At 34.5% G+C, this 288,358-nt stretch overlaps 6 protein-coding genes, 1 long non-coding RNA gene and 1 pseudogene across 7 annotated transcripts in view; all 8 read right to left on the bottom strand.

The window, feature by feature from the left end:
* Nucleotides 1–31,668: 31,668 nt before the first annotated feature.
* LOC139855662 (uncharacterized) lies at nt 31,669–33,612 on the bottom strand. Its single transcript, XM_071844909.1, has 3 exons — nt 33,514–33,612; nt 32,618–32,811; nt 31,669–32,532 (listed from the first exon to the last, which is right to left on the bottom strand). Exons 2-3 carry the CDS (start codon nt 32,732–32,734, stop codon nt 31,765–31,767), a joined length of 885 nt encoding a protein of 294 aa, XP_071701010.1. The 5' UTR covers nt 32,735–32,811; nt 33,514–33,612; the 3' UTR covers nt 31,669–31,764.
* A 7,294-nt stretch (nt 33,613–40,906) lies between these two features.
* LOC139855227 (uncharacterized) lies at nt 40,907–184,401 on the bottom strand. Its single transcript, XM_071844465.1, has 6 exons — nt 184,012–184,401; nt 182,849–183,433; nt 181,510–182,071; nt 42,126–42,319; nt 41,268–42,036; nt 40,907–40,980 (listed from the first exon to the last, which is right to left on the bottom strand). The coding sequence occupies exons 1-6, from the start codon at nt 184,399–184,401 to the stop codon at nt 40,907–40,909; spliced, it is 2,574 nt and encodes an 857-aa protein (XP_071700566.1).
* Nucleotides 103,609–107,788, bottom strand: LOC139853055 (disease resistance protein At4g27190-like). The gene is made up of 3 exons (XM_071842422.1): nt 107,769–107,788; nt 104,461–107,121; nt 103,609–104,262 (listed from the first exon to the last, which is right to left on the bottom strand). The coding sequence occupies exon 2, from the start codon at nt 107,102–107,104 to the stop codon at nt 104,540–104,542; it is 2,565 nt and encodes an 854-aa protein (XP_071698523.1). The 5' UTR covers nt 107,105–107,121; nt 107,769–107,788; the 3' UTR covers nt 103,609–104,262; nt 104,461–104,539.
* Nucleotides 127,879–130,408, bottom strand: LOC139851523 (uncharacterized). The gene is made up of 5 exons (XR_011760640.1): nt 130,285–130,408; nt 129,425–129,530; nt 129,134–129,195; nt 128,952–129,023; nt 127,879–128,017 (listed from the first exon to the last, which is right to left on the bottom strand). It is a non-coding gene; the product is annotated as an uncharacterized lncRNA (long non-coding RNA).
* A 73-nt stretch (nt 184,402–184,474) lies between the features above and the next one.
* LOC139855228 (disease resistance protein At4g27190-like) lies at nt 184,475–188,297 on the bottom strand. The gene is made up of 3 exons (XM_071844466.1): nt 188,254–188,297; nt 184,958–187,620; nt 184,475–184,759 (listed from the first exon to the last, which is right to left on the bottom strand). The coding sequence occupies exons 2-3, from the start codon at nt 187,601–187,603 to the stop codon at nt 184,475–184,477; spliced, it is 2,931 nt and encodes a 976-aa protein (XP_071700567.1). The 5' UTR covers nt 187,604–187,620; nt 188,254–188,297.
* Nucleotides 188,298–201,020: 12,723 nt separating this feature from the next.
* LOC139855229 (uncharacterized) lies at nt 201,021–204,950 on the bottom strand. The gene is made up of 4 exons (XM_071844468.1): nt 204,561–204,950; nt 203,395–203,979; nt 201,862–202,617; nt 201,021–201,767 (listed from the first exon to the last, which is right to left on the bottom strand). The coding sequence occupies exons 1-4, from the start codon at nt 204,948–204,950 to the stop codon at nt 201,021–201,023; spliced, it is 2,478 nt and encodes an 825-aa protein (XP_071700569.1).
* A 73-nt stretch (nt 204,951–205,023) lies between these two features.
* LOC139855230 (disease resistance protein At4g27190-like) overlaps nt 205,024–288,358 on the bottom strand; it is a 94,359-nt gene continuing 11,024 nt past the window's right edge. The window contains exons 4-5 of the mRNA XM_071844469.1: nt 205,507–208,169; nt 205,024–205,308 (exon numbers count right to left, since the gene is read on the bottom strand). Of these exons, the coding sequence (XP_071700570.1) occupies nt 205,024–205,308; nt 205,507–208,152 (2,931 nt within the window). The 5' untranslated portion in view covers nt 208,153–208,169. The remainder of the gene's footprint in view (nt 205,309–205,506; nt 208,170–288,358) is intronic.
* The window catches only part of LOC139855231 (uncharacterized), a 1,291-nt pseudogene continuing 1,211 nt past the window's right edge, over nt 288,279–288,358 (bottom strand).

Raw genomic sequence — 288,358 nt, forward strand, 5'->3', positions numbered from 1 at the left:
CACAAACACAACCGGTTTTCAAGTTTTGACCCGTTTTACCTAATATTCTACCGTGAGTGTTTTTTCACTTTGAAACAGCGAGGACTATTTTTAAGTAGAATAGTATGAGTTAGTTGTGCTACAATATTAATTTTAAGCAACCAATATAGCAATCTATAACAATAGTTTTAAACTAAAATATGTGAGTTCACGGATCACTAAACTAGTTGATTACCACATGTGTGTAGTAAAAACAAAAATAAAAGTAAATAATTAGCGAGTGCAATACGGCATAAGTTTCTAGCTCCATTATTTCGTTTCCGAAAGAAACCCAAGCTTATGATCATACCTTTGAGACAGCGAATATTAAAATTACACAAAAAAAAAAAAAAAAATTCGAATTAGTAATGAATTAGGTATTTTATTCTGGTTTACCTAACTTCAAATTCTCACGTTTAAATTGATTGGAATATTTTTGGCATTATTTATCTTCCCGGCTTCCAAAATGTCGTCCCCAAGGAAAATGAATAAAAAATAGGAATTATTACTAAAATGCTCATTTTTTTCTTCCTAGTTTGACTCAGAACTCATAAAAAAAAGTTGACAACTTGCCCGCGCAGGGCGCAAGGGCGCAAGGTGCCTGTTTGCGACCTTGCTTCCCAGTGGACGCAAAGGACGCAAGATGTCTCTTGCGACCTTGCTTCCCGGGGACGCAAGGACGCAAGGTGCCTCTTGCACCTGACTGATATCATAATTGTTAGATTAAGAGAATTGAAAAACCAAATGATGATTTGTATTGATCAGTTTGCTATTTGACAGAATTGATACAAATTGTTATGGTTATTACATCAATTGATAGTGTCTTTTATACACTATTGGCTATAACAATTATTTCTAAACAAGGTAAGGCTCCAATTCACTTTTTGGAGCCACTTTGATAACAAGGAAATATATTGTTTGTAGCCTGCACTTTTAGCTGTTGAATGCTTGTACTTATGCAGTCTTGTGATGAACTAAAAAGGGAAAGGATGAAGTTTGACTTCTGATCCCAAAAGTCAAAGTTACCCAAAATGGTAACTTTATATTGTTGCTGTATTCTAACACTCCCCCTCAAGTTGAATAGTGGGGTTTCCAATATTCAACTTGCCAAGAACTTCGCTGAAGACTCTTCCATTGACAGATTTGGTGAGGATGTCGGCTAGCTGGTCTTCTGATATGATTGATGGTAAAGAAATGATTTCATCATCTAATTTCTCTCTGATAAAATGTCTATCTATTTCAACATGTTTTGTTCGGTCATGTTGAACAGGGTTTTCAGAAATAGCGATTGATGCTTCATTGTCGCACAGGATTTGAATTGCTTCTTGTGGTGGAAAACCAATCTCCGTCAATAGCTTCTTGATCCATAATGCCTCGACCACTCCTTTGGTTATTCCTCTGAATTCTGATTCGGCACTTGAAAGGGTGACAACCTTTTGTTTCTTACTTTTCCATGCAACTAAATTTCCCCCGACAAGTGTGAAGAATCCGGATGTAGATCTTCTATCCCCTTTTTCTCCAGCCCAGCTTGCATCGGTATATATTTGAGTCTTTAGGTGTCCATGTCTTTTAAACACAACTCCATGATCCGTTGTTTTCTTCAAGTATCTGATGATTCTCATTACAATTTCCATATGGTGAACTTGTTGCTGATGCATGAATTGACTCACAACTCCAATTGCATGTGCTATATCAGGTCGAGTGTGAGCAAGATAGATGAGTTTCGCCACCATCCTTTGGTATTGCCCTCTATCGGCAAGATCAGCTTCATCTTCCATATATAGCTTTTGGTTTGGAATCATTGGAGTATCAGCTGATTTGCAATCAATCATACCTGTTTCTGCAAGAAAATCAAGAACATACTTCTTTTGACAGATAAATATTCCCTGTTGGGATCGTAATACCTCAATACCCAAAAAATACTTAAGTCTGCCCAAGTATTTCATTTCAAATTCTTTAAATAAGTTAAATTTTAAGTTAGAAATTTCCTCTTTATCATTTCCTGTTATTATCATATCATCAACATAAATGATTAAACATGTAATTAAATTTCCTTTTCGTTTAAAAAAGAGAGTATGATCTGCGTTACTTTGTTTAAAATCATATTTTTTCATAAATAAAGTAAATCTCCCAAACCAAGCCCGTGGCGATTGTTTTAGCTCATACAAAGCCTTTTTAAGTCGACAAACTTCCCTATTTTTAAAGTTGTCGGTGAATCCCGATGGTGCTTCCATATAGACTTCTTCTTTTAATTCGCCATGGAGAAAGGCATTCTTCACATCAAATTGATGAAGTGGCCAATCTTCATTTGCAGCGACAGAGAAGAAACTCTGATGGTATGAATCTTTGCAATAGTGAGAAGGTTTCGGAGTAATCAATCCCGTATGTCTGAGTGTACCCTTTTGCAACCAGTCGAGCTTTGTATCTTTCAATAGTTCCATCTGGTTTATATTTTATCGTAAATACCCATCGACATCCCACTGGTTTCTTTCCTTGAGGCATGGCACATTTTTCCCACGTGTTATTATCATTCAAAGCTTTCTTTTCAACCTCCATTGCTTCTTTCCAGTTTTTTGATTTTAAAGCTTGTTCAACGGAGGTTGGAATATTTTCGGAGTAGATTGCGGAGTTAAATTTATGAGCTTAGATTTCCCTGTGCTATATTAGCCATAGGATATCTGGATCTTTGCGCTTCTTTTTCTGGTGAGTATCGTTTAGGTGGGACACCTCTATTGATTCTTTGAGGTAGGACATACTGTTGGGTGGTTTCATCTGAAATTGTGTCATTTTGTTCCCCATGGGTTTAAAGTTCAATGTTCGAGGAGGTTTCAGTAGTCTCATGGTTTTGTGGGATAGTTTCTGTGGGTTCATGGTCTTGTGTTGGCTCGCGGTTTTGGATCTTTGCGCTTCTTTTTCTGGTGAGTATCGTTTATGTGGGACACCTCTATTGATTCTTTGAGGTAGGACATATCGTTGGGTGGTTTCATCTGAAATTGTGTCATTTTGTTCCTCATGGGTTTGAAGTTCAATGTTCGAGGAGGTTTCAGTAGTTTCATGGTTTTATGGGATAGTTTATTTGGGTTCATGGTCTTGTGTTGGCTCGGGGTTTGGTGTTAGAGTTTGTATAGGTTCGGGGTTTTGTGTTGGCTCGGGCTCTTGTGTTTGAGGTGATTCAGGGTTTTGTGTTTGAGGTATTTGAGGTGGAACCCATGTCATCCAACTGAGAGTGTCATTACTTTCATTCTCCCCCTCACTCGTGAGTTGGGTATTATTGTAAAAATATTCAGTTTCGAGGAAGTCACAATTCATAGTAGTGAAGACATGACGCCTTTTAGGGCTATAACATCGGTATCCTTTTTGGTTTATTCTGTAACCAACCATGAACATTTTTCCGCACATGGATCAAGTTTAGTACGTTCATTTTTTGGAATGTGGACAAAGACCGAGCACCCAAATATTCGTGGTTCAATGCTAAATGCGGTTGGAAGGGTATGAAATTGGGAAAGAGTATCTTTCGGAGTTTTTGTGCCCAAAACTTTAGTAGGTAGTCTTAATAAGGTAGGTAGCGGAAGCAAGAGCTCCGGGCCAAAAACTTTTCGGAACTTTCGATTCAATTAATAAGGCTCTTGTCATTTCTAAGAGTAGTCGATTTTTTTGTTCGGCTACTCCATTTTGTTCTGGAGTGTCTGCACAAGATGTTTGGTGAATAATCCCTTTATCTTGACAAAATTGTTTCATTGATGTATTGACAAACTCACCCCCATTATCATATCTTAAAATTTGTATATTTTTGTTTAATTGAGTTTGTACCATTTTATAAAAGTGAGAAATTTTTTCAAAAACTTCTGATTTGTGAGTTAAAAAATAAATCCAGGTCATTCGTGAATGGTCATCAATAAACAAAACAAAGTACCGGAAGTTCCTCCCTCCAATAACCGGTGCAGGACCCCACACATCATAGTGGATTAGAGCAAAAGGTACATTTTTCCTAGTATCACTAGGTTTGTATGTACTTCGGTGGCTTTTAGCCAAAATGCAAGTCTCGTAGTTTAAATTAACATTGGATTTAAAAAGGCTAGTGATGTGTCAAAAGTGTGTGCAATAATGCATGTTTTTTTTAATCAACTTTTTAATTTATGAATTCTTAATTTACTAATTACTTTTAACACCCTAACGAGCAAGAAAACCCGATAAGATGTAGTTTAGTATTTTGTAAGTTAAGGTTCGTCCCAAGAGAACGAGTGTGTTTTAGAATATAAGTTGTGATTTTAAAACTTTGAATAACAAGAAACAAATAAATTGTAGATAAATAACTTAAAAGGAAATAAACAATAATAATTAAAACACATGCTTGAGTCTTTCACACCTCGTTCACAATTGCCTTATTGCATTAAGATCAAACTCAGATTAATAAGTGACCTAAGAATATCTACTTCAAGATTAGTTGATCAGGTTAATCCTAAAATAGATGACTGAATTTCCCATTTGTATTAATACCTGATAATAGATTTAGTAAGATTAACCAAACCCTAATTATAGTTACTAGCTATAATCCTCACAACTAAGCTAATCCGATTATGTTTAAGTTTATTAAGCTTTAATCTTAGTGATGTTCTAGTTAAAACCTAATAGTTTATCTTTATCCAAACTAGATTAATTTAACAGTGGTATTTTAATCAGACATAAAACATAACAGAAAATCAGACATCCTGCCAAAATACAAATTCTGTGTAAATTATATAAAGCCGGCGGCTTTGACAACGAAGCCGGCGGCTTTGACAACGAAGCCGGCGGCTTCGTTGGAAATTAGGATTAATTCTGCCGAATACTTTTTATTTCGATCTGAGTAAAAATAATAGTTAAATATTAACCAGTCCAGAGGAAGCCGGTGGCTTCGGTCCATGAAGTCGGCGGCTTCATGTTCCAACTCCGGATTTCTATTTTCTTTCATACAGTTTAAATAATTTAGGCAATTGATCACAAAGTGTTACATGATTCAAGCATACGTAAGGCTGTTAGCCCATAACTAAAGAAAGAATAATTAAAAAGCAAAGGATAAAGTAGAAAGTGATACCGACATAGAAGAAATCAAATACCAAACTTTTAATTGATGAACTTGAAAGTTGAAACGAAATTAAACCCTATCTAATTCGTACTTTGAACAATAAAATGCAAAGAAAAATTGAACATGTCTTAAAATCTGGCCTAAAGCCCCTATTTATAGTGTTTTATGACGGCTAAGCCAAGCCGGCGGCTTCAGGATGAAGCCGGCGGCTTCCCTGAGTCGGTGGCTTTTTCTCCAAGTAAAACGTGTTTTTAAAACAAATAATTCGTAACCGACTTCCTAAGCCGGCGGCTTCAAATGATTCGCCAAATCTCTCTGTTTTTGTCTTGATTTTGTTTCCATTTTTAATCGAACTTGATCAGTAAGTCGGGAAACCGTGTCTCTAAAGCCGGCGGCTTCATAGTGAAGCCGACGGGTTCACTTCATTTTTCTTGATCTCCAAGTTTAACACATTTAACGAACAAAACAGGAACATTCTGGAATTCTGTGGGGAAGCCGGCGCTTGGTTCTCATGATGCCGGCGACTTCATTCTCTTTCTTCAATTTTTCGCTGTTTTTGATCCTGTTTTTGTGCATTTCTTAACCAAAATATTAGAAACACTTATTTTCCCTTTTTACCCATTTTGGTGTGTTTTGGCATCAAAATGATTCAAAAATAACAAGATAACTCCTTAAAATGATATAAAAATATAGTATAATTTAGGAGTTATCAAATACCCCACACTTGAACTTTTACTTGTCCTCAAGTAAATTTATCATTTTATTTCAAGTAGGGCTAAAACAATTTTAAATGTGTATAGAATAGCTGAAGCAAAATTACAAAATCAAACAGATGTCTAATTATAAGTTAGCTTTTATTATTAAAAGAACTAGGCTGAACCAGACCAAGGATTACAAGTAGTCCTAAAGGTTATTAAGTCAAATTTATACAGTTTGGTCATCATTGGACTCTTTTGTTTTTTAAATTTTATAAGTGTATGGTTCTCATTGAAACTCTTTTCTTTTGTTGGCCTTCATTGGGCTCTTTTTCTTTTTCACTTCTTTTGCTTTCATGCTTAGCTTTTAGCTTTACATTTGGCAATTTTCTTAGTTGGCCCTTACTTTGGGACTCTTTTGCTTGCCTCAGTGGTCCATGCTTCTTATGCCATATGGTAGTGGCTATAAGCTTGCACTCGTTTCACGATGTTTGGCTTTTACTTTCCTTATCTTAAACAAGTAATCCGATCTCGAATTTGAGAGTGGTTATTTATTAATTTTATGATTAAATTAGATAAAAAGACATAAGTTTGACTAAGAATTTATACTTCCGAAAAATTTAAAATTGTACCCACTTTTCATCAATTTTAACTCTAACAATTTTTAATTCAAACAATTTGTCATCTCCCACCCCACACTTAGAAATTTGCAATGTCCTCATTGCATAAACTAAATAAAAGTGTAAATGAGTATAGATGAGAAAAAGGAGTGCGTCCCTTTTTCGAGCTTATAATCATGGAAGCATCTTTACTTGCTTTAACCCTATTCGTCCTTCAACCATTGATACAAATAAACATATGATAATAAAGCAAGCATATAATAATAATAAGGTTCACATGCATACGATAATCAAACTTATTCAAAGTTATTACAGACCCAAATTCAGATAATAATAATAATAATGTCTTAAAACATAATATAACCAGATTATCAAATCATCACAAGAGCCTCATCATCTCCTACTCCTCCTCATCATCACTGTTAACAAAATTAGGCTGTATCTGAGCTAAAGCATAGGTACGGTCATAACGCGCTGGTGGATAGGCAACACCTGGACCATAATACGGCAGCGGCTCATAATATGTAGCCTCAAAAGGATCTGTACTCGGATAGTGGCTGTAGAACCTCTCGTTATTATGAACACCCCACTGAACCGAATAATCAATACGCCCCAACTCATATGTGGTCTCTCTCCTAAATGCATCAAACTCAGTCCTATCCTCCTGGCGTTTAGCCAATAACTCCCGGTGGTGATCTTCCATCATAGTAGACATGTTACCCTGATTAGCGTTCAGGGTAGTCATCATCTCAATTACTCGTGATAGATCATCTGAACCACCATGAGTACCTCTCCTACCTCTCCTAGCTCGGCTACCTGATGCCTCAGCATGATGTGAACCCTGTGGCTGCTCCACATCCTTCAACTGGCCAACCATAAGCTCATATGGTAGATAACTCTCACCGGTTCCTCATTTAACAACCTTACCACTCAACCACATCCTAGCATTAACTTCACCAACCTCAGTCATAAGCGGCTGCAACCCGGCAGTAGAGACTCCCAAAGCTCTAGCAATCATGGTCACAAAATGACCACCACACACAGCATTCGTCTGAGTCCTACCCCTAGCCAAATGACTCAAATAATCCACTACACAATAAGGAATGTTCACTGGATTATGATGAAACAACTGAGACAAATACCAAAAATCCGGCTGAGTTAACTTCTCCGTGTTTTCCTTTCTCAAGGCGATAGTGTGAGATATCAAAATGTGAAAACAACGCATATACGGAAAAACAATGTGCTTCCTTCGCACATCGGTATTAAGGAAACCCATAGACTGGTCACCAAATTCACTCCAAGCGGCATCATAATCAAAAGCCAAACCAGTGACCGATCGCCCCTGTCTAACAGCGGTCGTCAAATAATCCTCAAACCAAGTTTCATTAACATGCTCCCCATAGATACCCTAAGCTCGAGCAATACCCAACATACTCATAGACTGCTCGCTTCCTCCCAAGCGAAACCTAAAGAACGACGAGTCTGTCACATCTTGAATGTGGCGGGAGCAAACAGCAGAAGCAAGCAACTCATGAACTAAACTAGGATAGATAGTCTCTTCAATAATGACCAAGTTATACCAATTCTCAAATACCACGCTCATCCCTCCTCCAGTAGCTAGAGGGACCAAATAATTAGTTCGGAGCATCTCCCTATAAGTATCAAATAACCCAGCTGACTGAAGTGGAGACCAGTCAATAGTGTAAGGAGCCAACAACTCCTGTCGCAACATTCTTTTAAGCTTGCGAGCCATCGTATCAAACCGGTCATCATCTTGGGGAAACCTTAACCATGGATGTAAAATAACCCAATTAATCACAATTTCAGCTTCCTCACGCTGCTCCCTAGCCCTAACTCTCTGTTTATCACAATTTGAATAAACATTAGAAAAACAAAACAAAACAAATCAAAATAAACGAACGAAGCCGGCGGCTTCACAATGCCATGCCGGTGGCTTCATAACCTGCATACAATAATTTTCACAAAATTTTCCAGAAACCTGCTTATCAATTTAATTGAAGTATGGAATAATTTAATGATGGAAACCGGCGGCTTTATAACCAAGCCGGCGGCTTCATAACAGTTCCCAGATTTATCAGATTTTCAGTGTCGAACACACACAGATTTAACTTAAATCAATATGCCATAGCAATATAGAACTTACTAGTTATATTTAAACAGCAAATATTCAACACATAACAACACAAATGAGGCCGGCGGCTTCATCAGTATGCCGGCGGCTTCATGTTTTTCCCAGGTAATCATGGCAGTTTTTGCAGAAATTAAAAGGATTTTAAGATTGTAGAATGTAAAATCGAAACTTACCCTTTCAGCCATGAGTGATTGCAAGTTAAGTTGAATAATTATTAAATTTTTCTCTTGAGAGCGTTTTGTGAAAACTAGGGTTGCAAAAATGAGAAAGAGAGACAGTTTAGGGGTTAAAACTGTTCAAAAATCAAAGCCGGCGGCTTTCAAGCCAAGCCGGCGACTTCGCGATCAAAAAGCCTTTAATTGAGTTGACATCCAGCAGCTTTTTCTGTTTTTTCCAGGCCGGCGGCTTCAATATTACAAGCCGGCGGCTTCGACCGAAAATCGTATATTTTTAATTTTTCAAAAATAAAAATAATAAACAAACATTTTACAAAACTCTACAACATCTCGAATTATAGAATTTATGTTTTTATTGGGGTAAGGGAAATTACTTCCCCTCCGGGTAATGTATCTTTTTCAAAGTAGATTTTCAATCTATGACCATTTATTTTAAATGTCTTACCCTTTTTGTTATATAACTCAACATATCCGGTAGAAAAAGTTTGCTTAACAATGAAAGGTCCCATCCATCTGGACTTTAACTTCCCAGGAGAAAATTTATATTTCGATAGAAAAATTAGAACTTTATCCCCTGGTTGAAATATTTTAATATTCTTAATTCGTGCATCGTGCCATTTTTTCATTTTTTCCTTATAAATCATCGAGTTTTCGTAAGCCGAAAGCCTAAGTTCATCAAGTTGATTAAGTTGGAGTAGTCGGTGTTTTTCTATGTCCTTAGGATCGAAGTTACATTTTTTTAAAGCCCAATATGCACGTTGTTCAATCTCAACAGGTAAATGACAAGCTTTTCCATAGACTAACCTAAAAGGAGTAGTTCCTATTGGTGTTTTGTAGGCAGTTCGGAAAGCCCATAACGCATCATCTAACTTTCGAGACCACATTTTCGGGTTATTTTCAACTGTTCGTTCAAGTATTCTTTTTAATCCTCGATTAGTATTTTCAACCTGACCACTCGTTTGAGGGTGATAAGCTGTAGAGAAATGATGATTATCACCATATCTTTTAAGAAGTCTTTCAAGTAATTGATTAGTAAAATGGGTTCCACGGTCACTAATTAAAGCTTTTGGGAAACCAAATCGACAGAATAGTTTCTTAAGAAAGTCGACCACTACGCGTGAATCATTAGTGGGAAGAGCTTTTGCTTCAGCCCATTTAGAAACATAGTCAACTGCTACGAGAATATATTGGTTTCGTTCGGAAGAAGGAAATGGTCCCATGAAATCGATACCCCACACATCAAATATTTCACAAACTTGAATGTTTTGACGGGGCATCTCGTCACGTTTTGAAAGGTTTCCTCCTCGTTGGCATGCGTCGCAAGATTGAAGTAATTTATGTGCGTCTTGGAATATGGTAGGCCAATAAAATCCAGAATCTAATACTTTGCGAGCCGTGTAATTTGGACCAAAATTTCCTCCAGGTGCACTACAATGGCATTGTATTAGGATTTCATTTGCTTCCTTACCATGTACACAACGGCGAATGATTTGGTCGGGCCCTACCTTAAACAAATAAGGATTTCCCAAAAATAATATTTTAAATCAGCGAAGAATTTTTTTCTTTGTTGATACGTAAAATCTTTCCTTAATTCTTTTGCAGCTAAATAGTTTGCAAAGTCAGCAAACCACGGGTATGACTCATCAGAAATCATCATGAGACATTCATCAGAAAATGTGTGTCTAATTTCAAGGGAATCATCTAAATCAGGATTTTCTAAACGCGAAAGATGATCAGCTGCTAGGTTGTTTTCAGCTCCCTTTTTATCAATAACTTGCATATCAAATTCTTGCAGAAGTAAAACCCATCGTAAGAGTCGAGATTTAGCATCAGGCTTTGTGAGCAGGTATTTTAATGCAGAATGATCAGTGTAAACAGTTACTTTATTCATTATTAAATACGAACGGAATTTATCTAATGCGAAAATGATAGCTAATAATTCTTTTTCTGTAGTTGTATAATTCAACTGAGCTCCCGCTAATGTTTTACTTGCATAATAAATAGGATGAAAGTGTTTTTCCCTCCGTTGCCCTAGAACAGCTCCTATGGCATAATCACTCGCATCACACATAAGTTCGAAGGGTTTCGACCAATCAGGTGATATTATGATAGGTGTGTTGGTAAGTTTGTCTTTTAAAATGGAGAATGCCTTCTTGCAATCTTCATTAAAGTCAAAGGGTGCGTCCTTTTCTAAAAGTTTAGTTAATGGTCGAGCAATTTTTGAGAAATCTTGAATAAATCGTCTATAAAATCCAGCATGCCCTAGAAAACTCCTAATGGATTTAACATTAGTAGGTTCAGGGAGATTAGAAATAACATTAATTTTTGCTTTATCAACTTCAATTCCTTTATTAGAAATTTTATGACCAAGGACAATACCTTCTTTTACCATAAAGTGGCATTTTTTCCAATTAAGAACAAGATTTGTCTTTTCACAACGAGCGAGCATTTTATCAAGATTAGATAGACAGGAATCAAAGGATGTTCCGAAGACAGAAAAGTCATCCATATAAACTTCCATAAAATCTTCCACCATGTCGTAAAAGATAGCTGTCATACATCTTTGAAAGGTGCCTGGGGCATTGCACAACCCAAATGGCATTCTTCGATAAGCGAAAGTACCAAAAGGGTAAGTGAAAGTAGTCTTCTCTTGATCCTTAAGATCTATTGGAATTTGAAAATATCCGAAAAAACCATCCAAGAAACAATAATATTCCTTGCCGGCTAATCTTTCAATCATTTAATCAATGAACGGAAGTGGGAAGTGATCTTTTCGAGTAGCTTCGTTTAATTTTCGGTAATCTATACAAACTCGCCAACCGGTGACGGTTCGAATAGGTATTAATTCATTATTTTCATTTTGGATAACAGTGGTTCCTCCCTTTTTAGGGACGCATTGCACTGGACTAACCCATTGGCTATCGAATATTGGGTAAATCATTCCTGCGTCTAATAATTTTAAAACTTCCTTTTTTACTAATTCGGTCATATTAGGGTTTAGACGTCTTTGCCTTTGAATTACAGGTTTTGCATTTTCTTCCAACAGGATTTTATGAGTACAGAAGGTGGGATCAATCCCTGGAATGTCAGAAGTCTTCCAAGCGAATGCCTTCTTGTGTTTCTTTAATACTTCCAATAATTATTCTTTTTGATTCGCAGATAATTCAGCAGATATAATGACAGGAAGTTCAGAGTTGTCTTTTAGAAAAAACGTATTCTAAATGCGGAGGCAGTTCTTTAAGTTCTATTTTTGGTGGTACTTCAAGGGAGTGTTTTATTCTTAATTCGTCAGTTATAGGTTCATGTTCCTCTTCAAAATTATCTTTCATAAATTCCTCAAATTCATTGTCTAGATTTTCCTCCTTTATTTCGTATACAAATTCACCTATATCCATTGATAAAAATTCATCGACTTCTTCCTCGACACAGGTTTCTATATATTTTATTGTTGGACAGGAAAGGTCTATTTCAAGATTATTACTTAGAGTGATTCTGTCATCTCCTATCCCTAGGCTGTATGTCTTGGTTTGCATTTGGAATTCAAAAGCAGCGGTGCTTAAAAATGGCCTTCCTAATATTATTGGGATTTTATCATTTTCTTTCATCTCTAGAATAACAAAATCAGCTGGGAAAGTGAATTTATCGATCCTCACTTGTATGTTTTCAGCTATCCCTATTGGGTAATTAAACGAACTATCGGCCAAACAAATGGACATCCTAGTGGGGGTTAATTCTCCTAGACCCAACCTTTTATATAATGAATAAGGCATAAGATTTATACTGGCCCCTGTATCTGCTAAGGCTTGATATACTCTAGAGTCATTGAAAGAGCACGGAACAGTAATACTTCCTGTATCACCTAACTTTTCAGGTATGTCAAATTTTTGAACAATGGCTTTACATTCAGTGATAATAAACCTAGAGGAATTTTCAGCATCTTTTCCTTTATTAGATAACAGGGTTTTTAAATATTTTCCATAATACGGATTTTCTTTTAGCAAGTCTATTAAAGGGATATTAACATTTATGTTGTTAAACATATTAGCGAAGTTTTCTATACGTTTTTGCTGTTTAGCTTTTCTTAGCTGCTGAGGGTACGGAACAGGTTCTAGAGGTTTGTCAATCTTAAAAGGTACATCTGTTTTCAATGTGGGTTCATTGCTAAGTTTTGTTGTATCAATCTTATCGAGTGATTCATGTTTCTCTTCTCGACTAGGTGTGATAGGTTCTTGTGTTGTTTTACCACTCCTAGTAGTTATGGCTTGTACCTCTATGTTTCCTCTTGGGTTTTCTAAAGTATTAGATGGTAGTGTTCCAGTTTCTCTAACGGCTAATTGCTTAGACAAGGTTCCCAAATCCTTTTCTAAGTTTAGTATCAAATTTTGATGATTATGGTATAGCTCAGAAATCTTATATAAAATAACGATATTTAGTTCAGTTTGATTATAAATATATCCTCTCATCATATCAGCTAATCCTTTACTTATAGTTTCCTCTTGCGTTACTTGAGAAATGTTTTCTATCACATGTTTTTCCTTTAATTCTTTTAATTCTTTTTCCAAAGCTTCTAGCTTTTCTTGTAAAGAGATTATATCATTTTCAACTTTAGTTTTAGATTCCTGTTGATTTGTATTCGGTTGATACCAATCATGTGATTGAATGGCTAAATCAGAAATAAATTGGTGTAAATCTTCGGGGGTTTTAGAAAGGGCTGCCCCTCCAGCGGCAGTATCTAGTTCTTTTCTAGTGGCTATAGTAATATTTTTGTAAAATTGCATTAATCTTTGAACATCATTTAATCCATGTTGAGGACATGATTTTATTAATCTTTCATATCTGGTCCAAACATCATATAAAGACTCTTGGGTGTCTTGTTTAAATTGATTTATTTTATTTTGTAATCATATCATTTTAGAAGGTGGGAATAATCTTTTCATAAATTTTTCAACCATTTGATCCCATGTAGAGATTTTTCTTTCAGCGAGTTGATTAAACCAGTCTTTAGCCTTTCCCTTAAGTGTCTAGGGGAAAAGAATGAGATAAATGTGTTCATCTTCTATTTGATTATATTTAAAGAGCGTACACATACTAGCAAAGTTACAGAGATGTTGATAAGCATCTTCCTCGATATTTCCATTAAAATGACATTCTTCTTTAATTAGATCCAATATTTGTTTTTCAATAGTGAAATTAGTTTTAATAGTTGGTGGGATTATAGCATTCCCATGAATTTGTTTTGAAGCCCTTAAGTGATCTTCCATAGAGAGTTTTAAATTATCCATTGTGTACTTTAAGTGTTTTAAGTATTTTAAGTATATTATTCACCAACAAATGGCCGTCAGCGTCTAGGTTCCGGCAGGGCCCTTTAAATCGGAAGCCCAGCAACCTTTCCCTAAAGGAAGACAGTCACCACTCGTATATAGGTGTTTTAGTATATATTCTTTCGATTCCACTGCGTTCCCCGGCAGCGGCGCCAAAAAGTTGATGTGTCAAAAGTGTGTGCAATAATGCGTGTTTTTTTAATCTACTTTTTAATTTATGAATTCTTAATTTGCTAATTACTTTTAACACCCTAACGAGCAAGAAAACCCGATCAGATGTAGTTTAGTATTTTGTAAGTTAAGGTTCGTCCCAAGAGAACGAGTGGGTTTTAGAATATAAGTTGTGATTTTAAAACTTTGAATAACAAGAAACAAATAAATTGTAGATAAATAACTTAAAAGGAAATAAACAATAATAATTAAAACACATGCTTGAATCTTTCACACCTTGTTCACAATTGCCTTATTGCATTAAGATCAAACTCAGATTAATAATTGACCTAAGAATATCTACTTCAAGATTAGTTGATCAGGTTAATCCTAAAATAGATGACTGAATTTCCCATTTGTATTAAGACCTGATAATAGATTTAGTATGATTAACCAAACCCTAATTATAGTTACTAGCTATAATCCTCACAACTAAGCTAATCCGATTATGTTTAAGTTTATTGAGCTTTAATCTTAGTGATGTTCTAGTTAAAACCTAATAGTTGATCTTTATCCAAACCAGATTAATTTAACAGTGGTATTTTAATCAGACATAAAACATAACAGAAAATCAGACATTCTGCCAAAATACAAATTCTGTGTAAATTATATAAAGCCGGCGGCTTTGACAATGAAGCCGGCGGCTTCGTTGGAAAATAGGATTAATTCCGCCGAATACTTTTTATTTCGATCTGAGTAAAAATAATAGTTAAATATTAACCAGCCCAGAGGAAGCCGGTGGCTTCGGTCCATGAAGCTGGCGGCTTCATGTTCCAACTCCGGATTTCTGTTTTCTTTCAAACAGTTTAAATAATTTAGGCAATTGATCACAAGGTGTTACATGATTCAAGCATACGTAAGGCTGTTAGCCCATAACTAAAGAAAGAACAATTAAAAAGCAAAGGATAAAGTAGAAAGTCATACCGACATAGAAGAAATCAAATACCAAACTTTTAATTGATGAACTTGAAAGTTGAAACGAAATTAAACCCTATCTAATTCGTACTTTGAACAATAAAATGCAAAGAAAAACTGAACATGTCTTAAAATCTGGCCTAAAGCCCCTATTTATAGTGTTTTATGACGGCTAAGCCAAGCCGGCGGCTTCAGGATGAAGCCGGCGGCTTCCCTGAGTCAGTGGCTTTTTCTCCAAGTAAAATGTGTTTTTAAAACAAATAATTCGTAACCGACTTCCTAAGCTGGCGGCTTGTGGCCAAGCCGGCGGCTTCAAATGATTCGCCAAATCTCTCTGTTTTTGTCTTGATTTTGTTTCCATTTTTAATCGAACTTGATCAGCAAGTCGGGAAACCGTGTCTCTAAAGTCGGCGGCTTCATAGTGAAGCTGGCGGGTTCACTTCATTTTTCTTGATCTCCAAGTTTAACACATTTAACGAACAAAACAGGAATATTCTGGAATTCTGTGGGGAAGCCGGCGGCTTGGTTCCCATGATGCCAGCGGCTTCATTCTCTTTCTTCGATTTTTCGCTGTTTTTGATCCTGTTTTTGTGCATTTCTTAACCAAAATATTAGAAACACCTATTTTCCCTTTTTACCCATTTTGGTGTGTTTTGGCGTCAAAATGATTCAAAAATAACAAGATAACTCCTTAAAATGATATAAAAATATAGTATAATTTAGGAGTTATCAGCTAGGAAATAAGGCATGTAAGTATCCGGCAGAAGGGTGACCCAATCTCCTATGCCATAACCATGCCTCTCTATCAGGTGTTCCGTGTGTAAGTATCACAGAGCCTTGTTGGGTTACTTCGTCTACATAGTATAACCCACCCCGTTCGGTGCCCCGCCCAATAATAACCCCGGTCCTGATATCTTGTAATATACAAAAAGTAGGGTGTAATAAAACAGAATAATTCAGTTCTTTTGTAACGTGGCTAACGGATAACAATTTATGAGACAATGTAGGGATATATAAGCAATTAGATAATTTTACGATCGGAGTAACTTCAATTCTCCCACCCCCCCCCCCCCCTTTACTGGTACAATCCCTCCATTATCGGTTTGAATTTTATGTACTTGAGGATTTGATTCGGAACAAAAATCTGATTTTTCAAAACTCATGGTGTGTGTGGCACCACAATCAAAAATCCATTCATTACTTTTTACATTATTTGAAAGAATATTGGCTTTTCCGCTAAAACACGAGTTTTTAGTTAAATGGTCATTTTTAAAAAGGTTTTGGGCTGGTTTATTTATATCTGATTTTTGTGTCTGGGCCTGAATATTCTGTCCACACCCTTTATCATTTTGGGCCGAATTACTTCTATTGAGCCTATCTGTAACTTGGGCCAATTCTTTTATTCTAGGCCCACCCTTATTAAGTCCAAGCCCACCCTTATTAAGTCCAAGCATGTGATCTGTATCAACCCTTTTAGGGTTCGATATCTCTTTCTTTTCTTTATCAGTCACCAAACGATTATCTGTATCAGCCCTTTTAGGGTTCGATATCTTTTTCTCTTTCTTATCAACATCTGGTACTTTTGGTTGAAGATAAGGAATTAATCCTCCATCTTCTTTGATTGTATGAAGGCAATCAAACTTATTGATACAAGTAATTTGATCGATTTGGGTTTCTTTAACCGGTTTGAGTTTATCCCTTTTCAATTTGAATGATTGATGGGAATAATTAGTCTTAGGGTTTGAGGGTTTAACCCTCACCCATTTTGCAGATTCAATCGGTTTGGGATTAACCCTCATCGATTTGGGGTTTTTACTTTTTAATTGAGGTACGTAATTAAAGTTTGAGGTACCTCTTATGTAGTGACTCGAACTTTTCCATGTTTATATATATATATTAAATGAAACTGTTATTTACATGATTAAGTGTTTCCAACATGTTAAGCAATCAAACTTGTTAAGACTTGATTAATTGAAATAGGTTTCATATAGACAATTGACCACCCAAGTTGACCGGTGATTCACGAACGTTAAAACTTGTAAAAACTATATGATGACATATATATGGTTATATATATAGTTAACATGATATTATGATAAGTAAACATATCATTAAGTATATTAATAATGAACTACATATGTAAAAACAAGACTACTAACTTAATGATTTTGAAACGAGACATATATGTAACGATTATCGTTGTAACGACGTTTAATGTATATATATCATATTAAGAGATATTCGTACATCATAATATCATGATAATATAATAATTTAAAATCTCATTTGATATTATAAACATTGGGTTAACAACATTTAACAAGATCGTTAACCTAAAGGTTTCAAAACAACACTTACATGTAACGACTAACGATGACTTAACGACTCAGTTAAAATGTATATACATGTAGTGTTTTAATATGTATTCATACACTTTTGAAAGACTTCAAGACACTTATCAAAATACTTCTACTTAACAAAAATGCTTACAATTACATCCTCGTTCAGTTTCATCAACAATTCTACTCGTATGCACCCGTATTCGTACTCGTACATTACACAGTTTTTAGATGTATGTACTATTGGTATATACACTCCAATGATCAGCTCTTAGCAGCCCATGTGAGTCACCTAACACATGTGGGAACCATCATTTGGCAACTAGCATGAAATATCTCATAAAATTACAAAAATATGAGTAATCATTCATGACTTTTTTACATGAAAACAAAATTACATATCCTTTATATCTAATCCATACACCAACGACCAAAAACACCTACAAACACTTTCATTCTTCAATTTTATTCATCTAATTGATCTCTCTCAAGTTCTATGTTCAAGTTCTAAGTGTTCTTCATAAATTCTACAAGTTCTAGTTTCATAAAATCAAGAATACTTCCAAGTTTGCTAGCTTACTTCCAATCTTGTAGAGTGATCATCCAACCTCAAGAAATCTTTCTTATTTACAGTAAGATATAATACTCATATTCAAACTTTGATTCAATTTCTATAACTATAACAATCTTATTTCGAGTGAAAATCTTACTTGAACTGTTTTCGTGTCATGATTCTGCTTCAAGAACTTTCAAGCCATTCAAGGATCCTTTGAAGCTAGATCCATTTTTATCATTTCCAGTAGCTTTATCTAGAAAACTTAAGGCAGTAATGATGTTCATAACATCATTCGATTCATACATATAAAGCTATCTTATTCGAAGGTTTAAACTTGTAATCACTAGAACATAGTTTAGTTAATTCTAAACTTGTTCGCAAACAAAAGTTAATCCTTCTAACTTGACTTTTAAAATCAACTAAACACATGTTATATATCTATATGATATGCTAACATAATGATTTAAAACCTGTAAACACGAAAAACACTGTAAAACCGGATTTACGCCGTCGTAGTAACACCGCTGGCTGTTTTGGGTTAGTTAATTAAAAACTATGATAAACTTTGATTTAAAAGTTGTTCTTCTGGGAAAATGATTTTTCTTATGAACATGAAACTATATCCAAAAATCATGGTTAAACTCAAAGTGGAAGTATGTTTTCTAAAATGGTCATCTACACGTCGTTCTTTCGACTGAAATGACTACCTTTACAAAAATGACTTGTAACTTATATTTCTGACTATAAACCTATACTTTTTCTGTTTAGATTCATAAAATAGAGTTCAATATGAAACCATAGCAATTTGATTCACTCAAAACGGATTTAAAATGAAGAAGTTATGGGTAAAACAAGATTGGATAATTTTTCTTGTTGTAGCAACGTGAAAATTGGTAACAAATCTATATTAATCATATCCTAGCTAACTTATATTGTATTATACATGTATTCTAATATATTATGTAATCTTGGGATACCATAGACACGTATGCAAATGTTTTGACATATCATATCGACCCATGTGTATATATTATTTGGAACAACCATAGACACTCTATATGCAGTAATGTGGGAGTTAGCTATACAGGGTTGAGGTTGATTCCAAAAATATATATACTTTGAGTTGTGATCTAGCTTGAGACGTGTATACACTGGGTCGTGGATTGATTCAAGATAATATATATCAATTTTTTTCTGTACATCTAACGTTGGACAACTAGTTGTAGGTTACTAACGAGGACAGCTGACTTAATGAACTTAAGACATCAAAATGTATTAAAAGTGTTGTAAATATATTTTGAACATACTTTGATATATATGTACATATTTGTTATAGGTTCGTGAATCGACCAGTGGCCAAGTCTTACTTCCCGACGAAGTAAAAATCTGTGAAAGTGAGTTATAGTCCCACTTTTAAAATCTAATATTTTTGGGATGAGAATACATGTAGGTTTTATAAATAATTTACAAAATAGACACAAGTACGTAAAACTACATTCTATGGTTGAATTATCGAAATCGAATATGCCCCTTTTTATTAAGTCTGGTAATCTAAGAATTAGGGAACAGACACCCTAATTGACGCGAATCCTAAAGATAGATCTATTAGGCCTAACAAACCCCATCCAAAGTACCGGATGCTTTAGTACTTCGAAATTTATATCATATCCGAAGGGTGTCCCGGAATGATGGGGATATTCTTATATATGCATCTTGTTAATGTCGGTTACCAGGTGTTCACCATATGAATGATTTTTATCTCTATGTATGGGATGTATATTGAAATATGAAATCTTGTGGTCTATTGTTACGATTTGATATATATAGGTTAAACCTATAACTCACCAACATTTTTGTTGACGTTTAAAGCATGTTTATTCTCAGGTGAATAATAAGAGCTTCCGATGTTGCATACTAAAATAAGGACAAGATTTGGAGTCCATGTTTGTATGATATTATGTAAAAACTGCATTCAAGAAACATATGTCGATGTAATATATTTCTATTGTAAACCATTATGTAATGGTCGTGTGTAAACAGTATATTTTAGATTATCATTATTTGATAATCTACGTAATGCTTTTGAAACCTTTATTGATAAAAATAAAGGTTATGGTTGTTTTAAAAATGAATGCAGTCTTTGAAAAACGTCTCATATAGAGGTCAAAACCTCGCAACGAAATCAATTAATATGGAACGTTTATAATCAATATGAACGGGACATTTCAGTTGGTATCCGAGCGTTGGTCTTAGAGAACCAGAAAATTTGCATTAGTGTGTCTTATCGAGTTTGTTAGGATGCATTAGTGAGCCTGGACTTCGACCGTGTTTTCTTTAAAAATGATTGCTTAACATTTTTGTTGGAAACTATATATTTTTAACATGTGAATATTATGTGATATATTAATCTCTTAACGTGTTTGATATTATGTGATAGATGTCTACCTCTAGAACAAGTCCCATTGACTCACCTAATAATAATGAAGAGTCAAATGTAAATTGGAATGATTCGTGGACTGATTCACAAGTTCCCAAAGAGGAACCGGAAGAAGAGTCGGAACCGGAAGAAGAATCGGAACCGGAAGAAGAATTGGAACCGGAAGAAGAAATAGAACCAGTGGGGGAAATAATAAAACGGTTAAGTAGAAGAAAATTCTCAACCAACCGACCAAAGTTAATTATGGTCAATGGTGTTTCCGCCAAGGAAGCAAAGCATTGGGAGGATTACCAATTTTCCAATGAATCGGATCCCGACAAGGATTCCGATGATGTTATAGAAATTATCCCAACACAATTTAATAAGGCAAAAGAGAACAATAAGAGAAAGGGTATAAAAATAGAGAAATTTGGTTCCAAACCCGATGAACTTTATATGTATCGTCAACACCCGTATTTCTTAAGTTGTGACAATAACCCGGGAACCTCTAAACCACCAGGTTTTTTTAAACCAATGTGGAAAACGACGGCTCATATTAGGGGAACATCATATATCCCTAGAAACTTGGCAAAACGAACCAAAACCGAAGAAGAAGAAACGAGCGAGTCGGAATAAGATAGTTGTATTCGTGTGGTGTAATATATGTAATATAGTGTGCTTATGCTTTATGATATATGTAAAAATTGCTTGTATTAATAAGTATTTTTTTTTATGAATCTAACTCTTGTCTATTTTACAGTATAAAAACACAAAATGGATAGACAGCCCAATATTTTAAGAGATCTACCCGGAGACATGATTGATGAAATCTTGTCTAGAGTCGGTCAGAATTCCTCGGCACAACTATTTAAGGCGAGATCAGTTTGTAAGACATTCGAAGAACGTTCCAAGAATGCCTTGGTTTATAAAAGGCTTTCGTTCGAAAGATGGGAGATATCACATTGGGAAATCCATAAGTTACGATGTGTTTACTTTGACGCATATATTGCGGGAAATCCAAATGCTATTTTACGCAACGGGTTAAGAAATTATTTTGACTCAATATATCCGAATATAGGACTTCATGATTTAGAAAATGGGGCTAACATGCAACATAAAGAAGCATGTTATGCTTACGGGTTAGTAATGTTTGCTTCTCACCAAAGTGAGAATAAGAACATCGGGCTACAACTATTAAACAAAATGTTCCCACAAGTGATGGAGTCGGTAATTGGGGTAAGAAATGAGGTTTTTAGGATATTACGAGACTGTTGGTCATTACGTAACCTTCATCCTTTTGACGACGTTACAACACATTGTCTTACTATCGGTCACATCAGTTATGTTCCACAAGACCAAGGATGGGAAGTGGTATTAGTAAAACCAGAATGCATGACTTGTTTCTGGACGTATGAATTGCGTGTCTTTATTGCCTTTGTTGAACGCCTTATTTATTAACTAGAATTATCTTCGCAACTACTTTGTATCAAAGTTTTATGTGCTATATTTCATGCTATATGTAAAATAGCGGTATTGTAAGTTTGCAAGTTATTGTATAAAGGCTTGAATATGATATTTTTTGTTTTGTTTTTGTGATTAGTTTTTCATATAGAATTGTAGTAGTTGAAATGGTATGTTAGCTACTAAGTATGAACTTAATTAAAGAGTATAAAACGCTAATATGAAGAAAGAGCTTTTATAAATAAGTTCATATTACGCTACGAAATACTATTGACTACTCTTGATATTCTATATGATTAACTCGTTTCATTTGACTATTTTGAAGGAAATGGCACCGACTATTCGACACACCTTGAATATGAGCGAAGAGGAATTTCGTGCCTTTATTGCTTCAAACATAGCCGCAGTACAGGCTGCGCTACATACCAACAATAACCTTGGATCTAGCAGTACAGGAAATCGTGTAGGATGCACCTACAAAGAATTCACTGCCTGCAAACCTTTGGAATTTGATGGAACCGAAGGACAAATCGGATTGAAACGGTGGACCGAGAAGGTCGAATCGGTGTTTGCCATAAGTAAGTGTACTGACGAGGACAAAGTGAAGTACGCTACGCATACCTTTACAGGTTCTGCATTAATATGGTGGAATACCTATCTAGAGCAAGTGGGACAAGATGATGCTTATGCACTACCGTGGTCAGCATTCAAGCACTTGATGAACGAGAAGTACCGTCCCAGAACCGAGGTCAATAAGCTCAAGACAGAACTTAGAGGGTTACGAACCCAAGGATTTGATATTACCACGTACAAAAGACGATTCACAGAATTATGCCTATTGTGTCCGGGAGCGTTCGAAGATGAGGAAGAGAAGATCGACGCGTTTGTGAAAGGATTACCGGAAAGAATCCAAGAAGATATAAGTTCACACGAGCCCGTCTCCATACAACAGGCATGTAGAATGGCTCACAAACTAGTTAACCAGATTGAAGAAAGAATTAAAGAACAGACTGCTGAAGAGGCCAATGTGAAGCAAGTTAAAAGAAAGTGGGAGGAAAACGGTGATAAGAATCACCAATACAACAACAACAGCAATTACAACAATAATCGCAACAACTATCCCAACAATCGCAACATCAATCGCAACTACAACAAATGGCCCAACAACAACAACAACAACAACAACAACAATCATCCCAACAACAATAATAACCGCAACAACAACAAAAATCAGAAGCAGCTATGCCAAAGGTGTGAAAAGTATCACTCGGGGTTCTGCACCAAATTTTGCAACAAGTGTAAAAGAAATGGTCATAGCGCGGCAAAGTGTGAGGTCTACGGACCAGGGGTTAACAGAACGAAAGGAACAAATGGTGTCGGAACGAGTAATGGCGGAGCAAGTAGTGTCGGAGCAAGTTATGCCAATGTACTTTGTTATAAATGTGGAAAACCGGGCCACATTATTAGAAATTGCCTGAACCAGGAGAACACGAATGGACAAGGCCGCGGAAGAGTTTTCAATATTAATGCGGCAGAGGCACAGGAAGACCCGGAGCTTGTTACGGGTACGTTTCTTATTGACAATAAATCTGCTTACGTTTTATTTGATTCGGGTGCGGATAGAAGCTATATGAGTAGAGATTTTTGTGCTAAATTAAGTTGTCCATTGACGCCTTTGGATAGTAAATTTTTACTCAAATTAGCAAATGGTAAATTAATTTCAGCAGATAATATATGTCGAAATCGAGAAATTAAACTGGTTAGCGAAACATTTAAGATTGACTTGATACCAATAGAGTTAGGGAGTTTTGATGTGATAATCATTATGGACTGGTTGAAAGAAGTGAAAGCAGAGATCGTTTGTTACAAAAATGCAATTCGCATTATACGAGAAAAAGGAAAACCCTTAATGGTGTACGGAGAAAAGGGCAACACGAAGTTACATCTTATTAGTAATTTGAAGGCACAAAAACTAATAAGAAAAGGTTGCTATGTTGTTCTAGCACACGTCAAGAAAGTACAAACTGAAGAAAAGAGCATCAATGATGTTCCCGTCGCAAAAGAATTTTCCGATGTATTTTCGAAAGAATTACCGGGATTACCCCCACATCGATCTGTTGAATTTCAAATAGATCTTGTACCAGGAGCTGCACCAATAGCTCGTGCTCCTTACAGACTCGCACCCAGCGAGATGAAAGAACTGCAAAGCCAATTACAAGAACTTTTAGAGCGTGGTTTCATTCGACCAAGCACATCACCGTGGGGAGCTCCTGTTTTGTTTGTCAAGAAGAAAGATGGTACATTTAGGTTGTGTATTGACTACAGAGAGTTGAACAAACTTACCATCAAAAACCGTTATCCACTGCCGAGAATTGACGACTTATTTGATCGACTACAAGGCTCGTCTGTTTATTCAAAGATTAACTTACGTTTCGGGTATCATCAAATGCGGGTGAAAGAAGATGATATTCCAAAGACTGCTTTCAGAACACGTTACGGTCATTACGAGTTTATGGTCATGCCGTTTGGTTTAACTAATGCACCAGCTGTGTTCATGGACCTTATGAACCGAGTGTGTGGATCATACCTTGACAAGTTTGTCATTGTTTTCATTGATGACATACTTATTTACTCAAAGAATGACCAAGAACACGGTAAACATTTGAGAAAGGTGTTAGAAGTATTGAGAAAGGAAGAATTGTACGCTAAGTTTTCAAAGTGTGCATTTTGGTTGGAAGAAGTTCAATTCCTCTGTCACATAGTGAACAAAGAAGGTATTAAGGTGGATCCGGCAAAGATAGAAACTGTTGAAAAGTGGGAAACCCCGAAAACTCCGAAACACATACGCCAGTTTTTAGGACTAGCTGGTTACAGCAGAAGGTTCATCCAAGACTTTTCCAGAATAGCAAAACCCTTGACTGCATTAACGCATAAAGGGAAGAAATTTGAATGGAAGGATGAACAAGAGAAAGTGTTTCAGTTATTGAAGAAAAAGCTAACTACGGCACCTATATTGTCATTGCCTGAAGGGAATGATGATTTTGTGATTTATTGTGACGCATCAAAGCAAGGTCTCGGTTGTGTATTAATGCAACGAACGAAGGTGATTGCTTATGCGTCTAGATAATTGAAGATTCACGAACAAAATTATACGACGCATGATTTGGAATTAGGCGCGGTTGTTTTTGCATTAAAGACTTGGAGGCACTACTTATATGGGGTCAAAAGTATTATATATACCGACCACAAAAGTCTTCAACACATATTTAATCAGAAACAACTGAATATGAGGCAGCGTAGGTAGATTGAATTGTTGAATGATTACGACTTTGAGATTCGTTAACACCCGGGGAAGGCAAATGTGGTAGCCGACGCCTTGAGCAGGAAGGACAGAGAACCCATTCGAGTAAAATCTATGAATATAATGATTCACAATAACCTTACTACTCAAATAAAGGAGGCGCAACAAGGAGTTTTAAAAGAGGGAAATTTAAAAGATGAAATACCCAAAGGATCGGAGAAGCATCTTAATATTCGGTAAGACGGGACCCGGTATAGGGCTGAAAGAATTTGGGTACCAAAATTTGGAGATATGAGAGAAATGGTACTTAGAGAAGCTCATAAAACCAGATACTCAATACATCCTGGAACGGGGAAGATGTACAAGGATCTCAAGAAACATTTTTGGTGGCCGAGTATGAAAGCCGATGTTGCTAAATACGTAGGAGAATGTTTGACGTGTTCTAAGGTCAAAGCTGAGCATCAGAAACCATCAGGTCTACTTCAACAACCCGAAATCCCGGAATGGAAATGGGAAAATATTACCATGGATTTCATCACTAAATTGCCAAGAACTGCAAGTGGTTTTGATACTATTTGGGTAATAGTTGATCGTCTCACCAAATCAGCACACTTCCTGCCAATAAGAGAAGATGACAAGATGGAGAAGTTAGCACGACTGTATTTGAAGGAAGTCGTCTCCAGACATGGAATACCAATCTCTATTATCTCTGATAGGGATGGCAGATTTATTTCAAGATTCTGGCAGACATTACAGCAAGCATTAGGAACTCGTCTAGACATGAGTAATGCCTATCATCTACAAACTGATGGGCAGAGCGAAAGGACGATACAAACGCTTGAAGACATGCTACGAGCATCTGTTATTGATTTCGAAAACAGTTGGGATCGACATCTACCGTTAGCAGAATTTTCCTACAACAACAGCTACCATTCAAGCATTGAGATGGCGCCATTTGAAGCACTTTATGGTAGAAAGTGCAGGTCTCCGATTTGTTGGAGTGAAGTGGGGGATAGACAGATTACGGGTCCGGAGATAATACAAGAAACTACCGAGAAGATCATCCAAATTCAACAACGGTTGAAAACCGCCCAAAGTCGACAAAAGAGCTACGCTGACATTAAAAGAAAAGATATAGAATTTGAAATTAGAGATATGGTCATGCTTAAAGTTGCACCTTGGAAAGGCGTTGTTCGATTTGGTAAACGAGGGAAATTAAATCCAAGGTATATCGGACCATTCAAGATTATTGATCGTGTCGGACCAGTAGCTTACCGACTTGAGTTACCTCAACAACTCGCGGCTGTACATAACACTTTCCACGTCTCGAATTTGAAGAAATGTTTTGCTAAAGAAGATCTCACTATTCCGTTAGATGAAATCCAAATCAACGAAAAACATCAATTCATCGAAGAACCCGTCAAAATAATGGATCGTGAGGTCAAAAGACTTAAGCAAAACAAGATACCAATTGTTAAGGTTCGATGGAATGCTCGTAGAGGACCCGAGTTCACCTGGGAACGAGAAGATCAGATGAAGAAGAAATACCCGCATTTATTTCCAGAAGATACGTCAACACCTCCAACTGCTTAAAATTTCGGGACGAAATTTATTTAACTGGTAGGTACTGTAGTGACCCAAACTTTTCCATGTTTATATATATATTAAATGAAACTGTTATTTACATGATTAAGTGTTTCCAACATGTTAAGCAATCAAACTTGTTAAGACTTGATTAATTGAAATAGGTTTCATATAGACAATTGACCATCCAAGTTGACCGGTGATTCACGAACGTTAAAACTTGTAAAAACTATATGATGACATATATATGGTTATATATATAGTTAAGATGATATTATGATAAGTAAATATATCATTAAGTATATTAATAATGAACTACATGTGTAAAAACAAGACTACTAACTTAATGATTTTGAAACGAGACATATATGTAACGATTATCGTTGTAACGACATTTAATGTATATATATCATATTAAGAGATATTCGTACATCATAATATCATGATAATATAATAATTTAAAATCTCATTTGATATTATAAACATTGGATTAACAACATTTAACAAGATCGTTAACCTAAAGGTTTCAAAACAACACTTACATGTAATGACTAACGATGACTTAACGACTCAGTTAAAATGTATATACATGTAGTGTTTTAATATGTATTCATACACTTTTGAAAGACTTCAAGACACTTATCAAAATACTTCTACTTAACAAAAATGCTTACAATTACATCCTCGTTCAGTTTCATCAACAATTCTACTCGTATGCACCCGTATTCGTACTCGTACAATACACAACTTTTAGATGTATGTACTATTGGTATATACACTCCAATGATCAGCTCTTAGTAGCCCATGTGAGTCACCTAACACATGTGGGAACCATCATTTGGCAACTAGCATGAAATATCTCATAAAATTACAAAAATATGAGTAATCATTCATGACTTATTTACATGAAAACAAAATTACATATCCTTTATATCTAATCCATACACCAACGACCAAAAACACCTACAAACACTTTCATTCTTCAATTTTCTTCATCTAATTGATCTCTCTCAAGTTCTATGTTCAAGTTCTAAGTGTTCTTCATAAATTCTACAAGTTCTAGTTTCATAAAATCAAGAATACTTCCAAGTTTGCTAGCTTACTTCCAATCTTGTAGAGTGATCATTCAACCTCAAGAAATCTTTCTTATTTACAGTAAGATATCTTTCTAATACAAGGTAATACTCATATTCAAACTTTGATTCAATTTCTATAACTATAACAATCTTATTTCGAGTGAAAATCTTACTTGAACTGTTTTCGTGTCATGATTCTACTTCAAGAACTTTCAAGCCATCCAAGGATCCTTTGAAGCTAGATCCATTTTTCTCATTTCCATTAGCTTTATCCAGAAAACTTAAGGTAGTAATGATGTTCATAACATCATTCAATTCTTACATATAAAGCTATCTTATTCGAAGGTTTAAACTTGTAATCACTAGAACATAGTTTAGTTAATTCTAAACTTGTTCGCAAACAAAAGTTAATCCTTCTAACTTGACTTTTAAAATCAACTAAACACATGTTCTATATCTATATGATATGCTAACTTAATGATTTAAAACCTGGAAACACGAAAAACACCGTAAAACCGGATTTACGCCGGCGCAGTAACACCGCGGGCTGTTTTGGGTTAGTTAATTAAAAACTATGATAAACTTTGATTTAAAAGTTGTTCTTCTGGGAAAATGATTTTTCTTATGAACATGAAACTATATCCAAAAATCATGGTTAAACTCAAAGTGGAAGTATGTTTTCTAAAATGGTCATCTAGACGTCGTTCTTTCGACTGAAATGACTACCTTTACAAAAATGACTTGTAACTTATATTTCCGACTATAAACCTATACTTTTTCTATTTAGATTCATAAAATAGAGTTCAATATGAAACCATAGCAATTTGATTCACTCAAAACGGATTTAAAATGAAGAAGTTATGGGTAAAACAAGATTGGATAATTTTTCTTGTTGTAGCAACGTGAAAATTGGTAACAAATCTATATTAATCATATCCTAGCTAACTTATATTGTATTATACATGTATTCTAATATATTATGTAATCTTGGGATACCATAGACACGTATGCAAATGTTTTGACATATCATATCGACCCATGTGTATATATTATTTGGAACAACCATAGACACTCTATATGCAGTAATGTGGGAGTTAGCTATACAGGGTTGAGGTTGATTTCAAAAATATATATACTTTGAGTTGTGATCTAGCCTGAGACGTGTATACACTGGGTCGTGGATTGATTCAAGATAATATATATCAATTTTTTTCTGTACATCTAACGTTGGACAACTAGTTGTAGGTTACTAACGAGGACAGCTGACTTAATGAACTTAAGACATCAAAATGTATTAAAAGTGTTGTAAATATATTTTGAACATACTTTGATATATATGTACATATTTGTTATAGGTTCGTGAATCGACCAGTGGCCAAGTCTTACTTCCCGACGAAGTAAAAATCTGTGAAAGTGAGTTATAGTCCCACTTTTAAAATCTAATATTTTTGGGATGAGAATACATGCAGGTTTTATAAATGATTTACAAAATAGACACAAGTACGTGAAACTACATTCTATGGTTGAATTATCGAAATCGAATATGCCCCTTTTTATTAAGTCTGGTAATCTAAGAATTAGGGAACATACACCCTAATTGACGCGAATCCTAAAGATAGATCTATTGGGCCTAACAAACCCCATCCAAAGTACCGGATGCTTTAGTACTTCGAAATTTATATCTTATCCGAAGGGTGTCCCGGAATGATGGGGATATTCTTATATATGCATCTTGTTAATGTCGGTTACCAGGTGTTCACCATATGAATGATTTTTATCTCTATGTATGGGATGTATATTGAAATATGAAATCTTGTGGTCTATTGTTACGATTTGATATATATAGGTTAAACCTATAACTCACCAACATTTTTGTTGACGTTTAAAGCATGTTTATTCTCAGGTGAATAATAAGAGCTTCCGCTGTTGCATACTAAAATAAGGATAAGATTGGAGTCCATGTTTGTATGATATTATGTAAAAACTGCATTCAAGAAACATATGTCGATGTAATATATTTCTATTGTAAACCATTATGTAATGGTCGTGTGTAAACAGTATATTTTAGATTATCATTATTTGATAATCTACGTAATGCTTTTGAAACCTTTATTGATAAAAATAAAGGTTATGGTTGTTTTAAAAATGAATGCAGTCTTTGAAAAACGTCTCATATAGAGGTCAAAACCTCGCAACGAAATCAATTAATATGGAACGTTTATAATCAATATGAACGGGACATTTCATCTTATGCTACTGTTGCCGGTGACCGTATGGATGCCGCCGGTTGTTTCATGGTTGTTGCCGATTGCCTATGCCATCATAGCTCCGCCACTTTGTTATTTGTGCCACCAATTGGGGTACCCAAGAAGCTTAAAACAATTAATTACTGTGTGTTCTTGCATTCCGCAATAAACACACCTCGGAGGTTGTGGTGGTCTATGGTGGTCGGTGGTGGAAGCCTTTGATACACTACAAGGAGGTGTTTGACATAAAGCATCCAGGTAAGTTTTTCCATCTTGTGGGCTATTGAACTTTCTACCGTCTAAAATTGACATGGCAGCTCGGTTCAATTCTGAGCTATCGTCGGTGTTAGACATGGTGGCTTTGTTAATGGTAGATGATTGAGCCATTGAAGTGTTACTATGATTCAGAATCAGTACACTCGCTCTGATACCATGTTAGATTAAGAGAATTGAAAAACCAAATGATGATTTGTATTGACCAGTTTGCTATTTGACAGAATTGATACAAATTGTTATGGTTGTTACATCAATTGATAGTGTCTTTTATACACTATTGGCTCTAACGGCTATTTCTAAACAAGGTAAGGCTCCAATTCACTTTTTAGAGCCACTTTGATAACAAGGAAATATGTTGTTTGTAGCCTGCACTTTTAGCCGTTGAATGCTTGTACTTATGCAGTCTTGTGATGAACTAAAAAGGGAAAAGATGAAGTTTGACTTCTGATCCCAAAAGTCAAAGTTACCCAAAATGGTAACTTCATATTGTTGTTGTATTCTAACAATAATCAATATTTTCTTTCAGACATTTCATCAAGCACCTTACGTGCATCTAAAATGAGTATTTTTAGCTAAACGTTGAACATGTACATGGAATTTTTTTTTAAAGCAAATGTTTTGCTTAGCAAATGACAACTTTGACGCACGTGTTTGCTCTTTCAACAATGTGATAATTGCTATAAGCCTTGAAGTCTTAAGTACTGTATTATATACCAAGGGGCATATTGCTTTGATGGCTTTCCTAGTCTATAGCTGAAGACATCACGTATATTCAAATGAAGCTTCAGAAACTATTAGAAGATCTAAATTAAAGGTGGCAAGATGAGTGGGTAAGGCAAGGGCCTAAAACGTTTCGGTTAAAGATCATTGATTCCAACAACAAAAATTCTTTGTCCATTAAAAAGGTAATTAAAAGGTTTACTATAATCAAAAAAATATGTTGAGGTAACTACCCATTTTAGATGCACGTAAGGTGTTTAATGAAATGTCTGAAAGAAAACATAGATTATGATATCAGGCACGAGCAAGAGGCACCTTGCGTCCCCGGGAAGCAAGGTCGCAAGAGGCACCTTGCGTCCACAGAAAGCAAGGTCACAAGAGGCACCTTGCGTCCACCGGGAAGCAAAGTCGCAAAAAAGCACATTGCGCCTTGCGCGGGCAAATTGTCAATTTTTTGCTTTTTTGGGCTATGCGTCAAAAAATGGAGAAAAATGGGCATTTTGGTGATAACCCCTAAAAAATATGTAAAAACTGATAAATATTACAATGATAAATATTACAAAGGTCATCATTGGAACTTATAAAAGTAATTAAACATATATGATTATTTTTTTCACTTAACCAAATACCTTTTGTTTATTGGTAATTATATAGGAGTTGATGTCTTGTTCCCCTATATCAATCAAGCCTTCATTTGTCTCTATTACTTTTAGCTCTGTAGCAGCCACAAACCCCTTGGTGAAAACTGATAGATCCGGACATTCTTTGATTACCAAGGTAGTCAATGATGGCAACAAAAACTCCTTCTCCCATAAGCAAAATCCTTTTATACGTGGAAGATGTTCAAGTTTTAAAGACTTTAGACAAGGTAACACTTTTCTCTCAGAGTCATCATCTTCCATGACAATTTGCCACATTGCACAGCAATGTGTTACCTGCAGCTCTTGGAGTTGCATGAAACTACCAACCATCGAAGTTGTAAATACACGTATTAATCTATCGCAATTATGAATAGAAAGTCTTGTCAGGTTCGGTAGCTCCAGCTGTCTCCACTGATTGCTCTGCCATAGATATTCCAACCAGCTTAGCTCTTCTAAGACCACCTCTCTTAGTTTTGGAAGTTTCACAACACTAGTTTGTGATTCGTTGTTAAATTCACTATCTGTCACTTCCAATGCTACTTCAAAAATATTCTTTGGCCAAATACACCTCTTTACATGAATCTTTTCAAGATTTTGTAGTTGTTGCAACTCGTTGAATGCAACGATCACTTTGCTATCTGAGTTTTCCACATTTATCTCTTTAATATCTTGTAAAGAGCGAGGTTTCTCATCATTTGAAATTGTAGGGCCAGAGCTTGTACTCTCTAAATTCGGGGACGTGATCTGCAAAAACATATAATAAAAATGATTATTAAAGATGGAACAATTTCATAGTTAGTTACATAATGCATGATAAATAAAACTGTACCTGAGATGAAGCGGTCGTCATATAGAAGTTATAATGTTCAGGAGTTAATTTGCCAAAGATTGGATGTTTCATGTATTTGAGCCTTGGAGCTATTGACTTACTACACGTGAAAGTCATCAATTTGGGGCATTCTTCAACGTAAAAATCATTCAAAAGTGGCCATTGGAATTCTTTTATTATCCCCGAGAAGAAACCTTCAACGTTTGACAGAGAGAGCAGTTCAATTACTTTCAGACGTGGAAACACCACAACCACCTTATTATTATTAGGTGTTGTAGTAGTAGTTTGGTCTCCTCCTCCTCCTCCTCCTCCTCCTCCTCCTCCTCCTCCTCCTTCGACTTAGTTTAATCGGGTCCATTACAAAGGGAATTAAATTTCTCAAAGTTGAAAACTTTATCGAATGAAATAGGTTGTAATTGATAGATTTCTTTGTAAAACAAAGATCACTTAAACTAGGCATTAGAAGACATCTATTTAACATTCTTGCGGTTAAACAAACTCGTGCGAACACAATCTTTTGATTGTTTAATGCCCAAACAATTTGTGCTACTTCTATGAACTTCATTCTTACATCTATCGATTTCAACGACTCAAATTCTATGTTTTTAGACCCACCAAAAGTAAAGGTATTGGGCAGTAATATTATTCTCATGATCATAGCCATTACAAACAACAATACACATATTGAAATTAAATTATTCACGTGGAACTTACAAAATCTCAAATTTCTCAACTTTAATAAGTCCATTTGAAATTGAACTTAAGAAAAGAATATAATTAAAACCCCATCTTAACACAATTCACTTCATAAAATTGAAGACAGAGAAACAGGGTTGTGAGGTTTTCAATCAAAATAAGACACAAACTCAATTGAATTAGTAGTATAGATATGTTACCTGCGCTGATGATTATGTATAGATCTCTGAATTTAATGGATGAATTCAGTTTGATGAAATTGTTGAATTTGTTTCTCTCGGGCACTTAAACAAAAACATATACATAGGAATGTATTGGAATGTGAAAATGAAACAAATTGAACGAAATTAAAGAATCACATGACCCGATCTGGATAGAAATTACAAGAATTTCGTGGTGTGAACATGGTGATTACTTGACGGAGAGTTAACAGTCGTGAGTGTAAGGGACGAAATTGAAACGTTTAATTTAAAATGAGGATGATAAATGCAGCTTTTTAAAAACAGGGACTAAAACTACTAAAACAGATGAACACAGGGATGAATTTGACAATTTTGTCTAATAATAATAATAATTTATATTTACATTTATATTTATAATAATAATATATAATAAACATATAATAACACAACAACAACAACAACAAAACCCAATATCACATGAGTGGTGTATGGAGGAGGTGAGATGTAGACAATCCTTCCCCTATCCGAGAATAAAGACAAGTCATTTCTCCACCCAGAGTGAAACACTCTCAAAAGTAGAGAAAGTCATCCCTCTCTCTATTCGACGGATAAAGAGATTGCTTCCGAGAGGACCTCCGGCCTTTAAGTAGGAAAAAGTTTTTAAAAAAAAATAAAAAAAAATAAAATAAAAATAAGTAGACGCCATGAAAATGGTAGAATCAAATTTCCATGGGTTTTAGATCCTGCCTGGAATTTAATTTAGGCTCTAAGAGTCAGTCAAGTCGCCAATAAATCGACGATTGTTGTCGACTCAATAGAGCCTATAAACATATAATAATAATAATAATAATAATAATAATAATAATAATAATAATAATAATAATAATAATAATAATAATAATAATAATAATAATAATAATAATACTTGGTCCGCTGCTTTTTGCTTTGGTCCTACAATCCTTGGTTTCTAAAATCAGAGATAATTTTGAGGTTTGTCTTCAGGCGTGGTATTTGGATGATGGTACTATTATTGGGGACACTTTGGTGGTGGGGAAGGTTTTGCATTTGATTATGGAGGATGGGCCTCGTTTTGGGCTGCATCTCAACGTTGAAAAAACAGAAATTTTCTAATGGAGCGATAGAAGAAGGGTGCTTAGACAGCAAGTCCGCCAGTGTGGCGTCATTATAAGGAGCAACGCCTGATGAAGAAAGAACACGAGCTGCAGCGGTGTAATGGCCATCACAAATCTTCCTACGACACTGCTTAATATTACGCTCTTCCAAATCAAGGACCTCATCATCAACCACTGACAACATAGGAGAATCCTCTGCTAAATACTCCCTCACAAGCTGTAAACTCCCACCCGCTGTCCCCCAAGAGCAAATAGCACGGGAAATATTCTCTTCCTGATGCCGACGCTTTATCGAAGACCTAGACTCACGACTACTCCGTGGCCGAAAGGTTTTAAGGGTACAAAGGGGTAACACCAACAAAGAGACCCAACTAGAAATGTCATTTCTAAACTCTACTTTTCCTTGCGTACTTGTCCTCCTAGTATATTTGAGGCGGCTCAACGCGCTTTCGATGGAGCCCTTCGATCTTCCTTGGAGCGTATTGTTACTGCTTCAGGGCCTGGGTTTGGTGATTGGCAGTGGCGGCTTGCCACCTTGCCATTTGCATTTGGAGGGCTTGGTGTTTATTCTGCTGGAGATGTTCGTCATTATGCTTTTCTGGCTTCTCGATTACAGTCTGCTGGATTGCAGACCAAGCTACTTCGTCATGCGAGTATTGTTGGTCTTGGTCGTGCTTTTGAAGATGCATTGGGTCTGTTTAATAAAACTGTTGGGTTTGATGTTTTAGGTAATCCGAGTGAGGTCGCTGCCCCAATACTCATGAAGAAATTGGCAGATGTTTATTTCACAAAGGTTACCGCTTCTGCAGAATCCACTTTTTCGTTATCTCCCCGACAATCGGCCTTATGGAAATCGCAGCAGGGTGATCACACCTCTGCTTGGCTAAGGGCAGTCCCTATTTTGGGGTTGGGTCAGACGATGAACGCAAAGACTTACCGATGTGTGTTGTGCTACCGGTTGGGTGTTCCATTGTTCTCTATCTCGACGGCATGCTCTGCCTGTTCAAGGGTTTTTACTGGGGATATTTTCGGGGATTACGCGGTGTCTTGTGCTGGTATGGTGGGTATTAAGCATCGACATAATGTTGTTCGGGATTCCCTTGTTGATGTTTGTTATCGATCTGGGATTTCAGCGAGAAAGGAGGTTGACATTGGGTTGTCTGGAGGGAACGACAGGGCCCTCAGACCTGCAGATGTGTTACTTTATTCCTGAGATTGTGGTCGCGATGTTTGTGTTGACTTGACAGGGTCTTCTCCTTTGACACAGTCTGGGCTTTCTGACTTTGTCCCTGGACGTGCTGTGGTTGATGCGGCTCGTCGGAAGCGGGTCAAGTACGAATCTAGCTGTCAGACGATTGGTTATGGTTTCATTCATTTCTCATTTTCTTCCCTTGGGGAATTAGAAAAGGATGCTGTTTCTTTGCTAAAGCGGGTTCAGAAGAGTTCGATGGCGCAAGATATTGGTGCCGGTGCTGCTGCTCATATTTTTACTAGGATAGGTTTTGCTATTGCTAGAGGTGTGGGGGCCCAGATTGTCTCTAGGCTCCCCACTAATTTTTTGTAAGTTTTAATACTTTTAAGTTTATTATTATTATTATAATAATAATAATTATTATTATTATTATTATTAATGATGATTATAAATAAAGACTAACTTATACCTAAAGTTTAATAAATTCAGTAACCTAATGTAATTAATATAAGTAAAATCAAACGTTACACAAGAATTATATTCATGTAAGCAAATTTCCTAAACAAATAAAGTATTAAAAAGAAAAAGCCAAACCAAAAAGTTGGGGAGTAATATTAAATTAGGTTATCCGAGTAGTGGAAGATGCACAATCGTCAAAAAGCCAAACCAAAAAGTTGGGCATATTACCTTTCTTTTTTCTTTTTTAATCCAGGTAGGCCTAAATCTTTTTCAGATTTTGTCATGTAGTGAATTTTTTATACTCCATGTTTTAATTTTAAGTGGAAGTGGAAAGCATTTTAGTGGAGTAGTGGTTGTAGAATAACAATATATTTAATTTTCTTTGTTTAGAAGAAAAACAAAGTTTAAAACGAAGAAAAAATAATATATTTTCGGTTTTTCGATTTTACAAATTTTGTTTTTCTATATATTCTAAACTTGCCATGTATCTGTTTTTTCAAACTTCTAATTTTATCTTTATTTATATTTATTAAGAATTTTACATATGTCCTTATTTTTAAATTATAACTATTTTTCGAACCCTCGCTTCGAGTCGGGGATTCCATTTTCAATGTATTTTATTGCGTTTAGTATAAAATTATTTCGTGGCTAACGATGATGTCGTTGAAGCGTAACTCGAGTCGAACTAAAAGGTATAACCCGTGAAAAATTTAAATGTTATTTTAAATTAACAATATATATACATCTTCGCGTTTCGCTATCATTAACGTTGAATTCGACTATTCGAGACTCAAATGTAACTATTTACATCTTGCCTCAAACTGTAATAACTCCTCATCATCCACAAAGTAACTGCTGCCACTACTAGAACAAGTAGACATCTACAATACACAAAACATAAAAAAATAAAGATAAGCAAAATAGTACCAATGTTACATATAAATATAAAGTAACAACAATTCAGTAACAATTTTAATTAATTAATTATACATTTATATAAATTAGCAAAATAGTACTAAATTTGTTTCTGGTTTCGTATGTGGAAGGATTTGTGGTTGGGAAATTGTTCAAAATACACATTTTATTTTTCAAGGCTTCAAACAAAATACATTTTTTTTTTAAAAATTGTCTTTTTACACCATTCGTTAGACGGGATTTCTGTCTACCACCTTTATCTGTCGTCTACTATTATTTTTACAAAGTAGTAGACAACTTTTTCGTCGACTACTCAATAAAAGTGGTCTACTATATAGTAGACGAAGTTATAACGCAGTAGACGTAACACTGCCTTAAAACTCCGTCTACTACGTAGTAGACCAGGGTTACGTCTACTGCCTTATAACTTCGTCTACTACGTAGTAGACCACATTTAGTAAGTAGTCGACGAAAAAACTGTCGACTACCTTGTAAAAATAATAGTAGACGACAGTAGACGAAGTTATAAGGCAGTAGACGTAACCCTGCCTTATAACCTCGTCTACTACGTAGTAGACCAGAGTTACGTCTACTACCTTATAACTTCGTCTACTACGTAGTAGACAACATTTATTAAGTAGTCGACGAAAAAATTGTCGACTACCTTGTAAAAATAATAGTAGACGACAGATAAAGGTGGTAGACAGAAATCCCGTCTACCGAATGGTGTAAAAACGCAATTTTTTTTTAAAAGTGTATTTTGTTTGAAGCCTTAAAAAAAGTGTATTTTCATCAATTTTCATTTGTGTTTGACATCTTAAATAACCCTTTTAACCTTATTGCTTTAGGGCTTCAACTTGATGCCCGGAGTCTCAAATTGGGCTAGTAAAGTAGTTCCTTTTGGGGCCATTTTTGAAATGACCATTCTGGCCTTATGCTACGAGGATAAGCATGTGAATAAACTGAAAGAACAGATAAAATTTAAGTATGTATGTTCTTGTTCATGTCATTGATAACATATGTTTGATCGTAAACATAAACACACGTATACAAACGAATATATGAATTAGTTCTCAATCTACGGCTTAGAATTTAGAAATTATAAAAACTCTCCTAATTTGAATAAAATTATCGAATAAAGATATAAAGTAAAATTTTGAATTTGATAACAATATAAACTTGAAGTACAGAAAAGTTTTACGTCATCGAGTTACCCGTCTTTTGTATAATTATATGATAAAACTACGCTCGTCGTTCCTCAACTTGTTCTCAACCTTCATGGGTTGTCCATAATCTTTCTTTTTTTGCTGAGTTCGTCCCTAAACTTCAATTATGTAACCCATGTCGTCCTTCTGTCTACAAGCCGTTTAAAGATTCTGTTAACCTTGATTTTGTGCCTCTCACGTGAAGGTATTTCAGTCTTTTAATTATTGAGGGGCGACAAGTGTGAGTTTCACATCATTCAAATACCCCATTTGTGTGTGATTAATCGCCATTCTCACCTCCCCCAATTCTAGCCCTAATTTTTTTCTTTGGTTTACAACAATGGTAACAAAGTTCTATGAAATTCGTGAACCAGATGTTCACTACGATATTGATCAGCTATATGGTAAGTATTACACCATTAATCGTATTTTTATTATAGTAGTTGAATTTAATTTTGTAACCTAAATTTTGTTTATGTTTTGCAGAACATACAACTACTTTGTTTACTATAAATTTTCATCATGGTGGTAAGTTCACTGATGCTCCTGGAAGGAAATATATAGATGGAAAGGTAACCTACATTGATGCCCTCGATACAGACTTCTTTTCATATCATGAACTAGGTGATATTATTCAGGATATAGGTTATAATGGTCACGATGTCATAATATTTCACTTTTTAAAGACTGAATTTGCTCTGGATTATGGATTGGAACCTTTAGGAAGTGATGAGGATATTAGACACTTGAGTAAGTTTGTAAAGGAAGTTAAGGTAATTAGTGTCTACACTGAACATCGTATGAAACCCAAAGTAAACTCATTTAGGAGTCCAACTGGTAAAGTTCAATTTGTGTTAGAAGAGATTGCCGATGAAGAAACTTCACCTGTTATGAGTAAGAAATCAACAAAAAAACAACCGGTTCATTGAGTCCAAAGAAGTTGTTGTTGTTAAAGGATAGTGGTGTAGTCAGTCGTACTTTTATTGTTGATGGATACACTCAAGAAAGTCAAGTAATCAATGATAGTGACCCACTTCATAATTTCCAACAGAATGAGCTGCACAGTGATGCTAGTGAGAGTGATCCAAATGATAATGAGCGTGATAGTGATAGTGAAGAACAGAATGAGTGTGAAGATCAGAATGAGGGTGAAGATCAGAATGAGGATGACCTGAACTGACAGTGAGGATGATGACTATTTACATGATAATGATATTGAAGATGTTGAGGTTGATATGCAACACTTTAAGTTCAGTGTTGATAAAGATGTGGAGTTTATGGGTTCTGATCATGAAGAAAATGTTGAAACTGAAAACACTGAAGTTAATGAGTCAATTTATGAGTTAAACAATGATGACTTTGATTCTGGAGATGAGGATGACATTAGGAAGAAAAAACCTAAGGATCTGAAACAACAAGAGATGCAAGGTAAAGATCTTAGTAAGACTTTCTTCTTTCTTGGCCAAGAGTTTGGTATACTGATGAGGTAAAGCAATATGTTGACTTGCACGCAATTGAAACAAGAAGAAATTTAGTTTCTATAAAAAATGACAAAAAAAGAATTAGGGTTGGTTGTGAAGGTTCTATTCCAGTTTTTAAAAATGGTGTATGTGTGGGGGTTAAAAAGTGTGATTTTGGTCAAACTTCTAAGCATGTGAACACTTGAACCAGAAAGGATGGAATAAATGCTTTTGAACATATGAACAAAAATAAAGTTGACAAAAAGTTCTTCAAAAGATAAGAGTAAATGCAGTTGACTAAAAGAAAAAGAGAACGAGAGTGAGGGATCCATGATTTAATTTATGATTAAGTGCTTTTTTATTTGTGTCCATTATCATTTTTTAACTGCTTCATCTACTTTCTTAAACATCTAATATATTTAAAAAGCTCCGAGTACCAGCTACCAGCTTTCAACTCCAGCTACGAGCTAGTATTGCCAAACATACCCTAAGTGGCCTTTGTTTTCATCAGTATCTATCGATGTAGAGCATTTTAGCAAAACTAGCTGGAAGCTAGCTGGTAGCTGAAAAGATGGTAGGTAGAAGCTGGTAGCTAAAACCTTTTTGATATATTTATGTGTTTGGTAAATAGCTGAAGCCGTTAAAAATAATGATAAAATGACAAAAATGTACACGAGAAAAAAAAAACAATTAATGTTAAGCTTGTAAATGTTACAACGATATTCAAATCATGTGAATTTATATACTATATACTAGTAATAAATAATAAATTGACATGTATATATTTATGTACTATATACTAGTATACTAGTATACTAGTAATATGATAATAAAGATAAACAATAGAGAATTGAGACTCCCCAATTTTCAGTTTGAGATTCATATGATCAATCGTGTTTTTGTGTGCAAGTAATATAATGATGAGTTATCCAAAAAATAACGTTCAAGTAAATAAAAGGAATATGTAGTTGGGTGTTACATGGGATACCCAGTGTTATAAAACGTAGGCTTGTGAATATAGCGTTAAAAAATGAGCTTTTTGCCACTTCAAAAAGCTATAATCTCTTTAATCAAAGAGAGCTTTTTATTAAGTAGGAGCTTTTTCATAAAAGTTAAAAGCTCTAAAAAAAAAAAAAAAAAAAACTTCAACAAACATGCTCGTAAACAAAGAGAGCAGAGGATAGCCTTTTACTAGTAATCACATTTTACATTTGAAGGAGAGAGAAATAAAGTCTTCCTTTTCCACTTTATCGTTTCCCCTTTTACATTTCAACTGCATATTCTTTTACCAACTTACAACATTATCATATATAATCAATCCTTATAACGTCGTGTTAATTTGTTACGGAGTATAATGGATCAAAAACTAAATAAACATATATGATTTTTTTTTCAGTTAATGAAATACCTTTTTTTTGTTGTTGTTGTTTATTGGTGATTATAAAGGAGTCGATGTCTTGTTCCCCTAAATTAATCAAGCCTTTATTTGTCTCTACTACTTTTAGCTCTGGAGCAACCACAAACCCGTTGGTGAAAACTGATAGTTCCGGACATTCTTTGATTACCAAGGTACTCAATGATGGCAACACAAAATCCTTTTCCCTTAGGCAAAATCCTTTTAAATATCTAAGATGTTCAAGTTTTAAGGACTTCAGACTTGGCAACACTTTTCTCCGAGAGTCATCATCTTCAATAACAATTTCACGCATACATATACAACCAGTGACATGTAGCTCTTGGAGTTGCATGAGACTACCAACCATCGAAGTTGTAATTACATGTCGTAAAATTCTGCAATTGTGAATAGAAAGTCTTGTTAGGTTGGGTAACTCAAGTTGTCTCCACTGATTGCTCTTCCATAAATATTGCAAACTTCTCAGTTCTTCCAAGTGCACTTCTCTTAGCTTCGGAAGCTCCACAACAGTTGTTTGTGATTCGTTGTTAAATTCACTATGCGTCACTTCCAATTCTACTTCAAAAATCGTATATGCCCTTTTACACGTCTTTGCGTGAATCTTTTGGAGATTTTGCAGTTGTAGCAACTCGTTGGATGCTACGATCACTTTGCTGCTTGCGTTTTCCACATTTAACTCTTTAATATCCTGTAAAGAGGGAGGTTTCTCATCATTTGAAATTGTAGGGCCAGAGGTCGTACTCTCTAAATTCGGGGATGTGATCTGCACAAACATATATGTAATAAAAATGATTATTAATGAAAGATGGAACAATTTCATAGTTACATAATGCATGATAAATAAAACCGTACCCGAGGTAAAGCAGCAGCCGTCATATAGAAGTTATAATGTTCAGGAGTTAATTTACCAAAGATTGGATGTTTCACGTACTTGAGCCTCGGAGCTATTGACTTAGTACGTGTGAAAGCAGTAATTTTGGGGCATCCTTCAACGTAAAAATCATTCAAAAGTGGCCATTGGAATTCTATTATCCCCGAGAAGAAATCTTCAAGGTTTGACAGAGAGAGCAGTTCAATTACTTCCAGACATGGAAACACCACAACAACCTTACGAGATGCACTTTCCTTTCTTTCTTCTTCTTCTTTCCTCACAATCACTTTCAATGCCTTGCAACATTTTATTCTTATCTCTTTGAGTTTCTTAAGGCTTTCAAGTGTGGAAAATGTGAATATATATTCCAAACTGTCACAATTACTGATATGCATTATCTTTAGGTTTGATGGTTTATGAGCAGTAACGTTTCCAAGTCGTGGAATTGAACGAGTAGCACCAGTTCCTTGGTCAGAGATAGTACCATATTGACATCCATTGTCGTTCTCTACTATAGTTGCAAATATCTCCTTCATTGACTTGCAGTCTTCTATCACCATCTTTTCAACCATTACCCTTTGCCCTGCTGTATAAGATGGAATCACACTTGACAAACCATCACAAAACGATATATGAATCACTCGAGAGTATAGGCATAAGGACCAGTAAATGACACCCACTTGAGGAACCTGTAACCAAAAAATGCTAATTATATTAATAAAGCTTACTTATAGAGTTATAGGTAACATGGAAGGACAAGAGCAAAACAGCGTGGCACTAGTATGTCTTTTTGTCCCCTTACGTGACACTAAGGGACAAAAACTTACACGTATAAATAGGCGTAACTCTAGCTGAAAACCGACGACATATATCACAATATTCACTCTCAAGAAAGAAAACTATCCTCTCAACATATAATTCATACTCGTCCTTAAGAGACTTGTTAATTACCGATCTTAAACGCGCAACCGGAACACACACTTCACACTCTTTACGGTTTCAGGTAACGTTCTTTGAACATAAATCCTAACACCGTCCCTGAGCCATCAATGCCGGCTAACCCTAATGATGGTGGGTCATGTTTAACCACCCTTTCTGAGATCATCATCTTGTACTAGGGTTACTCACGGTGCTCCGGACCGAAGAGTTAAACTCAAAGAACCCTTAAATCCCCTCCATTTGTTGATCTTGCATAGACCGAATCCCTTGAAATTTTTATGCTTAATCAAATGGCGCCATCTGTGGGGACTCTTAGTTAAGAGGTTTTGTTAAAACATTTTTCCTTAAAAGTTCATTACATCATATTCTTTTTTGTGTGTGTGTTTCAGTCCCGGGTGATTAGAGTAGAGCAAAAGAAATGACGAGCCAGCCGGAAGTTTCGAAAGCCATTTTGGTACGACCTAAGGCGCCACGAGTGTCCTAAGCGGCGGACGCACGAACAATTAGCGGTGCGGGTGTATTGTCAACGGGAGCTCCTCTCCCTCTTTCCCCGGAGACTCCAGTACAAGGTTTCAAAACTCCGAAGACTACTCGACCAATACCGTGGTCGGCGACGCATCTGGATCGTCGGTGCGAAGTACCACCACTGTGTTCTCAAGTATTAACTCGCGCTCGCCAACCACATCGGCAGCGCATTAGAAGCTTTGCAAAAGATGGGCTTTCACACGCAGGAACTGAACATCCAGAGCACTCAACTTAGTTCAGGGTTGTACCAAATGACTCCACCAACAAAGTCGCGCCCAAACCTAACAGTCTATGTACCTCGACAAACACCTATCCCTATGGTGTCCGATTCCTAGCCAAACACCCAAACATGTGAAGAGCGTGCGCAAAATCAAGCGAACTTGATTTAATCAGTGATGAAGGTTGCGCCGGACAATATGATTAAAGACTTCGAACAAACAGAGAAAGCAGAGCAGATGGTCAAGAACCTATATGCAGGAATGAAGGGGAGCAATGTTAAGTCATCATTTGAAACCGCGCCTACTTTTGAAAAGTTCGCGCCTCACATACTAAACTACATTGCCACACCATTGCCAGTACTCCCTCTCACGCTGGGATACTATGATGGGCTTTCAGATCCCGACGATTTCCTACACAAATACGAAGGCATATCCCATAATCAACGATGGGTTGATGAGACCAAGTGTGCGGAATTCCCTCCCTTCCTGGAAGGAATCGCGTCATGGTTCAACAACTTGCATGTGCCCCTCATCATTTGCTACACCGATATGAGGGAGCGCTTTCTACTTAAATTTCACAACATGAGGGCATCTAGAAGGACACATGTCGAATGTCATGATATCAAACAAGGATGTGAAGAGTCTATGGGACAGTTTATTGACAGGTATAGTCGGGAGGTGGTGTGTATCCCTAACTTGGCCAAATCACAGAAAGTATTAGGATTCATCCACGGAATTTCTAGAGAGCGACACTTGCAATTATGGCAGAAGTTGCGGAAGAGGCCACCAGAGACATTGGCAAAAAATATTAGGGAAGCACACGAACACCTGCACGCAGCCGAAGATACTGTACGCTACTCGAGATACGGGAGTGGCTATGGGAGACGTGACGACCACAATTCACCCGGAGGAGGACGCTATCCCCACAACTCCCAAAAAGGGTATCAAGATTCCGGTCCCTATCATCATAGCAACGATAACCACCGTGGGCATACTCAAGAACATCACGGCAGTAACAATCAGCGGAACAGGAACATGAAAAATAATCAAATGCTCATCAGAAGTCTAGCGAAAAGTCTAAAGGAAATCCTCACAACAGAACCAATATCTCAGACCTTTGGACGATCGGCGCGCATGTTCGAGTACGCGAGGCGAGAAAAATCCAAGTTCTGTGATTTCCATGATGACTACGGTCATGAGACGAACAGATGCAAGGCGCTGACGGACAAGGTGGTCGCATACTTAAAACGGGGAGAGCTTCAACATTTAAAAGATCACAAGGAAAGATCGCGTAAAGAAGAACGTGATGAAAGAAAGGCGAAGGTGCAAGATAAAGTGGTTCACGTTTTCACGGGAGAGCACACAGAGGCGGAGCAAAAGACCCTGCATTCATGGAAAAACCTGCGGGTCGTTTTCCCCTCTATCGGGGATTAGGGGGCTAAGTGTGACCCTGTAATAGTTGTTGGATATCTGCCTGAGTGTGGACGTACAATTAAACGACTATGTGTAGATACTGGCAGTAGCGCCAATATCATGTTTGAACATTGTTAGGATGAACTCTCATACAGGCTAAGGTAGAGCTTAAAACCTTCAAATGAAAGGTTTCGAGGACTCTCAGGCAACCCTACGTAGGCCATAGGGACCTTAGAGGTCAAACTTCAGCTCGAGGATGATGAAGACAAGAGGAAAGCGCGGACAGAAAAGGTAAAGTTTAGTGTCGTGTGCGCGTCGTCTGACTACGACGCGCTGCTGGGATGCCCGTCCTTACAGAAGTTTGGTGCAATACATTCTACCGCACATGGTTTGATCAAGTTTCCTACGCGAGCTGGAATTGCGATGATGGCGTCAAAGCCACCTAAAAAAGGTCCAGCTCAACATCAGGTATGTCTATTAAATATCAAATATGTAGTGACATGATAATTTGAAAGATTATTAGACCTAATAAGACGCCTCAACGCGCATACAGTTAAGCGCGCTTACCGCATTTAAATGAGCACAAACTTGTATAATCCGAAACATAGGACGCATATTATATTGCACCTGATAACGCCAAAATTATACATGTTTATTGTCGTTATTTCGATCCAATGTTGTTCCATTTGTATGTAATTGTTATACGTATGTATTGTAATTCATGTACATTTGTAAAAAGTCCATTGTGAATGAATAAATGAAGACCAACAGCGAAAACAGAGTTAAAACGAAGATCGAATGCGTAAAACAGCCCGAAACCACTGAAATAGGTCCAAATGCGGCGCATCTCTCTTAGATGCGGCGCATCTTTACACCAAATAACTCCCGACAGTTTCAGATGCGGAGCATGAAGACTTCTGGGCCAAAATAGCAACAGATGCGGCGCATCTGAGATGGATGCGGCGCATCCAAGCCAGATGCGGCGCATCTGTCCCAGATGCGGCGCATCTGACCCTCTGCCGAAAGTCCTGAGTGCAGAATCGAGCTGGAATCTACTGAACGTAAAGAGATGCGGCGCATCTGGTCACTTTCTGGCCAAAATACCTAACTTTTTAGGCTATTTAATGAGGCAAATGGTTACTTACTTGAGAGAACCTTCACTACTACGTTCTCCCCCAGTTTTAAGACGATTTTCAAGGTCCAAAGGAAGGCTGCAAGTTAATCTCTACTCTTTCAACATCAATATTAAGCTAGGATCGTTTATCGCAATTGGTACTATTGTTCTATATCTTTTTAACATGAATTCAACTTGTATTTACTGTTTCATTAGTTCTACTATGATTATGTTAGGCTAAAAGCCTTGTGTGTTTGCTTCAATGTAAGATTTATGGCTTGGGATTGTTCTATACTTTGATGTTATGCTAGTTATACATATGTTTGATTGATTTAATTATCTAGTTCAACCGTAAGAACCATTGTTATGCATGTTTAGATCATTACTTCAATTATATAGATTGCAACCTATTAATGTGAGTTAACTAGGAAAACAATCTATACTTCAATACATCTAGTAATCTAGACGATTAGATACATACACTTAAGTGATTTTGTTATGTGTTTAATTCGGTAATTGAATAAGTTCCAAAGCAACATAGTTATGAAATTACCTCAAGTGATTGTTGTAATTAAGGTTTCACGTGAGTTTAACTGGGTTGAATCTAGTTAGTTAATCAATCTAAATCACCATGTTCTTTCAAGAAATCCATTGTTGTAACTATCTTTATATTCTAGTTCAATTATACGAGTTATGACTTGATTTATGTGAATTTATCAAAGGCTATAATTTGTACTTCAACACCTAGTGATCTAGACACCTATATGTGAATATAGGATGGTAATTGGATGATATTTAGGTTTTACAATCATGTAGTTTACTTAGAGTGATCTTAGTAAACTAGGTTTTATGTGAATTTAACCAAGAAAGAATCCTGTTGATTAAACATAGTTCTTAAGTTTATAGATATTGTGAAATTGATATAAACTACTCTATTGTAACTATCGCATAACGGTTTTAATTATAAAAGAACAATCCCTGTCATCTATCAAGCATAGAAGTAAACACCGCATTCTCATTATTGTCATTCATTATATTTATTTACTGTTTCGTTAAACAAAAACACAACTTCAAATATAAACCCCCTTTTTAGAATAATTAATCGTGGTAAAATCATTTAAACAAACTTCTCCCTGTGGATCGAACTGGTCAATTTACTTGCTAGTTACTACATGATCGGGTTTTAGTTGCCTGTATTATGTGTTAATTATTAAGCATATTGTCTACATTTTAAAGGTTACGTCTTGACACATCAACTTTTTGGCGCCGCTGCCGGGGAGCGGTTTTGTTAAAAGATTTTAATAAACTTTGAATTATTCAATCCTTTTGTAGGAATTCAATTCCTAGAAAAGTTACTTTTTATTGTAAGCTTGTATTTTTGCAATTGGTTTGTTTGTGGTGTTGTGATTGCAGGATAGGCATTAGTGCATGAATCTACGTTCTTCCAACTCTAATTTAATTCCTTCATATCCTGAACCTGAAAGAGAACTTCACGAATGCTTAAGAGCTCAAGAAGTAGAATCTCTTGCTCAAGGTTTAGAATCACTTTCGTTAGATTCTAACTCTGAACCAATTGTTCAACCAATCATTGAGCCAGTCATTAAAGAAGAGGAAGAGATGACTGCTACAAATCAAACGATGGATGCTTTGATGAAGGCAACAAGGACAGGACAAGGCCACGCAATTGTTCAACCTACGATGACTGATGGTTTTGAAATAAAGGGACAATTTCTCCACATGGTGACTAATACATGTCAATTCGGTGGAGCCCCAAATGAGGATGCTAACGAGCATCTTCGTAAGTTTGTAAGCATTTGCAAGCTTTTCAAAATCAAAGATGTCTCCGATGAAGTTGCATGTCTAAAAATATTTCCATGGTCCCTAAAGGATGATGCAAGAGATTGGCTAGACTCATTACCGGAAGGTTATATTGAAAACTGGAATGATATGATGGACAAATTTTTGTCAGAATTCTTCCCCGCTTCGAAAGCAGCAAAATTGCAAAGTGACATAAATCACTTCAAGCAAAAGTCTAACGAGACTCTTTATGAAGCTTGGACCCGATTTAATAAAATGCTTAGGGTATGTCCTCAACACGGGTTGAATACATTCCAAAAAGTCCAAATTTTCTATAAAGGAGTCAATGTGGCTACCCGGAAGGATATAGATGTTGCAGCAGGAGGATCAATCATGAAAAAAATGCCCGAAGACGCTCACACGATAATTGCCGATATAGCAGCCCATTCTCATAATTGGCATCAGGAGATGGAATTCTCTAGATCGTCAACAGTTGCTAATGTCGAAAGCAACGATGAAGTCGCTGCATTAAAAGTTCAATTGGCAAATCAAGCAAGGCAAATCGAGAAGGTAACTAAAGAAATGCACGCTATCAGGGTAGGGTGCGAGTTGTGCCAAGGTCCCCATCTCACACGAGATTGCGACCAAACGACGATGGAAGAGCAAGCAAATTTCCTAGGTTACATGCGAAAAGGTGAGATGAATTTTGACGACTTTCCGGCGGTTGAAGCAAATAACTGGAAATATCCTCATGTCAACAGTTATCAAATAGGAGGACCTTCAAGTTCAAACAACAACTACCACGGAGGGAATGCAGGTTACCAAAATAACCGAAATTTCCAGAATCAAAATCAAAGAAATACACCACCGGGTTACAATCATCTAAACAATCGTAATCAACCGCCACGAAATTACCAAAATAATTTCCAACACAATCAACCACAAGCACAACCACAAGCACTTATACAACCACAACCTAAGAAGAAATCCGGTTTAGAAGATCTGTTGAGAGATTTTATGGTTAAACACGAACAAAATGCAGAAATTCAAACTCAGCAAATTCGCAATCAACAAGCTACGATTCAAAACTTAGAAAGGGATGTTGGAAGGATCTCACAGTTACTAGCAGAGAGACCACCTGGTGCTCTCCCCTCAAATACTCAAGTGAATCCTAGTAACAATCAAACAAGGAATGAGCATGTAAATGCTATAACCACTAGAAGCGGTTTAACTACTAACCCAGAGACCCTTAAGTCCCCGGAAGTTCCCTTGTCTCCTTCTGTTTTGCAGGAGCCTGCTGATATAGATGAGCATATTGAAAAAGAGCAAGAGAAAGGTGATCCACCGGAGGTCATATCGAAGAAAAGTGAAGAACCACCAGTGAAGGTGTACAAGGCACCTATTCCATACCCAAAAGCGTTGAAGAAAGACAGACTCGCGAGCTAATATCAGAAATTTGCGGATATGATCAAGCAAATCAGCATTAACATGCCACTCGCAGAGGTTCTTAAGGGTATGCCCCATTACGGGAAGTTTTTGAAAGATCTCATATCCTCGAAAGGAAAATACCAAGAAGTATCTGCCACATTCCTCCATGAGGAGTGTTCGGCCATCTTGAAAAAGCAAAATGTACCTCCAAAATTGGGAGATCCGGGTAGTTTTATCATACCATGTATGATGGGTGATTCGGTAGTGTATGATGCACTAGCCGACCTAGGTGCAAGTGTTAACCTAATGCCTTACTCGTTATACTTGAAACTTGACTTAGGAGATTTGAAACCAACCCGGATGGGTATTCGATTAGCAAACCAATCATTTGATACTCCCATAGGTATAGCCGAGGATATTCTTGTAAAAGTTGGCTCACTTGTCTTTCCAGTCGACTTTGTTATTCTAGAAATGCAAGAGGACACAAAAGTTCCTATCATTTTAGGACGTCCTTTCCTTAACACTGCAGATGCTATCATTAATGTCCAAAAAGAAAAATTAAGTCTAGGTGTGGGAGACGAGAGAATAGTTTGTAATATTGACAAAGCTATGAAAAGACCCACTTCCACCGATGACTCTTGTTTTTAAATTGATGTTATAAACTTTTGTGTTGAGAATGAATTACAGGAGCTACTTGAAATTGATACCTCGGGGTTTGCCCCGGTGAGTGAAAATCAATATTTCAATATTGATGATGATTTTGATGAGTTGATGAAAGCGGTCACGGATGATGAGACCATGAAAGAAGAGTTTCCTAAGGAAGAAGAATCATTTGAAGATATCGGAAATAAAGATAGATTCCGAATAAAGAATTCCTTGGAAGAACCACCCGTACTAGAGCTTAAGGAGCTACCCAAACACTTGGAGTATGCTTACCTCGAAGGTACATCTCAATTGCCAGTAATTATTGCTTCACATCTTTCCGGTAACGAGAAGAAAAGGTTAATCTCTGTTTTGAAAACCCACAAAAAGGCTATAGCCTGGAAAACGACCGACATTCCAGGGATAAACCCGTCTTATTGTACACATAAAATTCTCCTTGAAAATGACTTCAAACCAGTAGTACAAAGACAACGCAGGCTAAATCCCAACATGAAAGAGGTTGTTAAAAAGGAGGTAGTCAAGCTTCTTGACGCCGGGTTAATCTACCCCATCTCCGATGGTCCTTGGGTTAGTCCAGTACAAGTAGTACCCAAAAAGGGGGGTACAACCGTTATTGTAAATGAAAAAGACGAACTCGTTCTAACTAGAACGGTTACCGGCTGGAGAGTCTGTATTGATTACAGGCGTCTCAATGAGGCCACTAGAAAAGATCATTTCCCGTTACCTTTTATTGATCAAATGATTGAACGATTAGCGGGGAAAGAATACTATTGCTTTCTAGATGGTTTCTCCGGTTACTTCCAAATTCCAATTGATCCCAACGACCAAGAAAAGACCACATTCACTTGTCCTTTTGGGACCTTTGCCTATCGCCGCATGCCATTTGGTTTATGCAATGCACCCGGAACCTTTCAAAGGTGCATGATGGCAATTTTTGATGATATGGTAGAGGATTGTATGGAAGTCTTCATGGATGACTTTTCCATGTTTGGAGACTCCTTTGAATCGTGTCTTTTTAACCTTGAACGTATGCTTATCCGATGTGAGAAAGCAAATTTGGTCCTGAATTGGGAAAAATGCCACTTCATGGTGAAGGAGGGCATTGTACTTGGTCACAAAATATCTCGTGCGGGAATAGAGGTAGATAAAGCTAAAATTGAAGTTATCTCTAAGCTACCTATACCAACGAATGTCAAGGCAATTAGAAGCTTTCTTGGTCACGCGGGATTCTATAGGCGATTTATCAAAGATTTTTCTAAAATCGCCCGCCCATTGACCAAGCTTCTTGAAAAGGATGCTCCATTTGACTTTGATTCTAATTGCGAAAATGCATTCTCGATTCTAAAGTCAAAACTCACACAAGCTCCCATTATCGTATCTCCGGATTGGAGTATGCCATTTGAGCTAATGTGTGACGCAAGTGACTATGCCTTAGGTGCTGTCTTAGGACAACGACCCGATAATCATTTTCTTCCAATTTATTATGCAAGCAAAACGCTAACGGGGGCTCAAATTAATTACACCACCACGGAAAAAGAGCTCCTAGCGGTTGTTTATGCGTTTGATAAATTTCGGTCATATTTGGTGTTGTCCAAAACCATTGTTTACACGGATCATTCGGCTCTTAGGTACTTATTCTCGAAACTAGATGCAAAACATCGTCTCATACGTTGGGTTCTTCTACTTCAAGAGTTTGACATTGAGATACGTGATAAGAAAGGAGCCGAGAATCTAGCCGCCGATCATTTATCCCGACTTGAAAACCCCGAATTAGATAAACTCGATGATACAATCATCAAGGACACATTTCCGGACGAATCTCTAATGAGGGTTGACAAGGAATCTGAAATCCCATGGTTTGCCCATTTTGCAAACTATCTTGCTTCAAGCATTCTTCAAAAAGGACTTTCTTATCAACAAAAGAAGAAATTCTTTGCGGATTTGAAGTCCTATTTCTGGGAACATCCCGACCTATTCCGTGTGGGTGCAGATCAAATGATTCGCCGTTGTGTGTACGGAAAAGAGGCTCAACAAATTCTCGAGCATTGCCATCAAGGGCCCACCGGCGGTCATTTCGGACCAAACCACACCGCAAGAAAAATCCTTGACTCGGGCTTTTATTGGCCCACGATCTTTAAAGATGCCCATAATTTTGTTCGGACTTGCAATGCATGCCAACGAACGGGTAACATCACGAAAAAGGATGAGATGCCTCAAACCGGCATCCAAGTTTGTGAAATCTTTGATATTTGGGGAATCGATTTCATGGGACCATTTCCAAGTTCCCATAAGTGCAAATACATCCTAGTAGCCGTTGACTATGTATCTAAGTGGGCTGAAGCAAAAGCCTTACCTACGAATGATGCTAGGGTGGTGGTGAACTTCTTGAAAAATCTTTTCTCGCGCTTTGGAATCCCAAAAGCGCTCATATCCGATCGAGGAACTCATTTTGCCAACAACCTTCTTGAAAAGGTGTTGAAGAAGTATGGCGTAACTCATCGTTTCTCTACTCCGTACCACCCGCAAACGAGTGGTCAAGTGGAGAACACAAATCGTGCCTTGAAACGCATACTTGAGAAGACGGTTGATAACAACCCTAAGATTTGGCAACGCAAGTTGGATGATGCGTTGTGGGCCTTTAGGACTGCTTTTAAAACACCAATCGGTACCACACCATTTAGACTTGTATACGGTAAAGCATGCCATCTTCCGGTTGAAGTGGAACATAGAGCATACTGGGCATTAAAACTTTGTAATTTAGACATGGAAAAGGCTGGTGAAAACCGATTCATGCAATTGCATGAATTGGAAGAGTTGAGGTTAGAAGCGTACGAGAATTCGAGCTCGTATAAGGAGAAAACGAAAAGGTGGCATGATGCCCGATTGAAAGAAGTGAAAGAATTTAAAACCGGTGATAAGGTTTTGGTTTTTAACTCACGGTTTAAATTTTCTGCCGGAAAGTTGAAGTCCCGATGGACGGGACCTTATTTGGTGAAACAAGCATTCCCATCAGGATATGTTGAGTTGTTTGGAAACGGAAATACCTTCAAGGTGAATGGTCATCGCTTGAAACTCTATTTCGATGGAGTGGACACCACGGTTCGAGATAACATCACCCTATTCCCCAACGCTAATTAGCTTGGGACGGAGTCGCGTGAACGACTCGTTAAACTTCACAACATGTATATAGTCCCACTCGTGTACGTATTTTAATATATTTGAGTGTTTTGAGTGATTTCTAAGTTATTATACGAACCAAGTTGTTTAGGGACCTTCCGAAATGTTTAAAACGCGAAAAAAACGTCAAAAGCTGGTGCAACAGGTGCAGATGCGCCGCATCTGCAGAAAAGAAAAATCCCGTGAACTTTGAATGCGCCGAGAAAGGGTCATGCGCCGCGTTTGGACCATCTGATGCGCCGCATCTGCTTCAGATGCGCCGCATCTGAGCCAGATGCGCCGCATCTGCTACAGATGCGCCGCATCTGTGTCTGTATGTTGGATTCTGCCCATTTTTTTTGCACAAATACGGGAGTTTATCATTTTTTCTCATTTTTTCACCTACTACTCCGAATTCCATCTCATTCTCTCTCAAAATTTCAATCTCTACTCACTAATTGAACCGATTAATCCCATCTTTGAGCATCAAATCCGAATATCAACATGAGAAAGGTAAGATTAATCCTAAACACTTCATGATTCTTGTGTTCTTCACTCTAAAAATCAGATTTAGCTTGTTCTTAGTGTGAGGATGTTTGAATGTTCATGTTTTGGTCATTATATGCTTAAATTGTTGCTACTAATCCTTATTCATGCTCTAATTTCATGATTATTTGATTAAATCTTTACTTTGGAAATTAGGGTTCTTCATGAATTTAGGGGTTTCGGACTTTTGGCCATTAAATTATTCAATTGAGATATTTTGAAGTTTGATTACTAGTATACATTAACAAAATCGCATGAACCTTTGTTAAATTACACGAACACACAAATTATTGAATTTTAGGGTTCTTGAATTAGGGATTTTGACTTTTGTTAACTAGTAAGTGTTCTAAGTTGAAGTTATGCAAATCATTACTTATGGTAAACACATGTGAACCTTAACTTGGTGTTATTTCGATTTGAAAGTAATTATTATATAAGTTAAGGATTATATGATTAAGCATTTTGATGAAGTTGTTGACTTGAGATGAATTTAATGTTCTAAATGTATGAAAACCATTGATTGCATATTGTTTAACATGTTTTTGATGAATGCCTATGGTTCCATATGTTATGACATTGCAAGTGTTTGGTGAAATGAAGCATGCTATGTATGATTATACTTGTAAAGTGATTTGAATCAATTGGCATACTAGTTCATGTTTGCTAAGAGTGAAAATAGTTCATACCATGTTAAGATATTGGTTAACATAAACATTGAGATTTAATTGGAACTTAACATATCCACATGGTTTTCGCTAGGTACAATATGAAAGATGTTTTGAAATTCTTTAATGCTAATCAACTTGGTTTGTTATTTTGTTTGTTTAGTTTTGTTGTGTTTTTGTAGACTAGAGCATCATCATCAAACCCAAAATCAAAGAAGCAAAAAGCCCCAGCAATTGTAGATGAGGATACAAGTGAAGAAGAACATGCTGCTGAAGAGGAAGAAATGGATATTGATAACCGGCAGTTAAATGTCCGTGGATTAACCACTCCGGATCCATGGATCAATGCAGTTTTGAGGCATCCGGAATACCATGAACGGATGAAGGCACTTCTTCACAAAGATGTATATCCGGGGAAATATATCGATTGGACACCATTAGAGGAAGCCGGCGAATATCAAAATTTTTGCAACCTTTTCCGAGTAACGTATCACGGACATCGAATATATGCTTGGGAAAACCTGTTCAGAATGCAAGAAAAAGTGTATCCACTTTTAGTCAAAGAATTCGTTGGTTCACTTAGGGTTGATTACACGTCACCAACATCAGGTACATTTATGAGATTTCGTCTTGGAGGGCAAGACAGGACATTAACGCTGCTGCAATTTGTGAAGGCGTTGGATATTTATGAAGGGTTGCCACATCAACTGATGCAAAATTACTTTAATCAGTGTATATACTATGTTTCTTCTTTTAATCATTCAGAAGCATGGGTGGACATGAGCAATACCGCATATAGTGCAAGCAAGCAGACTTGTAGCAAGCTACGTACCTACGAGCACCGATGCGTCCAATGATTCATTTCAAGTACCATAAACTGTCGAAAAGACAGTAGTGAAAAAGTCACCAACTTGGATATATGGTACATTCACGCGATAATGGATCACTCCCATGTTCATATCCCACGAATGATTCTCACTTTCCTCCTCGAAGAAAGGAAAAAGATTACACCAATCATGGGCGGCCATTTTGTAACCAGGATTGCCGAACATTTTCGAATCAACACAAGTGGGTTAGAGGAGAAACATATGATTGCCTTTGATAGAGTGAGTTATACAAGGGCGAACATTTTGATGAGAGGGTCGAACGGCCTTCTAACTAGGTATGAGGATCCCGTGAACAGGCAACCAGAACAACCCCAACAGCAACCAGATCCACAGCCGAATGTTGGAAGTAGTTCGGGTCCGGGAAATGATTGGGAGGCTTACATGGCGCGCCAGTTTTCAGATATGCGACTCCATAGTGATCAAAACACCCAAAAGGTAATTGATCACTACGATGCAGGTAACAGGGAGATGCAACATTACATTGATGTTGCGAATGATCGAACATGGTATACTCAAGCGGGGCAGCAAAATCAGCTTAATTGGATACATGAACAGACAGTGTCATACGCTGCAGATCCCGCTAACTATACCCCCTCTCCTTGGCCTGCATACGATCCTTGGGTTCGAATGGGTGATCCATATCCTGCGCCTTATCCTCCTCCTCCTAACCCGCCTACTGAAGACACTGCGGTCGTCCCTGCTCAAGGAACTTATCAGGGGTACAACCCCTCAATATTTCAGGACGACGACGCGGGAAATCAAATCGAAGGTGGAGCTGGCCCAAGTAACTCATTTTGGGGATTTTTCTGAGGATGACGTAATTTTTCCTGATGTGTGACAGGTTTGGTTGATGTTGGTTTATTTCAAAAACAATTTCTTTTCAAGTTTGGTGTGTAATAACTAGATAATATTTTGGATAATTGTGATTTGAATAATTTAGATAATTGTAAGTGGGGTTTTTAGTACATGGAGTACACCCCCATTTTTTTTGTGTGAATCGTATGGTACCTTTGTTTGAATTGCTACAGGTGAGCATTGTGCTATATGCTGCAGTTTTACAAAGACTGGCAGTAAGTTCAGCACATAATTGATTGGTGATTGTTTTGTGGTTGCAAGAAGCGGATGATGTTCTTATGCTGGCATTCAGTTCAGCGCCATCATCCCGTGAACTTCGGTTTTAAACCTTGAAAGTAATAAACTCTCTTACACTCTTTGACCCTCTTGAATTTAAATTTTTCTGATTTCTTGTAACGAGGACGATACATGAACTCAAGTGTGGGGAGGAAGTTATAAATTCTTTCGTGTTTTTGATTTTAGTTAAAAAGGCTTAAAATGGTGAAAATTTTTAAACTTTTATCTTCATAAATTCAAATTTTGTTTAAAATTTGTAGATTTTAAAACTAGGTGTATACACCGAAATTATTATCACAAAACAAATTAAGAAACAACCAAATGATTGAGTTTGTCATATAAAAGATATAATCATCATGCTATACCACATTCTGGATGAAATGAAAGTCATCAAGTAATTTGTTGTTCTAACAATCTAATCCAATGCTCATCCATGTAATGATTGTGATGGAAGTCAAGTCTTCCAATATGACACACTTGCTAACTTATGTTAGAAGTCGTAGTCCAGAACAGCTGTAGGTTGACGAAAAATCTTGAAAAGTCATCTCTATCATCGGCTGGAAATCCACCTCACCTCAGCATCAAACAGGGTTTTTGGTGGTCAGACTTATCCTAACCATGAGATGGATCTGTCTCGTACAATGGGGGGGCACAGTGCAAATTAGCTTTTAAGACTAATGAATCTAATCCCCAGATGGATGATCTCCGTAAAGATCAACCGCATCTATGTTGACCGCGGTTAACATACATATGCCATAACAAATTGAGGTGTGCAAACTCATGGTTCACCGATGATATTTGGACATGATATAGTTTCTTCTAAAACTTATGCTATTTTATGAACTATATTGTGTAAAACCATTTTTAGGACATCCGGTTTCAAGTTCCATGATACTTCAATCATGGGGGCGAGTAGCTTGCTAAGTGCCGACTGAGGCTTCGGTTTTCAGTTACCCTCAACCGGACTTTGAGGTTAAAACCGGAAAACTTGATTAGTGTAAAAACTAACATGAATAATTTTCAAAACATAAAAGGTTTTTAGCAAAAGGTCCTAATTTCCCTAAGGATCCAAATTTTCAAGAAATGTGGACTTTAAAACCCACCTTTCGACTTTGGCGTGATTTCATTTCGCGTGTGTACTCCAAAGGTGTGTGTACTCAAAACGCGTGAGTTTGATTCGTGTGTGAAATAAGTGTGAGTGTGATATATTTTGACCCGAGTGTGATTTCCATATAGCATGAGTTATTGTGTTACTAAATAACTTGTGTGTCTTGTGTATTATATCGAGAGAGTGTGAGTCCCATTTTTTTTTGTGTTCTCATTTAAATAAGTGTGTTTACTGTAGTAAATTTCGATTTCTTGTAAGTCTTGCTTGAGGACAAGCAAGGTTTAAGTGTGGGGATTTTGATAACGCCAAAATTATACATGTTTATTGTTGTTATTTCGATCCAATGTTGTTCCATTTGTATGTAATTGTTATATGTATGTATTGTAATTCATGTACATTTGTAAAAAGTCCATTGTGAATGAATAAATGAAGACCAACAGCGAAAACAGAGTTAAAACGAAGATCGAATGCGTAAAACAGCCCGAAACCACTGAAACAGGTCCAAATGCGGCGCATCTCTCTTAGATGCGGCGCATCTTTACACCAAATAACTCCCGACAGTTTCAGATGCGGAGCATGAAGACTTCTGGGCCAAAATAGCAACAGATGCGGCGCATCTGAGATGGATGCGGCGCATCCAAGCCAGATGCGGCGCATCTGTCCCAGATGCGGCGCATCTGACTGAAATGTCCCGTTCTTATTGATTAAAAACGTTCCATATTAATTGATTTCGTTGCGAGGTTTTGACCTCTATATGAGACGTTTTTCAAAGACTGCATTCATTTTAAAACAAACCATAACCTTTATTTCATCAATAAAGGTTTAAAAAGCTTTACGTAGATTATCAAATAATGATAATCTAAAATATCCTGTTTACACACGACCATTACATAATGGTTTACAATACAAATATGTTACAACAAAATAAGTTTCTTGAATGCAGTTTTTACACAATATCATACAAGCATGGACTCCAAATCTCGTCCTTATTTAAGTATGCGACAGCGGAAGCTCTTAATAATCACCTGAGAATAAACATGCTTAAAACGTCAACAAAAATGTTGGTGAGTTATAGGTTTAACCTATATATATAAAATCATAATAATAGACCACAAGATTTCATATTTCAATATACATCCCATACATAGAGATAAAAATCATTCATATGGTGAACACCTGGTAACCGACATTAACAAGATGCATATATAAGAATATCCCCATCATTCCGGGACACCCTTCGGATATGATATAAATTTCGAAGTACTAAAGCATCCGGTACTTTGGATGGGGCTTGTTGGGCCCGATAGATCTATCTTTAGGATTCGCGTCAATTAGGGTGTCTGTTCCCTAATTCTTAGATTACCAGACTTAATAACAAGGGGCATATTCGATTTTGATAATTCAACCATAGAATGTAGTTTCACGTACTTGTGTCTATTTTGTAAATCATTTATAAAACCTGCATGTATTCTCATCCCAAAAATATTAGATTTTAAAAGTGGGACTATAACTCACTTTCACAGATTTTTACTTCGTCGGGAAGTAAGACTTGGCCACTGGTTGATTCACGAACCTATAACAATATATACATATATATCAAAGTATGTTCAAAATATATTTACAACACTTTTAATATATTTTGATGTTTTAAGTTTATTAAGTCAGCTGTCCTCGTTAGTAACCTACAACTAGTTGTCCACAGTTAGATGTACAGAAATAAATCGATAAATATTATCTTGAATCAATCCACGACCCAGTGTATACGTATCTCAGTATTGATCACAACTCAAACTATATATATTTTGGAATCAACCTCAACCCTGTATAGCTAACTCCAACATTCACATATAGAGTGTCTATGGTTGTTCCGAAATATATATAGATGTGGACATGATAGGTCGAAACATTGTATACGTGTCTATGGTATCTCAAGATTACATAATATACAATACAAGTTGATTAAGTTATGGTTGGAATATTTTTGTTACCAATTTTCACGTAGCTAAAATGAGAAAAATTATCCAATCTTGTTTTACCCATAACTTCTTCATTTTAAATCCATTTTGAGTGAATCAAATTGCTATGGTTTCATATTGAACTCTATTTTATGAATCTAAACAGAAAAGTATAGGTTTATAGTCGGAAAAATAAATTACAAGTCGTTTTTGTAAAGGTAGTCATTTCAGTCGAAAGAACGACGTCTAGATGACCATTTTAGAAAACATACTTCCACTTTGAGTTTAACCATAATTTTTGGATATAGTTTCATGTTCATAATAAAAATCATTTTCTCAGAATAACAACTTTTAAATCAAAGTTTATCATAGTTTTTAATTAACTAACCCAAAACAGCCCGCGGTGTTACTACGACGGCGTAAATCCGGTTTTACGGTGTTTTTCGTGTTTCCAGGTTTTAAATCATTAAGTTAGCATATCATATAGATATAGAACATGTGTTTAGTTGATTTTAAAAGTCAAGTTAGAAGGATTAACTTTTGTTTGCGAACAAGTTTAGAATTAACTAAACTATGTTCTAGTGATTACAAGTTTAAACCTTCGAATAAGATAGCTTTATATGTATGAATCGAATGATGTTATGAACATCAATACTACCTTAAGTTCCTTGGATAAACATACTGGAAAAGAGAAAAATGGATCTAGCTTCAATGGATCCTTGGATGACTCGAAGTTCTTGAAGCAAAATCATGACACGAAAACAAGTTCAAGTAAGATCATCACTTGAAATAAGATTGTTATAGTTATAGAAATTGAACCAAAGTTTGAATATGATTATTACCTTGTATTAGAATGATAACCTACTGTAAGAAATAAAGATTTCTTGAGGTTGGATGATCACCTTACAAGATTGGAAGTGAGCTAGCAAACTTGAAAGTATTCTTGATTTTATGTAACTAGAACTTGTAGAATATATGAAGAACACTTAGAACTTGAAGATAGAACTTGAGAGAGATCAATTAGATGAAGAAAATTGAAGAATGAAAGTGTTTGTAGGTGTTTTTGGTCGTTGGTGTATGGATTAGATATAAAGGATATGTAATTTTGTTTTCATGTAAATAAGTCATGAATGATTACTCATATTTTTGTAATTTTATGAGATATTTCATGCTAGTTGCCAAATGATGGTTCCCACATGTGTTAGGTGACTCACATGGGCTGCTAAGAGCTGATCATTGGAGTGTATAGACCAATAGTACATACATCTAAAAGCTGTGTATTGTACGAGTACGAATACGGGTGCATACGAGTAGAATTGTTGATGAAACTGAACGAGGATGTAATTGTAAGCATTTTTGTTAAGTAGAAGTATTTTGATAAGTGTATTGAAGTCTTTCAAAAGTGTATAAATACATATTAAAACACTACATGTATATACATTTTAACTGAGTCGTTAAGTCATCGTTAGTCGTTACATGTAAGTGTTGTTTTGAAACCTTTATGTTAACGATCTTGTTAAATGTTGTTAACCCAATGTTTATAATATCAAATAAGATTTTAAATTATTATATTATCATGTATGAATATCTCTTAATATGATATATATACATTAAATGTCTTTACAACGATAATCGTTACATATATGTCTCTGATAATGCTGAAAACGAACATATATTTCATAGCATTATTCCTCAAGAAAGACAAGCTTTTAGTTGCAATTGTTCTATTTACAAGAGATATTCGTTTAAATAATAAAAGGTGAAGACAAAAGACAGATTCGACGAATTGAAGACGCAAACGACCAAAAAGCTCAAAAGTACAAAAGACAATCAAAAAGGTTCCAATTATTGATAAGAAACGTCTCGAAATTACAAGAGTACAAGATTCAAAACGCAAAGTACAAAATATAAAATTGTACGCAAGGACGTTCGAAAATCCGGAACCGGGACCAGAGTCAACTCTTAACGCTCGACGCAACGGACTAAAAATTACAAGTTAACTATGCATATAAATATAATATAATATATAATTAATTATATTAATTATATATATATTATATATATATATTATAAAACCGTCGGCAGAGAAACTCCAAGGGTGTGAGCTGTAAATACATTCTCCGCGACTCGCGGAATTTGAAGAGGATTTTGCCGCGAGTCGCGGAGCCCCAAAAATCAACTCTGGCTATAAAGCAAACCGAATTCTGATCATTTTTCATATTCTATTTCTCTCATCTCTCTATCTATACGATATATATATATATAATTTATATTTTAATTTTAATTTTAATTATAATTCTAATAATAAGGGTATGTTAGCGAATATTGTAAGGGTGTAAGTCGAAATTCTGTCCGTGTAACGCTACGCTATTTTTAATCATTGTAAGTTATGTTCAACCTTTTTATATTAATGTCTCGTAGCTAAGTTATTATTATGCTTATTTAAAACGAAGTAATCATGATGTTGGGCTAATTACTAAAATTGGGTAATTGGGCTTTGTACCATAATTGGGGTTTGGACAAAAGAACGACACTTGTGGAAATTAGACTATGGGCTATTAATGGGCTTTATATTTGTTTAACTAAATGATAGTTTGTTAATGTTAATATAAAGATTTACAATTGGGCGTCCCTATAAATTACCATATACACTCGATCGGACACGATGGGCGGGGTATTTATATGTACGAATAATCGTTCATTTAACCGGACACGGGAATGGATTAATAGCCACTAGAATAATTAAAACAGGGGTGAAATTACATTCAAGGGTAATTGGTGTAATTGTTAACAAAGTAGTAAAACCTTGGTTTACACGCAGTCGATAACCTGGTGTATTCATTAAACAAAGTATTAAAACCTTGTTACAATTCGAATCCCCAATTAGTTGGAATATTTAACTTCGGGTATAAGAATAATTTGATGAGGACACTCGCACTTTATATTTATGACTGATGGACTGTTATGGACAAAAACCAGACGGACATATTAAATAATCCAGGACAAAGGACAATTAACCCATGGGCATAAAACTAAAATCAACACGTCAAACATCATGATTACGGAAGTTTAAATAAGCATAATTCTTTTATTTCATATTTAATTTCCTTTATTTTATATTTAATTGCACTTCTAATTATCGCACTTTTATTTATTGTTATTTAATCGCACTTTTAATTATCGTACTTTTTAATTATCGCAAGTTTATTTTATCGCACTTTTATTATTCGCAATTTCATTATCGTTATTTACTTTACGCTTTAATTTAAGTCTTGTATTTATTTTATATTTTACATTAGGTTTTAACTGCGACTAAAGTCTTAAAATCGACAAACCGGTCATTAAACGGTAAAAACCCCCCTTTATAATAATAATATTACTTATATATATATTTGTATTTTTAATAAAAGTAAACTAATATAGTGTTGAGCTTTGTTTAAAGATTTCCCTGTGGAACGAACCGGACTTACTAAAAACTACACTACTGTACGATTAGGTACACTGCCTATAAGTGTTGTAGCAAGGTTTAAGTATATCCATTCTATAAATAAATAAATATCTTGTGTAAAATTGTATCGTATTTAATAGTGTTTTCTGCTAAAATTAATAACTATTTTATATACACCTCGCATAACATCAAGTATTTTTGGCGCCGCTGCCGGGGAACTATCTTAAAAGCCGGAAGCGCAACGCTAATATAAAAAAAAAAGATTTTTAGCTTACTTCTATTAAAAATTCGTTTTTGTAAAAATATGTTTTAATTATTCAAAAATATAAAAAGAAAAAAAAAAATATAAGTATTTTTTTTTTTAAGATTTTGTTAAATATTTAAGTTTTATAAGTTTCTTTATTTTTATTTTAGTTTATAAAAATATAAGTTTAATTTTAATATCTTTTATTTATATAAAAATTAAAAACAGAAAATAAAATAAATAAATAAATAAAGAAAAACGCGTTGAAGATAAAACCTGTCAGCTGAAATTCTGAACCCCGCGACTCGCGGGGTTTTCTTCATTAATTACCGCAACTCGCGGAGGGTATCTGACAGGCGACAGGAAGCCCTAATTCAGCATTAATTACGGTTTATTATTAATTATAATTATTATTTAAACCTAATTATTATTATTATTATTATTAGTTTTATTTTAAGATTTACTTTTTATTTAATTTGTTTTATTTAGTATTAATTAGTTTAATTAAATTGTAAAATTAGTAGTTTTATTAAATAAAAAATATAAAAATAATATTTTTATAAAAATTGTACTTTTTACAACTTTTTGTATATTTTTATATTTTGTCCCTTTTTAATCGTTGTAGCGTAATATTTGTATTTTTTAGCTCATATTTAATTTTAAACTTAGTTTTTGCTATAGTTATTTTTACTCCTAGATTTTTAGGCTTTGCCGTAGAATTCCTTAAGTGCTTTTTCTTTAGACTAAGATTTAGGTGCTTTAGAATTTTGCGACGCCTTTTTAAGTTTTAGTTTCTTTTTAAGTTATTTCCATTTGGGATTTAGTTTTTCCTGTAAGCTTTAATATTTTTAGACCTTTTACTATGTATCAATTATCATTTCAATTAGTAATTTCAATTTGCGATTATAATTTTAAGTTAGTTGTAGTAATAAGATTAGGTTAGTTAAGTATTTTTAAGTTTTTATAAGTTTCTTTTATTTTTCCGTCACCTTTTATTTTTCAACCATTTTTTTTTTCGACCTTTTGCGACGAACTCTTTTTCTCTCTTATTTCTCGCTATTCTAGTTTTTAGGACTTAGAATTTTTTCTACTTCTTATCTAAATTTCTTAAAATTACGAAAATTTATTTTAAGTGGTTAAATTAATAGACATCAAAATTTTCTGGTTCGTAGTAATAGTTGGATTTGTACGTGGACCGGGTTATTGGAGCCAAACAGTCCTCAATTATATTGAGACCAAACGAATCCTGCCCCTCTGCTGCATCTTTTGGCTATTCGAAACGTGGGCAAAATCAGAAAAGTCTATTAATTGGATAACTTATTATAATTTTTCTTTCCTTTTAAAAACTAATAGGATATTCATTGAATGCACCGAGCAAGACGTTCATCACCTTTTGTACGTTCACCACCTGTAACTCGATCAAGACATCGTTTAACAAATATAACCGCCGTTGATTTTTCTTTAGAATCGTCATCCAGTCAACCAAGTACTTCAGTTCAAATTTCCGATAATCCATTTTTTGAACCCAACATCACAATTGAGAATCCGAAAAATATTCAGGAACGGTTCATAGATCCTGAACCACTAAACTTTCCTCCGGAGCCACCAATCATTCAAACAGAGATTGTTGAGGAACGAACTATTAAATCAGAATCATCTAGTGATACCGATTCAACAAATTCAATTATGGAGAATCTGGAACCTTTAAGTATGGAAGACCGAATGAGAGCTAAACGCACTGGCCAAGGTCACGCAATTACTCATCCAGACATTAATGCGCCAGATTATGAAATCAAAGGACAAATTCTACACAAGGTGACTAATCAATGCCAATTTAGTGGTGCGCCGAAGGAAGATCCAAATGAACATCTACGTACCTTTAATAGGATCTGCACACTATTTAAAATCCGAGAAGTGGAGGATGAACAGATATATCTCATGTTATTTCCCTGGACTTTAAAGGGAGAAGCCAAAGATTGGTTGGAATCGTTACCTGAAGGGGCGATTGATACATGGGATGTTTTAATTGACAAATTTCTTAAACAATTCTTTCCTGCATCTAAAGCCGTAAGACTTCAAGCAGAAATTGTTACGTTCACACAGAAACCAAATGAAACTCTATATGAGGCGTGGACAAGATATGGAAAGTTATTAAGAGGATGTCCGCAACATGGTTTAGACACCTGTCAAATAGTACAAATATTCTACCAAGGATGCGACATCACTACAAGAAAAGACATAGATATAGCAGCTGGTGGTTCTATTATGAAGAAAACCGAAACTGATGCTTACAAAATTATTGATAACACTGCTTCCCACTCACATGAGTGGCACCAAGAAAAAGATATCATTAGATCATCTAAAGCAGCTAGAGCCGATTCTAGCCATGACTTAGATTCCATTTTCGCAAAGATAGATGCTGTGGAGAGACGAATGGAAAAGATGACTAAAGATATTCACTCAATACGAATTAGTTGTGAGCAGTGTGGAGGACCACATTTGACAAAAGATTGTCTCAGTATTGAATTAACAATGGAACAAAGAGAGAATATTTCATACATAAACCAAAGGCCTGGAAATAATTATCAGAATAATTATCAACCGCCAAGACCGATTTACAATCAAAACCAGAATTATAACCGAAATATTCCATACAACAACCAACAAGGTCCTAGCAATCAACAAGTATCCAATAATACTTACAATCAGCAAAGACCGAATTTTCAAAACAAACCACCACAACAAACCGATGATAAAAAGCCGAATTTAGAAGATATGATGACAAAGCTAGTTGAAACTCAAACGCAGTTTTTCACATCTCAAAAACAAACCAATGAACAAAATGCTCAAGCATTTAGAAATCAACAAGCTTCTATTCAAAATCTGGAACAAGAAGTAAGTAACCTAGCAAGGTTAATAGGTGAAAGAAAACCGGGAAGTCTACCTAGTGATACAAACGCTAACCCCCGGAATGAAACAGCTAAAGCTATTACCACAAGAAGTGGTACAACACTTAAACCACCTGAAATACCTGTAACTTCTAATGAAGCCATTCCTACTCCACAAGAACCACAACCTGATCAAGATAAGGAAAAAGAACCGGTAGTTGAAAAGGTTAATGAAGATAACACAGTTAAGGATAAACCTTATGTTAAACCATACCAACCACCACTTCCTTACCCGAGTAAAATGAAGAAAGAAAAACTTGAAGCCGAGCAATCCAAATTTTTGGATATGTTTAAACAGATAAATGTAAATCTTCCTTTCATTGATGTGATTTCAGGAATGCCAAGATATGCTAAATTCTTGAAAGATCTAATCTCAAATAGAAAGAAAATGGAAGAACTCTCGGCTGTTACTATGAATGCTAATTGTTCAGCAGTGCTGTTGAATAAGAAACCAGAAAAATTATCTGATCCAGGAAGTTTCACAATTTCATGTTTTCTGGGTAGTCTTAGTTCAATAGAAGCATTGGCAGACTTAGGTGCTAGTATAAATCTAATGCCGTATTCACTATACACTAAACTAGACCTTGGAGAATTTAAACCAACCAGAATAAGCATACAACTAGCCGATAGATCAATAAAATATCCTAGAGGGATAATGGAGAACATGCTAGTTAAAGTTGGTACTTTAGTATTTCCAGTAGATTTTGTTGTTTTGGACATGGAAGAAGATTCTCAAGTTCCTCTCATATTAGGAAGACCATTCTTAAACACGGCTAAAGCAATGATAGACGTGTTCGGTAAGAAACTGACCCTAAGTATAGAGGATGAGAGTGTTACCTTTTCAGTTGATAGAGCAATGCAACAACCACAATCTGCAGATGATACATGTTATTATATTCAAATTATAGATGCACATGCAGAATTATTAGAAGAATTTCCAGAATTACAAGGAACAGGAGAATGTTCTTTAGGAGAAGGTAATGAACCAATTGATGAAGCTGAAATGTTAGCTACACTTATAGCTAATGGATATGAACCAACAACAGAAGAAATTCAAATGCTAAAAGAAGAAGACAGATATCGATATAAATCATCGATAGAAGAACCTCCGAAATTAGAGTTAAAGCCACTTCCAACCCATTTGGAATACGCTTATTTACATGGTGAATCTGAATTACCTGTAATAATATCGTCTTCTCTTACTGAAAATGAGAAATCACAACTCATTTCTGTGTTGAAAGCTCATAAACCAGCCATTGCATGGAAGATTCATGATATTAAAGGAATAAGTCCTTCGTATTGCACACATAAAATCCTTATGGAAGAAGGTCATAAAACGTATGTGCAACGCCAACGAAGACTAAATCCTAATATGCAAGATGTAGTTAAGAAAGAGATTATTAAACTGCTAGATGCAGGTTTAATTTATCCAATCTCTGATAGTCCATGGGTAAGCCCAGTTCAATGCGTACCTAAGAAGGGTGGCATGACTGTCATTACAAATGAGAAAAATGAGCTTATTCCTACTAGGACTGTAACAGGATGGCGTGTATGTATTGATTATAGAAAATTAAATGACGCCACCAGAAAAGATCACTTTCCCTTACCTTTCATAGATCAAATGTTGGAAAGATTAGCCGGAAATAGTTACTATTGTTTTCTAGATGGATTTTCCGGATATTTTCAAATTCCAATAGCACCCGAGGACCAAGAGAAAACCACATTCACGTGCCCTTATGGTACTTTTGCTTACAAACGCATGCCATTTGGACTTTGTAACGCCCCTGCAACCTTTCAAAGGTGTATGATGGCGATTTTTCACGACATGATAGAAGAATGCATGGAAGTATTCATGGATGACTTTTCAGTCTTCGGTAATACATTTAAATCATGTCTAGTTAATCTGGAACGAATGCTAATTAGATGCGAAAAATCAAATCTAGTACTTAATTGGGAGAAATGCCATTTCATGGTTAAAGAAGGCATCGTTCTTGGACATAAAATTTCAAAAGAAGGAATTGAAGTGGATAGAGCTAAAGTAGATGTAATTGCTAAACTTCCACATCCCACCAATGTTAGAGGAGTTAGGAGTTTTCTAGGGCATGCCGGTTTTTACCGACGTTTCATAAAAGATTTTTCTAAAATTTCCACTCCTATGAATAAACTCCTAGAAAAGGATGCGCCATTCATCTTTTCAGATGAGTGTATCAAATCTTTTAATATTCTTAAAGAGAAACTCACTAATGCACCGATCATGATAACACCAAATTGGAATCTACCATTTGAACTAATGTGCGATGCAAGTGATTTTGCAATGGGAGCCGTTTTAGGACAAAGGATTGAAAAACGATTTCAACCTATATATTATGCTAGTAAGACGTTACAAGGAGCACAAACGAACTATACAACTACTGAAAAAGAACTCCTTGCTATTGTCTTTGCTTTTGAAAAATTTCGATCATATCTCATTCTAGCAAAAACGGTGGTCTATACCGACCATTCTGCTCTTAGATACCTATTTTCAAAACAAGATGCTAAACCAAGATTAATCCGTTGGATCTTACTCTTACAAGAGTTTGATATTGAAATCCGAGATAAAAGAGGAGCAGAAAATCTCGCCGCTGATCATCTTTCTCGTCTTGAAAATCCCGAATTAGAAGTTCTAAATGAATCGGCCATACAAGACAACTTTCCTGATGAATATCTATTGAAGATAGATTATAAAGAAATCCCATGGTTTGCAGACTATGCAAACTACTTAGTTTGTGGATTCCTTGAAAAAGGATTATCGTACCAAAGACGAAAGAAATTCTTCAGTGATATAAAACACTATTTCTGGGAAGATCCACATCTGTTTAAAAGTTGTCCCGATGGAATAATACGCCGATGTGTATTTGGAGATGAAGCTAGTAAAATTTTAAACCATTGTCACACAGGACCAACAGGAGGGCATTATGGGCCTCAACTAACAGCAAGAAAAGTTTATGAAGCTGGATTCTATTGGCCTACAATTTACAAAGACGCACACCTTCTTTGCAAATCCTGTGATGCATGTCAAAGGGCCGGAAAAATAAGTCAACGTGATGAAATGCCACAAAATGTCATCCAAGTATGTGAAGTATTTGACATTTGGGGTATTGACTTTATGGGTCCATTTCCAAAATCTCATAATAATCTATATATACTCGTAGCCATTGATTATGTATCTAAATGGGCGGAAGCACAAGCTCTCCCAACTAATGATGCACGAGTTGTAGTCAATTTTTTAAAACGTCTTTTTGCAAGGTTTGGAACACCGAAAGCTTTAATAAGTGATCGGGGTACTCATTTCTGTAATAATCAACTTGAGAAAGTTCTTAAAAGATATGGAGTAACTCATAAAATCTCCACCGCATATCATCCACAAACAAGTGGACAAGTTGAAAATACCAACCGAGCTTTAAAACGTATTCTAGAGAAAACCGTAGGATCAAATCCGAAGGAATGGTCCATTAAATTGGAGGATGCACTCTGGGCTTTTAGAACAGCCTACAAAACTCCAATTGGAACCACACCTTTTAGACTTGTTTATGGAAAAGCATGTCATCTTCCAGTAGAAATTGAACACAAAGCATTTTGGGCTTTGAAGACATGTAATCTTGATTTATATGAAGCTGGACGTCTACGATTAAGTCAACTAAACGAATTAGAAGAATTAAGACATGAAGCATACGAAAATTCGTTAATCTATAAAGAAAGAATGAAGAAATGGCATGATAAAAGAATCAGAAGTTCAAAAGAATTTAAAGAAGGAGACAGAGTTCTTCTTTTCAATTCACGATTCAAGCTATTTCCTGGAAAATTGAAATCAAGATGGTCTGGACCATTCATAGTCAAAAGAGTTTTCCCATACGGAACGATAGAATTAATAAATTCAAATGGGATAGAATTTAAAGTTAATGGTCACAGAGTTAAACATTACATACATGGTCCGATGGAAGTCGACAACGAAGTTAATCACAATTTCGACACCACAGCTAACTAAGTGTGGGGAGAATCAAGTCTTTAAAGGATAATATATATTTCTGTTAGAGTTAGATTGTCTGTTTTCGTGTAGTTCTCGAAAATGGAACCCGAATGGTCTTTCCCTAGCAGACCCTAAAGAACTAGTCTTCTCCCCCCATTCTGAATTTTTATTTTTTTAGGTTTTTACGAAATGAAGACTGCCTGTGAACTAAACCATGGTCTAATGCTACACGCTTTGATCACTAAACGTAATAATGACATACTACCGAGTGAAATAGTATCAGTAATCAGAGAAAGAATGGACGGAGTTATAAAAGAATCCAGATGCGAAGATAATAAGTTACAATTTGGTAAAGGAAAATCAAAATCCGCAGCGAAAAGAAGAGCACGACACCTAGAAAGATGTCACAAATGCGGAAAATGGTCACATGGAGGTAAATGTTCCAATAATCAAACCTATTCAAATACCGAATTTGTTACTTTATGCAGAGACGGACCGTTCATATGTTTAGAAGAAAAGACACTGAATGCTCGAGGTTACGCCTATGTAGCCTTGGAAAACCAATTAAACCGACTATCTTATGAATGGGATAGATCATATAACTAAGAAATCTATTTCACAGGTATGTCTGTACAGTTTTTAGTTCTTATTTTTATTTTTAACCTTTTGATAATAAACGCTAATTTGTTCGCTAAAAAGTATTAAATTGGTATTGAATAAAATTAGGTTTGGCGACCGAAATTATTGATATCATTCAAAAATTTATTACATCACTGCGAAATTTAACGTTTATTCTTAAGGTATAAATATCTTTAAACAATCAACCCAAAATATTTCAAAAATCCGTCATGAGTTAAATTAGGTCTTGGAACCGAAATTACTTTACCGAAAAGAGGGGCGCATATTTTTGATAATATTTGATTGATTAAAGTGGGATAAAAAGACAAAAAGATTTTTAATTTTATTTTTACCATGTTTTTAAAATTAATATTTAAATCTTAAATTAATATTGTAAACTTTGTAAAAACAATATATTTAAAATTGTAAATATTTGAAAAATTAATATAAGTTTGGTATGAATTTATAATATTAATTTTTAATTTTATGCATTTCAAATTTTAAGTTTGGTGTGAATTTTTAATATTAATTTTAAATTTTATATTTAAGTTGTGTGAATTTAAAAACAAAAATTTACTTTATCTCATTAAGTTAAGAATATGATTTTTAAAATTCGTCGTAAGTTGAAGACTAGGTCTTTGAACCGAAATTGCTTTACCCGAGGGAGGGACGAGAAATTTTATTATCATTATTTTTAATCTTTTTGATTTAAAGTATGCCAAAAACATTAAAAAACCAAAAAAATCTTAGCTTTTAAAACAATCGCTACAAAAAGACAAATTTTAAAATTTTGTCGAGAGACGGACTAGGACATCGATCCGAAACGACCTCGTCCTAAATAACAAGGGAAACAAAATTTTAAAATTAATTCCTTAATTGTTTTAATAAGTTAATGATTATAAAAAAAAAAAAAAAAAAAATTACCAAACTCCGCGAGTCGCGGAGTTTGGAGCTTAAATCTCCGCGAGTCGCGGAGAGACTAAAAACCGGAAAAAAAATATAACTGCAGAACAGATCAGTCCCCAACCCAAAACAACAAAAACACAGCGAATTCTGCACCCGAAAAACCCGAAAAACACCCCCAAAAATCCCAATTTTTAACCGTTAATCACCAAATTTTTTGCTAAAATCATGTTGATAAGGATGCTATCTAAGAATTACTCAAGAAAAACGGTAAATTTCTACACCTAAACACCATTTAATTCGAAATTTGGTGTTCTTGAGCAAATTTTTCCCCAATTTGATTTTGATGCTTTTTAGTGTAATTAGGCTTAAATTGTTTATGTATTATGCTTGTATAACCTAGATTGATGCTGTTTAACATGATTAGAAGCCTTAAACTTCAAATTTTGAGTAATCTAGGGTTTGTGTTCTTGAGCAAATTTGGGGCTTTTTGATATAAACAGGTTATGGCCGATTTTTGTCATGAATTGTTGCTAAATTGAGTAGTGTAACATGTCTAGGTAGTTAAATGATCCAAACTTTGAGCCTAAACATGATTTTGAGAATTAAAGTGGACTTTTTCAAGTCTAAAATTCATGAACTTGATTTTTGAAAGATAATGCCATTTGAGACTTGTTTGATTGCTAGTAATGATTATTTTGACATGTTATTTGAGTTGAATGCTTATGAACTTGGCGAACATTTTCGTATATGCTTATTTGAAAAAGTGTAGATTTGATGAAAATATGAAAATGAGCTTAAGTTTGATATAAATTGATAATGTCATTGTAATTATTTTGATTGATGATTTTGCTGACACTAATGCATATTTGGATGCACAAAATTTGTGTTTGATGTGTTTTGCAGAATGAAAGGGGTGAATCTTCATCCCAAGCCCGTAATGCTCCTGCTGAGAATTTGGAACAACAGGAGGTGGATAACTACTACAAGCAGGATGTACCTCATCCAGTCATGACCTTTTCCGATATGCATTTGGAAGAGTTGCACCCGAACCTGAGATTTGACAGACTTTGGATAGATTATCCAAAATATCAACGGGGTTTGCATACTCTTCATTCCAAGGTTGTTGAGGTACCGAGGGTCATAGAATGGGGACCCTTAGAAGCTGTAGAATTGGCCGGGGCAATTAGGGAATTACTTGTACAGAGGTATGGTAATTCTTCTTTTAATGACTGGATATGTTTATTCACCATACGCAGACCTGTATATAAAGTATGGTGTGAAGAATTGTTATGTAGTATAGAGTTGAATGATCGGGTAGCTAGTTTAACCGATCGTTCTTTTGTTAGATTTTTGTTAGGCGGTTCGATGCGCCACATGTCTTTACTGGACATGGCTCAGGCTTTATGTGATAACCCGAACTAATCCTCCCGGACGAATTCTTCAACAGTTGGTCCCATTGCGATGATTGACTCCAAGTAAGGTCCTTAATATGAGCTATTGCACAGCGGAAGACTTAATTCATACCTGAGAATAACATGCTTTAAAATGTCAACATAAAGTTGGTGAGATATAGGTTTAATGTCGACAGCGATATAAATATAGACCACAAGATTTCATATATAAACATTTTAATAAAAATATTCTAAGTGGTTGAGCACTTGGTAACCATACTTAACAATTAATCACGTCGCCTATTCCCTTTAATATGAAATCTTACTACACTGTACCAAGTGTAGTCACGAAACGAAGTACTGTGCAACCGTTGAATACTGGTCGTCCAGTCCGGTTGGGGTTGTCAGGCCCGATAGATCTATCAACAGGATTCGCGTTTACAATACCGCTGTAAATATTAGTTACCAAGCTACAGGGAAGTATGCCAGTGGTACAACTCAACGTAGAATATATTTTTCAGTTACTTGTGTCCATAACGTAAAACATAAAATACATGTATTCTCATCCCGAAATATTTAGAGTTTAAAAGTGGGACTATATACTCACTTTCGTCTTGAAGATATATATAATTTGACTTGGTCTCCGGTTGATATCACGAACCTATCCATATATAATATATCAATACCTTTTCTTTTTAAACAAACGTCACATATATATACTTGTTATACTTTTAATACTTTGAATAATTCCTTAGTCCGTAGTTAGCAGCTCGTTGTTAGTAATTCAATTTTAATGGTTCATTTTTAGATGTTTAATATACCCGCAATGAAATAAATAAAACCCCCAACGAAATAAATAAAACCCCATCGTATATGTATTGGTCGAGATTAATCTTGACCCACGGTACCGGTGTTGTCAAATGACGTGTTGCGTACATAAAGTACCGGTGTTGTCAAATGACGTGTTGCGTACAAACATGGGATCTTATGATTAATCTTCTCGTGTTGTTTACGGGTGATCCTGAACCATATAAAATTGAATTATAAGTACATATATATAAAATATCATGTTATCTTAGAAATATGTGATTTATTTAATTTTTCCCAATTAATCCCGAAGTTAAACAAGTCTAGGATAACCAATTTTGTTTCGGTCATAGTTTCTTCGTTACAAATCTGTTTTCGTTGATTCAACTTGCCATCTCATTGGATCGAGTCCCTCTTTAAGACTATGAACTGAAAATACCTTGGTTTGTATTCAAAATCACACGGCATAGGTGAAACTTTAGTGAAACTTATGAAGTTAAACATTTTTGTTACAAAAAAATAACACTTAATGACCATTTTTCTAAAAATACTTATACTTTGAATTAAATCATGAAATTTCTATGTGTTAACATATTTATAGTAAAAATCATTTTTCCAGAACATAAACCTCCAATTCAAAGTTTAAGATAGTTTTTAATTATCCAACCCAAAACAGTCCCCGGTTACACTCCGACGTCGTAAAAACAGTTTTTAAGATATTCTTTGAAAAACCAAGTTATACCTTGTTAAGTTAGCATATATTTAAGTTATATTACAGGTCTTGAAGTATTTTAAAAGTTAAGTTAGAAGGATCTATTTAGTTTGCAAACAAGTTTGAAAACTTTCAAACTATGTTCTTGTTGTTAAAATTGTATACCACAAAATATGATAGCTATATATATATGAATCGAATAAGGTTATGAACATAGATACTACCTCAAGTTCCTTGGACAAAGTTTCTTTAAAAGAGGAGTAAAAAGCTAGAACCAAAAGGGTGATGGAATTGGATGAAAGATTGGAAGTAAGTTTGTGTTCTTGGAAGGATTTCTTGAAGTGTTTTTGTATGGTTTTCTTATGGTGTTTAAGTAAGGTTTTTGAAGCTAAATGATGGGGAAAATGCTTGGAGATGATCAAGTATGAAGTTAAGAGTATTTTGAGAGAGAAATGGAAGTGTAAGTATAAGAAAATGGGGTGAAGAAATGGTGTGCATGCATAAAAACGTTTTTAGGTTATAAAGGAAAAAAAAAATACCTAACTTTGTTTTCTTGCTAAATAATTCATGCTACTTGACAAATGGTTGGTTCCACATGTTTCTTAATCATTTAAGGCTGCTAAGGAGCAGATTTTTATTGGTATATACCAATAGTAAATACATCTAGAAGCTGCGTATGATACGGGTACATATACCCTAGGTATACGTATAGAAATCTTTGAGAAAACGGAACGAGGATTCAAATATAGCTATCTTTTGTAAATATACTTATATTGTTTTATGTATTTAAGTCTTTAAAAGTGATTAAATACATTACTTATACGATATATGTATAAACATTATAGGTCATAAGTATTTAAGTCAAATAACGTTACGTATGGTTATTGTTTTGAAAACTTAAGTTAGTAGTTTCAAAATATACTTATAACTTATTGTTATTAATATAAAATGAGATATTAAAACATTCTTAGATCATGTTAAATATGTATATATACATATATATACACAAACGTATAATTATCATATATTGTATAGTTCGTGATATCATCGGTCAAACTAGACGGTCAAACGTTGTGTAAAACTCTTTTCGAAAACATAAGTCTCAACAATTTGGATTGCTTATCATGTTGGTAAGGTTTAATTTATGTAAATATTAATCTTATAAGTATAGAACGATCGAAAAAGTGCGGGTCAACTTTAGGGTTTTTGCTTATCGTGTCGGAACCATATAGAGATTAGAGTTTAAATTTGGTCGGAAATTTCCGGGTCGTTACAGTACCCACCCGTTAAAGAAATTTCGTCCTCGAAATTTGGTAGAGGTTGTCATAAATAACAATAGGAATGTTTTCATGACGAATATGAGGTAATAATGAAATTTTATCATTATTGAAAGATTTAGATAAAACGATTCGGTTATGTGAGACGCACGAGCGAAGCTATCACAAAAGAGTGAAATGAGTAAATATAGAATTGTTGTAACCGATGACATGATTATGATCGATTTCCGGGATTTAAGGGTTTTAAAGAAAATCTTATGTAATAAGATTTAGTTTTGCGGCGATCAGGATCTTCTTTGATTTAACGCGGCAATCTGTTTTGATTTCTTTGTCGAATATTTCACTATGAATTTACCTCCTTCCCTTTCTTTCTTCCCACATCTTCTATTCTTTCTCTTTAGTTCCTACTTTAAGACATTCGCTAATATGCTCCATCCCATTCTAATCCTTGTTATATTTCTAACTTTCATATCTTTCATTCTTCTTTTTCATCTATCACCAGAAGAATCTATTCTCTTTTATCCTTTCCTTGGAATTATAATGTTTTTAATTCTCCCGTGCCTTTACGTTGCAATACGTATTGATATGCACGGTTTGTAGTTTCGGGGTTGTTGTTAGGTTTTATACTTTCCCTTATATTTCGATGTTCCTACTCCCGTCCCTTAAAATCATTGTCATCCACAGTTAATGCTCTCTCTTATTTGCTGTGGTTTATGTTCCTATTTCTATTCTGAGGTTTTGTCCCTTCGTTTCTTCTTCCTGTCCTCGAGCCAAGCGAACAATGGTCCGAAATTCGTAGGTAGAAAATTTGGAATGAACCTAGCTATTGGTTTTAGAATGAAATTGTAATGGCACGATCTTGATTCGTTAAATTACTCGAATATTCCGGAAAAATAGAACTATCAAGGTGATACGTTCTAATATGTTTGGAGACTTGATAGAATGTAAGAGCCGTGTAACATGGCACATGATGACGGTACTGTGAATCATCACATTCCATTAGAAACTTAACATGACTTACTGTAATATAATGAAGTTGATCAAGTTTCATTATATTATACTAATTCATGCATCAGTTCCCAACACTACTTCAAATCATTTATATTTTAATCTCGGAGGTTTCAGAATTTAGAAATTAACACAGTTTCTTTTATATTGTAACGCAGATGTTACGGAGAGATAAATGATCGCAGATAGGAATAGTTGTAAAAATATCTCCAGAAATATAAAAAAATATGTATAACGAATGATATGAAGATATCTTATAATATCTAAGATAAGATGATGATGAAAAATATCATCCGGGCAAGGTTTTGAATAAAGAGTAGGGTTCTTACTGACGGTTTCAGCAGGTACGGAATCGTTTGTATTCTTTGAGAGCAGGTTCAGTCCCTGTGATTTATCCACAGCCTCTTTCATACTTTGCTTCATCCGTTTTCTAGTTCCAAACTTTTTTTTTTCAGCTTTACCACCTTACTATTCTTTGTCATCAAACTTTTGACCGTTAAAGTCGTTTACAGTTTTTGCTGCTTCGTTAGCATTTCAAGAACTATTTCATAGTCCCGGGTGTTTTTCAGAAACTTCACGTTCAGATTATGAAATTCTTAGGGATAGACATTATAGATATGATGGAAGAAGTTCCGCGAGATTTTCAAAATACTGATTGTTGATTTCGCCAAAAAGATAACGATCTGCTGGTGCACCTGTTGATGTTGTCGAGGGATCTAAAAGGTTTTCCGGTAATGACGGCGAAAGGACAAGGTATAAATATCATGATTATAATAGAAATAATCTCACTGAAAAGTCGAAGTGGAGCTGTGACAAAATTAGCTTCTTGAAAAGGAATTGTAGGGTTGTTCTTGCTAATAAATGGCAAAGGATTCAATACGTTATGTGTTAAATTATGAATTTGGGTTCGAGAGTTCTTCAGGTGTATAACTGTATGTATAAATCTTCATTCCGTAGGCAAGGTGCGGCGGGTTCAACTTCTCGGTCGAGGTGTTTTCAGGAATCATGAAAGGATTTGAATGCGAATTGTAATCGTCAAGTTACGAATGAGGTTTAAGATAAAATCAAGTGGCAAGCTTGAAGAATTGTTTAGCTTCATATGTTACAATCAACATTTTAATTCATTTTAATTGTCCAGAGTTAGCCGGAACAGTTAGCGTGGAATCCTTAATAGATTTTTAATTAGTTAAATCGTGTGTTTCTAACAATTTTTTTTTATTTTGTCCAATGTTTTCTTCTTTATGCCACTTGTTGGATTCTGGTAGGTCAAAATCCGAATATGAAATTTGATTGAAAATGGTTATTCTGGGGTGAGCGGATACGAATATCGGTGGTTGTAAGTAAGATAATAGATAACCGTTGAATCAGATTCAAGAATGTATAATATAACTTATTAATGTGAATTCTAAATATTCCTCGGGTACTACCCACCCGTTAAAATATTTTCATCATTAATAGTTTGTACGAAAGAATTTTTAATTACTATCTTTATGAAAATATACTTGCATATATATTTTCTTCAGAGATAATCATAGATTTAATGAGTCAATAAGATATTAAACTCATTTGATTTATCGTTAATTCTAGGTTACATAATCTCTAAGACTTTAGAAATTACATAATCGTCATACGATACGTAAAGCGAAGATAATCGATGTAGAACGATATATAGAACGAAGATCATACTCGAAGTACAGATATTGAGTCGTGTGATGTTGATATTCGAGATACAGATTGTGATGTTGAGATTTAAGGCGCGGTTGTGATTGGGGTGATAAAGGTACTGTCGGCGTTGATGATGGTAGTACGGATTATGCTGCTGGTGCTGCTGTTGGTGTTTGTAACCTTCGCACCATATTCTCCAAAACCACTACCCGAGCACGGAGTTCGTTGACTTCTTCTATTATATCGGGATGATTGACGGTTGGAACGAGCGAATGAACAAGATTTGAAATATGGGATAGTATGTAATCATGACGAGATACTCTAGAAATGAGCGAGAAAATGGTGTTTCGAATAGGTTCGCCGGTAAGTGCTTCAGGTTCATCGTTAAGAGGACAATTTGGTGGATGGAAGGGATCACCCTCTTCATGTCTCCAGTGACTTAGTATATTACGAACCCACCCCCAATTCATCCAGAATAGATGATGGGAGATTGGTTGATCCATTCCGGTGATGCTGCCTTCGGAGCTTGAATGAAAATCCATATAGGCATAGCTGTCATAATCTGAGGAATTCGAACTAGATGCGGAATCCATCTTGTATAATCGGAAAAATGAATTTTTGGTATGAAATAGATTATAGAAGTTAGATTTGATATTCTTCTATACATACTTTACATATGTATATATAATACCAAAATCCCGTAAATTACGGAGAATCTTTGAAAAGATGTCAACTAAAGTCCAAAGTAACAGATATGCTAAGATATGAATTTTGTCTATACACTACCGATGCACTAAATGCAGTAAGACGTGTCTAGACTTATGAATGATAAGCAGGCAATTCCCTAAGGATAATAAGCAAATAATTTACGACTAGAAATGATAAGCAAAACTTTTGACATGCAGGCACGGTCAAAGTCCAGACTTACTAATGCATCCTAACAACTACCAGTTAGACACACTAATGCAAGGCCTGGTTCGCTAAGACCAACGCTCTGATACCAACTGTGATAACCCGAACTAATCCTCCCGGACGAATTCTTCAACAGTTGGTCCCATTGCGATGATTGACTCCAAGTAAGGTCCTTAATATGAGCTATTGCACAGCGGAAGACTTAATTCATACCTGAGAATAACATGCTTTAAAATGTCAACATAAAGTTGGTGAGATATAGGTTTAATGTCGACAGCGATATAAATATAGACCACAAGATTTCATATATAAACATTTTAATAAAAATATTCTAAGTGGTTGAGCACTTGGTAACCATACTTAACAATTAATCACGTAGCCTATTCCCTTTAATATGAAATCTTACTACACTGTACCAAGTGTAGTCACGAAACGAAGTACTGTGCAACCGTTGAATACTGGTCGTCCAGTCCGGTTGGGGTTGTCAGGCCCGATAGATCTATCAACAGGATTCGCGTTTACAATACCGCTGTAAATATTAGTTACCAAGCTACAGGGAAGTATGCCAGTGGTACAACTCAACGTAGAATATATTTTTCAGTTACTTGTGTCCATAACGTAAAACATAAAATACATGTATTCTCATCCCGAAATATTTAGAGTTTAAAAGTGGGACTATATACTCACTTTCGTCTTGAAGATATATATAATTTGACTTGGTCTCCGGTTGATATCACGAACCTATCCATATATAATATATCAATACCTTTTCTTTTTAAACAAACGTCACATATATATACTTGTTATACTTTTAATACTTTGAATAATTCCTTAGTCCGTAGTTAGCAGCTCGTTGTTAGTAATTCAATTTTAATGGTTCATTTTTAGATGTTTAATATACCCGCAATGAAATAAATAAAACCCCCAACGAAATAAATAAAACCCCATCGTATATGTATTGGTCGAGATTAATCTTGACCCACGGTACCGGTGTTGTCAAATGACGTGTTGCGTACATAAAGTACCGGTGTTGTCAAATGACGTGTTGCGTACAAACATGGGATCTTATGATTAATCTTCTCGTGTTGTTTACGGGTGATCCTGAACCATATAAAATTGAATTATAAGTACATATATATAAAATATCATGTTATCTTAGAAATATGTGATTTATTTAATTTTTCCCAATTAATCCCGAAGTTAAACAAGTCTAGGATAACCAATTTTGTTTCGGTCATAGTTTCTTCGTTACAAATCCGTTTTCGTTGATTCAACTTGCCATCTCATTGGATCGAGTCCCTCTTTAAGACTATGAACTGAAAATACCTTGGTTTGTATTCAAAATCACACGGCATAGGTGAAACTTTAGTGAAACTTATGAAGTTAAACATTTTTGTTACAAAAAAATAACACTTAATGACCATTTTTCTAAAAATACTTATACTTTGAATTAAATCATGAAATTTCTATGTGTTAACATATTTATAGTAAAAATCATTTTTCCAGAACATAAACCTCCAATTCAAAGTTTAAGATAGTTTTTAATTATCCAACCCAAAACAGTCCCCGGTTACACTCCGACGTCGTAAAAACAGTTTTTAAGATATTCTTTGAAAAACCAAGTTATACCTTGTTAAGTTAGCATATATTTAAGTTATATTACAGGTCTTGAAGTATTTTAAAAGTTAAGTTAGAAAGATCTATTTAGTTTGCAAACAAGTTTGAAAACTTTCAAACTATGTTCTTGTTGTTAAAATTGTATACCACAAAATATGATAGCTATATATATATGAATCGAATAAGGTTATGAACATAGATACTACCTCAAGTTCCTTGGACAAAGTTTCTGTAAAAGAGGAGTAAAAAGCTAGAACCAAAAGGGTGATGGAATTGGATGAAAGATTGGAAGTAAGTTTGTGTTCTTGGAAGGATTTCTTGAAGTGTTTTTGTATGGTTTTCTTATGGTGTTTAAGTAAGGTTTTTGAAGCTAAATGATGGGGAAAATGCTTGGAGATGATCAAGTATGAAGTTAAGAGTATTTTGAGAGAGAAATGGAAGTGTAAGTATAAGAAAATGGGGTGAAGAAATGGTGTGCATGCATAAAAACGTTTTTAGGTTATAAAGGAAAAAAAAAATACCTAACTTTGTTTTCTTGCTAAATAATTCATGCTACTTGACAAATGGTTGGTTCCACATGTTTCTTAATCATTTAAGGCTGCTAAGGAGCAGATTTTTATTGGTATATACCAATAGTAAATACATCTAGAAGCTGCGTATGATACGGGTACATATACCCTAGGTATACGTATAGAAATCTTTGAGAAAACGGAACGAGGATTCAAATATAGCTATCTTTTGTAAATATACTTATATTGTTTTATGTATTTAAGTCTTTAAAAGTGATTAAATACATTACTTATACGATATATGTATAAACATTATAGGTCATAAGTATTTAAGTCAAATAACGTTACGTATGGTTATTGTTTTGAAAACTTAAGTTAGTAGTTTCAAAATATACTTATAACTTATTGTTATTAATATAAAATGAGATATTAAAACATTCTTAGATCATGTTAAATATGTATATATACATATATATACACAAACGTATAATTATCATATATTGTATAGTTCGTGATATCATCGGTCAAACTAGACGGTCAAACGTTGTGTAAAACTCTTTTCGAAAACATAAGTCTCAACAATTTGGATTGCTTATCATGTTGGTAAGGTTTAATTTATGTAAATATTAATCTTATAAGTATAGAACGATCGAAAAAGTGCGGGTCAACTTTAGGGTTTTTGCTTATCGTGTCGGAACCATATAGAGATTAGAGTTTAAATTTGGTCGGAAATTTCCGGGTCGTTACAGTACCCACCCGTTAAAGAAATTTCGTCCTCGAAATTTGGTAGAGGTTGTCATAAATAACAATAGGAATGTTTTCATGACGAATATGAGGTAATAATGAAATTTTATCATTATTGAAAGATTTAGATAAAACGATTCGGTTATGTGAGACGCACGAGCGAAGCTATCACAAAAGAGTGAAATGAGTAAATTTAGAATTGTTGTAACCGATGACATGATTATGATCGATTTCCGGGATTTAAGGGTTTTAAAGAGCGCTGTAAGTATACCATATTGTGTGGGTTATTATTTATCAGCTATGGTTCGGGGGATGCGACCACATAGCATAATAGGAGGTGGTATTTTTATTACTTTGATTGGTGAATATCTCGGTGTGGATATAAGTCGGGGGGGATTATTACTAGAAGAGCCGGAACCCCGCGATACTATAGGTTTAAATGTATACCATGGTGCAAAAGTTTTGAAGAGGCGAAATAACGCCGCAGTACGATACCATGGTAGACATCCACAGGTGGAGAGAAACCAGCAACAAGGTAATGTAGGAGGGGGGAATGAGATGCAAGAAATGCATAGGTTTATAGCTTCTCAGGAATACGAAAATGCTAGACAGAGAGCATTTGAAGATTGGCAAGTTCATCAGAACCAAATCATAGCACATTGCCAACATATAGGTAGAAACTATATTCCTACACCGAAACCCATCTTCCCTCCTTGGTCTATAGAGATGCAGCCACCGTATCCTACGTATGACCCTGCCGAAGCATTCTATAGCACTTATGGTTATGCCTGGAACCTCTATTGGTACCAATATCATCCTTAGTTTACTTATTATTATTTTTTTTATTTTGTAATTTGTAATTATTGATACATTTAATATTTTTGTTAATATTGTAATCATTTTTATAATTATCTAACTTTTATTCTTAGATTTTAATAATTTTTGAATGTGGGGTAATATACCAAACTTCAAAAATATGTATATATGTTTGCAGTTTATCTTATGTACACAACAGGGTAAAACAACGCATTTTCAAAGACTGGCATTAAGTTCAGCAAAAGCAACTAATTTTGACGACAAGATGCAAAATGTATGTGAAATAACAACAAGACGGAATGAACAAATGATGTGCACCATTTATCATTCAGCAAACAAACGCCAATATATTTGGAAACTTTGGTAAAATTTAATCATTTTCACACAAATCACCCTCAATAATTTAAATTGTTACTGATTTCTTGCAAATGAGGGCATTGCAAGATCTTAAGTGTGGGAAGGGGTTAAATTCTTTCGGATTTTAAAATTTTTATATTAAACACTTGGTTACCATTAAAAATACTAGTAAAGCAGTAGTTGTATTAGAATCTAGTGCTCTCTGATAAAAAAGAACAGCCCTAGTCTTATATACTGACTACCCAATTCTAGTAAAACTTTTCAAAATTTTCAATTAAATGAATTCAAAATCATGTTTATACATATTTATGAACGATAAAACTAGGTTTTAACACCGAAATTATTGTTACCTCGGAAAGGACATAAATTAAGAAACAAACTAAAATGTTAAAATTCATTTAAAATGGAATACAGGACGATAAAAAGGAAAATAAAAGCCAAGTGTGGGAAAATTTACCAAGTTATTTTAAACATATGTCACATATATCTGTAACAAATAACTGAAAATACTTTTGCAATGGACTAAACTAAACTGTTTTACCCGATGAAAGAAAAGAAGAGATGGATCTACATGATGAATCAATTCCATCATTAAAAGGAAGTAAAGTCTTCCGAAAAAGAAACGCGCTTCTTGATTTAGGTCATGAAGTTGTCGTTCAGACCAGCTGTAGGTTGACGAAAAATCTAGAAAAGTCATCACTAAAATCAGCAGGAAATCCACGGACCTCAACATTAAACAGGGTCGCCAAGTGGTCAGATTTATCCTAACCATGAGAAGGATTTATCTCGTACAATGGGGGGGCACCATGCAAATTAGCTGGATAAGACTAATGAATCAGATCCCCAGAAAGGATAATCTCCTTAAAGATTAAAAATCAGCTTTTAAGACTGATATCACTCAATCCTTGAGATTGACCTTAAAGATTGAGAATTCAAACTCATGGAATTCAATGATATCTAAACTCGAGCTTGAACGAGAAAATATTTTGATCAAAATTATAAACCGATTTGTTTTCTGAAAACCCTATTTTCAATGCGTTCATTACCATTGAACGTAAAATCCTAGGAATTCACCTGGAATTCATTAGGTCACCTGAACTAAATCGGGTGTCAACCGTAAGAACGGTGGTTGCATAGTGGTCAAAGACAGGACCTTGTGCCATACCGAAAAATTATAAGGGTGAGCTTTACTATTGCTCCTACCAAGGATAGTAATTGCGTCCGACACGTTATAGACCATAATCAAAAGCATGTCACGGGACATTGCCTTAACAGTTGCTTGTTCAACGCTTTCCTTTACAACCGGACGGTAGTTTACCGAAAGGTAATATACGGAACAAGTAAACTGGACGTGTTGCTTTCCAAATACAAGGTTAGCAAGTGGGTGACACAAAACCGCAAGTTTTGAGCTAAAATTTTCAAATCTGAAACCCACCAAACCCACAAAAATATTTTGCAAACACCGGTAAAGGGTTATCCCGAAAAACTTATCTAGGGTAAAAACTAGATTTAATTTTCAAAAGATCAAATGTTTTCATAAAGATCCAATTTCCTTAATGGATCTAAATTTTTATAGTCATATGGGACTGTAAACCATATCGTTACTACCATTGTTTATACCGCCGTATAGAAATCACTGATGTACAAAGTGTGAAGAATAAAGAAGTGATTCTAGTATTTCAAGACGATATTGCTTGAGGACAAGCAACGCTCAAGTGTGGGAATATTTGATAATGCTGAAAACGAACATATATTTCATAGCATTATTCCTCAAGAAAGACAAGCTTTTAGTTGCAATTGTTCTATTTACAAGAGATATTCGTTTAAATAATAAAAGGTGAAGACAAAAGACAGATTCGACGAATTGAAGACGCAAACGACCAAAAAGCTCAAAAGTACAAAAGACAATCAAAAAGGTTCCAATTATTGATAAGAAACGTCTCGAAATTACAAGAGTACAAGATTCAAAACGCAAAGTACAAAATATAAAATTGTACGCAAGGACGTTCGAAAATCCGGAACCGGGACCAGAGTCAACTCTTAACGCTCGACGCAACGGACTAAAAATTACAAGTTAACTATGCATATAAATATAATATAATATATAATTAATTATATTAATTATATATATATTATATATATATATTATAAAACCGTCGGCAGAGAAACTCCAAGGGTGTGAGCTGTAAATACATTCTCCGCGACTCGCGGAATTTGAAGAGGATTTTGCCGCGAGTCGCGGAGCCCCAAAAATCAACTCTGGCTATAAAGCAAACCGAATTCTGATCATTTTTCATATTCTATTTCTCTCATCTCTCTATCTATACGATATATATATATATATAATTTATATTTTAATTTTAATTTTAATTAAAATTCTAATAATAAGGGTATGTTAGCGAATATTGTAAGGGTGTAAGTCGAAATTCTGTCCGTGTAACGCTACGCTATTTTTAATCATTGTAAGTTATGTTCAACCTTTTTATATTAATGTCTCGTAGCTAAGTTATTATTATGCTTATTTAAAACGAAGTAATCATGATGTTGGGCTAATTACTAAAATTGGGTAATTGGGCTTTGTACCATAATTGGGGTTTGGACAAAAGAACGACACTTGTGGAAATTAGACTATGGGCTATTAATGGGCTTTATATTTGTTTAACTAAATGATAGTTTGTTAATGTTAATATAAAGATTTACAATTGGGCGTCCCTATAAATTACCATATACACTCGATCGGACACGATGGGCGGGGTATTTATATGTACGAATAATCGTTCATTTAACCGGACACGGGAATGGATTAATAGCCACTAGAATAATTAAAACAGGGGTGAAATTACATTCAAGGGTAATTGGTGTAATTGTTAACAAAGTAGTAAAACCTTGGTTTACACGCAGTCGATAACCTGGTGTATTCATTAAACAAAGTATTAAAACCTTGTTACAATTCGAATCCCCAATTAGTTGGAATATTTAACTTCGGGTATAAGAATAATTTGATGAGGACACTCGCACTTTATATTTATGACTGATGGACTGTTATGGACAAAAACCAGACGGACATATTAAATAATCCAGGACAAAGGACAATTAACCCATGGGCATAAAACTAAAATCAACACGTCAAACATCATGATTACGGAAGTTTAAATAAGCCTAATTCTTTTATTTCATATTTAATTTCCTTTATTTTATATTTAATTGCACTTCTAATTATCGCACTTTTATTTATTGTTATTTAATCGCACTTTTAATTATCGTACTTTTTAATTATCGCAAGTTTATTTTATCGCACTTTTATTATTCGCAATTTCATTATCGTTATTTACTTTACGCTTTAATTTAAGTCTTGTATTTATTTTATATTTTACATTAGGTTTTAACTGCGACTAAAGTCTTAAAATCGACAAACCGGTCATTAAACGGTAAAAACCCCCCTTTATAATAATAATATTACTTATATATATATATATATTTGTATTTTTAATAAAAGTAAACTAATATAGTGTTGAGCTTTGTTTAAAGATTTCCCTGTGGAACGAACCGGACTTACTAAAAACTACACTACTGTACGATTAGGTACACTGCCTATAAGTGTTGTAGCAAGGTTTAAGTATATCCATTCTATAAATAAATAAATATCTTGTGTAAAATTGTATCGTATTTAATAGTGTTTTCTGCTAAAATTAATAACTATTTTATATACACCTCGCATAACATCAGTCTCGTTTAAAAATCATTAAGTTAATAGTCTTGTTTTTACATATGTAGTTCATTGTTAATATACTTAATGATATGTTTACTTATCATAATATCATGTTAACTATATATATATATATCCATATATATGTCATCATATAGTTTTTACAAGTTTTAACGTTCGTGAATCACCGGTCAACTTGGGTGGTCAATTGTCTATATGAAACCTATTTCAATTAATCAAGTCTTAACAAGTTTGATTGCTTAACATGTTGGAAACATTTAATCATGTAAATATCAATCTCAATTAATATATATAAACATGGAAAAGTTCGGGTCACTACAGTACCTACCCGTTAAATAAATTTCGTCCCGAAATTTTAAGCTGTTGAAGGTGTTGACGAATCTTCTGGAAATAGATGCGGGTATTTCTTCTTCATCTGATCTTCACGCTCCCAGGTGAACTCGGGTCCTCTACGAGCATTCCATCGAACCTTAACAATTGGTATCTTGTTTTGCTTAAGTCTTTTAACCTCACGATCCATTATTTCGACGGGTTCTTCGATGAATTGAAGTTTTTCGTTGATTTGGATTTCATCTAACGGAATAGTGAGATCTTCTTTAGCAAAAAATTTCTTCAAATTCGAGACGTGGAAAGTGTTATGTACAGCCGCGAGTTGTTGAGGTAACTCAAGTCGGTAAGCTACTGGTCCGACACGATCAATAATCTTGAATGGTCCAATATACCTTGGATTTAATTTCCCTCGTTTACCAAATCGAACAACGCCTTTCCAAGGTGCAACTTTAAGCATGACCATCTCTCCAATTTCAAATTCTATATCTTTTCTTTTAATGTCAGTGTAGCTCTTTTGTCGACTTTGGGCGGTTTTCAACCGTTGTTGAATTTGGATGATCTTCTCGGTAGTTTCTTGTATAATCTCCGGACCCGTAATCTGTCTATCCCCCACTTCACTCCAACAAATCGGAGACCTGCACTTTCTACCATAAAGTGCTTCAAACGGCGCCATCTCAATGCTTGAATGGTAGCTGTTGTTGTAGGAAAATTCTGCTAATGGTAGATGTCGATCCCAACTGTTTCCGAAATCAATAACACATGCTCGTAGCATGTCTTCAAGCGTTTGTATCGTCCTTTCGCTCTGCCCATCAGTTTGTGGATGATAGGCAGTACTCATGTCTAGACGAGTTCCTAATGCTTGTTGTAATGTCTGCCAGAATCTTGAAATAAATCTGCCATCCCTATCAGAGATAATAGAGATTGGTATTCCATGTCTGGAGACGACTTCCTTCAAATACAGTCGTGCTAACTTCTCCATCTTGTCATCTTCTCTTATTGGCAGGAAGTGTGCTGATTTGGTGAGACGATCAACTATTACCCAAATAGTATCAAAACCACTTGCAGTCCTTGGCAATTTAGTGATGAAATCCATGGTAATGTTTTCCCATTTCCATTCCAGGATTTCGGGTTGTTGAAGTAGACCTGATGGTTTCTGATGCTCAGCTTTGACCTTAGAACACGTCAAACATTCTCCTACGTATTTAGCAACATAGGCTTTCATACCCGGCCACCAAAAATGTTTCTTGAGATCCTTGTACATCTTCCCCGTTCCTGGATGTATTGAGTATCTGGTTTTATGAGCTTCTCTAAGTACCATTTCTCTCATATCTCCAAATTTTGGTACCCAAATCCTTTCAACCCTATACCGGGTTCCGTCTTCCCGAATATTAAGATGCTTCTCCGATCCTTTGGGTATTTCATCCTTTAAATTTCCCTCTTTTAAAACTCCTTGTTGCGCCTCCTTTATTTGAGTAGTAAGGTTATTATGAATCATTATATTCATAGATTTTACTCGAATGGTTTCTCTGTCCTTCCTGCTCAAGGCATCAGCTACCACATTTGCCTTCCCCGGGTGGTAACGAATCTCAAAGTCGTAATCATTCAATAATTCAATCCACCTACGCTGCCTCATATTCAGTTGTTTCTGATTAAATATGTGTTGAAGACTTTTGTGGTCGGTATATATAATACTTTTGACCCCATATAAGTAGTGCCTCCAAGTCTTTAATGCAAAAACAACCGCGCCTAATTCCAAATCATGCGTCGTATAATTTTGTTCGTGAATCTTCAATTGTCTAGACGCATAAGCAATCACCTTCGTTCGTTGCATTAATACACAACCGAGACCTTGCTTTGATGCGTCACAATAAATCACAAAATCATCATTCCCTTCAGGCAATGACAATATAGGTGCCGTAGTTAGCTTTTTCTTCAATAATTGAAACGCTTTCTCTTGTTCATCATTCCATTCAAATTTCTTCCCTTTATGCGTTAATGCAGTCAAGGGTTTTGCTATTCTAGAAAAGTCTTGGATGAACCTTCTGTAGTAACCAGCTAGTCCTAAAAACTGGCGTATGTGTTTCGGAGTTTTCGGGGTCTCCCACTTTTCAACAGTTTCTATCTTTGCCGGATCCACCTTAATACCTTCTTTGTTCACTATGTGACCGAGGAATTGAACTTCTTCCAACCAAAATGCACACTTTGAAAACTTAGCGTACAATTCTTCCTTCCTCAATACTTCTAACACCTTTCTCAAATGTTCACCGTGTTCTTGGTCATTCTTTGAGTAAATAAGTATGTCATCAATGAAAACAATGACAAACTTGTCAAGGTATGGTCCACACACCCAGTTCATAAGGTCCATGAACACAGCTGGTGCATTAGTTAAACCAAACGGCATGACCATAAACTCGTAATGACCGTAACGTATTCTGAAAGCAGTCTTTGGAATATCATCTTCTTTCACCCGCATTTGATGATACCCGGAACGTAAGTCAATCTTTGAATAAACAGACGAGCCTTGTAGTTGATCAAATAAGTCGTCGATTCTCGGTAGTGGGTAGCGGTTCTTGATGGTAAGTTTGTTCAACTCTCGGTAGTCGATACACAACCTGAATGTACCATCTTTCTTCTTGACAAACAAAATAGGAGCTCCCCACGGTGATGTGCTTGGTCGAATGAAACCACGCTCTAAAAGTTCTTGTAATTGGCTTTGCAGTTCTTTCATCTCGTTGGGTGCGAGTCTGTAAGGAGCACGAGCTATTGGTGCAGCTCCTGGTACAAGATCTATTTGAAATTCAACGGATCGATGTGGGGGTAATCCCAGTAATTCTTTCGGAAATACATCGGGAAATTCTTTTGCAATGGGAACATCATTGATGCTCTTTTCTTCAGTTTGTACTTTCCCGACATGTGCTAGAACAGCATAGCAACCTTTTCTTATTAGTTTTTGTGCCTTCAAATTACTAATAAGATGTAGCTTCGTGTTGCCCTTTTATCCGTACACCATTAAGGGTTTTCCTTTTTCTCGTATAATGCGAATTGCATTTTTGTAACAAACGATCTCTGCTTTCACTTCTTTCAACCAGTCCATACCGATTATCACATCAAAACTCCCTAACTCTACTGGTATCAAATCAATCTTAAATGTTTCGTTAACCAGTTTAATTTCTCGATTCCGACATATATTATCTGCTGAAATTAATTTACCATTTGCTAATTCGAGTAAAAATTTACTATCCAAAGGCGTCAATGGACAACTTAATTTAGCACAAAAATCTCTACTCATATAGCTTCTATCCGCACCCGAATCAAATAAAACGTAAGCAGATTTATTGTCAATAAGAAACGTACCCGTAACAAGCTCCGGGTCTTCCTGTGCCTCTGCCGCATTAATATTGAAAACTCTTTCGCGGCCTTGTCCATTCGTGTTCTCCTGGTTCGGGCAATTTCTAATAATGTGGCCCGGTTTTCCACATTTATAACAAACTACATTGGCATAACTTGCTCCGACACTACTTGCTCCGCCATTACTCGTTCCGACACCATTTGTTCCTTTCGTTCTATTAACCCCTGGTACGTAGACCTCACACTTCGCCGCGCTATGACCATTTCTTTTACACTTGTTGCAAAATTTGGTGCAGAACCCCGAGTGATACTTTTCACACCTTTGGCATAGCTGCTTCTGATTATTGTTGTTGTTGCGGTTATTACTGTTGTTGGGATGATTGTTGTAGTTGCTGTTGTTGTTGTTGTTGTTGTTGTTGTTGTTGTTGGGCCGTTTGTTGTAGTTGCGATTGATGTTGCGATTGTTGGGATAATTGTTGCGATTATTGTTGTAATTGCTGTTGTTGTTGTGTTGGTGATTCTTATCACCGTTTTCCTCCCACTTTCTTTTGACTTGCTTCACATTGGCCTCTTCAGCAGTCTGTTCTTTAATTCTTTCTTCAATTTGGTTCACTAGTTTGTGAGCCATTCTACATGCCTGTTGTATGGAGGCGGGCTCGTGTGAACTTATATCTTCTTGGATTCTTTCCGGTAATCCTTTCACAAACGCGTCGATCTTTTCTTCCTCATCTTCGAATGCTCCCGGACACAATAGGCACAATTCTGTGAATCGTCTTTCGTACGTGGTAATATCAAATCCTTGGGTTCGTAACCCTCTAAGTTCTGTCTTGAGCTTATTGACCTCGGTCCTGGGACGGTACTTCTCGTTCATCAAGTGCTTGAATGCTGACCACGGTAGTACGTAAGCATCATCTTGTCCCACTTGCTCTAGATAGGTATTCCACCATGTTAACGCAGAACCTGTGAAGGTATGCGTAGCGTACTTCACTTTATCCTCTTCAGTACACTTACTTATGGCAAACACCGATTCGACCTTCTCGGTCCACCGTTTCAATCCGATCGGTCCTTCAGTTCCATCAAATTCCAAAGGTTTGCAGGCAGTGAATTCTTTGTAGGTGCATCCTACACGATTTCCTGTACTGCCAGATCCAAGGTTATTGTTGGTATGTAGCGCAGCCTGTACTGCGGCTATGTTTGAAGCTAGAAAAGTACGGAATTCCTCTTCATTCATATTCACGGTGTGTCGAGTAGTCGGTGCCATTTCCTTCAAAATAGTCAAATGGAACAAGTTAATCATACAGAATATTAAGAGTAGTTAATAGTATTTCGTAGCATAATATGAACTCATTTATAAAAGCTTTTTCTTCATATTAGCGTTTTATAAGTTTAAATTCGGGTAGTACCTACCCGTTAAGTTCATACTTAGTAGCTAATATACAATTCAACTACTACAATTCTATATGAAAAACTGATTGTAATAATATTTCGCGTTCAAACTTTTATACAATATTTTACAAACTTACAATACCGCTTATTTTACATAAAGCATGAAATATAGCACACAATAACTTTGATACAAGATAGTTGTGAAGATAATTCTAGCTAGTACACAAGTCGTTCAGCAAAGGCAATAAAGACACGTAATTCATACGTCCAGAAACAAGTCACGCATTCTGGTTTTACTAGGACTACTTCCCATCCTTGGTCTTGTGGAACATAACCGTTATGGCCATTGATAAGACAGCGTGTTGTAACGTCGTCAAAGGGACGAGGGTTACGTAATGACCAACAGTCCCGTAACAATCTAAAAACCTCATTTCTTACCCCAATTACCGACTCCGTCACTTGTGGGAACGTTTTGTTTAATAGTTGTAGCCCGATGTTCTTGTTCTCACTTTGGTGAGAAGCGAACATTACTAACCCGTAAGCATAACATGCTTCTTTATGTTGTATGTTAGCCACTTTTTCTAAATCACAAAGTCCTATATTCGGATATACTGAGTCAAAATAATTTCTTAACCCGTTGCGTAAAATAGCATTTGGGTTCCCCGCAATATATGCGTCAAAGTAAACACATCATAACTTATGGATTTCCCAATGTGATATCCCCCATCTTCCGAACGAAAGCCTTTTATAAACCAAGGCATTCTTGGAACGTTCTTCGAATGTCTTACAAACTGATCTCGCCTTAAATAGTTGTGCCGAAGAATTCTGACTGACTCTGGACAAGATTTCATCAATCATGTCTCCGGGTAGGTCTCTTAAAATATTGAGTTGTCTATCCATTTTGTGTTTTTATACTGTAAAATAGACAAGAGTTAGATTCATAAAAAAAAATACTTATTAATACAAGCAATTTTTACATATATCATAAAGCATAAGCACACTATATTACATATATTACACCACACGAATACAACTATCTTATTCCGACTCGCTTATTTCTTCTTCTTCGGTTTTGGATCATTTTGCCAAGTTTCTAGGGATATATGATGTTCCCTTAATACGAGCCGTCATTTTCCACATTGGTTTAGAAAAACCTGGTGGTTTAGAGGTTCCCGGGTCATTGTTACAACTTAAGGACTTCGGGGGTTGACGATACATATAAAGTTCATCGGGGTTGGAATTAGATTTCTCTATTTTTATGCCCTTTCCCTTATTATTTTTTTTTGCCTTTTTAAATTCAGTTGGGGTAATTTCTATAACATCATCGGAATTCTCGTCGGAATCCGATTCATCGGAGAATTGGTAATCCTCCCAATATTTTGCTTCCTTGGCGGAAACACCATTGATCATAATTAACCTTGGTCGGTTGGTTGAGGATTTTCTTTTACTTAACCGTTTTATTATTTCCCCCACCGGTTCTATTTCTTCATCCGGTTCCGATTCTTCTTCCGGTTCCGATTCTTCTTCCGGTTCCGACTCTTCTTCCGGTTCCTCTTCGGGAACTTGTGAATCAGTCCACGAATCATTCCAATTTACATTTGACTCTTCATTATTATTAGGTGAGTCAATGGGACTTGTTCTAGAGGTAGACATCTATCACATAATATCAAACACGTTAAGAGATTAATATATCACATAATATTCACATGTTAAAAATATATAGTTTCCAACAAAATTTGTTAAGCAATCATTTTTCAAGTAAACACGGTCGAAGTCCAGACTCACTAATGCATCCTAACAAACTCGATAAGACACACTAATGCAAAATTCTGGTTCTCTAAGACCAACGCTCGGATACCAACTGAAATGTCCCGTTCTTATTGATTAAAAACGTTCCATATTAATTGATTTCGTTGCGAGGTTTTGACCTCTATATGAGACGTTTTTCAAAGACTGCATTCATTTTAAAACAAACCATAACCTTTATTTCATCAATAAAGGTTTAAAAAGCTTTACGTAGATTATCAAATAATGATAATCTAAAATATCCTGTTTACACACGACCATTACATAATGGTTTACAATACAAATATGTTACAACAAAATAAGTTTCTTGAATGCAGTTTTTACTCAATATCATACAAGCATGGACTCCAAATCTCGTCCTTATTTAAGTATGCGACAGCGGAAGCTCTTAATAATCACCTGAGAATAAACATGCTTAAAACGTCAACAAAAATGTTGGTGAGTTATAGGTTTAACCTATATATATCAAATCATAATAATAGACCACAAGATTTCATATTTCAATATACATCCCATACATAGAGATAAAAATCATTCATATGGTGAACACCTGGTAACCGACATTAAGAAGATGCATATATAAGAATATCCCCATCATTCCGGGACACCCTTCGGATATGATATAAATTTCGAAGTACTAAAGCATCCGGTACTTTGGATGGGGCTTGTTGGGCCCGATAGATCTATCTTTAGGATTCGCGTCAATTAGGGTGTCTGTTCCCTAATTCTTAGATTACCAGACTTAATAACAAGGGGCATATTCGATTTTGATAATTCAACCATAGAATGTAGTTTCACGTACTTGTGTCTATTTTGTAAATCATTTATAAAACCTGCATGTATTCTCATCCCAAAAATATTAGATTTTAAAAGTGAGACTATAACTCACTTTCACAGATTTTTACTTCGTCGGGAAGTAAGACTTGGCCACTGGTTGATTCACGAACCTATAACAATATATACATATATATCAAAGTATGTTCAAAATATATTTACAACACTTTTAATATATTTTGATGTTTTAAGTTTATTAAGTCAGCTGTCCTCGTTAGTAACCTACAACTAGTTGTCCACAGTTAGATGTACAGAAATAAATCGATAAATATTATCTTGAATCAATCCACGACCCAGTGTATACGTATCTCAGTATTGATCACAACTCAAACTATATATATTTTGGAATCAACCTCAACCCTGTATAGCTAACTCCAACATTCACATATAGAGTGTCTATGGTTGTTCCGAAATATATATAGATGTGGACATGATAGGTCGAAACATTGTATACGTGTCTATGGTATCTCAAGATTACATAATATACAATACAAGTTGATTAAGTTATGGTTGGAATATTTTTGTTACCAATTTTCACGTAGCTAAAATGAGAAAAATTATCCAATCTTGTTTTACCCATAACGTCTTCATTTTAAATCCATTTTGAGTGAATCAAATTGCTATGGTTTCATATTGAACTCTATTTTATGAATATAAACAGAAAAGTATAGGTTTATAGTCGGAAAAATAAATTACAAGTCGTTTTTGTAAAGGTAGTCATTTCAGTCGAAAGAACGACGTCTAGATGACCATTTTAGAAAACATACTTCCACTTTGAGTTTAACCATAATTTTTGGATATAGTTTCATGTTCATAATAAAAATCATTTTCTCAGAATAACAACTTTTAAATCAAAGTTTATCATAGTTTTTAATTAACTAACCCAAAACAGCCCGCGGTGTTACTACGACGGCGTAAATCCGGTTTTACGGTGTTTTTCGTGTTTCCAGGTTTTAAATCATTAAGTTAGCATATCATATAGATATAGAACATGTGTTTAGTTGATTTTAAAAGTCAAGTTAGAAGGATTAACTTTTGTTTGCGAACAAGTTTAGAATTAACTAAACTATGTTCTAGTGATTACAAGTTTAAACCTTCGAATAAGATAGCTTTATATGTATGAATCGAATGATGTTATGAACATCAATACTACCTTAAGTTCCTTGGATAAACATACTGGAAAAGAGAAAAATGGATCTAGCTTCAATGGATCCTTGGATGACTCGAAGTTCTTGAAGCAAAATCATGACATGAAAACAAGTTCAAGTAAGATCATCACTTGAAATAAGATTGTTATAGTTATAGAAATTGAACCAAAGTTTGAATATGATTATTACCTTGTATTAGAATGATAACCTACTGTAAGAAACAAAGATTTCTTGAGGTTGGATGATCACCTTACAAGATTGGAAGTGAGCTAGCAAACTTGAAAGTATTCTTGATTTTATGTAACTAGAACTTGTAGAATATATGAAGAACACTTAGAACTTGAAGAAAGAACTTGAGAGAGATCAATTAGATGAAGAAAATTGAAGAATGAAAGTGTTTGTAGGTGTTTTTGGTCGTTGGTGTATGGATTAGATATAAAGGATATGTAATTTTGTTTTCATGTAAATAAGTCATGAATGATTACTCATATTTTTGTAATTTTATGAGATATTTCATGCTAGTTGCCAAATGATGGTTCCCACATGTGTTAGGTGACTCACATGGGCTGCTAAGAGCTGATCATTGGAGTGTATAGACCAATAGTACATACATCTAAAAGCTGTGTATTGTACGAGTACGAATACGGGTGCATACGAGTAGAATTGTTGATGAAACTGAACGAGGATGTAATTGTAAGCATTTTTGTTAAGTAGAAGTATTTTGATAAGTGTATTGAAGTCTTTCAAAAGTGTATAAATACATATTAAAACACTACATGTATATACATTTTAACTGAGTCGTTAAGTCATCGTTAGTCGTTACATGTAAGTGTTGTTTTGAAACCTTTAGGTTAACGATCTTGTTAAATGTTGTTAACCCAATGTTTATAATATCAAATAAGATTTTAAATTATTATATTATCATGTATGAATATCTCTTAATATGATATATATACATTAAATGTCTTTACAACGATAATCGTTACATATATGTCTCGTTTAAAAATCATTAAGTTAATAGTCTTGTTTTTACATATGTAGTTCATTGTTAATATACTTAATGATATGTTTACTTATCATAATATCATGTTAACTATATATATATCCATATATATGTCATCATATAGTTTTTACAAGTTTTAACGTTCGTGAATCACCGGTCAACTTGGGTGGTCAATTGTCTATATGAAACCTATTTCAATTAATCAAGTCTTAACAAGTTTGATTGCTTAACATGTTAGAAACATTTAATCATGTAAATATCAATCTCAATTAATATATATAAACATGGAAAAGTTCGGGTCACTACACTGACCCCCTGCCGACAGTCCTGAGTGCAGAATCGAGCTGGAATCTACTGAACGTAAAGAGATGCGGCGCATCCCAAAGAGATGCGGCGCATCTGGTCACTTTCTGGCCAAAATACCTAACTTTTTAGGCTATTTAATGAGGCAAATGGTTACTTACTTGAGAGAACCTTCACTACTACGTTCTCCCCCAGTTTTAAGACGATTTTCAAGGTCCAAAGGAAGGCTGCAAGTTAATCTCTACTCTTTCAACATCAATATTAAGCTAGGATCGTTTATCGCAATTGGTACTATTGTTCTATATCTTTTTAACATGAATTCAACTTGTATTTACTGTTTCATTAGTTCTACTATGATTATGTTAGGCTAAAAGCCTTGTGTGTTTGCTTCAATGTAAGATTTATGGCTTGGGATTGTTCTATACTTTGATGTTATGCTAGTTATACATATGTTTGATTGATTTAATTATCTAGTTCAACCGTAAGAACCATTGTCATGCATGTTTAGATCATTACTTCAATTATATAGATTGCAACCTATTAATGTGAGTTAACTAGGAAAACAATCTATACTTCAATACATCTAGTAATCTAGACGATTAGATACATACACTTAAGTGATTTTGTTATGTGTTTAATTCGGTAATTGAATAAGTTCCAAAGCAACATAGTTATGAAATTACCTCAAGTGATTGTTGTAATTAAGGTTTCACGTGAGTTTAACCGGGTTGAATCTAGTTAGTTAATCAATCTAAATCACCATGTTCTTTCAAGAAATCCATTGTTGTAACTATCTTTATATTCTAGTTCAATTATACGAGTTATGACTTGATTTATGTGAATTTATCAAAGGCTATAATTTGTACTTCAACACCTAGTGATCTAGACACCTATATGTGAATATAGGATGGTAATTGGATGATATTTAGGTTTTACAATCATGTAGTTTACTTAGAGTGATCTTAGTAAACTAGGTTTTATGTGAATTTAACCAAGAAAGAATCCTGTTGATTAAACATAGTTCTTAAGTTTATAGATATTGTGAAATTGATATAAACTACTCTATTGTAACTATCGCATAACGGTTTTAATTATAAAAGAACAATCCCTGTCATCTATCAAGCATAGAAGTAAACACCGCATTCTCATTATTGTCATTCATTATATTTATTTACTGTTTCGTTAAACAAAAACACAACTTCAAATATAAACCCCCTTTTTAGAATAATTAATCGTGGTAAAATCATTTAAACAAACTTCTCCCTGTAGATCGAACTGGTCAATTTACTTGCTAGTTACTACATGATCGGGTTTTAGTTGCCTGTATTATGTGTTAATTATTAAGCATATTGTCTACATTTTAAAGGTTACGTCTTGACACATCAGCACCTAACGCAAATGAACGTGCATTCGTTGATTTACAAAAACATTGAACTGATTCAAACAAGTCTCAAGTAATCAAGCAAACCGGCAGTGGAAAAGACGAAGAGGATGGTTCACCAATGGCCACAAAGGTAAGGGAAGAAGATGACGGAAGCTCAGATTACGAATTTCAAGACTACGTGGATATCACCTCCGAGAGGCGTGTGGATCATGCTTGGGATTCTATAATTCCGATTAAGTTCTTGTGTGTTATTTAAGCAAAATGTCACTATGACACTTATGTAACTGCGCTTGCAGATAGTTTGAAACTATTGTAACCAACTTATGTGATATATCTATGTTTTCTTTTTTCAAGTTGTTGTCTGCGAAAACTTTGTGTCATGTATTAATGCAAAGTAGTTCTATAACTTGGACTGGTGCGTACGATCACGAATACCCAGTGCACTCCTTCCTTTGAAAGGGTGTCTTCTCCAACCCCCGTGCGGTAGAAGCTTGTTTGGCGACGAGCTAGATATTATTACCGGAAGGCGACAAACATTAGGTTGTCCTAGCCCCACCAGCGCAGAATATGAGATCTGCAAGTCATGACTATAAGCCATAGGATTTGTCGCCCTTGACCTCAATCCTAAGTGTTGGCGCACTTATAAGACTCTCAATGCGCAGAGACGGGCGCGTAATCTAAGTCTATGTTGTGTGCACGACAACATATATGATAGATTACGCGCTGTCATGCCTTGAGTATAATATGTGATTAACAAATCAAACTTTGCCTTAGCCACACATACAACATGTTAAAAGCGGTAATAAGCTGTTATACGCACAATTGGTGTCACCACAATTCAAAGCGCAAATTGATACTCGGTTTTATGAATACTCACAACAATTTACGTAGAACAATAAATGCAGTAACATAACGTTACTTGCGCAGACATAAATCATACATAACAATTTTTCATTAATAATCTTTATTTACAAAGCGCAGGGCGCGTACAAAATAAGGAAATAAAATTATAACGCGGCATTAAGTAGTTGATCAGCAGTAACGTCAGGATTTTGGGACATCTCCGCAAGATTGGGCACGGTTATGTTCTCCAGCTCAGCCAAAGCGACGTTTTCTGCCTCGATAGCGCCTGGGAGCAACTTCTTGGCAAGAGTAGGCGGGAGAACGGCAGGGACCTCAATACTCTTCTTCACAAACTCCCGAAACCTCCACCTTTCTGCCGCTCTAATGGCGCGCGAAGCCTTGGTGAACAGATAATTCACCGTAGGAGAATTGCAGGTTCGCGTAACCAATCCTGGGAGCCCAAGTTTCAGCATTACAAACTGATCCCACGCGTAGGACTGCACCTCCTCCAACCTGTTGAGCTGCACAGAATGCTCCTCTGCGGCCTTGCAAAGATTGGCATTGGTGGCTTATAGAGACTCTTCGTTGAGCCTCAGCTGATCCCTCTCAGCCTTTACCAGATCAAGCTCTTGGGCAAGCGCATCTTTCTCAGATGACGCCTGAGCAACAATAGCCTCTACATGAGCGCGCGCTTCCTGCGCTGCTTTGAGTTCATCATGAAGCGCATTGATTCGATCATGCGCCTCCTGCACGCCCAGAACTATATTCACCCCTAATGAGCGCATACTTGCCTTTAATCCGATGGACGTCGCGCAAAAAGTTGATAAGCGACGCCTGGACGTCCATGCACAAGTCAGCCTCGGCATCCTTCTAAAAAAATTGCAACACACCAGCAGGGATAGACTCAGCCATAAACTTTAGCTGAGACATAGCAACCCCCACGGGCACATACAGATACTCGGTCACTTGGTTGAGCTCCATGACCACATCTGGAAGCACGCGAGCATCACCCTCTGACGCCATAAAAACAAATACATGTATGCATTAGAAAATTTGATAAGTAAATACAAAGGTAAATTGTAAGACGTCGCAAAAAACGAAATACTCACCGGAAGTCTCACGATCGACGGGATTCTCTTGGCTTTCAGTAGGAGGAGTGGGGACCCTATTGTCCTGATTACCAGAAGTCATGTACTCACTGGTCTCCTCCTCAGTATGGGGAACCCCCTCTTCATCAGAAGGGTTACCCTCACGAGTGCTCACTGGTAAAAGTTTTTATGAAAGGGAAGAATTTGGATAGAAAAGATGAGAAAAAGAAAAAGCGTCACCACCGCATACGTGTCGCAAATCCAGCGAAGGAAAATCTGACAACTGGCAGGAAACGTACGAAGGTGACGGTTGAGTTGACAGTTTCCCATAACGGGCACACTAGACTAGACTGACAAGCCGAAAACACCACCTTAGCATTAAATGCATCACTCAGCGTATCCTACGCCATGATTAGAGTTCAACATCACGCTCAAAGATTGCACGTAATATAGAACTGGGGGACTTAATGATGTGCATTGCTGCACATCTTATGCGCAAGATAAAAATAGCTCTACCAAGACTGTACGCACGAAATAAAGAGTTATTCTGTGTTAGAGCTGAAGCGCAAAGGGCAATGCAGAAGGTTTGCACGATCCAGACACTGTTTAACGGCTGGGTAGTGGCAGCAGGTCGCTGGGAGACAACATCAGGATAATGGCAGCACCTTTTCGCAACTTTATGGAATAAAAGGACAAGAGGAAAACAGCGTGGCACTACTATGTCTTTTTGTCCCCTTACGTGACACTAAGGGACAACAACTTACACGTATAAATAGACGTAACTCTAGCTGAAAACGGACGACATATATCACAACATTCACTCTCAAGAAAGAAAACTATCATCTCAAACATATAATTCATACTCGTCATTAAGAGACTTGTTAATTACCTATCTTACGAGTGCAACTAGAACACACACTTCACACTCTTTACGGTTTCAGGTAACGTTCTTTAAACATAAATCCTAACACCGTCCCTGAGCCATCAATGTCGGCTACCCAGAATGATGGTGGGTCATGTTTAACCACCCTTTCTGAGATCATCATCTCGTATTAGGGTTACTCGCGTTGCTCCGGACCGGAGAGTTAAACTCAAAGAACCCTTAAATCCCCTCTATTTGTTGATCTTGCATAAATCGAACCCCTTGGACTATTTTATGCTTGATCACCCGCCCTACTAAGGCTCGATACCACTCAGCTCGAAGGCCGGTGGTAATGAAGTTAAATATATTAAAGATATACCCTGTAGGATTTTATAATGGTCAAGTTTTAATGTATTGATGAACATTATGGGTTTAATTTTTTTCAATTATATTATATGAATAGTCATTTAATAATATCTTTCTAGCTTAATGATGGCCTATATATATGATACCTAAAAAGTACTCCGTAACATACTACGTACCTTTAGCAGACCAATCAAGGTTTTGGCTTTATCATCCGATGTAGGACCAATTCAATAGAGTTAAAATTCAACCAACTCAATGAAGTTAAATTCAACATTTCTTAACTAACGGTAAGGTTTTGGTTTTATCAACCGATGTAGGACCAATTCAATATAGTTAAATTCAACCAACTCAATGAAGTTAAATTCAAGATTTAAAAATTAACACATGTATTGATGAACTATGGGTTTAATTTTTTTTTTAATAATACAAATAATCATTTAGGCATATATGATATCTTTGTCTAGCTTAATAAAGACATACATGATACCTAAAAAGTAACACACTGCGTACCTTGAGCTGATCATGAATGAAATTAGTTGTACCCTCAGCAACGTCACCACCAACATGCTTAAGATTTGGAAGGAAATTAAGAGTGACTAAGTCAAGATGAGGGAACAAAGTTGTGGGTGTTAGGGTATGAGTTGTAGATGATGTCATCTTTTCATCTTCTTTATCATCATCATCATCATCATCTCGGTTTGAAACAACTTCTTCTATACCATCACAATCCAAAATTGTGACTTTCTTCAAGTTGGAAAGTAGTGTCGCCATGATAGGTGAAAACAAGTACTTGATACTCTTGCAATGTTTCAATTCTATGGTTGTGATGTTATGGAATAAAGAAGATTGTGGGTGTTGGTTTTGACACATAAAATATTCTTTCCAATTACACTTCCACACATGAGTCATCTGTCTCATATGTTGCAACTTTAATTCGCAAGGTAGTTGATTGGGGTTATAAGCTGTTACAAAGTCTCTAATACTTTGAGTACTCTTCATGTCAAACACCGCTTTCACATCATAATCATAGAAACTAATGTCAGTAAGCTGATGGGAAGTGTGAAAGAGAGATGATGGGATTGCAATTTCAGGAATAGTCTGCATAATAAAAGGATTAACCCAATATAAATAACTTGATAATATTTTAACATTCCACTTTGATTTTGCAAAACCACCATGAATATCACATAAACAGGGTGATCACACAAAAAAAAAAAAAAACACCTTAAAAAACTTGACTAAAAATTTAAAACGAACCACACTGATTATCCGTGTAATAAAGTTTAAATTTTAAGATAATTGGTTTAATATTTCTTCAAAGACGAGATTCTTAAGATTCAAAAAATCATGGCATCAGATGTCAAAAAAAGTAGTAAAAAGAAAATAAAAGCGGATGTCATTTAATTGTAGCGTCCATATACTTGGGTGGTTATTCATATTCATATTCATATTCATATTCATATTCATATTCATATTCATATTCATATTCATATTCATATTCATATGCTTACAGAAAAAAATAAAGTATGGTTCCTTGGTAAAACAAGGATAAAGAGCACCCATATCAAAAATTCTATTACCAATTCACTTTAACTAACGAACTAAAGTTGATTGTATAGAATTCGACAGCAATAACTGTTGTTTATTGGTATCTCTGGAACTGTAATTGCTAATTTCGATGGTTTTAAGTGCTCCCATATCAAAATAGATGGTGGTAGGTGTGAGTATGCTTCTAAAATTCTCACAGGTCAGAATTGCTAATGATTTTACGCCTTGAAAATCACGGATGATGATACCATAATTACCACCATCTCCTTTTACCCTCCACACTTCCCTTAAGCTCCGTAAATCATGAACGTAAATACTTCTTAAGCTGCTGCTGACACTAACATTACCAACACATCCCTGCTGCAGGTCTATGTTGAATAACACTTCAATGGAATTACAGAACCTAACTTCAAGAGTTTCTAAATGAGTAAGTAATCGCATTGGATTCCTTGGAAAAAGATTCACCATGTTATAACAACTACTCACTTCAATCTCTCTCAACATGGAAATATTGTAAACATCCTCCAAACTGCCAGTAGTATTATCACACCATATCTCCTTCAAATTCATCATATGATTGATTATCAATCTCTCCAACTTTGGAATCAGAACCTACACAATAATGATAAACCCTTGTGATATCCATAAATAGATACATATACATATATAGATCCAAATGAAAAACTATAACTTGATACTAACTTCATCAATATGACGAGTTGGATTTTGTCAATACAAATCATATGTAACTTCTAGTATTAGGTTAATATTAATAGTAATACAAATATAATAATTAATGTTAGTTTTTACCTCTGTTTTCAGGAGTAGTTGCGTTGTCGCAGAAATTTCAGTAGCATTTTCAGAAAAAATACTAGTCACATTTGGAAGGCTAGACATATTTAACTCCATAAGTTGGGGAAGATCTATAGACTTGGTAACCACCACACAAACTTACAAACCTTGGTAATTTCTCCAATTTCAAAAGCTTTAGCTTTTGAAACTTAATCGCGTTATTAGCTCCACTACTCTCACCATTTACAAGTGATTCAAGAAGAGGACACTCTGATACTGTTAGGCTCTCCAATTTCATCAGACTACTTACCACATTAACTGTGAAGATGCTTGTCAAGTCAGCACATTTATAAACTTCAAGGAGCTTTAAATTGCAAAAGGAATGTTGAGAAGGATGCTTCGAAATATCTTCAAGACAACTCATTCCATTCACACTTAATTCAAGTTCCTCTGTTCTCTCAAACAGCTCATTTATTTTGCATTCTAGAATCTCTTCACAGCTAACAACAAGTTTTAATGCTTTTTCAAAAGTGAACTTTTTAATTTGAGCACCCATAGATATCCTAAACCTTTCAAGTTTCTTAAAGGACACATTCTTCGGCTGCAGAATATTTCTGAAGAATTCTAATTCTAATGTAATGAGGTTACATGAAACCATCTTGAGCCCTTCACAACTATCTTCTGTAAACCTAACAGGGTTTCCAGGTTGATTTCTGATATAGAGCTCTGCAAGTTTGTCTAAACTTTGAAAGACGCCATCATCAACACGAAGGTTAACACATCCGGTCAAATCTAGTAACTTCAGCCTTTTTAGATTCCCTATGGCAGATGGTAGATTCGAGATGCCACAAAAAGCCAAACTGAGTACTTCCAAATTAATAAGATCTCCGAGGAAAGAGATATCGCCCAACAATTTGCATGAATCAAGACATAACGTTCGAAGGGTAGTTAAGCGCCGCGGAAGCAACGGTTTATATATACCCTCATAAGCCACCACTCGAAGTTTCTCCATTCTTGTATAAAAATCTTCTGGAGACTTGCTTACCTCCCCTCTGCCCATTAGGCTCAGAAGTGCAAGGTTCGGGTGATTAAAATCTGCAGGAAGCTCAACCATACCTCGGCACTTTAATAATAATCTTTCGTACGAATCTTTTCTAAGTTGATCTGAGATATTATCATCGTTAACAAGCGAAGCTTGCTTAACATTTGAAAAATTGCTTAAAACAAAATCACGTACGAGATCATGAATCTTGACACATCCTCTGGTATCACTTTCAATCAACAAGTTTGAACTTATGAGATTACCAACACAAGCTTTCACCCGACGTCTTGCTTTTGAAATACTGTTCAAATTATTAAACAGCTTCAACCCCCATCCATACCTCGTCAAGTCCTCTATACGAATATTATGGTCATCAGGGAACAAACCACTAAGAAGAAAAATTGCCTTCTCATCATCATCTTTGAGATTGTTGTAGCTAATCACAAAAATATCTTTAAGGTAATGAGAACTTTCGTCCCGGATACGATCAAGTGCATTTTCCCATGTTTCCTTATCTTCATCATCTTTAAGAGTAGAGGCAATGGTTTTTATGGCCATGGGCAAACCATCACATTTCTTTAAAATATCCTCACCGATCCTAAAGAGGTCGCGATCACGATCTGGATTTATTCTTGCAATTTGCCAGAACATGTTTTTCGCTTCACGTTCATCTAAGCGAGCAATTTTGAAAATAGAATCAGTTTCGACACCCATTGTAGTGCAAACTTTTTCCTTGCGTGATGTGAGTAACAATTTAAAACCTTTTGGCAAGGGAGTCGTTAACCCAATATCTTTGAGGTCCATCTCCTCCCAAAGATCATCTAGTATAACCAGTATCTTCTTTTTACCATCTTCTGAAATCCCTTCAAACTTCTTACGAAGACGCTCAGCCCTCGTATATTTATCTTTTTCAGTTAGAGGCTGACCAATGTACTCTGCTACAGCATCTTGTATATTTATTTGATTTTTGTTTTCCCCGATAACCACCTTCAGCACCCAATCAAACATTCTCCTATCCTCCGCAACCTTTTTCAGTTGTTCCATCATCGTGGTCTTCCCTATACCACCCATCCCACACAGAGCTATCATTTGGCACTTATTATTTGGTTCGAGGGCTTTCAATGCATCATCGAACATCAACTCTCTACTCGTCTTGATAACATTTTGTGTATCAATATCATTAGCAACTGGATCAGAGGCATAAGGAATTGTTGAGCGAACTTTACCAAGAGGCCTTTGTTCATCACTCCATATGATTTCAGATCTTTGTTTCTTGAGACGATCAATATCCTTGAGGATGTCAGATGACCGTTTACCTGCTGTGTATCTCGCCTTTATGTTGAAGCATCCAGTTCCACCGGTTGGAAGATTTCCTACTTTTTCATGTATTTTTTCTACTTCTGTCAACCATGTTGGTACGTATTGAGGGACCATAAGATTGTTTGCAACATTCGTCTCCTTCTTCGTCTTCATATCACGAGCCATGGCATTCAATTCCTCCATATTTGTACGCATCTCATTAACATTGTGTGTGGAGGAAACCACGTAGCCTACGTGTCGCTTAATGACTCCCATTATAGATTCAACAACGGGTGTGACAACTGGAGCCACAACATCCATTTTTTCCAACTCTGTATCTGTAATTTATACAAACAAACGATATGATAGAGTAAAAGTAGATACTTACAAAAAGGATCGGATAGTAAGATATATACATATAATCATTACTACAAAACCAGCAACTCATGTACAGTGCTACTTAAAATTATAGGACTAAATGAAAAGCTTACACACGGTAATATTCTAAATTAGTTTTCAAATTTTTTGAATTATCGATTCCAGTTGTAGACCGATGCACACTCCATCATCTACAAGTTCCTTACGGTCCAAATATATATATGAACATATTCTGTTTTGTATAGATGTTTTTGTTAAATCTCAAATTATTTTCATCAAAGACCAATAAATGAGTTGAAATATGTATAATATATAGCAACATCTGCCCATTAAAAAAGTCCACGAACAATTAGATAACCTAGAATTGTGAAAATATAACTAATATAAATAGAGCAGCAGAGGTGATAATCACAAACATGATTTTACACAGTCCACTACACATTTAAACATTTTATGCAACGAGTATAATAAGTATTTTATTACACAATATTCAAATGATGAATTTATCAAAAATCAAGTTGTAAATATAATTGCCCTTGTATAGAAAAATAAACCCATAAATTGCTGTCAGCAACAGAAAATATATAAAAATAAAATATGTCATTACCTGTTTTAGTGTTGAGGAAGAGAAATATGAGATGAAATTTTTTGTACTGGAAGTACAAGATGAGAACCAGTGTAAAGGCAATCATTTAAGAAGATAAAAGTGGGTTTAAGAAGAAAAAGGGGCCCACTAATAATTCAATAACAGTGCTCGCAAAGACCAAATCGCTATTGAGATTAGTAGCATCCTGAAACAGTAATAATGTCACAGTCCATTCTTCACCATTTCAAGGTTAGCAATTGAGAAAGTTAACGCCTGTCAAAATATTTTTTTCCTTTTACTATATGGAGTATTTGATGATGATGATGATGATGATGATGATGATGATGATGATAATTCCTCCGTCCCAGCATAAGTGTCCACGTTTGACTTTTAAAGTTTTCCTTTACTAACTTTGACCGTAAATATCTTTATTTATATTATATAATACTTGATAAAATTTATATGAATGGATCGGGTGTTTTAAACACGATTTTATTCATATAATTTTCATCAAATAATATATAACACAAATAAAAATATTTACGGTCAAAATTGATAAAGAAAGACTTTGAAAATCAAATGTGGACACTTATAGTGGGACGGAGATAATTAATAATAATAATAATAATAAAAATAAAAATAATTTATATTTACATTTATATTTATAATAATAATAATATATAATAATAATAATAATAATAATAATAATAATAATAATAATAATAATAATAATAATAATAATAATAATAATAATAATAATAATAAAGACTAACTTATACGTAAAGTTTAATAAATTCAGTAACCTAATGTAATTAATATAAGTAAAATCAAACATTACACAAGAATTATATTTATGTAAGCAAATTTCCTAAACAAATAGATAATTTTCACAAGTATTAAAAAGAAAAAGCCAAACCAAAAAGCCAAACCAAAAAGTTAGGGAGTAATATTAAATTAGGTTATCCGAGTAGTGGAAGATGCACTATCGTCAAAAAGTCAAACCAAAAAGTTGGCCATATTACCTTTCTTTTTTCTTTTGTAATCCAGGTAGGCCTAAATCTTTTTCAGATTTTGTCATGTAGTGAATTTTTTATACTCCATGTTTTAATTTTAAGTGGAAGTGGAAAGCATTTTAGTGGAGTAGTATTGGTTGTAGAATAACAATATATTTATTTTTCTTTGTTTAGAAGAAAAACAAAGTTTAAAACGAAGAAAAAATAATATATTTTAGGCTTTTCGATTTTACAAATTTTGTTTCTCTATATATTCTAAACTTGCCATGTATTTGTTTTTTCAAACTTCTAATTTTATCTTTATATATATTTATTAAGAATTTTACACATGTCTTTATTTTTAAATTATAATTATAAATCATACAGATTATTATAGTACGGATGAAGATCGTCTCTATTAATTTAAACAACTTGATTGGTCAAGTTATGTGATTTATGAGAGAAAAATTTAAGTGGCTAATTATTTATTGATTTTATTTATATTGTTTATTTTTTTCACCTCTCACCCGTCTCATATTTATTATCCAATATTCCTTTTTGAGCCGTTTCAAATTACTTGTCCAAATAGATAAAAATAAGGACAAAATTTTGCCGTTGGTCCTTCAACTTTGTACAAAAGAGCATAGGTGACCTTGGAACTTTATTCTTGACTACGTTGACCTCGAACTATTAAGATATCTCACGGATAACCTTAGAGTTAATGATTGTTAAGTTTTCTCCATTAAGTTGTGTCACTTGAACACCATGTGAGGGCATTTTCGTTCATCTACGTTAATGAAGAAACTTGCATATATGACTCTCTCTATCCTCTTCCTCTTCATTTCACTCTTTAACCCTACACTTAAAAGTATCACCCACTCCCTCCTCTAAAACCTGCCACCATCGGCACCTTCCGGCCTCCCTACGTCATTGCCTGCCATACTTCGTCAAACCCAGCCGAAGATTGTGTAGTGACCCGAACTTTTCCATGTTTATATATATATTAAATGAAATTGTTATTTACATGATTAAGTGTTTCCAACATGTTAAGCAATCAAACTTGTTAAGACTTGATTAATTGAAATAGGTTTCATATAGACAATTGACCACCCAAGTTGACCGGTGATTTACGAACGTTAAAACTTGTAAAAACTATACGATGACATATATATGGTTATATATATAGTTAACATGATTTTATTATAAGTATGTATCTCATTAGGTATTTTAACAATGAGTTATATACATAAAAATGAGACTATTAATTTAAGAAACTCGAAAACGATATATATAACGATTATCGTTATAACAACGTCTTACTAGGTACATATGAATCATATTAAGATATTGATACACTTGGTTAATTATGTTAAATGATAAGTAAATATATTATTAAGTGTATTAACAATGAAATACATATGTAAAAATAAGACTACTAACTTAATGATTTCGAAACGAGACATATATGTAACGATTATCGTTGTAACGACATTTAACTGTATATATATCATACTAAGATATATTATATATCATAATATCATGATAATATAACAATTTAACATCTCATTTGTTATAATAAACAATGGGTTAACAACATTCAACAAGATCGTTAACCTAAAGGTTTCAAAACAACATTTACATGTAACGACTAACGATGACTTAACGACTCAGTTAAAATGTATATACATGTAGTGTTTTAATATGTATTCATACACTTTTGAAAGACTTCAAGACACTTATCAAAATACTTCTACTTAACAAAAATGCTTACAATTACATCCTCGTTCAGTTTCATCAACAATTTTACTCGTATGCACCCGTATTCGTACTCGTACAATACACAGCTTTTAGTTTAAACTATCTTATTCGAAGGTTTAAACTTGTAATCACTAGAACATAGTTTAGTTAATTCTAAACTTGTTCGCAAATAAAAGTTAATCCTTCTAACTTGACTTTTAAAATCAACTAAACACATGTTCTATATCTATATGATATGCTAACTTAATGATTTAAAACCTGAAAACACGAAAAACATCGTAAAACCGGATTTACGCTGTCGTAGTAACACCGCGGGCTGTTTTGGGTTAGTTAATTAAAAACTATGATAAACTTTGATTTAAAAGTTGTTATTCTGGGAAAATGATTTTTATTATGAACATGAAACTATATCCAAAAATTATGGTTAAACTCAAAGTGGAAGTATGTTTTCTAAAATGGTCATCTAGACGTCGTTCTTTCGACTGAAATGACTACCTTTACAAAAACGACTTGTAACTTATTTTTCCGACTATAAAACTATACTTTTTCTGTTTAGATTCATAAAATAGAGTAAAATATGAAACCATAGCAATTTGATTCACTCAAAAAGGATTTAAAACGAAAGAACGACGTCTCATATTAATTGATTTCGTTGCGAGGTTTTGACCTCTATATGAGACGTTTTTCAAAGACTGCATTCATTTTTAAAACAAACCATAACCTTTATTTCATAAATAAAGGTTTAAAAAGCTTTACGTAGATTATCAAATAATGATAATCTAAAATATCCTGTTTACACACGACCATTACATAATGGTTTACAACACAAATATGTTACATCGAAATCAGTTTCTTGAATGCAGTTTTTACACAATATCATACAAACATGGACTCCAAATCTTGTCCTTATTTTAGTATGCAACAGCGGAAGCTCTTAGTATTCACCTGAGAATAAACATGCTTTAAACGTCAACAAAAATGTTGGTGAGTTATAGGTTTAACCTATATATATCAAATCGTAACAATAGACCACAAGATTTCATATTTCAATACACATCCCATACATAGAGATAAAAATCATTCATATGGTGAACACCTGGTAATCGGCATTAACAAGATGCATATATAAGAATATCCCCATCATTCCGGGACACCCTTCGGATATGATATAAATTTCGAAGTACTAAAGCATCCGGTACTTTGGATGGGGTTTGTTAGGCCCAATAGATCTATCTTTAGGATTCGCGTCAATTAAGGTGTCTGTTCCCTAATTCTTAGATTACCAGACTTAATAAAAAGGGGCATATTCGATTTTGATAATTCAACCATAGAATGTAGTTTCACGTACTTGTGTCTATTTTGTAAATCATTTATAAAACCTGCATGTATTCTCATCCCAAAAATATTAGATTTTAAAAGTGGGACTATAACTCACTTTCACATATTTTTACTTCGTCGGGAAGTAAGACTTGGCCACTGGTTGATTCACGAACCTATAACAATATATACATATATATCAAAGTATGTTCAAAATATATTTACAACACTTTTAATATATTTTGATGTTTTAAGTTTATTAAGTCAGCTGTCCTCGTTAGTAACCTACAACTAGTTGTCCACAGTTAGATGTACAGAAATAAATCGATAAATATTATCTTGAATCAATCCACGACCCAGTGTATACGTATCTCAGTATTGATCACAACTCAAACTATATATATTTTGGAATCAACCTCAACCCTGTATAGCTAACTCCAACATTCACATATAGAGTGTCTATGGTTGTTCCGAAATATATATAGATGTGTCGACATGATAGGTCGAAACATTGTATACGTGTCTATGGTATCTCAAGATTACATAATATACAATACAAGTTGATTAAGTTATGGTTGGAATATATTTGTTATCAATTTTCACGTAGCTAAAATGAGAAAAATTATCCAATCTTGTTTTACCCATAACTTCTTCATTTTAAATCCTTTTTGAGTGAATCAAATTGCTATGGTTTCGTATTTTACTCTATTTTATGATTTTAAAAGTCAAGTTAGAAGGATTAACTTTTATTTGCGAACAAGTTTAGAATTAACTAAACTATGTTCTAGTGATTACAAGTTTAAACCTTCGAATAAGATAGCTTTATATGTATGAATCGAATGATGTTATGAACATCATTACTACCTCAAGTTCCTTGGATAAACCTACTGGAAATGAGAAAAATAGATCTAGCTTCAAAGGATCCTTGGATGGCTTGAAAGTTCTTGAAGCAGAATCATGACACGAAAACAATTTCAAGTAAGATTTCCACTCGAAATAAGATTGTTATAGTTATAGAAATTGAATTAAAGTTTGAATATGATTATTACCTTGTATTAGAAAGATAACCTACTGTAAGTAACAAAGGTTTCTTGATCTTGGATGATTACTTGGAATGGATTTAGAAACTTGGAAGTAAACTTGCAATCTTGGAAGTATTCTTGATTTTATGAAACTAGAACTTTTGGAATTTATGAAGAACACTTAGAACTTGAAGATAGAACTTGAGAGAGATCAATTAGATGAAGAAAATTGAAGAATGAAAGTGTTTGTAGGTGTTTTTGGTCGTTGGTGTATGGATTAGATATAAAGGATATGTAATTTTGTTTTCATGTAAATAAGTCATGAATGACTACTCATATTTTTGTAATTTTATGAGATATTTCATGCTAGTTGCCAAATGATGGTTCCCACATGTTTTAGGTGACTCAAATGGGCTGCTAAGAGCTGATCATTGGAGTGTATATACCAATAGTACATACATCTAAAAGCTGTGTATTGTACGAGTACGAATACGGGTGTATACGAGTAGAATTGTTGATGAAACTGAACGAGGATGTAATTGTAAGCATTTTTGTTAAGTAGAAGTATTTTGATAAGTGTATTGAAGTCTTTCAAAAGTGTATAAATACATATTAAAACACTACATGTATATACATTTTAACTGAGTCGTTAAGTCATCGTCAGTCGTTACATGTAAGTGTTGTTTTGAAACCTTTAGGTTAACGATCTTGTTAAATGTTGTTAACCCAATGTTTATAATATCAAATGAGATTTTAAATTATTATATTATCATGATATTATCATGTATGAATATCTCTTAATATGATATATATACATTAAATGTCTTTACAACGATAATCGTTACATATATGTCTCGTTTAAAAATCATTAAGTTAGTAGTCTTGTTTTTACATATGTAGTTCATTGTTAATATACTTAATGATATGTTTACTTATCATAGTATCATGTTAACTATATATATTCATATATATGTCATCATATAGTTTTTACAAGTTTTAACGTTCGTGAATCACCGGTCAACTTGGGTGGTCAATTGTCTATATGAAACATATTTCAATTAATCAAGTCTTAACAAGTTTGATTGCTTAACATGTTGGAAACATTTAATCATGTAAATATCAATCTCAATTAATATATATAAACATGAAAAAGTTCGGGTCACTACAGTACCTACCCGTTAAATAAATTTCGTCCCGAAATTTTAAGATGTTGAAGGTGTTGACGAATCTTCTGGAAATAGATGCGGGTATTTCTTCTTCATCTGATCTTCACGCTCCCAGGTGAACTCGGGTCCTCTACGAGCATTCCATCGAACCTTAACAATTGGTATCTTGTTTTGCTTAAGTCTTTTAACCTCACGATCCATTATTTCGACGGGTTCTTCGATGAAATGAAGTTTTTCGTTGATTTGGATTTCATCTAACGGAATAGTGAGACCTTCTTTAGCAAAACATTTCTTCAAATTCGAGACGTGGAAAGTGTTATGTACAGCCGCGAGTTGTTGAGGTAACTCAAGTCGGTAAGCTACTGGTACGACACGATCAATAATCTTGAATGGTCCAATATACCTTGGATTTAATTTCCCTCGTTTACCAAATCGAACAACGCCTTTCCAAGGTGCAACTTTAAGCATGACCATCTCTCCAATTTCAAATTCTATATCTTTTCTTTTAATGTCAGCGTAGCTCTTTTGTCGACTTTGGGCGGTTTTCAACCGTTGTTGAATTTGGATGATCTTCTCGGTAGTTTCTTGTATAATCTCCGGACCCGTAATCTGTCTATCCCCCACTTCACTCCAACAAATCGGAGACCTGCACTTTCTACCATAAAGTGCTTCAAACGGCGCCATCTCAATACTTGAATGGTAGCTGTTGTTGTAGGAAAATTCTGCTAACGGTAGATGTCGATCCCAACTGTTTCCGAAATCAATAACACATGCTCGTAGCATGTCTTCAAGCGTTTGTATCGTCCTTTCGCTCTGTCCATCAGTTTGTGGATGATAGGCAGTACTCATGTCTAGACGAGTTCCTAATGCTTGCTGTAATGTCTGCCAGAATCTTGAAATAAATCTGCCATCCCTATAAGAGATAATAGAGATTGGTATTCCATGTCTGGAGACGACTTCCTTCAAATACAGTCGTGCTAACTTCTCCATCTTGTCATCTTCTCTTATTGGCAGGAAGTGTGCTGATTTGGTGAGACGATCAACTATTACCCAAATAGTATCAAAACCACTTGCAGTCCTTGGCAATTTAGTGATGAAATCCATGGTAATGTTTTCCCATTTCCATTCCGGGATTTCGGGTTGTTGAAGTAGACCTGATGGTTTCTGATGCTCAGCTTTGACCTTAGAACACGTCAAACATTCTCCTACGTATTTAGCAACATCGGCTTTCATACCCGGCCATCAAAAATGTTTCTTGAGATCCTTGTACATCTTCCCCGTTCCAGGATGTATTGAGTATCTGGTTTTATGAGCTTCTCTAAGTACCATTTCTCTCATATCTCCAAATTTTGGTACCCAAATCCTTTCAGCCCTATACCGGGTTCCGTCTTCCCGAATATTAAGATGCTTCTCCGATCCTTTGGGTATTTCATCCTTTAAATTTACCTCTTTTAAAACTCCTTGTTGCGCCTCCTTTATTTGAGTAGTAAGGTTATTATGAATCATTATATTCATAGATTTTACTCTAATGGGTTCTCTGTCCTTCCTGCTCAAGGCATCGGCTACCACATTTGCCTTCCCCGGGTGGTAACGAATCTCAAAGTCGTAATCATTCAATAATTCAATCCACCTACGCTGCCTCATATTCAGTTGTTTCTGATTAAATATGTGTTGAAGACTTTTGTGGTCGGTATATATAATACTTTTGACCCCATATAAGTAGTGCCTCCAAGTCTTTAATGCAAAAACAACCGCGCCTAATTCCAAATCATGCGTCGTATAATTTTGTTCGTGAATCTTCAATTGTCTAGACGCATATGCAATCACCTTCGTTCGTTGCATTAATACACAACCGAGACCTTGCTTTGATGCGTCACAATAAATCACAAAATCATCATTCCCTTCAGGCAATGACAATATAGGTGCCGTAGTTAGCTTTTTCTTCAATAACTGAAACGCTTTCTCTTGTTCATCATTCCATTCAAATTTCTTCCCTTTATGCGTTAATGCAGTCAAGGGTTTTGCTATTCTGGAAAAGTCTTGGATGAACCTTCTGTAGTAACCAGCTAGTCCTAAAAACTGACGTATGTGTTTCGGAGTTTTCGGGGTTTCCCACTTTTCAACAGTTTCTATCTTTGCCGGATCCACCTTAATACCTTCTTTGTTCACTATGTGACCGAGGAATTGAACTTCTTCCAACCAAAATGCACACTTTGAAAACTTAGCGTACAATTCCTCCTTCCTCAATACTTCTAACACCTTTCTCAAATGTTCACCGTGTTCTTGGTCATTCTTTGAGTAAATAAGTATGTCATCAATGAAAACAATGACAAACTTGTCAAGGTATGGTCCACACACTCGGTTCATAAGGTCCATGAACACAGCTGGTGCATTAGTTAAACCAAACGGCATGACCATAAACTCGTAATGACCTTAAGGTGTTCTGAAAGCAGTCTTTGGAATATCATCTTCTTTCACCCGCATTTGATGATACCCGGAACGTAAGTCAATATTTGAATAAACAGACGAGCCTTGTAGTTGATCAAATAAGTCGTCGATTCTCGGTAGTGGGTAGCGGTTCTTGATGGTAAGTTTGTTCAACTCTCGGTAGTCGATACACAACCTGAATGTACCATCTTTCTTCTTGACAAACAAAACAGGAGCTCTCCACGGTGATGTGCTTGGTCGAATGAAACCACGCTCTAAAAGTTCTTGTAATTGGCTTTGCAGTTCTTTCATCTCGCTGGGTGCGAGTCTGTAAGGAGCACGAGCTATTGGTGCAGCTCCTGGTACAAGATCTATTTGAAATTCAACGGATCGATGTGGGGGTAATCCCGGTAATTCTTTCGGAAATACATCGGGAAATTCTTTTGCAATGGGAACATCATTGATGCTCTTTTCTTCAGTTTGTACTTTCTCGACGTGTGCTAGAACAGTATAGCAACCTTTTCTTATTAGTTTTTGTGCCTTCAAATTACTAATAAGATGTAGCTTCGTGTTGCCCTTTTCTCCGTACACCATTAAGGGTTTTCCTTTTTCTCGTATAATGCGAATTGCATTTTTGTAACAAACGATCTCTGCTTTCACTTCTTTCAACCAGTCCATACCGATTATCACATCAAAACTCCCTAACTCTACTGGTATCAAATCAATCTTAAATGTTTCGCTAACCAGTTTAATTTCTCGATTCCGACATATATTATCTGCTGAAATTAATTTACCATTTGCTAATTCGAGTAAAAATTTACTATCCAAAGGCGTCAATGGACAACTTAATTTAGCACAAAAATCTCTACTCATATAGCTTTTATCCGCACCCGAATCAAATAAAACGTAAGCAGATTTATTGTCAATAAGAAACGTACCCGTAACAAGCTCCGGGTCTTCCTGTGCCTCTGCCGCATTAATATTGAAAACTCTTCCGCGGCCTTGTCCATTCGTGTTCTCCTGGTTCGGGCAATTTCTAATAATGTGGCCCGGTTTTCCACATTTATAACAAACTACATTGGCATAACTTGCTCCGACACTACTTGCTCCGCCATTACTCGTTCCGACACCATTTGTTCCTTTCGTTCTATTAACCCCTGGTCCGTAGACCTCACACTTCGCCGCGCTATGACCATTTCTTTTACACTTGTTGCAAAATTTAGTGCAGAACCCCGAGTGATACTTTTCACACCTTTGGCATAGCTGCTTCTGATTGTTGTTGTTGTTGCGGTTATTATTGTTGTTGGGATGATTGTTGTAGTTGCTGTTGTTGTTGTTGTTGTTGTTGGGCCGTTTGTTGTAGTTGCGATTGATGTTGCGATTGTTGGGATAATTGTTGCGATTATTGTTGTAATTGCTGTTGTTGTTGTATTGGTGATTCTTATCACCGTTTTCCTCCCACTTTCTTTTGACTTGTTTCACATTGGCCTCTTCAGCAGTCTGTTCTTTAATTCTTTCTTCAATCTGGTTCACTAGTTTGTGAGCCATTCTACATGCCTGTTGTATGGAGGCGGGCTCGTGTGAACTTATATCTTCTTGAATTCTTTCCGGTAATCCTTTCACAAATGCGTCGATCTTCTCTTCCTCATCTTCGAATGCTCCCGGACACAATAGGCACAATTCTGTGAATCGTCCTTCGTACGTGGTAATATCAAATCCTTGGGTTCGTAACCCTCTAAGTTCTGTCTTGAGCTTATTGACCTCGGTTCTGGGACGGTACTTCTCGTTCATCAAGTGCTTGAATGCTGACCACGGTAGTGCGTACGCATCGTCTTGTCCCACTTGCTCTAGATAGGTATTCCACCATGTTAACGCATAACCTGTGAAGGTATGCGTAGCGTACTTCACTTTGTCCTCTTCAGTACACTTACTTATGGCAAACACCGATTCGACCTTCTCGGTCCACCGTTTCAATCCGATCGGTCCTTCGATTCCATCAAATTCCAAAGGTTTGCAGGCAGTGAATTCTTTGTAGGTGCATCCTACACGATTTCCTGTACTGCTAAATCCAAGGTTATTGTTGGTATGTAGCGCAGCCTGTACTGCGGCTATGTTTGAAGCTAGAAAAGTACGGAATTCCTCTTCATTCATATTCACGGTGTGTCGAGTAGTCGGTGCCATTTCCTTCAAAATAGTCAAATGGAACAAGTTAATCATACAGAATATTAAGAGTAGTTAATAGTATTTCGTAGCATAATATGAACTCATTTATAAAAGCTTTTTCTTCATATTAGCGTTTTATAAGTTTAAATTCGGGTAGTACCTACCCGTTAAGTTCATACTTAGTAGCTAATATACAATTCAACTACTACAATTCTATATGAAAAACTGATTATAATAATATTTCGCGTTCAAACTTTTACACAATATTTTACAAACTTACAATACCGCTTATTTTACATATAGCATGAAATATAGTACACAATAAATTTGATACAAGATAGTTGTGAAGATAATTCTAGCTAGTACACAAGTCGTTCAGCAAAGGCAATAAAGACACGTAATTCACACGTCCAGAAACAAGTCATGCATTCTGGTTTTACTAGGATTACTTCTCATCCTTGGTCTTGTGGAACATAACCGTTATGGCCGTTGATAAGACAGCGTGTTGTAACGTCGTCAAAGGGACGAGGGTTACGTAATGTCCAACAATCCCGTAACAATCTAAAAACCTCATTTCTTACCCCAATTACCGACTTCGTCACTTGTGGGAACGTTTTGTTTAATAGTTGTAGCCCGATGTTCTTTTTCTCACTTTGGTGAGAAGCGAACATTACTAACCCGTAAGCATAGCATGCTTCTTTATGTTGCATGTTAGCCGCTTTTTCTAAATCATGAAGTCCTATATTCGGATACATTGAGTCAAAATAATTTCTTAACCCGTTGCGTAAAATAGCATTTGGGTTCCCCGCAATATATGCGTCAAAGTAAACACATCGTAACTTATGGGTTTCCCAATGTGATATCCCCCATCTTTCAAATGAAAGTCTCTTATAAACCAAGACATTCTTGGAACGTTCTTCGAATGTCTTACAAACTGATCTCGCCTTAAATAGTTGTGCCGAAGAATTCTGACCGACTCTAGACAAAATTTCATCAATCATGTCTCCGGGTAGGTCTCTTAAAATATTGGGTTGTCTATCCATTTTGTGTTTTTATACTGTAAAATAGACAAGAGTTAGATTCATAAAAAAAAAATACTTATTAATACAAGCAATTTTTACATATATCATAAAGCATAAGTACACTATATTACATATATTACACCACACGAATACAACTATCTTATTCCGACTCGCTTGTTTCTTCTTCTTCGGTTTTGGTTCGTTTTGCCAAGTTTCTAGGGATATATGATGTTTCCCTAATACGAACCGTCGTTTTTCACATTGGTTTAGAAAAACCTGGTGGTTTAGAGGTTCCCGGGTCATTGTTACAACTTCAGAACTTCGGGGGTTGACGATACATATAAAGTTCATCGGGGTTGGAATTAGATTTCTCTATTTTTATGCCCTTTCCCTTATTATTTTCTTTTGCCTTTTTAAATTCAGTTGGGGTAATTTCTATAACATCATCGGAATTCTCGTCGGAATCCGATTCATCGGAGAATTGGTAATCCTCCCAATATTTTGCTTCCTTGGCGGAAACACCATTGACCATAATTAACCTTGGTCGGTTGGTTGAGGATTTTCTTTTACTTAACCGTTTTATTATTTCCCCCACCGGTTCGATTTCTTCATCCGGTTCCGATTCTTCTTTCGGTTCCGATTCTTCTTCCGGTTCCGACTCTTCTTCCGATTCCTCTTCGGGAACTTGTGAATCAGCCCACGAATCATTCCAATTTACATTTGACTCTTCATTATTATTAGGTGAGTCAATGGGACTTGTTCTAGAGGTAGACATCTATCACATAATATCAAACGCGTTAAGAGATTAATATATCACATAATATTCACATGTTAAAAATATATAGTTTCCAACAAAATTTGTTAAGCAATCATTTTTCAAGTAAACACGGTCGAAGTCCAGACTCACTAATGCATCCTAACAAACTCGATAAGACACACTAATGCAAAATTCTGGTTCTCTAAGACCAACGCTCGGATACCAACTGAAATGTCCCGTTCTTATTGATTAAAAACGTTCCATATTAATTAATTTCGTTGCGAGGTTTTGACCTCTATATGAGACGTTTTTTCAAAGACTGCATTCATTTTTAAAACAAACCATAACCTTTATTTCATAAATAAAGGTTTAAAAAGCTTTACGTAGATTATCAAATAATAATAATTTAAAATATCCTGTTTACACACGACCATTACATAATGGTTTACAACACAAATATGTTACATCGAAATCAGTTTCTTGAATGCAGTTTTTACACAATATCATACAAACATGGACTCCAAATCTTGTCCTTATTTTAGTATGCAACAGCGGAAGCTCTTAGTATTCACCTGAGAATAAACATGCTTTAAACGTCAACAAAAATGTTGGTGAGTTATAGGTTTAACCTATATATATCAAATCGTAACAATAGACCACAAGATTTCATATTTCAATACACATCCCATACATAGAGATAAAAATCATTCATATGGTGAACACCTGGTAATCGACATTAACAAGATGCATATATAAGAATATCCCCATCATTCCGGGACACCCTTCGGATATGATATAAATTTCGAAGTACTAAAGCATCCGGTACTTTGGATGGGGTTTGTTAGGCCCAATAGATCTATCTTTAGGATTCGCGTCAATTAAGGTGTCTGTTCCCTAATTCTTAGATTACCAGACTTAATAAAAAGGGGCATATTCGATTTCGATAATTCAACCATAGAATGTAGTTTCACGTACTTGTGTCTATTTTGTAAAACATTATAAAACCTGCATGTATTCTCATCCCAAAAATATTAGATTTTAAAAGTGGGACTATAACTCACTTTCACATATTTTTACTTCGTCGGGAAGTAAGACTTGGCCACTGGTTGATTCACGAACCTATAACAATATATACATATATATCAAAGTATGTTCAAAATATATTTACAACACTTTTAATATATTTTGATTTTTTAAGTTTATTAAGTCAGCTGTCCTCGTTAGTAACCTACAACTAGTTGTCCACAGTTAGATGTACAGAAATAAATCGATAAATATTATCTTGAATCAATCCACGACCCAGTGTATACGTATCTCAGTATTGATCACAACTCAAACTATATATATTTTGGAATCAACCACAACCCTGTATAGCTAACTCCAACATTCACATATAGAGTGTCTATGGTTGTTCCGAAATATATATAGATGTGTCGACATGATAGGTCGAAATATTGTATACGTGTCTATGGTATCTCAAGATTACATAATATACAATACAAGTTGATTAAGTTATGGTTGGAATAGATTTGTTACCAATTTTCACGTAGCTAAAATGGGAAAAATTATCCAATCTTGTTTTACCCATAACTTCTTCATTTTAAATCTGTTTTGAGTGAATCAAATTGCTATGGTTTCATATTGAACTCTATTTTATGAATCTAAACAGAAAAAGTATAGGTTTATTGTCGGAAAAAATAAGTTACAAGTCATTTTTTGTAAAGGTAGTCATTTCAGTCGAAAGAACGACGTCTAGATGACCATTTTAGAAAACATACTTCCACTTTGAGTTTAACCATAATTTTTGGATATAGTTTCATGTTCATAATAAAAATCATTTTCCCAGAATAACAACTTTTAAATCAAAGTTTATCATAGTTTTTAATTAACTAACCCAAAACAGCCCGCGGTGTTACTATGACGGCGTAAATCCGATTTTACGGTGTTTTTCGTGTTTCCAGGTTTTAAATCATTAAGTTAGCATATCATATAGATATAGAATATGTGTTTAGTTGATTTTAAAAGTCAAGTTAGAAGGATTAACTTTTATTTGCGAACAAGTTTAGAATTAACTAAACTATGTTCTAGTGATTACAAGTTTAAACCTTCGAATAAGATAGCTTTATATGTATGAATCGAATGATGTTATGAACATCATTACTACCTCAAGTTCCTTGGATAAACCTGCTGGAAATGAGAAAAATAGATCTAGCTTCAAAGGATCCTTGGATGGCTTGAAAGTTCTTGAAGCAGAATCATGACACGAAAACAATTTCAAGTAAGATTTTCACTCGAAATAAGATTGTTATAGTTATAGAAATTGAATTAAAGTTTGAATATGATTATTACCTTGTATTAGAAAGATAACCTACTGTAAGTAACAAAGGTTTCTTGATCTTGGATGATTACTTGGAATGGATTTAGAAACTTGGAAGTAAACTTGCAATCTTGGAAGTATTCTTGATTTTATGAAACTAGAACTTTTGGAATTTATGAAGAACACTTAGAACTTGAAGATAGAACTTGAGAGAGATCAATTAGATGAAGAAAATTGAAGAATGAAAGTGTTTGTAGGTGTTTTTGGTCGTTGGTGTATGGATTAGATATAAAGGATATGTAATTTTGTTTTCATGTAAATAAGTCATGAATGATTACTCATATTTTTGTAATTTTATGAGATATTTCATGCTAGTTGCCAAATGATGGTTCCCACATGTGTTAGGTGACTCACATGGGCTGCTAAGAGCTGATCATTGGAGTGTATATACCAATAGTACATACATCTAAAAGCTGTGTATTGTACGAGTACGAATACGGGTGTATACGAGTAGAATTGTTGATGAAACTGAACGAGGATGTAATTGTAAGCATTTTTGTTAAGTAGAAGTATTTTGATAAGTGTATTGAAGTCTTTCAAAAGTGTATAAATACATATTAAAACACTACATGTATATACATTTTAACTGAGTCGTTAAGTCATCGTCAGTCGTTACATGTAAGTGTTGTTTTGAAACCTTTAGGTTAACGATCTTGTTAAATGTTGTTAACCCAATGTTTATAATATCAAATGAGATTTTAAATTATTATATTATCATGATATTATCATGTATGAATATCTCTTAATATGATATATATACATTAAATGTCTTTACAACGATAATCGTTACATATATGTCTCGTTTAAAAATCATTAAGTTAGTAGTCTTGTTTTTACATATGTAGTTCATTGTTAATATACTTAATGATATGTTTACTTATTATAGTATCATGTTAACTATATATATATCCATATATATGTCATCATATAGTTTTTACAAGTTTTAACGTTCATGAATCACCGGTCAACTTGGGTGGTCAATTGTCTATATGAAACATATTTCAATTAATCAAGTCTTAACAAGTTTGATTGCTTAACATGTTGGAAACATTTAATCATGTAAATATCAATCTCAATTAATATATATAAACATGAAAAAGTTCGGGTCACTACAGGGGAGGACCATTTTGCTTTTGCATGAGTGGTGGTACAAAGGTGGTGCTTGTATGTTGGGATCCCATGCAACAAAGTGTAGGAAATGGTACACAAATATGCTAGTATGTTGGCTTATCTTAATGAGTTTTGTCCTACATCTTAATGGGTCATAAGTCCATTAAAATGGGCTAACTTAATAGTCCATTAGCTAGAGTAGGGTGGGCCTAAGTCCATTAAGGTAAAAAGTCCATTAAGACTAACTGGGTGAAAGTGAAGGTGAGGGAGTTGGAGAATTGAATTGTGAGGGAAAGGTTATGAGTGGTTAGTGTCTAAGCTTAGTCTAAGTGAGGGGATGATGCATATTTAAAGTGTCCATATGCATCATGTACAATGTAGGGAATTAGGGGAAAACTACAAATCACATCAATATAAAATATGACCTAACAGTGGTTTTTAATCCCTGATTACCGGCCAGATTTACCCACGACAGATGGTGGTAGTTGTTAATCGCCGACTACACTTAACGTCACCACCATCTTTACCTTTTCGTTTTAATTTTTCATTTCCTAAATCTACAAGAGTTGATTGTTTACAAGAGTTAATTTGTTGCTCCACGATATTACTGAGTTTGGTGTTCATGAAAGTATGAGTTACATATAGATTGGTGTTTATGCCCAACATTATGATTCACGTATTCAATCATAACATTATGCTCAAAATTCTCAATAAGTTAACCAACATAATTGATAATTGATAATTTGATTTTGATACATTATAAAATAGATGGAGTAATACATACTTGACCACACCTTAATTCGATCAGTAACCTTAATTGTGAATTGATTAAATCGATTAATTTGATGGATGGAGTCATTTGATGTGCCTTTATAGGACGGTGGTATTTGATAAAACTGAAGATGAAATGAAGAAGATGGAAAGAAAATAAAGACAGAGTAAAGAAAAATCGAAAAGCCAAATATACCCTCACATGCTTTGCACATGGGTTGAGTTAACAGAGAAATACTAACGATCATTAGCGTTAGGGTCATCCGTGAAATGATATAATAGTTCGAGGTCAATGAAGTCAAAATACAAAAAAAAAAAATTAGGGTCATCTACGCTATCTATTTTTTTTGAACGACGATATCGACATCAAATGTTCTCATTTGTTACCCACACACGCGTTAGGAGTAAACTCAATTCGCGACGATGTTGGCAGTACCATCGAAGGTTAGGAAAACCCTCAGAAACCTTCCTAAATCGCATTGATGTTGGCAGTACCATTAAAGGTTGGAAACTCCCTGCTTGTAGTGAGATTCGAACCTGGGTTGGCAGTACTCCACGTTGGATCGCACCTCATACCACTCGAGTCAAGTTTCGGTGGTCACCTACGCTGTCTATTACAAAGTTTGAGGGACCAACAACCAAACTTTGTCTAAGAATAATAACGTAAAGTTCTTTATGTTCTGCCTTATGCATGTAAAACAAAAAAATTGGATAAAAATAATGGGTTACAACTGAGAAATTAACAAAAAATACATGTGATAGTCATTTTTTTAAACTGTGTGATTTTTATCAAGAGACGATAGAAATGAGACGGATGGAATAGGTGTTCATATTATTTTTGTCTTATAAGATTCCTCTTTTAACCATACAACATATTGCACGATATTAGGGTTACCCGGTAATGGGAACCCATATGCGGCCCAACTGGATTACTCCGTTACAGTTTCCAACACACCCTAACCACTATAAGATTTGAACGTGAGACCTCTTACAAGAATATCAGAACCCCAACTACTACCCCAACTACTACTATTTTGTTAACATAATTCCACGTATACTCGCAATTTAGAATAATAAATCTTATATAAGTGATAACTACTTTTAGTTATATTTATTGATTGTGTTTTAGTTCATCTCATTCAATCCTATAGCCAATCTTATAGCACATCGGTATCGCCCTCTGACGTTGAGGTTATGGGTTCAAATCTTGACATAAACATTATGTATATATTCGTGTAAAAAATTCGTATAGGATGTGTGTGTTTGCCTTTAAAAAAAAATATAAAATAAATGATGAGTGCTTTTATTTATAATTTATTGATTGCTTTTTTCTACAACACCTATTATGGTCGGTCTACTTCAAAACTCCGACTAGTTAACTATTCAATAGACTATGTAGAGTTTTACAACACTGAATTCTATATCCTTCAAAATACCCTCCAAATTCATTTATTACCCAGTTTCATCATAAATCATACTCAAAATAAATATATAAATATCCAGCTTAATAAAGTCCCCGAAAAATCTAATCATTGAAGGCAAGGTTACAAGGGGCAAGAGGCTCCCAGACGGCGAAAAAAGTTGAGTTTTGAGGCCACGTTTTGTTGTTGTCTTGTCCTTTGCTTGCGTGGTCTTATTTAGATTTTGCTTAGGTTTGTTCTCGTGCTCGACTTAGGTTGGTTGGATTGCTTCGTGGTTGCCTTTGTTTTGTTCTGTTTAGTTGTAGACTAGGTTTAGATTTTTTGTTCATCTCTTCTGGTTGTCTAGTTCTCTTTCAGATCGAGGTTAGATAGTTTCTGGTAGGCTGGTGTTTGGTAATAGCTTTCTAGTTTCGATCTGAATTGTGTTGCATCATTTGTTGTTAGGTCCTTCATCTTTTGATGATTGGTCTTTGTGTTACTATATTTTCGTTTTTTTGCCAAAAAAATCTAATCATTCTATGAATCTTATCACCCAACTAACACAAACCAAACTCTCCTTGTGAATCTTATCTTTACCTCAAGGATTCGTTTTATTGTTTTATGGGGTTGGGACCATATAAAACAAGTAAAAACACTACCACTAGCTAAGAGAAGGTTGCAATAATATATCTATCATCTCCTTTATAGGTGACGAACGAAGAGGAATAGATGTATCATTCTACTATGTGCTTATATATATATATATATATATATATATATATATATATATATATATATATATATATATATATATATATATATATATTTCGACTATAAGTATACAACATAAATTAAATGCTCCTTATTTTTTTGTATACCAGTAAACAGAGACAATTTGCATAAACAACTCGAGAACAAGATTACTACATTGACAATAACAATATGAGTAACTCTACACGTGCCTACTTATATATGACAGAATTCATGTGTACTCCACTCACATCTAACACATCATATAGCAAATTCCTATCTCCTTCCCATCATCATTAATTTATACTTAATACTCCACTTATATGAGTCAATTTTGGTTTTGTCACAATCATATTGTTAGACCTTATTTTAGGTACATGTTTTTAGGACTTCTAATAATGTCCTAACAATATTTTTTAGTTTAAGAAGTCCACTCATCATCGAGAAATTTATATCAGCGAAAGTTGTTATAGCAAAATCAGTAACTCCGTGTGCCACATAAGTATCCAGATTTACGCTTCAAGATTAAAATATTTACCCTCAAACTTTAATATTACATAAGCATTTATAAATCGAGGAGATTGCAAACAAATACGGAATCCTCCTAAGAGGTGAAGCTTTAGAAAACTTCAAACACCAATAAAACTCAACATCATCTATTTCATAGACAAATGTAATAGACGATCATTTAGTTTATAACTTAGGTGGTTTAATACTAAATAACCAGTAACATTGATGCTTTTGACTCGCGCATAAGCCAAAAGAAGTCTTCTACTACCATTCAAATGTACAAAATACCATTTTTGAAGACGCGTACAGTCTACAGACATAACTTATCACTCAAAAAACAAAGCCTCGCCAATTCACATTCTTGCATTTATGACTTATCAACATCAAACAGATTACTCCAACAAGCAGACTAGACGAAAGCTAAACCGGTAAAATGTGATTCATGTTGTATCGTGTTGGCTTAATATTATGAGACGTTATAGTTATACGTCTAAATAGTCTTATCTGCCTAAAATCACATTATGGTGAATGGATAGTTTGATATACACACAGAAATAGAAAGGATTTGAAATGAGAATTCGGTAAAACTTGTCATTTTTAGGTCAGTAGTTAAAGGGAAGCAATTACCTTGTTTCATCCTGAAGATAATCCTTTAGTGTATCCCCCATTGAAAGAACAAGGTGCTTGCAAGAAAGATTGCCCTTTCCAAGAAAAGCGTATTCATCAACCTGCATTTTAGTTGCAGTTCAAACAGACATTATTATCAGAATGAATATTATCACTATTAATCTTATTCAGAAGAGCTATTAATTAAAAATTTTGATCTGAGAGTCTGTTTAGACAACATATTAAAATGTTATCTTAACAATTTTAAGATTAAAATAAACTAAACCAACAGTGTAAAATAAAAGAAAAAACTGTGCATTAATAGAAGGCTAAAACAAGCATACTACCAAACGTTTTGACATGAAAAAAAAAAAAAAAAAAAAAAAAAAAAAAAAAAAGATTTGACCAAAAGAAGAATTCTGATTACCTGTGTACAATGCTAGTTATCTTACAGTACCTTAATGTAATAGTACAGTTAAATTTAGGGTCTGTTTACTTTTTTCTTCAATAAGTCCTAAATGGATATAATAGCGTAATGGATATTGATAGAACTTGCGGGCATAGCCCAACGGTTCTCCCCATGTACTTTGTGTCATGGAATAGGGAGAGGTCATGGTTGGATCCTTAGGGATGACATGATTTTCTTTAAAACAATTGAACACCAATAATGGTGGTATAAATTGACCCTATAGGGAAGTTTTACTGGATTCGTTCACGGACCTCTACCCAGGAACACTGCCCGAATGGATGTGTTCCTGGGTACCGTCGATCGGGTTCGGGTTTCCGCCCAAACGTGTGTGATACGTGCAAATGATGAGGGTCGTTGAAATAAATGATCTACTGATGCCAAAAAATCGTCGCTCAAAAAAAAATTCTTGTCTCCTATTTTGATCAAAATCTGAAAAGGTAAAAAAGTGAAAAGCAAAATCACGTACTACAAATGACTCGTTAAGTCGTTATCAATCTAATTTGTTAGCAGAAAAATAGAAGATTGGATCATTCATTTATCAGAGCAGCAAAGAAACAGCAAGGGATATAATTGTTTGTTAGACATACATCGACATGTCTTCACATTGTTTTAAAACAAGATGCCTGTCATCTCCTTCACCGACAGATTGATAAGAAAATCTTGCATACAAACAAGAAAGTTTGTTACATTCAGACAACTGCAAAAAAAAAAAAGGTGAAAAGCAGACTAGCCAATACAGAATATAATAATAGGACCAAAAAGATGATACCCAAATATATCAGCTAGGCGGTGCAACAGGCGATTCATTGGCTCCATCTCACCTAATCTAATCTACAATCTACAATACAGCATAATATAAGGACTACTTATATCTTTGTATACCAGCAAAAAGAGACAACTAGCATAAACAACTAAATAACATGATTACTACATTGAGAATAACAAAATGAGTAATGCTATATATGCACAAATCAAGACTACTCCACTCAACATCTAACAGATCATATATTACATTTTTCTCTCCTTTCCATTTTCGTTGATTTAAGGGAAACAGTTATACCTTGTTTCATCGTGAAGCAAAATCCACTAACATATCCTCCACTGAAAGAACAAGGTGCCTGCAACAAAGATTGTCCTTTACAAGAGAAGCTAGTTAGTTCTTCAACCTGCAATTTTAGTTGCAATTCAACCACACGTTATTATCAGAAAAAATATGATGACTATTAATCTTCTTCACGGGAGCTATTAAGTAATAATTTAGATCTGAGAGTTTGTTTGGATAACATATTAAAATTAAATGTTATTTAAAGAAAAATAAAATATAAAATAAACAACGTTGAAATAGAGAACTAAAACAAAAAGTGTAAATACAATAAAAGAAAAAACATTAATAGAAGGCTAAAAGCAGTTGACCATTTTAAAAAATGTTTTGACCAAAACAAGAACTCCAATTGCCAGGGCACGATGCTAGTTATCTTACACTAGCTTAGTGTTATAGTATAGTTTAGGAAGTAATTTTGACATAGTAGATATCATATTTTGTATACAGGTGGGAGAAAAAAACAACTAAGCAAACAATGTACACCTACAACCAACTATTTTGACACTATGATAAAATATAACAATATGCAAGTTTGATGGATCTATATGTAAGACTGCAAACACCAAGCTCTTCCTACCAATCATCATCTTATAATTAATTATGCAATTAAAAAACAAATATTTAAGTCAAAGACCTCATATCCATAAGAAAAGAATTAAGCATATAAGATACTCCACCCCCCCCCACCCCAACCCTCCCCCCCCCCCCCCCCCCCCCCCCCCTTCTTCCTCTTACCCTGCAAACTTACAAATACATTACCCTGCAAACTACAACATAGATCACAATTGGAATGATTTGTAGAAAAATAAGAACTTTACCATCGAGAATTGAGTGAGACTCATGTTATAAATTAACAGTTTTATACCAATTTGTTGATTTTTCTGGTAATTTGACGAAACCCTAACTTCGTGTGAACGAAATTTTGATGATTTGGAATTCTTACGGAGTATTTGTTTCTGGTTTCGTATGTGGAAGGATTTGTGGGACATCTTAAATGACCCTTTTGACCTTATTGCTTTAGGGCTTCAACTTGATGCCCGAAGTCTCAAATTGGGCTAGTAAAGTAGTTCCTTTTGGGGCCAGTTTTTGAAATGACCATTCTGGCCTTATGCTACGAGGATAAGCATGTGAATAAATTGAAAGAACAGATAAAATTTATGTATGTTCTTGTTCATGTCATTGATAACATATGTTTGATCGTAAACATAACACACGTATACAAACGAATATATGGATTAGTTCTCAATCTACGGCTTAGAATTTAGAAATTATAAAAACTCTCCTAATTTGAATAAAATTATCAAATAAAGATATAAAGTAAAATTTTGAATTTAGATAACAATATAAACTTGAAGTACAGAAAAGTTTTACGTCATCAAGTTACCCGTCTTTTGTATAATAATATGATAAAATTACGCTCGTCGTCCCTCAACTTGTTCCCAACCTTCATGGGTTGTCCCTAATCTTTCTTTTTTTGCTGAGTTCGTCCCTAAACTTCAATTCTGTAACCCATGTCGTCCTTCTGTCTACAAGCCGTTTAAAGATTCTGTTAACCTTGATTTTGTGCCTCTCACGTGAAGGTATTTCAGTCTTTTAATTATTGAGGGGCGACGAGTGTGAGTTTCACATCATTCAAATACCCCATTTGTGTGTGATTAATCGCCATTCTCACCTCCCCTAATTCTAGCCCTAATTTTTTTTCTTTGGTTTACAACAATGGTAACAAAGTTCTATGAAATTCGTGAACCAGATGTTCACTACGATATTGATCAGCTATATGGTAAGTATTACACCATTAATCGTATTTTTATTATAGCAGTTGAATTTAATTTTGTAACCTAAATTTTGTTTATGTTTTGCAGAACATACAACTACTTTGTTTACTATAAATTTTCATCATGGTGGTAAGTTCACTGATGCTCCTGGAAGGAAATATATAGATGGAAAGGTAACCTACATTGATGCCCTCGATACAGACTTCTTTTCATATCATGAACTAGGTGATATTATTCAGGATATAGGTTATAATGGTCACGATGTCATAATATTTCACTTTTTAAAGACTGAATTTGATCTGGATTATGGATTGGAACCTTTAGGAAGTGATGAGGATATTAGACTCTTGAGTAAGTTTGTAAAGGAAGTTAAGGTAATTGGTGTCTATTATTGAACATCGTATGAAACCCAAAGTAAACTCATTTAGGAGTCCAACTGGTAAAGTTCAATTTGTGTTAGAAGAGATTGCCGATGAAGAAACTCCACCTGTTATGAGTAAGAAATCAACAAAAAAACAACCGGTTCATTGTGTCCAAAGAAGTTGTTGTGGTTGTTAAAGGATAGTGGTGTAGTCAGGCATACTCCTATTGTTGATGGATACACTCAAGCAAGTCAAGTAATCAATGATAGTGACCCACTTCATAATTTCCAACAGAATGAGCTGCACAGTGATGCTAGTGAGAGTGATCCAAATGATAATGAGTGTGATAGTGATAGTGAAGACAGAACGAGGGTGAAGAACAGAATGAGGGTGAAGATCAGAATGAGGATGACCTGAACTGACAGTGAGGATGATGACTATTTACATGATAATGATATTGAAGATGTTGAGGTTGATATGCAACACTTTAAGTTCAGTGTTGATAAAGATGTGGAGTTTATGGGTTCTGGTCATCAAGAAAATGTTGAAACTGAAAACACTGAAGTTAATGAGTCAATTTATGAGTTGAACAATGATGACTTTGATTCTGGAGATGAGGATGACATTAGGAAGAAAAAACCTAAGGATCTGAAACAACAAGAGATGCAAGGTAAAGATCTTCGTAAGACTTTCTTTTGTCTTGGCCAAGAGTTTGGTACTGCAGATGAGGTAAAGCAATATGTTGACTTGCATGCAATTGAAACCAGAAGAAATTTAGTTTCTATAAAAAATGACAAAAAAAGAATTAGGGTTGGTTGTGAAGGTTCTATTCCAGTTTTTAAAAATGATGTATGTGTGGGGGTTAAAAAGTGTGACTTTGGTCAAACTTCTAAGCATGTGAACACTTGAACCACAAAGGATGTAATAAATGCTTTTGAACATATGGACAACAATAAAGCTGACAAAAAGTTCTTCAAAAGATGGAATAAATGCAATTGACCACATGAAAAAGAGAACGAGAGTGAGGGATCCATGATTTAATTTAGACAAAATTACGCCCGTCGTCCTTGAACTTGTATCGAAATTACTGACGTCGTCCTTAATCTTTTTTTTTTGCTTGGGTCGTCACTTAGCTATCAAAAAATAACGCCCGTCATCCTTCCGTTTCATTACCGTCAAAACTTACCGTCAACTTGAAGCATGTGACAAACATGTGAGGGTAGTTTAGTCTTTTAATAACTATAAATTAAATAAATTAATTTATCATTTCTTTTTTCTTTTATTTTCTCTTTTTCTGTTTTCTCTTTTAAAACCTAATAACTTCTTACTGTACCCTTTGATATCTACCCCCATTTTCTTCTCAGACCCAATCGTTCATCATCATCTTTGTGATAAGATCCCAAATCAAACTCTACTTTTTCCCTTTTTTACTCCTTTAAAGACAGAAGAAAACCCTAGATCGTTTTCCTTCTCTCTGCAACTGTCGCCACCTCTTCCTACGATGATGTTGGCAAATAACCTCCAGTCGTTGCCGGCAGATTGCAGTGGTTCTGGTGGTTGTGATGTGGTGGGTTACGGCCAATTGCGTTCTTTCATCTCCAACCGTTTGATGGTGTTAGATTAAGGGTTTGTAAAGACAACTCAGATGAGCAGTAGCACGCACGCATGAATTGATCAAAGGTAGTCTGTAGACCTCAATTCAGAAATTAAAACCATGCTTCCATTTACTACTGCTACTCTATTTAATTTTCCATGAAACAGAGGATACAGTATCATATATCAATATTAATAATATAATATAATTAATAATTTAATAATAATTAATTAATTAATAATAAACTATTAAAAGAAAAAGGTTGGCTGAAAATGAAATGTGCAAGAGTGAGGACAGAAACATGAACGGTCGAGTGAAAAAGATGATAATTTTATGAAGAAACATGAATGGATCATATGATCAGTTGCAACCACCAATTGTTTACTCTTGATTTATATTTGATTTTATATTTTAGTTTGGATTTGGATTTGGATTTGTTAAGATACTTTCATTTATAATTTTGTAATGTAAAAATGAGAAGGTTAGGTGAAGAAAAATTAGGGTTTTTGAATTATTGGGGATGAAGATGAAGATAAAGGGAAGAAAGATAAAATTACGTCCTTGTATTATAAAAGAGATAAAATGACATAATTGCCCTCACATGTTTGACAAATGCTTCAGTTTAACAGAGGAAAGAGACGGCAACTAAACAGAAGGACGACGAGCGTTATTTTTTGAAAGTTTAGTGACGACGAGAGCAAAAAAAAAAGTTTAAGGACGACGTCAGTGATTTCGATACAAGTTCAAGAACGACGGGAGTAATTTTGTCTTTAATTTATGATTAAGTGCTTTTTTTATTTGTGTCCATTTTTATCATTTAATCATTTTTTAACATCTCCATCTACTTTGCCAAACACCTAATATATTTAAAAAGCTCCGAGTATCAGCTACCAGCTTTCAGCTTTCAGCTCCAGCTACGAGCTAATATTGCCAAACATACCCTAAGTGGCCTTTGTTTTCATCAGTATCTATCGATGTAGAGCATGTTTAGCAAAACTAGCTGGAAGCTTAGCTGAAAGATGGTAGGTAGAAGCTGGTAGCTAAAATTTTTTTGATATATTTATGTGTGTTGGTAAATAGCTGAAGCTGTTAAAAATAATGATAAAAATGTACACGAGAAAAAAAAAACAGTTAATGTTAAGCTTGTAAATGTTACAACGATTCAAATCATGTGAATTTATATACTATATACTAGTAATATATAATAAATTGACATGTATATATTTATGTACTATATACTAGTATACTAGTAATATGATAATAAAGATAAACAATAGAGAATTGAGACTCTTCAATTTTCAGTTTGAGATTCATATGATCAATCGTGTTTTTGTGTGTAAGTAATATAATGATGAGTTATCCAAAAAATAATGTTTAAGTAAATAAAAGGAATATGTAGTTGGGTGTTACATGGGATACCCAGCGTTATAAAACGTACGCTTGTGAATATAGAGTTAAAAATGAGCTTTTTGACACTTCAAAAAGCTATAACCTCTTTAATTTAATCAAACAGAGCTTTTTATTAAGTAGGAGTTTTTTCATAAAAGCTAAAAGCTTCAAAAAAAAAAAAAAAAAAAAAAAAAAAAAAAAACAAACTTTGTGCCAAACATGCTCATAAACAAAGAGAGCAGAGGATAGCCTTTTACTAGTAATCACAGTTTACATTTGAAGGAGAAAGAAATAAACAGTCCTCCTTTTCCACTTTATCGTTTCCCCCTTTTACATTTCAACTGCATATTCTTTACCAACTTACAACATTATCATATATAATCAATCCTTATAACGTCGTGTTAATTTGTTACGGAGTATAACGGATCAAAAACTAAATAAACATATATGATTTTTTTTTCAGTTAATGAAATACCTTTTTTTTGTTGTTGTTGTTTATTGGTGATTATAAAGGAGTCGATGTCTTGTTCCCCTAAGTTAATCAAGCCTTTATTTGTCTCTACTACTTTTATCTCTGGAGCAACCACAAACCCGTTGGTGAAAACTGATAGTTCCGGACATTCTTTGATTACCAATGTACTCAATGATGGCAACACAAAATCCTTTTCCCTTAGGCAAAATCCTTTTAAATACTTAAGATGTTCAAGTTTTAAGGACTTCAGACTTGGGCAACACTTTTCTCCGAGAGTCATCATCTTCAATAACAATTTCACGAATACATATACAACCAGTGACATGTAGCTCTTGGAGTTGCATGAGACTACCAACCATCGAAGTTGTAATTACATGTCGTAAAATTCTGCAATTGTGAATAGAAAGTCTTGTTAGGTTGGGTAACTCAAGTTGTCTCCACTGATTGCTCTTCCATAAATATTGCAAACTTCTCAGTTCTTCCAAGTGCACTTCTCTTAGCTTCGGAAGTTTCACAACAGTTGTTTGTGATTCGTTGTTAAATTCACTATGCGTCACTTCCAATTCTACTTCAAAAATCGTATATGCACTTTTACACGTCTTTGCGTGAATCTTTTGGAGATTTTGCAGTTGTAGCAACTCGTTGGATGCTACGATCACTTTGCTGCTTGCGTTTTCCACATTTAATTCTTTAATATCCTGTAAAGAGGGAGGTTTCTCATCATTTGAAATTGTAGGGCCAGAGGTCGTACTCTCTAAATTCGGGGATGTGATCTGCACAAACATGTATATAATAAAAATGATTATTAAAGAAAGATGGAACAATTTAATTTCATAGTTACATAATGCATGATGAATAAAACTGTACCCGAGGTAAAGCAGCAGCCGTCATAAAGAAGTTATAATGTTCAGGAGTCAATTTACCAAAGATTGGATGTTTCACGTAGTTGAGCCTCGGAGCTATTGACTTAGTACGTGTGAAAGCACTTATTTTGGGGCATTGTTCAATGTAAAAATCATTCAAAAGTGGCCATTGGAATTCTTTTATCCCTGAGAAGAAACCTTCAAGGTTTGACAGAGAGAGCAGTTCAATTACTTCCAGACATGGAAACACCACAACCACCTTACGTGATGCACTTTGCTTTCTTCTTCTTCTTCTTTCCTCACAATCATTTTCAATGCCTTGTAACATTTTATTCTTATCTCTTTGAGTTTCTTAAGGCTTTCAAGTGTGGAAAATGTGAATATATATTCCAAACTGTCACAATTACTGATATGCATTATCTTTAGGTTTGATAGTTTATGAGCAGTAACGTTTCCAAGTCGTGGAATTGAACGAGTAGCACCAGTTCCTTGGTCAGAGATAGTACCATATTGACATCCATTGTCGTTCTCTACTATAGTTGCAAATATCTCCTTCATTGACTTGCAGTCTTCTATCACCATCTTTTCAACCATTACCCTTTGCCCTGCTGTATAAGATGGAATCACACTTGACAAACCATCACAAAACGATATATGAATCACTCGAGAGTATAGGCATAAGGACCAGTAAATGACACCCACTCAAGGAACCTGTAACCAAAAAATGCTAATTATATTAACTAGTTGTGGAGCCCTCGCTTCGCGCCGGGGGTTCCGTTTTGAATGCGAGTTAAAAAAAAAGTCTTGATCTATTTTGTAAAAAAAGAATTTTTTTTGACATCTAACATTGAAGGGTTGTTCCTTTTGTGAAAGTTGAGTTGATCTATTTTGTAAAACAGAATGTTTTTCGACATCTTTTGGTATCATTGAAGGGTTGTTCCTTTTATGAAAGTTGTCATTTTTATCGTTGAGGAAGAAAAAAAAAAGTTAGTTGATTTTTTTGTAAAAAAGAATTTTTTTCGACATCTTTTGGTAACATTGAAGGGTTGGTTCTTTTACGAAAGTTGCTTCTTTTATCGGTGAAGACAAAAAAAAAAGTGAAATGACGAGAATACTCCTAATTACTATTGGTGAATACTGCTACGGTGTTTTGTCTATTAGATATATAGATAATAATAAAGCTTACTTATAGGTAACATGAAAGGACAAGAGCAAAACAGCGTGGCACTAGTATGTCTTTTTGTCCCCTTACGTGACACTAAGGGACAAAAACTTACACGTATAAATAGACGTAACTCTAGCTGAAAACCGACGACATATATCACAATATTCACTCTCAAGAAAGAAAACTATCCTCTCAACATATAATTCATACTCGTCATTAAGAGACTTGTTAATTACCGATCTTACCCGCGCAACCGGAACACACACTTCACACTCTTTACGGTTTCAGGTAACGTTCTTTGAACATAAATCCTAACACCGTCCCTGAGCCATCAATGCCGGCTAACCCGAATGATGGCGGGTCATGTTTAACCACCCTTTCTGAAATCATATCTCGTACTAGGGTTACTCACGGTGCTCCGGACCGGAGAGTTAAACTTAAAGAACCCTTAAGTCCCCTCCATTTGTTGATCTTGCATAGACCGAATCCCTTGAAAATTTTATGCTTAATCAGATGGCGCCATCTGTGGGGACTCTTAGTTAAGAGGTTTTGTTAAAACCTTTTCCCTTAAAAGTTCATTACATTCAGATATTCTTTTTTGTGTGTGTGTTTCAGTCCCGGGTGATTAAAGAGTAGAGCAAAAGAAATGACGAGCCAGCCGGAAGTTTTGAAAGCCATTTTTGTACGACCTCAGGCGCTACGAGTGTCCAAAGCGGCAGACGCACGAATAATTAGGGGTGCGGGCGTATTGTCAACGGGAGCTCCTCTCCCTCTTTCCCCGGAGACTCCAGTACAAGGTTTCAAAACTCCGAAGACTACTCGACCAATACCGTGGGCGGCGAACACCACCTACGTAGGAACTATTCCTATTTGCACTGACGCATCTGGATCATCGGTGGGAAGTACCACCACTGCGTTCTCAAGTATTAACTCGCGCTCGCCAACCACATCGGCCAGCACATTAGAAGCTTTGCAAAAGATGGGCTTTCACACGCAGGAACTGAACATCCAGAGCACTCAACATGTCGAATGTCATGATATCAAACAAGGACGTGAAGAGTCTATGGGACAGTTTATTGACAGGTATAGTCGGGAGGTGGCGTGTATCCCTAACTTGGCCAAATCACAGAAAGTATTAGGATTCATCCATGGAATTTCTAGAGAGCGACACTTGCAGTTATGGCAGAAGTTGCGGAAGAGGCCACCAGAGACATTGGCAATAAATATTAGGGAAGCGAGCGAACACCTGCGCGCAGCCGAAGATACTGTACGCTACTCGAGATACGGGAGTGGCTATGGGAGACGTGACTACCACAATTCACCCGGAGGAGGACTCTATCCCCACAACTCCCACAAAGGGTATCAAGATTCCGGTCCCTATCATCATAGCTGTAACGACCCGACAAAATCGTCATTGACGGCGCCGACTACTTAGGTCCCGTTGCGTGGTCATAGTCCCTATATGAGACTCGTTTGACCAAAATTATGTCGCATTCATTTGAAACGTACAAGACTTGCAAAGTTTAGTTTACAAACAATTCGACAACAAGTTTAAGATTACAAAAATTGTAAAGTATAAATGAAATAACTTGCGACATAATATAAGTTGAAAATCACAGTTGCTATAAATAGCGTAAGTATGTATGCATGCTTGACTCCAAGCAAGTAATCAGAGTGTATGCATGTATGCTCGACCCCAAGCAAGTATGAATGTATGCGGAAGCATGTATCAAATAGCCAAGTATGAACCTGATAAAACATATAGAAAACTGTCAACGAAAAACGTTGGTGAAATCATAGGTGTATTAATAAAAGTTATATTTTGAACCACAAGATTTAGTACTTCCATAAATTGATCATCCAAAAGTTGCATTCCAAAAGTTGGTTCGCGAGCACCCAATTATCAATGCTTAACATTTCCTTCCATAGAACCCCATCACAATAGTGTTAGAACATACACTGTTTCACGAAAATATATTCCATTCGTAAATGGTAGCGAACCGTTTGAATGAGGGTTTGTTAAACCCATATGGATCCATACAACATAAGTTCTCGCTTACACCCGGCAAGTGTAACTAATGATAATCGAATTGAGGATTTTTGTTCTAAACTTGCTGTAGAATGTTTGTTTCATCGGACTTGTGTTCAAAACATAAAAGTAAGTAGTATAAGATGTAACAAAGTATATGTTTCTCAGCCCACGATTTAAAAGTATAAAAGTTGTTGAAAAGGTGGGACTATGATCTCACCTCGAGTGCACGAGTATAAAAGTACTTCACAAAGTAAACGTGTGCATGAAAGTTGCTTAGCCTTGACCTAAACAAGTAAGTTGTATCAATTAACCGGTTACGACACATGGTCGGGTGAAATGTGTTCAATTAGTCCTATGGCTCGTTACGACTCGAATATATAGCATGTGAATCACGTTGTCAAGTTTCATGCAAGAATCAAGTATGAAACAAGATTAGAACGATTGCATAAGTGTTTTGTTAAGTTTGACTAAAAGTCAAACTTGGTCAAAGTCAACAAAAAAGTCAACGGGGTCGGGTCGGGTCCTGAACTATTTTCCTAAGCTTAGAAATCATATATGAGCATGTTGTCCAAGTTTCATGTTGATCGGGGGTGTGTAGCATACTTAGAATTAAGCGAAAATTGACATTTTTGGGCAGTCTGCCTCAGATGCGCCGCATCTGCAGCTGTATCAGCAATTCTGGGGCAGTTTTCACTTATACGATTTCAACTTCAAACGATCATAACTTTTGACTCGTTAACATTCAAAACACGTATCTTATATCGTTGGAAAGGTAATTTAAAGAGGAATACAACTAAACACATTTCATGAATCAAATTCATCATTAACAACAATGAAAACCTCATCAAATGATCATTAAACGTTCAAAATCAAAGTTTCAAGTTCACAAAACGCATTTCTTGACTCGGGAATCCAATTTACACATGCGATACATCGTTTTGAAGGTAATTAAACATACAATACAATTAAACACTTGCTAATAACATTTCATGGCATTCAAAACATCAAAAGTTCGTTTTAGAGTTCATCAAACCCTAATCAAAATCATGAATTCAACCATTTTGTAAATGAAGCTTTTCTAAATCAACCTACACATCAAAATGAAGCTAATGATGCTAGTAACACAATTAAAACATGAACTTTAACAATTTAACAACATTAACTCATCCAAAATCAAAGATTAAGCACACTCATTTCAATTGTTCATACTAGTTACTCAAAACAACAAATCGAGAAAGTAAATCATATATTCATGCTAGACACGAGCCATAGACACTAACTAACACCATTTCAAGTATATAAAACGAATTTAGAGAAATCTAGTATTTTAGAAACGTTACCCAAACGAGATGAAGTTGATATCAAATTGTAGAGGATGAAGAGAGGATTCCAAATATGTAATTTGTTTTGTTGTAAGCCTCCTAGATTGAATTTAGATGATGAATGATTGAATTGGGTGTTTGTGTGTGTGTTCTTGCTAGAGAGAAAGAGGGAGAGATGGAGATGATTGAATGGTGGTGATTGGGGTGGACTAGTTGACCTAGTCAACTAGTTTGCCCCGTGTCAATTTTAGTCCCTCGAGTTTAGAAGCGGGTGCGGGATTTTACCGAACGAATATTTTGAAAACGCTCGAGTAAATGAGTGATGTTATAATTAAATAACGGAAATATTATGAACGTTAGTCAACGGAAACTACGAATTTAGATAACGGAAGATATTATCTAAAAAAAAAGACGGTCGTTAAAATAATTTAACGAAAAAATGCGGGATGTTACATTACCTACACCTTAAAAGAAATTTCGTCCCGAAATTTAGTTGAAAGTAGTAGTCGTTGTTCCTTCATCGAGATCGTGCGTTGCCCATTCTATGGATAAGTTAAAGTACTTCATCGGGCATTTCAACGAACTTTGACAGTCGGGGTTTTACGTTATTTCAGAGTTTGGTTTCATGATTCAAAATTTCAACTGGTCCTCCTAGAAACCGGAGTTTGTCATCGATAGTAAGCTCATCGAAAAGGATAACAAGTTCTTGTTCCACAAGACACTTATTTAAGTTTAATACATCGAATGTAGGATGAACGGAGACTCAATTGAGTCTGAAATCTAAACGGCTAACAACGGGTCCAAAACGCCCCAAGATTTCCAAAGGATCAAAATATCGCGGATTTAGCTTTCAACGTTTCCCGAAACGGATTACACCTTTTCAAGGTGTGACTTTTAACATTACGCGGTTTCCCACATGGAATTCGAAAGGTATACATCTAACATTGGCATAGCTCCTTTGGTGACTACGGGCCGTCTCGAGCCTTTCTCGGATTGGAAGGATTTTAACGGTTACACCATGAATGAGTCAAGGTTCGGTGACTTGATTATCATTTACTTGGTTCTACAAAAGGAGAATGACGTTTCCGGTCATATAAGATTTCAAAAGGTGTGACGTTAAGACTTGAACGATAACCATCGTTGTAAGAGAATTTGGTTAAAGGCAAAGACTTTTCTCAAGAAATTTTGAAGTTGATAACACAAATTCGTATTATGGTTCCCCAGGTTCAAATCATATTTGCTTTATTCGTCGGTGCGTGGATGATACGCGGTACCCATATTTAAACGCGGTCCCGAGACTTTTTGTAAGGTACCCTGAAATTTAGAAGTGAAACGAGAATCTCGATCCGAGACGAGGTACATTTCCTCAAGATATATTTGAACAAGTTTTTATTTTTATTTTTATTTTTTTCAAGAATTTCGCGCCGCGAAAGATTTATCGGTTTCTGAAAACGTTCGTTAGGACTATTCACCCTCGTGGCGAATACTAGTATAATGTGAAGAGTCTCTCTCTCCATTGAGAATTTAGAATAAAGATTTCCTTAAACGGAAATACGAGTGTAAGGCGAGAGAAGTTTCCGCCTCGATGTGAGCATAACAAGCATATTGTAGTCTGTCGATAAAATCATAAGAAAACGAGATAGTATACAAGTGTAACATATGTTTGAAGTTGAAAGAATTTGTCATCCGTTCGGAAGCATAAGTATGGTTCGATAATAATCGACGATGTGTCCCAGGTATGGTTGTTATCAGTATTCTCGGAATTGTCGGATGTCCAAACAAGAAAAATGAAATCACGTACATGGCACATGGTGGTGATTAGGTTGATCGAGTCCAATCACCGTCACGTGTCATTAGAACTTTGGTATGAATTACCGTAATATAACCACGTTGATCGAGTGTCGTTATATTACACTATCTCATACCTCCATTCCCACATCACTCCATAGATTCAAGTTCGTGTAATCGTGAAAATTTAAAATGAATAAAGTGTAACGACGTCTCTAACGTGACTCGTATTGAATCGAAAGAATTAGTGCAACTCTAAAGAAGCGTTCCTCGAGGGAAATGTATAAATGATTGTCACGTCAATGCGATTCAAGTCAAACAATAATGTATTCCGGTACGAGAAGTGTAACAAATCATGATAACGAATAGTACGCAACCGTAGTGATAAATAGTGATGACGAGACTCACCTAGAGTAGTGGTGGTAGTAACACGAAATGGTAGATAGTAAGGAACACCGGTGTGACACCGATAGCAAGTTGAGACGATTGGCGAATAACAACGTTGGAGACAGAGTTCCCGAACTAGTGAGACTAATGAAGTCGTCGTCATCCTTACGCGTATGAATCATGAATTTACGCGTGTTACCAGAAAGTTGCAGAATACGAGTTCGTATGATGAAAACTTGGTACCATTAAGAAGTTTGCCTAAGAATGATTCAAGTATAATGCACAAGTAGTCAAGTAAGTGCTATCTATAGCAAATGTATGTCAGAATGCAATGATTTACTATCCGGTTGTAGTCTAGATTCACTAATGCGTCCTAACGACTCTGTCAGACACACTAATGCACATCCTAGTTCCCTACAACCAACGCTCTGATACCATCTGTAACGACCCGACAAAATCGTCATTGACGGCGCCGACTACTTAGGTCCCGTTGCGTGGTCATAGTCCCTATATGAGACTCGTTTGACCAAAATTATATCGCATTCATTTGAAACGTACAAGACTTGCAAAGTTTAGTTTACAAACAATTCGACAACAAGTTTAAGATTACAAAAATTGTAAAGTATAAATGAAATAACTTGCGACATAATATAAGTTGAAAATCACAGTTGCTATAAATAGCGTAAGTATGTATGCATGCTTGACTCCAAGCAAGTAATCAGAGTGTATGCATGTATGCTCGACCCCAAGCAAGTATGAATGTATGCGGAAGCATGTATCAAATAGCCAAGTATGAACCTGAGAAAACATATAGAAAACTGTCAACGAAAAACGTTGGTGAAATCATAGGTGTATTAATAAAAGTTATATTTTGAACCACAAGATTTAGTATTTCCATAAATTGATCATCCAAAAGTTGCATTCCAAAAGTTGGTTCGCGAGCACCTAATTATCAATGCTTAACATTTCCTTCCATAGAACCCCATCACAATAGTGTTAGAACATACACTGTTTCACGAAAATATATTCCATTCGTAAACGGTAGCGAACCGTTTGAATGAGGGTTTGTCAAACCCATATGGATCCATACAACATAAGTTCTCGCTTACACCCGGCAAGTGTAACTAATGATAATCGAATTGAGGATTTTTGTTCTAAACTCGCTGTAGAATGTTTGTTTCATCGGACTTATGTTCAAAACATAAAAGTAAGTAGTATAAGATGTAACAAAGTATATGTTTCTCAGCCCACGATTTAAAAGTATAAAAGTTGTTGAAAAGGTGGGACTATGATCTCACCTCGAGTGCACGAGTATAAAAGTACTTCACAAAGTAAACGTATGCATGAAAGTTGCTTAGCCTTGACCTAAACAAGTCAGTTGTATCAATTAACCGGTTACGACACATGGTCGGGTGAAATGTGTTCAATTAGTCCTATGGCTCGTTACGACTCGAATATATAGCATGTGAATCACGTTGTCAAGTTTCATGCAAGAATCAAGTATGAAACAAGATTAGAACGATTGCATAAGTGTTTTGTTAAGTTTGACTAAAAGTCAAACTTGGTCAAAGTCAACAAAAAAGTCAACGGGGTCGGGTCGGGTCCTGAACTATTTTCCTAAGCTTAGAAATCATATATGAGCATGTTGTCCAAGTTTCATGTTGATCGGGGGTGTGTAGCATACTTAGAATTAAGCGAAAATTGACATTTTTGGGCAGTCTGCCTCAGATGCGCCGCATCTGAGGCAGATGCGCCGCATCTGAGACAGATGCGCCGCATCTGCAGCTGTATCAGCAATTCTGGGGCAGTTTTCACTTATACGATTTCAACTTCAAACGATCATAACTTTTGACTCGTTAACATTCAAAACACGTATCTTATATCGTTGGAAAGGTAATTTAAAGAGGAATACAACTAAACACATTTCATGAATCAAATTCATCATTAACAACAATGAAAACCTCATCAAATGATCATTAAACGTTCAAAATCAAAGTTTCAAGTTCACAAAACGCATTTCTTGACTCGGGAATCCAATTTACACATGCGATACATCGTTTTGAAGGTAATTAAACATACAATACAATTAAACACTTGCTAATAACATTTCATGGCATTCAAAACATCAAAAGTTCATTTTAGAGTTCATCAAACCCTAATCAAAATCATGAATTCAACCATTTTGTAAATGAAGCTTTTCTAAATCAACCTACACATCAAAATGAAGCTAATGATGCTAGTAACACAATTAAAACATGAACTTTAACAATTTAACAACATTAACTCATCCAAAATCAAAGATTAAGCACACCCATTTCAATTGTTCATACTAGTTACTCAAAACAACAAATCGAGCAAGTAAATCATATATTCATGCTAGATACTAGCCATAGACACTAACTAACACCATTTCAAGTATATAAAATGAATTTAGAGAAATCTAGTATTTTAGAAACGTTACCCAAACGAGATGAAGTTGGTATCAAATTGTAGAGGATGAAGAGAGGATTCCAAATATGTAATTTGTTTTGTTGTAAGCCTCCTAGATCGAATTTAGATGATGAATGATTTAATTGGGTGTTTGTGTGTGTGTTCTTGCTAGAGAGAAAGAGGGAGAGATGGAGATGATTGAATGGTGGTGATTGGGGTGGACTAGTTGACCTAGTCAACTAGTTTGCCCCGTGTCAATTTTAGTCCCTCGAGTTTAGAAGCGGGTGCGGGATTTTACCGAACGAATATTTTGAAAACGCTCGAGTAAATGAGTGATGTTATAATTAAATAACGGAAATATTATGAATGTTAGTCAAGGAAACTACGAATTTAGATAACGGAAGATATTATCTAAAAAAAAAGACGGTCGTTAAAATAATTTAACGAAAAAATGCGGGATGTTACAATAGCAACGATAACCACCGTGGGCATACTCAAGGACATCACGGCAGTAACAATCAGCGGAATAGGAACATGAAAAATAATCAAATGCTCATCGGAAGTCTAGCGAAAAGTCTAAAGGAAATCCTCACAACATAACCAATATCTCATACCTTTGGATGATCGGCGCGCATGTCCGAGTACGCGAGGCGAGAAAAATCTAAGTTCTGTGATTTCCATGATGACTACGGTCATGAGACGAACAGATGCAAGGCGCTGACGGACAAGGTGGTCGCATGCTTAAAACGGGGAGAGCTTCAACATTTAAAAGATCACAAGGAAAGATCGCGCAAAGAAGAACGTGATGAAAGTAAGGCGAAGGTGCAAGATAAAGTGATTCATGTTTTCACGGGAGAGCACACAGAGGCAGAGCAAAAGACCCTGCATTCATGGGAAAACCTGCGGGTCGTTTTCCCCTCTATCGGGGATTAGGGGGCTAAGTGTGACCCTGTAATAGTTGTTGGATATCTGCCTGAGTGTGGACGTACAATTAAACGACTATGTGTGGATACTGGCAATAGCACCAATATCATGTTTGAACATTGTTAGGATGAACTCTCATACAGGCTAATGTAGAGCTTAAAACCTTCAAATGAAAGGTTTCGAGGACTCTCAGGTAACCCTACGTAGGCCATGGGGACCTTAGAGGTCAAACTTCTGCTCGAGGATGATGAAGACAAGAGGAAAGGGCTGACAGAAAAGGTAAAGTTTAGCGTCGTGTGCGCGTCGTCTGACTACGACGCGCTGCTGGGATGCCCGTCCTTACAGAAGTTTGGTGCAATACATTCTACCGGGCATGGTTTGATCAAGTTTCCTACACGAGCTGGAATTGCGACGATGGCGTCAAAGCCACCGAAAAAAGGTCAAGCTCAACATCAGGTATGTCTATTAAATATCAAATATGTAGTGACATGATAATTTGAAAGATTATTAGACCTAATAAAACGCCTCAACGCGCATACAGTTAAGCGCGCTTACCGCATTTAAATGAGCACAAACTTGTATAATCCGAAACATAGGACGCATCTAATATTGCACCTAACGCAAATGAACGCGCATTCGTTGATTTACAAAAAACATTGAACTGATTCAAACAGGTATCAAGTAATCAAGCAAACCGGCAGTGGAAAATACAAAGAGGATGGTTCACCAATGGCCACAAAGGTAAGGGAAGAAGATGACGGAAGCTCAGATTACGAATTTCAAGACTACGTGGATATCACCTCCGAGAGGCGTGTGGATCATGCTTGGGATTCTATAATTCCGATTAAGTTCTTGTGTGTTATTTAAGCAAAATGTCACTATGACACTTATGTAACTGCGCTTGCAGATAGTTTGAAACTATTGTAACCAACTTATGTGATATATCTATGTTTTCTTTTTTCAAGTTGTTGTCTGCGAAAACTTTGTGCCATGCATTAATGCAAAGTAGTTCTATAACTTGGACTGGTGCGTACGATCACGAATACCCAGCGCACTCTTTCCTTTGAAGGGGTGTCTTCTCCAACCCCCGTGCGGTAGAAGCTCGGTTGGCGACGAGCTAGATATTATTACCGGAGGGCGACAAACATTAGGTTGTCCTAGCCCCACCCGCGCAGAATATGAGATCTGCAAGTCATGACTATAAGCCATAGGATTTGTCGCCCTTGACCTCAATGCTAAGTGTTGGCGCACTTAGAAGACTCTCGATGCGCAGAGACAGGCGCGTAATCTAAGTCTATGTTGTGTGCACGACAACATATATGATAGATTACGCGTTGTCATGCCTTGAGTATAATATGTGATTAACAAATCAAACTTTGCCTTAGCCACACATACAACATGTTAAAAGCGATAATAAGCTGTTATACGCGCAATTGGTGTCACCACAATTCAAAGCGCAAATTGATACTCGGTTCTAGGAATACTCACGACAATTTACGTAGAACAATAAATGCAGTAACATAACGTTACTTGCGCATACATAAATCATACATAACAATTTTTCATTAATAATCTTTATTTACAAAGCGCATGGCGCGTACAAAATAAGGAAATAAAATTATAACGCGGCATTAAGTAGTTGATCAGCAGTAACGTCAGGATTTTGGGACATCTCCGCAAGATTGGGCACGGTTACGTTCTCCAGCTCAGCCAAAGCGACGTTTTCTGCCTCGATAGCGCCTGGGAGCAACTTCTTGGCAAGAGTAGGCGGGAGAACGGCAGGGACCTCAATACTCTTCTTCACAAACTCCCAAAACCTCCACCTTTCTGCCGCTCTAATGGCGCGCGAAGCCTTGGTGAACAGATAATTCACCGTAGGAGAATTGCAGGTCCGCGTAACCAATCCTGGGAGCCAAAGTTTCAGCATTACAAACTGATCTCACGCGTAGGACTCCGCCTCCTCCAACCTGCTGAGCTGCGCAGAATGCTCCTCTGCGGCCTTGCAAAGATTGGCATTGGTGGCTTATAGAGACTCTTCGCTGAGCCTCAACTGATCCCTCTCAGCCTTTACCAGATCAAGCTCTTGGGCAAGCGCATCTTTCTCGGATGACGCCTGAGCAACGGTAGCCTCTACATGAGCGCGAGCTTCATGCGCTGCTTTGAGTTCATCATGAAGTGCACGGATTCGATCATGCGCCTCCTGCACGTTGAGGGCTTCCTGCCCAGAACTATATTCACCCCTAAAGAGCGCATACTTGCCTTTAAACCGATGGACGTCGCGCAAAAAGTTGATAAGCGACGCCTGGACGTCCATGCACAAGTCAGCCTCGGCATCCTTCTCAAAAAATTGCAACACATCAGCAGGGATAGACTCAGCCATAAACTTTAGCTGAGACATAGCAACCCCCACGGGCACATACAAATACTCGATCACTTGGTTGAACTCCATGACCACAGCTGGAAGCACGCGAGCATCACCTTCTGACGCCATAAAAACATATACATGTATGCATTAGAAAATTTGATAAGTAAATACAAAGGTAAATTGTAAGACGTCGCAAAAAACAAAATACTCACCAGAAGTCTCACGATCGACGGGATTCTCTTGGCTTTCAATAAAAATCTTCAGGAAACTTGGTTAGCTCCTTCCCGTCCATTAGGTTCAGAAGTGCAAGGTTCGGGTGATTATGTTGGGAATACAATTGGTTATATCATTAATTAAATAAAAGTGCATGGTTGTAAGTTTGGTTTAATATCTTAGTATTTTAATTAAGGTTTAGTTGTAGTTGTGTTTAATTAGATGCTACTTTGTTTATGGCGTTTGAAATGGTACTACTAGTTGACCGAGTATCAAGGTATCAAAAAGACGTTGGAGAGTAGTGGGTAATAGGAGGTAGTGGTCAATTAGGTGAGTTAGTCTAGTCCTATTTTTATGTTGCAAGTTGTTCACTGTAAGGCTATTTATAGCCTCTTTTATTCAATAGAAAGGTAGTAGCTTTTGTTTCCATTCTGTTGCTTTACTCCGTATTTACATATCACAACATATATACATCACAAACACAGTAACTTATTTCATTTGTAAATACGTATATTTAATTGTTAAAGGGACTTGATCCTACATTTGGTATCAAGAGCTTGGTAGCAGCTTCAACTTAGATCATGTTATTGCTCGTTATAAGAAACTAAACCGGGGACGAGAAAGCTGTAGAACCCATGGCCAGGGTTGTTTTCTTGGGTGGTAGAAGAGTTTTTTCGAGCAATTTGATCATAAAGTTGAAGCTGTGAAAGGTGTTGATAGGTTCCATTGAAGGTGTCAAAGATTGTACTTTTGTAGCTGTCAAGGGTGTTGTTGGGAGCTGTCAAGAAGGTGTTGATTGAGGTATTAAGGTGCTGTTTTTTAAGCTCTCAAAAGGCTGAAAAAATATGGCGTTAGTTTCGGCCAGAGATGGAAGTTCTTTGAGATATGAAGTACCAATTTTAACAGCTACAAACTACCCTGTGTGGGCTGTCAAGGTGAAGGCAATCATGGACGCTTATGGAATATTGGAAACCGTGGAACCAAGGATGCTAGGTGCGGAAATTGATCCGGAAAAATCAAAGCGAGCACTTTCCTTCTTATTTCAAGCGATTTCCGAGGAAATGGTGTTGCAAATGGTGAGTTATACTGATCCAAAACAAGTATGGGACGGTCTAAAGACGCGTTACTTGGGGGTGGATCGAGTGAGATCGGCTCGACTTGCAACCTTGAAAAGGGAGCTTGAAGGTTTGAAGATGAAAGAGGGAGAATCGGTTGATGATTTTGCTACAAAATTAACCGGTTTGGCTTCAAAAGCAAGGAGTCTAGGTTATGAGCTTGAAGAGGTAGACTTGATGAAAAGGTTACTTGATTCTATGCCTATGTCATTTCTTCAAATTGTGGCTTCAATTGAGCAATGTTTCGTGTTGGATGAGATGTTATTTGATGAAGCGGTTGGAAGGTTGAAGGCGTATGAAGAACGAATCAAAGGAACCGATAGAATGGAGGGCATTCAAGGTGGTTTGTTGTTGGCTAGTCATGAGAAGACACACGGGTGTAATCATTGTAGCGGCGGGAGTTCTAACCGAGATGACTATGGATGTGACCGGGGAAAAGGTCGGGGGTCCGGGAAGAGTCGAGAAGGTGGTGAACGGATCCGGGATAAAAGTCGCGTGAAATGTTACGGGTGTGGAGAACTTGGCCACTATCGTCACGAATGTCCTACACGTAAGAAGAATGCTAATTTGGATGAGGAAGAACATGCATTACTATGATTAACCAATTAGAGTGGTGATTGTTGGGAATATAATTGGTTATATCATTAATTAAATAAAAGTGCATGGTTGTAAGTTTGGTTTAATATCTTAGTTAGTATTTTAATTAAGGTTTAGTTGTAGTTGTGTTTAATTAGATGCTACTTTGTTTATGGCGTTTGAAATGGTACTACTAGTTGACCTATCAAGGTATCAAAAAGACGTTGGAGAGTAGTGGGTAATAGGAGGTAGTGGTCAATTAGGTGAGTTAGTCTAGTCCTATTTTTATGTTGCAAGTTGTTCACTGTAAGGCTATTTATAGCCTCTTTTATTCAATAGAAAGGCAGTAGCTTTTGTTTCCATTCTGTTGCTTTGCTCCGTATTTACATATCACAACATATATACATCACAAACACAGTAACTTATTTCATTTGTAAATACGTATATTTAATTGTTAAAGGGACTTGATTCTACAGATTAAAATCCGTAGGAAACTCAACCATACCTTCACACTTTAATAATATTCTTTCGTACGAATCTTTTCCAAGTTGATCTGAGATATTATCATTGTTAACAAGCGATGCTTGCTTAACATTTGAAAAATTGCTTAAAACAAAATCACGTACAAGATCATGAATCTTGTGTTGGAAGCTTTGACGAGCCCAACACACCCACTATAGAGGACCTAGGTTATACTCACTCACTAGACCAACACTTTGACGTTGGTTAGCCTTTAATTTTATGAATCCTTAGTGCACAATAATATTTAGGCGACAGTGTCGACCATATATCATTTATGCGGTATAACCGACCATGTATCACTTAGGCGGCAGAGCCGACCATATAATAAAAACAACAAAAGTGCACTAAGAACTTAAACACAAACTAAGGCTTGATCGGGAAACTTAACAAAAACACTTATATTAAATTACAATTACAATATTACTTACAAGCTTTCTCTTCTCTACTTTCGCTAACGCACACTCTTCTTCACTACTCACTTCTTATTTCACTCTCACAACTTACACACAAATAAAATCACCACCCATATTTATACTACTCCATGGAAACTTCTACACACTAGATTTTTCCATGGATAAATATCTAGATATTTTTACCACATAAAAATATCTAGATTTTTACATTTTAACATCTAGATTTTTCCTCATTAATATCTAGATATTTTTTTTACATTTTAATATCTAGATATTTACATATATACATCTACTAATACCAAATTTGCATTGTATTTTAACACTCCCCCTCAATGCAAATTTTCTTCCAACGATGTCTTGCAGACCATTCCAAGTGCTTCTCTGAATTTTGTAAACTTCGGTTTACTTAGGCTCTTGGTGAATATATCTGCAACCTGTTCATCTGTCTTTGTTGGCACCATCTTGATCTCCCCTTCAAGGACCTTCTCGCGAGCATAGTGATAGTGCACTTCTATATGTTTTGTTCTCGCATGAAAAACTGGATTTTCTGCTAGACGTATAGCTGATAAGTTATCGCAGAAAAGCTTTACTTGATAATCTGTTGATTGATGAAGATCTTCCATTAGCTGCTTCAACCAAGTAATTTCTTGTGTTGCTGATGCTGCCGATCGATATTCTGCTTCGGTGCTTGATAAGGATACAGTTGGTTGTCTCTTGCTGCACCATGATATTACTCCCGATCCAAGACTAAACATGTATCCAGTTGTTGATCGTCGTGTATCATAGTCTCCAGCGTAATCAGCGTCACAATATCCAGTCACGTGACATTCTTTTGTTTTCTTGTACAAAATGCCAAAGTTAATAGTGCCTTTAACATACCTTAAGATGCGTCGTACAACATCAAGGTGAGGCTTCTTCGGATTGCTCATGTATCGACTAACCACTCCAACTGCATAAGATATGTCTGGCCGGCTTAGTGTGAGATAAATAAGACTTCCGACCATCTTTCGATACATGGTAACATCTTGAAGACTTTTTCCTTCATCTGCTCGTAGTTTTGTGTTCGGATCCATCGGAGTTGAGATAGGTTTGCAATTAAGCATTCCGTACTTTTGTAAAAGATCTCGCGCATATTTCTGTTGTCCCAGAAATAATCCTTCTTTTTTCTGCTCTATTTCGAGTCCAAGAAAATGTTTGAGTTCTCCAAGCTCCTTCATATGAAATCTGATAGACAGATTCTCTCTTGTTCTTTGGATCTCCTCATAGTGATCTCCCGTGATGATTAAGTCATCCACATATACTAGCACTATGGCTAGTTTTCCTTGATCTTGTTTCACAAATAAACTAGAATCTGAAGGAGCAACTGTGAAACCACTTTGTACTAAGAACTCGCCAATCTTCCCGTACCAAGCTCTTGGAGCCTGCTTCAAACCGTATAGTGCTTTCTTTAATTTGCAGACATGGTCAGGATGGGACTTGTTCTCAAAGCCTCTTGGTTGCTCCATATAAATTTCTTTGTCAAGTTCTCCATGTAAGAAAGCGTTCTTGACATCCATCTGCCACAGCTTCCAAGATTTGCTAGCGGCTAAAGCTAGTAGAGCACGAATTGTTGTGATCTTCGCCACTGGACTAAATGTTTCTTCATAATCCAGCCCATATTGTTGAGAAAAACCTCTAGCAACAAGTCGAGCTTTATACCTTTCAATGGAGCCATCTGATCGAGTCTTCACCTTGTAAACCCATTTACAAGATACTGGTTTTACATCTTTTGGCTTTGGAACTAAACTCCATGTCTGGTTTTCTTTTAGTGCATTAATTTCCTCTTCCATCGCTTTCTGCCATTCTTGACTTTGTGCTGCTTCTTCATAAGTGGAAGGCTCAATAGGTATTGATTCATCCACATGAGCAGCATTGGCATACCTCGGATTAGGTTTCCTCGACCTTGTTGATCTCCGTAATTCTTGCACATGCTCCTCGGCATCCATTTGGCTTGGACGAACCTCTTCGGATGTAGATTGATGTACCCCAGTTTTCCATGGACTCGTTTCCTTAGAGTACGACCCTTTTCCTTCTTTTATTGGATCCAATATCTGCTCTTTAGGTTCTTCTTTTTCTTCTGGACCTTCTTCTAATCCATGAGATTCTGGAAGCTCTGTCTTTTGAGGTGACCACCATGAAGAAGCTTCATCAAATACCACATTTCTTGAAGTATGACACTTTCCAGTATTTGGATCACAACATCTCCATCCTTTTCTTGATTCATCATAACCGACAAAAATGCATCGGATTGCCTTCTTATCAAATTTGCTTCGTAGATGATCTGGTACGAAGACGTAGCATACACATCCAAAAACCTTGAGATGGTTGACGGTTGGCTTGATCTTCCATAATCTTTCATATGGTGAAATATATCCCAAATTTGTTTGTGGGAGTCTGTTAATCACGTATGAAGCCGTCCTCATACATTCGACCCAAAATCTGCCTGGTACATTCTTACCATGAAGCATACTTCGACAAGTTTCGGTAAGGTGACGATTCTTACGTTCCGCCACTCCATTCTGCTGTGGAGTATTGGGACAAGTTAATTGTCTTCTAATCTTGTGCTTCTCAAGATAGATATTGAACTCAGTCGATAAATATTCTCCTCCATTATCTGTGCGTAAGCACCGGATCTTAGTATTGAGCTCACTTTCTACCTTGTTCTTGAACTCTTTAAACTTCAGAAAAGTCTCCGACTTCTCCTTCATGAAGTAAACCCACACATATCTTGAGAAGTCATCAATGAATGTCACCATATATTTCATACCTCCAAGTGATGTTTGTTTCACTGGGCCGAAGACATCTGAGTGTATGAGCTCTAGTGGTGTCTTGGACTGATGCTCTGACTCCTTGAATGGCAATTGGTGAGCTTTGCCAAATTGACATCCAGCACATATTGTATCTGTTCGGATATCAATTTGAGGAAGCCCATTTACTATGCGTTTTACCATCATCTCCTTTAACTTGTTGTAGCCCACATGCCCAAGACGTTCATGCCAAAGATCAGCCGTCTCATTTTTTCGAGTCTTATCCACATAAGCTGTTTCAGCAGATAATACATAGACCGATTCTATTGTTCTTCCATGCATAACTGGATTGCCAACCACCTTTACTCTCTTGAATACGGACACATCTTCTGGTCCAAAGAGCACATAGTTCCCTTCTGCTGTCAATTGTGGTACTGACAGTAAATTCTTCTTTAGGCCAGGGACAAGATACACCTTCTCGAGTTGGAGCTTATGAGAGTCGCCTTCATTTGGAATTATTGTCTTTCTAATGTGAGAAATAGACAACCTTGAATTGTCGGCTGTCAACACGACTCTCTTTCCTTTGTAATCCTCCATTTCTTGCAGCTTCGTCTCATCATTGGTCATATGATTTGAGCACCCAGAATCAATGATCCAATCATCTTTGTAATTTATTTTTGACTTTAAGGTTGCTGCAAGAGCTTGATCATCCATGTCAGCTTCAACGGAGAGTCCTGCTTCTGCATCCCATGTTTCCTCATTAATGGTTGCTTCGAATGTGACCTCTTTCTTCTCATCTCTTGCGGCGGCCACATTTCCTTTGAAAGTTCGCCTTCTGGGGAATCTACATTCTCGAGAAAAATGACCCTTCTTGCCACAATTGAAGCATTCACCATTCTTTCTCTTATCATTTTCCCCGTATTGTTGGCGATGATCTCTTCTTCCTTGTTGAGCTCCCCCTGAAGCGTTGCCTTTTGATTTTGGGTGACCCTTCCACTCATATGTCTTACTTTCTTTCATCGCCTCTTGTCTTCGAGATGTTGCTTTCTTTTTATTGGTGAAGAGTGCATCTTCTCCGTCTTTTACGGTTACTTCATTCATCTGCTTGGCTAATGCCTCTTGATTTGCCAATAGATTCTCCAGCTCTATTAATGATGGTTGAGTAGGCCATCCTCTCACAGCGGCTATAAATCCATTATACTCGGATCTTAAGCCGTGGATGATAATTCTCTTCATCCTTGCATCACTCACTTTCTCTTCAGGAGCAAGTTGAGATATCTCACGGCAAATTGATTTCACCTTGGTGAAGTACTGAGAAATAGACAGACTTCCTTGTGAGATACCCGCGAGCTCATTTTCCAAGAGCTGGAGGCGTGCTTCATTCTTCTTTGAAAATAATTTTTCAAAAGTTTCCCAAGCTTCCTTTGGTGTTTTCTCGTCACGGATGTGCTCCAATAGATCCTCCTCGATTGTAGTCTTCAATATAAATAAAGCCTTCCCGGCCTTGATGTTCCATTTTCTCAAGGCTTCAGCATTTTCTTTCGGTGGAGGCGTTGTGTCACTACCAGCAACTATTTCCCATAAATCCTGTCCTTGTAGGTAGGATTCTATGCAAGTCCGCCAATAACCATAGTTGTGGTTATTGAGACTCTTGATTCCACTGCTCGTACTTGCAAGATCTGCCATCATGACGTCCAACGTCCAATAAGCTTGGTCCCTGACCGATGAGCTTTCACAGTTCCTAACTGTGCTCCGACAGAATCTTCCTTAGAGCCTTGGTGAAAACAAGCCGATGTAAACGTCCAACGTTTACCGATTTCCTCCACTAGAAATGGTCCCGAACGACCCGCTCTGATACCAATTGTTGGAAGCTTTGACGAGCCCAACACACCCACTATAGAGGACCTAGGTTATACTCACTCACTAGACCAACACTTTGACGTTGGTTAGCCTTTAATTTTATGAATCCTTAGTGCACAATAATATTTAGGCGACAGTGTCGACCATATATCATTTAGGCGGTATAACCGACCATGTATCACTTAGGCGGCAGAGCCGACCATATAATAAGAACAACAAAATTGCACTAAGAACTTAAACACAAACTAAGGCTTGATCGGGAAACTTAACAAAAACACTTATATTAAATTACAATTACAATATTACTTACAAGCTTTCTCTTCTCTACTTTCGCTAACGCACACTCTTCTTCTCTTCTTCACTACTCACTTCTTATTTCACTCTCACAACTTACACACAAATAAAATCACCACCCATATTTATACTACTCCATGGAAACTTCTACACACTAGATTTTTCCATGGATAAATATCTAGATATTTTTACCACATAAAAATATCTAGATTTTTACATTTTAACATCTAGATTTTTCCTCATTAATATCTAGATATTTTTTTTTACATTTTAATATCTAGATATTTACATATATACATCTACTAATACCAAATTTGCATTGTATTTTAACATCTTGACATAACCTTTTCTATCACTTTCAATCAACAAGTTCGAACTTATGAGATTACCAACAGAAGCTTTCACCCGACGTCTTGCTTTTGAAATACTGTTCAAATTATTAAATAGTTTCAACCCCCATCCATACCTCGTCAAGTCCTCTATACGAATATTATGGTCATCAGGGAACAAGCCACTAAGAAGAAAAATTGCCTTCTCATGATCATCTTTGATATTGTTGTAGCTGATAACAAAAATATCTTTAAGGTAATGAGAACTTTCTTCCCGGATACGATCAAGTGCATTTTCCCATGTTTCCTTATCTTCATCATCTTTAAGAGTAGAGGCAATGGTTTTTTTGGCCATGGGCAAACCATCACATTTCTTTAAAATTTCTTCTCCGATCCTAAAGAGGTCGCGATCACAATCTGGATTTACTCTTGCAATTTGCCAGAACATGTTTTTCGCTTCACGTTCATCTAAGCGAGCAATTTTGAAAATAGAATCAGTTTCAACACCCATTGTAGTGCAAACTTTTTCCTTGCGTGATGTGAGTAACAACTTGAAACCTTTTGGCAAAGGAGTCGTTAACCCGATATCTTTGAGGTCCATCTCCTCCCAAAGATCATCTAGTATAACCAGTATCTTCTTGCTACCATATTCTGAAATCCCTTCAAACTTCTTACGAAGACTCTCAGCCCTTGTATATTTATCTTTTTCAGTTAGAGGCTGACCAATGTACTCTGCTACAGCATCTTGTATATTTATTTGATTTTTGTTTTCCCCAATAACCACCTTCAGAACCCAATCAAACATTCTCCTATCCACCGCAACCTTTTTCAATTGTTCCATCATCGTGGTCTTCCCTATACCACCCATCCCACACAGAGCCATCATTTGGCACTTATTATTTGGTTCAAGGGCTTTCAATGCATCATCGAATATCAACTCTCTACTCGTCTTGATAACATTTTGTGTATCAGTATCATTAGCAACTGGATCAGAGGTATAAGGAATTGTTGAGCGAACTTTACCAAGAGGCCTTTGTTCATCACTCCATTTGACTTCAGATCTTTGTTTCTTGAGTTTTTCAATAGCTTCGAGGATGTCAGATGATCGTTTACCTGCTCTGTATCTCGCCTTTATGTTGAAGCATCCAGTTCCACCAGTTGGAACATTTCCTACTTTTTCATATATTTTTTCTACTTCTGTCAACCATGTTAAACTGCATACAATAAGTTAAACTGCATACACAGTCGACCGAGTGTGTCCACACACTCGACCGACTGTGTGACATAGTCGACCGACTGTCTTACACAGTCGACCGAATGTGTCTGGGTTGCAGTATATATACGGGTTTTGGCCTACATTGTTAGGTTACACTCTTAATCAACCCTAATCGACTGATCTCGTTTCCTCTCGATACCTAACACCAAATACCACCAAAATACTACGTTTAGGCTTCGTTCTAATCTAGATTCACCTCTAGGTTTGACCAATACGAATCCAACACGACCCATATCTCGATTTAGTCGTCTCTAGTGAATTCCGCCTCTAGTCAAGATCATAAGCAACCTAAGATCCGTACAAACAACGTCTACAGTTTGGGTCTCAATTGCCAGGTATATATCTAAAACACATAATAATTAAGTTGTTTGCTTCTTGATTACGAGCCTTCTCTTTTGTCTTAGTGTTGGTTTATTACGTTTTGTTTGTTTGTTTCACAGTGTTTTGTTGTTGTTTGGTTTAATTCAGTTTTTTGTTTTGTTTCATGGTTTTAGAGTCACCTCTTGGTTTGTTGGCTCAGCGCCTTAAGGTTGTCTATTTTCTTAGGGTCTTCATTGATTTGATAAAGGGTCCCTAGTAATATACACTTGCTATTTTTTGCAAAAAATAAAAAATAAAACAAAAATTATCCATTAATTCGTAAAGATCGGACCATTAACAGTAATGTGAAGCCCAATTGTATTGGCGGGTTTGTTTAATGTTATTGGACCGATTGATGAAACCTTATTCTAGGCCTAATTGCGTGTGACTTCATATCCTCACATTCATCTGCTTTCCAATTTAAGCATAAATCATACTCAACAGTTAATGTACAGTTAGCAACATTACCAGTTAATGTGCAGTTAGCAACATTACCAGATTCCTATTCTTTAAACAAACTTAGAAATTCCCGCTAAATCTAATCTTTCAGTAATCTAAAAACCAACCCATGCTAGCCAATATTAACTCACGGATACGTTTTTGCACTAATGTTCATCATCTCCTGTGTTAGATTTCGGGAAGCGTGAAGCAGTCAAATGCGGCGCATCTTGACATGGATGCGGCGCATTCATAGAGCAAAATAGTCCGAGAGTTATTGATGCGGAGCATTGAGCTGATATGGCGCATCAGGGGTCAGATGCGGCGCATCACCATCTCGATGCGGCGCATCACCATCTCGATGCGGCGCATCGAGTGCTGGTACATGAATCTGGAACGTGAAAAGCAAGTGATGCGGCGCATCACACATCAGATGCGGCGCATCTTGTAGTGACCCGAACTTTTCCATGTTTATATATATTAATTGAGATTGATATTTAACATCTCATTTGTTATAATAAACAATGGGTTAACAACATTCAACAAGATCGTTAACCTAAAAGTTTCAAAACAACATTTACATGTAATGACTAACGATGACTTAACGACTCAGTTAAAATGTATATACATGTAGTGTTTTAATATGTATTCATACACTTTTGAAAGACTTCAAGACACTTATCAAAATACTTCTACTTAACAAAAATGCTTACAATTACATCCTCGTTCAGTTTCATCAGCAATTCTACTCGTATGCACCCGTATTCGTACTCGTACAATACACAACTTTTAGATGTATGTACTATTGGTATATACACTCCAATGATCAGCTCTTAGCAGCCCATGTGAGTCACCTAACACATGTGGGAACCATAATTTGGCAACTAGCATGAAATATCTCATAAAATTACAAAAATATGAGTAATCATTCATGACTTATTTACATGAAAACAAAATTACATATCCTTTATATCTAATCCATACACCAACGACCAAAAACACCTACAAACACTTTCATTCTTCAATTTTCTTCATCTAATTGATCTCTCTTAAGTTCTATCTTCAAGTTCTAAGTGTTCTTCATATATTTTACAAGTTCTAGTTACATAAAATCAAGAATACTTTCAAGTTTGCTAGCTCACTTCCAATCTTGTAAGGTGATCATCCAACCTCAAGAAATCTTTGTTTCTTACAGTAGGTTATCATTCTAATACAAGGTAATAATCATATTCAAACTTTGGTTCAATTTCTATAACTATAACAATCTTATTTCAAGTGATGATCTTACTTGAACTTGTTTTCGTGTCATGATTCTGCTTCAAGAACTTCGAGCCATCCAAGAATCCGTTGAAGCTAGATCCATTTTTCACTTTTCCAGTAGGTTTATCCAAGGAACTTAAGGTAGTAATGATGTTCATAACATCATTCGATTCATACATATAAAGCTATCTTATTCGAAGGTTTAAACTTGTAATCACTAGAACATAGTTTAGTTAATTCTAAACTTGTTAGCAAACAAAAGTTAATCCTTCTAACTTGACTTTTAAAATCAACTAAACACATGTTATATATCTATATGATATGCTAACTTAATGATTTAAAACCTGGAAACACGAAAAACACCGTAAAACCGGATTTACGCCGTCGTAGTAACACCGCGGGCTGTTTTGGGTTATTTAATTAAAAACTATGATAAACTTTGATTTAAAAGTTGTTATTCTGAGAAAATTATTTTTATTATGAACATGAAACTATATCCAAAAATTATGGTTAAACTCAAAGTGGAAGTATGTTTTCTAAAATGGTCATCTAGACGTCGTTCTTTCGACTGAAATGACTACCTTTACAAAAACGACTTGTAACTTATTTTTCCGACTATAAACCTATACTTTTTCTGTTTAGATTCATAAAATAGAGTTCAATATGAAACCATAACAATTTGATTCACTCAAAACGGATTTAAAATGAAGAAGTTATGGGTAAAACAAGATTGGATAATTTTTCTCATTTTAGCTACGTGAAAATTGGTAACAAATCTATTCCAACCATAACTTAATCAACTTGTATTGTATATTATGTAATCTTGAGATACCATAGACACGTATACAATGTTTCGACCTATCATGTCGACACATCTATATATATTTCGGAACAACCATAGACACTCTATATGTGAATGTTGGAGTTAGCTATACAGGGTTGAGGTTGATTCCAAAATATATATAGTTTGAGTTGTGATCAATACTGAGATACGTATACACTGGGTCATGGATTGATTCAAGATAATATTTATCGATTTATTTCTGTACATCTAACTGTGGACAACTAGTTGTAGGTTACTAACGAGGACAGATGACTTAATAAACTTAAAACATCAAAATATATTAAAAGTGTTGTAAATATATTTTGAACATACTTTGATATATATGTATATATTGTTATAGGTTCGTGAATCAACCAGTGGCCAAGTCTTACTTCCCGACGAAGTAAAAATCTGTGAAAGTGAGTTATAGTCCCACTTTTAAAATCTAATATTTTCAGGATGAGAATACATGCAGGTTTTATAAATGATTTACAAAATAGACACAAGTACGTAAAACTACATTCTATGGTTGAATTATCGAAATCGAATATGCCCCTTTTTATTAAGTCTGGTAATCTAAGAATTAGGGAACAGACACCCTAATTGACGCGAATCCTAAAGATAGATCTATTGGGCCTAACAAACCCCATCCAAAGTACCGGATGCTTTAGTACTTCGAAATTTATATCATATCCGAAGGGTGTCCCGGAATGATGGGGATATTCTTATATATGCAACTTGTTAATGTTGGTTACCAGGTGTTCACCATATGAATGATTTTTATCTCTATGTATGGGATGTGTATTGAAATATGAAATCTTGTGGTCTATTATTATTATGATTTGATATATATAGGTTAAACCTATAACTCACCAACATTTTTGTTGACGTTTTAAGCATGTTTATTCTCAGGTGATTATTAAGAGCTTCCGCTGTCGCATACTTAAATAAAGACGAGATTTGGAGTCCATGCTTGTATGATATTGTGTAAAAACTGCATTCAAGAAACTTATTTTGTTGTAACATATTTGTATTGTAAACCATTATGTAATGGTCGTGTGTAAACAGGATATTTTAGATTATCAGTATTTGATAATCTACGTAAAGTTTTTTTAAAACCTTTATCTATGAAATAAAGGTTATGGTTTATTTTAAAAATGAATGCAGTCTTTGAAAAACGTCTCATATAGAGGTCAAAACCTCGCAACGAAATCAATTAATATGGAATGTTTTTAATCAATAAGAACGGGTCATTTCAGTTGGTATCCGAGCATTGGTCTAAGAGAACCAGAAAATTTGCATTAGTGTGTCTTATCGAGTTTGTTAGGATGCATTAGTGAGTCTGGACTTCGACCGTGTTTTCTTTAAAAATGATTGCTTAACATTTTTGTTGGAAACTATATATTTTTAACATATGAATATTATGTGATATATTAATCTCTTAACGTGTTTGATATTATGTGATAGATGTCTACCTCTAGAACAAGTCTCATTGACTCACCTAATAATAATGAAGAGTCAAATGTAAATTGGAATGATTCTTGGACTGATTCACAAGTTCCCGAAGAGGAACCGGAAGAGGAGTCTGAACCGGAAGAAGAATCGGAACCGGAAGAAGAATCGGAACCGGAAGAAGAAATAGAACCGGTGGGGGAAATAATAAAACGGTTAGGTAAAAGAGAATCCTCAACCAACCGACCAAGGTTAATTATGGTCAATGGTGTTTCCGCCAAGGAAGCAAAATATTGGGAGGATTACCAATTCTCCGATGAGTCGGATTCCGACGAGAATTCCGATGATGTTATAGAAATTACCCCAACTGAATTTAAAAAGGCAGAAGAAAATAATAAGGGAAAGGGCATAAAAATAGAGAAATCTAATTCCAACCCCGATGAACTTTATATGTATCGTCAACCCCCGAAGTCCTTAAGTTGTAACAATGACCCGGGAACCTCTAAACCACCAGGTTTTTCTAAACCAATGTGGACAACGACGGCTTGTATTAGGGGAACATCATATATCCCTAGAAACTTGGCAAAACGAACCAAAACAGAACAAGAAGAAACGAGCGAGTCGGAATAAGATAGTTGTATTCGTGTGGTGTAATATATGTAATATAGTGTGCTTATGCTTTATGATATATGTAAAAATTGCTTGTATTAATAAGTATTTTTTTTATGAATCTAACTCTTGTCTATTTTACAGTATAAAAACACAAAATGGATAGACAACCCAATATTTTAAGAGACCTACCCGGAGACATGATTGATGAAATCTTGTCTAGAGTCGGTCAGAATTCCTCGGCACAACTATTTAAGGCGAGATCAGTTTGTAAGACATTCGAAGAACGTTCCAAGAATGTCTTGGTTTATAAGAGACTTTCGTTTGAAAGATGGGGGATATCACATTGGGAAACCCATAAGTTACGATGTGTTTACTTTGACGCATATATTGCGGGGAACCCAAATGCTATTTTACGCAACGGGTTAAGAAATTATTTTGACTCAATATATCCGAATATTGGACTTCGTGATTTAGAAAAAGCGGCTAACATGCAACATAAAGAAGCATGTTAAGCTTACGGATTAGTAATGTTCGCTTCTCACCAAAGTGAGAACAAGAACATCGGGTTACAACTATTAAACAAAACGTTTCCACAAGTGACGGAGTCGGTAATTGGGGTAAGAAATGAGGTTTTTAGATTGTTACGGGACTGTTGGACATTACGTAACCCTCGTCCCTTTGACGACGTTACAACACGCTATCTTATCAACGGCCATAACGGTTATGTTCCACAAGACCAAGGATGGGAAGTAGTCCTAGTAAAACCAGAATGCATGACTTGTTTCTGGACGTATGAATTACGTGTCTTTATTGCCTTTGCTGAACGACTTGTGTACTAGCTAGAATTATCTTCACAACTATCTTATATCAAAGTTATTGTGTGCTATATTTCATGCTTTATGTAAAATAAGCGGTATTGTAAGTTTGTAAAATATTGTATAAAAGTTTGAACGCGAAATATTATTATAATCAGTTTTTCATATAGAATTGTAGTAGTTGAATTGTATATTAGCTACTAAGTATGAACTTAACGGGTAGGTACTACCCGAATTTAAACTTATAAAACGCTAATATGAAGAAAAAGCTTTTATAAATGAGTTCATATTATGCTACGAAATACTATTAACTACTCTTAATATTCTGTATGATTAACTTGTTCCATTTGACTATTTTGAAGGAAATGGCACCGACTAATCGACACACCGTGAATATGAATGAAGAGGAATTCCGTACTTTTCTAGCTTCAAACATAGCCGCAGTACAGGCTGCGCTACATACCAACAATAACCTTGGATCTAGCAGTACAGGAAATTGTGTAGGATGCACCTACAAAGAATTCACTGCCTGCAAACCTTTGGAATTTGATGGAACCGAAGGACCGATCGGATTGAAACGGTGGACCGAGAAGGTCGAATCGGTGTTTGCCATAAGTAAGTGTACTGAAGAGGACAAAGTGAAGTACGCTACGCATACCTTCACAGGTTCTGCGTTAACATGGTGGAATACCTATCTAGAGCAAGTGGGACAAGACGATGCGTACGCACTACCGTGGTCAGCATTCAAGCACTTGATGAACGAGAAGTAATGTCCCAGAACCGAGGTGAATAAGCTCAAGACAGAACTTAGAGGGTTACGAACCCAAGGATTTGATATTACCACGTACGAAAGACGATTCACAGAATTGTGCCTATTGTGTCCGGGAGCATTCGAAGATGAGGAAGAGAAGATCGACGCGTTTGTGAAAGGATTACCGGAAAGAATCCAAGAAGATATAAGTTCACACGAGCCCGCCTCTATACAGCAGGCATGTAGAATGGCTCACAAACTAGTGAACCAGATTGAAGAAAGAATTAAAGAACAGACTACTGAAGAGGCCAATGTGAAGCAAGTCAAAAGAAAGTGGGAGGAAAATGGTGATAAGAATCACCAATACAACAACAACAGCAATTACAACAATAATCGCAACAATTATCCCAACAATCGCAACATCAATCGCAACTACAACAAACGGCCCAACAACAACAACAACAACAACAACAACAACAGCAGCAACTACAACAATCATCCCAACAACAATAATAACCGCAACAACAACAACAACAATCAGAAGCAGCTATGCCAAAGGTGTGAAAAGTATCACTCGGGGTTCTGCACCAAATTTTGCAACAAGTGTAAAAGAAATGGTCATAGCGCGGCGAAGTGTGAGGTCTACAGACCAGGGGTTAATAGAACGAAAGGAAAAAATGGTGTCGGAACGAGTAATGGCGGAGCAAGTAGTGTCGGAGCAAGTTATGCCAATGTAGTTTGTTATAAATGTGGAAAACCGGGCCACATTATTAGAAATTGCCCGAACCAGGAGAACACGAATGGACAAGGCCGCGGAAGAGTTTTCAATATTAATGCGGCAGAGGCACAGGAAGACCCGGAGCTTGTTACGGGTACGTTTCTTATTGACAATAAATCTGCTTACGTTTTATTTGATTCGGGTGGGGATAGAAGCTATATGAGTAGAGATTTTTGTGCTAAATTAAGTTGTCCATTGACGCCTTTGGATAGTAAATTTTTACTCGAATTAGCAAATGGTAAATTAATTTCAGCAGATAATATATGTCGGAATCGAGAAATTAAACTGGTTAGCGAAACATTTAAGATTGATTTGATACCAGTAGAGTTAGGGAGTTTTGATGTGATAATCGGTATGGACTGGTTGAAAGAAGTGAAAGCAGAGATCGTCTGTTACAAAAATGCAATTCGCATTATACGAGAAAAAGGAAAACCCTTAATGGTGTACGGAGAAAAGGGCAACACGAAGCTACATCTTATTAGTAATTTGAAGGCACAAAACCTAATAAGAAAAGGTTGCTATGCTGTTCTAGCACACGTCGAGAAAGTACAAACTGAAGAAAAGAGCATCAATGATGTTCCCATTGCAAAAGAATTTCCCGATGTATTTCCGAAAGAATTACCGGGATTACCCCCACATCGATCCGTTGAATTTCAAATAGATCTTGTACCAGGAGCTGCACCAATAGCTCGTGCTCCTTACAGACTCGCACCCAGCGAGATGAAAGAACTGCAAAGCCAATTACAAGAACTTTTAGAGCGTGGTTTCATTCGACCAAGCACATCACCGTGGGGAGCTCCTGTTTTGTTTGTTAAGAAGAAAGATGGTACATTCAGGTTGTGTATCGACTACCGAGAGTTGAACAAACTTACCATCAAGAACCGCTACCCACTACCGAGAATCGACGACTTATTTGATCAACTACAAGGCTCGTCTGTTTATTCAAAGATTGACTTACGTTCCGGGTATCATCAAATACGGGTGAAAGAAGATGATATTCCAAAGACTGCTTTCAGAACACGTTACGGTCATTACGAGTTTATGGTCATGCCGTTTGGTTTAACTAATGCACCAGCTGTGTTCATGGACCTTATGAACCGAGTGTGTGGACCATACCTTGACAAGTTTGTCATTGTTTTCATTGATGACATACTTATTTACTCAAAGAATGACCAAGAACACGGTGAACATTTGAGAAAGGTGTTAGAAGTATTGAGGAAGGAAGAATTGTACGCTAAGTTTTCAAAGTGTGCATTTTGGTTGGAAGAAGTTCAATTCCTCGGTCACATAGTGAACAAAGAAGGTATTAAGGTGGATCCGGCAAAGATAGAAACTGTTGAAAAGTGGGAAACCCCGAAAACTCCAAAACACATACGCCAGTTTTTAGGACTAGCTGGTTACTACAGAAGGTTCATCCAAGACTTTTCCAGAATAGCAAAACCCTTGACTGCATTAACGCATAAAGGGAAGAAATTTGAATGGAATGATGAACAAGAGAAAGCGTTTCAGTTATTGAAGAAAAAGCTAACTACGGCACCTATATTGTCATTGCCTGAAGGGAATGATGATTTTGTGATTTATTGTGACGCATCAAAGCAAGGTCTCGGTTGTGTATTAATGCAACGAACGAAGGTGATTGCTTATGCATCTAGACAATTGAAGATTCACGAACAAAATTATACGACGCATGATTTGGAATTAGGCGCGGTTGTTTTTGCATTAAAGACTTGGAGACACTACTTATATGGGGTCAAAAGTATTATATATACCGACCACAAAAGTCTTCAACACATATTTTATCAGAAACAACTGAATATGAGGCAGCGTAGGTGGATTGAATTATTGAATGATTATGACTTTGAGATTCGTTACCACCCGGGGAAGGCAAATGTGGTAGCCGATGCCTTGAGCAGGAAGGACAGAGAACCCATTCGAGTAAAATCTATGAATATAATGATTCATAATAACCTTACTACTCAAATAAAGGAGGCGCAACAAGGAGTTTTAAAAGAGGGAAATTTAAAGGATGAAATACCCAAAGGATCGGAGAAACATCTTAATATTCGGGAAGACGAAACCCGGTATAGGGCTGAAAGGATTTGGGTACCAAAATTTGGAGATATGAGAGTAATGGTACTTAGAGAAGCTCATAAAACCAGATACTCAATACATCCTGGAACGGGGAAGATGTACAAGGATCTCAAGAAACATTTTTGGTGGCCGGGTATGAAAGCCGATGTTGCTACATACATAGGAGAATGTTTGACGTGTTCTAAGGTCAAAGCTGAGCATCAGAAACCATCAGGTCTACTTCAACAACCCGAAATCCCGGAATGGAAATGGGAAAACATTACCATGGATTTCATCACTAAATTGCCAAGGACTGCAAGTGGTTTTGATACTATTTGGGTAATAGTTGATCGTCTCACCAAATCAGCACACTTCCTGCCAATAAGAGAAGATGACAAGATGGAAAAGTTAGCACGACTGTATTTGAAGGAAGTCGTCTCCAGACATGGAATACCAATCTCTATTATCTCTGATAGGGATGGCAGATTTATTTCAAGATTCTGGCAGACATTACAGCAAGCATTAGGAACTCGTCTAGACATGGGTACTGCCTATCATCCACAAACTGATGGGCAGAGCGAAAGGACAATACAAACGCTTGAAGACATGCTACGAGCATGTGTTATTGATTTCGGAAACAGTTGGGATCGACATCTACCGTTAGCAGAATTTTCCTACAACAACAGCTACCATTCAAGCATTGAGATGGCGCCGTTTGAAGCACTTTATGGTAAAAAGTGTAGGTCTCCGATTTGTTGGAGTGAAGTGGGGGATAGACAGATTACGGGTCCGGAGATTATACAAGAAACTACCGAGAAGATCATCCAAATTCAACAACGGTTGAAAACCGCCCAAAGTCGACAAAAGAGCTACGCTGACATTAAAAGAAAAGATATAGAATTTGAAATTGGAGAGATGGTCATGCTTAAAGTTGCACCTTTGAAAGGCGTTGTTCGATTTGGTAAACGAGGGAAATTAAATCCAAGGTATATTGGACCATTCAAGATTATTGATCGTGTCGGACCAGTAGCTTACCGACTTGAATTACCTCAACAACTCGCGACTGTACATAACACTTTCCACGTCTCGAATTTGAAGAAATGTTTTGCTAAAGAAGATCTCACTATTCCGTTAGATGAAATCCAAATCAACGAAAAACTTCAATTCATCGAAGAACCCGTCGAAATAATGGATCGTGAGGTTAAAAGACTTAAGCAAAACAAGATACCAATTGTTAAGGTTCGATGGAATGCTCGTAGAGGACCCGAGTTCACCTGGGAGCGTGAAGATCAGATGAAGAAGAAATACCCGCATCTATTTCCAGAAGATTCGTCAACACCTTCAACAGCTTAAAATTTCGGGACGAAATTTATTTAACGGGTAGGTACTGTAGTGACCCGAACTTTTCCATGTTTATATATATTAATTGAGATTGATATTTACATGATTAAATGTTTCCAACATGTTAAGCAATCAAACTTGTTAAGACTTGATTAATTGAAATATGTTTCATATAGACAATTGACCACCCAAGTTGACCGGTGATTCACGAACGTTAAAACTTGTAAAAACTATACGATGACATATATATGGTTATATATATAGTTAAAATGTTTTTATTATAAGTATGTATCTCATTAGGTATTTTAACAATGAGTTATATACATAAAAATGAGACTATTAATTTAAGAAACTCGAAAACGATATATATAACGATTATCGTTATAACAACGTCTTACTAGGTACATATGAATCATATTAAGATATTGATACACTTGGTTAATTATGTTAAATGATAAGTAAATATATTATTAAGTGTATTAACAATGAAATACATATGTAAAAATAAGACTACTAACTTAATGATTTCGAAACGAGACATATATGTAACGATTATCGTTGTAACGACATTTAACTGTATATACATCATACTAAGATATATTATATATCATAATATCATGATAATATAATAATTTAACATCTCATTTGTTATAATAAACAATGGGTTAACAACATTCAACAAGATCGTTAACCTAAAGGTTTCAAAACAACATTTACATGTAATGACTAACGATGACTTAACGACTCAGTTAAAATGTATATACATGTAGTGTTTTAATATGTATTCATACACTTTTGAAAGACTTCAAGACACTTATCAAAATACTTCTACTTAACAAAAATGCTTACAATTACATCCTCGTTCAGTTTCATCAACAATTCTACTCGTATGCACCCGTATTCGTACTCGTACAATACACAGCTTTTAGATGTATGTACTATTGGTATATACACTCCAATGATCAGCTCTTAGCAGCCCATGTGAGTCACCTAACACATGTGGGAACCATAATTTGGCAACTAGCATGAAATATCTCATAAAATTACAAAAATATGAGTAATCATTCATGACTTATTTACATGAAAACAAAATTACATATCCTTTATATCTAATCCATACACCAACGACCAAAAACACCTACAAACACTTTCATTCTTCAATTTTCTTCATCTAATTGATCTCTCTCAAGTTCTATCTTCAAGTTCTAAGTGTTCTTCATATATTTTACAAGTTCTAGTTACATAAAATCAAGAATACTTTCAAGTTTGCTAGCTCACTTCCAATCTTGTAAGGTGATCATCCAACCTCAAGAAATCTTTGTTTCTTACAGTAGGTTATCATTCTAATACAAGGTAATAATCATATTCAAACTTTGGTTCAATTTCTATAACTATAACAATCTTATTTCAAGTGATGATCTTACTTGAACTTGTTTTCGTGTCATGATTCTGCTTCAAGAACTTCGAGCCATCCAAGGATCCGTTGAAGCTAGATCCATTTTTCTCTTTTACAGTAGGATTATCCAAGGAACTTAAGGTAGTAATGATGTTCATAACATCATTCGATTCATACATATAAAGCTATCTTATTCGAAGGTTTAAACTTGTAATCACTAGAACATAGTTTAGTTAATTCTAAACTTGTTCGCAAACAAAAGTTAATCCTTCTAACTTGACTTTTAAAATCAACTAAACACATGTTATATATCTATATGATATGCTAACTTAATGATTTAAAACCTGGAAACACGAAAAACACCGTAAAACCGGATTTACGCCGTCGTAGTAACACCGCGGGCTGTTTTGGGTTATTTAATTAAAAACTATGATAAACTTTGATTTAAAAGTTTTTATTCTGAGAAAATGATTTTTATTATGAACATGAAACTATATCCAAAAATTATGGTTAAACTCAAAGTGGAAGTATGTTTTCTAAAATGGTCATCTAGACGTCGTTCTTTCGACTGAAATGACTACCTTTAAAAAACGACTTGTAACTTATTTTTCCGACTATAAACCTATACTTTTTCTGTTTAGATTCATAAAATAGAGTTCAATATGAAACCATAACAATTTGATTCACTCAAAACGGATTTAAAATGAAGAAGTTATGGGTAAAACAAGATTGGATAATTTTTCTCATTTTAGCTACGTGAAAATTGGTAACAAATCTATTCCAATCATAACTTAATCAACTTGTATTGTATATTATGTAATCTTGAGATACCATAGACACGTATACAATGTTTCGACCTATCATGTCGACACATCTATATATATTTCGGAACAACCATAGACACTCTATATGTGAATGTTGGAGTTAGCTATACAGGGTTGAGGTTGATTCCAAAATATATATAGTTTGAGTTGTGATCAATACTGAGATACGTATACACTGGGTCGTGGATTGATTCAAGATAATATTTATCGATTTATTTCTGTACATCTAACTGTGGACAACTAGTTGTAGGTTACTAACGAGGACAGATGACTTAATAAACTTAAAATATCAAAATATATTAAAAGTGTTGTAAATATATTTTGAACATACTTTGATATATATGTATATATTGTTATAGGTTCGTGAATCAACCAGTGGCCAAGTCTTACTTCCCGACGAAGTAAAAATCTGTGAAAGTGAGTTATAGTCCCACTTTTAAAATCTAATATTTTTGGGATGAGAATACATGCAGGTTTTATAAATGATTTACAAAATAGACACAAGTACGTAAAACTACATTCTATGGTTGAATTATCGAAATCGAATATGCCCCTTTTTATTAAGTCTGGTAATCTAAGAATTAGGGAACAGACACCCTAATTGACGTGAATCCTAAAGATAGATCTATTGGGCCTAACAAACCCCATCCAAAGTACCGGATGCTTTAGTACTTCGAAATTTATATCATATCCGAAGGGTGTCCCGGAATGATGGGGATATTCTTATATATGCATCTTGTTAATGTCGGTTACCAGGTGTTCACCATATGAATGATTTTTATCTCTATGTATGGGATGTGTATTGAAATATGAAATCTTGTGGTCTATTATTATTATGATTTGATATATATAGGTTAAACCTATAACTCACCAACATTTTTGTTGACGTTTTAAGCATGTTTATTCTCAGGTGATTATTAAGAGCTTCCGCTGTCGCATACTTAAATAAAGACGAGATTTGGAGTCCATGCTTGTATGATATTGTGTAAAAACTGCATTCAAGAAACTTATTTTGTTGTAACATATTTGTATTGTAAACCATTATGTAATGGTCGTGTGTAAACAGGATATTTTAGATTATCAGTATTTGATAATCTACGTAAAGTTTTTTAAAACCTTTATCTATGAAATAAAGGTTATGGTTTATTTTAAAAATGAATGCAGTCTTTGAAAAACGTCTCATATAGAGGTCAAAACCTCGCAACGAAATCAATTAATATGGAACGTTTTTAATCAATAAGAACGGGTCATTTCACATCTGGTGTCTGGCAGCAAGTTGGCAAGTTGCAACATTTACATCCGAGCATGCTTTGGCCTCCTTTCACTTTAGGTGCAAAGTTAATCACTTTACACCTAAAATTAGGGCTGTGATCATGCCATTACAAGGTGGAAAGCATGGCTAGTTGGTAAACAAGATGATTACTTGTCATGATGAAGATTCCTAGCTAGTTGTCATGGTGTTCTTGTTTTCTCCTATATATAGAACTCATTGTATGCAATTGTAACATACCAAATACAGATTCTCAGTAATAAACACTCTCTAGTTGGTCCGTGGACTAAAGCAATCACACCGATTGCATATAACCACGTTATATCTTGTGTCGTTCTTACATTTACGCATTTATTATCTTTCGTTCATTAAGTGGGTTTGAGTGATCTTGATAGAATCACTACTCGGATAGTAGTCTTGTAGAATTACTAGCGTTGTTTGGGTCCTAATATCCTAACAACTGGTATCAGAGCACAAGGTTTCGTTAAGGGAACGATGGCGGAAGATGGGAAGTTTAGAATCGACCGATTCGATGGGAGAGACTTTGGCTTTTGGAAGATGCAAATTGAAGATTACTTGTATCAAAAGAAGCTACACCAACCCTTGTTAGAGACCAAGCCCGAAAGCATGGACGATGCCGATTGGACGCTTTTGGATCGTCAAGCTTTGGGTGCTATTCGTCTTTCACTTGCTAAGAACGTTGCATACAACGTTGTGAATGAGAAGACGACGTTTGCTTGCTTGAAAGCACTCTCTAACATGTATGAGAAACCTACAGCTGCAAATAAGGTATTTCTCATGCGTCAATTGTTTAATACTAAGATGAAGGAAGGTACGAGTGCAACGGATCATATCAATGAATTTAATAATATCGTTTCTAGACTTGAATCGGTAGAGATTAAGTTTGATGATGAACTAAAAGCACTTATCTTGCTTTCATCATTACCGGAAAGTTGGTCGGGTACGGTTACCGCGGTTAGTAGCTCTACGGGAACTACTAAGCTAGCGTTTGAAGCTATAAGGGATTTGATTCTTGGTGAAGATACTCGTAGAAGAAACTCGGGAGAATCGACATCCGGTTCTTTGTTAAGTACCGACAACCGTGGTAGAAAATTTGAACGCGGTGAGAAGAAGGGTAGGAAGAAGTCTAAGAAGAGGAATTCATTGAAGGATAGAAGTGAAGTTACTTGTTGGGGTTGCAATCAAAAGGGGCACTTTCAAAGGAATTGCAAAAATGGTTTCGCGAAAGGTGTAAACTTAGCCGAAGGGGAAAGTGATGATGCACTTTTGTGTAGTGTTGAAAATTCTATGGAGTCTTGGATTTTGGATTCGGGAGCTTCATTTCATGCTACTCATATCAAAAGCATGATGAAGAATTTTCGTTCATATCAAGGCAAGGTGAGATTGGCGGACAACAAGCAACTCAACATAGAGGGAATTGAAGATGTTGTTTTGAAGACTACTCTTGGTTCTAATTGGACTTTGAAGAACGTAAGGTACATTCCTAAATTGAAAAGGAAACTTATTTCGGTTGGTCAATTAGATGATGAAGGTAACGCAGTTACTTTTGAAAACCGCCAATGGAAGGTGGTTAAGGGTAGTAGTATTGTGGCTCGTGGACATAAAAGGGGAACTCTTTATATGGTTGAAGTGTTTGATGAAGACACGGTGGTTGCTACGATTAATGTTGTGTCCGAATCAACTCTATTGCACCGAAGACTCGGGCATATGAGTGAGAAGGGTATGAAGATGCTTGTTTCGAGTGGGAGAATTCCGGATTTGAAGAAGGTAGAACTTAGGTTTTGCGAACCATGTGTTTATGGGAAGCAAAAGAAGGTGACTTTTGGGAAATCAGGGAATGCACCTAAGTTGGAAAAATTGGAGCTCGTTCATACGGATGTGTTTGGTCCAACTAATGTAGAATCACATGGAGGTTCTCGTTATTATGTCACCTTCATTGACGACTCCACTCGAAAGGTATGGGTTTATTTTCTTAAAGCTAAATCCGATGTATTTAATACTTTTGTGAAGTGGAAAGTTATGGTAGAAAATGAAACTAACTTGAAAGTCAAGAGCTTGAAGTCGGATAATGGAGGGGAATATGGTAGTCTTGAGTTTAAAGACCATTGTGAAAAGCTCGGTATTAGAATGTTGAAAACGGTACCGGAAACACCGCAACACAATGGGGTCGCCGAACGTATGAATCGTACGTTAAATGAAAGGGCTAAGAGTATGAGACTACATGCCGGTTTGCCTAAAATGTTTTGGGCGGATACGGTTAACACGGCGGCTTATTTGATAATTAGGGGACCCTCAACACCGTTGGGTTTCCAAATTCCCGAGGAAGAATGGCAAGGTAAGAAGGTGAGTTATGGTCACCTTAGGATCTTTGGGTATAATGCATATGTGAAGACCAAAGATGCGGATAAAGACAAGCTTGAAGCTAAGTCAAAGAAGTGTATTTTCATAGGCTACGGGTCGGATGAAATGGGTTATCGTTGTTGGGACAACGAGGCTAGAAAAGTAATTCGTTCGCGAGATGTTACTTTTGATGAAGATTCGGTCTATGGCAAACCGGAAACGGGGAGTCCTAAACCGAGTCAAGTTACTTTTGACGATGTTTCTATTGATGATCTTGCAGGTTCTAGTGGGAGTACGGGGAACAATGAATTGCCAAATAACGGTGAGGCGTCGGGAAATGCTAATGATGGGGATGATTCGGAAAGCGGTGATGATTCCGAACATAGTGCGAGTTCTAGTGATGAGGAGGTTACAAATGAAACCGGTCCAACCATTTCGGTTAATCCTACACTAAAACGCTCGACTAGAGTGCCTAAACCTAATCCTAGGTATTCTCCATCAGCAAACTACTTGCTCTATACCGAGAATGGTGAACCCGAAAGTTACTTTGAGGCAAGAAAAACAAAAGAATCCATACAATGGGAACTTGCCATGAAAGAAGAGATGGGATCACTTGAGAAGAATAAGACTTGGTCACTAGTGAAGTTACCTCATGATAAAAGGGCATTGCAAAGCAAATGGGTATATAGAATCAAGAATGAGATGGATGGCAAGAAAAGGTACAAGGCTCGTTTGGTAGTCAAAGGCTTTCAACAAAAGGAAGGGGTTGACTACAAAGAGATATTTTCACCGGTAGTTAAAATGACTACTATCCGTTTGGTACTTTCTATGGTTGCATCCGAAGACTTACATCTAGAGCAACTAGATGTGAAGACTGCATTCTTGCATGGTGATCTTGTTGAAGAGATCTACATGAGGCAACCCGAGGGCTTTGAGGTAAAGGGTAAAGAGAAGTGGGTTTGTAAGCTAAAGAAAAGTTTGTATGGATTGAAGCAAGCACCTCGGCAATGGTACTTGAAGTTTGATGATTTTATGAAGAAGATTGGTTTCTTAAGATGTGAAGTGGATCACTGTTGCTACTTGAAGAAATTCAAGTCTTCATATATAATCTTATTGTTGTATGTTGATGACATGTTACTTGCAGGTTCAAACATGTCCGAAATTAACAAGTTGAAGGGATTACTTTCCCGAGAATTCGAGATGAAAGATCTTGGCGGTGCTAGGCAAATACTTGGCATGAGTATTGTGCGTGATCGTTTGAAGGGTACTCTATACTTGTCTCAATCCAAATATATTGAGAAAGTAGTAGAGAGGTTCAACATGGAAGATTCAAAGGCCCGTTCTATGCCTTTGGGAAGCACCTTAAAGTTATCGAAAAGTCAATCACCAAAGACGGAAAGAGACAAGAAGGATATGGAAAAGGTTCCATATGCATCGGCAGTGGGTAGTATTATGTATGCCATGGTTTGTACAAGACCCGATATTGCTCAAGCAGTGGGAGTTGTAAGTCGATATATGTCTAATCCGAGAAAAGAGCATTGGGAAGCGGTCAAATGGTTGCTTCGTTATTTGAAAGGTACTTCTAATATGGGATTGTGTTTCTCCAAAAACAATCTCATACTTAGAGGTTATGCGGATGCTAATTTGGGTGGATGTGATGATTCGGGGAAAAGCACTACGGGTTATGTTTTCACAATGGGGAAGACGGCAATTAGTTGGTTATCTCGATTGCAAAAGAGTGTTGCTTTGTCAACCACCGAAGCCGAATACATGGCTATTGCAGAAGCTTCTAAAGAGCTAGTGTGGTTGAAGAACTTCTTAGGTGAGTTGGGTAAAAGACAAGACTATTGCGTCTTGTATTGTGATAATCAAAGTGCGGTTCATCTTGGGAAGAATCCAGTGTTTCATAGTCAAACGAAACACATCAAGATAAGGTATCATTTTATTCGACAACATATAAATGATCGCACTTTATTCTTGGAGAAAATCCTTGGTAAGAAGAATCCTGCCGATATGTTTACTAAGGTGGTTACGACGGAGAAATTGAGGTTTTGCATTACCTCAATTGGTCTTCTCATGAATTGATGAGAGAAGACCCCAGCTAGAGATGTGAATGGTGTTACAAGTTTAACAAGTAATATTGAAGACCTTTTATCGAAAGTCTACTCATCCGAAGAATGTGTTGAGCGTGCGTGTCCCAAATGGTATTTGGCGGTAATCGAAGGTGGTTTAATGTTCTTGGTTAATTCATTGATATGATTGGAGTTTTGTTCAAAGTCTCCAAGTGGGAGATTTGTTAGATTATGGAGACATTTATACAAAACGAGAAAAAAAAAAAAACTGTTCCAATCTAGATTTATTCTTGCAATTTGCCAGAACATGTTTTTCGCTTCACGTTCATCTAAGCGAGCAATTTTGAAAATAGAATCAGTTTCAACACCCATTGTAGTGCAAACTTTTTCCTTGCGTGATGTGAGTAACAACTTGAAACCTTTTGGCAAAGGAGTCGTTAACCCGATATCTTTGAGGTCCATCTCCTCCCAAAGATCATCTAGTATAACCAGTATCTTCTTGCTACCATATTCTGAAATCCCTTCAAACTTCTTACGAAGACTCTCAGCCCTTGTATATTTATCCTTTTCAGTTAGAGGCTGACCAATGTACTCTGCTACAGCATTTGTATATTTATTTGATTTTTGTTTTCCCCAATAACCACCTTCAGAACCCAATCAAACATTCTCCTATCCACCGCAACCTTTTTCAATTGTTCCATCATCGTGGTCTTCCCTATACCACCCATCCCACACAGAGCCATCATTTGGCTCTTATTATTTGATTCAAGGGCTTTCAATGCATCATCGAATATCAACTCTCTACTCGTCTTGATTACATTTTGTGTATCAGTATCATTAGCAACTGGATCAGAGGTATAAGGAATTGTTGAGCGAACTTTACCAAGAGGCCTTTGTTCATCACTCCATTTGACTTCAGATCTTTGTTTCTTGAGTTTTTCAATAGCTTCGAGGATGTCAGATGATCGTTTACCTGCTCTGTATCTCGCCTTTATGTTGAAGCATCCAGTTCCACCAGTTGGAACATTTCCTACTTTTTCATATATTTTTTCTACTTCTGTCAACCATGTTAAACTGCATACAATAAGTTAAACTGCATACACAGTCGACCGAGTGTGTCCACACACTCGACCGACTGTGTGACACAGTCGACCGACTGTCTTACACAGTCGACCGAATGTGTCTGGGTTGCAGTATATATACGGGTTTTGGCCTACATTGTTAGGTTACACTCTTAATCAACCCTAATCGACTGATCTCGTTTCCTCTCGATACCTAACACCAAATACCACCGAAATACTACGTTTAGGCTTCGTTCTAATCTAGATTCACCTCTAGGTTTGACCAATACGAATCCAACACGACCCATATCTCGGTTTAGTCGTCTCTAGTGAATTCCGCCTCTAGTCAAGATCATAAGCAACCTAAGATCCGTACAAACAACGTCTACAGTTTGGGTCTCAATTGCCAGGTATATATCTAAAACACATAATAATTAAGTTGTTTGCTTCTTGATTACGAGCCTTCTCTTTTGTCTTAGTGTTGGTTTATTACGTTTTGTTTGTTTGTTTCGCAGTGTTTTGTTGTTGTTTGGTTTAATTCAGTTTTTTGTTTTGTTTCATGGTTTTAGAGTTGAGCTTGGTTTGTTGGCTCAGCGCCTTAAGGTTGTCTATTTTCTTAGGGTCTTCATTGATTTGATAAAGGGTCCCTAGTAATATACACTTGCTATTTTTTGCAAAAAATAAAAAATAAAACAAAAATTATCCATTAATTCGTAAAGATCGGACCATTAACAGTAATGTGAAGCCCAATTGTATTGGCGGGTTTGTTTAATGTTATTGGACCGATTGATGAAACCTTATTCTAGGCCTAATTGCGTGTGACTTCATATCCTCACATTCATCTGCTTTCCAATTTAAGCATAAATCATACTCAACAGTTAATGTACAGTTAGCAACATTACCAGTTAATGTGCAGTTAGCAACATTACCAGATTCCTATTCTTTAAACAAACTTAGAAATTCCCGCTAAATCTAATCTTTCAGTAATCTAAAAACCAACCCATGCTAGCCAATATTAACTCACGGATACGTTTTTGCACTAATGTTCATCATCTCCTGTGTTAGATTATGGAGACATTTATACAAAACGAGGAAAAAAAAAAAAACTGTTCCAACACTTGCACGGATTTTGCAGATTTCGGGAAGCGTGAAGCAGTCAAATGCGGCGCATCTTGACATGGATGCGGCGCATTCATAGAGCAAAATAGTCCGAGAGTTATTGATGCGGAGCATTGAGCTGATATGGCGCATCAGGGGTCAGATGCGGCGCATCACCATCTCGATGCGGCGCATCACCATCTCGATGCGGCGCATCGAGTGCTGGTACATGAATCTGGAACGTGAAAAGCAAGTGATGCGGCGCATCACACATCAGATGCGGCGCATCTGGTGTCTGGCAGCAAGTTGGCAAGTTGCAACATTTACATCCGAGCATGCTTTGGCCTCCTTTCACTTTAGGTGCAAAGTTAATCACTTTACACCTAAAATTAGGGCTGTGATCATGCCATTACAAGGTGGAAAGCATGGCTAGTTGGTAAACAAGATGATTACTTGTCATGATGAAGATTCCTAGCTAGTTGTCATGGTGTTCTTGTTTTCTCCTATATATAGAACTCATTGTATGCAATTGTAACATACCAAATACAGATTCTCAGTAATAAACACTCTCTAGTTGGTCCGTGGACTAAAGCAATCACACCGATTGCATATAACCACGTTATATCTTGTGTCGTTCTTACATTTACGCATTTATTATCTTTCGTTCATTAAGTGGGTTTGAGTGATCTTGATAGAATCACTACTCGGCTAGTAGTCTTGTAGAATTACTAGCGTTGTTTGGGTCCTAATATCCTAACATCTTGTATACGTGATGAAAGTGGGACGAGAAATGTATCATTCAACTGCAGTTCCTGCAAGTCCGAACTCATTAAACGCAAAACAGCGAGAAATAAGGTTTCGACTAACTCTACAACAACCCAACATGTTGAATAAGTTTTTATGCCAAGAAATTGGAAATTAATTTGTTCTTGGGCCAGATGCTTTAACATTGTGCCTAGCTCCCAATTCTGGAAAGCATATGTTATAAGATGACACCGTTCATTACCACATAAAATAAATAAAAAATTAACAAGCACAATAGGGTATAAGTTTCTACCTCCAGTATTTTTCTTTTTTTTCGAAACAAACCCAAGCGTTATGATCATACCTTTGAGACTGTTAAAATCACACAAATTCCGATTAACAACGAATTAAGGATCTTATTCAACTTACCCTAACTTATATTGTTTTTCCTTACCTCCGAATTAGGGATTATATTCTACTTACCCTAATTTCTATTATTTTTCTTACCTTTAAATTGATTGGTATATTTTTGGCGTTATTCATCTTTCTAGATTCCAAAATGACGTTCCAGAAGAAAATGAATAAACAAATATGTAAAAACTGATAAATATTACAAAGGGCATCGTTGGAACTTATAAAAGTAAATAAACATAAATGAATTTATTTTACTCAACCAAATACCTTTTTTTGTTTATTGGTGATTATAAATGAGTTGATGTCTTGTTCCCCTAAATCAATCAAGCCTTCATTTGTTTCTATTACTTTTAGCTCTGGAACAGCAATAAACCCGTTGGTGAAAACTGATATTTCAGGGCATTGTTTGATCACCAACCTACTCAATGATGGCAACAGAAATTCCTTCTGCCCTCGGCAAAATCCATCCAACCACCCAAGATGTTCAAGTTTTAAGGACTTTAGACAAGGTAACAACACTTTTCTCTCAGAGTCATCATCATCAACATCTACCTTAATAATTACCCACATATCTCTACAATGTGCGACATGTAGCTCTTGGAGTTGCATTAGACTACCAACCATCGAAGTTGTAATTACATGTCGTAAATGTTTGCAGTTATGAATAGAAAGTCTCGTCAGGTTCGGTAAATCCAGCTGTCTCCACTGATTGCTCTTCCATAAATATTCCAACCAGCTCAGATCTTCTAAGACCACATCTCTTAGTTTTGGAAGTTTCACAACACTAGTTTGTGATTCGTTGTTAAATTCACTATCTTAACCAAATACCTTTTGTTTATTGGTAATTATATAGGAGTTGATGTCTTGTTCCCCTATATCAATCAAGCCTTCATTTGTCTCTATTACTTTTAGCTCTGTAGCAGCCACAAACCCCTTGGTGAAAACTGATAGATCCGGACATTCTTTGATTACCAAGGTAGTCAATGATGGCAACAAAAACTCCTTCTCCCATAAGCAAAATCCTTTTATACGTGGAAGATGTTCAAGTTTTAAAGACTTTAGACAAGGTAACACTTTTCTCTCAGAGTCATCATCTTCCATGACAATTTGCCACATTGCACAGCAATGTGTTACCTGCAGCTCTTGGAGTTGCATGAAACTACCAACCATCGAAGTTGTAAATACACGTATTAATCTATCGCAATTATGAATAGAAAGTCTTGTCAGGTTCGGTAGCTCCAGCTGTCTCCACTGATTGCTCTGCCATAGATATTCCAACCAGCTTAGCTCTTCTAAGACCACCTCTCTTAGTTTTGGAAGTTTCACAACACTAGTTTGTGATTCGTTGTTAAATTCACTATCTGTCACTTCCAATGCTACTTCAAAAATATTCTTTGGCCAAATACACCTCTTTACATGAATCTTTTCAAGATTTTGTAGTTGTTGCAACTCGTTGAATGCAACGATCACTTTGCTATCTGAGTTTTCCACATTTATCTCTTTAATATCTTGTAAAGAGCGAGGTTTCTCATCATTTGAAATTGTAGGGCTCGGGGATGTGATCTGCACAAACATGTATATAATAAAAATGATTATTAAAGAAAGATGGAACAATTTAATTTCATAGTTACATAATGCATGATGAATAAAACTGTACCCGAGGTAAAGCAGCAGCCGTCATAAAGAAGTTATAATGTTCAGGAGTCAATTTACCAAAGATTGGATGTTTCACGTAGTTGAGCCTCGGAGCTATTGACTTACTACGTGTGAAAGCCGTCATTTTGGGGCATCGTTCAATGTAAACATCATTCAGAAGTGGCCATTGGAATTCTTTTATCCCTATGAAGAAACCTTCAAGGTTTGACAGAGAGAGCAGTTCAATTACTTCCAGACATGGAAACACCACAACCTCCTTATTAGGTCTTGTAGTTTGCTCTCTTTCTTCTTCTTCTTCTTCTTCTTCTTCTTCTTCTTCTTCTTCTTCTTCTTCTTCTTCTTTCCTCACAATCACTTTCAACGCCTTGCAACATTTTATTCTTATCTCTTTGAGCTTCTTAAGGCTTTCAAGTGTGGAAAATGTGAATATATATTCCAAACTGTCACATTTATTGATATGCAACGTCTTGAGGTTTGATAGTTTATGAGCAGCAGTAATGTTTCCATGTCTCGGAATTGAAACAGACGTATCGGTATGGTCAGAGATAGTACTTCTATGACACCCATTGTCGTTGTCTACTGTAGTCGCAAATACCTCTTTCATTGACTTGCAGTCTTGTATCATCATCACTTCAACCTTTATCTTTTGCCCTGTTGTATAAGATGGAATCACACTTGACAAAGAATGACATTCCTCTATGCGTATCTCTCGAGAGTATAGACATAAGGACCAGTAAATGAAACCCACTTGTGGAACCTGTAACTAAAATATGCTAATTAGATTAATAAAGCTTAACTAATGGTTAACATGATAATTAATCAAGGTTTTGGTTTTATTAAAACGATGTAGGACCAACTCAATGAAGTTATTAAATTAAAGATATAGGATTTTATAATGGTCAAGTTTTAATGTATTGATGAACATTATGAGTTTAATTTTTTTCAATTATATAAATAAACATTTAATGATGGCATCTATGATACTAAAAAGTACTACATCCGTCCCAAATCTATAGTCTAGTATTCCATTTTGAGATGTCCCAAATTAATTGTCCACTTCCATAAATAGAAAAGAATAAGAAGATTAAGTTCTATTATGCCCTTAGGTATGTGGATAGGATTAAATGAGAAAAAAAAAAGTAAGGGATAAAACTAGAAAGTTGACAGAAAAGTACATGTGTCAGGTATTTTTTTTCTTAAACTGTGTGTTTTTGTCTTGGGACAATAGATTTGGGACGGACGGAGTAACACACTACGTACCGTGAGCTGACCAATCAAGTTTTTGCTAACGACAACCCTTAGGGTTGTCATTAAGAATTAAATCATTGCAAAAATTGGTGGTACAAGGAGTAATTATTTTCACGGAGGTGATTAATTTTTATCAAAGTACAAGATTTATTGCATGTCCTAATCTCTTAATGAAAACCCTTACGGTTGTCATTAGCATTTCCCTTAATCATTTAGGCCTATATGATATCTTTGTCATGCTTAATAATGACATACATAATACCTAAAAAAGTAACACACTGTGTACCTTAAGGTGATCATGAATGAAATTAGTTGCACCCTCAGCACCACCACCACCAACATGCTTAAGATTTGGAAGGCTACGAAGAGTGACTAAATCAAGATGAGGGAACAAAGTGGTGGGAGTTAGGCTATGAGTTGTAGATGATGTCATCTTTTCATTTTCATCTTCTTTATCATCATGATCATCTCGGTTTGAAACAATTTCTTCTATACCATCACAATTCAAAATTGAGACTTTCTTCAAGTTGGAAAGCAGTGTCACCATGATAGGTGAAAACAAGTAATTAACCCTATAACAATATTGCAAATATATGGTTGTGATGTTATGGAATAAAGATTGTGGGTGTTGGATTTGACACATAAAATATTCATTCCAATTACACTTCCACACATGAGTCATCCGTCTCATACCAAACAAATTTAATTCGCAAGGTAGTTGATTGGGGTTATAAGCTGTTATCAAGTCTCTAATACTTTGAGTACTCTTCATGTCAAACACCGCTTTCACATCATAGTTATAGAATCTAATGTAAGAGAGATGATGGGAAGTGTGTAAGAGAGATGATGGGATTGCAAATTCAGGAACAGTCTGCATAAAAGGATTCACCCATCCAATATAAATAACTTGATATATTTTAACATTTGACTTTGATTTTGCAAAACCACCAGGAAGATCACATAAACAGAATGATCACATTAGAAAAAATAAATAAATAAATAAATAAAACTTTAAAAACTTGACCAAAAATTTAAAACGAACCACAGTGATTATGTGTGTAATAAAGTTTAAATTTTAAGATAATTGGTTTAATATTTCTTCAAAGACAAGATTCTTAAGATTAAAAAAGTCATGGCATCAGATGTCGAAAAATGTAGTTAAAAGAAAACAAAAGCAGATGTCATTTAACTGTAGCGTCCATATACTTAATTAGGTCTCCTCCTCCTCCTCCTCCTCCTCCTCTTCTTCTTATTATTATTATTATTATTATTATTATTATTATTATTATTATTATTATTATTATTATATTATGTTTAGAGAAAAAAATAAACTATGGTTCCTTGGTAAAACAAGGAAAAAGTGCGCCCATATAAAAAATTCTATTACCAATTACCAATTCACATTAACTAACGAACCAAAGTTGATTGTATAGAATTCGACAGCAATACCTGTTGTTTATTGGTATCTCTGAAATGGTAATTGCTAATTCCGATGATTTTAAGTGCTCCCATATCAAAATAGATGGTGGTAGGTGTGAGTATACTTCTAAAATTCTCACAGTTCTTAACTCTTAATGATTGTACGCCTTGAAAATCACGGATGATGATACCAGAACCAGAATTATTATCATCTCCTCCTTTTATCCTCCACACCTCTCTTAAATTCCATAAATCATCAACTAAAATACTTCTTAAGCTGCTGTTGCTGCTGCTGTTACCAACATATCCGGCCTGCAGGTCTATGTTGAATAACACTTCAATGGAATCACAGTACCCAACTACAAGAGTTTCTAAATGAGTGAGTAATCGCATTGGATTCCTTGGAAAAAGATTCACCATGTTATCACAACTAATCACTTCAATCTCTCTCAACATGGAAATATAGTCAACTTCCTCCAAACTACTAGCAGTTTCACACCATATCTCCATTACCAATACTTCCCTGCAAGTCTATGTTGAATAACACTTCAATGGAACTACAATATCTAACATCAAGAGTTTGTAAATGAGTGAGTAATCGCATTGGATTCCTTGGAAAAAGATTCACCATGTTATCACAACTAATCACTTCAATCTCTCTCAACATGGAAATATTCCAAACTTCCTCCAAACTACCCGTAGTAGTAATACCACACCATATCTCCTTCAAATCCATCATATGATTGATTATCAATCTCTCCAACTTTGGAATCAGAACCTACACAATAATGATAAACCCTTGTGATATCCATAAATAGATACATATACATATATAGATCCAAATGAAAAACTATAACTTGATACTAACTTCATCAATATGACGAGTTGGATTTTGTCAATACAAATCATATGTAACTTCTAGTATTAGGTTAATATTAATAGTAATACAAATATAATAATTAATGTTAGTTTTTACCTCTGTTTTCAGGAGTAGTTGCGTTGTCGCAGAAATTTCAGTAGCATTTTCAGAAAAAATACTAGTCACATTTGGAAGGCTAGACATATTTAACTCCATAAGTTGGGGAAGATCTATAGAGACTTGGTAACCACCACACAAACTTACAAACCTTGGTAATTTCTCCAATTTCAAAAGCTTTAGCTTTTGAAACTTAATCGCGTTATTAGCTCCACTACTCTCACCATTTACAAGTGATTCAAGAAGAGGACACTCTGATACTGTTAGGCTCTCCAATTTCATCAGACTACTTACCACATTAACTGTGAAGATGCTTGTCAAGTCAGCACATTTATAAACTTCAAGGAGCTTTAAATTGCAAAAGGAATGTTGAGAAGGATGCTTCGAAATATCTTCAAGACAACTCATTCCATTCACACTTAATTCAAGTTCCTCTGTTCTCTCAAACAGCTCATTTATTTTGCATTCTAGAATCTCTTCACAGCTAACAACAAGTTTTAATGCTTTTTCAAAAGTGAACTTTTTAATTTGAGCACCCATAGATATCCTAAACCTTTCAAGTTTCTTAAAGGACACATTCTTCGGCTGCAGAATATTTCTGAAGAATTCTAATTCTAATGTAATGAGGTTACATGAAACCATCTTGAGCCCTTCACAACTATCTTCTGTAAACCTAACAGGGTTTCCAGGTTGATTTCTGATATAGAGCTCTGCAAGTTTGTCTAAACTTTGAAAGACGCCATCATCAACACGAAGGTTAACACATCCGGTCAAATCTAGTAACTTCAGCCTTTTTAGATTCCCTATGGCAGATGGTAGATTCGAGATGCCACAAAAAGCCAAACTGAGTACTTCCAAATTAATAAGATCTCCGAGGAAAGAGATATCGCCCAACAATTTGCATGAATCAAGACATAACGTTCGAAGGGTAGTTAAGCGCCGCGGAAGCAACGGTTTATATATACCCTCATAAGCCACCACTCGAAGTTTCTCCATTCTTGTATAAAAATCTTCTGGAGACTTGCTTACCTCCCCTCTGCCCATTAGGCTCAGAAGTGCAAGGTTCGGGTGATTAAAATCTGCAGGAAGCTCAACCATACCTCGGCACTTTAATAATAATCTTTCGTACGAATCTTTTCTAAGTTGATCTGAGATATTATCATCGTTAACAAGCGAAGCTTGCTTAACATTTGAAAAATTGCTTAAAACAAAATCACGTACGAGATCATGAATCTTGACACATCCTCTGGTATCACTTTCAATCAACAAGTTTGAACTTATGAGATTACCAACACAAGCTTTCACCCGACGTCTTGCTTTTGAAATACTGTTCAAATTATTAAACAGCTTCAACCCCCATCCATACCTCGTCAAGTCCTCTATACGAATATTATGGTCATCAGGGAACAAACCACTAAGAAGAAAAATTGCCTTCTCATCATCATCTTTGAGATTGTTGTAGCTAATCACAAAAATATCTTTAAGGTAATGAGAACTTTCGTCCCGGATACGATCAAGTGCATTTTCCCATGTTTCCTTATCTTCATCATCTTTAAGAGTAGAGGCAATGGTTTTTATGGCCATGGGCAAACCATCACATTTCTTTAAAATATCCTCACCGATCCTAAAGAGGTCGCGATCACGATCTGGATTTATTCTTGCAATTTGCCAGAACATGTTTTTCGCTTCACGTTCATCTAAGCGAGCAATTTTGAAAATAGAATCAGTTTCGACACCCATTGTAGTGCAAACTTTTTCCTTGCGTGATGTGAGTAACAATTTAAAACCTTTTGGCAAGGGAGTCGTTAACCCAATATCTTTGAGGTCCATCTCCTCCCAAAGATCATCTAGTATAACCAGTATCTTCTTTTTACCATCTTCTGAAATCCCTTCAAACTTCTTACGAAGACGCTCAGCCCTCGTATATTTATCTTTTTCAGTTAGAGGCTGACCAATGTACTCTGCTACAGCATCTTGTATATTTATTTGATTTTTGTTTTCCCCGATAACCACCTTCAGCACCCAATCAAACATTCTCCTATCCTCCGCAACCTTTTTCAGTTGTTCCATCATCGTGGTCTTCCCTATACCACCCATCCCACACAGAGCTATCATTTGGCACTTATTATTTGGTTCGAGGGCTTTCAATGCATCATCGAACATCAACTCTCTACTCGTCTTGATAACATTTTGTGTATCAATATCATTAGCAACTGGATCAGAGGCATAAGGAATTGTTGAGCGAACTTTACCAAGAGGCCTTTGTTCATCACTCCATATGATTTCAGATCTTTGTTTCTTGAGACGATCAATATCCTTGAGGATGTCAGATGACCGTTTACCTGCTGTGTATCTCGCCTTTATGTTGAAGCAACCAGTTCCACCAGTTGGAACATTTCTTACTTTTTCATATATTTTTTTTACTTCTGTCAACCATGTTGGTACATATTCAGGTACCCTAAGATTGTTTGCAACATTCGTCTCCTCCTTTGTCTTCATATCACGAGCCATGGCATTCAATTCCTCGATATTTGTATGCATCTCATTAACATTCTGTGTGGAGGAAACCACATAGCCTACGTGTCGCTTAATGACTCCCATTATAGAATCAACAACGGGTGTGACAACTGGAGCCACAACATCCATTTTTTCCAATTATGTATCTGTAATTTATACAAACAAACGATGGAGTAAAAGTCGATACTTACAAAAAGGATCGGATAGTGAGATATACATATCATCATTACTACAAAACCAGCAACTCATGTACAGTGCTACTTAAAATTGTAGGATTAATTAAATGAAAGTTTACACATGTTAATATTCTAATTTAGTTTTCATATTTTTTAAATTATTGATTCTAGTTGTAGACCGATGCACACTCCATCATCTACAAGTTCCTTACGGTCCAAATATATTTATGATCATAGTCTGATTTGTATAAATGTTTTAGTTAAATCTCAGATTTTCATCAAGGACGAATAAATGAGTTGAAATATGTATAATATATAGCAACATCTACCCATTAAAAAAGTCCAAGAACCATAAGTAACCTTAAATTGTGAGAATAGAACTAATATATATAGAGCAGCACAGGTGATAATCACAAACATGATTTTACAGAGTCCACTACACATTTAAACATTTTATGCATCAAGTATAATAAGTATTTTATTACACAATTTTGAATTATGAAATCAAAATCAAGTTGTAAATCTAATTGCCCTAGTATAGAAAAATAAAGCATAAATTGATGTCAGCAACAGAAAATATATAAAAATAAAATATGTCATTACCTGTTTTAGTGTTGAGGAAGAGAAATATGAGATGAAATTTTTTGTAACGGAAGTACAAGATGAGAACCAGTGTAAAGGCAATCATTTAAGAAGAGAAAAGTGGGTTTAAAAAGAAAAAAAGGGGCCCCACTAATAATTCAATAACAGTGCTCGCAAAGACCAAATCGCTATTGAGATTAGCATCGTGCAACAGTAATAATGTTAAGATTGTTTCTAACCCGCCTGTGACATCACAGGCAGATTTGTACTTTTTGGCTCAAAAAGTGCATATGCATGTGACATGACAGTGTCAAATTTTGACCCCCAATAACCTTAAATGTCAAATGTCAGTGTCAAATTCAGTAGGGTCCACCAGTTTTTATTTTTATTTTTTTCAAATGAATAAAAATGGTAAATTAATACAACAAAATAAAATAAATTACATTAAAATGGTAAATAAATACAACAAAATAAAATAAATTACATTAATAAAAAAAAATACATAATTAATTTTTGATAAGAATTTAAAAGTACATAGATTGACGATTACATAGATTAAAAAAAAAAACTAATTCGCATTGCGAAAAGTCGGTGGAAGGTTCCAAATATGCTCGACTAAATCCTCGGTGAGTTGGTTGTGCAGATCTCGATCCCTTATTTCTCTTGCGATGATATCTCGATCCCGTCCTCTGTTTCGTATACGTTCCATACCATTTTCCATTTCTTCGGTAGTGAATCTTTCTTCCCATTTGGAAAGTGCAAAGCCGTTATCTTCAAGTATCATGTTATGTAATATGAGACAACATTCCACCACTCTTCGCATCATGTTAACGCTCATACTTCGTGAAGCTATGCGTATAATATGAAAACGACTTTGAAGAACCCCAAACGCCCTCTCTACATCCTTTCGGGCACTAGCTTGAAATCTTGTAAACGTTCTTGAGTTTATCAAATATAGGTGATTGGTTCAAAACGTTGATATCATTGTTGGAACCCGCCATCCCAAAAAAAGCATGTCAAATCCACAAGTCATAAGAAGCAACAACTTCAAGCATAAGGGTTCATTTCTTGTGATCACCCCTAGTGTATTGTCCTTTTAAAGCAACAGGACAATTCCTCCACTCCCAGTGCATACAATCTATACTCCCGAGCATACCCCTAAACCCATGTCTCTCCTCGTGAGCACTATATAATCTAGCAACATCGTGTGCATTCGGAGATCGCATGTATTCCTTTTTGTACAATGTAATAATACACATACAAAAGTAATCTAGACATAGTATTGATGTTTGCTCACTCATTTGCAAATATTCATCCCACATATCGGGAGCGGTGCCATACGCCAATTGACGTATAGTCGACGTACATTTTTGTAAAGTAGTAAATGTAGGCCTACCGATAGCATCAAATCGTTGAGAAAAGTAAGTAAAATATTCTGGCATATTATCACTTTGGAAAGTAGTAATACCTTGCACTATCCGGAGAAATAATTGTATTCGCATGCGAAAACGGCGTTTAAATTTTCTTTGTGGATATTTTGGCGTCTCACAAAAATAATCATCCCACAAACGTTGTGCAGCAACCTCCCGTTCCCTAGGAATGTAACCTCTAACTCTCGGAATAGATGGTGCCGATTCGACTTCGGAATCATCATCTTCTATTTCTTGAATTAATTGAACAATCCGCAAATCTTCGGGGTCTAATCTTGAATTAATTGAACAATCCGCAAATCTTCGGAGTCAGAATTAGACCCCCGTAACCTCGAACCATTTATAAACTCATAAACTTTTGTAAAAAAATAAAAAGTAGAAAGAAATAGAGTAAGTAAGAATGAATTGTGTGAAAAATGATATGATTATTGAGGTTTAAATAGGAGTAAAATAGAGTAAAAATTGAATTTTTTAAAATAAAAAAAAACCAAAATACGGGTGTATATCCGTTGGGTAACGGATATATTACCCCACCCAATCATTTGCTGCCAACACACCATTTGAAGCCCGTTTTTTTCAGTCAAAATACCGACTGACGCCCCTCGCATTAAAAACTGACGCCCCGTTAATGACGTCAGGGGCGCCAGTTTATGCCAACAAGTCTAACGCTGGCCCATCTGAGGCCGCGTTCGACACAGTCTTACAGTTCATTCTTCACCATTTCAAGGTTAGGAATTGAGAATGTTAACACCTGTCAAAATACTACTTCTTACCTTTTACTATACGGACTATTTTATAAGATTATTATTAGTATTTAGTATTTAGTATTTTAGTACTCTATAAGATTTATAATAATAATAATAATAATAATAATAATAATAATAATAATAATAATAATAATAATAATAATAATAATAATGTACTACGTATAATTTATATTTATATTTATAATTTATAATAATAAAAATAATAATAATAATAATAATTTATAGTTAATAATAAATACTACTAATAATAATGATGATAAATAAAGATTGACTTATACCTAAAGTGTTTTTTTATTTTTTATTTTTTTATTTTGAGTATCCAACCATTTTTATAAACTAAGTAATCCAATGTAATTAATATAAGTAATTATATTTATGTAAGCAAGTTTCCTAAACAGATAGATAATTTTCATGTAAAGTCTTAAAAACAAAAAGCCAAACCAAAAAGTTAATACGGGGTATTAAATTAGGTTATCCGAGTAGTGGAAGCTGTGCACATTCGTCAAAAAGCCAAACCAAAAAGTTGACCATATTACCTTTCTTTTTTATTTTTTAATCCAGGTAGGCCAAAATCTTTTTCAGATTTTGCCAAGTAGTGAACTTTTAATATGTTTTATATTAGGTGGAAAGCATTTTCGTGGAGTAGTGGTTGTACAATATTTGTTTTTTCCTTTGTTTAAGAGAAAAACTAAGTTTAAAATGATGAAAAAATAATATATTTTCGCCTTTTGTTATAATTTTAGTGTTTATAACTACCTTTAGTGGCCTGATTCTTGACAACAGATTACTAATAATAAAGAAGAGTGAAGAAGAGAGTAACAATTGTTTATTTAGTATATCAAAAAAATGGTGTGTCTGGCTTTTATTCTTCGGTCCTATTTATAGAACATAATATACTGTACAATATCCTTATATTCAAAATATAAATAGGTAAGGAATATTGTGAAATAAAATTGTCGGACACTTTCTTTGACTTTGAACATCATAACACTCCCCCTTGAATGACAATTTTATTTGAGAGCAACTATTACCACCTCGTTAAAAACCTTGCTAAAGAAAACCCAATGGGAAAAAACTTTAGCTAAGGGAAAAAGAGTGTAGCATAGAATTGACTCCCCCTCAAGTAGACATCGCCTCAGCTGTTACATCTTTTGAGCATGCCTCATACCAATATTGTGAACGTGTTTTCTGAAAATAGCAGTTGGAAGTGCTTTGGTGAAAAGATCAGCAGAGTTTTTGCTAGATTGAACATATCTCATTTCAATCTGGTTGTCCTTAATGAGATTTTGAGTATATGAAAAGAATCTGGGAGGTATATATTTTGTTCGATCACTTTTGATATACCCTTCTTTCATCTGTGCTATGCAAGCTGCATTGTCTTCATAGATAGTTGTTGGAATTTTATCGCGTTCTAGTCCACAAGAATCAGTTATGAGTTGTGTCATTGATCTCAATCAAAAACATTCTCGAGTAGCTTCATGTAATTCAATCACTTCGGCATGATTTGATGATGTTGCGACTAGTGTTTGTTTTTGAGATCGCCATGATATTGCAGTACCTCCATTTAGGAATACATATTCATTTTGAGATTTAGCTTTATGTGGATCAGATAAATAACCTGCATCTGTATAACCAACCAAATCTTGTTTTGATTCGTTAGAATAAAATAATCTTAAATCAGTAGTTCCTTGAAGATATCGAAATATGTGTTTGATCCCATTCCAATATCTTTTGGTAGGGGCTGAGCTGAACCTTGTCAACAAATTAACTGCAAAAGAAATGTCAGGTCTTGTATAATTTGTAAGATACATAAGAGCCTCAATTGCACTAAAAATATGGAACTTCTGAACCAAGATCTTCATGATCTTCTAGAGGATGAAATGGATCAGTATCAATGTTGAGATCTAACAACCATAGGAGTACTTAATGGTTTTTGTCTTGTCCATTTTAAAATGTTTTAAAAATCAATTAATATGGAACGTTTTTAATCAATAAGAACGGGTCATTTCACATCTGGTGTCTGGCAGCAAGTTGGCAAGTTGCAACATTTACATCCGAGCATGCTTTGGCCTCCTTTCACTTTAGGTGCAAAGTTAATCACTTTACACCTAAAATTAGGGCTGTGATCATGCCATTACAAGGTGGAAAGCATGGCTAGTTGGTAAACAAGATGATTACTTGTCATGATGAAGATTCCTAGCTAGTTGTCATGGTGTTCTTGTTTTCTCCTATATATAGAACTCATTGTATGCAATTGTAACATACCAAATACAGATTCTCAGTAATAAACACTCTCTAGTTGGTCCGTGGACTAAAGCAATCACACCGATTGCATATAACCACGTTATATCTTGTGTCGTTCTTACATTTACGCATTTATTATCTTTCGTTTATTAAGTGGGTTTGAGTGATCTTGATAGAATCACTACTCGGATAGTAGTCTTGTAGAATTACTAGCGTTGTTTGGGTCCTAATATCCTAACAACTGGTATCAGAGCACAAGGTTTCGTTAAGGGAACGATGGCGGAAGATGGGAAGTTTAGAATCGACCGATTCGATGGGAGAGACTTTGGCTTTTGGAAGATGCAAATTGAAGATTACTTGTATCAAAAGAAGCTACACCAACCCTTGTTAGAGACCAAGCCCGAAAGCATGGACGATGCCGATTGGACGCTTTTGGATCGTCAAGCTTTGGGTGCTATTCGTCTTTCACTTGCTAAGAACGTTGCATACAACGTTGTGAATGAGAAGACGACGTTTGCTTGCTTGAAAGCACTCTCTAACATGTATGAGAAACCTACAGCTGCAAATAAGGTATTTCTCATGCGTCAATTGTTTAATACTAAGATGAAGGAAGGTACGAGTGCAACGGATCATATCAATGAATTTAATAATATCGTTTCTAGACTTGAATCGGTAGAGATTAAGTTTGATGATGAACTAAAAGCACTTATCTTGCTTTCATAATTACCGGAAAGTTGGTCGGGTACGGTTACCGCGGTTAGTAGCTCTACGGGAACTACTAAGCTAGCGTTTGAAGCTATAAGGGATTTGATTCTTGGTGAAGATACTCGTAGAAGAAACTCGGGAGAATCGACATCCGGTTCTTTGTTAAGTACCGACAACCGTGGTAGAAAATTTGAACGCGGTGAGAAGAAGGGTAGGAAGAAGTCTAAGAAGAGGAATTCATTGAAGGATAGAAGTGAAGTTACTTGTTGGGGTTGCAATCAAAAGGGGCACTTTCAAAGGAATTGCAAAAATGGTTTCGCGAAAGGTGTAAACTTAGCCGAAGGGGAAAGTGATGATGCACTTTTGTGTAGTGTTGAAAATTCTATGGAGTCTTGGATTTTGGATTCGGGAGCTTCATTTCATGCTACTCATATCAAAAGCATGATGAAGAATTTTCGTTCATATCAAGGCAAGGTGAGATTGGCGGACAACAAGCAACTCAACATAGAGGGAATTGAAGATGTTGTTTTGAAGACTACTCTTGGTTCTAATTGGACTTTGAAGAACGTAAGGTACATTCCTAAATTGAAAAGGAAACTTATTTCGGTTGGTCAATTAGATGATGAAGGTAACGCAGTTACTTTTGAAAACCGCCAATGGAAGGTGGTTAAGGGTAGTAGTATTGTGGCTCGTGGACATAAAAGGGGAACTCTTTATATGGTTGAAGTGTTTGATGAAGACACGGTGGTTGCTACGATTAATGTTGTGTCCGAATCAACTCTATTGCACCGAAGACTCGGGCATATGAGTGAGAAGGGTATGAAGATGCTTGTTTCGAGTGGGAGAATTCCGGATTTGAAGAAGGTAGAACTTAGGTTTTGCGAACCATGTGTTTATGGGAAGCAAAAGAAGGTGACTTTTGGGAAATCAGGGAATGCACCTAAGTTGGAAAAATTGGAGCTCGTTCATACGGATGTGTTTGGTCCAACTAATGTAGAATCACATGGAGGTTCTCGTTATTATGTCACCTTCATTGACGACTCCACTCGAAAGGTATGGGTTTATTTTCTTAAAGCTAAATCCGATGTATTTAATACTTTTGTGAAGTGGAAAGCTATGGTAGAAAATGAAACTAACTTGAAAGTCAAGAGCTTGAAGTCGGATAATGGAGGGGAATATGGTAGTCTTGAGTTTAAAGACCATTGTGAAAAGCTCGGTATTAGAATGTTGAAAACGGTACCGGAAACACCGCAACACAATGGGGTCGCCGAACGTATGAATCGTACGTTAAATGAAAGGGCTAAGAGTATGAGACTACATGCCGGTTTGCCTAAAATGTTTTGGGCGGATACGGTTAACACGGCGGCTTATTTGATAATTAGGGGACCCTCAACACCGTTGGGTTTCCAAATTCCCGAGGAAGAATGGCAAGGTAAGAAGGTGAGTTATGGTCACCTTAGGATCTTTGGGTATAATGCATATGTGAAGACCAAAGATGCGGATAAAGACAAGCTTGAAGCTAAGTCAAAGAAGTGTATTTTCATAGGCTACGGGTCGGATGAAATGGGTTATCGTTGTTGGGACAACGAGGCTAGAAAAGTAATTCGTTCGCGAGATGTTACTTTTGATGAAGATTCGGTCTATGGCAAACCGGAAACGGGGAGTCCTAAACCGAGTCAAGTTACTTTTGACGATGTTTCTATTGATGATCTTGCAGGTTCTAGTGGGAGTACGGGGAACAATGAATTGCCAAATAACGGTGAGGCGTCGGGAAATGCTAATGATGGGGATGATTCGGAAAGCGGTGATGATTCCGAACATAGTGCGAGTTCTAGTGATGAGGAGGTTACAAATGAAACCGGTCCAACCATTTCGGTTAATCCTACACTAAAACGCTCGACTAGAGTGCCTAAACCTAATCCTAGGTATTCTCCATCAGCAAACTACTTGCTCTATACCGAGAATGGTGAACCCGAAAGTTACTTTGAGGCAAGAAAAACAAAAGAATCCATACAATGGGAACTTGCCATGAAAGAAGAGATGGGATCACTTGAGAAGAATAAGACTTGGTCACTAGTGAAGTTACCTCATGATAAAAGGGCATTGCAAAGCAAATGGGTATATAGAATCAAGAATGAGATGGATGGCAAGAAAAGGTACAAGGCTCGTTTGGTAGTCAAAGGCTTTCAACAAAAGGAAGGGGTTGACTACAAAGAGATATTTTCACCGGTAGTTAAAATGACTACTATCCGTTTGGTACTTTCTATGGTTGCATCCGAAGACTTACATCTAGAGCAACTAGATGTGAAGACTGCATTCTTGCATGGTGATCTTGTTGAAGAGATCTACATGAGGCAACCCGAGGGCTTTGAGGTAAAGGGTAAAGAGAAGTGGGTTTGTAAGCTAAAGAAAAGTTTGTATGGATTGAAGCAAGCACCTCGGCAATGGTACTTGAAGTTTGATGATTTTATGAAGAAGATTGGTTTCTTAAGATGTGAAGTGGATCACTGTTGCTACTTGAAGAAATTCAAGTCTTCATATATAATCTTATTGTTGTATGTTGATGACATGTTACTTGCAGGTTCAAACATGTCCGAAATTAACAAGTTGAAGGGATTACTTTCCCGAGAATTCGAGATGAAAGATCTTGGCGGTGCTAGGCAAATACTTGGCATGAGTATTGTGCGTGATCGTTTGAAGGGTACTCTATACTTGTCTCAATCCAAATATATTGAGAAAGTAGTAGAGAGGTTCAACATGGAAGATTCAAAGGCCCGTTCTATGCCTTTGGGAAGCACCTTAAAGTTATCGAAAAGTCAATCACCAAAGACGGAAAGAGACAAGAAGGATATGGAAAAGGTTCCATATGCATCGGCAGTGGGTAGTATTATGTATGCCATGGTTTGTACAAGACCCGATATTGCTCAAGCAGTGGGAGTTGTAAGTCGATATATGTCTAATCCGAGAAAAGAGCATTGGGAAGCGGTCAAATGGTTGCTTCGTTATTTGAAAGGTACTTCTAATATGGGATTGTGTTTCTCCAAAAACAATCTCATACTTAGAGGTTATGCGGATGCTAATTTGGGTGGATGTGATGATTCGGGGAAAAGCACTACGGGTTATGTTTTCACAATGGGGAAGACGGCAATTAGTTGGTTATCTCGATTGCAAAAGAGTGTTGCTTTGTCAACCACCGAAGCCGAATACATGGCTATTGCAGAAGCTTCTAAAGAGCTAGTGTGGTTGAAGAACTTCTTAGGTGAGTTGGGTAAAAGACAAGACTATTGCGTCTTGTATTGTGATAATCAAAGTGCGGTTCATCTTGGGAAGAATCCAGTGTTTCATAGTCAAACGAAACACATCAAGATAAGGTATCATTTTATTCGACAACATATAAATGATCGCACTTTATTCTTGGAGAAAATCCTTGGTAAGAAGAATCCTGCCGATATGTTTACTAAGGTGGTTACGACGGAGAAATTGAGGTTTTGCATTACCTCAATTGGTCTTCTCATGAATTGATGAGAGAAGACCCCAGCTAGAGATGTGAATGGTGTTACAAGTTTAACAAGTAATATTGAAGACCTTTTATCGAAAGTCTACTCATCCGAAGAATGTGTTGAGCGTGCGTGTCCCAAATGGTATTTGGCGGTAATCGAAGGTGGTTTAATGTTCTTGGTTAATTCATTGATATGATTGGAGTTTTGTTCAAAGTCTCCAAGTGGGAGATTTGTTAGATTATGGAGACATTTATACAAAACGAGAAAAAAAAAAAAACTGTTCCAATCTAGATTTATTCTTGCAATTTGCCAGAACATGTTTTTCGCTTCACGTTCATCTAAGCGAGCAATTTTGAAAATAGAATCAGTTTCAACACCCATTGTAGTGCAAACTTTTTCCTTGCGTGATGTGAGTAACAACTTGAAACCTTTTGGCAAAGGAGTCGTTAACCCGATATCTTTGAGGTCCATCTCCTCCCAAAGATCATCTAGTATAACCAGTATCTTCTTGCTACCATATTCTGAAATCCCTTCAAACTTCTTACGAAGACTCTCAGCCCTTGTATATTTATCCTTTTCAGTTAGAGGCTGACCAATGTACTCTGCTACAGCATTTGTATATTTATTTGATTTTTGTTTTCCCCAATAACCACCTTCAGAACCCAATCAAACATTCTCCTATCCACCGCAACCTTTTTCAATTGTTCCATCATCGTGGTCTTCCCTATACCACCCATCCCACACAGAGCCATCATTTGGCTCTTATTATTTGGTTCAAGGGCTTTCAATGCATCATCGAATATCAACTCTCTACTCGTCTTGATTACATTTTGTGTATCAGTATCATTAGCAACTGGATCAGAGGTATAAGGAATTGTTGAGCGAACTTTACCAAGAGGCCTTTGTTCATCACTCCATTTGACTTCAGATCTTTGTTTCTTGAGTTTTTCAATAGCTTCGAGGATGTCAGATGATCGTTTACCTGCTCTGTATCTCGCCTTTATGTTGAAGCATCCAGTTCCACCAGTTGGAACATTTCCTACTTTTTCATATATTTTTTCTACTTCTGTCAACCATGTTAAACTGCATACAATAAGTTAAACTGCATACACAGTCGACCGAGTGTGTCCACACACTCGACCGACTGTGTGACACAGTCGACCGACTGTCTTACACAGTCGACCGAATGTGTCTGGGTTGCAGTATATATACGGGTTTTGGCCTACATTGTTAGGTTACACTCTTAATCAACCCTAATCGACTGATCTCGTTTCCTCTCGATACCTAACACCAAATACCACCGAAATACTACGTTTAGGCTTCGTTCTAATCTAGATTCACCTCTAGGTTTGACCAATACGAATCCAACACGACCCATATCTCGGTTTAGTCGTCTCTAGTGAATTCCGCCTCTAGTCAAGATCATAAGCAACCTAAGATCCGTACAAACAACGTCTACAGTTTGGGTCTCAATTGCCAGGTATATATCTAAAACACATAATAATTAAGTTGTTTGCTTCTTGATTACGAGCCTTCTCTTTTGTCTTAGTGTTGGTTTATTACGTTTTGTTTGTTTGTTTCGCAGTGTTTTGTTGTTGTTTGGTTTAATTCAGTTTTTTGTTTTGTTTCATGGTTTTAGAGTTGAGCTTGGTTTGTTGGCTCAGCGCCTTAAGGTTGTCTATTTTCTTAGGGTCTTCATTGATTTGATAAAGGGTCCCTAGTAATATACACTTGCTATTTTTTGCAAAAAATAAAAAATAAAACAAAAATTATCCATTAATTCGTAAAGATCGGACCATTAACAGTAATGTGAAGCCCAATTGTATTGGCGGGTTTGTTTAATGTTATTGGACCGATTGATGAAACCTTATTCTAGGCCTAATTGCGTGTGACTTCATATCCTCACATTCATCTGCTTTCCAATTTAAGCATAAATCATACTCAACAGTTAATGTACAGTTAGCAACATTACCAGTTAATGTGCAGTTAGCAACATTACCAGATTCCTATTCTTTAAACAAACTTAGAAATTCCCGCTAAATCTAATCTTTCAGTAATCTAAAAACCAACCCATGCTAGCCAATATTAACTCACGGATACGTTTTTGCACTAATGTTCATCATCTCCTGTGTTAGATTATGGAGACATTTATACAAAACGAGGAAAAAAAAAAAAACTGTTCCAACACTTGCACGGATTTTGCAGATTTCGGGAAGCGTGAAGCAGTCAAATGCGGCGCATCTTGACATGGATGCGGCGCATTCATAGAGCAAAATAGTCCGAGAGTTATTGATGCGGAGCATTGAGCTGATATGGCGCATCAGGGGTCAGATGCGGCGCATCACCATCTCGATGCGGCGCATCACCATCTCGATGCGGCGCATCGAGTGCTGGTACATGAATCTGGAACGTGAAAAGCAAGTGATGCGGCGCATCACACATCAGATGCGGCGCATCTGGTGTCTGGCAGCAAGTTGGCAAGTTGCAACATTTACATCCGAGCATGCTTTGGCCTCCTTTCACTTTAGGTGCAAAGTTAATCACTTTACACCTAAAATTAGGGCTGTGATCATGCCATTACAAGGTGGAAAGCATGGCTAGTTGGTAAACAAGATGATTACTTGTCATGATGAAGATTCCTAGCTAGTTGTCATGGTGTTCTTGTTTTCTCCTATATATAGAACTCATTGTATGCAATTGTAACATACCAAATACAGATTCTCAGTAATAAACACTCTCTAGTTGGTCCGTGGACTAAAGCAATCACACCGATTGCATATAACCACGTTATATCTTGTGTCGTTCTTACATTTACGCATTTATTATATTTCGTTCATTAAGTGGGTTTGAGTGATCTTGATAGAATCACTACTCGGCTAGTAGTCTTGTAGAATTACTAGCGTTGTTTGGGTCCTAATATCCTAACATCTTGTATACGTGATGAAAGTGGGACGAGAAATGTATCATTCAACTGCAGTTCCTGCAAGTCCGAACTCATTAAACGCAAAACAGCGAGAAATAAGGTTTCGACTAACTCTACAACAACCCAACATGTTGAATAAGTTTTTATGCCAAGAAATTGGAAATTAATTTGTTCTTGGGCCAGATGCTTTAACATTGTGCCTAGCTCCCAATTCTGGAAAGCATATGTTATAAGATGACACCGTTCATTACCACATAAAATAAATAAAAAATTAACAAGCACAATAGGGTATAAGTTTCTACCTCCAGTATTTTTCTTTTTTTTCGAAACAAACCCAAGCGTTATGATCATACCTTTGAGACTGTTAAAATCACACAAATTCCGATTAACAACGAATTAAGGATCTTATTCAACTTACCCTAACTTATATTGTTTTTCCTTACCTCCGAATTAGGGATTATATTCTACTTACCCTAATTTCTATTATTTTTCTTACCTTTAAATTGATTGGTATATTTTTGGCGTTATTCATCTTTCTAGATTCCAAAATGACGTTCCAGAAGAAAATGAATAAACAAATATGTAAAAACTGATAAATATTACAAAGGGCATCGTTGGAACTTATAAAAGTAAATAAACATAAATGAATTTATTTTACTCAACCAAATACCTTTTTTTGTTTATTGGTGATTATAAATGAGTTGATGTCTTGTTCCCCTAAATCAATCAAGCCTTCATTTGTTTCTATTACTTTTAGCTCTGGAACAGCAATAAACCCGTTGGTGAAAACTGATATTTCAGGGCATTGTTTGATCACCAACCTACTCAATGATGGCAACAGAAATTCCTTCTGCCCTCGGCAAAATCCATCCAACCACCCAAGATGTTCAAGTTTTAAGGACTTTAGACAAGGTAACAACACTTTTCTCTCAGAGTCATCATCATCAACATCTACCTTAATAATTACCCACATATCTCTACAATGTGCGACATGTAGCTCTTGGAGTTGCATTAGACTACCAACCATCGAAGTTGTAATTACATGTCGTAAATGTTTGCAGTTATGAATAGAAAGTCTCGTCAGGTTCGGTAAATCCAGCTGTCTCCACTGATTGCTCTTCCATAAATATTCCAACCAGCTCAGATCTTCTAAGACCACATCTCTTAGTTTTGGAAGTTTCACAACACTAGTTTGTGATTCGTTGTTAAATTCACTATCTTAACCAAATACCTTTTGTTTATTGGTAATTATATAGGAGTTGATGTCTTGTTCCCCTATATCAATCAAGCCTTCATTTGTCTCTATTACTTTTAGCTCTGTAGCAGCCACAAACCCCTTGGTGAAAACTGATAGATCCGGACATTCTTTGATTACCAAGGTAGTCAATGATGGCAACAAAAACTCCTTCTCCCATAAGCAAAATCCTTTTATACGTGGAAGATGTTCAAGTTTTAAAGACTTTAGACAAGGTAACACTTTTCTCTCAGAGTCATCATCTTCCATGACAATTTGCCACATTGCACAGCAATGTGTTACCTGCAGCTCTTGGAGTTGCATGAAACTACCAACCATCGAAGTTGTAAATACACGTATTAATCTATCGCAATTATGAATAGAAAGTCTTGTCAGGTTCGGTAGCTCCAGCTGTCTCCACTGATTGCTCTGCCATAGATATTCCAACCAGCTTAGCTCTTCTAAGACCACCTCTCTTAGTTTTGGAAGTTTCACAACACTAGTTTGTGATTCGTTGTTAAATTCACTATCTGTCACTTCCAATGCTACTTCAAAAATATTCTTTGGCCAAATACACCTCTTTACATGAATCTTTTCAAGATTTTGTAGTTGTTGCAACTCGTTGAATGCAACGATCACTTTGCTATCTGAGTTTTCCACATTTATCTCTTTAATATCTTGTAAAGAGCGAGGTTTCTCATCATTTGAAATTGTAGGGCTCGGGGATGTGATCTGCACAAACATGTATATAATAAAAATGATTATTAAAGAAAGATGGAACAATTTAATTTCATAGTTACATAATGCATGATGAATAAAACTGTACCCGAGGTAAAGCAGCAGCCGTCATAAAGAAGTTATAATGTTCAGGAGTCAATTTACCAAAGATTGGATGTTTCACGTAGTTGAGCCTCGGAGCTATTGACTTACTACGTGTGAAAGCCGTCATTTTGGGGCATCGTTCAATGTAAACATCATTCAGAAGTGGCCATTGGAATTCTTTTATCCCTATGAAGAAACCTTCAAGGTTTGACAGAGAGAGCAGTTCAATTACTTCCAGACATGGAAACACCACAACCTCCTTATTAGGTCTTGTAGTTTGCTCTCTTTCTTCTTCTTCTTCTTCTTCTTCTTCTTCTTCTTCTTCTTCTTCTTCTTCTTCTTCTTTCCTCACAATCACTTTCAACGCCTTGCAACATTTTATTCTTATCTCTTTGAGCTTCTTAAGGCTTTCAAGTGTGGAAAATGTGAATATATATTCCAAACTGTCACATTTATTGATATGCAACGTCTTGAGGTTTGATAGTTTATGAGCAGCAGTAATGTTTCCATGTCTCGGAATTGAAACAGACGTATCGGTATGGTCAGAGATAGTACTTCTATGACACCCATTGTCGTTGTCTACTGTAGTCGCAAATACCTCTTTCATTGACTTGCAGTCTTGTATCATCATCACTTCAACCTTTATCTTTTGCCCTGTTGTATAAGATGGAATCACACTTGACAAAGAATGACATTCCTCTATGCGTATCTCTCGAGAGTATAGACATAAGGACCAGTAAATGAAACCCACTTGTGGAACCTGTAACTAAAATATGCTAATTAGATTAATAAAGCTTAACTAATGGTTAACATGATAATTAATCAAGGTTTTGGTTTTATTAAAACGATGTAGGACCAACTCAATGAAGTTATTAAATTAAAGATATAGGATTTTATAATGGTCAAGTTTTAATGTATTGATGAACATTATGAGTTTAATTTTTTTCAATTATATAAATAAACATTTAATGATGGCATCTATGATACTAAAAAGTACTACATCCGTCCCAAATCTATAGTCTAGTATTCCATTTTGAGATGTCCCAAATTAATTGTCCACTTCCATAAATAGAAAAGAATAAGAAGATTAAGTTCTATTATGCCCTTAGGTATGTGGATAGGATTAAATGAGAAAAAAAAAAGTAAGGGATAAAACTAGAAAGTTGACAGAAAAGTACATGTGTCAGGTATTTTTTTTCTTAAACTGTGTGTTTTTGTCTTGGGACAATAGATTTGGGACGGACGGAGTAACACACTACGTACCGTGAGCTGACCAATCAAGTTTTTGCTAACGACAACCCTTAGGGTTGTCATTAAGAATTAAATCATTGCAAAAATTGGTGGTACAAGGAGTAATTATTTTCACGGAGGTGATTAATTTTTATCAAAGTACAAGATTTATTGCATGTCCTAATCTCTTAATGAAAACCCTTACGGTTGTCATTAGCATTTCCCTTAATCATTTAGGCCTATATGATATCTTTGTCATGCTTAATAATGACATACATAATACCTAAAAAAGTAACACACTGTGTACCTTAAGGTGATCATGAATGAAATTAGTTGCACCCTCAGCACCACCACCACCAACATGCTTAAGATTTGGAAGGCTACGAAGAGTGACTAAATCAAGATGAGGGAACAAAGTGGTGGGAGTTAGGCTATGAGTTGTAGATGATGTCATCTTTTCATTTTCATCTTCTTTATCATCATGATCATCTCGGTTTGAAACAATTTCTTCTATACCATCACAATTCAAAATTGAGACTTTCTTCAAGTTGGAAAGCAGTGTCACCATGATAGGTGAAAACAAGTAATTAACCCTATAACAATATTGCAAATATATGGTTGTGATGTTATGGAATAAAGATTGTGGGTGTTGGATTTGACACATAAAATATTCATTCCAATTACACTTCCACACATGAGTCATCCGTCTCATACCAAACAAATTTAATTCGCAAGGTAGTTGATTGGGGTTATAAGCTGTTATCAAGTCTCTAATACTTTGAGTACTCTTCATGTCAAACACCGCTTTCACATCATAGTTATAGAATCTAATGTAAGAGAGATGATGGGAAGTGTGTAAGAGAGATGATGGGATTGCAAATTCAGGAACAGTCTGCATAAAAGGATTCACCCATCCAATATAAATAACTTGATATATTTTAACATTTGACTTTGATTTTGCAAAACCACCAGGAAGATCACATAAACAGAATGATCACATTAGAAAAAATAAATAAATAAATAAATAAAACTTTAAAAACTTGACCAAAAATTTAAAACGAACCACAGTGATTATGTGTGTAATAAAGTTTAAATTTTAAGATAATTGGTTTAATATTTCTTCAAAGACAAGATTCTTAAGATTAAAAAAGTCATGGCATCAGATGTCGAAAAATGTAGTTAAAAGAAAACAAAAGCAGATGTCATTTAACTGTAGCGTCCATATACTTAATTAGGTCTCCTCCTCCTCCTCCTCCTCCTCTTCTTCTTCTTATTATTATTATTATTATTATTATTATTATTATTATTATTATTATTATTATTATTATTATATTATGTTTAGAGAAAAAAATAAACTATGGTTCCTTGGTAAAACAAGGAAAAAGTGCGCCCATATAAAAAATTCTATTACCAATTACCAATTCACATTAACTAACGAACCAAAGTTGATTGTATAGAATTCGACAGCAATACCTGTTGTTTATTGGTATCTCTGAAATGGTAATTGCTAATTCCGATGATTTTAAGTGCTCCCATATCAAAATAGATGGTGGTAGGTGTGAGTATACTTCTAAAATTCTCACAGTTCTTAACTCTTAATGATTGTACGCCTTGAAAATCACGGATGATGATACCAGAACCAGAATTATTATCATCTCCTCCTTTTATCCTCCACACCTCTCTTAAATTCCATAAATCATCAACTAAAATACTTCTTAAGCTGCTGTTGCTGCTGCTGTTACCAACATATCCGGCCTGCAGGTCTATGTTGAATAACACTTCAATGGAATCACAGTACCCAACTACAAGAGTTTCTAAATGAGTGAGTAATCGCATTGGATTCCTTGGAAAAAGATTCACCATGTTATCACAACTAATCACTTCAATCTCTCTCAACATGGAAATATAGTCAACTTCCTCCAAACTACTAGCAGTTTCACACCATATCTCCATTACCAATACTTCCCTGCAAGTCTATGTTGAATAACACTTCAATGGAACTACAATATCTAACATCAAGAGTTTGTAAATGAGTGAGTAATCGCATTGGATTCCTTGGAAAAAGATTCACCATGTTATCACAACTAATCACTTCAATCTCTCTCAACATGGAAATATTCCAAACTTCCTCCAAACTACCCGTAGTAGTAATACCACACCATATCTCCTTCAAATCCATCATATGATTGATTATCAATCTCTCCAACTTTGGAATCAGAACCTACACAATAATGATAAACCCTTGTGATATCCATAAATAGATACATATACATATATAGATCCAAATGAAAAACTATAACTTGATACTAACTTCATCAATATGACGAGTTGGATTTTGTCAATACAAATCATATGTAACTTCTAGTATTAGGTTAATATTAATAGTAATACAAATATAATAATTAATGTTAGTTTTTACCTCTGTTTTCAGGAGTAGTTGCGTTGTCGCAGAAATTTCAGTAGCATTTTCAGAAAAAATACTAGTCACATTTGGAAGGCTAGACATATTTAACTCCATAAGTTGGGGAAGATCTATAGAGACTTGGTAACCACCACACAAACTTACAAACCTTGGTAATTTCTCCAATTTCAAAAGCTTTAGCTTTTGAAACTTAATCGCGTTATTAGCTCCACTACTCTCACCATTTACAAGTGATTCAAGAAGAGGACACTCTGATACTGTTAGGCTCTCCAATTTCATCAGACTACTTACCACATTAACTGTGAAGATGCTTGTCAAGTCAGCACATTTATAAACTTCAAGGAGCTTTAAATTGCAAAAGGAATGTTGAGAAGGATGCTTCGAAATATCTTCAAGACAACTCATTCCATTCACACTTAATTCAAGTTCCTCTGTTCTCTCAAACAGCTCATTTATTTTGCATTCTAGAATCTCTTCACAGCTAACAACAAGTTTTAATGCTTTTTCAAAAGTGAACTTTTTAATTTGAGCACCCATAGATATCCTAAACCTTTCAAGTTTCTTAAAGGACACATTCTTCGGCTGCAGAATATTTCTGAAGAATTCTAATTCTAATGTAATGAGGTTACATGAAACCATCTTGAGCCCTTCACAACTATCTTCTGTAAACCTAACAGGGTTTCCAGGTTGATTTCTGATATAGAGCTCTGCAAGTTTGTCTAAACTTTGAAAGACGCCATCATCAACACGAAGGTTAACACATCCGGTCAAATCTAGTAACTTCAGCCTTTTTAGATTCCCTATGGCAGATGGTAGATTCGAGATGCCACAAAAAGCCAAACTGAGTACTTCCAAATTAATAAGATCTCCGAGGAAAGAGATATCGCCCAACAATTTGCATGAATCAAGACATAACGTTCGAAGGGTAGTTAAGCGCCGCGGAAGCAACGGTTTATATATACCCTCATAAGCCACCACTCGAAGTTTCTCCATTCTTGTATAAAAATCTTCTGGAGACTTGCTTACCTCCCCTCTGCCCATTAGGCTCAGAAGTGCAAGGTTCGGGTGATTAAAATCTGCAGGAAGCTCAACCATACCTCGGCACTTTAATAATAATCTTTCGTACGAATCTTTTCTAAGTTGATCTGAGATATTATCATCGTTAACAAGCGAAGCTTGCTTAACATTTGAAAAATTGCTTAAAACAAAATCACGTACGAGATCATGAATCTTGACACATCCTCTGGTATCACTTTCAATCAACAAGTTTGAACTTATGAGATTACCAACACAAGCTTTCACCCGACGTCTTGCTTTTGAAATACTGTTCAAATTATTAAACAGCTTCAACCCCCATCCATACCTCGTCAAGTCCTCTATACGAATATTATGGTCATCAGGGAACAAACCACTAAGAAGAAAAATTGCCTTCTCATCATCATCTTTGAGATTGTTGTAGCTAATCACAAAAATATCTTTAAGGTAATGAGAACTTTCGTCCCGGATACGATCAAGTGCATTTTCCCATGTTTCCTTATCTTCATCATCTTTAAGAGTAGAGGCAATGGTTTTTATGGCCATGGGCAAACCATCACATTTCTTTAAAATATCCTCACCGATCCTAAAGAGGTCGCGATCACGATCTGGATTTATTCTTGCAATTTGCCAGAACATGTTTTTCGCTTCACGTTCATCTAAGCGAGCAATTTTGAAAATAGAATCAGTTTCGACACCCATTGTAGTGCAAACTTTTTCCTTGCGTGATGTGAGTAACAATTTAAAACCTTTTGGCAAGGGAGTCGTTAACCCAATATCTTTGAGGTCCATCTCCTCCCAAAGATCATCTAGTATAACCAGTATCTTCTTTTTACCATCTTCTGAAATCCCTTCAAACTTCTTACGAAGACGCTCAGCCCTCGTATATTTATCTTTTTCAGTTAGAGGCTGACCAATGTACTCTGCTACAGCATCTTGTATATTTATTTGATTTTTGTTTTCCCCGATAACCACCTTCAGCACCCAATCAAACATTCTCCTATCCTCCGCAACCTTTTTCAGTTGTTCCATCATCGTGGTCTTCCCTATACCACCCATCCCACACAGAGCTATCATTTGGCACTTATTATTTGGTTCGAGGGCTTTCAATGCATCATCGAACATCAACTCTCTACTCGTCTTGATAACATTTTGTGTATCAATATCATTAGCAACTGGATCAGAGGCATAAGGAATTGTTGAGCGAACTTTACCAAGAGGCCTTTGTTCATCACTCCATATGATTTCAGATCTTTGTTTCTTGAGACGATCAATATCCTTGAGGATGTCAGATGACCGTTTACCTGCTGTGTATCTCGCCTTTATGTTGAAGCAACCAGTTCCACCAGTTGGAACATTTCTTACTTTTTCATATATTTTTTTTACTTCTGTCAACCATGTTGGTACATATTCAGGTACCCTAAGATTGTTTGCAACATTCGTCTCCTCCTTTGTCTTCATATCACGAGCCATGGCATTCAATTCCTCGATATTTGTATGCATCTCATTAACATTCTGTGTGGAGGAAACCACATAGCCTACGTGTCGCTTAATGACTCCCATTATAGAATCAACAACGGGTGTGACAACTGGAGCCACAACATCCATTTTTTCCAATTATGTATCTGTAATTTATACAAACAAACGATGGAGTAAAAGTCGATACTTACAAAAAGGATCGGATAGTGAGATATACATATCATCATTACTACAAAACCAGCAACTCATGTACAGTGCTACTTAAAATTGTAGGATTAATTAAATGAAAGTTTACACATGTTAATATTCTAATTTAGTTTTCATATTTTTTAAATTATTGATTCTAGTTGTAGACCGATGCACACTCCATCATCTACAAGTTCCTTACGGTCCAAATATATTTATGATCATAGTCTGATTTGTATAAATGTTTTAGTTAAATCTCAGATTTTCATCAAGGACGAATAAATGAGTTGAAATATGTATAATATATAGCAACATCTACCCATTAAAAAAGTCCAAGAACCATAAGTAACCTTAAATTGTGAGAATAGAACTAATATATATAGAGCAGCACAGGTGATAATCACAAACATGATTTTACAGAGTCCACTACACATTTAAACATTTTATGCATCAAGTATAATAAGTATTTTATTACACAATTTTGAATTATGAAATCAAAATCAAGTTGTAAATCTAATTGCCCTAGTATAGAAAAATAAAGCATAAATTGATGTCAGCAACAGAAAATATATAAAAATAAAATATGTCATTACCTGTTTTAGTGTTGAGGAAGAGAAATATGAGATGAAATTTTTTGTAACGGAAGTACAAGATGAGAACCAGTGTAAAGGCAATCATTTAAGAAGAGAAAAGTGGGTTTAAAAAGAAAAAAAGGGGCCCCACTAATAATTCAATAACAGTGCTCGCAAAGACCAAATCGCTATTGAGATTAGCATCGTGCAACAGTAATAATGTTAAGATTGTTTCTAACCCGCCTGTGACATCACAGGCAGATTTGTACTTTTTGGCTCAAAAAGTGCATATGCATGTGACATGACAGTGTCAAATTTTGACCCCCAATAACCTTAAATGTCAAATGTCAGTGTCAAATTCAGTAGGGTCCACCAGTTTTTATTTTTATTTTTTTCAAATGAATAAAAATGGTAAATTAATACAACAAAATAAAATAAATTACATTAAAATGGTAAATAAATACAACAAAATAAAATAAATTACATTAATAAAAAAAAATACATAATTAATTTTTGATAAGAATTTAAAAGTACATAGATTGACGATTACATAGATTAAAAAAAAAAACTAATTCGCATTGCGAAAAGTCGGTGGAAGGTTCCAAATATGCTCGACTAAATCCTCGGTGAGTTGGTTGTGCAGATCTCGATCCCTTATTTCTCTTGCGATGATATCTCGATCCCGTCCTCTGTTTCGTATACGTTCCATACCATTTTCCATTTCTTCGGTAGTGAATCTTTCTTCCCATTTGGAAAGTGCAAAGCCGTTATCTTCAAGTATCATGTTATGTAATATGAGACAACATTCCACCACTCTTCGCATCATGTTAACGCTCATACTTCGTGAAGCTATGCGTATAATATGAAAACGACTTTGAAGAACCCCAAACGCCCTCTCTACATCCTTTCGGGCACTAGCTTGAAATCTTGTAAACGTTCTTGAGTTTATCAAATATAGGTGATTGGTTCAAAACGTTGATATCATTGTTGGAACCCGCCATCCCAAAAAAAGCATGTCAAATCCACAAGTCATAAGAAGCAACAACTTCAAGCATAAGGGTTCATTTCTTGTGATCACCCCTAGTGTATTGTCCTTTTAAAGCAACAGGACAATTCCTCCACTCCCAGTGCATACAATCTATACTCCCGAGCATACCCCTAAACCCATGTCTCTCCTCGTGAGCACTATATAATCTAGCAACATCGTGTGCATTCGGAGATCGCATGTATTCCTTTTTGTACAATGTAATAATACACATACAAAAGTAATCTAGACATAGTATTGATGTTTGCTCACTCATTTGCAAATATTCATCCCACATATCGGGAGCGGTGCCATACGCCAATTGACGTATAGTCGACGTACATTTTTGTAAAGTAGTAAATGTAGGCCTACCGATAGCATCAAATCGTTGAGAAAAGTAAGTAAAATATTCTGGCATATTATCACTTTGGAAAGTAGTAATACCTTGCACTATCCGGAGAAATAATTGTATTCGCATGCGAAAACGGCGTTTAAATTTTCTTTGTGGATATTTTGGCGTCTCACAAAAATAATCATCCCACAAACGTTGTGCAGCAACCTCCCGTTCCCTAGGAATGTAACCTCTAACTCTCGGAATAGATGGTGCCGATTCGACTTCGGAATCATCATCTTCTATTTCTTGAATTAATTGAACAATCCGCAAATCTTCGGGGTCTAATCTTGAATTAATTGAACAATCCGCAAATCTTCGGAGTCAGAATTAGACCCCCGTAACCTCGAACCATTTATAAACTCATAAACTTTTGTAAAAAAATAAAAAGTAGAAAGAAATAGAGTAAGTAAGAATGAATTGTGTGAAAAATGATATGATTATTGAGGTTTAAATAGGAGTAAAATAGAGTAAAAATTGAATTTTTTAAAATAAAAAAAAACCAAAATACGGGTGTATATCCGTTGGGTAACGGATATATTACCCCACCCAATCATTTGCTGCCAACACACCATTTGAAGCCCGTTTTTTTCAGTCAAAATACCGACTGACGCCCCTCGCATTAAAAACTGACGCCCCGTTAATGACGTCAGGGGCGCCAGTTTATGCCAACAAGTCTAACGCTGGCCCATCTGAGGCCGCGTTCGACACAGTCTTACAGTTCATTCTTCACCATTTCAAGGTTAGGAATTGAGAATGTTAACACCTGTCAAAATACTACTTCTTACCTTTTACTATACGGACTATTTTATAAGATTATTATTAGTATTTAGTATTTAGTATTTTAGTACTCTATAAGATTTATAATAATAATAATAATAATAATAATAATAATAATAATAATAATAATAATAATAATAATAATAATAATGTACTACGTATAATTTATATTTATATTTATAATTTATAATAATAAAAATAATAATAATAATAATAATTTATAGTTAATAATAAATACTACTAATAATAATGATGATAAATAAAGATTGACTTATACCTAAAGTGTTTTTTTATTTTTTATTTTTTTATTTTGAGTATCCAACCATTTTTATAAACTAAGTAATCCAATGTAATTAATATAAGTAATTATATTTATGTAAGCAAGTTTCCTAAACAGATAGATAATTTTCATGTAAAGTCTTAAAAACAAAAAGCCAAACCAAAAAGTTAATACGGGGTATTAAATTAGGTTATCCGAGTAGTGGAAGCTGTGCACATTCGTCAAAAAGCCAAACCAAAAAGTTGACCATATTACCTTTCTTTTTTATTTTTTAATCCAGGTAGGCCAAAATCTTTTTCAGATTTTGCCAAGTAGTGAACTTTTAATATGTTTTATATTAGGTGGAAAGCATTTTCGTGGAGTAGTGGTTGTACAATATTTGTTTTTTCCTTTGTTTAAGAGAAAAACTAAGTTTAAAATGATGAAAAAATAATATATTTTCGCCTTTTGTTATAATTTTAGTGTTTATAACTACCTTTAGTGGCCTGATTCTTGACAACAGATTACTAATAATAAAGAAGAGTGAAGAAGAGAGTAACAATTGTTTATTTAGTATATCAAAAAAATGGTGTGTCTGGCTTTTATTCTTCGGTCCTATTTATAGAACATAATATACTGTACAATATCCTTATATTCAAAATATAAATAGGTAAGGAATATTGTGAAATAAAATTGTCGGACACTTTCTTTGACTTTGAACATCATAACACTCCCCCTTGAATGACAATTTTATTTGAGAGCAACTATTACCACCTCGTTAAAAACCTTGCTAAAGAAAACCCAATGGGAAAAAACTTTAGCTAAGGGAAAAAGAGTGTAGCATAGAATTGACTCCCCCTCAAGTAGACATCGCCTCAGCTGTTACATCTTTTGAGCATGCCTCATACCAATATTGTGAACGTGTTTTCTGAAAATAGCAGTTGGAAGTGCTTTGGTGAAAAGATCAGCAGAGTTTTTGCTAGATTGAACATATCTCATTTCAATCTGGTTGTCCTTAATGAGATTTTGAGTATATGAAAAGAATCTGGGAGGTATATATTTTGTTCGATCACTTTTGATATACCCTTCTTTCATCTGTGCTATGCAAGCTGCATTGTCTTCATAGATAGTTGTTGGAATTTTATCGCGTTCTAGTCCACAAGAATCAGTTATGAGTTGTGTCATTGATCTCAATCAAAAACATTCTCGAGTAGCTTCATGTAATTCAATCACTTCGGCATGATTTGATGATGTTGCGACTAGTGTTTGTTTTTGAGATCGCCATGATATTGCAGTACCTCCATTTAGGAATACATATTCATTTTGAGATTTAGCTTTATGTGGATCAGATAAATAACCTGCATCTGTATAACCAACCAAATCTTGTTTTGATTCGTTAGAATAAAATAATCTTAAATCAGTAGTTCCTTGAAGATATCGAAATATGTGTTTGATCCCATTCCAATATCTTTTGGTAGGGGCTGAGCTGAACCTTGTCAACAAATTAACTGCAAAAGAAATGTCAGGTCTTGTATAATTTGTAAGATACATAAGAGCCTCAATTGCACTAAAAATATGGAACTTCTGAACCAAGATCTTCATGATCTTCTAGAGGATGAAATGGATCAGTATCAATGTTGAGATCTAACAACCATAGGAGTACTTAATGGTTTTTGTCTTGTCCATTTTAAAATGTTTTAAAAATCTTTTCGGTATAAGTTGTTTGATGTATAAGTAAGTCATTAGTCATATGCTCAATATGTAAATCAACGTAATACTTGATTTTTTCATTTCAAAAATCTTTCTTTAGAAGTTGAATGGCTTCATAGATTTCTTTATTTAAGATAATTGATATAAACAACTTACGATCACATATCCGGACATTGTTTTCTTAATAAGAACACACGTTCAAATAAGATTATTTGTATATCCTTTTCTTATCAAGTACTTGTATAAACCCATATAAAAATCTTTGTGATTTAATGGAATATATTCCCTTAGATTTTGCATTAGATGCTTATGACACCTTAAACCCCCTTCAGGTATATTCATATATATCACTATCAAGTGATCCAAACAGATAAGTAGTAACAACATCCATGAGTTGCATTTAAGTAACTACTAAGTTGATTAAGTATCTAATAAATAATTGTATCCATTACAGGAGGATAAGTTTTCCTCATAATTCATTTATGGTCTTTGTGGGAAATCTTGAGTTACAAGTGAAATGTCCCGTTCTTATTGATTAAAAACGTTCCATATTAATTGATTTCGTTGCGAGGTTTTGACCTCTATATGAGACATTTTTCAAAGACTGCATTCATTTTAAAACAAACCATAACCTTTATTTCATCAATAAAGGTTTAAAAAGCTTTACGTAGATTATTAAATAATGATAATCTAAAATATCCTGTTTACACACGACCATTACATAATGGTTTACAATACAAATATGTTACAACAAAATAAGTTTCTTGAATGCAGTTTTTACACAATATCATACAAGCATGGACTCCAAATCTCGTCCTTATTTAAGTATGCGACAGCGGAAGCTCTTAATAATCACCTGAGAATAAACATGCTTAAAACGTCAACAAAAATGTTGGTGAGTTATAGGTTTAACCTATATATATCAAATCATAATAATAGACCACAAGATTTCATATTTCAATACACATCCCATACATAGAGATAAAAATCATTCATATGGTGAACACCTGGTAACCGACATTAACAAGATGCATATATAAAAATATCCCCATCATTCCGGGACACCCTTCGGATATGATATAAATTTCGAAGTACTAAAGCATCCGGTACTTTGGATGAGGCTTGTTGGGCCCGATAGATCTATCTTTAGAGTTCGCGTCAATTAGGGTTTCTGTTCCCTGATTCTTAGATTACCAGACTTAATAAAAAGGGGCATATTCGATTTCGATAATTCAACCATAGAATGTAGTTTCACGTACTTGTGTCTACTTTGTAAATCATTTATAAAACCTGCATGTATTCTCATCCCAAAAATATTAGATTTTAAAAGTGGGACTATAACTCACTTTCACAGATTTTTACTTCGTCGGGAAGTAAGACTTGGCCACTGGTTGATTCACGAACCTATAACAATATATACATATATATCAAAATATGTTCAAAATATATTTACAACACTTTTAATATATTTTGATGTTTTAAGTTTATTAAGTCAGCTGTCCTCGTTAGTAACCTACAACTAGTTATCCACAGTTAGATGTACAGAAATAAATCGATAAATATTATCTTGAATCAATCCACGACCCAGTGTATACGTATCTCAGTATTGATCACAACTCAAACTATATATATTTTGGAATCAACCTCAACCCTGTATAGCTAACTCCAACATTCACATATAGAGTGTCTATGGTTGTTCCGAAATATATATAGATGTGTCGACATGATAGGTCGAAACATTGTATACGTGTCTATGGTATCTCAAGATTACATAATATACAATACAAGTTGATTAAGTTATGGTTGGAATAGATTTGTTACCAATTTTCACATAGCTAAAATGAGAAAAATTATCCAATCTTGTTTTACCCATAACTTCTTCATTTTAAATCCGTTTTGAGTGAATCAAATTGCTATGGTTTCATATTGAACTCTATTTTATGAATCTAAACAGAAAAAGTATAGGTTTATAGTCGGAAAAATAAGTTACAAGTCGTTTTTGTAAAGGTAGTCATTTCAGTCGAAAGAACGACGTCTAGATGACCATTTTAGAAAACATACTTCCACTTTGAGTTTAACCATAATTTTTGGATATAGTTTCATGTTCATAATAAAAATCATTTTCTCAGAATAACAACTTTTAAATCAAAGTTTATCATAGTTTTTAATTAACTAACCCAAAACAGCCCGCGGTGTTACTACGACGGCGTAAATCAGGTTTTACGGTGTTTTTCGTGTTTCCAGGTTTTAAATCATTAAGTTAGCATATCATACAGATATAGAACATGTGTTTAGTTGATTTTAAAAGTCAAGTTAGAAGGATTAACTTTTGTTTGCGAACAAGTTTAGAATTAACTAAACTATGTTCTAGTGATTACAAGTTTAAACCTTCGAATAAGATAGCTTTATATGTATGAATCGAATGATATTATGAACATCATTACTACCTTAAGTTCCTTGGATAAACCTACTGGAAAAGAGAAAAATAGATCTAGCTTCAATGGATCCTTGGATGGCTCGAAGTTCTTGAAGCAGAATCATGACACGAAAATAAGTTCAAGTAAGATCATCACTTGAAATAAGATTGTTATAGTTATAGAAATTGAACCAAAGTTTGAATATGATTATTACCTTGTATTAGAATGATAACCTACTGTAAGAAACAAAGATTTCATGAGGTTGGATGATCACCTTACAAGATTGGAAGTGAGCTAGCAAACTTGCAAGTATTCTTGATTTTATGAAACTAGAACTTTTGGAATTTATGAAGAACACTTAGAACTTGAAGATAGAACTTGAGAGAGATCAATTAGATGAAGAAAATTGAAGAATGAAAGTGTTTGTAGGTGTTTTTGGTCGTTGGTGTATGGATTAGATATAAAGGATATGTAATTTTGTTTTCATGTAAATAAGTCATGAATGATTACTCATATTTTTGTAATTTTATGAGATATTTCATGCTAGTTGCCAAATGATGGTTCCCACATGTGTTAGGTGACTCACATGGGCTGCTAAGAGCTGATCATTGGAGTGTATATACCAATAGTACATACATCTAAAAGCTGTGTATTGTACAAGTACGAATACGGGTGCATACGAGTAGAATTATTGATGAAACTGAACGAGGATGTAATTGTAAGCATTTTTGTTAAGTAGAAGTATTTTGATAAGTGTCTTGAAGTCTTTCAAAAGTGTATGAATACATATTAAAACACTACATGTATATACATTTTAACTGAGTCGTTAAGTCATCGTTAGTCGTTACATGTAAATGTTGTTTTGAAACCTTTAGGTTAACGATCTTGTTAAATGTTGTTAACCCAATATTTATAATATCAAAAGAGATTTTAAATTATTATATTATCATGATATTATGATGTACGAATATATCTTAATATGATATATATACATTAAATGTCGTTACAACGATAATCGTTACATATATGTCTCGTTTCAAAATCATTAAGTTAGTAGTCTTGTTTTTACATATGTAGTTCATTGTTAATGTACTTAATGATATGTTTACTTATCATAATATCATGTTAACTATATATATAACCATATATATGTCATCATATAGTTTTTACAAGTTTTAACGTTCGTGAATCACCGGTCAACTTGGGTAGTCAATTGTCTATATGAAACCTATTTCAATTAATCAAGTCTTAACAAGTTTGATTGCTTAATATGTTGGAAACATTTAATCATGTAAATATCAATCTCAATTAATATATATAAACATGGAAAAGTTCGGGTCACTACAGTACCTACCCGTTAAATAAATTTCGTCCCGAAATTTTAAGCTGTTGAAGGTGTTGACGAATCTTCTGGAAAGAGATGCGGGTATTTCTTCTTCATCTGATCTTCACGCTCCCAGGTGAACTCGGGTCCTCTACGAGCATTCCATCGAACCTTAACAATTGGTATCTTGTTTTGCTTAAGTCTTTTAACCTCACGATCCATTATTTCGACGGGTTCTTCGATGAATTGAAGTTTTTCGTTGATTTGGATTTCATCTAACGGAATAGTGAGATCTTCTTTAGCAAAACATTTCTTCAAATTCGAGACGTGGAAAGTGTTATGTACAGCCGCGAGTTGTTGAGGTAACTCAATTCGGTAAGCTACTGGTCCGACACGATCAATAATCTTGAATGGTCCAATATACCTTGGATTTAATTTCCCTCGTTTACCAAATCGAACAACGCCTTTCCAAGGTGCAACTTTAAGCATGACCATCTCTCCAATTTCAAATTCTATATCTTTTCTTTTAATGTCAGCGTAGCTCTTTTGTCGACTTTGGGCGGTTTTCAACCGTTGTTGAATTTGGATGATCTTCTCGGTAGTTTCTTGTATAATCTCCGGACCCGTAATCTGTCTATCCCCCACTTCACTCCAACAAATCGGAGACCTGCACTTTCTACCATAAAGTGCTTCAAACGGCGCCATCTCAATGCTTGAATGGTAGCTGTTGTTGTAGGAAAATTCTGCTAACGGTAGATGTCGATCCCAACTGTTTTCGAAATCAATAACACATGCTCGTAGCATGTCTTCAAGCGTTTGTATCGTCCTTTCGCTCTGCCCATCAGTTTGTGGATGATAAGCAGTACTCATGTCTAGACGAGTTCCTAATGCTTGCTGTAATGTCTGCCAGAATCTTGAAATAAATCTGCCATCCCTATCAGAGATAATAGAGATTGGTATTCCATGTCTGGAGATGACTTCCTTCAAATACAGTCGTGCTAACTTCTCCATCTTGTCATCTTCTCTTATTGGCAGGAAGTGTGCTGATTTGGTGAGACGATCAACTATTACCCAAATAGTATCAAAACCACTTGCAGTCCTTGGCAATTTAGTGATGAAATCCATGGTAATGTTTTCCCATTTCCATTCTGGGATTTCGGGTTGTTGAAGTAGACCTGATGGTTTCTGATGCTCAGCTTTGACCTTAGAACACGTCAAACATTCTCCTACGTATTTAGCAACATCGGCTTTCATACCCGGCCACCAAAAATGTTTCTTGAGATCCTTGTACATCTTCCCCGTTCCAGGATGTATTGAGTATCTGGTTTTATGAGCTTCTCTAAGTACCATTTCTCTCATATCTCCAAATTTTGGTACCCAAATCCTTTCAGCCCTATACCGGGTTCCGTCTTTCCGAATATTAAGATGCTTCTCCGATCCTTTGGGTATTTCATCCTTTAAATTTCCCTCTTTTAAAACTCCTTGTTGCGCCTCCTTTATTTGAGTAGTAAGGTTATTATGAATCATTATATTCATAGATTTTACTCGAATGGGTTCTCTGTCCTTCCTGCTCAAGGCATCGGCTACCACATTTGCCTTCCCCGGGTGGTAACGAATCTCAAAGTCGTAATCATTCAATAATTCAATCCACCTACGCTGCCTCATATTCAGTTGTTTCTGATTAAATATGTGTTGAAGACTTTTGTGGTCGGTATATATAATACTTTTGACCCCATATAAGTAGTGCCTCCAAGTCTTTAATGCAAAAACAACCGCGCCTAATTCCAAATCATGCGTCGTATAATTTTGTTCGTGAATCTTCAATTGTCTAGACGCATAAGCAATCACCTTCGTTCGTTGCGTTAATACACAACCGAGACCTTGCTTTGATGCGTCACAATAAATCACAAAATCATCATTCCCTTCAGGCAATGACAATATAGGTGCCGTAGTTAGCTTTTTCTTCAATAACTGAAACGCTTTCTCTTGTTCATCATTCCATTCAAATTTCTTCCCTTTATGCGTTAATGCAGTCAAGGGTTTTGCTATTCTGGAAAAGTCTTGGATGAACCTTCTGTAGTAACCAGCTAGTCCTAAAAACTGGCGTATGTGTTTCGGAGTTTTCGGGGTTTCCCACTTTTCAACAGTTTCTATCTTTGCCAGATCCACCTTAATACCTTCTTTGTTTACTATGTGACCGAGGAATTGAACTTCTTCCAACCAAAATGCACACTTTGAAAACTTAGCGTACAATTCTTCCTTCCTCAATACTTCTAACACCTTTCTCAAATGTTCACCGTGTTCTTAGTCATTCTTTGAGTAAATAAGTATGTCATCAATGAAAACAATGACAAACTTGTCAAGGTATGGTCCACACACTCGGTTCATAAGGTCCATGAACACAGCTGGTGCATTAGTTAAACCAAACGGCATGACCATAAACTCGTAATGACCGTAACGTGTTCTGAAAGCAGTCTTTGGAATATCATCTTCTTTCACCCGCATTTGATGATACCCGGAACGTAAGTCAATCTTTGAGTAAACAGACGAGCCTTGTAGTTGATCAAATAAGTCGTCGATTCTCAGTAGTGGGTAGCGATTCTTGATGGTAAGTTTGTTCAACTCTCGGTAGTCGATACACAACCTGAATGTACCATCTTTCTTCTTGACAAACAAAACAGGAGCTCCCCACGGTGATGTGCTTGGTCGAATGAAACCACGCTCTAAAAGTTCTTGTAATTGGCTTTGCAGTTCTTTCATTTCGCTGGGTGCGAGTCTGTAAGGAGCACGAGCTATTGGTGCAGCTCCTGGTACAAGATCTATTTGAAATTCAACGGATCGATGTGGGGGTAATCCCGGTAATTCTTTTGGAAATACATCGGGAAATTCTTTTGCAATGGGAACATCATTGATGCTCTTTTCTTCAGTTTGTACTTTCTCGACGTGTGCTAGAACAGCATAGCAACCTTTTCTTATTAGTTTTTGTGCCTTCAAATTACTAATAAGATGTAGCTTCGTGTTGCCCTTTTCTCCGTACACCATTAAGGGTTTTCCTTTTTCTCGTATAATGCGAATTGCATTTTTGTAACAGACGATCTCTGCTTTCACTTCTTTCAACCAGTCCATACCGATTATCACATCAAAACTCCCTAACTCTACTGGTATCAAATCAATCTTAAATGTTTCGCTAACCAGTTTAATTTCTCGATTCCGACATATATTATCTGCTGAAATTAATTTACCATTTGCTAATTCGAGTAAAAATTTACTATCCAAAGGCGTCAATGGACAACTTAATTTAGCACAAAAATCTCTACTCATATAGCTTCTATCCGCACCCGAATCAAATAAAACGTAAGCAGATTTATTGTCAATAAGAAACGTACCCGTAACAAGCTCCGGGTCTTCCTGTGCCTCTGCCGCATTAATATTGAAAACTCTTCCGCGGCCTTGTCCATTCGTGTTCTCCTGGTTCGGGCAATTTCTAATAATGTGGCCCGGTTTTCCACATTTATAACAAACTACATTGGCATAACTTGCTCCGACACTACTTGCTCCGCCATTACTCGTTCCGACACCATTTGTTCCTTTCGTTCTATTAACCCCTGGTCCGTAAACCTCACACTTCACCGCGCTATGACCATTTCTTTTACACTTGTTGCAAAATTTGGTGCAGAACCCCGAGTGATACTTTTCACACCTTTGGCATAGCTGCTTCTGATTGTTGTTGTTGTTGCGGTTATTATTGTTGTTGGGATGATTGTTGTAGTTGCTGTTGCTGTTGTTGTTGTTGTTGTTGGGCCGTTTGTTGTAGTTGCGATTGATGTTGCGATTGTTGGGATAATTGTTGCGATTATTGTTGTAATTGCTGTTGTTGTTGTATTGGTGATTCTTATCACCGTTATCCTCCCACTTTCTTTTGACTTGCTTCACATTGGCCTCTTCAGCAGTCTGTTCTTTAATTCTTTCTTCAATCTGGTTCACTAGTTTGTGAGCCATTCTACATGCCTGTTGTATAGAGGCGGGCTCGTGTGAACTTATATCTTCTTGGATTCTTTCCGGTAATCCTTTCACAAATGCGTCGATCTTCTCTTCCTCATCTTCGAATGCTCCCGGACACAATAGGCACAATTCTGTGAATCGTCTTTCGTACGTGGTAATATCAAATCCTTGGGTTCGTAACCCTCTAAGTTCTGTCTTGAGCTTATTGACCTCGGTTCTGGGACGGTACTTCTCGTTCATCAAGTGTTTGAATGCTGACCACGGTAGTGCGTACGCATCGTCTTGTCCCACTTGCTCTAGATAGGTATTCCACCATGTTAACGCAGAACCTGTGAAGGTATGCGTAGCGTACTTCACTTTGTCCTCTTCAGTACACTTACTTATGGCAAACACCGATTCGACCTTCTCGGTCCACCGTTTCAATCCGATCGGTCCTTCGGTTCCATCAAATTCCAAAGGTTTGCAGGCAGTGAATTCTTTGTAGGTGCATCCTACACGATTTCCTGTACTGCTAGATCTAAGGTTATTGTTGGTATGTAGCGCAGCCTGTACTGCGGCTATGTTTGAAGCTAGAAAAGTACAGAATTCCTCTTCATTCATATTCACGGTGTGTCGAGTAGTCGGTGCCATTTCCTTCAAAATAGTCAAATGGAACAAGTTAATCATACAGAATATTAAGAGTAGTTAATAGTATTTCGTAGCATAATATGAACTCATTTATAAAAGCTTTTTCTTCATATTAGCGTTTTATAAGTTTAAATTCGAGTAGTACCTACCCGTTAAGTTCATACTTAGTAGCTAATATACAATTCAACTACTACAATTCTATATGAAAAACTGATTATAATAATATTTCGCGTTCAAACTTTTATACAATATTTTACAAACTTACAATACCGCTTATTTTACATAAAGCATGAAATATAGCACACAATAACTTTGATACAAGATAGTTGTGAAGATAATTCTAGCTAGTACACAAGTCGTTCAGCAAAGGCAATAAAGACACGTAATTCATACGTCCAGAAACAAGTCATGCATTCTGGTTTTACTAGGACTACTTCCCATCCTTGGTCTTGTGGAACATAACCGTTATGGCCGTTGATAAGACAGCGTGTTGTAACGTCGTCAAAGGGATGAGGGTTACGTAATGTCCAACAGTCCCGTAACAATCTAAAAACCTCATTTCTTACCCCAATTACCGACTCCGTCACTTGTGGAAACATTTTGTTTAATAGTTGTAGCCCGATGTTCTTGTTCTCACTTTGGTGAGAAGCGAACATTACTAATCCGTAAGCATAACATGCTTCTTTATGTTGCATGTTAGCCGCTTTTTCTAAATCACGAAGTCCAATATTCGGATATATTGAGTCAAAATAATTTCTTAACCCGTTGCGTAAAATAGCATTTGGGTTCCCCGCAATATATGCGTCAAAGTAAACACATCGTAACTTATGGGTTTCCCAATGTGCTATCCCCCATCTTTCAAACGAAAGTATATTATAAACCAAGACATTCTTGGAACGTTCTTCGAATGTCTTACAAACTGATCTCGCCTTAAATAGTTGTGCCGAGGAATTCTGGCCGACTCTAGACAAGATTTCATCAATCATGTCTCCGGGTAGGTCTCTTAAAATATTGGGTTGTCTATCCATTTTGTGTTTTTAAACTGTAAAATAGACAAGAGTTAGATTCATAAAAAAATAGTTATTAATACAAGCAATTTTTACATATATCATAAAGCATAAGAACACTATATTACATATATTACACCACACGAATACAACTATCTTATTCCGACTCGCTCGTTTCTTCTTCTTCAGTTTTGGTTCGTTTTGCCAAGTTTCTAGGGATATATGATGTTCCCCTAATACGAGCCGTCGTTGTCCACATTGGTTTAGAAAAACCTGGTGGTTTAGAGGTTCCCGGGTCATTGTTACAACTTAAGGACTTCGGAGGTTGACGATACATATAAAGTTCATCGGGGTTGGAATTAGATTTCTCTATTTTTATGCCCTTTCCCTTATTATTTTCTTTTGCCTTTTTAAATTCAGTTGGGGTAATTTCTATAACATCATTGGAATTCTCGTCGGAATCCGATTCATCGGAGAATTGGTAATCCTCCCAATATTTTGCTTCCTTGGCGGAAACACCATTGACCATAATTAACCTTGGTCGGTTGGTTGAGGATTCTCTTTTACTTAACCGTTTTATTATTTCCCCCACCGGTTCCGATTCTTCTTCCGGTTCCGATTCTTCTTCCGGTTCCGATTCTTCTTCCGGTTCCGACTCTTCTTCCGGTTCCTCTTCGGGAACTTGTGAATCAGTCCACGAATCATTCCAATTTACATTTGACTCTTCATTATTATTAGGTGAGTCAATAGGACTTGTTCTAGAGGTAGACATCTATCACATAATATCAAACACGTTAAGAGATTAATATATCACATAATATTCATATGTTAAAAATATATAGTTTCCAACAAAAATGTTAAGCAATCATTTTTAAAGAAAACACGGTCGAAGTCCAGAATCACTAATGCATCCTAACAAACTCGATAAGACACACTAATGCAAATTTTCTGGTTCTCTAAGACCAACGCTCGGATACCAACTGAAATGTCCCGTTCTTATTGATTAAAAACGTTCCATATTAATTGATTTCGTTGCGAGGTTTTGACCTCTATATGAGACGTTTTTCAAAGACTGCATTCATTTTAAAACAAACCATAACCTTTATTTCATCAATAAAGGTTTAAAAAGCTTTACGTAGATTATTAAATAATGATAATCTAAAATATCCTGTTTACACACGACCATTACATAATGGTTTACAATACAAATATGTTACAACAAAATAAGTTTCTTGAATGCAGTTTTTACACAATATCATACAAGCATGGACTCCAAATCTCGTCCTTATTTAAGTATGCGACAGCGGAAGCTCTTAATAATCACCTGAGAATAAACATGCTTAAAACATCAACAAAAATGTTGGTGAGTTATAGGTTTAACCTATATATATCAAATCATAATAATAGACCACAAGATTTCATATTTCAATACACATCCCATACATAGAGATAAAAATCATTCATATGGTGAACACCTGGTAACCGACATTAACAAGATGCATATATAAGAATATCCCCATCATTTCGGGACACCCTTCGGATATGATATAAATTTCGAAGTACTAAAGCATCCGGTACTTTGGATGAGGCTTGTTGGGCCCGATAGATCTATCTTTAGAGTTCGCGTCAATTAGGGTTTCTGTTCCCTAATTCTTAGATTACCAGACTTAATAAAAAGGGGCATATTCAATTTCGATAATTCAACCATAGAATGTAGTTTCACGTACTTGTGTCTACTTTGTAAATCATTTATAAAACCTGCATGTATTCTCATCCCAAAAATATTAGATTTTAAAAGTGGGACTATAACTCACTTTCACAGATTTTTACTTCGTCGGGAAGTAAGACTTGGCCACTGGTTAATTCACGAACCTATAACAATATATACATATATATCAAAATATGTTCAAAATATATTTACAACACTTTTAATATATTTTGATGTTTTAAGTTTATTAAGTCAGCTGTCCTCGTTAGTAACCTACAACTAGTTGTCCACAGTTAGATGTACAGAAATAAATCGATAAATATTATCTTGAATCAATCCACGACCCAGTGTATACGTATCTCAGTATTGATCACAACTCAAACTATATATATTTTGGAATCAACCTCAACCCTGTATAGCTAACTCCAACATTCACATATAGAGTGTCTATGGTTGTTCCGAAATATATATAGATGTGTCGACATGATAGGTCGAAACATTGTATACGTGTCTATGGTATCTCAAGATTACATAATATACAATACAAGTTGATTAAGTTATGGTTGGAATAGATTTGTTACCAATTTTCACGTAGCTAAAATGAGAAAAATTATCCAATCTTGTTTTACCCATAACTTCTTCATTTTAAATCCGTTTTGAGTGAATCAAATTGCTATGGTTTCATATTGAACTCTATTTTATGAATCTAAACAGAAAAAGTATAGGTTTATAGTCGGAAAAATAAGTTACAAGTCGTTTTTGTAAAGGTAGTCATTTCAGTCGAAAGAACGACGTCTAGATGACCATTTTAGAAAACATACTTCCACTTTGAGTTTAACCATAATTTTTGGATATAGTTTCATGTTCATAATAAAAATCATTTTCTCAGAATAACAACTTTTAAATCAAAGTTTATCATAGTTTTTAATTAACTAACCCAAAACAGCCCGCGGTGTTACTACGACGGCGTAAATCCGGTTTTACGGTGTTTTTCGTGTTTTCAGGTTTTAAATCATTAAGTTAGCATATCATACAGATATAGAACATGTGTTTAGTTGATTTTAAAAGTCAAGTTAGAAGGATTAACTTTTGTTTGCGAACAAGTTTAGAATTAACTATACTATGTTCTAGTGATTACAAGTTTAAACCTTCGAATAAGATAGCTTTATATGTATGAATCGAATGATGTTATGAACATCATTACTACCTTAAGTTCCTTGGATAAACCTACTGGAAAAGAGAAAAATAGATCTAGCTTCAATGGATCCTTGGATGGCTCGAAGTTCTTGAAGCAGAATCATGACACGAAAACAAGTTCAAGTAAGATCATCACTTGAAATAAGATTGTTATAGTTATAGAAATTGAACCAAAGTTTGAATATGATTATTACCTTGTATTAGAATGATAACCTACTGTAAGAAACAAAGATTTCTTGAGGTTGGATGATCACCTTACAAGATTGGAAGTGAGCTAGCAAACTTGAAAGTATTCTTGATTTTATGAAACTAGAACTTTTGGAATTTATGAAGAACACTTGGAACTTGAAGATAGAACTTGAGAGAGATCAATTAGATGAAGAAAATTGAAGAATGAAAGTGTTTGTAGGTGTTTTTGGTCGTTGGTGTATGGATTAGATATAAAGGATATGTAATTTTGTTTTCATGTAAATAAGTCATGAATGATTACTCATATTTTTGTAATTTTATGAGATATTTCATGCTAGTTGCCAAATGATGGTTCCCACATGTGTTAGGTGACTCACATGGGCTGCTAAGAGCTGATCATTGGAGTGTATATACCAATAGTACATACATCTAAAAGCTGTGTATTGTACGAGTACGAATACGGGTGCATACGAGTAGAATTATTGATGAAACTGAACGAGGATGTAATTGTAAGCATTTTTGTTAAGTAGAAGTATTTTGATAAGTGTCTTGAAGTCTTTCAAAAGTGTATGAATACATATTAAAACACTACATGTATATACATTTTAACTGAGTCGTTAAGTCATCGTTAGTCGTTACATGTAAATGTTGTTTTGAAACCTTTAGGTTAACGATCTTGTTAAATGTTGTTAACCCAATGTTTATAATATCAAAAGAGATTTTAAATTATTATATTATCATGATATTATGATGTACGAATATATCTTAATATGATATATATACATTAAATGTCGTTACAATGATAATCATTACATATATGTCTCGTTTCAAAATCATTAAGTTAGTAGTCTTGTTTTTACATATGTAGTTCATTGTTAATATACTTAATGATATGTTTACTTATCATAATATAATGTTAACTATATATATAACCATATATATGTCATCATATAGTTTTTACAAGTTTTAACGTTCGTGAATCACCGGTCAACTTGGGTAGTCAATTGTCTATATGAAACCTATTTCAATTAATCAAGTCTTAACAAGTTTGATTGCTTAATATATTGGAAACATTTAATCATGTAAATATCAATCTCAATTAATATATATAAACATGGAAAGTTCGGGTCACTACAACAAGTCTAGTTTTGCCTTGTAACTTCATTTGCATATTTCTTTTTCGGATAAAAATTCATTTGTATCCCATACGTTTCATATCTTTAAAAGTGATAACGATTGATCCGAAATTTTTTCTTTTATTGAGCGATTCTAACTCATCTCGTATTGCTCCTTTCCATTTAGCTCAATCATGTCTATTTTGATATTCAATGACAGATTTTGGTTCCAGCTCATCATCTTTATTCATGATGTCATTATATGAAAAATTCTCATCAATATTTGTCATTCCGTTTCGGTTCCAAAATATTGCATAACTTATTGCAATTTCTGTATTTATTATCAATATCCTCTGCAGAAGGAATATTGATTTGTGGTTCTTCTTGAACACTTTCTTTTACCTCATTATCAGCTGATTTTTTTCGAGGATTTTTATCTTTGGAACCAGTTGGTCTTTCACGTTTCAGACGTGGCAAAGACTAATGAGTGATATTATTGCCAGCTTTTGGAATTTCAATTCTAGCTGAAACATTTCCTGCTATTATATATGATTTAGTCACTCTTTTTGTATCTTTAAATGCATAAAGTAATTAATTTGCAAGTTCTTGCATATGCATTATTTTTGAACCTTTTCATTTCACATTCTTTTGTGCGAGTTCAATATACCTTAATTGATGTTCACATCATGAAGCATCATTTTATTTATTTTTTCATTTCTCCCCCTAATCTAGGGACCAATTTTTCATTAAAAATACAATCAGCAGAACGTGCTGTAAAAACATCACCCGTCATGGATTCAATATATCTTATGATTGAAGATGTTTCATATCCAACATATATTTCCATCCTTCTTTTAAGAACCATTTGTTGTGGTGGTGCAATTAAAAATACAATGCACAACCAAATGTTCTAAGATGAAAAATATTTGGCTCTCGACCAAAATTAAGTTGGTAATGGAGAATATTTATGACTTACTCTTGGTTTAATGCAAATTAATGTCGCATCATGTAAATTTATATGTCCTCATATAAATACTGGGAGTTTTGTTCTCATTATCAATGGTCTAGCTATTAACTGTAATCGTTTGATTAGTGATTCGGCTAAACCATTTTGTGTATGCACATGGGTAACAGGATGTTCAACAACAATCCCAATAGACATGCAAAAATCATTAAATACTTGAGATGTAAACTTACCAGTATTATCCAATCTCACCCTTTTAATAGTATAATCAGGGAAGTGTGCCCTCAATTTAATAATTTGAGCAAGAAACTTTGCAAATGCCATATTACGGCTTGATAACACACAAACATGAGACCATCCGCTAGATGCGTCTATTAGAACCATGAAATATCAAAATGGTCCACATGATGGATGAATTGGTCCATATATATAACCTTGAATTCTTTCAAGAAACATTGGTGATTCTTTCTCAATATTATTTTCATTAATCACCATATGTGCTTTTCATTAATCACCATATGTGATTTTCATTAATCACCATATGTGCTTTTCATTAATCACCATATGTGCTTTTTCAATAATCACCATATACGCTTTTCATCATATATCCTTTTCACCATATGCGCTTTTAATCATATGCGCTGCGCTTTTCATCATATGCATTTTTCATCATATGCGATTTTAATCATATGCGCCGAGCTTTTCATCATATGCGCCTTTTATCATATGCACTTTTATACTCAATAATTTTGTCAAATACAGGTTGCGGCATCAACAAACAAATAAAATGATGCTTATACTCTTAATTACTCGAGCTTACCTCCACAATTCATTTGTTTTCTACAATCTCAATATGTATGTAACCACCTATAATGACATTCTCTGTTCGTTTTTATGTTTAGTTACTTTCTATTCATCATCTTCCTGTTGTGAATAATTCTTTTATCAGGAAGGTGTAGATACCGATGAGGTCTGTTCTCAAATGACGTTGCAACCGTTTAACTCTGTATGCTCTCCGACCCTTTATGATTTGGGGAGGCTTATTTATGTACGGTAACCTATAAAGTTAATCTCTTTTTGTGTGATTACGTTACATGAAAGAAGTAAAAATAACCCATTTCGAATCTTGACCCATTTTGAACCTGTATTCTTAATGTTATGTAATTCCTGACCAAATAATACATTGTAGAACACATTATAACCAACTTGATTCTATGCTTTTGGCCTTGGTCATTGCATTAATTACATAAACATGTTACGTTACAGAGAGCGTGATATTGCCATAAGATTTTGTCAATATTAGTTAGTTCTGGTGCAAGTTATGTAATTTTCATAGTAAATCACCTTCTCTTTTAGTATGCATCTATTATATCATGTTGGAATTTTTGAACTGTATACAATTAACTTATTTTCAACAATTACCGTGGTACAAATTTCAGGGATTTGTCTCATTGATTAACCATGTAGATCTTTGCCTCAATATTCGGTAAGTTGTAACTCTTTTGTATGATTTTATTTTGCAACTCAATATATTGGCTAATCTTTGTTTGTATCCCAAAGAGGTAATATAAAATCGATTTAATGAATATATAAAGTATTCAGGTGGTCTCAACTATCTCTTACCGAAGCTTATTTTATTGCATTGTGATTGTAGTTCTCATTATGATTATGCTGGATATAATAAATTTCGGATCAAGTCAACGAATGAATTGTTGTGTTTTAATGGATAAGGTATGAAAATCTAAACCACCTACATGACACATATTAGTTCAAACCTATTGTGAGCTTGATTGTAGTTGCCATTGAATGCTTACATGTATTACATATGTTGTGCAGGTGTTAAGGTTTCTTTATCTATAATCATTACCAAACACAAGATATGCTCTTGCTTCTTCAATTAAGATATTATATGCAATTTAGTATGTTTCAGTATAGTATCATGAATCCGTGAGTTATAATTCAAAAGTGACAAAAGTCAAAATTGGTTTGGTTTTTTTTACTTTTATAGTCAAACAATCCATTTTTATAACAATCTGTGTTTAACTATGCTAATAAATCACCATTCTTTTTTACCTTGAGAAATACTATAATTGAACAAGTTAGCTATTTGCCTCAATATTTGACTTGTATCTTGATGACTTGAAAGGTGTTACTACTTTTTGACAAGAGTTATTCAATGGTTTGGGCTACACTTAATGAGGTGATTTGTTGGTAAGGGCCAGGTTTGGCTGCATTCAGTGTGTCACAAGAGGGGCATCTGGCTAGGAGCAGTGACGGAACTTGAACCCGACTACGGAGGGGGCGAGTCTAAAAATTTAATAAATTTTTCATTGTCAGTAGGGTCAAACACTAAAAAAAAAAAACTTATTTTTTGGTAAAAAAAAATTTTTCCATTAAATTCAGGTGGGGCGGACACCCCCTTTGTAATACCTTATCTTCCGCCACTGGCTAGGAGAACATACACGATCAACTTGAGACCTCGGGTTTGGATGCCTCTGGAAGCTCATTAAACACTAAGCGTATGTCGTCCACAATTGCAAATTTTGTAGATATAATAATTTGACATATACTATTTCATATTACTATTGTGTTTACTTTCTACTCACTATCACCATATAGCTCTGGTTTTTTATGAGTGCTGAATATTGGTGACTAATATAAAAACATTATTTTGGTCCTTTATGAAAGTTCTTATTGATAGTTTTAGCACTCTTTCAGTCATAAGTTATTTTGCTATACTTTTAGTCATCTGAGTTTAGTTAACCAAATAAAGAGATCAAAGGCAAGTATCAACTAAACAAAATGATGTGATATCTCTAAAAATAATTTTCATAATTTCTTATTTTAAAAACCCGCGAAATCGCGGGTTATAAACTAGTTTAGTATAAATACGAAGATTTAGAGAATAAACATATTATGCATAAATAATAAATTTTAAGAATAAACATTAGTATGCATGAAATAAATAATGATTAATTGCATAAGTAATCATAAATGTTAGATAACATAAATATAAATGTTAATGAAGTTAATAAGAGTTAGATTATAGAAATATAATTCAGGCGGTATAACCGACCATATATAACTTAAATAACATAAATATAAATGTTAGTGAAGTTAATAACATAAATATAAATATTAGTGAAGTTAATAAAAGTTAGATTACATAAATATAATTCAGGCGGTATAACCGACCATATATAACTTAAATAACATAAATATAAATGTTAGTGAAGTTAATAAAAGTTAGATTACAGAAATATAATTCAGGCGGTATAACCGACTATATATAACTTAAATAACATAAATACAAATGTTAGTGAAGTTAATAAAAGTTAGATTACATAAATATAATTTTACTTATGATGATGATAATATTTACCTTACTAATAAATAATAGAAGATATCGTTAAAGAATTTCTTACCTTGATTAGTGACTTGTGCTTGCTTAGATAAACCTTGATTATACGGAGCACTTCGTGCTGATAACGTGTTATAATTTTAGTGTTTATAACTACCTTTAGTGGCCTGGTTCTTGACAACAGATTACTAATAATAAAGAAGAGTGAAGAAGAGAGTAACAATTGTTTATTTAGTATATCAAAAAAATGGTGTGTCTGGCTTTTATTCTCCGGTCCTATTTATAGAACATAATATACTGTACAATATCCTTATATTCAAAATATAAATAGTTAAGGAATATTGTGAAATAAAATTGTCGGACACTTTCTTTGACTTTGAACATCATAACACCTTTTAATTTTTAAATTTTTTGTTTTCTATATATGTTAAACTTGCCATGCCTTTGTTTTTTCTAACTTCTAAATTTAACTTTATTTATATTTATTAAGAATTTAACACGTATCTTATTTTTAAATTATAATTATAAATCATACCGATTATTATAAGGTAGAAACTCGATAAATTAATACTCGATTATTTAATAAACTCTCTAAGTGTAAGACCCGAATATTCGTACGATAAGATAATTAATACATGTACGAATGTAGGTATATATATGTATATATATATATATATATATATATATATATATATATATATATATATATATATATATATATATATATATATATATATATATATATATATATATAGGGGCAGGATCAATGGGGAAGTAACCAATCGGGGGGAAGCAAATTTTTTTTTTCATTTTTTTGGGAATTTTTTTTTCCGGCATCAAGATCACACGAAAATATGAACATTTAGAAGAGACACTTCGTGATGAATGTCGTTATTTAGGCGGGAAAACGATCGACAAAAATAACATTCAAGATAATATTGTTCGTGAAGAATATGAACATTTTTTTTCTTCATGTTTTGTGAAGTAAAATTTAGCCCGATTTAAAGTTTAGGGTTTATGGTTTAGGGTTTAGGGTTTGGTGTTTTGGGTTTATTCCATAAACCCAAAACACCAAACCCTAAACCCTAAACCCTAAACTCTAAACCGTTCGTGTTAAAAAACTCAATCTAAATCCTAAATCTAAACCCTAAATCCTAAATTTCTAAACCCTAATATCTAAACCCTAATATCTAAACCACAATAGCTAAAACCTCAACATACGTTCGAAAAACACGATAATTGTTATATATTACTTCTTCAAGCATTTTCCCACCAAAATAAAAACATTTATCACAAAGTGTCTCTACTAAATGTTCATATTTTTATCTCATTTATAATGTCCGTGAACAAAGTTTTTTCAAAAAATGAAAAAAAAAAAAATTTGCTTCCCCCCGATTGGTTACTTCCCTCTTGATCCTACCCCTATATATATATATAGTGTTCACGACATAAGGCGAATATATATATATATATATATATATATATATATATATATATATATATATATATATATATATATATATATATATATATATATATATTGTATATAAATGGTTATGGCGTACAAAGGAGGTCGAACATGAAATTATAAACGTTTAAGTGACGTGTATATGTATATAAGTAAATATATGTATATAAGTAATATATATATATATATATATATATATATATATATATATATATATATATATATATATATATATATATATATATATATATATGTCGAAGGTATTGTACATGTATTATATATTATGTTGTATATATACACTCGTAGTGTATAATGTGTATGTATATCGCGCATGGGAGGACCGAGACGTTTTAAACATATGGGATTCACATTTAGAGTATATATATATATATATATATATATATATATATATATATATATATGTGTATCTGAGTGTACGCGAGCTCGAGTGAACGTTTATCGTACTAAATCACGAATCCCTCCAAACCACTGATGTATCCCGGTGCGGAGCACCAAACTCGCGGCGCGAGTTTAGTCTAGTTTGCAGATCAGGAGCTCGTATCTGATGGTCGAAATGTGTGGGCAAGACCGCGGCGCGATCAAGGCAAGTCGCGGCGCGACAATCTGAGTGACCTGGCACGTTTTCTGTTTATTTAACACGCTTTAGTGAGGGCATAATCATCTTTTCGCGTTTGAACATCCCAAGGCCACTATAATCAGATCTAGGGTTGTTTGGTGGCTCATTTTACTTCATCACCAACAACATTATTCTCTCCAAAACCTAGAGAGAGATTAGAGAGAAGGATGAGGTTTAGTGGGTTTTTGAAGGTGAATCACTAGATCGGGTTGGTAATCGCTTGTTCTTGCCTTCTCCCTTGTTTGTGCTTGTACTGGTAAGCATTTAACTCACCTTAATTGTTGTTTTGTGTTCATAGTTGCTATTTAGATCTTGCAAGCTCATATGTAGTGATTTTGCAAGAATGGGGTTAATGGGGTTTTGTAAAGAGTGCAAGAACACAAATGTAATGTCAATTTTGGTTATTTGGTTTAATTAATAAAAGTTTCATGAACACTAAGATGATTTGAGTCTATATTTGAAGAGTATTGGTGATTTTGAAGTTCATGAGAACTTGCTTACTAGTCAAAACGAGTATTGACCTTGTTCATTTGTCAAATGATGTTTTGGGATCGAGTTTTGATAAACTAAGTGTTTAAAGGTTCGATTAAAGTGCTAAATGGTGTTTTGGTTAGTTAATCACTAGTTATTAGTGATTAAAGGTGTTTTTGGAACATAGGTCAAAATGGATGAATCTATTTGGGTCAAAAATTGACAATGACGCAAGTTTGTGTCAAACGAATGTTTACACACTAGTGTCGAGTGTTAAATGACGTATTTGGTGGTAATAGACCATTGAAAATGATTTCGGGTTAAAATTGACATTTTAACCATAAAGTCAAACTTGGTCAACCATGGAACGAGTTTTGTGTAATATACGAGTTAGTATGCATCTAAAGGCTAAAGTTGATGTATTTGGGTATTTCGGGGACGCGGGAACTAGTCTCATTAGTTTTGGACCTTCGGGTGTCGTTAAAAACATAAAAAGGTGTATTTTGCACTTTGTGTCTTTTTGGGCAAGTCGTGAGTCCAACGGGCAAGACATTAATGGTTATGATATTGTAATAGGTGGATTTCACTATCGGTTGAAGCTTTCTTGTTGAAGTCATTTTATCGACAAAAGAGGTGAGTGGAATAATTATGCGTGTATGTATATAATGTATTTGTTTGTGTAGCGTGAGATGTGAAGTGTCGACGTGTTAAGACACCACGTTTCACGTGATGAGTAAAGTGTCGACGTGTTAAGACACCACTCGGGGTGAACTATCGACGTGTTAAGATGACATCCCAAGTAATGTAGTGACCCGGAAATTTTCGACCAAATTTAAACTTAATCTTTGAATGATTCGGACAAGATAAGCAAAGTCTGTAATGTTGAGCCTCGAAAACTTTAGAACTATGTTCATATATATGAAATACCCTTTGACTAGTTTCGACGATTCACGAACCTATAATTATAAACAGAAATGTAAATATAAATAATTATATATGTAAATAATTATATTAAATATATTAACGAACTATTGTGTATTTTAGTTACTATGAAGGATAACTTTAAGTTTAACTAACTAAAATTTGTTATACAAAGAGTATATTAAATATAAATGATTTCGAAAATAAAGTTGTCAACATTAATAAAGTATTAAACGTATAATGTATACTTTAAATTTATTTGTTTCAATATATATATGTATATATATATATATATATATACATATATATATATATATATTTAATATATTTATCTAAGTAATAAAACTTGTTAATTAAAACATCGTTGTAGATATATATATATATATATATATATATATATATATATATATATATATATATATATATATATATATATATATCTATATATATATATATCTATATATATATATAACTTGATATGAATAAGTTGTTACATTATTATTATTAATAGTATTATTACCATAAATAATATAATATTAATATTATTATAACTAATATTATTTTATATTATTAATGATATTATTATCATTTTATTATTATTATCTTTATATTTAAATTTATTATTAAAATCATTATTATTGCTATTATTAATATCATTTTTAGTAGTAATTGATAATGATAATATTAATATTATTATTAATTATATTATTATTATTAAGATTATTATTAATATAATTACAATTACCAAATGTCATATGAGATCATACGTACCAGTTTTTGGAATAGAATTCAGTTCTAAATCGCTATCCGTCTTATTTAATTTTTCTGTTGGATTATTTCTTCGATCCCTTTATTAGTACAAATCAAATGTTATTTAAAATCACAATCAAACTTTAATCTTTTTTTGTCTTCTGTCTGAATTCGGTTACCAGTCAGCTTCATACGTCAATTAGGCTCAATATTAACTGCCACAACAAGTATTCATCACATTATACGTATCCTTACTGCAAATTCATAAAAAGAAACACCAAAGAAACCCAGGCTATAAACTCGTACCTCTGTTTTATACCCATTGTATCAAAATCACGAATTAGTATAAATCTTCAAAAACTAAAAATACAGAAGTATTCTAAATCATGCCTTGAATGTTTCCTCAAATTTTCAGATTTTAATTCGTCAAATCAAACTCGAATTTGTGAAGTCAAACTTTTGTTTTAAAAAGTCAAAACGAACCTTTCATTCTAATTGGAGATTTGTAGCTTGTTTCAGGTTCTAATTTTGGGTGTCGAACATTTGAGGAGTGATTTATAACAACTTTTATGTTGGGTTTAAAGCCTAAAACGGTCACAATTGCAAAATCAGTGTTTGAGTTTATTCGAGTATTTTAACCGCTGCTGCTACAAAATTTTGCTATTTTCTTTCCTGATTAATCCAAGTTATCACTACCAATCGTTTCTGTTTCTATTACACTTTCTAATCCAAACAATTATACTTGTTATTACGTTTGGGTTTTGGTTTTTGGTCGATGGAATTGAAGAAGAAGAGTAACACAGAAAACGTATTAAATCGAATTAAAATCGAATATATTCAGAAAAACGGAAATGGATTGATGGTTAAGTGTGTTGCGGGTGAGTGAGGGGTCATGGGTTCAATCCTGGTTCGAGACAATCTTTTTATTAAAAGTCTTAGAAGGTAGATTTCGTTACTCAAAAATCTTATTATGATTATTATTGTTATTATTACTATAAATATAATTATTATCATTATTATTACTAGTATAAGTATTATCATTATTATTATTATCATCATCGTTATTATTAATAATTGTCACTAACACAAGTATTATAGCTACTATCATTATTAGTATTACTAAAATATGTGTTAGTTACCATCTGTTATTATCATAATTATGATTACAAATATGACTATTAGTATTATTACTAGCATTATAATTATTATTAGTAATACAATTATAAATATAAGTATCATAATCATTACTACTATTATTATTATCATTATAAGCATGATTATTTATATTATAATGAGTGTTATTAAAATGTAATTATTAAAATCATTATTATAAGTATCATTAACCGAAATTTTTTTTTTATATTTTATAGTTATTATTATAAATATTATTATTAATATCATTAATATAATTATTAACAATAATACCTTATTTAGTAATATTAAGTATTATGATTATTATCATTTTCATCGTAGTATTACTAAAATTACTATTTTTAACAAACAAATCATATATACATATATAAAAATATATTTAATACATATAACATAATAAAAAGTAATATTTTATATGACAAAATAAATATATGAAACATATATATATTATTAATATACAAAGTATATAACTAATGAATTTATATATATTATTCGAATACAAGTATATGTTTTAATAAATATATGAATAATATAGGTTCGTGAATCCGAGGCCAACCCTGCATTGTTCAATTTAGTCATATGTATTTTTACTACAAAATACATTATGGTGAGTTTCATTTGCTCCCCTTTTACTCTTTACATTTTTGGGGCTGAGAATACATGCAAATGTTTTATTAATTGTTTTACAATAATTATATGCGTGAGTTTTATTTGCTCCCCTTTTACTCTTTACATTTTTGGGGCTGAGAATACATGCAAATGTTTTATTAACTGTTTTACAATAATTATATGCGTGAGTTTCATTTGCTCCCCTTTTACTCTTTACATTTTTGGGGCTGAGAATACATGCAAATGTTTTATTAACTGTTTTATAATAATTATATGCGTGAGTTTCATTTGCTCCCCTTTTACTCGTTACATTTTTGGGGCTGAGAATACGTGCAAATGTTTTATTAACTGTTTTACAATAATTATATGCGTGAGTTTCATTTGCTCCCCTTTTACTCTTAACATTTTTGGGGCTGAGAATACATGCAAATGTTTTATTAACTGTTTTACAATAATTATATGTGTGAGTTTCATTTGCCTTTTTACCCTTTATATTTTTGGGCTGAGAATACATGCGCAACTTTTATAACTGTTTTACAAAATAGACACAAGTAATTGAAACTACATTATATGTGTGAACGATCGAAGCCGAATATGCCCCTTTTACTTGGTAACCTAAGAATTAGTAAACCGATCTGCTAATTGACACGAATCCTAAAGATAGATCTATGGGCCCGACGAACCCCATCCAAAGTACCGGATGCTTTAGAACTACGATGTTGTTTTATATCATGTCCGATGGATTTCCCGGAATGATAGGGGATATTCTTATATGCATCTAGTTAATGTCGATTACCAGGTGTTGTAGTTCGTATGAATGATTTTTATCTCTATGCAGTTTGCGAAATGCCTGATACGAGATTATGTTTATGAAAATGATTTTTATCTCTATGCAGTTTGCGAAATGCCTGATACGAGATTATGTTTATGAAAATGATTTTTATCTCTGCCGTTTGCGAATGCCGGATTTGAGATAGTTGTTATGAAAAATGAAATCTTGTGGTCTATTAAAATGATGAAAATGAAATAATTACTATAAACTAATGAACTCACCAACCTTTTGGTTGACACTTGAAAGCATGTTTATTCTCAGGTTTGAAATAAATCTTCCGCTGTGCATTTGCTCATTTTAGAGATATTACTTGAAACGCCCCGTCCTAATCCATCGGGACGAAGTCCATATCGATTATAAACGATTCATAATAGTTGATTACATCGCGAGGTACTTGACCTCTAAATGATACATTTTACAAACATTACATTCGTTTTTAAAAGACAAACTTTCATTTCATAGAAAGTTGACAGGTATGCATACCATTTCATAATATCCAACTTTAAATGACCTATCCGTCATTTACTTAATAATAATCTCTAATGAACTTCAACGACTCGAATGCAACGTCTTTTGAAATATGTCATGAATGACTCCCAGTAATATCTTTAAAATGAGCTAATGCACAGCGGAAGATTTCTTTCAAACCTGAGAATAAACATGCTTTCAAGTGTCAACCAAAAGGTTGGTGAGTTCATCAGTTTATAGTAATCATTTCATTTTCATCATTTTAATAGACCACAAGATTTCATTTTTCATAACAACTATCTCAAATCCGGCATTCGCAAACGGCAGAGATAAAAATCATTCATATGGTGAACACCTGGTAACCGACATTAACTAGATGCATAGAGAATATCCCCATCATTCCGGAACTCTCATCGGAATGATAAATCGAAGTACTAAAGCACCCCGTATCGAGTGAGGCTCGTTGGGCCAAATAGATCTATCTTTAGGATTCGCGTCAATTGGTGTCAGAACACCAATTCATGGGTTACCAAGCTAAAAAGGGGAATATTCGATTCGATAAATTCAACATAGAATGTAGTTTCGATTACTTGTCTATTTCGTAAAACAGTTATAAAAGTTGCGCTTGTATTCTCAGTTCCAAAAATATATATTGCAAAAGCATTTAAAAAGGGAGTAATGAAACTCACCATACTGTATTTCGTAGTAAAAATACATATAACATCATTGAACAAGTGTAAGGTTGGCCTCGGATTCACGAACCTATATTAATTATATATATTTATATGTTGGTCAATATTTGTCTAACAATTTAGGTTAAGTGATAGTGTACCACAATCCTAATGCTCGAGTCTAATATGCAGAAGTCAACAAAAGTCAATTTAACTCAAAATGATTTCCAAAATTTATACATGATTATCATATAGTTTAAATATCGTCGTTTATATTTTTAAATATTTTTAAAAGATTTATTAGAGTAAATAATATACTTCATTTATTAAAAAATAAAACTTTATATAAAAATATACTTTTAATATTAGTGATAAAAATAATGAAAAATGATAATCTTATCTAAATTAATATCTTTAAATCTCATCATGATACTCATACTCATTATTTCCTAATCAATTTGTTAATAGCTTTTAAATCGTCTTTTATATCACGTTATTTTTAATGATAATAATATTAATCATAATAATTAAGTGTTACTAATATTAGTTTTAATTATTATAATATGAATAATAATAAATATTATGATAATGATAATACTAATAACTATTTTAATGATAATAATAATAATAATACTAATTATAACTTTAACGATAATAACGATAGTAATAACAATAATAACAATTTTTAATAATAATACTTTTATTTATAATGATAATAATAATAATAATAATTATAATAATAATAATAATAATAATAATAATAATAATAATAATAATAATGATGATGATAATAATAATAATAATAATAATAATAATAATAATAATAATAATAATAATAATAATAATAATTAGATAAAAACTAGAACGACGATAATAACGACGATAATAATAATCATTTTTAATAATAATACAAAAATTCAATTGACAATAACTTCTAATCCGTTAATCGAATCCATTCGATATTTAAATGAAAAGTTTATAGTTTTTCGCCAGTTTTTCAACGACATGCATATCATATATCTTATCTCAATCGCATATGTAACTAACTCAGGATTCAACATAACCTATCTAATGGCAATATCAAAAGTACAAGCATGCCTAATCATATCTATTCGAGCACTAGTCAAGGATACACTAATAATAGTAATAATGATAATAATAATGATAATAATGATAATAATAATAATAATAATAATAATAATAATAATAATAATAATAATAATAATAATAATAATAAAAATAAGAATAATAATAATATTAAATTATACCTTTGTAGTATTAAAAAGAATTAAACTGCCCGAGACGGGACTCGAACCCTCGACCTCTCGAATACACAAACACCCACACAACCATCCCTCCATCACTGCTTTCTTTTGGTTTTATTTAGCTTTCTATATTTATTTAACTCGTTATTCCTAATCTTCTTCTTCTTAAATTTAAACCTCATTCATTATCATTGCTAGCTTTTAACCTCACTACCTATAACATCTTTCATTATCATCACCAACACGATCGTCCTCTTTCATAATCATACAACATCATGATCATCCGTAATCATCCTCTTCACATCGCGACTCACTGTTGTTCTCCTTCTTCTACATCGTTCACATAAAATCATGATTATGATCACGATCAATTCATCATTTTCATTCCGCATCGATTCCCATCATCTTTACAGGTTACTTAACATTAATGGATCATCTTCTTTTGTGGTTTAACATCGACATCATCATAAATAATTTTTTTTGTTCTCGCTGTTATAGTTCGTCTTGAAGTATTACACAACAGCAGGAGACGTTTGTAAGCCTGATTGTCCGTGGAACTTCGTTACAGGCCCAATAACCAGAACATAGCCCAACAAGGAAAGGATCTCAGCCCATGAGTAACCCAATCAATTTAAGCAACCCGTTAACAAACCCAATCTTGGCCCACAACCTAAACTAATTTTACGTCCAGAATTTTAATAGAAACATACAGCCGTCCCTTTCATCTCAATCATTATGCTATACCTTTAATAAAATCAAGTGGGTATTCTTTATGGCATTTTTCGGCCAAACGATAAAAAAAAAAACACTAGAAGGTAGCGTGGTTGTAACAGTTTATTGGTAATTGTTGTTCATCTGGAAATAAACGGAAGCAGCACAACAATAGTGTTTAATGGATGATGATGATCCTTTGTTCGTATTTAATAGAAACAGGAGAGCATAACAGCTGTTGTACAATAATGGGTTTCTGGTGACGGTTTGATGGTGGTGATGATTAAAGATGGTTATTGAAGGTGACGGTTGTGATGATGGGTTTCGATTGTGAGGGTTAAACAGAAAAATAAAATGCAGTTCATTGGTCAATTTTGTTGCTCGATCAGAATAGTAACAGAAAACCAAAAGCGTTTAGTTTTGATTTACTCAAACAGAAGCTAAGCAGGAACAAGTATTGTAAGTTTATGATGGTGTTTGTATTGATTTTCGAATAGCAGTACAACAGTGGTAGCATGATTGTGATTCTAACGATGATGATGGTGTTCAACTGATCGTGGTAACAACCGGAGTATTCAGTAGGAAGATGGGTTCTCGGTTGGTGATAGATGATGGTAGAGAGAGATGAGAGAGAGAGGAAATGAGGTGGTTTGAGCTACGGGTGATTGAGTTTTGGTGTTGGTTCCCAATAATACTCCTCACAAGTAATAGTGTATATAGAAATGCATATAGATATAAAATATGATGAAGTGGACTAGTGGGTGATAGAGAACAAAAACAATAATATATATTATGAATTCAGAAGCAAACGTGTGTATGTAGTTTAGATATTTTAGATTGAAACAAAAACAGTAATCGATATGAATGGATAAGTTGTGGTTGGAAAGGAATAATCAGGCACAGTGTTAACTAATCAAGCACAGTAATTCTATAAGTGATAATTCAAATCACGGATTCATTATCGACATATATAATTCCTAAAGTAATTATATGAATATAATAATATAATTTAAAAATTAAAACGTGCGATAATATTAGCCGTTGTCTTTTTCGGACTAAGTTTCGTACTCTGTTGATAATCAGTGGCGGATATCAGTAGTTAGGAAAAATCCCAATTTTTTATAGTAATTATTTTTATTTATTTCAGTCATTTAATGTGAAACACATGATCAAACAGGTTCGCCTAATATTTATTTTAATACACTTACAAGCTCGCATTATACTTGTTTAGTATTAATCGAAATAATGACCGAGTGCTATTATTGCTTACTAAATAAAGTCGAAACCATATATGTATATTTTACATATATATTGGTTTAATAATAATATTATATCATATGTTATTTTATTTACATAAGTGAATTAAATCCTATAAGTTTCTATTTCAATTTAATATATATATATTTATTTACAGATAGTGGTTCGTGAATCGTCGAGAGCAGTCGAAGGTCAATTGAATATATGAAATAGCTCAAACTTTTTGAGATTCAATTTTACAGACTTTGCTTATCGTGTCAGAATAATATAAAGATTAAGTTTAAATTTGGTCGAAAATTTCCGGGTCACTACAGTACCTACCCGTTAAAGAAATTCGTCCCGAAATTTGTTCGAGGTCGTCATGGCTAACAATAAAAAAATGTTTTTATGAAGAATATGAGTTGATAATTAGAGTTTTATCATTATTGATTAATATAGATAAAATAATTCGATCATGTGAAGCGTACGAGTGAAGTTATCACAAAAGAGTGAAATGAGTAGGTATAGATTCGTCATATCTTTTGACGTAGATAGGATTGATTTCCGGAGTTCAAGGGATTTGAAGAAAATCTTTGAAATCTGAATAAGATCTGATTTCCTCGGAATTAAGGAATTTAGGATCCGCTTTTAATGCGATCATCTGTTTCGATTGTTCTGTCGGATACCTTTCTATAAATTCACCCCCTTCGTTTCCTTACAACTCACACCTTCCATTTTTTCTTCCTTAATTCATATTTTTAAAATATTCAGCAATATGTTTCATCCAGTTCTGATTCTTGATATACTCCTAACTTTCATATCGATCATTCTCCTTTTTCATCTACCACCGGAGGAATCTGTTTACTTCTATTATGCTCTTGGGTTTAAAGTGTTTTATTTCTTTCCAGTCTTTATATTGCTATACGCATTAATGTAAACTGTTTGTGATTTCAGTGTTGTTGTAGGGTTTTATATCTTCCCTTATGTTTCAGAGCTCTTTGCCTTTTTATTTTCTTCTCGACCACTAGTAAAGCGAGTAATGGTCCAGAATTTGTAAGTATGGAGTTTCGAATGGACTTAATGTTCTAAACAAGAGAGAACGTAATAGCACGATTTGATTTGTTAAATTACCAGAATATCCGGAAAGGTAGAACTATTAAGAAGATACGTTCTTAATATGTTTGGAGATTGGGTAAAATGTAAGAGTCGTGTAAATGGCACATGATGATGGTGCTGTGAATCATCACGTTCTATTTGAAACTCAGCATGAATTACTGTAATATAATCACGTTGATCAAGTGTCATTATATTATACTAACTCATGCATCAGGTCCCAACACTACTTCAAAAACATTCATATTTTAAATTCGAAGGTTCGCAAAATATAGAAACTAAAACAGTTTCCTTTTATGATATAATACGGATAGCGCAGAGAGATAATTAATATCGAACGAGAATATTTATGAATATATCTTTAGAAATATTGAGGATATTTACAATGAAAGATACGATAATATCTTGGAATGTTAGAACTAAATTGTGATGAAGAAATTCATTCACGATGATTTAGAGCGGTTAAGGAGTAAGGTATTCGCTAAAGATTTCATCAGAAACAGAATCATCAGGATTCTTTAAATACAGGGTTTGGTCCTTGTATTTGTCCTTGGTCTCCTTCATGTTTGCTCGATTCATTTTTCAGAACTCAGAGATCTGATTCGTAAACTAGAGTGCTTTTCAGAATTTCAGAATGAAAGATCATAATTCTAAAAGATAAATGTTATATGTATACATATAACTATTGATGTAGAAATGCTACGAGATTCAAAATACCGATTGCTGATTTCCTGTAATTGGTATGGCAATTCTCATTATAAGATATGGATGAGTATATGGTGAGGTTTTGATGAACAACCATAATGGTTCTTCGGAGAGACTTAAGTCAATGAGTAATGAAGTTGCTGGTAAGTTTATTGCTAATGTGGTGGGATATATACGATTCCTCGGTAACAATGATGAAAAGCAAACTTATGTATCAAGGTTATAATAAGACTAATCCAAATGAATGTCGAAGTTGACTTGCTGGAGCTGTGACAAAATTGACTAATTTGGAAAGGAAATTGCAAAGTTATTTTCGGTAATGACAATGCCAAAGGAGTTAACACAGATATGTGTTAAACATTTATACAGGTTCTGAGAATTTTTAAGGTGCATAACTATATGCGTAAATCTTTTCTTCCGTAGATGAAGTGCAATTGGTTCATCCTCTCGTTTGAAGTGTTTTCAAGAATCATGAAAGGTTTGAACACAGATTGTAATCGTCAAGATACAAATGAGGTTTAAGAGGGAATCAAGTGGCAAACTTGAAGGATTGTTTAGTTTTATACGTTATAATCAATATTTTAATTCATTTTAATTGTCCACTGTTGGTAGTCCTCAGTTGATTAGTCCACAGTTAGCTAGGAACAGTTAGCTAGGATTTTTGTTAGCGTGGATTCTTAACAAAATTTCTCATAATTAATTTGTTTGTTTCTAACAAATTTTATTTCGTCAAATGTTTTCTTCATTATGCCACTTGTTGGATTCGGATAGGTCAAAATCCAAATATGAAATTGAACTTGGATGAAAATAGTCGTTCTTTGGTGAACGGATACGTATATGTGTGAATTTGAGCAGTGTTGTTAAGGACTGCTGAATCTGAATTGAAGAATGTACAGTGTAACTTATTAATGTAAAATTTAAATATTCCTCGGGTATTACCTACCCGTTAAAATATTTTCATCATTAACAGTTTGTACGAAAGAATTTTTAATCACAATCTTTATGAAAATATATATACATATATATTTTCTTCAGATGTAATCATGGATTTAATGGGTCAATATAATATTAGACTCATTTGATTTTCGGTTTGAGCTAGAATAAGTAATCTCTAAAACTATTAGGATCCACATATTCTTCGCATAATATTAATGAAGTTATGGATCAATACTTCATTGTAAATTATTAGGATCCACATATTCTTCGCAGAATATTAATGAAGTTATGGTTCAATACTTTATTGTTCATTGCTGCTGGTACTCCTTGGTATCTATGGTGCGTGTGATGTTGATATCCGAGGTACAGATTATGATATTGAGGCGTGTGATGCGGATATGATTTTTGATGGTGGTAATGATACTGTTGATGTCAGTGATGCTGCTGGTGCTTATGGTATTGAGGCTTGCGATGTTGATGTTACTAGCGGTACTGGTTATGCTGCTGGTGCTGCTGATGGTGTTTGTAATCCTTGCACCATAATCTCCAAAACCGTCACGCGAGCGCGAAGTTCGTTAACTTCTGTTAGTACACCGGGATGATTGGCGGTTGGAATGAGCGAATGAATAAGATTCGCAATATGGGATAGTATATAATCATGACGGGATACTCTAGCAATGAGTGAGAAAATAGTGTCTCGAACAGGTTCGCCGGTAAGTGCTTCAGGTTCATCGCCAAGAGGTGATTGTGGTGAGTGGAAGGGATCACCTTCTTCTTGTCTCCAATGATTTAATATATTACGAACCCATCCCCAATTCATCCAGAATAGATGATTAGAAATTGGTTGGTCCATTCCGATTACACTGCTTTCGGAGCTTGTGTGGAAGTTCATATCGGCATAGCTATCGGAATCTGAGTAGTTCGAACTGGTTGAGGGATCCATCTCGTATGATCAGGGAAAGAATTTTTGGTATGAAGTAGATTGTAGAATTTAGATTTGGTATTCTTTAATTACATAATTTGCATATGTATATATAATACCAAAATCCCATAAATTACGGAGAATCTTTGAAAGATGTTAGTCAAAGTTCACAGTAATAGATACGCTAAGATATTAATTAGCGGATATGCTAAGATATGAATTCATCTACGCTATTATGCAATAAATGCAGGAAAACGTCTAGACTTAAGAATGATAAGCAGGTAATTTTCAAAGGATAATAAGTAGAATATTTTTGACACGATATGATAAGCAAAACTTTTGACATGCGGACCAGGTTCAAGTCCAGACTTAATAATATAACCTAACAACTACTAGGTCGAAGTCCAGACTTCACTAATGCATCCTAACAATTAGCTGTTAGTCACACTAATGCAGACTCACTAATGCATCCTAACAACTACCTGTTAGACACACTAATGCAGACTCATTAATGCATCCTAACAACTACCTGTTAGACACACTAATGTTGACCTGGTTCGCTAAGACCACCGCTCTGATGCCAACTGAAACGCCCCGTCCTAATCCATCGGGACGAAGTCCATATCGATTATAAACGATTCATAATAGTTGATTACATCGCGAGGTACTTGACCTCTAAATGATACATTTTACAAACATTGCATTCGTTTTTAAAAGACAAACTTTCATTTCATAGAAAGTTGACAGGTATGCATACCATTTCATAATATCGAAACTTTAAATGATCTATCCATCATTTACTTAATAATAATCTCTAATGAACTTCAACGACTCAAATGCAACGTCTTTTGAAATATGTCATGAATGACTCCCAGTAATATCTTTAAAATGAGCTAATGCATAGCGGAAGATTTCTTTCAAACCTGAGAATAAACATGCTTTCAAGTGTCAACCAAAAGGTTGGTGAGTTCATCAGTTTATAGTAATCATTTCATTTTCATCATTTTAATAGACCACAAGATTTCATTTTTCATAACAACTATCTCAAATCCGGCATTCGTAAACGGCAGAGATAAAAATCATTCATATGGTGAACACCTGGTAACCGACATTAACTAGATGCATAGAGAATATCCCCATCATTCCGGAACTCTCATCGGAATGATAAATCGAAGTACTAAAGCACCCCGTATTGAGTGAGGCTCGTTGGGCCAAATAGATCTATCTTTAGGATTCGCGTCAATTGGTGTCAGAACACCAATTCATAGGTTACCAAGCTAAAAAGGGGAATATTCGATTCGATAAATTCAACATAGAATGTAGTTTCGATTACTTGTCTATTTCGTAAAATAGTTATAAAAGTTGCGCTTGTATTCTCAGTTCCAAAAATATATATTTAAAAAGCATTTAAAAAGGGAGTAATGAAACTCACCATACTGTATTTCGTAGTAAAAATACATATAACATCATTGAACAAGTGTAAGGTTGGCCTCGGATTCACGAACCTATATTAATTATATATATTTATATGTTGGTCAATATTTGTCTAACAATTTAGGTTAAGTGATAGTGTACCACAATCCTAATGCTCGAGTCTAATATGCAGAAGTCAACAAAAGTCAATTTAACTCAAAATGATTTCCAAAATTTATACATGATTATCATATAGTTTAAATATCGTCGTTTATATTTTTAAATATTTTTAAAAGATTTATTAGAGTAAATAATATACTTCATTTATTAAAAAATAAAACTTTATATAAAAATATACTTTTAATATTAGTGATAAAAATAATGAAAAATGATAATCTTATCTAAATTAATATCTTTAAATCTCATCATGATACTCATACTCATTATTTCCTAATCAATTTGTTAATAGCTTTTAAATCGTCTTTTATATCGCGTTCATTTTAATGATAATAATATTAATCATAATAATTAAGTGTTACTAATATTAGTTTTAATTATTATAATATTAATAATAATAAATATTATGATAATGATAATACTAATAACTATTTTAATGATAATAATAATAATAATACTAATTATAAATTTAACGATAATAACGATAGTAATAACAATAATAACAATTTTTAATAATAATACTTTTATTTATAATGATAATAATAATAATAATAATAATAATAATAATAATAATAATAATAATAATAATTAGATAAAAACTAGAACGACGATAATAATGACGATAATAATAATCATTTTTAATAATAATACAAAAATTCAATTGACAATAACTTCTAATCCGTTCATCGAATCCATTCGATATTTAAATGAAAAGTTTATAGTTTTTCGCCAGTTTTTCAACGACATGCATATCATATATCTTATCTCAATCGCATATGTAACTAACTCAGGATTCAACATAACCTATCTAATGGCAATATCAAAAGTACAAGCATGCCTAATCATATCTATTCGAGCACTAGTCAAGGATACACTAATAATAGTAATAATGATAATAATAATGATAATAATGATAATAATAATAATAATAATAATAATAATAATAATAATAATAATAATAATAATAATAATATTAAATTATGCCTTTGTAGTATTAAAAAGAATTAAACTGCCCGAGACGGGACTCGAACCCTCGACCTCTCGAATACACAAACACCCACACAACCACCCCTCCATCACTGCTTTCTTTCGGTTTTATTTAGCTTTCTATATTTATTTAACTCGTTATTCCTAATCTTCTTCTTCTTAAATTTAAACCTCATTCATTATCATTGCTAGCTTTTAACCTCACTACCTATAACATCTTTCATTATCATCACCAACACGATCGTCCTCTTTCATAATCATACAACATCATGATCATCCGTAATCATCCTCTTCACATCGCGACTCACTGTTGTTCTCCTTCTTCTAAATCGTTCACATAAAATCATGATTATGATCACGATCAATTCATCATTTTCATTCCGCATCGATTCCCATCATCTTTACAGTTTACTTAACATTAATGGATCATCTTCTTTTGTGGTTTAACATCGACATCATCATAAATAATTTTTTTTTTGTTCTCGCTGTTATAGTTCGACCTGAAGTATTACACAACAGCAGGAGATGTTTGTAAGCCTGATTGTTCATGGAACTTCGTTACAGGCCTAATAACCAGAACATAGCCCAACAAGGAAAGGATCTCGGCCCATGAGTAACCCAATCAATTTAAGCAACCTGTTAACAAACCCAATCATGGCCCACAACCTAAACTAATTTTACGTCCAGAATTTTAATAGAAACATACAGCCGTCACTTTCATCTCAATCATTATGCTATACCTTTAATAAAATCAAGTGGGTATTCTTTATGGCATTTGTCGGCCAAACGATAAATAAAAAAAATAAAAAAAACAAAAAAATAGAAGGTAGCGTGGTTGTAACAGTTTATTGGTGATTGTTGTTCATCTGGAAATAAACAGAAGCAGCACAACAATAGTGTTTAACGGATGATGATGATCCTTTGTTCGTATTTAACAGAAATAGGAGAGCATAACAGCTGTTGTACAATGATAGGTTTCTGGTGACGGTTTGATGGTGGTGATCATTAAAGATGGTTATTGAAGGTGAAGGTTGTGATGATGGGTTTCGATTGTGAGGGTTAAACAGAAAAATAAAATGCAGTTCATTGGTCAATTTTGTTGCTCGATCAGAATAGTAACAGAAAACCAAAAGCGTTTGGTTTTGATTTACTCAAACAGAAGCTAAGCAGGAACAAGTATTGTAAGTTTATGATGGTGTTTGTATTGATTTTCGAATAGCAGTACAACAGTGGTAGCATGATTGTGATTCTAACGATGATGATGGTGTTCAACTGATCGTGGTAACAACCGGAGTATTCAGTAGGAAGATGGGTTCTCGGTTGGTGATAGATGATGGTAGAGAGAGATGAGAGAGAGAGGAAATGAGGTGGTTTGAGCTACGGGTGATTGAGTTTTGGTGTTGGTTCCCAATAATACTCCTCACAAGTAATAGTGTATATAGAAATGCATATAGATATAAAATATGATGAAGTGGACTAGTGGGTGATAGAGAACAAAAACAGTAATATATATTATGAATTCAGAAGCAAACGTGTGTATGTAGTTTAGATATTTTAGATTGAAACAAAAACAGTAATCGATATGAATGGATAAGTTGTGGTTAGAAAGGAATAATCAGGCACAGTGTTAACTAATTAAGCACATTAATTCTATAAGTGATAATTCAAATCACGGATTCATTATCGACATATATAATTCCTAAAGTAATTATATGAATATAATAATATAATTTAAAAATTAAAACGTTCGATAATATTAGCCGTTGTCTTTTTCGGACTAAGTTTCGTACTCTGTTGATAATCAGTGGCGGATATCGGAAAAATCCCAATTTTTTTACAGTAATTATTTTTATTTATTTAAGTCATTTAATGTGAAACACATGATCAAACAGGTTGTCCTAATATTTATTTTAATACACTTACAAGCTCGCATTATACTTGTTTAGTATTAATCGAAATAATGACCGAGTGCTATTATTGCTTACTAAATAAAGTCGAAACCATACATGTATATTTTACATATATATAGCTTTAATAATAATATTATATCATATGTTATTTTATTTACATAAGTGAATTAAATCCTATAAGTTTCTATTTCAATTTAATATATATATATATATATATATATATATATATATATATATATATATATATATATATTTATTTACAGATAGTGGTTCGTGAATCGTCGAGAGCAGTCGAAGGTCAATTGAATATATGAAATAGCTCAAACTTTTTGAGATTCAATTTTACAGACTTTGCTTATCGTGTCGGAATAATATAAAGATTAAGTTTGAATTTGGTCAGAAATTTTTGGGTCACTACATTACTTGGAGTCATTCATGACATATTTCAAAAGACGTTGCATTTGAGTCATCGAGTTCATCAAGATCATTATTAAGTCAATTATAGTTGGATGTATTATGAAATGGTATGCATGCCGTCAACTTTCGATGAAATGAAAGTTTGTCTTTTAAAAACGAATGCAATGTTTGTAAAATGTATCATTTAGAGGTCAAGTACCTCGTGATGTAATCAACGATTGTGAATCGTTTATAATCAAGAAGGACTTCATCCGGATGGATTAGGACGGGTCACTTCAGTTGGTATCAGAGCGGTGGTCTTAGCGAACCAGGTCTGCATTAGTGTGTCTAACTAGGAGTTGTTAGGATGCATTAGTGAATCTGGACTTCGACCTAGTAGTTGTTAGGTTATATTAATGAGTCTGGACTTGAACCTGGTCTGCATGTCAAAGGTTTTGCTTATCATTTCTTGTCGAAAATTACCTACTTATCATTCTTAAGTCTAGACGCGTTTTCCTGCATTTATTGCATACTAGCGTATAGACGAATTCATATCTTAGCATATCTGCTAATTAATATCTTAGCGTATCTATTACTGTGAACTTTGACTAACATCTTTCAAAGATTCTCCGTAATTTATGGGATTTTTGTATTATATATACATATGCAAATTATGTAATTGAAGAATACCAAATCTAAATTCTACAATCTATTTCATACCAAAAATTCTTTCCCTGATCATACGAGATGGATCCTTCAATCAGTTCGAACTCCTCAGATTCCGACAGCTATGCCGATATGGATTTCCATTCGAGCTCCGAAAGCAGTGTGACCGGAATGAATCAACCAATTTCCCATCATCTATTTTGGATGAATTGGGGATGGGTTCATAATATATTAAATCATTGGAGACAAGAAGAATGTGATCCCTTCCACCCACCACAATCACCTCTTGGCGACGAACCTAAAGCACTTACCGGCGAACCTGTTCGAGACACCATTTTCCCACTCATTGCTAGAGTATCCCGTCACGATTATATACTATCCCATATTGCGAATCTTATTCATCCGTTCGTTCCAACCGCCAATCATCCCGGTGTACTAACAGAAGTTAACGAACTTCGCGCTCGAGTGACAGCTTTGGAGATTATGGTACAAGGATTACAAACACCATCAGCAGCACCAACAGCATAACCCGTACCGCCAGTAACATCAACAGCGCAAGGCTCAATACCCTAAGCACCAGCAGCATCACCGGCATCAACGGTACCACCATCATAAACATCAACAATATCATTATCACCACCAACAATCATATCCGCATCACACGCCTCAACATCACAATCTGTACCTCGGATATCAACATCACCCACACCATAGATACCAAGGAATACCAACAACAACAAACGATGAAGTAGTAATTCATAACTTCATTGGGGAAACATCCTGCGGTGAATATGTAATCTCTAAAGTCTTAGGGATTATCTATTTCAGCCTTATCGATAAATCAGATGAGTAGAATAAATAGAAATGATAGGGAGAAGAATCGAAACCCTGACAAGAATGGTGAGCGATTTACAAGCTAGACTTGTTATACAAGGACCACCAGCAGTTACCGGCAGTATCATCAGCATCAACAATATCGTCAGCACTATCAACACCATCAGTACTGTCAGCATCATCAGCACTAGCAGCACCTATAACATCACGAGCTCCGTCAGTTCAAGAATCGCTGTGGACGTCATCGTTGATCAACAACGAGTGTTTTGAATCAATGAGTTATGATGTATTAACTCATTCTTCTGAAGAAATTATATATATATATATATATATATATATATATATATATATATATATGAATTCTGAAACTATATAAATCTTTCGTACTAAGCTATTGAGTATGAATTGAAAAAGGGTAGATACTACTCGGTTAAATTCATATTACTAATATGCTATGATGTACATCCTTCGTTAATAACCTAACCATCGTTAACTACAATCTCTATTTCAATTAAATGGATTTGGTTTCATAATAAATCAAGTGTATCATTCGATAACATGTTTTGATTTTACACTTTCATCTTCGACGTACTCGAAACTTACTGGAAAACAACATTCGTATCTTGCGAAGTTAGCAAGAGTTCCATGAGCATCAGCATGATTTACTAAGAAAATATCTATAAGAATAGATAATGAAGTATTGATCACAGTAGTGGAAAACTCTGTGAAGATTATATAATCTCCAATGTTTTAGAGATTATTAATTTCTAATTCAATCCAAAAATCAAATGAGCTTAATATGATATTAACCAATTGAATCTATATTACATCTAAAGAAAATATATCTACAAATATTTTCATAAAGACTGTAATGGAAAATTCTTGTTCGAAAATATTATTTGTAAAATTTTTTTTTTTTTAACGGGTAGGTAGTACCCGAGAAATATTTAAGTTCACAATTAATATGTTGAATCCTTATATTCTAATTCAGCAAATCGTCAACTATACTCCCCACTCGTTGTGATCTATAGAAATCAAAACAACCATACTCATTCAAATTCAATTACATACTCTGATTTTGAAATCTCAAAATGCAACTCGAGATATAAGCAAAATCATCACTCTTAGATCCTTACATTTTTCAAAGCTATACTTTGACTTCAGAACTGTGATAGAACTTCACTTTATTTGTAACACTCGGAAGGATATAAGAATCAATCGAGATTCATGACGATTTCATCTTTTGGATATTGACAATAACAAGCTGCACTTAAAACACTTTGAAATTTCGAAAGACACTTCAAATAATGAACAATCGAGATGATGATCCAACCACACATTACCTGAAGTCTTGTACCTGAAAAGCTCTCGAAACCAAAGTCATGATTTAACACGTACCCGCATCGAATTCTTTAGCATTTATTAGCAAAAACAACCTTACAATCTCTTTCTAAATTAGCCAATTTTGTCACAGATCCAGCAAGTCAACTTCGACTTTTCGTTCAAAACAGCCTTATTATAACTTTGATTTATATGTGTGCTCTTTTATTGTTACCGGAGAACCTTTTATATTTCACCACATTACCATCAGCGTTTAATCATCTAAAAACACAATTTTCCTGAAACCACCTCGGATTGATAACCGATGATTCAGATATCGTAGCATTAAATGCAGAGGAAACCGAAAAATTGTAGAAGGTCTAAACGGCCAAAAGTCTGATGATAAAGAAAGGAGTGTTAGGAACACTCGATAGAAAATTTGGTACTGAACAACGGATTGAGCAGACCGTTAAGGAGACCAAGGAAAAATACAAGGACCAAAGTCTGTATTTAAAGAATCTTGATGAATCTGTTTCTGACGAAGTCATTAACAAATACCTGGCTCCTGACTCTAAACCTTTGTGGATAATATTCATCATCATCATCATATCTTAAACGTTCTAAGATATCATCATACCTTTCATTATGAATATCCTCGATATTTCTGAAGATATTTTCATAAACATTCTTATCTGAAATCATTTATCTCTCCGTAATATCTGTAAAATAAAAGAAACTGTGTTAGTTTCTAAATTCTGAAAAATTCGAATATGAATGTTTTGAAGTAGTGTTGGAAACTGATGCATGAGTCAGTATAATATAATGACACTTGATCAACGTGATTATATTAAAGTAATTCATGCTGAGTTTCTAATGGAACGTGATGATTCACAGAACATACCGTCATCATGTGCCATTTACACGACTCTTGCATTCTACTCAATCTCTAAACATATTAAGAACATATTTTCTTGATAGTTCTATCTTTCCGGATATTCTGGTAATTTGACAAATCAAGATTTTGCCATTACGATTCCCTTCTTAGAACATTAATGATAATGCTAAACGAACATATATTTAATAGCATTATCCCTCAAGGAAGACAAGCTTTTAGTTGTAATTGTTCTATTTACAAGTGATATTTGTTTTAATAATAAAAGGTGAAGACAAAAGACAGATTCGACGAATTGAAGACGCAAACGACCAAAGAGCTCAAAAGTACAAAGTACAATCAAAGTGGTTCCAATTATTGATAAGAAACGTCTCAAAATTAAAAGAGTACAAGACGCGAAACGCAAAATACAAGATATTAAATTGTACGCAAGGACGTTCGAAAAACCGAAACCGGGACCAAAGTCAACTCTCAACACTCGACACAACGGACTAAAAATTACAAGTCAACTATGCACATAAATATAATATAATATTTAAACAATTCTTAAAATTATTTATATATTATATTTATTTATAAAAAACCGTCGGCAGAAGAAACAAGCTCATGTGAGCTGGAAAAGCAGGCCATGCGATCGCATGGCCTGGCAGTTATAAAACCATGCGATCGTATGGAGGCCTTTTTCTGGCCACATGCCTATAAAAGGCAGGCTTTGCACGAACCTAAAACACATCTTTTTCTTCTTTCTCTCATACGTAAAGATACATACATATATATATATATATATATATATATATATATATATATATATATATATATATACATATATATATATACATATATATATATATATATATATATATATATATATATATATATATATATATATATATATATATATTTTAATTTTAATTTCTAATAATAAGGGTATATTAGCGAATGTTGTAAGGGTGTAAGTCGAAATTCTGTCCGTGTATTTTTAATCACTGTAATGGTTAATGTTATTTTTAAATTAATGTCTCGTAGCTAAGTTATTATTATGCTTATTTAATGCCGAAGTAATCGTGATGTTGGGCTAAATATTAAAATTGGGTAATTGGGCTTTGGACCATAATTGGGGTTTGGACAAAAGAACGACACTTGTGGAAATTAGACTATGTGCTATTAATGGGCTTTATATTTGTTTAACTAAATGATAGTTTGTTAATTTTAATATAAAGATTTACAATTGGACATACCTATAAATAACCATATACACTCGATCGGACACGATGGGCGGGATATTTATATGTACCAATAATTGTTCATTTTACCGGAAACGAAATTGGATTAATAGTTAATAGACTTGTTGAAAAAGGAGTGGATTACATTCAAGGGTAATTGGTGTAATTGTTAACAAAGTAGTAAAACCTTGATTTACACGCAGTCGATAACCTGGTGTATTCATTAAATAAAGTATTAAGACCTTGTTACAATTCGAATCCCCAATTAGTTAGAATATTTGACTTCGGGAATAAGAATAATTTGACGAAGACTTCCGCATTTTATGATTATGACTGATGGACTATTATGGACAAATCCGTATGGACATATTGAATAATTCAGGACAAAGAACAATTAACCCATGAGAATAAACTAAAAATCAACACGTCAAACATCATGATTATGGAAGTTTAAATAAGCATAATTCTTTTATTTCATATTTAATTGCACTTTTAATTATCGCACTTTTATTTATTATCATTATATTTAATTGCACTTTTAATTTTCGTAGTCTTTAATTATCGCAATTTTATTTTATCGCACTTTTATTTATCGCAATTTTATTATCGTTATTTACTTTACGCTTTAAATTAAGTTATATTTATTTTTAATATTTTACATTAGGTTTTAACTGCGACTAAAGTTTTAAAAATCGACAAACCGGTCATTAAACGGTAAAAACCCCCTTTTATAATAATAATACTACTTATATATATTTTTGTATTTTTACAATTATAAGTTAAAAATATAGCGTTAAGCTTGTTTAAAAGATCCCTGTGGAACGAACCGAACTTACTAAAAACTATACTACTGTACGATTAGGTACACTGCCTTTAAGTGTTGTAGCAAGGTTTAGGTATATCCATTCTATAAATAAATAAATATCTTGTGTAAAATTGTATCGTATTTAATAGTATTTCGTTGTAAAAATAATACTATTTCCTAGTACACCTTGCACCCATCAAGTATTTTTGGCGCCGCTGCCGGGGACATTCTTGCTTAAACGCCGGAAGCGCAACGCTATAGAAAAAAAAGATTTTTATTAATTTTTAGTTTACTTTTATAAAAATACGCTTTTGTAAAAATACGTTTTAAAAGTATGAAAATATAAAAAGAAAAACAAAATATTTATATATTTTTAATATTTTGTTATATATATATATAAAATTATAAAGTTTCTTTATTTTTATTTTAGTTTTTAAAATTCAAGTTTTTATTTATCTATATAATTATTTATTAAAACAGAAAAACAGAAAAAAAAATATAAAAGTATCGGGCCTGGTACTGTAGCAGCCTAAAGTCTGGCCCGAATTCGCAGACCATGCGATTGCATGGTATTACAACGGTCAGCTCATGTGATCGCATGAGCTGATTTGACACACCTGTTATCTGGTACGACCAGTTTAGGGTTAGATTATATTAATTATTATTATTAATTAATAACCCTAATTAGGTTTTGTATATTTAATTAATTAGTTTTAGTTATTATTTAATTTATATATTTAGTTTATTTAGTTTTAATAAATTATAAAATTAATAGTTTTATAAAATAAATAATATAAAAATAATATTTTTATAAAATTGTACTTTTTACAACTTTAAGTTTATTTTTATATTTTGTAACTTTTAATTTGTTTTAGCGTAATATTTGTATTTTTCGCTCGTATTTAGTTTTAAATCATAGTTTTTGCCATAGTTATTTTTATTTCTAGATTTTTAGGCTTTGTCGTAAAATCCCTTAAGTGCTTTTTCTTTAGACTAAGATTTAAGTGCTTTAGAATTTTGCGACGCAGTTTTTATATTTTAGTACCTTTTTAAGTTATTGCCATTTGGGATATAGTTTTTTTTTAAGCTTTAATATTTTTTAGACGCAACTTTTAATTCTTAGTTTTTAGTTCCTTTTTAAGTTTCCACGCGCTACGTTCTTTTTATTATTTTTCGACCTTTTATTTTTCGACGTTTTTCGACGCGCTCTTTTTCTTTCTTATTTCTCGCCATTCTAGTTTTTAGGACATAGAATTTTCTATTTCTTCTTTAAAATTTCTTTAAAATTCAACGAAAAATTATTTTAAGCGGTTAAATTGATAAGACATCCAAATTTTCTGCTTCGTAGTAATAGTTGGATTTATTAGTGGCTGAGTTGTGAGCTTCCGATTTAAAGGGTTCTGGCTCCCTGCTGCATCTATTGGCTATTCGAAACGTGGGCAAAAGCAGAAAAGTCTATTAATTTGATAACTTTAATAATTTTTATCTTTTATAACTAATAGGATATTCAGTGAATGCACCGAGCAAAACGTTCACCACCTTTTGTACGTTCACTACCTATAACTCGATCAAGACATCTAGCAAATATTGTCGCCGTTGATTTTTCTTTAGAATCGTCATCCAGTCGACCAAGTACTCCAATTCAAATTTCCGATAATCCATTTTTTGAACCCGACCTCACAATCGAGAATCCAGAGAATATTCAGGGACGATTCAGAGATCCTGAACCATTAATTTTTCCTCCGGAACCACCAATCATTCAAACGGAGATTGTTGAGGAACGAACCATTAAATCAGAATCCTCTAGTGATTCAGATTCAACAAATTCAATCATGGAGAATCTGGAACCTCTAAGTATGGAAGACCGAATGCGAGCTAAACGCACTGGCCAAGGTCACGCAATTACTCAACCAGACATTAATGCGCCAGATTATGAAATCAAAGGACAAATCCTACACATGGTGACAAATCAATGCCAATTTAGTGGTGCGCCGAAGGAAGATCCAAATGAACATCTTCGTACCTTTAATAGGATCTGTACACTATTTAAAATAAGAGAAGTGGAGGATGAACAGATATATCTCATGTTATTTCCCTGGACTTTAAAGGGAGAGGCCAAAGATTGGTTAGAATCGTTACCTGAAGGGGCGATTGATACATGGGACGTTTTAGTTGAAAAATTTCTTAAACAATTCTTTCCGGCATCTAAAGCCGTGAGACTTCAAGGAGAAATTGTTACGTTCACACAAAAGCCAAATGAAACTTTATATGAGGCGTGGACAAGATTTGGAAAGTTATTAAGAGGATGTCAGCAACATGGTTTAGACACTTGTCAAATAGTACAAATATTCTACCAAGGATGCGACATCACTACAAGAAAAGACATCGATATAGCAGCTGGTGGCTCTATTATGAAGAAAACAGCAACTGATGCTTATAAAATTATTGATAACACTGCTTCCCACTCACATGAGTGGCACCAAGAAAAAGATATCGTTAGATCACCTAAAGCGGCTAGAGCCGATTCTAGCCATGACTTTGATTCCATTTCAGCAAAGATAGATGCTGTCGAGAGACGAATGGAAAAAATGACTAAAGATATTCACTCAATACGAATTAGTTGTGAGCAGTGTGGAGGACCAAATTTGACAAAAGATTGTCTCAGTATTGAACTAACAATGAAACAAAGAGAGAATGTTTCATACATAAACCAAAGGCCTGGAAATAATTATCAGAATAATTATCAACCGCCAAGACCAATTTACAATCAAAACCAGAATTATAACCGAAATGTTCCATACAACAACCAACAAGGTCCTAGTAATCAACAAGTATCCAATAATACTTACAATCAGCAAAGACCTATTTTTCAAAACAAACCACCACAAACCGATGATAAAAAGCCAAATTTAGAAGATATGATGTCGAAGCTAGTTGAATCTCAAACTCAATTTTTCACATCTCAAAAACAAACCAATGAACAAAATGCTCAAGCATTTAGAAATCAACAAGCTTCTATTCAAAATCTGGAACAAGAAGTAAGTAACCTAGCAAGGTTAATAGGTGAAAGAAAACCGGGAAGTTTACCTAGCGATACAAATGCTAACCCCCGGAATAAAACAGCTAAAGCCATTACCACAAGAAGTGGTATTACACTTAAACCACCTGAAATACCTGTAATTTCTGATGAAGCTATTCCTACTCCATAAAAACCACAACCTGAGCAAGATAAGGAAAAAGAACTGGTAGTTGAAAAGGTTAATGAAGATAACATAGTTAAGGCTAAACCTTATGTTAAACCATACCAATCACCACTTCCTTACCCGAGTAAAATGAGAAAAGAGCCACTTGAAGTCGAGCAATTCAAATTTTTGGATATGTTTAAACAAATAAATGTCAATCTTCCTTTCATTGATGTGATTTCAGGAATGCCTAGATATGCTAAATTTCTGAAAGATCTAATCACAAATAGAAAGAAAATGGAAGAACTCTCGGCTGTTACTATGAATGCTAATTGTTCTGCAGTGCTGTTGAATAAGATACCAGAAAAATTATCTGATTCAGGAAGTTTCACAATTTCATGTTTTTTGGGTAGTCTTAGTTCAATAGAAGCATTAGCAGACTTAGGTCCTAGTATAAATTTAATGCCATATTCATTATACGCTAAACTAGACCTTGGAGAATTGAAACCAACAAGAATAAGCATACAACTAGCCGATCGATCAGTCAAATATCCTAGAGGGATAATGGAGAACATGCTAGTTAAAGTTGGTACTTTAGTATTTCCAGTTGATTTTGTTATTCTGGACATGGAAGAAGATTCTCGAGTTCCTCTCATATTAGGAAGACCATTCTTAAACACGGCTAAAGCAATAATAGACGTGTTTGGTAAGAAACTGACCCTAAGTATAGAGGACGAGAGTGTTACCTTTTCAGTGGATAGAGCCATGCAACAACCGCAATCTGCAGATGATACATGTTATTATATTCAAACTATAGATTCACATGCAGAATTGTTAGAAGAATTTCTAGAATTACAAGGAACAGGAGAATGTTCTTTAGGAGAAGGAACTGAACCAATTGATGAAACTGAAATGTTAGCTACACTTATGGCTAATGGATATAAACCAACAACAGAAGAAATTCAAATGCTAAAAGAAGAAGACATATATCGATACAACTCATCGATAGAAGAACCACCGACATTAGAGTTAAAGCCACTTCCAAACCATTTGGAATATGCTTATTTACATGGTGAATCTGAATTACCTGTAATAATATCATTTTCTCTTACTGAAAATAAAAAATCTCAACTCATTTCTGTGCTAAAAGCTCATAAACCAGCCATTGCATGGAAAATTCATGATATTAAAGGAATAAGTCCTTCGTATTGCACACATAAAATCCTTATGGAAGAAGGTCATAAAAAGTATGTGCAACGCCAACGAAGACTAAATCCTAACATGCAAGATGTTGTTAAGAAAGAAATTATTAAACTGCTAGATGCAGGTTTAATTTATCCAATCTCTGATAGTCCATGGGTAAGCCCAGTTCAATGCGTACCTAAGAAGGGTGGCATGACTGTCATCACAAATGAGAAAAATGAACTTACTCCTACTAGGACTGTAACAGGATGGCGTGTTTGTATTGATTATAGAAAATTGAATGACGCCACCAGAAAAGATCACTTTCCCTTACCTTTCATTGATCAAATGTTGGAAAGATTAGCCGGAAATAGTTACTATTGTTTTCTTGAAGGTTTTTCCGGATACTTTCAAATTCCAATAGCACCCGAGGATCAAGAGAAAACCACATTCACATGCCCTTATGGTACTTTTGCTTACAAACGCATGCCATTTGGACTTTGCAACGCCCCTGCAACCTTTCAAAGGTGCATGATGGCGATTTTTCACGACATGATAGAAGAATGCATGGAAGTCTTCATGGATGACTTTTCAGTATTCGGTGATACATTTGAATCATGTCTAGTTAATCTTGAACGAATGCTTATTAGATGCGAACAATCAAATCTAGTACTTAATTGGGAGAAATGCCATTTCATGGTTAAAGAAGGCACCGTTCTTGGACATAAAATTTCAAAGGAAGGAATTGAAGTGGATAGAGCTAAAGTAGATGTAATTGCTAAACTTCCACATCCCACTAATGTTAGAGGAGTTAGGAGTTTTCTAGGGCATGCCTGTTTTTACCGACGTTTCATAAAAGATTTTTCTAAAATTGCCACTCATATGAATAAACTCCTAGAAAAGGATGCTCCATTTATCTTTTCAGATGAATGTATCAAATCTTCTAATATCCTTAAAGAGAAAATCACTAATGCGCCGATCATGATAACTCCAAATTGGAATCTACCGTTTGAACTAATGTGCGATGCAAGTGATTTTGCAATGGGAGCCGTTTTAGGACAAAGGATTGAAAAACGATTTCAACCTATTTATTATGCTAGTAAGATGTTACAAGAAGCACAAACAAATTACACAACTACTAAAAAAGAACTCCTTGCTATTGTCTTTGCTTTTGACAAATTTCGTTCATATCTCGTTCTAGCTAAAACAGTGGTCTATACCGACCATTCTGCTCTTAGATACCTATTTTCGAAACAAGATGCCAAACCAAGATTAATCCGTTGGATCTTACTCTTATAAGAGTTCGATATTGAGATCCGAGAAAAAAAGGGAGCAGAAAATCTCGCCGCTGATCATCTTTCTCGTCTAGAAAATCCTGAATTAGAAGTTCTAAATGAATCGGCCATACAAGACAACTTTCCTGATGAATATCTATTGAAGATAGATTATAATGAAATTCCATGGTTTGCAGACTATGCAAACTACTTAGAATGTGGATTCCTTGAAAAAGGATTATCGTACCAAAAACGAAAGAAATTCTTTAGTGATATAAAACACTATTTCTGGGAAGACCCACATTTGTTTAAAAGTTGTCGCGATGGAATAATACGCCGATGTGTATTCGGAGATGAAGCAAGTCAAATTTTAAACCATTGTCACACAGGACCAACAGGAGGGCATTATGGGCCTCAACTTATAGCAAGAAAAGTTTACGATGCTAGATTCTATTGGCCTACAATTTTCAAAGACGCACACCTTCTTTGCAAATCCTGTGATGCTTGTCAAAGGGCCGGAAAAATAAGTCAACGTGATGAAATGCCACAAAATATCATTCAAGTATGTGAAGTATTTGACATTTCGGGTATTGACTTTATGGGTCCATTTCCAAAATCTCATAATAATCTCTACATTCTCGTTGCCATTGATTATGTATCTAAATGGGCTGAAGCACAAGCTCTCCTGACTAATGATGCACGAGTTGTAGTCAATTTTTTAAAACGTCTTTTTGCAAGGTTTGGAACACCGAAAACTTTAATAAGTGATCGGGGTACTCATTTTTGTAATAATCAACTTGAGAAAGTTCTTAAAAGATATGGAGTAACTCATAAAATCTCCACTGCTTATCATCCATAAATAAGTGGACAAGTTGAAAATACCAACCGAGCTTTAAAACGTATTCTAGAGAAAACCGTAGGATCAAATCCGAAGGAATGGTCCATTAAATTGGAGGATGCACTCTGGGCTTTTAGAACAGCCTACAAAACTTCAATTGGAACCACACCTTTTAAACTCGTTTACGGAAAAGCATGTCATCTTCCAGTAGAAATTGAACACAAAGCATTTTGGGCTTTGAAGACATGTAATCTTGATTTACATGAAGCCGGACGTCTACGATTAAGTCAACTAAAAAAATTAGAAGAATTAAGACATGAAGCATATGAAAATTCATTAATCTATAAGGAAAGAATGAAGAAATGGCATGATAAAAGAATCAGAAGTTCAAAAGAATTTAAAGAAGGAGACAGAGTTCTTCTTTTTAATTCACGATTCAAGCTATTTCCTGGAAAATTGAAATCAAGATGGTCTGGACCATTCATAGTCAAAAGAGTTTTCCCATACGGAACGGTAGAATTAATAAATTCAAATGGGATTGAATTTAAAGCTAATGGTCACAGAGTTAAACATTACATACATGGTCCGATGGAAGTTGACAACGAAGTTAATCACAATTTCGACACCACAACCAACTAAGTGTGGGGAGGTTTGAATCTTTTTAGGGTAATATGTATTCCTGTTAGAGTTAGATTTTCTGTTTTCGTGTAGTTTCCGAGAATGGAACCCAAATGGTCTTTCCCTAGCAGACCCTAAAGAACTAGTCTTCTCCCCCCATTCTGAATTTTTATTTTTATTTAGGTTTTACGAGATAAAGACTTCCTGTGAACTAAACCATGGTCTAATGCTACACGCTTTGATCACTAAACGTAATAATGACAACCTTCCAAGTGAATTGGTATCATTAATCAGAGGTAAATTGGACGGAGTAAGAAAAGAATCCAGGAACGAGAATAATAAGTTACATTTTGGTAAAGGAAAATCAAAATCCGCAGCGAAAAGAAGAGCAAGACACCTTGAAAGATGTCACAAATGCGGAAAATGGTCACACGAAGGAAAATGCTCGACGAATCAGACATATTCCAATACTGAATTCGTTACTTTATGCAGAGATGGACCGTTCATATGTTTCGAAGAAAAAACGTTAAATGGTCGAGGTTACGCCTATGTAGCTATGGAAAACCAATTAGTCCGACTATCTTATGAGTGGGCTAAAGCAGGTCACTAAGAATTCTATTTCACAGGTAAGTATGTACAGTGTTTATTTTTATTTTATTGCGCTTAACCTTTTGATAATAAATGCTAAATCGTTCGTTATAAAGTATTAAATTGGTATTCAATAAAATTAGGTTTTGCGACCGAAATTATTGATATCATACAAAAATTTACTACATCACTGCGAAATTTACCGTTTATTCTTAAGGTATAAATATCTTTAATCAATCAACCCAAAATATTTCAGAAATTCGTCAGGAGTAAAACTAGGTAATATAGCCGAAATTACTTTACCGAAAAGAGGGGCGTATATTTTTGATAATATTTGATTGATTAAAGTGGGATAAAAGACCAAAAAGATTTTTAATTTTATTTTTACCATGTTTTTAAAATTAATATTTAAATATTAATTTATTATTGTAAACTTATTAAAATTAATATATTTAAAATTGTAAATATTTGAAAAACTAATACTTTTAATATAATTTTGTATGTATAAAAACAAAAATATAATATAAGTATGGTGTGAATTTTTAAATTTAATAATATGAATTTTTAATTTTATGCATTTTAAATTTAAGTTTGGTGTGAATTTAAAAATAAAAATTTACTTTATTTCGCTAAGTTAAAAATTGATTTCTAAAAATTCGTCGTGAGTTGAAGACTAGGTCGTTGAACCGAAATTGCTTTACCGAAGGGAGGGACGAGAACTTTTATTATCATTATTTTTAATCTTGTTGAATTAAAGTATGCCAAAAATATTAAAAAATCCAAAAATCTTTACTTTTAAAACAAAGCTTAGAAATGACAAATTTTAAAATTTTGTCGAGGGACGGACTAGGACAACGATCCGAAACGCCCTCACTCCTAAAAAGAAACAAAATTTAATTTTTAATTAATGATATGTTTTATTAGTGTAAGGTTTTATAAAAAAAAAAAAAAAAACAGACCCCATGCGATCGCATGGGGTTCCTTCACAAACTCCATGCGATCGCATGGAGCTGAATTCCTGGCCAGAATCAAAAGAGCAGCGAGCTTGCTCTCTGCCTCACTTCTTCAACACACACACATACGAACACATACACATATTAACACCAAAAATCACCATTTTTCACCCAAATTTCACCAAATTTCTCACAAAACTTCACTACAATCATGCCTCGGTTCGGATTCTTCAACAAAAAGGTAAAAATTACACCCCTAAACTCATAAATTTGCTAGTTTTTGTGATATTTACCAATATTTTACCTAATGCAATTTTGTTAATTTCTAGTGTAATTAGAGTTAAATTGTTATTATATTATGCATGTATAACCTAGATTGATGCTATTTAACATGATTTGAAGCCAAAAACTTCAAAAATTTTAGGAATCTAGGGTTTGTGTTCTTGAGCAATTTGGGGCTTTTTGATATAAACAGGTTATGGCCGATTTTTGTCATGAATTATTGCTAAATTAAGTAGTGTAACATATTTAGGTAGCTAAATGATCCAAACTTTGATCCTAAACATGATTTTTGGAGATTAAAGTGGACTTTTTAAGTCCAAAATTCATGAACTTGATTAATTTGATATAATTGCCATTAGAGACTTGTTTAATTGCTAGTAAAGGTTGTTTTGACATGTTATTTGAGTTACATGCTTATGAACTTTGTAAACATTTTCATATTAGCTTATTTGAAAAAGTGTAGAATTGTAAAAAAATGTGAAAATGTGTATAAGTTTAATTTTGATTGAACATGTTATTGTGATTGTTTTAAGTTGTTATTTTGCTAACACTAATGCATATTTGGATGCACAAATTTTGTGTTTAATGTGTTTTGCATAAAACCGATACTGCCGGTGCTTCATCATCATCTAGACAACCACAACAAGAACCTGAACCAGAATATGAACCGCAATACGAGCCAGAACCCGAACAAGAACCACAACAGGAACAACAACATCAGCCTGATCAACATGTACCTTATTATGATCCGCTACAGTTTATTAATGAATTTATAGTAATTCCGATGCATCCTCCAGTAGAATACCCAACGATTCCTGAACATACATTGCATCCTAATCTGAGATTCGATAGAAGCTGGAGAGATTACCCGGCATATCAAAGTAATAAATTCAAATTAGTAACGAAAGATGTAGAAGTGCCTAGGGTAATTGATTGGAATCCTTTGGAAAGGGTCCAACTAGCTGACCGAGTTAGACAGCATTTGATCCAAAGGTATGGCAGCACTTCTTTTACTGATTGGGAACGTTTATTCACCATTCGTAGACCTGTATATAAGGAATGGTGTGTTGAGCTGATGAGTACTATAGCATTAAATGTAGATGTAGATAGATTAGATGATAGAAGTTTTCTTAGGTTTATACTTGGCCGTAGGATGTATAGGATGTCCATGCTGGACATGGCCAGGGCTTTGCAGATATATACGCCCACTGAATTACTACTACCCGATTGTATGAATTTGATTTATCGTGGTGAAAGGGTAGATAGGAATTTTGATGCGAACGCCGTCTGGAGGCGTATGTCAGATTATAATATTTTTGGGCGGGCAGGAACACATACCTACTTACATATTAACAGAGCCGAGCTTCGTATAATTCATAGATTTTTAGCTAACTCGATTACACAAAGAGGTCACAACAAGGAAAAATTGACCTTACATGATTTATTTTACCTAAAGTGTATTCGAGACCCAAGAGGCTTTGTTAATATCCCTTACTGTGTTGGTTTTTATTTATCTAAGATGGTTGAAGGAATACAGGAAGGGGGGATAATTGGAGGAGGTATTTTTGTTACTCTCATTGGAGAGTATTTGGGTGTAGATAAGGAACAAAGGGGTCCACTTTTGAAATGTAGAGAACAGGTTGAGCTTTTAGGATTGAGGGTTTATGCGGTTGCTAAGGTATTAAAGAGTAGACGCAACCAGGCAATACCCTATGAAGGTAGTCATCCTCAGGTAGAGAGAGGCTCAGACGAGGAAATGGAGGAAGCGGATGACATTAGGGATGTCATTCGGGAGGCTATGACTGATGTCTACCAGTGTGTAGAGGAGGTAGATATGACAAACGCGGAGAGATTTCGTCGGATGAAGCAGTGGCAAGCCCGGAATGATTACGAGCATTCCAGGCAACGACAGCATGATAGATGTGACTATCATCAGCGTCAGATTATGAGCCGGCTGTCACCTCAGGATCACTACGTTCCGACCCGACCAGCTTACTATCCTCCACACCAGCCCGAGATGAGACCACCATATACTCTCTACGACCCTAACCAGGCATACCAGTACACCTATCACCAACCATGGAACCCGGACGATGACATGAACTGGAACCCCTATCCAGATTGATTTAGTTCCGGTTGGTAATTTATATGATTTTTAATTTTTATTATTTCTATTTATTTATGTTTAAACACATTATATTATGATACTTTTATTGTAATGTTTAATATTTTTATATGTTGTACTAATGTTTCATATTTGATTTGAAAGTGGGATTTTAAGTCCCATTTTAAATTACCATGCTTGTTTATATTTGTATGTATGTATATTGTCAATTATACAAAACAGGGTAAAACAGCACATTTTCAAAGACTGGCATTAAGTTCAGCAAAAGCTAATACTTTTGATGACAAAACGAAAAACAAATGTGATGTAACAACAAGACGGAATGAACAAATGATGTGCACCATTTATCATTCAACAAACAAACGCCAATATGTTTGGAAACTTTGGTAAAATTTAATCATTTTTCTACGCTAATCACCCTCAATAATTTAAATTGTTACTGATTTCTTGCAAACGAGGGCATTGCAAGAGCTTAAGTGTGGGAAGGGGTTAAATTCTTTCGGATTTTTAAAATTTTAAATTTAAACACTTGGTTACCATTAAAAATATTAGTAAAGCAATAGTTGTATTAGAATCTAGTGCTCTCTGATAATAAAGAACAGCCCTAGTCTTATATACTGACTACCCAATTCTAGTAAAATTTTCAAAATTTTCAATTAAATGAATTTAAAATCATGTTTATACATATTTATGAACGATAAAACTAGGTGTTAACACCGAAATTATTGTTACCTCGGAAAGGACATAAATTGAGAAACAAACCAAAATGTTAGAATTCATTTAAAATGGAATAGAGGACAATAAAAAGGAAAATAAAAGCCAAATGTGGGAAAAATTTACCAAGTTATTTAAAAACATATATCACATATTTTTGTACAAATAATTGAAGATACTTTTGTTTTGGATAAAATTAACTGTTTTACCCGATAAATTGTAAAATATTTGAAAGAAAGATGGATCTACACGATGAATCAATTCCATCATTAAAAGGAAGTAAAGTCTTCAGAAAAAGACACGCGCTTCTTGATTTAGGTCATGAAGTTGTCGTCCAGACCAGCTGTAGGTTGACGAAAAATCTAGAAAAGTCATCACTAAAATCAGCAGGAAATCCACGGACCTCAGCATCAAACAGGGTCGCCAAGTGGTCAGACTTATCCTAACCATGAGAGGATCTGTCTTGTAAAATGGGGAGGACGCCTTGCAAATTAGCTGGATAAGACTAATGAATCAGACCCCCAGAAAAGGATAATCTCCTTAAAAGATCAAAAATCAGCTTTTAAGACTGATATTACTCAATCCTAGAGATTGACCTTAAAGGTTGAGAATTACAAACTCATGGAATTCGATGATATCTAAACTCGAGCTTGAACAAGAAAATATTTTAATCAAAATTACAAACCGATTTATTTTCTGAAAATCCATTTTCAATGCGTTCATTACCATTGAATGTAAAATCCTAGGAATTCACCTGGAATTCATTAGGTCACCTGAACCAAATCGGGTGTCAACCGTAAGAACGGTGGTTGCATAGCATGGTCAAAGACAGGACCTTGTGCCAGACCGGAAAATTATAAGGGTGAGCTTTACTATTGCTCCTACCAAGGATAGAAATTGTATCCGACACGTTATAGACCATAATTAAAAGCATGTCAGGGGATATTGCCTTAACAGTTGCTTGTTCAACGCTTTTCTTTACAACCGGACGGTAGTTTACCAAAAGGTAATATACGGAGCAAGTATACTGGACGTATTACTTTTCCAATACAAGGTTAGCAAGTGGGTGACACAAAACCACAAGTTTTGAGCTAAAATTTTCAAATCTGAAACCCACCAAACCCACAAAAATAATTTGCAAACACCGGTGAAGGGTTATTCCGGAAAACTTATCTAGGGTAAAAGCTAGATTTAATTTTCAAAAGATCAAAGGTTTTCATAAAGATCCAATTTCCTTAATGGATCTAAATTTTCATAGTCATGTGGGACTGTAAACCACATCGCTACTACCATTGTTTATACCGCCGTATAGGAATCACGGATGTACAAAGTGTGAAGAATAAAGAAGTGATTCTAGTATTTTTATTTCAAAAATATATTGCTTGAGGACAAGCAACGCTCAAGTGTGGGAATATTTGATAATGCTAAAAACGAACATATATTTAATAGCATTATCCCTCAAGGAAGACAAGCTTTTAGTTGCAATTGTTTTATTTACAAGTGATATTCGTTTAAATAATAAAAGGTGAAGACAAAAGACAGATTTGACGAATTGAAGACGCAAATGACCAAAAAGCTCAAAAGTACAAAGTACAATCAAAGTGGTTCCAATTATTGATAAGAAACGTCTCAAAATTACAAGAGTACAAGACGCGAAACGCAAAATACAAGATATTAAATTGTACGCAAGGACGCTCGAAAAACCGGAACCGGGACCAAAGTCAACTCTCAACGCTCGACGCAACGGACTAAAAATTACAAGTTAACTATGCACATAAATATAATATAATATTTAAATAATTCTTAAAATTATTTATATATTATATTTATTTATAAAAAACCGTCGGCAGAAGAAACAAGCTCATGTGAGCTGGAAAAGCAGGCCATGCGATCGCATGGCCTGGCAATTATAAAACCATGCGATTGCATGGAGGCCTTTTTCTGGACACATGCCTATAAAAGGCAGGCTTTGCACGAACCTACAACACATCTTTTTCTTCTTTCTCTCATACGTAAAGATATATATATATATATATATATATATATATATATATATATATATATATATATATATATATATATATATATATATATTATACTTTAATTTCTAATAATAAGGGTATATTAGCGAATGTTGTAAGGGTGTAAGTCGAAATTCTGTCCGTGTAACGCTACGCTATTTTTAATCACTGTAAGTTATGGTTAATGTTATTTTTAAATTAATGTCTCGTAGCTAAGTTATTATTATGCTTATTTAATGCCGAAGTAATCGTGATGTTGGGCTAAATATTAAAATTGGGTAATTGGGGTTTGGACCATAATTGGGGTTTGGACAAAAGAACGACACTTGTGGAAATTAGACTATGGTCTATTAATGGGCTTTATATTTGTTTAACTAAATGATAGTTTGTTAATGTTAATATAAAGATTTATAATTGGACTTACCCATAAATTACCATATACACTCAATCGGACACGATGGGCGGGGTATTTATATGTACGAATAATTGTTCATTTAACCGGACACGGAATTGGATTAATAGTTAATAGACTTGTTGAAACAGGACTGGATTACATTCAAGGGTAATTGGTGTAATTGTTAACAAAGTAGTAAAACCTTGGTTTACATGCAGTCGATAACCTGGTGTATTCATTAAACAAAGTATTAAGACCTTGTTACAATTCGAATCCCCAATTAGTTGGAATATTTGACTTCGGGAATAAGAATAATTTGACGAAGACTTCCGCATTTTATGATTATGACTGATGGACTATTATGGACAAATCCGTATGGACATATTGAATAATCCAGGACAAAGAACAATTAACCCATGGGAATAAACTAAAAATCAACACCTCAAACATCATGATTATGGAAGTTTAAATAAGCATAATTCTTTTATTTCATATTTAATTGCACTTTTAATTATCGCACTTTTATTTATTGTCATTATATTTAATTGCACTTTTAAGTTTCGTACTATTTAATTATCGCAATTTTATTTTATCGCACTTTTATTTATCGCAATTTCATTATCGTTATTTACTTTACGCTTTAAATTAAGTTATATTTATTTTTAATATTTTACATTAGGTTTTAACTGCGACTAAAATTTTAAAAATCGACAAACCGGTCATTAAACGGTAAAAACCCCCTTTTATAATAATAATACTACTTATATATATTTTTGTATTTTTACAATTATAAGTTAAAAATATAGCGTTAAGCTTGTTTAAAAGATCTCTGTGGAACGAACCGGACTTACTAAAAACTACACTACTGTACGATTAGGTACACTGCCTATAAGTGTTGTAGCAAGGTTTAGGTATATCCATTCTATAAATAAATAAATATCTTGTGTAAAATTGTATCGTATTTAATAGTATTTCGTTGTAAAAATAATACTATTTCCTAGTACACCTCGCACACATCAATTAACTATGTTCATTCCGAAATTCATAACTACGAATTCTAGACCATTACTTGTAGTACTTAGAGTCAAGAAGAGAATAAAAAGGCAAAGAGCTCCAAGATATAAGGGAAAATATAAAGCCCAATGACAACACCGAAATTACAAACCTTGTATATCAAATCGAATAGCAACATAAAGACACGGGAGAATTAAAAACACTATAACCCCAAGGTAATAGTAGAGGTGAATAGATTCTTCTGGCGACAGATGAAAGAGAAGAATGACAGATATGAAAGTTAGAAGTATATCAAAGATCAAAAAGGGATGGAGCATATTGATGAATACTTTAAAGTATGAGTTGAGGGAGAAAGAATAGAAGGTGTGAGTTGTAAGGAAACGACGGGGGTAGATTTATAGTAAAATATCCAACAGAGCAATCAAAACGGATGATCGCATTTAAAGCGGATCCTAATTTCCTTGATTACCGAAAAATCAAATCTTATTACGAAGATTTTCTCCAAATATCTTGAACTTGGGAAATCAATCCTATCTACGTCAAACGATATGACGAATCTATACTTACTCATTTCACTCTCTTGCGATAGCTTCACTTATACTCTTCGTATAATCAAATTGTTTTATCTATAATACTCAATGATGATAAAACTCTATTTATCAACTCATATTTGTCATGAACACATTCTTATTGTTATCCATGACAACCTCTATCAAATTTCGGGGACAAAATTTCTTTTAACGGGTAGGTACTGTAGTGACCCGGAAATTTTTGACCAAATTTAAACTTAATCTTTGAATGATTCGGACATGATAAACAAAGTCTGTAATGTTGAGCCTCGAAATATGTTCATATATACGAATTACCCTTTGACTAGTTTCGACGATTCACGAACCTATAATTATAAACAGAAATGTAAATATAAATAATTATATATGTAAATAATTATATTAAATATATTAACAAACTATTGTGTATTTTAGTTACTATGAAGGATAACTTTAAGTTTAACTAACTAAAATTTGTTATACAAAGAGTATATTAAATATAAATGATTTTGAATATAAAGTTGTCAACATTAACAAAGTATTAAACGTATAATGTATACTTTAAATTTATTTGTTTCAATATATATATGTATATATATATATATATTTAATATATTTATCTAAGTAATAAAACTTGTTAATTAAAACGTCGTTGTAGATATATTAGTTTGGATATATATATATATATATATATATATATATATATATATATATATATATATATATATATATATATATATATGGAACTTGATATGAATAAGTTGTTACATTATTATTATTATTAATAGTATTATTACCATAAATAATATAATATTAATATTATTATAACTAATATTATTTTGATATTATTATCATTTTAATTATTATTATCTTTATATTTAAATTTATTATTAAAATCATTATTATTACTATTATTAATATCATTTTTAGTAGTAATTGATAATGATAATATTAATATTATTATTAATTATATTATTATTATTATTATTATTATTATTATTATTATTAAGATTATTATTAATATAATTACAATTACCAAATGTCATATGAGATCATACGTACCAGTTTTTGGAATCCAATTCAGTTCTAAATCGCTATCCGTCCTATTTAATTTGTCTGTTGGATTATTTCTTCGATCCCTTTATTAGTACAAATCAAATGTTATTTAAAATCACAATTAAACTTTAATCTTTTTTTGTCTTCTGTCTGAATTCGGTTACCAGTCAGCTTCATACATCAATTAGGCTCAATATTAACTGCCACAACAAGTATTCATCACATTATACATATCCTTACTGCAAATTCATAAAAAGAAACACCAAAGAAACCCAGGCTATAAACTCGTACCTCTGTTTTATACCCATTGTATCAAAATCACGAATTAGTATAAATCTTCAAAAACTAAAAATACAGAAGTATTCTAAATCATGCCTTGAATGTTTCCTCAAATTTTCAGATTTTAATTCGTCAAATCAAACTCGAATTTGTGAAGTCAAACTTTTGTTTTAAAAAGTCAAAACGAACCTTTCATTCTAATTGGAGATTTGTAGCTTGTTTCAGGTTCTAATTTTGGGTGTCGAACATTTGAGGAGTGATTTATAACAACTTTTATGTTGGGTTTAAAGCCTAAAACGGTCACAATTGTAAAATCAGTGTTTGAGTTTATTCGAGTATTTTAACCGCTGCTGCTACAAAATTTCGCTATTTTCTTTCCTGATTAATCCAAGTTATCACTACCAATTGTTTCTGTTTCTATTACACTTTCTAATCCAAACAATTATACTTGTTATTACGTTTGGGTTTTGGTTTTTGGTCGATGGAATTGAAGAAGAAGAGTAACACAGAAAACGTATTAAATCGAATTAAAATCGAATATATTCAGAAAAACGGAAATGGATTGATGGTTAAGTGTGTTGCGGGTGAGCGAGGGGTCATGGGTTCAATCCTGGTTCGAGACAATCTTTTTATTAAAAGTCTTAGAAGGTAGATTTCGTTACTCAAAAATCTTATTATGATTATTATTGTTATTATTACTATAAATATAATTATTATCATTATTATTACTAGTATAAGTATTATCATTATTATTATTATCATCATCGTTATTATTAATAATTGTCACTAACACAAGTATTATAGCTATTATCATTATTAGTATTACTAAAATATGTGTTAGTTACCATCTGTTATTATCATAATTATGATTACAAATATGACTATTAGTATTATTACTAGTATTATAATTATTATTAGTAATACAATTATAAATATAAGTATCATAATCATTACTACTATTATTATTATCATTATAAGCATGATTATTTATATTATAATGAGTGTTATTAAAATGTAATTATTAAAATCATTATTATAAGTATCATTAACCGAAATTTTTTTTTTATATTTTATAGTTATTATTATAAATATTATTATTAATATCATTAATATAATTATTAACAATAATACCTTATTTAGTAATATTAAGTATTATGATTATTATCATTTTCATCGTAGTATTACTAAAATTACTATTTTTAACAAACAAATCATATATACATATATAAAAATATATTTAATACATATAACATAATAAAAAGTAATATTTTATATGACAAAATAAATATATGAAACATATATATATTATTAATATACAAAGTATATAACTAATGAATTTATATATATTATTCGAATACAAGTATATGTTTTATATACATGCGCAACTTTTATAACTGTTTTACGAAATAGACACAAGTAATTGAAACTACATTATATGTGTGAACGATCGAAGCCGAATATGCCCCTTTTACTTGGTAACCTAAGAATTAGTAAACCGATCTGCTAATTGACGCGAATCCTAAAGATAGATCTATGGGCCCGACGAACCCCATCCAAAGTACCAGATGCTTTAGAACTTCGATGTTGTTTTATATCATGTCCGATGGATTTCCCAGAATGATATGGGATATTCTTATATGCATCTAGTTAATGTCGATTACCAGGTGTTGTAGTTCGTATGAATGATTTTTATCTCTATGCAGTTTACGAAATGCCTGATACGAGATTATGTTTATGAAAATGATTTTTATCTCTATGCAGTTTACGAAATGCCTGATACGAGATTATGTTTATGAAAATGATTTTTATCTCTGCCGTTTGCGAATGCCGGATTTGAGATAGTTGTTATGAAAAATTAAATCTTGTGGTCTATTAAAATGATGAAAATGAAATGATTACTATAAATTAATGAACTCACCAACCTTTTGGTTGACACTTGAAAGCATGTTTATTCTCAGGTTTGAAAGAAATCTTCCGCTGTGCATTTGCTCATTTTATGAAATGCCCCGTCCTAATCCATCCGGACGAAGTCCATATTGATTATAAACGAATCATAATTGTTGATTACATCGCGAGGTACTTGCCCTCTAAATGAAACATTTTACAAACATTGCATTCATTTTTAAAAAAAACAAACTTTCATTTCAACGAAAGTTGACAGGTATGCATACCATTTCATAATATCCGACTATAAATGACCTAATCTGTCATTTACTTAATAGCAATCTCTAATGAACTTCAACGACTCGAATGCAACGTCTTTTGAAATATGTCATGAATGACTCCAAGTAATATCTTTAAAATGAGCTAATGCACAACGAAAAATTTCTTTCAAACCTGAGAATAAACATGCTTTAAAGTGTCAACCAAAAGGTTGGTGAGTTCATTAGTTTATCGTAATCATTTTATTTTCATCATCTTAATAGACCACAAGATTTTCATATATTATAAAACGTGCAGAAGTCCCATTCCAACTGCACAAAAAAAATATCATTCATATGAAGAACACCTGGTGAGGATTCAAAATATAATAGTAACCATCTGTGCCGGTCTTTCACCCCACGGCTGAATACATGTGCCTTCAAAATATAGAACCTCTGTGCCGGTCTTTACACCTCACGGCTGAACACATGTTTATACAATATAGGACAACCGGTGCCAAAATGTCATAAATAATAAACCATCCACCCCGCTCGGGAGCTCATACGCTATAACGGAAACCGGGGGCTAATGCGTGTCATAATAATCAACCCCAATCCCAGATAATTCTATCATAGAATGCAGTTTCGATTACTTGTGTCTATTTCGTAAAGCAGTTATAAAAAGTTGCGCATGTATTCTCAGCCCAAAAATATAAAGGGTAAAAAGGCAAATGAAACTCACCTAATGTATTTTGTAGTAAAAATACATATGACTATATTGAACAATGCAGGGTTGGCCTCAGATTCACGAACCTATATCATTTGTATATTTATATTAAAACATATAATCGTAACTGAACAAGTATTTTTATTATGTTTTAATTTATATATTATTTATAGTTATTTTGTGTATATATTCAAAATGATTAATATTTATATAGTTATATTAATATGTCCATATTTATATACATAATTGTTTAATGTTACATTTAAAATCGATAGTTGTCATTTGTAAGTATTTATATGAATAATCTTAATAGGTTTGGTATATATAGTTATGTGAAATTTAATTATAATTATAATACATGTAATAAGTATATTTAAATTTCAAAATATTTATTTACTAAAATGATAATTTTTATAATAATGATTTATTAATAATAATAAGGATAACTTTATTAAAAATGATGATACTAATAATAAGAATGATAATGATAATCTTTAGTAATAATAATAATGATAAGTTATTTTATTTTTAAAACAATATTGATAATATTATCTAATACTTATAACGAATAGTAATAACACTAATATTAATGATAATGATGATAGGTTGTATTGTTTTCCTAATAATGATAATAATAATCATAATCATAATAATAATGATAATACTTATAATAATAATTATAATGATAATACTAATACTCATAATGATAATACTAATATTAATAATAATAATAATAATACCAATAACTATAATAATAATATTAATACTTAATGATAATATTAGTAATAACTATAATGATAATATTATTATTCCTTAGATAAATGATAATAATATTTATTACTTCTAATACTTAGGAAATAACAACAATTATCATAATAATAACAATAATCAATAATAATAATGATAATAATAATAGATTTATTAGAAAACTACCTCAATGTGATAAGCCTTTAAAAAAAATAAATGCCCACGCCCGGGCTTGAACCCACAACCTCTCGCTACACGTAAACACTCAACAAACCACTGCACCACTCCTGTTTTCCTGATTAAACCCATACCTTAATTGTTTTAATCACGTTTTGTTTTCTGTATCTTTTCCTTCTTCTTCATTCTTAAATCAATCGACTAGGGACCATGAATCATATTCGTGAAATAGACTTTTGGGTTTGGTATAGAAACAGATACGTTCGTTTTGAATCAAAAGAAAGAAAAAAAAATTAAAACACATACAGCATCTGCTGTTATCGCGAAACAAAAAAAATGAACTTAAATCACGATTTTGAATTTGTGACAGTTTTGGATCATAATTCCTTCTTGAAATAAGTTTCAAATTACTCATGGAAACTTTCTAAACCGTCAATTGAACTTGAATCAACAACCAGAAGTCGAATTTCAGGAAGAACAGACGGTTTGACTTTTTTTTAAAGTTAACTTTGACTCGACAATTAGACCTCGATATAACGAATTGGGTTTTGAAACTTTCCAGATAGTTTTAGTACGAGATTCCTAACACTTCTACATTTAAGGATTTTGAAATTTGGTTTGAAATCGAATTATGGCTAAAAAGATGAAGAACAGAGGTTTTAATGGGTTTTCTGTATTTTTGGATTTTTATTTCGTTTCTTGAACTGCATCCATGATTGTATAGAGTATAGTTATGTTCAATTACTGTAATAAGATTCGTTTATATTTGTTTCGTAGCTTGATTGATTCGACAAAGTTCAATCAGTGAAGGAAAAAATAAAAATTGAATAATGTCTTGAATTGGGTTCGTACGATTAGATTGATATGGATGGCTAACAAACTCAGACAAGATACAAAAATTAAACAGAATTGAAAGGTACGTGAAACAACTTCTGCTTTCCATGTCTATATATTCGATTTTATTTTATTTATTTATTTATTTATTTTATTTTTTTGATTTTAATGGATAATGAATTAATGATTAATTATAATTATATTAATAATAATAATAATCTAAATAAAATAATAATAATAATGATGATGATAATAATAATATTAATAATAATATTGTTAATAATAATATTATTGATAATGATAAAGATAAATAAATAATGTTAATGTTAGTAATAAAAATACTAATAATAATAGTAATATAATATTTATAATAATAACACCAAAATAATTCTAGTAGTGATGATAAAAATGATAATAATTAATGATAATAATCATAACACTATACTAATAATTTATATCATTAATGATAATAATATTATTAGTAATATATCATATTTATCTTTTATATAACATTGCATCTTTAGTTTTCATTAATTAGGTATGTATATATATTTACCTTATATTTTATAATTTCAACTTATTATATATACTTACATTTATATATATATATATATATATATATATATATATATATATATATATACACACATACATATTTATTTACAAACAATCGTATAAAACGTTGATTTACTTAACTTGTCGATATTTATCTTCTAAGTTTTCTACCTTTCATAATTTCGCCTTTACATTAAATAATATGAAAGTTAAATAGTTACCTTATTAAAAGTCAAGAGTAAATTATTGTAAAGCATGTATTGGAAATCAAACAGGAATCTCCATTAACTTTTGTCTAATTATCGTTAATTGACATTTTGTTCTCACATGTAGATCACTTTACCATTTATTCCGAATATTGTTAAAAAGGAAAGATTTCCTAAATCAAAGTGGACCTTTCATAACAGAGACTCGTAATCATAATGCAATGTATCTGATAATTCAATCATGTGATATTATCTTTTAATTCCGTCAATAACTATATTGAACAAATATCGACACAAAATCGTTTGTGTAAAGTATTATATATCTAATACTTTGTTATCGTTTTCAATTAATAAGTATATATTATATATACATATCAGTATACACATAAATGTTCGTGAATCGTCAGGCATGGTCAAAGGGTAATTGATTACATGAATATAGATTTCAAAACTTTCGAGACTCAATATTACAGATTTTGCTTATCGTGTCGGAACCATATAAAGATTAAAGTTTAAATTTGATCGGAAATTTCTGGGTCATCACAATACCTACCCGTTAAAAGAAATTTCGTCCCGAAATTTGATAGAGGTCGTCATGGCTAACAGTAAGAATGTTATTATGACGAATATAAGCTGATACATAGAGTTTTATCATGGTTAAGAAATACTGATAAAATAATTCGATTTCTCGAAGCGTATGAGTGAAGCTATCGTAAAAGAGCGAAATGAGTAAATGTAGAATCGTTTTAACTGATGACGTAGTTATGATTGATTTCCGGAATTCATGAGATTTAAAGAAAATCTTCGTAATAACATTTGGTGTTTCGGCGATTTAGGAAATCAGGATCTTCTTTGATTAAATGCAATAATCTGTTCTGATTTCTCTGTCGGATATTTCACTATAAATCCACCTTCTTCGTTTCTTTATTTTCCACAACTCACACATTCTATTATTTCTCCCTTAATCCATACTTTAAAACCTTCGTTAATATGCTCCATACAGTACTGATTCTTGATATACTCCTAACTTTCATATATGTCATTCTTCTCTTCCATCTACCACAAGAGGATTTTATTTACTTTTACTATTACCTTGGGGTTTTAGTGTTTTTAATTTTCCCGTGCCTTTACGTGGCAATACGTATTGATATGCACGGTTTGTAATTTATGTGTTGTTGTCGAGATTTATATTTTCTTTTATATTCAAGGGTTCCATACTTTTGTCTCCTCTTCCCGACTTCATGTCAAGCGAGTAATGGTCCAGAATTCATAGGTATGAAGTTTTGGATGAACATAGTTAATGTTTTAAGAAGTAAATCGTAATGGCACGATCTTGATTTGGTAAATTACCAGAATACCCTGGAAAATAGAACTATCAAGAAGATATGTTCTTAATATGTTTGGAGATTGGGTAGAATGTAAAAGTCGTGTAAATGGCACATGATGACGGTATGTTCTGTGAATCATCACGTTCCATTAGAAACTCAGCATGAATTACTGTAATATAATCACGTTGATCAAGTGTCATTATATTATACTAACTCATGCATCAGTTTCCAACACTACTTCAAAAACATTCACAATTTAAACTCGAATTTTAAAGAAATTTAGAAACTAAAGTAGTTTCCTTTATGATGTAATATAGATAGCACGAAGAGATAAATAATTCCGGACGAGAATATTTATGAAAATATCCTCAGAAAATATCGAAGATATTTATGATGATATTTTGGAATTTCTAAGTTCGATGATTGATGAAGAAAGATTTTCTGCAAGATTTTAACACGAGTACGGAGCTAGATATTCTTTGAAGGTTTCACCAGATCCAGAGTTACCTAGTTTCTTTGAGTATATGGTATGGTCCTTGTATTTGGCCTTGGTCTCCTTCATGGTTTGCTCAATCGGTTTTTCAGTACCCAATTTTCTATCGAGCGTTCCTAACACTCCTTTCTTTATCATCAAACTTTTGGCCGTTTAGACCATCTACAATTTTTCTGTTTCCTCTGCATTTAATGCTACGATATATGAATCATCGGTTATCAATCCGAGGTGGTTTCAGGAGAATTGTGTTTTTAGATGATTAAACGCTGATGGTAATACGGTGAAATATAAAAGGTTCCCCGGTAATAATAAAAGAGCACACATATATATATCAAAGTTATAATAAGGCTGTTTCGAACGAAAAGTCGAAGTTGACTTGCTGGAGCTGTGACAAAATTGGCTAATTTGGAAAGAGATTGAAAAGTTATTTTCGGTAATAATAACGCTAAAGGGATTAGCACAGCTATGCGTTAAACGTTTTCTCAGTTTTCGAGAGTTTTCAGGTGCATATCTATGCGCATCAATCTTTTCTTACGTAGATGAAGTACGGTTGGTACATCTTCTCGATTGAGGTGTTTTCAATAATCATGAAAGGTTTGAACGCAGATTGTAATCGTCAAGATACAAATGAGGTTTAAGATGAAATCAAGTGGCAAACTTGAGGAAATATTTAACTGTAGTGGGTGTAATTTATTTACGATTTTTTAAGTTAAAATGTGTTGTAATTAATATTTCCTACTCTTTTAATAATATTTTTTTTTAAATTGTCCAATTATAGAAGTCCAATAGTTCAACCAAAACTAGTATATTATAAGGAAGTAGTCATATAGGAACAGTTAGCTAGAATTTTGTTAGCGTGGATTCTTAACAAAATTTCTCATAGTTAATTTGTTTGTTTCTAACAAATTTTACAATGTTTTCTTCATTATGCCACTTGTTGGATTCTGATAGGTCAAAATCCAAATATGAAATTGAATGAAAAGGGTTATTCTGTGGTGAACGGATACATATATCTGTGGATGTAAGTAGGATAGGAAATGACTGTTGAATCAGATTTGAAGAATGTACAGTGTAACTTATTAATATGAAATCTTAAATATTCCTCGGGTATTACCTACCTGTTAAAATATTTTCATCTTTAACAGTTTGTCAAAAGGATTTTTAATCACAATCTTTATGAAAATATATTTACATATATATTTTCTTCAGATGTAATCATGGATTTAATGAGTTAATATGATATTAAACTCATCCAATTTATGGTTAGAACTAGAGTACATAATCTCTAAAATATTAGAGATTACATAATCATCATGTCGAACGAAGATCAATGATATAGAATGTCATGTAGAATGAAGATAACCGGTGTAGAACAAGATGTAGAACGAATATTATGCTCGAGGTATAGATTGCGATGTTGAGGCGTGTGATGTTGAAACTTGGGTTGTTAGTGGTACTGGTATTGATGTTGATGGTACTGTTGGTGCCGTTGATGTTGCTGAAGCTCGTACGTTTTGCACCATTTTTTTTTAAGGCTACAACTCGGGTGCGAAGCTCGTTGACTTATTACTCCGGGATGATTGTTGGTAGGAATGGGCGAGTGAATAAGGTTTAGAATCTGAGTTATGATATAGTCGTGGCGAGATATTTGGGAAATGAGGGTGAAAATGGTGTTACGAACAGGTTCGCTGGTAAGTGCTTCAGGTTCTTCATCAAGAAGTGAATTCGATTAGTGGAAGGGATCGCCTTCTGCGCGTCTCCATTGATTAAGTCGACTACGAACCCATCAGATGAATTGGGGATGGATGATTGGTTGATTCATTCTGGTGACACTGCTTTCGGAGCTTAGATGAAACTCCATATCGGAATAGCTGTCGGAATCCGAGAAATTCGAACTGGTTGAGGGATTCATCTCGTACGATCAGATGAAGGATTTTCGATAAGAAATAGATTATAGGATGTAGATTAGTACCCTGCAATACATAATTTACATATGTATATATAATACTAAAATCCCATAAGTTACGGAGGAATCTACGAAAGCTGTCATGCAAAGTTTACAGTAACAGATACGCTAAGATATGAATTTTGTCTATACACTATCAATGCACTAAATGCAGTAAGATGTGTCTAGACCGGGAATGATAAGCATGTAATTTCCTAAGAATGATAAGTAGATAATTTTCGACACAAAATGATAAACAAAACTTTTGACATGCAGACACGGTCGAAGTCCAGACTCACTAATGCATCTTAACGGCTTATCAGTTAGACACACTAATGCAGACCTGGTTCGCTAAGACCACCGCTCTGATACCAACTGAAATGCCCCGTCCTAATCCATCCGGACGAAGTCCATATCGATTATAAACGAATCATAATAGGTGATTACATCGCGAGGTACTTGACCTCTAAATGATACATTTTACAAACATTGAATTCGTTTTTAAAAGACAAACTTTCATTTCATCGAAAGTTGACACGTATGCATACCATTTCATAATATCCGACTATTAATGACCTAATTTGTCATTTACTTAATAGCAATCTCTAATGAACTTCAACGACTCGAATGCAACGTCTTTTGAAATATGTCATGAATGACTCCAAGTAATATCTTTAAAATGAGCTAATGCACAGCGGAAGATTTTTTTCAAACCTGAGAATAAACATGCTTTAAAGTGTCAACCAAAAGGTTGGTGAGTTCATTAGTTTATCGTAATCATTTCATTTTCATCATCTTAATAGACCACAAGATTTTCATATATTATAAAACGTGCAGAAGTCCCATTCCAACTGCACAAAAAAAATATCATTCATATGAAGAACACCTGGTGAGGATTCAAAATATAATAGTAACCATCTGTGCCGGTCTTTCACCCCACGGCTGAATACATGTGCCTTCAAAATATAGAACCTCTGTGCCGGTCTTTACACCCCACGGTTGAACACATGTTTATACAATATAGGACAACCGGTGCCAAAATGTCATAAATAATAAACCATCCACCCGGCTCGGGAGCTCATACGCTTTAACGGAAACCGGGGGCTAATGCGTGTCATAATAATCAACCCCAATCCCAGATAATTCTATCATAGAATGCAGTTTCGATTACTTGTGTCTATTTCGTAAAGCAGTTATAAAAGTTGCGCATGTATTCTCAGCCCAAAAATATAAAGGGTAAAAAGGCAAATGAAACTCACCTAATGTATTTTGTAGTAAACATACATATGACTATATTGAACAATGCAGGGTTGGCCTCAGATTCACGAACCTATATCATTTGTATATTTATATTAAAACATATAATCGTAACTGAACAAGTATTTTTATTATGTTTTAATTTATATATTATTTATAGTTATTTTGTGTATATATTCAAAATGATTAATATTTATATAGTTATATTAATATGTCCATATTTATATACATAATTGTTTAATGTTACATTTAAAATCGATAGTTGTCATTTGTAAGTATTTATATGAATAATCTTAATAGGTTTGGTATATATAGTTATGTGAAATTTAATTATAATTATAGTACATGTAATAAGTATATTTAAATTTCAAAATATTTATTTACTAAAATGATAATTTTTATAATAATGATTTATTAATAATAATAAGGATAACTTTATTAAAAATGATGATACTAATAATAAGAATGATAATGATAATCTTTAGTAATAATAATAATGATAAGTTATTTTATTTTTAAAACAATATTGATAATATTATCTAATACTTATAACGAATAGTAATAACACTAATATTAATGATAATGATGATAGGTTGTATTGTTTTCCTAATAATGATAATAATAATCATAATCATAATAATAATGATAATACTTATAATAATAATTATAATGATAATACTAATATTCATAATGATAATACTAATACTAATAATATAATAATAATAATAATAACAATAGCTATAATAATAATATTAATACTTAATGATAATATTAGTAATAACTATAATGATAATATTATTATTACTTAGATAAATGATAATAATATTTATTACTTCTAATACTTAGGAAATAACAACAATTATCATAATAATAACAATAATCAATAATAATAATGATAATAATAATAGATTTATTAGAAAACTACCTCAATGTGATAAGCCTTAAAAAAAAAATGCCCACGCCCGGGCTTGAACCCACAACCTCTCGCTACACGTAAACACTCAACAAACCACTGCACCACTCCTGTTTTCCTGATTAAACCCATACCTTAATTGTTTTAATCCCGTTTTGTTTTCTGTATCTTTTCCTTCTTCTTCCTTCTTAAATCAATCGACTAGGGACCATGAATCATATTCGTGAAATAGACTTTTGGGTTTGGTATAGAAACAGATACGTTCGTTTTGAATCAAAAGAAAGAAAAAAAAATTAAAACACATACAGCATCTGCTGTTATCGCGAAACAAAAAAAATGAACTTAAATCACGATTTTGAATTTGTGACAGTTTTGGATCATAATTCCTTCTTGAAATAAGTTTCAAATTACTCATGGAAACTTTCTAAACCGTCGATTGAACTTGAATCAACAACCAGAAGTCGAATTTCAGGAAGAACAGACGGTTTGACTTTTTTTTTAAAGTTAACTTTGACTCGACAATTAGACCTCGATATAACGAATTGGGTTTTGAAACTTTCCAGATAGTTTTAGTACGAGATTCCTAACACTTCTAAATTTAAGGATTTTGAAATTTGGGTTGAATCGAATTATGGCTAAAAAGATGAAGAACAGAGGTTTTAATGGGTTTTCTGTATTTTTGGATTTTTATTTCGTTTCTTGAACTGCATCCATGATTATATAGAGTATAGTTGTGTTCAATTACTGTAACAAGATTCGTTTATATTTGTTTCGTAGCTTGATTGATTCGACAAAGTTCAATCAGTGAAGGAAAAAATAAAAATTGAATAATGGCTTGAATTGGGTTCGTACGATTAGATTGATATGGATGGCTAACAAACTCAGACAAGATACAAAAATTAAACAGAATTGAAAGGTACGTGAAACAACTTCTGCTTTCCATGTCTATATATTCGATTTTATTTTATTTATTTATTTTTTTGATTTTAATGGATAATGAATTAATGATTATTATAATTATATTAATAATAATAATAATCTAAATAAAATAATAATAATAATAATGATGATAATAATAATAATATTAATAATAATATTGTTAATAATAATATTATTGATAATGATAAAAAAAAAAAATAATGTTAATGTTAGTAATAAAAATACTAATAATAATAGTAATATAATATTTATAATAATAACACCAAAATAATTCTAGTAGTGATGATAAAAATGAAAATAATTAATGATAATAATCATAACACTATACTAATAATTTATATCATTAATGATAATAATATTATTAGTAATATATCATATTTATCTTTTATATAACATTGCATCTTTAGTTTTCATTAATTAGGTATGCATATATATTTACCTTATATTTTATAATTTCAACTTATTATATATACTTACATTTATATATATATATATATATATATATATATATATATATATATATATATATATATATATATATATATATATATATATATATACATACATACATACATATTTATTTACAAACAATCGTATAAAACGTTGATTTACTTAACTTGTCGATATTTATCTTCTAAGTTTTCTACCTTTCATAATTTTGCCTTTACATTAAATAATATGAAAGTTAAATAGTTACCTTATTAAAAGTCACGAGTAAATTATTGTAAAGCATGTATTGGAAATCAAACAGGAATCTCCATTAACTTTTGTCTAATTATCGTTAATTGACATTTTGTTCTCACATGTAGATCACTTTACCATTTATTCCGAATATTGTTAAAAAGGAAAGATTTCCTAAATCAAAGTGGACCTCTCATAACAGAGACTCGTAATCATAATTCAATGTATCTGATAATTCAATCATGTGATATTATCTTTTAATTCCGTCAATAACTATATTGAACAAATATCGACACAAACTCGTTTATGTAAAGTATTATATATCTAATACTTTGTTATCGTTTTCAATTAATAAGTATATATTATATATACATATCAGTATACACATAAATGTTTGTGAATCGTCAGCCATGATCAAAGGGTAATTGATTACATGAATATAGATTTCACAACTTTCGAGACTCAATATTACAGATTTTTCTTATCGTGTCGGAACCATATAAAGATTAAAGTTTAAATTTGATCAGAAATTTCCGGGTCATCACATTTTAGAGATATTACTTGGAGTCATTCATGACATATTTCAAAAGACGTTGCATTTGAGTCATCGAGTTCATCAAGATCATTATTAAGTCAATTATAGTTGGATATATTATGAAATGGTATGCATGCCGTCGACTTTCGATGAAATGAAATTATGTCTTTTAAAAACGAATGCAATGTTTGTAAAATGTATCATTTAGAGGTCAAGTACCTCGCGATGTAATCAACTATTGTGAATCGTTTATAATCGAGAAGGACTTCGTCCGGATGGATTAGGACGGGTCGCTTCAAGTAATATGAAGAGTGAAGTGTCGACGTGTTAGGACACCACTCGGAGTGAAGTATCGACGTGTTAAGATGCCACTCCAAGAAATGTCACGGGTGAAGTGTCGACGTGTTAAGACACCACCCGGGGTGAAGTATCGTCGTGTTAAGATGCCACCCGTGGGGTTAGTGTACGACGTGCTAAGTACTCTAACGGTTGTTATGAACATCAATGAGAAATTCGAGTACCATTACTTGTACTATTGGTTAACCATGGTTGCGTGTTGTAGTGTAGCATATTATATTGTTCGGATTATATGCAATTGTTTGTGCTAGCTTGCGTATTGGAGATTTTAGCGTTATACTTTGCGATGGTATGCTAATTATATTGCTAGCGTGTATGCGGTAATTGTGTAAGTGATTGCAAGTAAGTAGATTATATATGTATATGTATAATTATTGCATTCACTAAGCGTTAGCTTACCCCTCTCATTGTTTATCTTTTTACATGTATTGTGATTGTGAATCTAGCAAGTTGTTAGACTAGATGCGTAGGAGCGCTTGGGCTCGATGAGGTAGCTTTCGGATACGGATGTGGATTGGGGATTTGGTAGATCCTCGGGATTATGCTCTTGGTATCGGGTTGCGCTATTGTTTCTTAACCGTGGTGTTGAATAAATGTTTCGAGGTCGTATTGTTTGGTTGTGTCAAGTCAAACCTTGTATGTGAAATACATTCTCGTAAGGATGTATGATGTCATTGTAAACCAAGAGTCGAGATAAAACGTTAACGTGTTATTATGATAAATTGTATACGGAAAACTATTTTGAAATGGTTGTGTACTTGGATGCTATTGGGACCTAACATAATATATATATATATATATATATATATATATATATATATATATATATATATATATATATATATATATATATATATATATATATACATATATATATATATATATACACACTTCGTTTTTGGTTAAACGGATTGGGGTTGTTACACTAAGATAATATTTTTACCGGTTCCGACTCGGGGATAGGGTGCTAAATTAATAATTCGCTAAAATTATAAGATAATACAATTTTAATAATTTCTTTAGACCCCATATAAAATATAAATTAATAATTCCATATACAGTATATAGCATATTACATGAATGATTTATGAAGGTTTCTTGAAAACTGA

Source organism: Rutidosis leptorrhynchoides, chromosome 6, assembly GCF_046630445.1.
Source record: "Rutidosis leptorrhynchoides isolate AG116_Rl617_1_P2 chromosome 6, CSIRO_AGI_Rlap_v1, whole genome shotgun sequence".
Lineage (NCBI taxonomy): Eukaryota > Viridiplantae > Streptophyta > Magnoliopsida > Asterales > Asteraceae > Rutidosis > Rutidosis leptorrhynchoides.

Coding starts and splice junctions, on each gene's coding strand:
- LOC139855228 (XM_071844466.1), bottom strand. CDS start 187,603: ATGGATGTTGTGGCTCCAGTTGTCACACCCGTTGTTGATTCTATAATG. Junction 184,760..184,957: donor AACTACTCCTGAAAACAGAG/GTAAAAACTAAC, acceptor ATTATTGTGTAG/GTTCTGATTCCAAAGTTGGA.
- LOC139855662 (XM_071844909.1), bottom strand. CDS start 32,734: ATGACTTTCACGTGTAGTAAGTCAATAGCTCCAAGGCTCAAATACATG. Junction 32,533..32,617: donor TGACGACCGCTTCATCTCAG/GTACAGTTTTAT, acceptor ATGTTTTTGCAG/ATCACGTCCCCGAATTTAGA.
- LOC139855229 (XM_071844468.1), bottom strand. CDS start 204,950: ATGGTGAATCTTTTTCCAAGGAATCCAATGCGATTACTCACTCATTTA. Junction 203,980..204,560: donor GAGATACCAATAAACAACAG/GTATTGCTGTCG, acceptor CCTTTTATGCAG/ACTGTTCCTGAATTTGCAAT. Junction 201,768..201,861: donor CGGCTGCTGCTTTACCTCGG/GTACAGTTTTAT, acceptor ATGTTTGTGCAG/ATCACATCCCCGAGCCCTAC.
- LOC139853055 (XM_071842422.1), bottom strand. CDS start 107,104: ATGGATGTTGTGGCTCCAGTTGTCACACCCGTTGTTGAATCTATAATG.
- LOC139855227 (XM_071844465.1), bottom strand. CDS start 184,401: ATGGTGAATCTTTTTCCAAGGAATCCAATGCGATTACTCACTCATTTA. Junction 183,434..184,011: donor GAGATACCAATAAACAACAG/GTATTGCTGTCG, acceptor CCTTTTATGCAG/ACTGTTCCTGAATTTGCAAT. Junction 182,072..182,848: donor TCATTCATGATCACCTTAAG/GTACACAGTGTG, acceptor TTTTAGTTACAG/GTTCCACAAGTGGGTTTCAT.